Consider the following 272,195-nt stretch of genomic DNA (forward strand, 5'->3'; position numbering starts at 1 on the left):
GAAACACTGTGAGTTACATCACATTGTGGGTTCTCTGCCTCCTTTTCCTGCCTCTATCAGAGTTAGGATTGAGGGCACCTGAGGCGATCGCTCGCGTTCAGCCTCGGGTGTTTATTGTTTCTTACCAATGTTCTGCACTCTTCCCTTAGCAAGGCACAAAATGGCTATCTCTTGTTACAAGGTCTTTTAAGGCTAAACTATCCAATTAAGAACTGACACCTAAATTCTTTTCCCTTTTAACCCAATAACTGATCACTCGAAGCCTGCAATGCAGAGTTTTCTGTCCAATTACAAAATACCACCCAGACCCATGAAGAAGAAGGAAGAAGAAGGTAAAGAAGAAGGAAGAAGAAGGTAAAGAAGAAGAACCTGTCTCTGCCCTAAAACCTCCATCATATTTATTACTATATTCTACAACCCCAAACTAAGTTTTCCACCCTGTGATATTACACACATCTAACCAACTCCACAGCCATAATCCCAGTGCTATCAATCCATTTTGGAGCCCTTCTCCTCAGCCTCAGGTCAGCTGCAGTGTTCTCCTGTGGGTCTGTGCCTGTCAGCACAGAAAGTCTGAAATTCTCAGCATCCAGGGTTCCAACATCAGGTGACTTCACAGCAGTTTCACTGCAGATCAGAATAACAGATCTCCATTTCCTGCACTTTTAAAGAATTCCTTGGCCCTCAGCTTGGCAGCAGGGAGCCATCAAGCTTGGCCTTGGATTGTGACACCAGGAAATGGCTCTGAGCTTCTTCTCCAGGGGGATCTCTCACAGCATGGAGAGCAAACAGCCCTGCTGCAGTTCCTCTTTGGCTGTGAGTAACTGTGCTCACTCCAAGAGGCTGCACAGGAGCAAAGAGCTGCCCTGCCCTGCCCTTCAGGAGCTGCTCCCTGTCCTACTCCCATTTCCCAGGGCTGGAGCCGCCCATCCTAAAGTGTGCAGTGACACTGAGAGAGGCACCAACACACACTGGAGCTTTTTGCAGGAAGCCAGCACCACTGGACATTCCTTTATGTGCCTCTAGCTTGGGAAAGAAGGAAAGGAAAGGGAAAGGAATGGAAAGGAAAGGAAAGGAAAGGAAAGGAAAGGAAAGGAAAGGAAAGGAAAGGAAAGGAAAGGAAAGGAAAGGAAAGGAAAGGAAAGGAAAGGAAAGGAAAGGATTAGAGGTCTGCAGGCAGTTTCAGGGCTCAGCTGACTCCAGGGGCAGTTGCTCATCGCACATAGCAATGAATCTCATACACCTCATAGCGCACCTGGCAGTTGGGAATATGTGCTTTACTTCTAAATAATTCCAGAGATAATTGGGAAAAATTCTGCAGCCAGTGCTATAAATGATGGCTCTGCACCAGTTTATTCTGAGCTGTGTCTTAAATGGTGGATGTTGAAGGACTGAGCCCCGTTTAACACAGCAAACATAACCAGCCCAGGGGAGATCTCTCCTTGGGCTGGGCTCTCAGGCTGCTGAACACTGTGACATGAAAGTTTTCCATTATTTTGGAGTATTTTGCATTATTTTGCAGGAAGCACTGACCAGTTTCTATAGCTGCTGTATTACTGAAGAGCTACAGTCCAGCCAGCTGACTCTGCAATAAAATAGTTCCTGCATCATATATTCATCTTGATTACTGCTTGTAACAAACACAATCTCACCATTTCTTTTGTGAATTCATAAATCCACTGAATTAAAAGAAATTTATGGTGTCACTTCCAAACCCATGTGAAGTTTCCCAGCATCCCATGGTTGTTAACATGTATTATTTTTGTTCTTTTTCCAGAACACAGCATTTTGGAAATGATGATGGTAAATCCAGAGAGGACAGAAACATGGTTCCAAAGTACTCTGCTGAAAGAAAAGCAGCTTTAATAATAACAGCAAATACTGGTTTCCATATGACCAGAGCTCAAACTCAATTTAGCAGATATGATAACCTTCGTGAGGGATGGAATCTCTGCTTTGCTGAACTCAGGGTGAGCTTTGCCAAATAGTTTGGCCCTAATGGCCAAGCAGGCCATAATTTCAGCCCCTGAAAAAGACTTCAGGAATAGCAGTAAAGAAACAAAGGAACTAAGAATAGCCCTTTTTCTGGTCCCACATGTTCAGCTGCACGTTTTCCTGAATTTTGCTACCTATGACAGCAGAGAAATGGGCCTGTCAAACAACGTGCCAAGACAATGGAGAGCTCCAAGTATTTTTATCATTGACAGTGCTATTCAGGAAGTTGGTTATAAGTCAAACTAAGTGCTGCAGTGTGCAATATATGCTGTTTATGTTCATGTAATCACAGAGAAATGCTCTAGCTGGCCATGGTATCACTCAAGAGCAGAGCAATTGATCCCTTCTGAGAGTCAGCTAAATCCAGAAGTGCTGCAGCAGAGCAAGGAAAGATCCAGCTCATGCAAGGTGCTTGGCCTGTCTGAAGTGGCTGCTACAGCCATTAGGCCACAGTAGCTGAGGGATCTTTAAAAAGTGCTGTAGGATGGTGTATCCATCCTATTGCACAGAGAAAGAGCTGACTGCAAGCTCCATCCTGTTCCACACTTCCCAGAATTCCATCTAAATGCAATCCACCTGCAGCTTACAGGTAAATTCTCCAGTTTGCCACACACTTATCATGGTTTCTAGCAGGAACTGTTTAACACCATGTAAAAAAAGATTCTGCCTCTATTGGCATGTCACACACATGTCACTGACTCGTGTAATGCACAAAATGCAAAGTGTGCAAATATACCCTCCCTGGGTCAGAATAGAGCAATCTTCTGAGCACAGCAGATTTCTTGTTGCTCATAATTGTAACAGAATTTAAAGAAATAAAATATTTTATGACATAGCAGAAGTATGATTTTCTTCAGCTAAAATATAGAACATAGTTAACAAGAGGAAAACCTATCAATGCTTTCTAACACACTGCACTGCAAAATGAGTCAAGACTCTTGGTTGGGAGATGGAAGTGTTTGCATCTGTGAAGAGTCAATCTGACTTCAGTGCCTCATGCAGCAATTACTTACACATGCTCTTAGAGCAAATTACAACATCAAAATATTCTCCATCACATTAACAGAATGTCCAAACCGTCTTTTATTCCACACAACTTCAACACGTTCAGCATATGTGCAGATCTGGTGTTTTATTTTAATGTGGAAGAATTCCACTGCCATGATTAGGCTCAGAGGTATTCCTGATCTACCCCAAATCCTTTGGGAGGCTGGGATTGGATACAGAAAGGCTCTGGTGTAATGTACAAATGAGATGCTGAAGGTGGGTTAGCTTCACTTATCTCCTCCAGTTTGTTTAATTTTTATTTGCTGATTCTGAAGCACTTCTTTTCCACAGAGGCACATATGGAACTAGACTGTGCAATCATGTAGTAAACAACAGCTGCAGCCACCTTTTGGCTTGTTTCTATTTCTATAGCATATTAACAGCTTTTGCTAGGACTTGGTAAAGCTCCAGGTGTTACCACTCAGAGGGAAGGGAAAGCACCTCTGAATTTACCTCAGAGCTGACAGAAATCAGCTCCAGCAGGATGCACTGTCCACAAACTCTGCATAAAATGTGCTGTGAGACACCAGGGCAACCATCCCAAACACTCCACTGGGTCCTGCAGCTGCTCTTGGGACAGTTATTTGAATAATTCACAGAAGCTTCTCCTCTCAGGGCAGAATTCAGCACCTGGACCATGGCATTTCAGTCTTGCCCCACACACTTCAGAGCTCCCTGTGAAGCTGGCTGAAGGTGACCTGTTAGTGGCACACAAAAACCCCACCAGGGACTCTCTCATTCCACACCCAGGAATCCTTTAGCAGGAGAGACATCTGTGAGCACCTTCCCAAGGCAGGCTGCCACAAACCATCCAGAGCAGAGCACAGCCTCAGGCACAGCAATCTCATATTCCCAAAATATCACGCTAAAACACTGCTGCAAACTGAGCTGTTCCTGTTCAAAAGCCTTCCATATTTTAGCAGTTTCTAGAGGACAACAACTCCTGGAATTGCACCATCAATCCAAACTTCCAGCACTTGCCCCCAGACTCCACAGTTACCAGGAGCACCAGAATCCCATTTATATCCCTGGTGGCTCTTGGTGGCTCCAGCCATTTCCTTCCTGCCATTTCATCCATCCAGAAGGTGCCTCTGGCAAGGGCATGAATCACCTGTGGGTCTCATGGCCACCCTCTTCTCCCCTTCAGAATAACAAAATATCAATTTAAATAACAAACACTAAAATTATAACATTAATGGAAATTGTGTATTTTTTTTACCCCAATTTCATTCTCAGTCTTTCTCTTCAGAAGAAAATGCTGCCATGCTCCTGAAACATAATTCAAAGGCACTGACAACAGATAAAACACAGTTTGTCATTTCTATCCTTCCTGGGTTTGAGGTTTTAGTCTTCTGTTCTCCCAGGGTCTCTGCCAACCTGTGCAATTCCAAGCAGAGTGGGAACCTTTTTCAAGCTCTGTAATAAAGAACAATTTTCCCATTTTCTCCATTTGCCTGGCTGCTGCCCTGCCCACTCTCCTCATTCAAAGCCACCTCGTGTAACAGGGCAAGGGCAAAGAGTTTTAGGATTTGCTTTAGACTTTTCTTATTTTGCACGTGTTGTGTCTGCAAATGCCTTCTCATAAAGGCCTGGACTTTGCATTTTATAGAGAAATGTAGGGTAACACCCATAATTTGAAAGTATTTTGTACCATGTTGGTGTTAATCCAGCAGTGAAGAATTCAGATGCTGGCTGCTATGAGGGTTTCTCACCTCTCTTTGTAACTGCTATTGGTGTTTGTTCTCAAAAATGACCACAGGTTTCTCTCTCCTCTCCCATTCTCTTCTAGCTTTGCAGAGTTTGATAACAGTAATTTCTGATTTGGCAAGAAATCCTGTATATTAACTGTCCTCTTTTTCAAGGGCTCTATGACTATTTCTTGTTGAAGTGCACAGTGTCACTGTTTTATCTTTAAAAGGAGCAGCTTTAGATTTGTTTTAACCACATATTAGCAGTCCAAAAACTCAGTGCTTGTGTTACCTACCAAGTTCCTTTAAGAGCAGCAAAGGTAGGAGTTCTAAGTAGCATTTCTTTCCTCAAGTATTTATTAGCATATTATATATATATAATATACTGATATTTGAGCCCACCTTACTGCCATATCACGTATTTTTCTTTTTCCCTATGCAGATGAAATGGAACAGGCATGTTTGCTATATGGGTTCTGGTTGAAAAAACATTCACTGGATGTACCAAGGGAGACTTTGTTTTAGGTGTGGTGTTGGTGTTTCAAACTGCTAGGAATGCTGTCCTACAGAAAATAACAATATTAATTACATAATATCTCAAAATAACATTAGCATTAATTAGTAATAGGATACAGCAATGACGTAGCAATTTTTGGGCAGCTCAGCTACACTGGAGAAAGGCAAGAAAATTTATAATCAAATTGTTTTGGTTCAAGCAATAAACAGAAGGCAAAGGCACCCATATTTTACTGTATGACAAAATCCTGTATTATAAGTTATCCCACATTTGAGCATACCCACACAGCAGATAAGTATGTTACATCATGGAAAGAATTTGGAAATTCAAGAAGAGACTTGAGAGTGCATCCTTTGTACCCATCTCCAGCAGCTGATAATAATTTGGCCCAGTGGGCTCTTGATAAACAAAGCTGTGATGTTCTCCTGGAGAGACACTGATAGCAACATGAGCCATGGTATTTGCAAGGAGCAGAGTTCAGCACACTTGGTGCTGGCTTCACATTGACCTCTTTCCTCAGTGCTGTTAAATCCAATTCCAAAGAGTGATAATCACTTGTCAAATGCTGAGGGTGTTTGAAGTCCAGGCTCAGATCCAGTGTTATTCCTCATGGCAGCCCAGCAGACCACACTCAGCTCCCCAAAATTCCAAAATATACATGCACAGCTTGAACTAGCCACTGGTTCAGAGCACTTAGAGAAACAAAGAGCTTTTTCCTTTTGGCTTGCAGCATTCAGAGCACCTGCAAGTATTCAAGGCACCCCTAGGCCATGAGCTAACAGGGGTCACCTTTGCTTCTCAAAAATCTCTCAGCTAAATTTAGACCTGGTCAGGCAAGTAAAGGTCAAAACCAAAACAGAGAGTGAGACAAGTTTGGAGAGGGGCTTTGGGGAACAGATAAAGCATCTGCCCTGGGGGAAGCACAGGAGATGGGAAACCTTCCTGTGCTGCAGAAGGTGTGGCTGAATGGGATCCCCTTCCAGGGCTGCTCTTCCCACGTGCACTGAGAGCTGTGCCCACCCCACTGTGTCCTGGCCGTGCCTTTCCCTGGCCCTGCTCTGGCCCTGTCTGCCAGCTGCACCTGCACTGAGCTGCTCCCATGGCTGGTGTCCTCTCTGCTCTACCCTGGCATCAGCTCCTTCCCTTGGCAGACAGCAGCCAGCCAGGGATTGCTTCTCCTGTGCCCCTCTCCACTCCTGACATGCAGAGTGTTCATAATCTCAGCTCATCATGGCTAGGTGGGAAGAGCTTTATCTAAAATCCCAGCTTCTAATATACTCCAGTGAGAGCAGTGATCCAGTAATTTATAATTTGGAGTGTCACTGGAGGCCTCATCACACTCTCGTGTAACTCAAACTGATAATGAAAATGAACAGAAATTGCTGGGCTGCAATCCCAATATAAACTGGAGGAACTCTGTCTGTCTGGGTTGCCCATACATATTTTTCAAATAAAGTTATCAGTTTTCTTGAGATGCTATCATGAAATAAAGAAAGCTCTCCTTATCTCAAGTATTGTATGAATTTAATTTAAAAGAATTAAATATGCATAATGTTTCACTGTGAAATGGGGACCAGGTCTGAGAAAAGATAAAGTGGGAAATTGCACAGAACCCTTTTTCCAGGAAACACCTGAACACCAAAAGGCTACAGGCATGCAGTGACCTAGGCCAGGGGAGAAATATTTTTCAATTGAGGCCTTTCAGACAACAGCTAAAAGAATTTAGTGGCAGTCCATAGCAGCTTGCTGGGGTATTTATGACTTTATTGACAGCAACATTTAGTTCTGGTAGCAAAAACAGAAAATCTGCTTGCATGACAAAAACCTGTGTGCAGCAGCCTTTGAAGTAAAGTACATTCAGCATCACAGGAAATATCTGCATGTTTGGGTTCTGTTGCTAGGCTGAGAAACTTGTCACACCTGCCACTGTGTGGTCAGCTGTGTGGTTTTAATGACTGAAATAATAACTGATAAAACCAGCTTATCTGAAAAATTATTTTTCTCTCCAGAAATTTGTGTCACTGAAGAAGCAAAGCCTCAAAGCCCATGTGTGAAGAAGGGCATGCAAAATGTAGATTTCTGGTTGAAACCAGAGGTCTGATTGCTGTAGCAACAGACTGACACTTTCTGAGGCTGTCAGGAGCCTGCCCTGCCCCTGCTAACATACATCACACACTCACTGGTCACTGACACCATCCCACACACCAAAAGCAGCTCCCCAGTTAATGCCTGCCTCTGGTTCATTAGCACTTGATGGGATATTTTCCAGCTTTTTGTACTCATACCAGATTAAGACTTTCTGCAAGCTTTCCTTTCAGTCAGGGGCCTGAAGCAGAAGAAATCAAGTTAATTTTGACTTAAGTTTTGACTGTTCTTTGGTCAGAAAACAGTTTTAAAGATGAAGAAAACTATTTTAATTTTTAAAAAAATTTTAAACTTAATTTTGCTTTGAAGCAAATACATGATTTATCCTAATTGAGGAAGCACTGAAAATGAGAGCTCTTTGAAAATTAAAAAAGATTATAAAAAGAATCTTACCAGCATCCTGGAGAAACAGGCTGCCCAACTTCATCAAAAATCAATGGCAATTCCAGTACCAACTCTTCAACAGTATTTTGTTTAAAGTAGGGAATGAGAATTTCAATTCCAAATCATTTGACTGCATGAAATCCTACAAAGATTTGAGTGCTTTATACTAAATAGTCAAAGTATTTTTGACTGAAAACTTAGTGCAAGTACTTGCTTCACCTACTGCATCAAAATATTTAATGTGAGGGATAATGTGAGCACAGCAGAAGCAAAATGAAGTTTTAACTACTGGGATGGCACAAAAGCAATGCAACACAAACAAAGCCTGGGCATGCAGTTAATTAAATTTGAGAGTGTTCAACCTGCACTATTGTTCACTATGTTGAGCTTCTCTGATAATTACACACAATTTTATGATATTATCAATTTGAACTTACTGGAGGTCTTGACATGAACAGGGATGTTGCACCTGGCATAACTCTTGGACAGATAATAGAATTCAGATGGACACTACCAAGCTTTGGAGTTCCTGTTTGGTGACAGGCTTGAATTCCAAGAATTCTTGAGTTGAACAGTGAGAGAAATTCATTAAACAACAAAGTGTTCATTGATATTTGCTGAATATACACTGATTAACAACACATCCATAAATAAAATAAATTAAGACTATGCCTCAGGTTTTTCTAGGTGAGTAAAGGGGCAAGAAGGAGCACTATTCAATACCTGAAAGAAGCACTATTTAATACCTGAAGGAACTGCCACCTTTGTATCTCCTTCCAGGACAGTACTGTGGTGCTTTTAGTTTAACTATTAACATCTCCTACTACTGCCTGTTTCAGATAAAATCTGAATCTGTGAAATCTGAACCTGTGAATCTCCCAAAAGACACTTAAACACATCTTCACCAAAGAGTAGGCAATGGAAAAACTGAGAATATGCCAAAATTAAGCAACATTTCCTATTCTAAGTGGGCAAATTCTGACTTCTAAGCAAAATTTGAAGAGGAAGGAGGAATCCTGAACGATACAATGCAAGCTGAAACTGGACAAAATGTAATTTCCCACTGGATATTGACTGGTAAGTGAAGAGAGGAAACAATACTGAACCTGCAGCATCCTTACTGACAGTCAGTTAATGAAAAACTGGATGTGGAAAAACTCAAAGATGAAAATTCCCTAAACGAGAATGGGGATGCTACCACTGCCCTTGGCTTGCACAGTAGCCAAAAGTGGGGAAGAAACTGATCAAATACAGACAAACCCCAAAGAGTAGGTGCAACAGTGATACTCAGCATGAACTTCAGCAAAACTGGGGAATGGGTAGATTAATCCCAGTTTTCTGACTCTCCAAAGCAACCACAGGATAATCATGAACAGACAAAATATTTGGATGATCACAAATATGAAAAATGAGAAATGTGGTGCAGCCACTTCAATATTCTCCAAGAATATTACAGGATGAAAAGGCAAAATGACAGTATTTGGACAAGATCACTGCATTTTTGTTATGTCTGAAATTCACAAAATATCAGATACAAATAATGTGTGTGGGATGTGACACAAAATTTTGAACATTTGTTCTTGGGTCTGTTAGCTGTTTGTGTACCATTACATAACCAGTGACCCACACGTGTGGCATGCTAAGTATTTTATTTTTCAGTGTAGTAATTCTAAGGCTCCATGAAAAGAAAGGGGTTTTATAGAAAACACTTGTTAGATAGGGAAGAGAAATCACTGATAAAATACCTCAGTAACAATTCTTCAAAGCCTAAACTCGTTCCTCCACCTACACCAGGGGTGTTTTGTTACTGAACACAGAGAAGGACAAACACTGCTCTCCCCTCCTGTAAGCCCTGGGATGTTGTAATTCTCTTTTCTACAGCAGGAATGTTCTGATGCACAGAGTGGAATAGGGATGTGACACAGCAGGGGGAGCACGTCCGCTCCTCCCCAACTCCTGGGTGGATTTTTCTAGAAAATGTTCCAGTAGGAAGTTGAATCCCTTTGTACACAGCATTTTTCCCAGACAAATTCTTGGTCCCTAATTCTCTGCTGCTGCTGCTGATACAACTCAAGCACAGTGGCAAACCCTGTAACCTAAGCTATGCTGACTTATCCACATTTTCTCCAAGTCTCTGTTGGAATCTTCATTTTGCAGAGGAGAGACCTCCAGGGTGACACTGCAAACTCTGTGTCCTCACAGCAAGAGCCTTTTTCTACCATTCCCTACACAGACACCACAAACACCACGTCTCTCAGTTCAGCTTTTATTTGGGTATTTTTAAGTTAACTTGCTCAAGTCCATTTTCCATCAATACAGACACTAAAAACTGAGATCAACATTTAAGGCAACATTAGCATCCATGCCAAGCTCAATATGCAAACCAGGTCCTCTAAGCACCACAGCACCCAGAACTGCCACGGGTCCCCACCTCTGTCACACGTTCCCTTTCCCTTTGGACTCTGCTGTCCCACACCACGCCCAGGAATTCCATTCACATGCACAGTCTCCAGTCAGACCTTGCCATTGTTTATTTTATAGTTTCCTTTTTAGGAACTAGATCATCTTTGCATAAGGTGATATGAGTGTGATACGTCTCAGGGTGAAATTATGCAGTTGACTCATGTTGGTGATACCATACAGAATCTTTTTTTTTTAAAAAATATATTTAACATTAGTATTCAATGACTTCAGTATGAACATTATGTGTATTTAGCCTTTTGGTAAAGGCTATACATTGAGACTTGTTAGAATGATAATTTTGCTTTAAATTCTGATTTCTTTAGTGCTACTGTTGACAAGTGTTTGAGTTAGGGATGCCCAAGTGCAACTTTTAGGTCAGAATATTTACAAGTATACAAAAGACCACGTAGCTTTGAATACACCCACTATTCTTAATACAGAGTAAATAAGGATTTGTCTTGTGCCCTGGTGGAATATTTCAACAGGTGGGTCTTGCTTTTTTTTCTCTCTTACAGTAAAAGGAAAGTTTTTACTTTTCCTTAAGGAGTGTATTTATTACAAGATGGTTAGCATACATATATCACATAACATACAAGCGTTAAAATTGACCAGTTACAAAATAAGCAGTGGTATGTATATCCTCATATAACCTAAGAACAGGATCAGTATTTTACAAAGTACATATAAAAGTACTTCATATACAAAGAAAAATACAAATGTGCAAACACCATTGTCACAGGTGGAAATTTGTCAATTGAAAAATGCTAGAAAAATCCTTCATATTTTTGTTTTGAAATTGCAATTGCATTAAAAACAGCTGCATTTCCTATTGTGTGTGGTGAGAAATCTATGTTCCTTTCTGACAAAATACATTAGTTATAAAAAAACCCACAAAGTTTAATAACTGAAAAATCTTGTAAGTATAGTCAGTTTGGTTAGGCTGACATTAAATTACAAGCAGAACGTCTGGAAAAATGAGAAAATAGTGAATCATATTTACAGACCTTTTGTAATATTAGTGTGCTATTTAACATATTAACATTTCAAAGTAAAAACAATGGCTTAATTACCTACATATTCTACTCAAAGTCCTCATTGTTTGTAGACTGTAAAATTTCAACTAATTTGGGGCTATTAAAAATGTTTCACCAGGATTTTAAGCAGAACAAACACAAGTTCATCAAAAGTAAAAATCTATAAACAGTCTTCCAATTAATGTGCAAAAAAATGTTTAAAAAGTATCAAATCACGACACCTCAAACTTTTTTTTTTCATTATGTACATATCTAATATCTGTAAATGCTGTTAACTAGCTAGTTTTGTTTTGTTCTGCTACAAATAACTTACCTCTGTCCTGCAAAATGTCTGCATTGTAAAGATTTCAGTGCAAGTGCTTGCTTCATTGTTTAGTGCATTATCATGTTCGTTATTTTTTATTTTACAGTGAGCAGAACAGCATATAAATTAACACATACAACTCACACACAAGAGATCCTTCATCTACTGAATTCCTAGTTTGTTGTTTTCCATTGCTCCAGGGTAGTGTCAGCCAGTTTTCTTTCGTTTATCCCATGGGAATTGCAAACAGAATCGAAAATAAAAGTGCTATCTGTGGTCTTCAGGTAATCCCTAGATTCTGAAATTCCATAACAACATTGCAGAAGCACTCAGCAGAGCACAAGATAGAGAATGACCTGCACACTGAGAAGACACCTGAAAGTCTGGCATCAGGCAATTTCACTTTTTTGGTCTTTAAAAATATCTACTGTCTATAAACATTGGCAACCTGGTGTGTATGTCACTGGACTCACAAGCTTCATTTATTTATCTGTTTTTAGGAATTGTAGACATGTTCCCTCTTATTCATGACTAGCTTGGAAATAAGAACAATCTGCTTAAAAATCTAAATAAAGTGGAAATACACTTCTGGTTGAAGGGAAAATTTCTACACTTTCCTTTGGACATATTTCCTAACAGAGTAGCTCTGAAATGAGAAAACTGGGATCAGATGCTAGTGCAAATACAACCCACTTTTCTAGCTAGGAATTGTACTGAAGAAGGATGAAAATCAGGATAAATGGATTATTATTTTTTCAAGTCCTCCCTGCAGAAAAAAAAAAATAGCAGTTACAGTGGTTATAATTATTAAACAGAAAAGAACTTATTATGAACTTTAATGGCTGAAATGTAAGGAAGGCTGGTTGTGTGTCAGTAACATTCCAGAACTCAGTTTCTTCCAGGATGAGGTGCTTTAAATGGGACTTTATCATGGAACATTTTTCTCCTTTCTATGCATCTGAAATGCAGCTCTGGATCCTGTCCATCCATTGCTGAGCACTCTGTGCATCTTGGGCACAGAAGTTATACACACGTTTATTTGTCTTCAGCTGCAAGGGAAGAACAAGGACACAAAGATGTCAGCACATGGAAAAGAAAACCTGCAGACTTCAAACTGCAACACTCAGTTGGGTCTGAATGGAACTCCTTTTTTGAACTATTGCTGTTGAGAGTGATGCCAGCTACATAATTTTTTTTTTGGTCTTGAGATGGCACAACAGCTCTTTCCAAGCTCACACCTTCCAGCAGGACTGGAACCAGGAGCTTCAACACATCACAGGAAGGAAGTTTCACAAAAAGATCAAGTAAAGACCAGATATACTTACATCAAAAAAGGCCTTTTCACTGGCATGTTTTGGAGCTCCAATGGTTGGAGAAGCAGGAATCACAGATTCCACTTCTGCAAGGTCTATGTGTCCCTTGCAGCTTGTATCCTCACCGGAGTCGTAGTATCGCAGCTGGAACACGAGAGAAAAGAAAACCCAGATGTGCTTTTAGATGGACCTTTCAGGTGAATTCCCTTTTCCTGGATACAGCCTGGGGCACTGACTGCTAAGGGTGGGAAGCACAAAGATTACTAGGAGCTGAGGAGGTGGGGGAAGAGTATTTTGTCCCCAGAGCTGCAGAGCAGAGAAGCAAATAGTCATGGATTGCTCTGGGCAGAGGGCACGGGAGGCAGGAAAGCAGAACCATTTCTTCACTGGTCAATTCATAAAACCAACACAAAAGCTTTACTTCACTGAGGCATTGAGAGAACAATTATCCTCTCTATTTCAAGAATTTAAAGTGATCAGCAGAAATTTAAGTATAATTTTAGGTAATTATAAACCACACAGAAAGCTCACATTTTCCTATACTGCACATAGAGGTTGAACAAAGTCTGTGCTTTTTTTTTGTCCTTGCAAAGATACTTTGATATGGATATTAATCACTCTGTAAAGTGAGTTCCAACATGCAAACAAGTTCCAAAAAAGCCCCCACAACAAAACCCCAACAAATTCCCATAAGCCAATGCAAAATAGCAACAGAAACTTTCACAGCAGAAGTCAAACAACAGAATTCCAGCTAGGATTGACCTGTATCATTCCTACATCTATCATACTCAGAAGGTTATTTGGTTATACAAAAAATGTAGAAGTTTTTTTTTTTCTCCTGCAAAATGAACCTTTTCTCCTATATATAAGATATATAGGATATATTAGGGAGAATAATTATAAACAGCATATTTGTTGGTATTTACCACACTGATCTCAAAGTAGTCAGTTAGCATTTCAAGAGATGCCTGTCTTTATCTATATTACATATTTTAAAGTGTATGGACTACAATAAATTAATTTGTTTTTAAACAAAAGCATACATGAGTCTGAGAAGTTATAACCCCCACTTTGTGGAATATTTGGCTCAAAATATTTTACTGCCTGATGACCCAACATTATTTGAAGTAACAAGACCATAAATTTCTACTGCAGAATTCTGGCATATATTGTAAATTGGATAAAAAGTTTAGACCAACAGATGTCTATTTTTGGTGCTCCTTTTTGTACAATGATTAGGTAGACACTTATGAATAATTTTGCTACTAACTTCATGACTCTGACTAATTTAAAATACTCCTATATATTTTTAAAATACAATCATATATTTTTATAAAATACTCCTATATGTTTCTTTCTATAAAATAAAAGGCAAAATACTAAAACTCCTCTGTCCACTCAGAATTCTGTATGAGCTACAAAACACACAAGACAAACATTGATAGGTCACAAATGATGTAGCACACATCACATCTGAAAATCATCATTACTAATATTCTTTGTAAGACCAATCTATACAAACTCAGGCAATAAAAAAGGAGCAACATAATAATAAAAGAAGTCTATTATCTAAAAAGTTTTACCTGGTGTTTTGTCACATCCAGCACAAACCAGCGAGGTTTCCAACCCTTTAGCAAAGCTCCTCTTTTGTACAGCGTACCTTCAAAAGATCTGAGAGGGACAGAAAACACAGTGGCATTGACCCCATTTTATGGATACTGCTGAGAAATAAAAGTCCCAAAATGATACATATTAAACCCTTACAACATACATGTGAAACACATATTTTCCTGCAGGAAAACCAGCAAGATTCAAACCAATGGTTTAGCTATTGGTAACTGTGATACACAGATAAAACACCCTTTTAGTACCTTGGATGCATTAAATGTACAACTACAATTTGCTTGTGCATCTAATGAAAGGGAGGGGTGAAGGATGCTGGTAGGAGAGAGAGGCACACCCACTGAGATAACTAAAAGTAATCAAATCCAAAAAGAAGGAATAAGGTAGCCACAAAACATTCCTTGCACGTGAAAGTTTCATTGCTTCCTAAGGCAGAGATTTTAACCAATCTAATAAAATATGACTAACTGCTGTCTGATTATTCAATGATATTCAGATATACTATCTGATTGCTATTGCTAACTACTGTCTGATTATTCAGTTTACCTATTTTCATCAGTCTTTGATGTGAAATGATTGTACAGTGTGGTTGTTCTTCTGTCTATTCCATTGGAGGGAGAGATGCTTGAACTCTGCTCCTCACCCAGCCCACTGTCAGGTATTTCCAACAAAGACCTCTTCTGATAGGAATGCAGATTAGGTGACATCATCCCTGAGGAGCCAGAAGGATGTCTCCGGAGCTGAAAAAGAGGGAAATAGAAGAGAAAAGGTAATGCAATGTGTCTTGCATTGTGAGATGGTCTCAGTGCTGTACTCATAAGAAATACATGGTACAACATGTAAGGGGGGAACTACTGTCAGGCCAAAAAATCTTCCTAATACAACTCAGTGCAGCCTCAGAGAAGAAGGCAGAGGGATGGCAATTCCCTGCATTTTTTAGGCAGAAGGGTTCACAAGGTATGAGAAATCAGTATTTCAGAAAAGCTTCACATATTCCAGTGACATAGTCCTGAACAGTGTTTGCCTTGCTTTCTCAGAAGAAACTGGGAAACCAAACAGACATTTTGTTACAATAAATTTCCCTGATTTCAAAAGGAAGGAAGGGGAGAAAGGAAAACCTATGGCTTCCAAGAGCTACTTTATAGATCCATGTTATTTTAGTAGAATCTCAATAGCCTGGAACAAGAGGGATTCTGTATTTGGTCTTAATCTAAATGACAACACAACTGATACAGTCTTGAACTGGTAACTCAGTGTGCAGAGTTCAGAGGCCAAGCTCCCAAAAAGCAGCATTTAGGTGCTCTAGAGAGCACACAGAGAGCAAAGAGGTAGCCTTTGACTTAAAAAGTATCTATACTGTCAGCTCCTCTTGTTACCACACTGAGGAATTGGCAACACAAGCATGAATACTTCTTATCTCTACTTAAAAATTATAAATCCCTTTAGCCGTGGAAATGTCTTTATGTATCTCTGAGAATCCTTTTGGCTACTTTCAGAAACTGAGCTTGAAGTACTTTTTTAGTACTTCAAGAATCTTTCAAATGTATAAAATCACACATTTCTACATTAGTAAAATGCTCATTTTATCTGTATGCCTTCAACTACTTTGGAAAATCAACTAGATAAACAGCACAAGTAAAAATACATTTTTCAAAATGAAGAAATAAAAAGCCAATATCATGGGTTAGAACAACATATTCAGTTTTTCAAAAGCAGGATTTTACTCCAAGAAATACAGTGATTTTGTCAGTGCCTCAGGTAGCCTATATAGCAGGAATGGAATTATTCCATTGGACAAGCTCTTTTCTACTTACATTGTCTTGTCTGCTGTCATCCTTGAGATTCATTTTGACCCTTTCCCACAAAAGCTGCCACCTCTCTGGGCTCTGATTTAATTTACTTTCCAACCTCTCGATTTCCTGAAACGAGTAACAAGGGTTTCCTTAGGAATAAACATTTCTAACTGATCACTCCCTGGCAAGCATTTTTAAACAACAATTCTCTAGCTAGTGTTTTCACCCAGTGAAGTTCAAACCCCTCTGTCACACGAGCTATGAACTGAGAGCCATCAGCATCAGGACTCAGAGGCACCCCAGGACAGCATCAGCCACATTTTGTTTGTCCTGCACGTCCCAGGTTGGAGGAGCCACCAGGCTTCCAATTCCCCCCCAGTACACACAAAATTCAACACCCATAACAGAAAATTCTGCCATAACAAAAACACAACACTGATAAGGACAGGCTGTATTTTATGAAAATATTTACAAAGAACAAATTCTGTGCTGCGACACCAACATTGGACACTGCCAATATTAACATTTACCCTGGTTTATAAAATGTGATACAAAGCTGTAATAAAAGAAGGAAATGAAACAGAAAGATTTATTCAATCTGGATGCCAAACTGTAACAACATGTTCTTGTTGTGGAACTTGGGAATATGACCTATGTTGATAACCTCCAGTTAGGGTTATTTCCTGTTAATAAGACAGTGCAAAGTTAAGTAAGAAGAGGCAATTTTATGAGTTTATGTTTACTTGTGGACACTCATTGATACATTTGTCAAGACTTTGAAGTGTGGTCCATATTCCTTGCCATGCTTCCTTTCTCCATTTTTACTTTCAACAGCTACACTGAATCTTCTTGTTAATTAAATAAAATTAAAACCTCAATTTTGCAAATTCAATTAAGAATTAATGATGGAACAAAAAATTGCCACAGGACATAGGTTTCTCATGCTATATAGAAGCTAACTAAGCATCTAAGACATTTATTTTTGAAGTAGAGAAAGTCTCTACTTACTTCTGCCATACTTAATAATTAAAGTAGATTTCATAATATTGTCCAATTCCTATTGATCTTTGGATTTTATTTTTTTTTCAGGAAATTGTTATTAATTGAAAGACAGAAAATTATTATACTTTTAAAGTAAGAAAACATTCTGATAAGGAAATTAACTTCTGAACTAAATTTTGAACTCGGGTGAAAATAAAAAGCCAACATTTGACAACGTAACAGGAACAAAATATTTCTACAAACTTTTCCTTGCTGAAGATAAATTAGAAAACTCCAAAGAGAAACTAAATATAAGAAATGTGGCTTAACAGTAAGAATCAAACAAGAAGCTTGAAATACTGAAGGTAGCTGAAAGTCACATATGCTCTCCTTCTGCTGAGAAATGAAACCAGAATACTTTTGTTTGGAGTATCTTCAGGTAGATAAAAAATTAAGGAATGATGAACACAAGCCAGACTAAAGCCTTCTCTAGATGACTTGTTTGTCTTTGAAATGCTGAATGGAAAACACTTCTGGGGGCATAAAACTGAATCAGTTTACCAGATGCTTTTTAAAGTAACATCCTTTCCAAATTGCTGCAAAAGGATATAAGCTCTTTATTGCCCTAAGTTAGGCAGTTTAATCTGATCATTCTCTTTCTGCCCTAGTCTTGACTTCTGAGTACAAGTCCTTCTCTGCAGAATCTGGAAGTAACTGAAACTTGTTACTTAGCAACTGGGTCACATTCCTTCTTTTTTGGCTCCATAGTGAGTAGTGCTTCCAGAACTTAAAATGAAAAACTTTCACGAAAAACTTTCAACAATCTCCTGTATATAACTTGAAAAGTCAGGACTAAATTCTCCTTTAATAGACCCCATGTAAAAAACCATACATGGCAATAAATCACTAAGATTTACTCTTGCCTCTTCAGTTTTAAATTTTACGGAAAGCAGCAGATTTTTTTTTTTTTCCCTTTCCATGTGTGGAATGGATTCTGAGTATATGCATTTCCTTGAAAGAAAAAAAATCTTTAAATTGAGCACTCTGGTTGATCTGCTGTTGTCCAGGCTTACAGGAGCAGAAATATATATATAAGAAAGAAATATATATAAAAGAATGTTTATGACAAATTCAATTATGAGATGATTCATTTCCTGCAATTAATAACCATCAATTAGTATTACTGTGCCTTCCAGAAGATCTGCTAAATAACCTGCTTTGTAAAATTGGAATGGTAGAGACAGGAGTTCCATCTGCAGCAGCTCCAGAACTCTGGATATCTCCTCTTTTGCACCCACAATATGTCTGTGAATGCACACAGGTTCATTTCTCACAATTCTTACAAATACCAGGATATGATCCACTCTTAAAAGAAGAGCATCACATTCTACTCTGAAAATTCTGAATTAAGGCACTCAATAACTTCTCTGTTTCAGCTTTACATCCTGAAGTGCACTATCTAGTTTTCAGTTGAAAAATATCTTTAGAACAAACAAATTTGGGCTTATCATTATAAACTAAGCAAGACTCAATCTTCCCCAGTAATTTATGATGCTAAATATGGTCTCAATTGAAACATTTTTTGGATACCAACACATTCTCAGTGGATTTATGATTAAAGGAGGTCTTTCTCCTATATCAGCAATAGCCCTAAATTAACAACTTGTTTTAAAAGAACACTTGTGTTCACTTTGCTTTTTAAACTTAGAAGAATATTTTTGTAACCTTCATACAACCTCTCCAAAGTTTTCCAACTGTTCTTTCCATTGCTATCTTTTATTACTATAATCTAATTCACAAATAACATTTAAACTCCATAAAAGCTGACCCACATTTCTTCAGCCTGTAACATGGCTGATTTCCCTGTTACATGGCAGTTTCTCACAGTTGTGGACATGGATAGTCTGGCACCTACCCTGGGAAGAAATGCAGGAGAACATTGCTGTGTTCCTGATGTGCCCCTGGCCTCTGGTTACCTGATACAAACCTCTCTGTGCTTTGCTGAACAATCCCCAAAATGTTCCCTGCTGAGAGACTGCTCTCCCTTTGCCTCTGGGAAGTTTTGACTCTCTTACAGGGGGGGGTTTTACATGAGATTCTCTTGATTTATTATTTTTTTTACCGAGCATTGTCCTGCGTTTGATCAATCAGGATTGGAAGGAGCAGACCAAAAGGAATTTGAGGAATGTGCCAGAATAAGCCAGAATAAAGCTAACTCCCTATCAAAATCTTCAAGGACTCACATCCATTCAGAAGCTTCCTGCTTTAAGGCTTGCTAAAAATCACCTTTGAATCAGGAGAACTAGGGGCCTAGAGCATATCCTGATTTTCCAAGCATTGCAGTAGTGGGCTCCATAATCCCAGCTTTAATTTAAGGTAAAGTTTGCAAAGAGTGTTCAAAATAAAACACTGCACACAGGGATGTGTATCTGGACATGCAAGTGGCTGAAAGCAATGGAATTGAAGAGTGCCCTTGTCATTTTCCTGCACCATCAATTATGATGATAACCAAATGTTAGGCTGTTAATTAATTGTAATCAACAAACACCTTCATCTTTAGGAGAAGACAGATGTTAAATCACTCTAAATAACAGATGTTAAATCGCTCTAAATCACTACTAACAATGATGATAATGGGATCATTTTTCATCTTCTAATGAGGACAGAAACTAAGCAGCCTAAGTGAGCCCAAACAAGAAAAAGCCAAAATCAAGCATCTATTTCAAGTACCAAAATATTTTGAAGATATCTAAATTTATCAGTTTGCTTTTAGTAAACATGAATAAACTAAAAGCAATCATGGCAAGCTTTTTTGTGAAATGTGGGCCAAGATGTTCAGTTTATGTTTGTGTATCTGCTTCTCAATTGTTACAATCAACAAGTGTCAGATTCTATTTTCTGATCTGTCCAAGAATCTGGGTTGTTATTTTACCACACACCTACTTCAAAACGAGGAGAAAGAAGTGAAGAAAGCAAGATTCACCATTTGCCCAAATGAAAATAGCTGCTCCTGCATTTCCTACAAAACACAACCTAAAATTTTATTTATTCTTTAAAACAGACAGTGAAGAAATGAATCCATGAGTAGTTGTTGAGTACAATTAAAGCCTGCTCCCAGGGAAGCGTGCATCCAGAACAACACCAGCTTTGCAGGAAATCTGACTGATTCCCAGAACCTCCACCACATCTCCAGATCAGTCTTATTAAAACCTGTTTTGACATCTATCATGATCCTTTAAGAACAGTACATCTGCAAGGCAATAATTTCAGTAAAAAGCAAATATGAATTTCAGGAGCATAAGAGAACTCACTGTTCTGTGCAACACAAGTACTCACATTTAAAAGGCTGGTGATGGCATCAGGCTGTATTTTTTTTACATCATCATAACATGGCCACACTATTTTCCTCTTAGTCTGAGAGACTGAACCATCTGCTTGGTCATTTTCTTCTGAAACACTGCATTTTGCAGGTACCATGGTCCAATCATAGGAAGGACCTGTAGCCAGAATCTCTTCTACATAATAATCCCACTTTTTGAGGCTGGACATATTTACATTTGGCTTCAGTGCCTATTTGAAACAAAGTGTTAGTAAAATGACATGAAGGAAGCCTTTGAATTTCAGATTTACAACACAATACTTGTATTTTCCAGATTATTCTAAATTGAATTCTACAATGGTGAGTGCACTGTGAATTTTCTAGAATTATTCAAGACACAGCCCAGTCTAGGGGACAGACATTGTCATATAAGACAGAGATGTAGATAATGTGAAATGTATCCCATTATGACTCTCAACTCAGTTCCCCTTTAAAGACAATTTTAATAATAATTAATAAAATTTAATGAAATCAAACAGGGAACCTCATTTAGTTTACCAGGATGCATGAATACCTGTTCCAGAACTTGGCCCTTTAAATTACATTTCCATGCCTTTCAGATACTGCTCCAGTCAATCAGGGAGGGTCATTTTTGTCCACCAAATACTTAACTCAGTTCAGAACAATTAAGATACCAAAAAGTAGTCAAGAAATCACTCATAATAAGAAACCACCTGTATTTTAAGAAAAATCATACCTCAATTTCAGCAGGGGCATAGAGGTAATTGAAGAAAATAGGGCTCCTTTTGTGCATCTTTTCAATACATTCCCAAATGCAAATTCCTTTCTTGGCATGTTTATCTCCTTTATCTTCAAACAATGTCCCTGGGGAAAAGAAGAGCAGCAAAAAGATGGCTTTGGGATAATGCTCAACAAATGCTAAAGCACAGCCCAATGGAATTTCACACATTGAAGGTATAGCAAACTTTACTATCAAATGCCACTGCAAAAGGAAATAAAGAAAGAAGATAAATAATAGATATTAACATTTTTTTGGAATTAAATGGTTGCTCAAGTCTAATCTGCCCCACAGCTGCAACACTTTTTAAGCATTACAATTGATCATATGGCATGAGAAGCAGCCCTCAAAGCAGAGAAATTTGGAGCATGTTTGAGTGGACAAGCCCCAAGAACAGCCTCAGCTGGGTGAGGTAGCCTCAGTAAAATGGCTCTGAGGGCAGCTAAGGCCTTGGAACCAGTCAGGTTGCACATGACAGATGGAGTAAAACAGAAAATACAAAAGGAGAAACACTGAAGATAATGCGGGAGGAAGAAGTGGGAGGAAGTCGATGGATGGAAAGGCTTTTCCTTCTTGAAACTTTGTGCACTCTCTGATGGACTCACAGAGACTTTGTTTCTGTTAAAAGAAGGTATTTAGTAGGGAAAATGGAACTACCTGGAAAAATTGCTAAAAATGTAGCAATTTATGCCAATTAGGCATGGCACTAACTGCTTCTACTTTCTCCTAGGGCCATCAGAGGCACAGCTCAGGCATCACTGATGCAGGAAATGCTACATGTTCTTCACCTCCATTTTCCTTTCTACACCTGAAATGTAATTTCATGACATGGAAATTCCTTTTGGGGTCACCACTCAGCTACTGGACCATCTTAACCCAGGCAAAGATTTTGTAGACCAAATACTGAGGAGAAAAATATCAACAACTACACAAGCAGTATGCAAGACACAAAGATCACACATACCATGTTCTAGTCTCTCATAATCTGAATCCAGAAGAAATGTTTTAAATCGATTTGATATGTGATGAAAAGCCAGAAACTTCAGATAATATTGATTGAACTCAAACTCTGTCGGGTATTGGTTATGAATCTAAAAAATAAAATTAAGAAAAAAAAAAAAAGGAAAAAAGTGGATATTGAGGATAATACAAATAGATATGTAAGAAATAATAAAGTGAAATGACAGCAAAACAATTCCCCCATGAATGCTGAAAACAAATTGCAAGTGTCACAAAAATCCTTCTAACATTTTGTCCTAGAATATTTTTTGGCTAAATAAATTCATGTATTGTCTATGCTGCAAGAACATTTCAGAGCAGATAGAGTGAACTGTGTAACAAGCAGTATCATACTCTGTACAATCCCCATGATTCTTCCAGGAAATCCACCTGGATATAAACCTTCTATGATAATTCTTGAGTCACCACACAACTTCACAGGTAAAGATGCTACTCCTGGATGTGGCTGGAATTGAACCTTTAACTGAAAGGTTTCACTCTGGATTTCTGTCTATTGCTGAGAACCCCACGAAGCAGACGAGTACAGAGACAATGCTGCAAATGAGATTCCACCTACCACTCCTAAACAGCCAATTTCTCAGGTACTTACTAGTCTACACATATTTCTTCCTTTTCAAAATATGACCAAAAATATTAGAGTATGAAAAAAACCCCACAGTGAGGAGGTGTCTTGCCATTATTCTTTTGAAACAGTAAAAACCATGTCATTCCTTAAATTGTTACCCTCATTAGGCTGTGGGTCTGTCTGATTCAGTGAATGTCTCCAACGTGAGTCAGGAGACTTTATTTAAGAAAACTATACAAGATTATCAGAGTACAGCACTGTGAAATTGCTGGTTCTTCACAGCAGCTTCTCTTTAACATAATCATAAAGAGCCTCATATAAGATTTTAAGCACAAAGTTTAATATTCATGGCAAAAAATTTAGCATTAGTTACTGATATTTATACTTGATATCCATAGAAAATGAAAGATTCTAAAAATCTTGATGAGAGAGTGCTTGGAGAAATTTCATGTGTTAATTTAAAATTTACTCTTCAAATAAGGTTATGACTCAGGTTCTTTATTTTCAGAATAAACACAGCAATTACCTGAAAATTCCTAATTGCAGTGGAAATAAGTACAGCTTGCAATTGAAAAAGAAACTGCTGACTGAATTTCACATTTGAAGTAAGTCCACTGTTCTTTGTCTAGCTCCCCATCAAACCTGTAATATACCTTTAGTTCTGCATTCTACCCCTGCCTTGTCTTCTGCATTCCCACCACACATTTCTCTGTTCCATATTTTCTCTCTAATCTCTTATCAGTTTTCTCTCAACCTCTCAGTTACTCCATGGGGTTTTTTCAGTAATGATGGGAATTGTTACTAAGATTACTTGAAGCTCCTTACATTTATATTTCCACACAGACCAGCTAAATAAAGGGGGAAATAAGTGTTTAGCAAGGAGAAGTTTTCTACTGAACATACAACACTGACAGGAAAATCCCTAGAAATGACCTACAAACACCCACACAGCGTTTAAGTCAGAGAATTTGCTGTTTTGTATCTCAATATTATCTTGGGGCTGGGCATTTTAAATGCTCAGATACTTTAAGACATGTCAGTTCAATATACCCACTCTTATTTAATCCCCATTTTTCCCCTGATACAAATACTACATTCCTGCACTGATTTGTAAGAATAAAAGATGTAAGAATAAGCAATTTTTTTTCTATGATACATTCAGGACTTCAATTTTATAGACAAATTAAGTATTTAGCTCTATTTATAAAAAAAGAGGGTTTTTTTCCATATCTTCTTTAGAACATATTTTCTCCTTGTGTTAGGAGAAGGTTTTTTTAATATACTGTAAGAAGGAGAGGCAACATTCTGCTATTTGACATGAAATATATACAGGGTCTTAACTTCTACTTATGGTCCAACAATTATTTTAATACATGTAAGAGTTACAAGAACAAGCTGCTGATAAAATTCTGTCATGGCTCTTAATGTTGTGGGTGATTCCACTTCTGAGATTTCTGGATGCAGAAATATTGTAATAACAGTAAGTTATTATAATTATAATTTACTTTTAAAGAGAAAACAGCTATAAACCATTTCTCTGATAGAGGTAAACAATGTAGTAATTATTGTTGTCTTAATCTCCATAATACACGAACATTTGAAACCTGATTAAAGCTGTACATGTTTCTAATGTTATGATTAGAGAAACTCAGCATTCTGGAGTTGTTTTTAAAATTACCATGGTCCCACTGAAGTAACTCCTAAATGTATTTAATAATCTTACAGATCTATCAGCTTTCCTTAGTTTCCTAATACATTTTTGGTTTTTTAAATCAATTTTTACTTATCCTGAATGAGGAATACAACACTCCAAAGGTCCTGTGCTGGTGATGGCTACGAGGTTTTCCTGCAAACCCTGGAATGCCTGAGCACACCTCCCATGGGAGCAGCACTCACCTCCTCTTACACAGGGTGCTGGGACACAGCTCCTCACTGGGCTTAAAAGATGTCAACTCTAGAAAATCATCCTATTTTAATTATAGTTAATAAATTACCAAACAGCTTCAGAAGAAAAATAAGAGAAGCTTCCTCACTGACATCACTTGCATAAACTCTGTCTCCCTAGAAGCAGGGAAAGCATCTGCCAGATGCTGCTATTGTGAAAGACTGATTTTGCATTAATAATTCAGCTGACACCTGGAGAAATTGGCATAAACAATGACTTTTTATAAGATGATGCAGTTCTAATTTAGGAATCACTGCTTCATTTGTTTTCTCTGGATCTTTAGTTTAACCCCTGATATTTAATGCATGTACTGGCTCTTGGTAATTTTCTTACTGCACCTAGAATATGGATTCTAAAGGTTAAAAGTACTTGGAAAGGACCAAATGTTTGCTTCCAGTTAATGGGTAATTTTTTGAAAACTGATCATACATAATATATTACACTTCAGGGTTAAGTTGCAATTGGATTCTGTAGTTGTGTAACAATTTGCACAGAAACCAATGAAAATTAACAAAAACTTTCAATTACAGATGTTGAGAAAACTTATTTTTTATGATAAATTCATATGAAATTTCAACCAATAATTTGACTTCAAAATCAATTTTCCTAGAAATTACAGCCACACTGTTAGAATTTGGTAACTCAATACTATGAGTTAGAAGAGTTATCATTAGAAGGATAATCTAACTCTAGTTCTAGAAAAGTTACTCAGAATTTCCTTCTCCATGGGACTGTAGGTCATTCAGCTTACAGTCAAGTCTATATTATCAATATTAGACTGATTGTGCTTCCCGTGCCCTGTCTTGGATGAAGATAACACTGGGCAAAATAATTATAACCTTTCACAGCCTTATCTTTCCTCAGAAGAAGTTACTGTCTCCTTCAGATGGACAAGCTGAAGTGCTTCTAATGGTCTTTCCCACCAAATTTTCCCCAGCATTTTGGCTGGGAGCTGCCAGGAAGCCCTGAGCTCTCCACGAGAGCAGCAGTGAACAGCTCCTGATGGGCAGCAGGAGGCACCGGTCCTGCCGGCACAGCTGCACCCAGGGCACACAGCTCAAACCCACAAACACAAAATGCTCTTCTCTCCAGAAAATGAACCTGCTCATAACCTGTGTATTTCCTAAAACAGAGGCAGATACCTGCTGAGTGACTGTGCTAATTCACTTGGGGGGAATTTTGGAAGGAATTAGAGACGAGACCTCTGAGTCATTTTTGATGATGCAGTTTATTTTTTTTTATCTTCTACATAGGCAGGAAGAGTGAATTTGGCTCAAATCATTACAGCATCGTTCAGAAGGTCACAGGACCCTTAGTTACAAGACCTTTTAAGGAGTTATTGACCAATAAAACACTGCCAACAAGGATATTTATGTTTTTGACCCAATCCTTAAATATTCTGTCTTATGGACCCATGCTGCAGTGTAAGCTTTCTTAGCCAATCATGTTATGACACACAAATCTACAATACTGCATTCTAAACTCCTTCTTTACCTCTGTAACTACTTTTATTCTTTCTATCTCTTAAACTCTAAAACTCTAAACTTCCCTTTACTCAGCTGAATGTGTCTCTGCTTTACACTATAAATCCACATTCTTGCTTCTAGCACCTAAGTTTGGAAGCCCCTTCCAAGGTCTCAGATCAAATCCTGTGTTTAATTCTAAGCTTTGGCTTCCAGGCTCAAAGTTCTGAGAGTTCCTTGCATTTTGGATTCCAACAAGTGACAGGCACTGAAGCTGCTCCCTAAGGTGAATTACAAAGGTGAAGTTCCTGAATTTTCCTGACACATTCACATGTGTGCAGCCTGAGGCAAAACTGCACCTGACAGTTCTCAACAGCAGGGATTTGTCCCACTTTGCATTTCATTCCAACTTTTAAAGGTGGAATGACTATAATCCACTATTCCATGTCCTTAGAACTGCAGATTTTGTTAAACATAACTTAAAGAAAAACTATGAAGAGAACATGGTCCATTCTATTTCATGGCAATAAACCCAAATCCTTGCATTTAATTTTTAACTTTCTTCTGGATAACCCATTTGTTTCCAAAACCTGTGTCATCTCTGAATCACTTGAGAAGGAAATACTGCATGGGCATGTGAGGATAACTTTCTTGTAATGACAACTTTCTAAGATTTATTACAGTAAAACTGAAGCAAAGTGTTTCCAGGGGCAGAAACAGGATGTAGGCTATGTCTACATTAGCAAGAAATCAGAAGGAGCCCAGAGTAGACAGACTGAAGTAGCTGCTGCTGAGGTCCCTGCAGCCATTCCACACAGCTGTGGCTTTACCTGGACTGGATTTAGTCCAGTTGGGTGGATGACTCCACTTTACATTGATGACCCCAATGGTTTTAAGCTAAGTGACAAATCATTGGTGCAATTTCAAATTCTTCCCAAAAAATGTAGTGCACATGCACCAGAACAGCATCAAAACATGGTAAGGGGAGATGCTGGAAGGATTCCAACTCCAAATTTACACTACTGCTTAAAATCAGAGGTAGGTTTCCTCCATTCTACCAATGGATGGTGTTATCCAATCAGCCAATTTAAGCTTAGAGAAGACACCTGAGAGCAGAGAGAACACAGCACCATGACCAAGACAAATTATTGATTTACAGAATTGAGTGAACTACCAGGCAGATGGCTTTCAGAATTAGAGCACATGGCAATTTTGTCCTGCTGTAGCCATTGCAACCAAGAATATGGGTTTTTTCCTGCTGCAGAAATGGAGCAATAGCCCTAAGCCTATTGTAAGAAAAAGTGTGACATTCGGGCAACTTAACTTATTTGAACAAAAAAATGCATTACTGATTCTCTTTAGAGAAATCTCCCAATTTCAAATAAAAAACAATCTTATGACTACAACCACTGGGAAATGGATGAAACAGAAGATGTGACAAATATTTCTAAGGTTTTCATAAGGGCAGTGCTGTAGCAATCAATGCTAATTCCAAGAATATGGTTTATTAACTTCTGAGACAGCAATAATGATGGCTGTTTGTGTTTACCACTGGGACACAAGCAAAGCTGGGGATATTTTCCATAACATGTTTTTCACTCCTCTTCCTCTAAGCTCATTCATTATCAATCTCACATAGATATATCTGAAGATTGCTTTCCATTGGTTTAGCAAATTATTTAATCTGTGGAGTTTTCTTTGGGTAGCAGAGTAGGACCAACTCACAGACTGCTCTTTCATGCAAGTATTCACTATGAATGTGTGTTCCCAGTAAAAAGGCTGGTGCCGTAACAGTTAATTTTCTGTGATACACAGTCATCCATACATTTTAACACAGGTTAATAATGTCAAGGAAACTTTCAGCTTTTTCAGTGAGAAAAATCAGAGAAGTAGGAAAAGAAGGACACATGTACAAGAGGAACTATGCAAGAAGCCCTTATTTTTGCATACACAGAATCTCTGCAAACAATTTACATTTAGTGGTTTGAGATGGAGAAAGGGACAGACTTCAGAATTAATCCAAAATGAATATAATCTTCTTAACCTAATTTCTTCCTACACAACACAACTGTTGGTGTCCATCTTCTTCTGAACATGTACTAGACATAAAAATCAGAACACCTCAGAATCCCTGGTTTATAGCTGTCATTGTTCCCAGAACTGGTGCAGTACAAGGCCTCTTCAAGGCTCATCATCAGGCACAAGGAATTAAAAACTGTCTAGTCCAGGTCCTAGAAACCAGGAATAAAGGGCTCTAAAAGCCACTCATAGCTTAAAAACCTTTTAACTGAAACCTCTACATAAATAACCTTAATGGAGAAGTACCACCGACCATCCCTCTGAGTCTGCTTTGGGTCAGTCTCCTCTGTGCATGCCAAAAGAGAGTAACTCCAGTGTTACCTGCCCTCTGGACTACCATTCCAGCTCTTCTTGGGGTGAAATCCATCCACTTTATTAACACCTAGGGAATGATGTTACTAACCTTCTCCCAAACCTGTACCCGTAACACCTGAAATACTGGAATAGACACATTTCTTCATGAAACCTTGTAAATGGAAGTTAGAGATTGGCTCACCTGATGCACACAGTCTAAGAACTGCAAGAAAACAGGAGCAAATCCACTCCCCTGGCAGTTGAGGGTGAGATTGCTGCGCTGGCTGAATTTATGGCCAAAGGAGAGCCACTCCTTCTCCACCAGCATTCGGAATCCTTCCAGGGTCCTGTAGAAGGGGTCACTGAGCAACTGCACCAGGGACACCACCTGCATCACAGGACAGCATATTCTGGGTTACCACTGACAGAAGTCAGGGGAAACCTTTAGCAAATGAATGCAAGCATTCAGTAATCTGTTCATTGTTCAAGAAGACAAAGGCTTTCCTATAAATTCAATGACAAGTATTTTATCACACACATTTTTATGAAACAAACCAAATATTCCACATGAAAAAGCTTCAATTGCATTGAGACTTTATGGTATCTGTAGAAGTAAAACCTAAGCACCTACACACTTGGGAGGTGGTTACAATGTTTGCTACATTGAAATTATGTTTGAAATAAAACCCCTTTTACAATAAACATTTAAAAGATAGTATCTACTACCTCAGCAAAATAAGCATAAAAGCACTGGTCCTGAGGTTGACTTTAAAGGTTTTGCCCCAGCCAACTGCAGTCTGTTTTTATACACAGCATCTCAGGAGATTTTAAAATGCAGCACAGCCTTCTTGCACTTCCAGGCATGTATCTCTCCTCTCTACTCTTCATTTCTTGGCAATGATTCCAATAATTATGGTCACACTCTTTTGTGTGCTTGTTTACCTGGTACTATGATGCTGGGTGCACATGAAGGTTTCATTTACTAGAATTATGGATATCTGTGTTTCTCTTCTGAATGATGAAGCAGCAGCATGGACACAATGCATCGATTAAATCAGGCAGCAGATCTTGATTCACCTAATTTACAGTTTGAGGTGATCTGCCCTTGCAGCAGGTGTTACAGGCACTTTGGCACAAATTCAGTTTTCTCCCCGTGTGGTCTCTTAACATTACTTATGGAAATTGAATGGAAGACAATAAATTTCTCCTGTGTTTAAAATATACAGTGTTTAAAATGATAAATGAACAGTTGTGGTAACTTCTGGCATTCATTCTTACACATGGTCAGGTGCAGGAATGCAGATCTTACATCCAAGCCTTAGAACTGTTAAGACCATCAGGACCTTTGGAATGAATTAATTTTAAGGAATCATGTCATGAAATAAATTGCAAATGAATGCAAGGGTTCATGCATCCTGGTTTCTTCTCTGCTGCCACAACACAAATTTATTCATGTCATACCAAATTATGTGTCACTTATGTAAAAAAGTATTGCCTGGTGTTTTTTCTTAATATTGAACTATTTCGAGGTTTGAATTGCAGCTTACTTGAGCAGTAATATCCCAGCCATCTTCCAAACAAACCATAACAGAAGAACCATTTTCCAGGAGCTCAGAGATGATCACACCCAGTTGCATTATCCTGTGAAGCTATAAAATATTATGAATGAGTAACACACTCTAGATAAATCTTCAGATAATATCAATAAATAGAATATTTTCATATTTAAAAATGCATTCCTGGATCCACATACAGAGAAATACATTGATGCAGCTGATTAGGCAACAATAAAATGCAACAGCCTAAGGATTTCCATCTGAAATACAATAAAACTAAGGGAAGTTTTGAAGATAGGAACTTAAAGCATTAAAGCCAATGAGTACTGTAATAAACTAGCTGTCATAAAAAGGAGAATGGGAACAACACAGTTGACAGATTTACTGGAGAGAAATTCCATCCTGGGCTTAACACTAAAGTAATTTCCTGTGAAATATTAAGATTCCATAAAGTCACTAAGTACTTTGATGGGAGAACCCATGCAGGATATTTACAATATAACTAATACCCAGTACCATGGAAGTTGGAAATTATTGAACTGAACAATAATAACAACAACAGAGAAACAGTTTAGATAGTTGGGCAGACAGGCTAAAATATATGAAAGTGGACACTTTAATATTCATGACACAGTGATGCTAAAATAAGCAGGTTAAAGAAGTTCAGGTCAGTCTGGGTAATTTTATATTACTATGAGACTTCACATCATTATTACTAAAAAGAAAAATCTATATGATGATTTTACCATTTTTGCATACTATGACAGCACTCTTGGTAAACAACATAAGAGGTAATACATAAACAATTCAGTTTTTACAGCAGAGTGAAATTGTTCTTTGTGCAGCACTGAATATAATCCAACCAACAGAAGCAATGGGAAAGATGAAAGTCTGAAAGAAGGAAGAAAACAGTACAGGAAAACAAACAAAAGATGGTAAGAAACACCTAAGATCATGTATGAAAGGAAATAAGTAAGTTCAAGAAGTACACAAGGCACAGGAAAGTGAGAAGAAAATGAAATTGAAGAAAACAAGAGCAAGTTGCTTGGTTGTGCAACCAAACAACAGTTAAACCTTAGAAAATTTATCCTTTTTCATGGCAGTCTGGCTTTCTTCCTCTTAAAAATCTGATTAATATTGCTATGGAAATTGTGATAGAAAAACCTTGACTCCTCTGAGCATTCACATAGCCATTATTTAGAAAAAAAACCTAAACCCAAACAGATTAATTTTCCTGCAATTTTTATAAGAAAAGACTGAAAAGAGAACCACTTTTAAAACCAAGCTTGTTTATTCTTCTGTGCTTTCTTAGGCAGTAAAACAGAAGAGAGGCTGTTTCTTCCCATCTTTAACGAGGAAACTGATATGCAATCTGGTTTTACAGACTCATTGTTAACAATGCAAACCACTATTTTTTAAATTTGTGTTCAGGGCAGTGTTCAATTTTCCTCTATGCATTCACATTCTTATAAAGAAATAGTCCATACAGTGTTAAAATCTGTAATTTTAAACTTCTATTGCCCAGAAGAGGAAAGCTTAACACAATGAAAACATTTCTGAGATGACAGATCTATGTTCTTCCATGGGAATAGTAGAAAATGTGCCAAATCAGTCATAAATTAACTTTATCAGTCATAAATTAGCTTTATCACGTAAGTCAGATATGACATGATTTAAACCACGGAAATGTGGTTTAAATATAACAAAGCCAGTGTGTGACATGATGTCCTAGCCCTCAGCAGAGTGATGCACCCAAAGCAAGGAATGATCCTCTGAAATATGCCAAAAGAGAGAAGCCCAGTGTTATCTGCCCTCCATCCCTGGGCTGCTGCAGGGAACAAGTTTATTTCATTAATTCAATAGTGAAATTACAGTAGATTAATTTATCTACACTTATGAACTTGCTCAACCACTCTGTGATGGAAAATATTCACATGCTGAGGAAGTCAGGTCTTTTTCATGCTCTCCCAACTTCTCCCCTTCCTGCAAACCTCGGTGGGCAGCCCCAGCCATGAGCAGCTCCTGCTCTCAGCCCAGGGAAGAAGCTGAGCCCCTCCTTGCAGCACATTTCAACCAGGAGTGCATTTCCTGATCTGTGATAAGTGACAAGTTCCTCACAAGTATTTCCTCCTTAAGAAATCAGCATAATTCTATTCTGCTTTCTGTGATTAATTGCATTTGAGAAAAGTATATTCTGCAGGGGTTTCCAGACATAACAAGCAGCTGTTAAAAACCATTCACTGTAATTAAAGTGCTTTTAGATTCACAAAGAGCTGGCTTTCCCACATCCTTCTTAATTTGAATCTTGCAAAGTTTGCTCCAGTCTTGCCTTTGTTTGGTGAATATTTATGTAAAGGAATATGAGATAGGGAAATAAAGGTACAGATTCAGAGAGAAGAGAGTAACATACATAGAATCCTCTCTTCCCCATATCCCACAACAGATATTTGCTTGTTTTTTAACTTGTGCATATCAAAATCCAGGGTGGGAACACATAGGAAGAGTCAAATATTACTTTTAAAATCAAAAAGCTCATTAATTATCCCACACTGTCTTTTTCTGATTTTTATCCCACACTTTCTTTTTCTGATTTTTAAAAAATATAAAATAAGAAAAATAATTTAAAATCAAGACTATGAATGTATACAGATACAGTCACCTCTCCTTGTGTGTTCCATGTTATAAAACATAAATTTTGTTACAAAAAAGCCTCCCCTATTTGTAAATATTATGATGGCATTAAAATAATAGTAATGCCTGTGTAATGCCAGAATAGAGAGCATGCAAAGAGCCTACAGTGAGCAAAGAGCAGCTGGTTAGAACACAATAGTCCTCTGTCACAACAGCTTGGAATTTATTTTGTGTGAGCAGCACTGCATGTAGATTATCAGAAGTACCTGTCAGATGAATTACCTGTGGGAACCACTCTGACTCCCCAAGAGCTTTGAGGAATGTTGCCTCAGAGTCAGTGGGAATAGTGCTGGGAACACAAGCTCTCATCAGCTTTTTAAAGCTCGCCTTTGTCTGCCGGATGTCACTGAATTCAACAGGAACAAATTCACAATTCAAAGCAAAATCTAGTTTGAACCCCTGTATGAAAAGGACAACAGCAGATGTAATTTAAAAGGGAAGCATATTTTTCACTGACAGTCTCCTTAAATCCTAAAGCCTTGCCTGCTTTATTGCTAAGTAATTAATTCCTCATGAAAAATCGGTGTAGTTAAACACCTGCCCAGGATAATAAAAAATATAATAAAAATCCTTGCAAAATGTACCACAATAAAGCACCCAACTATAACCATAACAGCAGAATGTACTGCACAGCAGCCATATTCTCAATAATAGAATTATTCTAGCAGTAATAGTGGTGAAAAACCAAAGTCCAGTTCTGTTCAGTTCCTTATATACAACACAGTGTACTTCCTTTAACATTTTTAAAGCTAATCAACAATAAACAAATAAAAATGAAAATATCTGTGTGGATGACATATGAAGAATGCAGGGCACATTTTGGGAGTTCAATAAAGCAGAAAAAAGTAACCCCCACACCCAAAAAGCAGCCCCATAAGTGCAAAGCAGCTGAGTCATCTAAACCATCACTGGGCATTGAGGGAGTTGTTTGGCTGAAGTACCTTGTTCAGCACAGAGCAGCAGCTGGATGATTTTCCTAGCAGAATTCCTCATGTTTTATTTAACTTACTGCATTCAGCAATAAGAGAGGAGGACTGAATTAAGAGACCAAGTTAGTTGACTGAAAAAAACCCCCACCAAACCCCAATGGATTATGATGAAAAGGATAATATGGAGAACATTACTAGGAAAAACAATTCTCATGTATGAAGCATCACTGAAGATGTGCATGCCAAACTTTTGGAGTTTTCTTCAAAAATTGCTTTCATTGAATTAAACTTGGCCTGCAAATAATCTTCATTAAGCTCCTTCATAGAATGCCAATCGAAAATGCAGGAAAGTGAAAGCCTGGTTTTAATTCTGTTTATACTTTGCATGGTTCAAAAATAAATTCAATAACTCAACAATGGCAAGTGGTAATAATGCATGACAAAAGCAACTGAGGAATGTAGCACCATTTCTTTAAAATGTTGAGTATTTCTGTTTGCCTCATCAGTTTCTTTCATGTGATATTTAGCAGAATAAAGCAGTAGTTTCTGCTACACAGCTGTAGATGCATGACTGAACTCTTCACTTATTCATTAATAAATCAAACAAATAGAAACAGTCATTATTAGTGGAATATAGTAATTTAATTCTATGTAATTGATTCATTATTCTGGTACAGCATGTATCCTCCACCTCTTGACAGAAAATAATTTCAGAAAAAAATGAATAATGATGTGTTTTCCTACTACCAATAATGGGGTTTGGACTTTTTGTATTTCAAAAAATACTTTAATATTTTATGTATGTTCATATCTTGAGTAAGAAAGTAGAAGAAACCAGGTTTTTAAATCTTTGAATGTAGAGATTAAAAAAAATCTGAAAACATTTTCAGAAAACAAGTAAAACTACTAAGAATTAGAGGATACCTGTTTTTCAAACAATTTCGAATTGGTTTAGATTAAAATCTATTTGATAGATTTTCATCTAAACCATTAAAATCTATCAAATAATATGTACAAAACTGTAGACATCATGGTCCTCTCCATGCAATCAAATCAGGAGTTCTGGGTTGGCTTTATTCTCATCAATTTGGCTTTGTGTGAGTTTAGTGCTGCCCACAGTAATGAAGGTTTCCTTCTCTTTTAATTGCTTCCCCAGCTAACAACATTTTGTTTCCTTCATAACAGATTTCCATGTTACTTTGAATACCAGTTACTGTTTGTAACAACATGAGAGTAATTAAACTCAACCAAATAAAAACTACATTAAACGTGAAAAAAAATTAAATTGTCATTACCCGTAACTGAGATTTTTCTCCAAATATGTAGAGGGCTGCTTGTCTTCTCAGCAGCTGGCTTTGCAGAAAGGAGCTGCTGCTGTAGGGAGGGGGATTATCCTTCCCTGCAAGCCTTGCACCAACATCAATGAATGGAGTCTGAGTGTTGATAAATCGGTTGCTTGAACGAAGACTCGCCCATACACCTTCATAAGGATGAAGAATATTTAAAAAAACATTTTGTGTGAGGCACTGGAGATCATATTTACTTACATAGATGCTTAAATGTGTCACATGCACATTTAAGGACATAATTAAGAGCATGTACTGGAAAGAAATCGATTTGTAACAGAAATTGTCAAAACCATCCTACTGCATAGTTTAACCTCAGACTCTCATCTAACTCTGCTTTCTACTGTAGAGAAAAGGGTTGCTATGATATCAGTGACACAGTGAAAAACCACAATTTGCAAATAGCAATGTCCATGTAAGTTCAGGGAAATGAAATTTCTAGAGGGACAGAAATCAGGAAAGTGCAGAAATCCCAAAGCTGGCAACAACGTGAAGTGCAGTGGGATGTGGAAGCAGCAATCCTTGAATGGTGTGGCATTCACATTCTCTGAACAGAGAGACATAATTCTCTCTCTCAGGGTTCTTTCCTGGAAAAGCACAGAGAGAAGAAGAGAAAGCAATTCTTATCTCTACTTGCTGCTCCTGTTGTTTTTGCTCATGCAGAATGTGTTAGGAAGATTGTTTACCTGAAGGGAGTTCTTAATTGGGTTCTGGTGATGGTTGTTCATATTCATTGGCCTATTGGGTCAAAGCTGTGTCCTGGCTGTCTCGAGACAGTCACGGGTTTTTCTTTAGTGTGTAATTTAGTATAGTATAGTATAGTATAGTATAGTATAGTATAGTATATGTATCTCTTTAATATAGTATAATGTAATATAATCTATTTTACCAAAGCAATTGTTCAGCATTCTGGATCAATGGAGTCAGATGCCAATCATTGCATTTTACTACAGAACAGCATCACCCCAACACCCCAGCAGCACTCTGACTCTGCACAGTGTACATCTGGCTGCTGCAGCTCCACTGGCACTGCCAGGAGGGGAAATTCTACAGCACACAGCCATGCTCTCATCTCATCATGCTTGAGCAAGCTTTGGGGACTTTAACATAAGAAAGTAGGGGTTTTTAATCTGATTTTTAAAATCAGATTGACAAGGCCTGTTTAGTGCTAGAAGAAAAAACAAGCAGTAAATATTTTTCTGTTTCTTGTACCTCAATTAATAACCAGGATTTTGTGAGATTGTTTTTGTGTGTGCAATGTGAGGCATGGGAAAGGTATTGGATTCTCAGAGTATGAATAGCACTACTTGAAAATCAAATCCCTCAAAGTACACTAAATTTGGCATCTAAATGGCAGTGTGAAATTCTTTATCCTAATATGCAGTAAATCAGATTATCAGAAGAGACTCTTGTCCATAAATCTGTGAAGCAAGATATCCAAAAGAGGCACCAGAAATACCTCATAGTACTAGAAATTTAGATACTGTAGGACCAACACCCACCCCTCTTCAGGAAAATCCAACAATGTGCATAGTTAACATTTCTTGCACACAAGAAAAAAGATGTAGATAACAGTAAATTCCATTGAGATAGCTCAACCAGCAAAATAATTTTATTCTATTTTTTAGAAGCAAGATTGTGTTTCTATTAAAAAATAATTATGTACAGTAACTCTTAACAGGGACTTGTCTGTACAGCTTAGCTTGTCTGCCTGTCTGGCTGCTAGTCTGAGATGTGAGGAGATGAACTGCAGCAACTGAGAGTGGCTGGCAAGGAGTTCTGGGCACTAACACCTCTCAAAAGCTCCCACTTCACAGCCAGCCACTTTTATAAACACCTCAAGCAGTAAAGGAGGGTGTTTAGTACAAACTTTTATTCCATGTCTCAGCTACTACATGTGAAATAATAGAGACTTTAGCAAGCAGAAATCACAGATTTCTGTGATCTCTTTAATAAGAGAAAGAAGTTCTTATTCATTTGGCATGAAAAATTTCCAACACAAACTGCTGGCCCCAAAGATGAAGAGTACAAAAATACACAGTGACACTTTGGAGCATTTCACAAATGCACTCATCATCAGCACTTGTGGCACACCAAAAGCAACAAAACTGGCTACAAAAACATGCAGATGAAAATGCTTGCCAGCATGGACAGCAGTGATTAAAAGGCACAATTATGTTTCTACTGTACTTTTGCCTAGTACTTTATTTTTGTTAGCAGTAGCTTGTGTATTACTGTATTATAATGACTTTCTGATTTGACAGTAATCCATTTTCCCCTGTTCATTAAATTAATAATAACTATGGAAAGAAATTCATTGACTAGATAAGTGTTTCTTAGCTATTTTCCTAAATCAGTAGGAATACTAAACTCTTTTCCAGAACTGATTTCTAGCTGTTTAAAATTTTCACACAGAAATTTTTCTGTATATGACTCTGTGTTACATCACAGTCACTGTGCATACATTCAGTGGGCAAAAAACCTCCAAAATGTAACAATTCCACAACACTGAGCCAAAACCCTCAAAATTTTGTTAGTGCAGAAACAAAGCTTTCTGTCAGTATCACTTTAGAATGAATTAAGACATAGTAGCAGCAGATGGGAGAAAAGAATGGGCTTTCAGGACACAGAATACAGTACCTTGGTGGACTCTTTCCTTAGTTGCTGATTTGGAATTGGAATGAGTGAAACATTTATCTCTGTGCCCAAGCACTGGCAGATAACAGTAAAGACAGAAGGAGGAGGAATGGAATGCACATTGCAGCGAAACACATTGCAGGAGAGAAGAAAAGGGTTACTTATTAATTTCCAAAGATCTGGGATATATTGCATTTCTTTATAGTACATGATTTATCAGACAGCACAAATCTCAGGCATCACAAGACAAAACATCAATCAAGCCACAAAACCAATATAAAATGGGAAGGAGGTATCCATTTATCAAACAGGAATAATTTCCATTGTCATTGCAATAGCTTCAGACATGTTGCAAAGCCACCATGTGTTTTTCCATAATTATAATACCAAAGGAAATGTAATGATTAAATCATTCTGTTGAATAATTTATTGAAAGTTTCTATCCAGCTGAAAGTTAGTTTAATTCAAAATCCCAACATTAATGCCTGTTATAAAGAGCTGGTTTAGTCCAGGGACATTAAGTGTAGAATTTGATGGACCTCAAAATTAAAGCAGAATGCAAGATATTAGTTCTGTACACCTGCAAACATTTTTAAAAGCTTGTGTACAAGTATAGAATTTAGAAAACATGTAATAACTACCACAGAAAGAGATCTTCTCTCCTCTTGCAAAAATCACCATTTTCTGTGGGAGCCTTATGTGTTTATCAGTGCATTTATCTTTGGCCCAAAACCCACATCAACATAATTGAGTCCTTTTAATACAAATATTCTATTAAACCATACTTAAAATGTTAATGTTTCCTGCTTTGGAAATAATTCTCTAAAATTTGGAAATAATTCTCTAAAAAGTTTTTAATCATAAATATCCTACTATTTCTCCAATAGTGGTAAAATATACTGAGGAAACTTTTTATTCTGCTAAATGACACAGCAATGCCAGGTAAGAAGTGCTGCTCTGAAGAACCAATTTATGCTTACAAAGGAAGGAAGAGGAAAAGCTCTAAGTTTTGAGTGAACTTACAGCTCTCATGAAAGTATCAACCAAGAAAAGTTCAAAGAATGAAAATATATTATGAAAAATAAGTATTTGACCAAATATTCCAGATCAAAACCAACTTGACTGAGCTTTGGGCAGATGCTTTGTGACAATGTTCCAGATAAAGTAAAAAAAATCCTACTTGACACAGACACAAATATTCAGAACAGCTGATGAGTGTTCAGAACAATGATGGTTTAAAAAAATTAGAAGTACTGTTCACGCACTGGAACATATATTCTAACTTATCTTTCAAAATTATATGTATTACAAATACATTGTCTGGCACAAAAAAATAGAAAATGTAATTTTCTACTGGTGTATCATAGCTGAACCTGGCTTTTGAGCCTTGGGATGTGTGATAATAAACACAAGGAAAGAAAGGAGTGGTCCAGAATCCAAACCACAAAACCACTGCTATTGTATTTTGCACGGTGTATAATCCATAGCTGCTTGCTGCTTCACGTGTGAAATATATCTAGCTGAGAACAAGTATGAGGAACTTTGTGATAATGGATTTGAGAACAATTTTAGTGATTTTATATACTCTGTGTATTTTTAAATTTCTTTTAAAAGAATTGTGTCAGCTAATCTAAAACCCCCTAGTGTTTACTTCTCTCCAGGGAGATATTCCCTTTCTCTGTTCCCTCTTCCCCTGTCAACTTCTCACCTTCCCCAGGGCTCCCACTGTTCTTGTCAAACATTCTCATGTTTCAGCAGAGTCCTCCTGTGTCCTGCTGAACTGTGAGCAGACACCTTTCAGACACACAGGGCAGGTGTGGCAGAGATCCAGCAAGACACAAGATAACTTCCCTGCCCTCCTCCTGATTACTGCTGAAATTCAGCCAAGGGACTCCAGTGTCCAATAAAACACCATGGCTGTAACCTCATTCTGCCTTCAGGCTCCTTTTTTCTTCTTTGAGCAGCAACAAACTCATCCCATCACACTTAGCACGAACTCTAATCCTAGAAACCAGCAGCAGTTATTTCAGTAACCCCTTTATCTTCAAAGGACAATTTCCACCCAGCACCAGGAGAGCTTTCCCTGACTTATCTGCAGCCCCTTCCCTGGCCCTCAGCACCCCTGTGCTGCACAAGGGGATGGAGCAGAAGCAAAGCTCTGCTGGCAGCACTGCCAGGGCTGCAGGGCTCAGCCAGGCTGGGCTCAGCCCCATTCATTCACCCCAGGGTTGCAGCCCCCACTGCCTCCTGCCCTGCTCAGCCCCAGCTTCCTCAGCCACATCACCTGCTTTATTCACCTCAGCTACAGCACAGGAACGACACAGAGAGCACAGAACATAAACAAAACTCTCACATAGGAAATATGCATTGACTATGATTAATGAAAATGCACAGAATTCCTGTGATTCATGAAAATTCCCCAGTCTTTGGTGATCCCCATGTCCTCTCCTGCCCCATCTCTCTTCCCTTTTGCTACAATTCTCACATCACTTCCCTACACATCCCTGAGCATTTTCCTTTCTCCCTCCCTCTCTGTTATGCCTTCCTTCGTTTCCATAATCCCATCCCACCTCTTCTAGATTTTTTTTCTCTACAAAATATTTTCATCCTTCCCCATATGAGCTGTAGGTCTTGCATCCCACAAGAAAATTTAGGTTGCAATGAACCTCAGCAGATAAATGTAAACCTAACAAATTACAGATGCTAAAAGTATCAAAAGAGAAGAAAAACAGCATTTAGATTCTTAGAAATAACTGTTGAAGGAGCCTTCATGGCTGAAAGGTAATCAATCAAATATAAAATGCTCTCTTTTATGGAATAGATTCATCCCTATTTTAACAAACCTACATTTAAGAAATTTGGTGAACTAATTTATGTACATGTTGCACATAAAAAAAAAATCCCAACTTCATCAGACTAAAGGTAGATGGAATCCCCATAATAGAAAGAAATGTTCTTGTAGAAATGGCACTGATGAGCCCCTGTATCTAGGAATAAGTATTTCCAAAAAATGCACTGTATTGCCTTACCTACTACACCTGGCCACATAAGTCCTTACTACTTGGAGTAAAATTATTCACAGATTATTTGGAATGTTATAAAGCATCAGCAAAGCTTCAGACACATATTGGAGTGATTTGTAATTGCAGATTCTAAAGTCTATAGAATTCTTATATAAAAATATGCATTTTCAGGCCATACATAGACAAATTAAAAACATGAATGAATCCCAAATTATTTAGAAACATAATCCCTATCTGACTGCTTAATTTTTCACTAATTCCAAATGAAACCAACTTCATTTCAATGGAAAGTAAAGGATTTGAACAGAAATTAGATAATATTGTGGACTGAGGCCAATCTAATTTCTGTTTTGTTGTTTCACAGAGCAACAAACCAATAAAGAGTATAATTATTTTTATTTCACTAACAGTTTTCATCATTTATTACTTCAAAGAATAGACTTTGAGCTAGTCTTACTAACCTCCTCGAGCAAAGCTATTGGATAGATTTACATCCAAATGTCCTGGCACTACCTGCTTAAACACAGTGGACATTCTTGAAGCCCTCGTTTCAGTGCCTAAAGTCAGCCAAAAAAAGAATAGAAGATTAAAAAAAGCTACAGTGTTAACCAGACTAATACTTAATATGACTGATTAAATGCCCTTTTTCACCCAATACAGCGGATTCTTGCCAATTTTGTACTTTGGATTTAGTTTTTAACACAAATGCGTACATTGGCAACAGTATGGAGGTGTTAGATACAGCTAAGCAATCAACATATTTTACAATAAATGAAGCAAAGCACACACACTTTGGGGTGGTGTTACTTTACAAGAAAAGCCACTGTTTGGCAGTATTAGGGCAATTACAACTGAGTAAGACAAAACAGACACAATTTCAAGTCACACAGTCCTTCCTGACATGTTGGGGTTACCCTCACCTAAACCTCACTAGGTTTCATCATAAAATAACTGAAATAAAACATGGGTTATCTTCTTCATAGCTCCACCTAGGCATAAATCAAAGAGTGTCTTTTGAACTAATTTTCACTGCAAAAAAAGCTCTATTTGGGAATTACATTAAGTAGAAACCCATTTTGAGTATGTAAAGCATAAAGAGGCCTCTATGCCTTCCATTGCTGCTGCAGCTAAACAATGTTATCTGTTCTGATCTTGCAACCTCATACTTCCTCACTATACAAAATAGAGCAGATTTTGCCTCATTATATAAAATAGAGCAGATTTTGCATCCTTTTAAATCTGGTAGTCTTTTATTCAATATGCAGTTTATGCTTCATTAGTTATAAAAGAATTTACTGCCAGATTAATATTGAAAAGTATTTCAGGAAAGATTACAAATATCCTTTACACAGAGAAACATAGTCACTGAAACTAAGAGTGAACAGGCTACCTGGAAAGCCTAACAATAAAGAATTCCTATGGAACACTGAGCTATCACTAAATCAGAGAAAAGTCTCAGCTGAGCCAGAGCAAAGCCCTGTACAGAGGAGTTTTACCTGGAGACAGAGCAATGGTTGGGCTGACAGTGAGGGTGTTACTGCCATTCCTTTTGCAGTGGACGGATATCACATTCAGCAAGGCTTGCAGGTATTTCTCCTGTTCTATACTGCTTGAAGATTCTAGAGAAGTGGGGGCTAGAGTCACAAGAAGAATGGAATGCATTAAAAAAGAAAAATACAATTTGTAAATACACAGAATAAAAGGCTTACTGTGTAAAGCAGAGCATTGAAAATGTCCTGGTTTGTCTATCAAAGGTTCAAAAAGCCTCTCCTCTGATGACAAGCTGTTTATCACTTGGCTGCACAGCAGGATCCAGCAGTGTTCTCTTGCATTCCACACAAAGCTGAACTTCTGAAACTTTCACCTCATGGTCACTACTTAAAACATTCATCACTAGCCATAACATCAGCACAAACTGAGCAAAGATCATGCAGCTTTTCCTTCAGACTCCAAACAAAAAGTAACATTTCTAAGGTTGTGCTGCTTGATAGCAAAATGTGCAGAGAACAGACAGAATTATTTCTTTAACAAAAGTAAGTCAAAACCATACTCAATCAGTTCTTCCTCATTCTAGAAAAGGGTTACGTACCTGTACTTGGAGATTCCTTGGGATACAGTGCCCATGACAAAAATTAAGAAACCATTAACAAACACAGAACCCTCAAAAATAAGAAAAACAAATAATGCCAACCATTGTGGGATCCCAAAAACCCTCAAAAAAGAGAAAAACAAATAATGCCAACCATTGTGGGATCCCAACCATAAACTCCACCCATTGCATCCAGGTGCAAAGACCCAAGGAAAGGAGATGAAGCTCAGGTCCTGGGCCATAGCATGATGACAAAATAGTGTTCAGTATCAATGAGTCAGTTTGGGTTTTTTTTCAAATACCAAACAAAATTTTTGGAATTCCAGTTTATTGCAGCCATCTTTGGACTTACTGTAGGGCAAAAGTTTCATAGCTGCTTAAACCAGGACTTGGTATCTTGCTCACAAGAGCCAACATTTGGAATAAGAGACGGAGTCAAAGAACTCGATTGAGCACATTTTGACAAAACACAATGGTAATTTGTAAATAGTTTTCTCCAATGATGATCCAATCAGATTCTATGCTGGAGACTAATAGACAGTCAGCTAATTAGCTGGAGGTGGCAAAAGAAATTTCAAGATAGAAATTAGTATCTAAATTGAAAGTCCAATTAGGAAGTGATGATGTTTCCTGCAGGATACATCATGCTGTTTCTTTCTGAGCAAGTGGAAAAAGCCTGAGCAGGAACATTATTTTCTCTTCTACTCCTAAGCAGGATTTACACACATCCTGAAATCTACTGAAATGATCTCTGGGTCCCCTAGCCCTTGAAATAATACTACAAAAAGTCAATTTAGGTCTTAACAATTTAGTTAAATTAAAAGAAATGAGCTGTCTAAATGAAAGGATAATGTCTATACCACTTGCACTTACAAAGGTTTATTTTGTGAAGAGTATTGTGTCTATTTTAGAAAACAGCTCAACTTACATCAAAGTCTGTCATTGGACCAAGCAGATACCAGAATTAAAGACTGAGGGCAAAAATGTCCTTGTGATGTTTAGAGATGGAAAATCTGTCCCTTCATCCTCAGCACAACTCATCCCATCACAGCAGCATATAGAGGTGACTCAAAGCATTGCCCCTACCAGCAATGAACTGGGATTTCCATGAAATCACCACCTTTCACGTGCTGTATCCCATGGGAAGGTCACCACAGAAACATGGATCTAACAAAAGATGGGGGATGGAGATCCTGGTAGCAATTTTATCCCATTTAATTTTGTTTTTGTCTCAGGAAAGAAATGCATTGCTTAGTCCTGCATTGCTAATATGTACTTTATATGCCTGGTCACAGGTTGCTCCATCTTTATCTTACAAGTCCTGTTACAATCAATAATTCAGCCTGAAGCAAGATAACTGCTCTTGGATAGTGTTACTACATCCAAGATACATAAATGTTCCTTCCATAGGGTAGCTGACCAATAAATGCTAATTTAGGTGTAGAATGTCATATTTAGAACTAAAGTGCCCTGGAACAGAATTCCCAGAGAGGTCAAATTCAGAAACCAACTTGCAGGAACATTTCAAAAGATATATACTCTCCATTTCATATCTGAACATCTGTTAATAATCTTTTTTTTTTGGATAGATGTTAGAAAATACAATTCTGTGGCACATGAAGTTTGGTTCCACACAGAAATTAAGTACTGTGCATAATTTCTCAAAAAATATGTTCTGTGCTTCTTATATAACACACTGACCTCCAACTATGCTTTGAAAACTTGCGTAACACACCACGTAACAGGAAATCACAAAAATGTTCACCAAGTTCCAGCAGGCCCCCCTTGTTTCTCTGTATCAACCCAGAACTGACCAATAAAAACCTACTCCTATTTAGGAAAGACAGAATTTGTCAACTTGAATTTAACTTCAGATTCTCTTTGTCCTCTCAGTTTGCTTCACAACACTTTTTCCATTACAGACTTCCCTTCACTGCACACAACTCCTGCTGAGACAGCTGTGTACAACTACCTTTGCTGATCACTTTTGTTTCAACAGGCTTCAACTCCATTAAAAGTAAGATAAACACCCTAGAAATATTCTCCAAATTCCTTGCTGTGCCTTCCTGAGGGAAGTCTCCATCTTCTTCACACTTTAAAAGGAGCAGTAACTCCAAAAGCAAGTATCTGTCAGACACAGATATTGTCAATCCATTTATCTACTCCATAATATTCTGGTGGAGAATATGGCAATGGCAATATAAAAGTCTATATAAAATATAGACTTATATAAAATTAAGTTAGAATTATATAAACTTTATATAAAGTTAAGGAAAGAAGCCATCAGAAAACTACTTCAGAAAACATCCAAGTGTTTGTCTTTACATAATTTTGAGACAATTCCTGCAATAGTCTCAAAAAAGGTATTTTTTCTATTTATTCTAGTTGTACCAGGTTAAAGATGCCTCATCTGTATTTCAGCCAGGACAACCAATATTAAATCAGCTGAGGACTAACATTTGAATTGCCATGCCTGGGATTCACACCATAAGGATGTGGGAGAACTGCCATTAGCTTTGGCAGCTGCTGTGCCAACTACTGCTGGTACTTCACTGATTCATTCTATTAATCCTTTCAACAAAAACACATTATATAAATTTCAGTTCATTGCCCTCATTGCTCATCACTCCAACTAAAAAATGTTCCCACAAAACACTGAAGAGATACATTCAATCAGTGTTATAGCAATGAATATTCAGCAGATAATCAGTGATTCACAAATTAGCCTTAACAGTCAGTCCAGATACTGTCTAACATTAGTAACATTTTTCTAATATCTTTGAAATAATGAGATTTTAAAGGTGCATTTGACACACACAAAACCTCAATATGTCTGATAAAATTGCTCTTAAAAGTAAGAAAAACATGGGTTTCATAAAGGTATTCTGTGAAGGAAAAATTATGGAGGGCTATGTAAAAATATTTAAATCATAATCTTCAAATGACTTTTATGGCACTTGTAATAAGTGTACAGTATGCTTCTTATAGGTTTTGAAAAATTCTACAGAACACACTTGAATAGAGTGAAAACTTTTACTCACCTTTTAGCCATTACTGGGGAAAAATGCAAACATAAACAGGACATAAGAACCTCTCTGATGCTTTAATGAGTTTTTGGTACTCCAATTCGACCTCACATTTCCTTTTCCTCCAAAAAGAAAAATTATGGCCTAATTCTGGAATAATTTCTAAACAACTATCAGTTTGATTAAAGAAAATACTGACTCATTCTTGGCATGAAATTAACTCTGAAAAAGCCATTAGCATGAGATGGAAATCCAGGCAGTCAGAAGAAGTATCCTAAACACTGCCTGTGAATGATGGAAGTCGATGAATGTTATTTCCAAAATTAATGTTACCCTAATATTATACTCTTCTGAAAAACTAAAACAAACTATTCTGATAAATCTTGTGTTGGTCCAATCTCTAAATTATTCATTCACATTTTTTGAACTGCTTTCATACCATTCAGGATTTTGACACATGGTCACTAATAACATCAGATAACCGCTTACACCCTGCGACTTCTGGTTCAACCAAATCACTGATTTTCCTCTGGCAAAATCACCATTTCCACGTGAAACTCCTCCTACAGAGAGCCTGGCTGCACCAACTCACCCGTGGGATGTGTGTTCTGGGATTTGAAGAGGCCCACCACACTTTTCCCATGGAAGCCCCCAGACCTGAGGAGCAGAGTGCTGTTTTTGGTGTTCTTCCAGCACACCACGGGCAGGCGGTTGTGGCGGTAGCAGCGAGCCACCCTCTGCAGGCTGCTGTCCTGCACAGACTGAGGGACCACCAGCAGCCCAGGATAGCTGCATGGACAGCAAAGGGAAAAAAAATAAAAAAAAAAATTAAACAATTAAAATTGCTTTCAAAATGCTCAGCAATAAAAATAACATTTCTAAAATTACAAGCTGAAAACACGTCTTAATGAAATACACTTGAACTGTCTTAATGAACTTAATGAATAGCACTTTAAGCCTTAATGAAATACACTTTAACTGTTAGAATGACTTTTATTTTTAAAGTAATTTTTAGTCCAAGCCTAGCAAATACATTAAGCAAACTGCATTTTAAATAGAAATTAAATTATGAAAAATTTGTAAGACTCTCATTACTAATCACTTTCCATTTAAGGTTCCATTTTATTTGGTAGTATTTTTCTTCTTAGCACATCTCTTATCTATCACTATAATAAAGCCGTATTTTTAAGCATGACAGAAAACACAATTTTGAGGTACACAGATGATGCAGTAGTTCCATTTTGAGAATTGTATATGAAATATGAGAATTGAAAGGAAAGAATGTTAGATTGCCTGAAGTATCACAATGAAAACAATAGTCTTTCGTTTATGGAAAAATATATTTAAATTTTACAGTTGGAGTCCTTGGAACAGAGTGCTTGACACTGCATTTTTGTGTTCTGTTAAAACATTGCAATGCACTAAGAGATTAGAACATTCACTGATATAATACTTTAAAGATAGCAAAAAAAGCAAGATGGTAGTTTTGTTCATGTTAGTGAAAGAAGGATTCAAACAATATGAAATATAATTTTCTATTGCCTCCAAAAAATAAAAAATCAACTTAAGTGCCAATTTCATGTGTTCAGAAGAAACTAAGATGAGGAACAAGAAACAGCTGTTACTAGATAACTGCTTAGTAGAGAACTTTTATTCCCTCTACAATATACACTATTTCTGCAAATTCAATTCTTGGACATTTATTCAACTGCCCTCAGACAAAATAAATGTACATGCTATTTACAGTCTACACAGCAACCACAGTAATATAGCAGTAGGTAAGCATTTATATACTGAGATCTGTAATTCTTTCAGATACTAATTATAGTTAAAAAAAAGCCTAGAGAGTATTAAAAACTCATGGTTTAGGGGAGGAAAGGGTTGTCCACATAATGTTCAAAGCATAATGAAAATGGACAGATTTCATGCCTTCATCTGCTGTACTCCATGGTGACTAAACAAAACCAGTACTCTAGACAAGTCAGAAAACAAGAAAGGATCTAGTATTTTTCTTCTGTGCCCTTCTTCCTGGCAATTCCATTGTCCATAATGAAAGCAATGACCAGCCTAAACTGGCTCTAGAGAATGCAAATGTCTTCTGATATGACTCATGCAGATAGGCTTTTGTATTAAAAGTAATTTTTGTGGGCAGTGTCAGCAAACTACATCAGCTTTCACAACAAAAAGAAAGGACTTAGTAACGCTGATGTGCTAAAACACAGCATGTGACTTTCAGCACATGACAAACTTTGAAAGTAAATACTTTCATGAAGTGAACTCTAATACACATTTTTTAATTTGAAGAAAATAGTTATTTATAATTGCTTCTGAAGCTTGCTTTTTTATTTCGGAACAGAAGAGATGCTAAATGCAAATACATTAATGCAGCTATACATACAAGTGTCTCTAGTTTCAGCTACTTCAGAGAATTGACAAACTCACCTCCTGCAAAGGGAATACATCCTGTTCAGTGCAGTTATTCTCAAGTATTCTGTTTTGGAGCGAGAGGAATTGGTGCTGATGGTGCCCAGCCCCAAACGCTGATAGTCTCTGAAGCAGGCTCTTTCCACTAACTGCTCCATGGTTGATTTTTCTGATGCTTTCAGGGTACCACTGGTGTGCAGCTCACTGTCATCTGAAACTAAAGGGAATAATCTTATTGGGGAGGCCAGCAGTTACACAGCAAACAAGTTTGTGCTGCCCTCAGTGATGAATGGCAAGGTCCAGGACATGCAAACCACAAACCCCACTAAATTTATAAACACTAAAATAGTATGTTAGTCAGCAAACCTGACTATAGCACCAAGTTACCTACTGGCATGGCTGACATCTCTCTAGCTAAAATCCTAGAGAAAGTTATTCACATATTCATTTGAACTGAAGACAGATAATATTTCTTTACCAATTTACGATTTCTTTACAGAGTCATTACACATTCAATATGAAAGTGAACAACACAATGTTTTTAAACTATCTTCAGAAGAGGTAACAATCTTTTTAAGGCTTTAAATGTTTCAGTGTTGTAATTTCACAAGAGATGACTGTTGGGTTCTGAATGTCTCAGTTTCAGTGTCAGGCAGCAGCTTTCTTCAGCCATGCATATCAGCTGCCCTTTCCAAAGCAGAAAAAACTTCAACCATGAGAGATAAAAAACTATGTCACAAGTTCAAACTACTCTGAAATTCAAGTCAAGCAAGGTCTTTGTACAAAACCTGCCACCTGCCTATTAGTGACACTTTCAAGCATTTCCAAATACTTCTGAGAGCAGATTTACTGCTCACAGCACATATCAGTTACTTGCTACCACCTCAAGCATTGAAATATGTGCATATGAGACTTATTTCTTCATGGATGAGGCACTGAAAAGTATATGAGGATTTAAACTTAAAACAGGACTTCATAAAAGTGGAATTTATTTAGAAAATAAAAATTATGCTATGATTAATATTTCACTGGCAGTAGACAACATTCAGAATTTACAGAAGTAGTACCTCTGATTTTTTTTCCTGTACATCTTAAGCATAAAAGCTAAATGAAAAAATTTCTTTCCCCTTTCAGCTACAGAAAAAAAAATCTTTATTTTATCTAAATAATAAAGTTGAACACTCTGGATCTCCCCTCTTTTTCCTCTTTTTTTCATATTTGTCATGGTAAGAAGAAGTCACAGAACATCTGAAGTAGGAAGTGCACTAATGAGAAACAAATTTAAATGAGCTTTAGAAATAATTCTTTTGGGTCATACAAAATCTTGGTATTTAACATTTTAGAATGAAAAGCTATAACTGACTCAAGATGAGGGTGCATTTTGTGAAGTATTTTTTCCTAAATGGATTTTTCTCTCATGAAAGCAGGTACATTGGTGATCAGACTTGGCAAAATACTCTCCTGTGCATAAAAAGCTAAACATAAGAACTCCTATCCATGTCCTTAAGCTGAAGAGGGAGATGAAGACATTTTGCTGCCTCAAGTTTAACATGATTTATTTGATTTTGAAAAGCTAAGGAATAATCCCTCTATTTTACTGTTCTTGAGATATGACTATTTAGAAAAGAAGGTTTCAGTCTCTTGTTTTATTGAACACACCCATATGACTACTATAAGAAAAAGAATTTACTAATGATTGAGATATTCTAAACTCTGAAAACAAAGAGATGAGGAGGAATTTGAGGGAAATCAGATGTTCATTGGCAACAACTCATAACTACAGTACTGTACCCAGTTTTCAAAATCACATTGCAAGTTAGATGTGGACTACCTAAAGAAGCCTGAGAAGAGAGCAATGAAGAGGATCAGAAGTCCATCAAGACTAATAAACAAAGAACTTAAAGAATAGATTTAACATTGAGAAGATAACAAAAAATACTACAATAGATCATAAATACATCATGCATTGCAATCAGAACAAGGGGAATCATCTCATCTATCTGTATACAGTGGCAGAGTAAGAAAGGGTTTAAATTGCAGCAAGAGGATGTTTAGTCCTGAATCTCAGAAAATTGCTTGTTTTCTCCAGCATTAAGGATGGTTTCAGTGTTGGTATGAACTGCCTAGAATTGTGGAACCTCCACCTTTGAAAGCTTTTAAGAAGAAGTCAGGCAACACCTATGAGGAACAGATGAAGTATGTTGATCTTGCCTTGGGACAGAGAGTTGGACTACTTGATCTCATCAAGTTCCTTCCAGCCCTATCTTTAACAATTCTTTTTCAAGTGCATCACCTGCTGTAGATAGTTCATTGTTGGCAGAGCTGCATAGTTTCCTATACTTCAGTTTTTGAGGCTTGCAAACAAGTCAAAACCAAAGCCAAAGCCACAGCAGTCATTACTAAAGGAATTGCAGTGATTGCTGCCTGTGCTCTCTGCACTCTGTCTGGAGCAGAGGCACTGCTGCTGACAGCTCCCTTCCCTCATGTGCCAGTGCTGCATGGAGAGAGCAGCAAACTCAGCCTCTGGTCACCTTAACACATTCCCAGCCAAGACACCTGGAAACCAGGTCTAGAGACACACAAGTTGTAATTTTAGATTTTTTTAGGGAAAGAAAAAAGTGACTGTCACTAATCTTATACAGCACATGTGTTCATGGAAGAATACTGCTGTTTTTTGTATCAGCAGTGCAAAAACTCTGCAAACTTCTTCATCATCAAGAGACTGTGAGTACACAGGTGTACACTGTGCTTGGTGTCTCTGGGTGAAGGACACAAAATCATCCCAAAATCACCCAGTTCCAGCCTGCAGAATTGCTTCTGACCCAAAGAACACATAACATCAGAGCACATGCTAACTCAGCACTTTAGGATGATGCTGGAAATTCAATTAAGAAGGTAATTTTTTAGCACTCTAAAGACACTCTGTTTTCCAAAGCTTTCTTTTTGCTTACTTCTCATCACTTTATCTGGAATGAAAGAAGAGAAACAGTATTTTGAAGCTTGCCTGGAATGGCTTTCTTCCATTTCAGAGAGAACAGAGGCTTCATTCCTGCTTTAGACAACTCTCATACATCTGCTCCTAAGTCACATGAATTGCCTTGCTCAGTGACCAAGTATTCAACAGCAAAATTCGGCTTGTTTGATGTTTGGAAGAAATTATCAGTGTTTGAAGAACACCTCATTATCTGAGATGGCAATGTTTTTTTTTTTTAAAGAAAGAATGCTTTGACAAAACAACACCTGTTTATGTACAGGAGAATCTGGTTCCCTCTAGTGGTTTATTATAAATTAGCAGTGGTCCAGAGAAGGATATCCAAGCAGCATTTGGGAGAAGGAAAAGAGGCTTTTTGGGAAAAGTCAAATGCCACACCATCACACAAACTGTACAAAGAGCCCAAACCTCTTTCTACCTTCTACCCCAAAATAATTTCAACCAAAAATATGGGAAGTAGTATTTTCAGTAGTAACGAGTTCTGCTGCTTTCAGAAATCATTTCTCAGTTCCACATCCACAAAAGTCTCCAATTTACTCCCTCTTGCACCTCACCAGTGACTGCTTCCTCATCACAGACTAGCTGCAGGTGTCAGATGTCTAGAGATAAATGGAACCTCCAGCATGCTTCTGTGCTGTTTCATCTCCACTAGCATGATGTAAAAATGATCTAGAAGATATCATATCTAAATAGTTTGATAATTAAAAAGCAATCTAGTACTTTGCTGTACCACTGAATTAAGCCAACTTCCTCTTCTCATTGCAAAAGAAAACACTCACTAAACGCTTCTCTTGAAGCCCTTCTCTTTCCTGTCTAGGAAAACGCTTCAATTTCTTCTTGAAGGCATTTTTCATTCAGTATGAGAATGGAAGCATAACAGGACAGGTTTATTAACCAACATGGACAGAGAAATCACACTCTTACCAGAGATATCATCCTCTTCATTCCAGCCAGGCCGATTCCCTCTCTCCTCCACTATGGTTCCTGTTTTCTTCTTCAGTAAGTACTGGCGCCCAATTGTCATCTTCCCAGCACGTTTTGCTCCCTTCACAATGCTTTTGGAGAAGGTACTGTAAATCCAGAACAACAAAAGCATTTGGAAACATTCATCTGATTCTGCTTGATAGCATTCACAGATTTCTAGAGAGAATGCAAATAAAATGGATTGAATCGTTCTGCACTTAATACAACAACCGTAAACTTCAGAAAAATTGCTTCCTATGTTAATTTTTAAACGAAAATTGTATTGCTTTAAGATAAATTTGTGTCTTTTTTTTCTACTGGTAATGAATATCATCATTAAAGAGGTTCATTACCAGTAGAAAAATTCTTTAGGTTTTTTTCATTCTTTAGTTTTTTCTATTTTGCTAGTACTGTGATAAAACTAGAAAGTTGCCAAAGTAAAGGCAGGAAAGATAGAAATTATATTTAAGTTTTAGGATTTCATTACTAGCTTGGGATTCTATTTCCTGTGTCAACAATGCACTAATCAACAGAGAATCACAGGAGCCACCACTCTGGAACAGACTAATAGTGCAGCTGGTCCAATAAAAATTAACATGGAACATAAAATTCAAAAGAGGACCCAAAGCTCAAACTCTAAATTAAAAACCAGTAGGGCAAATGCACAGGGTAAAATTAATCCTAATTCTCATCAGGCTTTAAGTGGCTAGGCTACTAGTTATAAAGTAATACACATTCTTCTTTCCATGTTGAGGTTGCATAGCTCAAGTTGCTACTTCTATTTTGTGTGTTTCAAAATGCAATAATTCAAATCTACTGCAGAAAGAAGTTTAGATCAATAATATAATTCCTATCCCAAATAAATATCTGTACCCTACTAATCTATTTCTTACTCAGGAAATACAAAGAGATGCAAACTAGCAATCACTTAGTTTGACATGATCTCCACTTGTGCAGAGCTTTCAGGTTGTTCAGTGCATTGGGATAACACAAGACAAGAACATCAGTAGGAAGAGATAAGAAAGGAAGAAAGGCTGTACCGGAATGAAGTGTTCTTTTCTTTCTGTTTGGGGAGAATTATCTGTGGTGCTGTTTGCCCAGCTGCAAAGGCAAAAGTGCTGAAGATGGACTGAGGGTAGCGGAACTTCATCAATTGTTTCTTAAATATTTCCACCACTTCGGGACTGACTTCTTCATCAAATGCTACTTTAATTAACTGTGTATTAAAGACATGACATGTTAGAAACTGGAAAACAATCTGAGAATTTCAGAAATTGAAAGATTCTAATATACAGTAGCAAAATTCCCATACTTTCACAGTATTATGCCCTTCAGAAAACACAAATACATGTACATATGTCTCATTTATTTTGACGGCTATTACACATTTTAAGAATTTTTTTTTTTCTTTTTTAAATTCATGTCCTAATACTAAGGTATCTTCACTAGGCAGCATCTGGAATTCTCATAAGATCAAATACAAAATATTTTGGTAAATCCAAGTTGTAGCGCTGGCACTAAGACATCTACAGCAGTTCAAATTCTGGTCACATGGGACAGCTTAGCTGGGAAATGGTCTGCCAGCTCTGCCCCTACACTGGGAGCTGAGGTTGGTAATGCACTTCAAAGACTCAGCAAGCCAGCAATTTCAGCATTCATGTGTCACAACCATTATATTTCTATTACTAAGATGTTCCAATTTTGGCCTCACCTTGCAAAGTATAGAAAATTGCTAGTAAAAAAGGTGATAGTGAAATCTGCTCCTTAAAAAGGAAATAACCTTGTGCTATTCAACACTGATCCATCCACTTAATTAAAAATGCTTTTTAGAAAGGTTCTGTGGGGGGGAAAAAATCCCATCCAATCATCCTCTGCTGAAAGCAAGTCAACAATTCGGGGAAAACAAATAAGAGACAGAAAATACGGAATCCATAAAAAGGCCCAGAAGAACTCTAAGAATGTGGAGAAAACAAACAAAGAAATATCCTAGAGCTCTGTTTCTGAGCACATACCTAGACACCTTTTAAATTCCTTTGCTAGCGATCTAGGAGGTGGATTTCATCCTTGCTTTTCCAATTTCACTTGTTTTGTAAATACTTTCCAAATGACTAATGGCTCTGTTGTTCTAGGACCTCCTTGAAAGGAGCCCTTCAGCCTTTCGGGGTTACACAGATCTGAAGTTTTAAAGATACCAAACAGCATAGCTGCACACAAACCCATCTGAAAATCATAATTAATAAAGAAAGGGGAGGGGCTATTTCATCCCCTGTGTTGAACCCTGGCTGTTACATAGGGGACAGGGAATAAACTGTTTGTGGCTTGTTTTTGTTCTCATAACCTAATACAAAACTATGCTAAACAAAAGCAAAGATGATGTTTGACCCGAATCCAGCTCTGAAAACACTGAGCTCTGTCTGTATTTATCACATCATTGAAGCATGCTAAGTATTCTGGTAAAAAGATTTCTGGAAAATAAAAGTCCCCTCAAAAGTCCACAAGAACAACTTTTTTTTTGCTAGTTTTACTCATTGACATTCCTAATTTTGTGCTTTTGAAGAGGATACTGAAGGATGAACAGCTAAATCATGTTCATTACTGTAAGGAATTAGTAAAATGCTGTTTTGTTATGGTTTCAAATGTTGGAGTTATTGTTCTCAATGAAAATACGCTTCTGCAGTCAGTCAACCCAGCAAAGTATTTCATATCTTAAGCACTGCAGTCTACTTTCAGTCCATGATACAGAATTCTTTGCTTGCAGCTTCTGATCTCTTAGGGTTTGACCACAGTTTAAGATCAAAACCAAGAAGGAAAATTCAGGAAAGGCTGCAGGATTCCTAATTTTTACTAGCACATCAATTGCCCTGCAATACACACTTCTGCTGAACACACTGATGAGACCCTACAGAAAATTCCAGGATCTGTGCCTGTCATATAGAGGCTCATTGGTTCTACCCTGAAGATTCCTGGAGTGCAGCTTCCATGTGCAACATTCCAGGACTTTCTGCCATGGATTTTAACAGAAAGCTGGTGAAGTGACAAACCTTGAGAAGAAAGCAACACTGAGAGCTTTTCCATATTGATTCCATGTAGCTGGAGGAGAGAGGAAGCAGGTTCTCCCTAGGCCTCTACCTACATGCAGGGATTCTGGACCAAAACCAGCCCTTTTCTGGTTCCAAAATAGGTGAGGAAAGCAGTGAAAGAAATCCAATGTGAAAATAGCAACCCTCTGTAAATACCAAGAGGGCCAAGAAATGCCAGGGTTTCTATGAGTTCTGCCTTGTCTATTGACCTTACAGGGCAGAGAACCAGACTCCTCACAAATACCAGGGCAAAGTGCTGCTCGTAAATATTCTGAGCTGCCTGTAGCCACATAAATTTTCACAAAACTTCCTTTTACCTGAAAAGTGGCTGAACTGATCTGCAGCCCTTCCTGCATGCTCTGCTGCAGCTGGTTCTGGATACTGATCTTCTTCTCCTTGGTCATGGAGGCGATGGGAAAGCTCCGGATCACGGTCTGCTCCCCAACTGAGGATACAACACAGACACTTGTCAGACCACACAACCTCTGCTCACACTCTCACTGGAATAAACAACAGTGAATAAGTACCAAGCAACATGAACATGATGGTACAGGATTAATTTCAGGCAAAATACCCGAAAAGTTTGCAAATTCCTAAAGCGTCATTTGTAATCTGAATTTCTACTCCATTTCAGCTGTGATTATTAGAAAAATATTCTCCTTCCTTCTGAGTCTTTCTACATAATGGAAATGCACCCCCAAAACCTAGGCTGCTAGGGGGTAAAGAAACAATTTCAAGTTTATTCAGATTTCATAATGCAATAGATAACTTATAAACAGAAATTATATACTTGATATCTTTACATATGACCATGAACTTTCCACTTTAATACTTCTGACTGACAATCTGATTAGAAATAGCAATTGTTAAACTACGAAAAAATATCATTCAGAAGAGCTGACATATTAAGAAAATACTGTTATTTCCAAGCAATAATTTTAGGTAGAATACCAACTCATTAATATTTTTCCCTTCACTTGCTTCCAGTGTCTGAAAAAAACTGCTTAATGATGTTGATGCTTGAGTAGGCAGACAGGCCAGCTCAAAATCCTGCCTATCTGAAGGACCACAATTACCACTGTTTGGATTTTCTTACCCAGTTGATCGTGAGGAGTGCCTTTAAATATAATTCTGTAAGTGGTAAGGAACAAAGCTCCTTCAGCAGGGAGGATATGAGGCCCTCCAAGCAGTCCTCCTGTGGCTTCCTCTCTGCCATCAGGATCCAGCAGCACACGGAGACCTTCACAAACAAATTCTTCTCCTGGCAGTAAAGTTGGCCGTAGAATTTTGGGCTGATGCAAATAAATGGAAGTGTAAGTGTAAATCAGTGTTATACCTCAGGCTAGCAATAACATTTGGCTTTAAAAGTTTAAAAACAAAATTGTTATGACACTTAGTCCAAAGAAGGGAGATGGAGTTTGGACTCAAGGAAGAGAAATGGGTCACAAAAAGCAGTGGGCATGCAACAGCTTGTTTATGATCAGAGGTCTGGCTCTACTAGTTTCATATTTCATGAGACCAAAGCCAAGCACTTTATTTATCACTAGTGGAAATTTTCTTTTAATGTTTTGATATTTCCTCATAACATTATGTGAGGAAAAAAAAAGATGACAAGGTTTAATGATTCAACTACTTGTAAAGAATACAAATACATTTCATAACACTTGCCTTCTGTATTGGTGGAAGCCTCCTACTCTCACGATGGACAGCCTCCAGAGTCTCTATGTGCATTGCTACAATGCCTGAAAAGTAGGAACACCATAAATGAAGTCTCACACAATGGGAAAGAGAAAGCTGCCCTGAAATCAAAACTCTGAGAATTCTGAAATTCTCAAATTTTGACATCAAGAAAATAATTATCTGACATTCAACAGCAATTACAGTCTGGAAAAGAAATCTAACACTCTAACTTATCTGAAGGTAACTCAAATTAACAAGTGCATTTGTTTAATTAGGAAAAGAAAGAAGACTATAAAGCACCTCTTTGTGACAATTCCTACCTGGTATCATGCAGTGCAGACCCTTGATGTGATCCTGTGTGACGCCACTTTCTGTGCAGACCTTGTCAATAAATCTGGTGATGAAGCGCACGACAGCGTTCGCAACATCATTGTTCTCTGAGTCCTCAAACCCACTCTCAGTGTCATAACTCTCTGCAACACTGCCTGCAATGCTAAGGGCAGAAATAAAAGCAGCAACAAGTGTGAACAATTCAGCTGGTGATGCACATGTGACACTTGAACAGACACTAACAAGCTGTGTGGGTTTTTCCTAGTTACAATTCACAAACCATGCTAAAAGCATATGGTGGTACCACAATTACATTGTACTTTCATTGCCAAAACTTCATGAATGATGATATTGGACAATTTTCTCTCCATGAGTTCAAAACAGATAGGCCCAGAAGAGAAAAAACAGGTTTTTGGAAGTAAGCTCTGTGTCTTCCCTTCATAAAGTCAAGTAAAGTATTTGCAACCCGTGGTAAGCAAATATCCAGTTATATAGAGAAAATCATTAATTGTATATTTTGGTTACAGAGGAAAGCAATCAAAAGCTAAAAAGATTCTAAGAAAAATTTTTTGTGCATTAGATAAGCAAGCAAGTCAGTGGGAGATGTACTTTGAATGGCTAAAAATGCCTCCCATAATAATATTTGGGGCCAAATTAATAGATTGCAACATACACCACAAGCAGTCTACTGAGCACATCCTAATGCCTGAGATTAGAGGTGTGTAGTCAGCAGAAATTAGTAACTCCATGGGGAGCTTCATTCTGATAGTCTTTTACTTGATGCCAATGTACTCACATAGTGTTCTATAATTTTATCAAGTGAGAATTTGTACAGAGAGGTGATAATGAAGACAATAAACAAAGAGGGAGGAAGGCTTGTTATGAAATGTCCTGGATTTGCATGCTAGGGAATGAATGGAACTGGTGTTATACTCCTACTGCTTCCTTAGTAATTTAACCTTTGCCATTGTGGTTTAGTCCTCTTGCTTTTTGTGACCTCAGTGCCTTTCCTCCTTTGCAGCTGTTGCACAGAAATGATGATTTTATAGATGCTATACAAGTGCTGTCTCGATTTTAGGTTCATACAGTGGTTTTTCAAGTTATATAAAAACTAACAGAGTGGGTTTGGGGCTGCTGTTTTCTTTCTCACCAAACCCCATGTTTGTCTTCGACATCTGCATTACTAGATTAAAAATTCTTACTGGGACAATACAATGTTCTTTTAAATGGAATCACTCCAGACAAAATTCTGTTATTTGAGAGGAATCATGTTAGACTTCTACTCAACTACTGAACTTGAAAGGAGGTGAAGATGCTGAAACAATCTGGTATTTAGAGTACAGCCATTGTGCAAGCTGTGGCCTATCCTGTGGCCTTGGGTACCCACCTGTTTGTGACAATGCTGTTGCTTCCACTCTCCCAATCCCCAGTGGCTGATGTCCTCAGCAGCTTGTTCTTACTTGTATCCAGGGGTACCAGCAGGTAGACCATGAGGTTGGCAAAATGAATGGCCTGGCTGAAAACTGTGCTTTCCTCATTCTGGACCAGCTCCTGCTGTGTCTGTTTATTAAGGGTTGGCCATAACCTCAGCTGCTCAGCAGCCAGGTCCATTGCTGTCTTCTCCTGGTCTGCAGGAGGTTTCTCCTAGAAGACACAGAGAAAGAAATATAAAGACATAGAAGAAAAGATAAAGCTACAACAACAACAAAAAAAAATACTTGGCCAAAGCTTTACTTATTACATTGCTAATTAAACTTCTTCAGTTGTTTAAATAATATATTCATTTAAAAAGAAAGAGCAAATAACTACCCTCAACAGGGTTTAAGGAGAGTTCTGATTATGGGAACTGAGGTTTGAGAGCAGTTTACTGAAATGCACCAGTAGCACAACGTGGGCAGATCAAAATAACATCATTGCTTTTAAGGTTTTTTTTATGCCATCCAATCTTCCATGTTTCTTCAGAGTGGTGATTTTAACTGATTTTAACACAGCTGCTCTTCTCAGCTTATCCACTTAGCTCAGATAAGAACAAGCATAAATCAGATTGAGAAATAACATGCAGCTCATGGCTCAATGCTGGCAATATTCTCCAAATTCCTAGGATGTTCAGGTGAGGGAAGCTTTTATATAAATAGCTTCCAGACCAGCTGAAACATTCGTGTTTTTATATGCTGGAGTCCAATTCTAGCATTAGCTTAAAGCAACTAGGTAGATGGCACACAGTCAAAGCAGAATAAAGGAATCTGGCAGCTGATATTAGTGACCTAAAGCCTGATGTTAAATTAATGAATGACTAGATATCTTGCAAATGCTTTTTCCACACTAAGCTGAGCTAACATCAAATTATGATGCTTTGCAGATAAATGTAAATTTCTATTATTTCTCATGTTATTGCATACTGTGTAACGCAGGAGAAAATGAAAGAAAAACATGTAAAATTGGAAAAACCATAACTTAACTCTGTGTAACCTAGGAGACAATTAATATGTGAATAAAAATATTACTCTAATATTTTAATAGAGTCTCCTACCTTTTGTTTCAACTGCACTGCATGGTTGTCATCTTTGGCTGTAAGGTAGAGGGAGCGAACTTGATTCTGCACGTTGCTATAGAAGGTTGTTTCCCAGAACTGCTGGTTAGTCCAGATAGGATGATCTTGTACACAGGTGTAAGCAAATTGACTAACCCCAGGTGCTAATTTCTGAAAGCAAAAAATGTGCAAAGTTGACCAGTCAGTCCTATTATTCAATTTCTTTTAAAGGCTATGACTTCAGAACTGACACACACATAGGTGCATATATATGATTAGTAGTACAGACTGAAATATGAAATATATCAACTTTTGTACTGCAATATGGGCTAGAGAAATTATCTCCAGTTTAGTGCCATTCAAGAAATTAACACACAGGAAGGTTGTATACAAGTCTAATGCCAGTGCCAGGCATGGTCTTCTTGATTCAGAGTATAAAAATGAGAACTGAGGTAAGAATTTTGTGATAACAATACAGAACACATTTGTAATATAAAACATCTTCCTTGCCAACAAACCACAGTATTTTTAATAACCTAGTTGTACAACACAGAAATCAGTATTCAAAGAGATGAAAATGATTTCTCATTTTATTTAGAACAGTAGTAATGAAATTTAACATAAGTGTCAGCTGAGTCCTTCCGATAATCTGCATTTGTTGCAACAGCAGAAGATGAGATAAATCGTTATCTTCAGTGTTATTTACTGAACTGCATGACCCAAATCCAATTCCTGAAAGAGTGCTAATTTGGGTATGTTCTTTGAAGTCACAAGGGTCTGGATCACTGTAAAGTCTCAAACAAACCCAGAATTGTTACAGCATTAGTCATTATGAATGAACCATTTTTTTCAAGTACATCTATTTATTTAGGTTGCACTAGTCTCCCAGGGAGTTGTTTAATATTCTTGATAACCACATACAAAGAAAGGAAATTTATTTCAATGACCCAAATAATGAAATCTTTTATCATATTCTTAGTTTTTAAAAAAATAAGGCTACTACTTATTTTAAAAAATAAGTCTTGTATACTGCATGTGGCAAAGAAGCAGGTAATCTAAATTTGTGCTTACAATTATTTCTGCAGTAGACCTGAAGAATGAAGTAATAAAGTACATTACTGGGTGCCTCATTTAATGGCTTTCACTCACAATACTAGCTATTACCTGAAACACACAATATCTAGAACTTAGATTTTACTGTAGTGATTATGTTCTGAACCACTTTCCTGGAGGGCATGAATACTACTCCAATTAGTATTTGTAATTGCAGAATTGTACAGAACAGTCAGTACTTACAATATTTCCCTGGCTGGCAGTTGGGCATTCAAATGGAAGGGCAGGAAATTACAACCAAAAATTTTGCAGTCTGGTTTACAGATTTCCAGTTTTGCAATTCCTCAAACTGTGTTTTCCTCTCTAGGCTCCTCCAAGTACAGCATGAACTGAAAGTCCTGATCATGTGCCATGTACTTATTCCCTATCAAAGGTTCTTGAAAATTCCATATCTGAGGAAAGGCTATGTGACATGCTAATAAAATTTACCCAACTGAAGCGCCTTCTTGTGCTTAGCCATCTAAAAGTGAGCAGAATCATTTTAATTCGATCATAAAGAATTTAATAAAAATTTCTTGGTAACCTGTTAAGAAATCTATATCTACTCAAATAGTGTTCAATGTGACTTTGTTTATTTAATGCAGACTGAGAGAGCAGATATCTGGTTTGTTTACCAGATGCCTCAGTTTCAGTTATGGTGCAGCTCATGGAAGATCACAGGAATTGATAACTGATCTCCCACGCCTGATCCAGCTGCTAAATCCCAGAACAGGTCAGCACAAACAGGGTCCTACTCATCTTTGTAGGGACTGCTGGACATTCCCTTGAAAAAACCTGATCCTACAAAAGACACACCACAGGGGCCACAAACTGATCTGGCCCAATCATTGGCCTACCTCAAAATACAGATGCACAAAACCTGTGTTACAGAGGAATAGGGATGATGGGTAAATCATGGAATAAAAACATGGACAACACAGCTTGAAAGCAAAGGTTAGTGCTAAAGCCATGTAATGACTTTTACTTTCATTTATTATTTGTTTTTTCACTGGGACTGAATTCCCAGTCACAACAGGTCTACAAAAAGGGCGTATGAATGTCAAGAAGAGGGGGAAGGTAAAAGGGGAAAATAAAGAAAAAGGGGAAAGAAAACCAAAGGAGAAAGAAAATAAAAAGTCTGCTCAAGCCTAGCTAGCTGGTAGAGTTAACTCATGTCAATTTGTGCAGTAAATGCACACAAAGGAGTGAGCTGGCTATCAACACCCTCAGTTGCCTTTGATGACTCAACCCATGTGGAAACTGGGTAGAAAAGGGGTGATCTTTGACACCAACTCAAAAGGAAGTTTAAGCTCCTAAAAGTGGGTCTAGAGAAATAAAAATGAGATAAATTATTTTCACATGGGGACAAACATGACAGGAAAGCTGAGGGACTTTTAGATGCTCTTCCTGTGCTCATAATTTAAAATCATGAACAGCCATTTACAAAACATAATTTTTAAACAACGGAGATTTATGTTCACGTATAACAACATAAATCAACACTGACAATAACTCCTAGACCAAATAAAAAAAAAAGTTTGTTTACAAAAGCATGAAAGAAAACACATCAAAAAAAGCTCAGTGATCATAAATATTGTCCTTCTCATCACCTGCATGTGTTGAAACAAATGGTAAAACCTGATAGTGGCCAGAGCACAGAATCAAATTCAGGACTTGCAGTTCCTGGCTCTGCCAGTTATTTTGGGCAAAATCACTTTGGATTGTCTGCTTGTTTGGGTTAGTTTGTTTGTAAAAAAAGCAGTAACAATACCAACCTCAAGAAGCACACTGCTCTTCCATGCAGCCTAAACCCATGGACTAAAAATACTCTTGGTACAAACACAAGCATTCCATGAAGTTTGCAGTGTCTATATTTTCTATGCTGAGAGTTCTTAGTCAGCCCATTTCCCTAGAATGGAAACTCACCTAAAACATCAAAAGGGCCCCCATGTTTACTGCTGCACTCCAAAGAATTTGCTCAGAATTTCTCCAGTTTAAGTAGAACAGTAGTTTGGTGTTTTCCATCATGAAATACTACATATATAAAACATATCTTCACCTAGCTCTCCACAGGGCAGCTAAACTACACTGATATTTGTGCTTTCCCTCTGTCCCAGTAACTCACTCCTGCCAGACAGAATGAATGCAGGAGGCAGCAAAAGAATTTCCTACTTGTAAGGGAAGATTTAGGGACTGAGAGCTTAAAAGAGACCCCAGAAGAAAATAATAAAAATAGTTCTGAACTGATGAAGTCCTTATTCTAAAACTGTCAGTATGATAGAAAGAGCATGGAGGTGTAAACTGTAACAACCAGCAGAAAATCAGTCAACTTCTGCAAAGGACACTGAGTCCTTTAAACAAATTAATGAAACTTAAAACCCCCAAATGCTCCCTTCCCAAATTCTGTATGAAACAGACATTACCCCTATCAAAATAATGAATTACATACCACAGTTTGTGAGAACACAAGGTAGGTTTGGGACTTGCTATGTAAGATTATACAGGCAACTTCCTGAATTCAGGAATTATCTTGCCATTATTTCCACCTTACTGAGAGGTACTGGGTAACACCTGCCTAGAATTTTTTCCCTGTTTCCCTGTTTCTGGATATTTCTGATTGTGAAAATGATATCTGCAGCTCACTAATATGCACTAGTTCCAGGACTCCCAAACTTACTGTGGGGTCCAGGCCCTCAAAGAATGTCTCTGTAACATTAAATTATCTAGATTGCTTGTTTCAGATAAAGAAAAGCATGTGTTGTGCTGGTCACTCAGCAGTTGCTACCCTTTACAGCATAAAAGTTTAAAGAAGGAAGTTTATTATAGCAAAGCAGAGCATCCAGCTATTGATTGTGAAGTTGAAAAGTGATTTTCAAACCAAAAAGAATAACATATGAATATACCTAATTGCTCTTTCGTCACAGGATTTTGCTGCATGTCTCTCAGTTATGGAAATGAAGGGGCAAACTCAACAGTGCACTGTTTTTTGGAGAAATCCAGTTTACTACAGAAATAAAATGTATTTCTGTCTCCAACTGACAGCTGGAGTTACTGGTTAGGATATATTTGCTGAGAAGATGCAGCAGAACAAGTGAGAAGGAGGATGCTGCTGAAGGCAAAGAGTAGCTCCTGGAGGAATCACTGCCTGTGGTCATCATCTGACCCCTCTGAGGAAGCTACTGCAGCACCTTTGCATGCCCAAGCTCCTTCTCTCCTCTACTGGTTACACATATCCCTGCAATCTGCAGGCTTGGAGATCATCAGGACACAGGGCACTGCTAATTAAAAGAGCTGCTCCCTGTCCCTGTCCTTGCTTAGATAAACATCCAGTCAGCATACCTCCAGCAGGTACCAGTTACTGCAGCCACCCTTGCCCAAGTGATGCAAACCTGCAAATTCTGCATGCTAACATGTTCTACCAGCCAGCCCTGCAGGCACATCCATGCTGTGCCCACACAGATCCTGCTCAGCCCAAAAAACTTCAAAGCTGTCCCCAGGATCAGCCCTGACTGACTGAGCAGCAGGACAGAGCCTTATCTCCATGCCACCTGCAGACCCCACTGCAGCACAGAGTGTGTGGCACAGAACCCCAGGATGGCTGCCTTGGGATCACCCAGCTCCAACACCCCTGCCACGGGCAGGGACACCTCCACTCTCCCAGGTGCCTCAGAGCCCCATCCAGCCTGGCCTGCAACACTCCCAGGGATGGGGCAGCCACAGCTTCTCTGGGCAACCCTCCCTCATGTCTCATTTAACAATTTATTGCATTTAACAATTTATTCTTATCATCTATTCTAAATCTACCCTCTCTCACTTTAAAGCCATTACACACACATACTCCAACAAGTATAATTGTACATGAATATGTTTTCAACTCTGACTTTGTGCTGCATGGATAACATCAGTCAAAAAATTCAATTCAATTGATGACTTTCCTATTTGATCTAAAGTATAAAATTATACCCACATTTATTATGCACACAAATGTGAGGAAATGTCATAAAAACATGAAGAAGAACTGCAATGCCTCTATTAATTTCTATTTTACTGCTTTAGAAAAAAATGGTGAAATACTAAAATGAGCTTCGTCTCCAACCTGAAAATCTCAGCAACAAAAAAAAGAAAACATTTGCCCCCTTTCCTGTCACCAAGTCAGACTCAGGATTGACTTCTATTTTAAAATAAAATAGTAGTAAAGTAGTCCACTAAAATGTTTATCTACTATTATTTCACCATGAAAAATAAAAGGAAGGTCAATTCATTCATAATTCAGCGCTACCAAGTCACAGCCAGGTACACTAAACCAGCAGAGGGCAATAGAATTCTAGAATTTTGCAAAAATGGGATGTAGTTCTGGATGGAGCTTTATTTACTGTATACATTTTCTGGCAAAAGTCACTTAAACATCTAATTACTCATGATCTCTAATCCTAGATTCCTGAAGGTCATGTGTCATTTACTAGACATTACTTAAAGCCACACAGAATACCTCAGATTTCTACATGGATTTCTCAAGATGGATAGATGCTAATACAAAGTTCCCAGTAACATTAAATAATACACATAATAACATACTTCTTTCTCCAAAGAGATAAAAAGAGATTTAAATAGTTCTGTTATAAAAGAAAGAAAGGAAACTAAAACCTAGAATGATGTAAGTCTAGAATGATGTATGTTCAGATCCCACAAAAAAGAGAAGACATTTTCATACTAGAACTTCACAGTTCTAAATAAGGTTAAACTCCACAAAGTGGATGAGAAATAGTTTGATTTTTCTCTCTCTATACATCACAATGAAGTTTTGGTGTGTTAAATCCATTAGTTAAGATACAGATTTCACAAATTCTCAGTTGAAGTGTTGAATCCATCTGAAGAGTTTTTCAAGTTATTTTGACACACTTATTTTGAAAGAGTTTTTGATACAGTTATTTTGAAAATATCTTAAAAAGTCACTAAATCTCTTTGGATCAGGTGGTTTAGCAGTGAGTGTGCACCTGCGAGTGCACTGGAATGGTGGCATTGGCTCTACCCACAAAAACAACCCACAGCAACAAAGTTGTTATCCAGGTCTGTGCTCAGAAATAAATAAACCCTGTAAATCTCACAAGTTTATGGGTTTTACCAATATTCAAATAATGGTTCTTAGAATTATTACCTGATACATAACTTAAAGCCCAGCTAAGTAGAGCATCTAAGTAATCCCCCAAGGGGGTAGTAAAGTAACTAAGTTCTTCTGTTACTTCATTCTAGCAGTTCTTTAATTACTATTTTCCTTCTTCTATGGGAGCTTTCTCTATCTTCACTGATCAAATTATTTCTGAATTTCTCTCAATATGCAGCATTTCCTTATCTGAAGAAACTATTAAAACAGTAGTCCTCAAGTAGCCCTCAAGAACAGGATGAGCAAATTTGAAACATGTAAGGGTACAATACAGAATACAAATTGCAAATACATAAAAATTTGACAGTAGTAGATCTCACCTTGGCAGTACAAATTTTATATATATATATGTATATATATATGTATACACTACATGGTTCAGGTGAAAGAAAGAGGATGGGCAAAAATAGGAACAGCAGCATTGTGAAGAATTCTGAAAGTAAGGATGAGAAAACTGAAATTGCACTCTGAGCTAAGCCATTTGAGAGATCAAACAAAGTCCAGTTTGACCAACAAAGAAAATGGCTGTGGAGGTGCTGAATGGAAGTGCCTTACAGAGCAGGATATTGTCAGGAAGAGTTCTGCCAAATTTTAAGGTGCACTTTGGGCACGTGCAGTGCATGAGGAAGAGGAGAGCCACACACCTGCCCTGTGAATTCTTACTGGCACTGTGTTATGAACTCATGACAATGAGCTGATGGGGTATGCACAAGTTCAGAGGGCTGTGATTAATCAGAGGAAGTCAAGAAGAGCATCCTACCAAGAATTCCAACTGCAGGTACCATCATGAAGGGTACAGAACCAGCAAATGGAAAAAAAAATGCAGGGATATGGATGAAAGCAAGAGTAGGAGATAAAAACTCCAATTATGGGCTTAAATCACTTGACTATGTAAGGAAGAAAAGCATTTATGACACCTCAATTCTTTGGTCACACTCAGTTTAAATTGTTGGTGAGCTATCTAGGATGGCAACTGAGACATTCACAGAGCAGCAGGCAATACATGCAAATATATCAGCAATTTCTCTGCCTTACCATCTGTAAGCATTTGCTCTCTCACAAAATAATGGTGCTCAAGTCATGACAGATAATAATGCCACAATGAAATGGAACTCAATGAAGGAAATTGTGTTTTCATGCAGAAAGTTCCATTCTACTGGGATAAGGATGTGGTGATGAGGAGGCAAAGCTGAACTTACACATATGGAAAACGCATGGGGGACTCTGTTACTTCATTTACATTCCTTCACATTAACCTCAGAAGCTTTACTAGATTTTAATTAAGCCACCAGAAATTCTTTCAGCGTGGAAATTCTAAGTGAATCAGAATTTCTGTAACACTGTAATCCCCCTTAGAAGTAACAACGTAAAGAGATGGGCAACAACGAACTCAAAATTCTTAAACCAGAGTTACGTATCATTTCTAGAAAACAATCTCAAGTGAAATCAGTTACAAATGATGTGATCCAATATAGAGGAAATGCAACAGAAAGATTTCTCCTTATTCCAGGCAATAGTGGGTCAGTCCCTCAGTAACACGAAATTTACAAAATTTAACATTTACGTCTCATTTTAATTTGGGGGAAATTTCCTTTTTTTTTCTTCCTGACTAAGTACTTCCTCCCACAAACCACTAAGGAAAGGAGCTACAGATTGCTAAATGATGTTTTCCATTACGTTATCATTCTGGGAAAGCCAGCTTCTTGAACAGAGCAATGTTACCACAGTAATTGAGTTCCTAAATTCCTTGTAAAGACACATGTTAAAAAACATTCTCCAGTTATTCTCTCCTATTAATATGCTAACCTGTTGTATTATACTTCCCTGTTTCTTTTTTCCCCACCTAAAAATAGTTTTGGAAGTGAGATATTCTCTACTGCAAAGACATAAAATGTATTCTACTGGCATGTATTATGTATCTATCAGAAGCAAAGTGCACAAGTTAAAATCTTAAGGACCAGAGATGACATTTGGGTGCCCTGTTTGCAAGGGATACTGCAAAAGCACTCGATCATAACTAACAAGAATCCTCAGATTCCTGTTTTAACAGGAAAAGTATGTTTGCTTTTACAAAAATAATTTACTGAACTATAATATTTCTATGAAAAGAACTTTTAATGGATGTAATAAAAACTTTTGACTGGAGGAGTGTTTGGAAATATTGACAGAACTTTGACCATTGCCTTAAAATGCTCTTCCATGACCCCACTCGTATTCATAAGCACCCACCAAGAAACCACATTATTCTCTCTCAAAAGTCAATAAAACCCTGCTTTTAGGTCATGTCTATTGAAACTCCAGCCCTAATTAACCTACTGGTGCACAGAATCACCAAGAGTAATGATTATTATTATGAATAATGATAACTGTCATGAATCATGAGCAATAATGATGACTCCACAGCTTCCTTCCAATACTTCAAACTGGCTTCAAGTATCATCACTTATTTCAAATACTTGTTGTAAGCTCTTGAGGGTAAGTATCTTCATTTTTCTGCTCTTTTGTACAAAAGCAACACCACCAGTTCTGGTCCACAATTAAGGCTCCTGGATTTTCCAGGAATGTAAATAATGCTCATATAGACACTTGATAAGGTTGTAAATGTTCCTTTGTGGTTCAGCTTCTTCTCTATTATCCATTACATGATACAGCCATGTTCATTTTAAGCAGGCAACTTAATGTATTTTTATATTAGAGGGATTAGCATTCTGAGAATGGATAAATAAAATAATTTTAGTACTAAAAATAATGTTACTTAATACTATTTCAGTCACAAAAACATTTCCATAGACTAAGATAGTATCAGAACTGGCAGGATAGAGATACAAAAAGAAAATTAATGGAAGCAGACAAAACTCCTTGCCAAGACAATAAAGGAAGTCTTTCACGATGGGAGTTTCCTAAATTAAAGCCAGCAATTCAAGAGTGAAGAATTTTAAAGTAGAAGTGATTTTAATCCAAGCACACCAGAGTAGGACAGAAAGTTTTAGAAGGAAGCACAAAAACTAAGTGCAAGAATGAAAATATTCCAGTGTAGAAAGCTAACACATTACAGAAAATCTTCCTAGCTTTCTAGGAGGCAAAAAGCATGCTGCTGATGATGAGAATTACTTGGAACAATCACAGCTGGGCAGAAATTAAAGTTAAAAATCAAAACTTATGTTAAATGCAAAAAAACTCCACTAATTTTGCTTTTCTAAATTACGTACATCACCCAATAGCTTTATGCAATTCTCTGGTATTTACACAAATTCTAAAATAAACACTAATGTAATACTGTCATTGAGTAACAGAGATAATGTTAGTACCAAATTATGCCACTGTTTTCCACAGTAGGTGGACCAATATTCCCCTGATTCCAGCTGACACTAACTGTAAAATCTGCCTGACAAAGACACAAAAATGCAATCAACTCTTCACCCATCAGCACAGATTTTCCCCATCAGCCTTTCATGGAGTATCTTCCCTGTGACTTCACAGCTCTTGCTACACAACAAGGAGCACAATTCAAATTATGAAGCTTCTGTTACACAATTAACCTTGAATTGGGTCTCTCTTGGAAGGGGGGGTTAATGATAATGATTAAAATATTATAAACTGTTCTGAATTTCACTAGTACTGCCTCCAATCTTCAGAGAAAGCCTTCATCCATGAAACTGGGAATCCCTCCTACACCCAGCTCCAGGCTCTGGAGTTGAGCAGTCATTTACTCAGGCATTTCAAGGAGTAAAGGTTTTCTTCCATTGAGTATCTGCCATAGCTGTTACTGAAACTTGGTAATCCATTTCAGCTAGGAAAGTACACACTCAAATTACTTTCATTTTATTACTGTGCTATGCAAAACACCACATACAATTCACTATGGAAAACATTCAAATGATATCTATTGGTGCATTAACACAAAACACTTTCAGTTTCACATTTTTTTATTAATTCAGTTTCTTACTTAACTCACAATTTTGCATTCTCCTTGAAGATTATGAAAAAAGCCCTTGGACTAAAATCCTTTTCTTTACAAAAATGCTGCCAGAATAATTCTTAAGATGACCTGAATAAATGTTCTGTACTATATCGAAAGATTTTAAGTTAAATTATTTACACCAAGTGTTGTTCTTTTAAAAACTCTGAAAAAAAAGTCTCTGATTTTATGTAATTCTCTTTCCTTTTCAACAAAAGTACAGGAACATGGAGTACAAATGAAAAATGGGCAGCCATGGAGAGGAACAGCCCAATGATGCCATTCCTAAGGAGTTCAGACAGCCCCAGTCGGCAAAGCTGCAGACTCATTTCTCTCATTCCATTTCAAGCTCTACAAAAAAATTCACATCAGTATCCAACTGAAATTTTATTTGAAATTTTGTGGCTTAGAAGCATTAAAAAAAAATCAATTAAAAAAATCAGTTTTTCCCTCTCTCCCTCCCAAGAATTACATAATTTAGACACATAAAAATTCAAAAGCAGTCTCCAGTGCATCTCGCTAAAAGACAAATGTCAATTTCAATGTAATACATCCAAACTAAGAGAAATTTTGTTGCATTTGGGTTATCTTTTGCCTAAACTAGATCAGCACTCTCCAAGCATACAGCAAACCATTAAAAACAACTGACTCAGAAACTTAAATTAATTTCTCATTTTCTAATTAACCTGTGATTCTGAAAAATATTACTGCTCTGAATACTGCCATTTAAAGAAATACTTGTCTATAAATGTGCAACCCCATTCATAACATCTACACAGAGAAAACTTTGCTCTCAGAATAGTGTATTTTTATTACGATATTTCCTTTATTCAAACACTTCTGAATGCCGAGCAACAGGAAATTTGCAAGTGCTACTGTGGACTGTGCAATGTGGTAGAAAGGCATGGGAACACAGATGATCATACACAGTTTAACCATGACATTTTAGTCATAAAATTTTGGAAAAGATCCCTGAGGGGTGGAAAATTTTACTATAATCTGCACAATCAGGTTGAGAGGGGAACACAACTGTGTCTCACATTTGTTTGTCTACAATTCAGCGGGTGAGGGATGCGAGAGGGACTGAGCAGAGTGCCAGGGGTCAGCTGAGCTGCAGGGAGGGCAGATGGAGAGGTGGCCCTGCCTGGGGCAGCACTGGGGTGGCAGCTCTGCTGCTGTGTCACTGTCACTGTCATTGTCAGGGCAGGCTGGAGCTGGAGCCTGCCCCGCTCCTGCCTGGCTGCCCCGGGGCTGGCAGCAAGGCAGCGTGGGGCTCACCACATCCTGCCGGCCTGGCAGGGAGCCAGGCACCAACAGCGAGCCCAAAGCCGTCCCTGCGGATGGGCCAGTGCTGGTTGTGCAAGCACCAAACTGCTCCTGCAGGAGTTAATGCAAGGAAAACAGCATCAAAACAGGTCCTTTTCCTCTCCTCCTCTCTTCCCACACACAGAACAGGACCTCTCTTCCACAGCACCAAGGAATACTACATTTCCACTTTAGACACAGAAGAAGTGAGCACATACCAATTAGACATGGGTCACTGGTACCATGAAAACATGGAAAAATTCTTTTATCTTCACGTATAAATACATTTTATTTATATTGTTTCAATTTTAAACAAAATTCCAACAGTATTACTAATGGTAAACTAAAACCTTTTTCTAACCCAGAAGCAAAAATTTGTTTGTTTTTGTGACATTAACAGTACACACCAAAGTCCACTGTCACTGATGAGTCACATTTTGCTAACAGCTTGTGTCCAATATTTAAAAATTTTAAAAAGCATTGGGACTATTTTTTCTAGAAAAATTCAATTATTACTCCAGGCCACAAATATGCAACCAGTGCTGACTTCCTGTCTATGACTTTAATCCCATCAGCTCTGACTTAGAGTGTGATCAAATCCTGCCTGATCAAGTTTCACAATAGATCACTCACCAGACTTCAGGGAGAATTCTGAAATTTCACCAGACATCCCAAGAGCTCCTAGCACGCTGTACACAGTGTGATGTTTCTTGAAATTTTAATTGGATCTGTGTAGAAATACCCTAGACTAGTTTTTAAATAAGCAAAGGCATTAAGACAAGATGGGTTACATCATGCCAGCTTGCTCCCTCTAAATTTTCTGTTGTTTTACCAAAAATATTTTAAAATCCCTCAAGGCTAATGCATGACACAACCATTCCAAAATCTTACCAACATCACCTCCAAGTCTTAAGTTGAGTTACTGCTAAGTTCCTTGGTTTATCTGTTGGACTCAGCCATGTCCTTCTCATTATTTATACACCTCAAACAATTGTTGACTTGCTCTGTGTTCAGATAAAACCCAGAGTGAAGTTATTTAGGAAGAACAGGTAATTGTTTCATTTGTGCTCTGCTTTGTCTTGGATAAATAAAATGAAACCTAGCATTTCATGAACACAACAGTAGTTCCATAAAGGAACTGTGAAGTCATGTAACTTTATACTACTTCATTGGAAGCAAGAGGAATTACACTAACAATGAAATGCTGTGACATGAAATCCCATCACAATTCCCCATCAAAATGCTACAGCAAACATAAATGGTAAAATATCAGAGTGGACTGAACTCCATAGACTCTTACAACTCTACTATACTTTTAGATTTACTACAGATTTTGTCACTGATAACTTGATTTGGAGCACTGCCTGTGCAATGACACCGATGTGCACACAAATGGAACCCTGTGCCACTGTCAGATGCACAATTCCTGTCTATTCCTGGTGCTAAGAACATTGCCCAGTCTCAAAAGGGGTGGGTGAAATGAGATTTAACAGGCTGCTGGCATTAAACATGGCATTCTGAGAACAGAAACACCAACAAAACATCTGCACCCTGCCAAGCACTGCTTCATCCCTGGAAGCATCAACACAATCATACGGCAGAGGTAAGAGAATTCTTCATGTTGAAGCACAGCCTCATGCCAGGTAGAATAGATTCACTCTAGTCTATGACACAATTTTGAAAACCTCTACAGAAGCTGAAAGGTCCTCCAAAAAGTATAATTTTTTACTCAAAAACATTCAGTTTACTCAAAAGTCTAAGTTCTACTCAAACTGAACGTTAAACTGTTAATCTGACTTTTAACTAATCACTGCAAAGTCAGTGCAATAATCTTATGTTCCGAACAGCATGTCAGTTTGTGTTTAGTATGAACAGTTGTATGCCAAAATAAGTACTTTTGCCAAAGAATTGTATCTAATGGGACATACCAAAGGGGACCATCACTGAACCTGAGGATTAGATCTGGGAAAAACAAAATTCTTTTTCTATTATGCATTAACAGCTGGCTTTTGCAAGTTAATAGTCAGGTTATTTTAATTTTTAATTCAGGTCAGGCACATTAAAAAACTCATCATGCTTCTTCCATCAAGGGACTCACAGTTTCCTGAGTATATTTTTAGAGTTAAATAGTCCAGGCTATTAAAAAAAGATTTCAGAGAACTTTCTGTGAGAGAAATGGTGTGAGATCTTGGTACCTCTACCAAAAAATACAAGTGTGTAGATGAAATTACTTAAATATATTTTATATTCAATCCAGATTTTTGCTCTGCTTGATGGTGAAATCAAAACTTCTTTAAGCTTATTTCAAAACTCCTGATACTACATTAAAAAGTCTGGTTTTATTGTCCTTTTGTCCTTCTTTTTTTTTTTTTTTTTTTGCTTACTTGGATCAAACTTTATCGAGGTAGGAATCTAACCAACCTGCACCAACAGCCCAAAATATTCCCTGTAGCTCTCAAGGTAAAGAGCTATGTGGACTCTCTTGGCTATTCTTATAAGCAAAACTAAAAACCAGAAAATAAAAGAAAGCAGAAGCCTCTTAAAAATGTAGAATTTATGCAGTAAATAAGTAAGAGTAAAATAGGGAAGAGGGAAATTTCTATAGCTCATTAGCTCTTCCTTCAAATTAAGTATTTGTGGCAGCAGCAAATGTGAAACTACAATTCTGCTACTAAAGAACTCAAAACAGGGAACAGAGAAAGATAAACTTGGATCTAAAGATGGGAGAAAGTCAATTTGCTGGGACTGAAAAATTTAACATCTCACCATGCTACTTTACATAAGAGAATGAAAATACTCTGTACACTCTTCCCTGAAAGCAGTTGTGGGGTATTATGTACAGCTATAAACTAAAACACACTTAAATAAAACTTTTTTACAGTTTGAATAATTAGAAGAGGCAAAAACCCTGCCACTTCATGCTCCATACAAGTTGCTAAGTACTATTCTAAATAAGAAATGTCAAGAAATCTACACATTTAAGTTTGTCAATATGCTCTTGCCTTCAACAGATGATTCTGGTTTCTATGATTGGTAAAGTTTGACCTTTTTTATTCTAAAAACAACATGACAGAATCTTTTTCTAGTTCAAAAAAACCCAGAAATTGATTAGAATATATAATTGAAACCAAAAATGACTGACTGAAGGTGGAAGGTTGCATTTTTCAATTGCTATATTATTAATGTGTAGATAAGCTGTCAAAGCAATTACTGTTTTGCACTATCCCAGTGTACCAGGTACCAATGACCAAGCACTTATTTCCCAAACTGGGCTGTACAACAACATTCACATTAAACAAAGTTTATTTAATACTGCAAGCCAGTCCACATTCTGAACTTATCTCCTCAGGTATGTACATCCTAAAAAGCAGGACTGGAGCTACCCAGAACTGGTGAAAATGCTATTGTATTGGGACATTGAAATAAGTACAGTCATACTACAAGAGTTCTGCTTCTAAAATAATTGCTTACAAAATTTGCATTGTTTACATTTTTGTATTTACAATCATATTGTAGTTTGCCACTATCAAACATTATGTACTTTCCCCCAAAAAAGAACCCAAAACAAGACATTGAAAACAAATACACAGTTAAAACAACCCAGTCACAATATCCTCCAAAATTAACAACTACACAGCCTGAAAACTTCACTTGTACTTTTGCCAAGTACTTTATTGGCCAACTGTACTACAGTGACCATTGTATTATATTGGCCAGTGCATGTTTAACATGCCAAATTAAACACAGTAGTACTGCAATAAATAGTTTTTACATAGTAACATCAGAAATTATTCTTTTCTATTATTTTAGTGACTAAATATAATTCAATGACAATTCTCTAACCCATCATATAGCCTGCATTTAGTTCTGGGGGTATGTCTCATAATCATAATGACCCAACATCAATAAGTGTCCTTCTGGAGTAATGTCCATATCAGTCCATTTGATGATTTCCATTGACATTAATAAATTTTAGAATTAATCTTCCTGCCTGTCATGTATCTCCTGTCATCTCTTTCTCCCTTTTAACAATGTATGTGATGTAAAAAAAATACAAGATTGCAGTGGTTGCAATAGACACTTACCCTATAGAAGGCAGTTGTCAGGGGCAGTAATGCTGCAGCAATGCTGTATTCTTCTGAAGATGAGCAATCCTGCAGGAAAAAACAAAGAAGAAAATAAGCAAAACCATTTTATGCACTGCAAATTCATTTCTGCCTTATGGAGTCCCTCTGGCATCCTCCTGACACAAAATGGAATCTTTAATCATTCGATAGCATGTAAAAATAACACATATTTATGAATGTGTGTATATATATATAATATATATACATATACACACACACACATCCACCCACCCACCCACCCATCCATCCATCCATCCATCCATCCATCTATCTATCTATCTATCTATCTATCTATCTATCTATCTATCTATCTATCTCATGATTTCTCATAGACAGGTATTACTGTGATTCTTCCCACTTTAGAAATTCATTAGCCCATTTCTCATTCATACGTCTGAACTACAAACCCACTGACACAGTTTATACATAATAAGGAACGTTTTCCTCATTTAGGAAACAATAGAAAGGCAGTTTGCTTGCATTTGGGTCAAGAGCAAACCTGACTAAAATGGAAGTGATGTGATGACCAAGGAATGCCCTTTCAAAATGTCTATGTGAAGGAAGTGACATTTATGCAACATGAAATAATCACCTCCACAGCCTCTACAAAAGTTTGGCACAAGGTTAACTTTAAAAGAAGATGAAAACCCATTCTCTTCAAGTCTCTGAATGCCTCATTCAACAGTCAAGTGTGTCATTCATGTCTCTCTAGGCAGAGAAGGGTATGCCAAAGTAAATCAACTAGTAATTGTGCTGATGAAAGTCGTGATTTTATTACGGAAGTCTTTTAAAAGAAAGCAGAATTGGAATGTAACTTGATATTTAAAAAACAAACTACTTGAATTTTTATGACCATTAAAAAAAAAAAGAACAAAAAAGACCCAACAAGAGTTAAAAATGATACTTTTTAAGAAAGTGATCAGGTGTTTTTTCAGTAGCTCTTTTTGCCACCACTAAAGAACACAATAATGCACATACTCGTACAGTTGACAAATGTATCACCACTGTGCCCCTGGATGATCAATGGACAACCAACATTTCCAGTTGAACAACTAATTATAAAGTTTTTAACATCATTGTTACAGAGGGCACCCTGCAACTCAAACCACTCCTATTAACTCTAACAACTGACCAAATGCCAAAATTGAAATATCTCAAATGTTCCTCTGCCAGACTTTACATTTATGACTTCAAAATATCAGACTTATCTAAAACAGAGCAACTAGCAAAAACCTGGCACCAGCCACTTGTGATAGCAGAAATATGAAAACTGCTTTACAAAACCAACAATGTTATGGATTATTAGGATGTTATTTGTATCCATCTCATTCTTTATTCTTAAATGGCTGCAGAGTGACTGTGGATTGCGGGTTTAAAACAATAGACCAAAAATTCTCTTCACAAGACTATTTTGCTTCTCATCATTTTGAAGTCTATTTCAACCTTTGTGATTTCTCAATAACAAATCCTTGATCTTCTATTGCTTTAATCAAGCTCACCTAAATGGAATAGCAATGTCCATTATAGTTAAATACAGCAGCATTTAGAAAACTGCTTACACATAAATTCTGGAAAGGGACACAACAAGTTCACAGTTGTGAAGGTTTATTTCTGCACAGAGTTACTGAGGGTTCCAATGTGTCTAACTCTGCACAAATGCATGAATGCTCACTGTGCATGGACAACATGAGTTTGGCAAGTGTTCACACTTCATAACACACTTCCAACCTGGTAGAGGAAAACTAACAAAAAAGGACACTGAAAAACTCAATAAATGTTTCAATGATGCCTCTTGGTATTGCAATACGTATGTAGTAAACCCAAATTAGTTTGTAAGATCTCAGAGCATAAGGCTAAAGGACACAGCCTCAGCTGCTTTCAATTTTCCATTTCTACATTATTCCCTATTGTTATCCACAGCCTTAATCCCCATTTGGAAGTTAGCATACATATTTTTAGTTCAATATATGATAAATATTCTTAGTACTTTTTTGCTTAACAAGAACACTTCCCACTTAAAATTTGACTTTCCAATCTTTGGAAATGTCCAACAGCTTTCAAAGAAATACATATCTTATTTCTGTACATGATTATTTATAACCAGGTATAAAATAATCCATCCTCAATTTCAGGTTACCTACTTAATCCCTTAGCTCAAATTATTTGAAAGAGTTCGGGCTTTTATCCAAAATATACATAAAAATATCTTTATAAAAACTGAGCAATGTATCTTCACCTAGAGAGCATTCAATACTCCAAGAGCTAACATATGTCTCAAAGATATATATCATCACCATATAAACAACACATTAGATTATTTTTCCATTCCTTCCTTCAAGTATGAAATTCTCCACATATTCCATGTCAGCAGTACATGGACTTGTAGTGTGGAAGTATTATCTCTCTATATTTTTTTTTCTTCTCCTGTATATGACAAGGAATACAAAATTATCTCGGTTAGGAATGAATTGCAACATTGTTGTTTTAAGATGAGTGGAACTAATTAATTGTTTACTTGCATTGTAGCTGCAAGACAGAATGCCATAGTTAAAAGAGATCTTGCACTGAAATCTCAGCTTCTCAATTTTACAGACAAACCAAAGTACTGGAAATGTCATATATGTGTTGTAGGCAATTAATTTAGACCCCCGAAACAATGCAATCCAGCTGCTTTATATATAATGTCTTTACCAATTGTGAAAAATACTCTTACTGCTGCTACAGAAGTAGACAAAAATCAAATACCATAAAATAATCAAAGCTTTTCCACCTAATTTGCACAAAATGAAGCTGAAACACATCTGGGGAACAAAAATTATTTTCAGCAAATTAATCACCAAAAAACCAACGTACTTTGACAGTGAAATACAGACTTCCACCATGACATACGCAGAGCACTGCTTTGAATCCATGCCTAATTGAGTGAAAACCTGGCACATTGTTCTGGCCGTACTGATCCTATATCCAGACAGTTGCTGAACTCTGTAGCAGATTGGAAGGATTACAGAAATTCATGTACACTCAAAATAGCTTTGCTACACCGAATTGACAAGTGAATAATAAAAGCAGAACGTTTTTCCTTACATCACTTATTTTGACAACGCACGTGAATTACTTTTATACTCCAGACAGTTTAAATATGCAGCAAACTTTGGTGGCTCCATATTGCCATCAGATTGCAGAGCTGAGAGCTTGGAAGTTACAGATTTTGGCTGCTTGGCTGGACACATGGGACTGATATGGGGGAGCTTTTGGAATCTGGTAGGTGGCTTAGGCTTCTGGGGCTGGAGGAGAGAGTCAACTCTGCTCCTCACTCTTGACTTCAGAACAGGTACTGCCTGGAATGCTTGCTTGGAAAACAAGGTATTGTACATCATCATGAATTGTACACCATCAGGAACTGTTACACCATCAGGAACTGTTACACCATCAGGAACTATACACCACGGTGAACTGTACACCATCAGGAACTGTACATCCTCATGAACTGTACCTCATCAGGAACTGCACACCATCAGGAACTGTACATCCTCATGAACTGTACCTCATCAGGAACTGCACACCATCAGGAACTGTACATCCTCATGAACTGTACCTCATCAGGAACTGTACACCATCAGGAACTGTACATCCTCATGAACTGTACACCATCAGGAACTGTACATCCTCATGAACTGTACCTCATCAGGAACTGCACACCATCAGGAACTGTACATCCTCATGAACTGTACCTCATCAGGAACTGTACACCATCAGGAACTGTACATCCTCATGAACTGTACACCATCAGGAACTGTACATCCTCATGAACTGTACCTCATCAGGAACTGCACACCATCAGGAACTGTACATCCTCATGAACTGTACCTCATCAGGAACTGCACACCATCAGGATCTGCACACCATCATGAACTGTACATCCTCATGAACTGTACACCATCACAAAGCTGAGATGCCCTCTGCAGTGTGGTCCTAGTGATGAACAGCTGGGAAAAGTCACCCCAGGAGAAGATCTTCCCTGATGTGCTCCTGGACATGCAGGTTCAAGAAGGCTGCTAAGCCCCCTCTGATATCCCACAAGAGCAAGCCCAAGCCAGTGAAACACCATGACAGTGCAGAAAAATGATGTCTCTTCCTGCATTAAACAACAACTTATACTCAGGGATTTCTGCTTTCTCTTAGTCACATGATAAAAATCTAGAAGACATGTATGGAACATTGAAATAACATTTGAGGGGGAATTTTCTTCTTAAATTCATCTTGATAGTCTCTCTCATTAACTGCTACCTGATACAGTATTCCAGCATTTAAACCCATTCTGCTTTAGGCACTAAGCTTTTTAAACAGACCCCACATTTTTAATAATCTGCAGAAATCCGAGTATGCCAAAAACTTGGGATCCAATTTTGCCTTACATTCAGGAACACCACAAATGCATGGAATTCCCCACAGGCCTGACTATCACATGAAATCACTGTAGCATGCAGTGAATGCATCCAAACTAAAAAGCTGAACATGGCAGCACTTGATCCATACCTTTTTGGCAGTACAGGAGGATGCGTGCATGCTCTGTTAAAAATGCTGCTCAACACTGCACTGTCCCTCCTGAGAATAACTGAAGTCAATTTTCAGGCTTACAAAGAGCATTCATCACCCTGCAGGACTAAGTTCAAAATGAATCCAGAAAAAAAAAAAAAGCCAGAAACTTTAAGGTCAGATGTGTTTTTAAAGCACTAACCCAAGAACTGTTATATCAGCATGTGTAACTATGTGCAGAACATCAGCTACAAATTACAGGTGAAACATTAGTTACAAATTCAACAGATTACTTCACTAGTGCCAGGTTTTAATCCCAATTCTTACAGCTGTATTAAGTGGGCAGAGTTTTACTAAATCACAGAATTTTTATTATTGATGAAGTTTATATTTTGGAAATATGAACTGTCAATCCTAATGCACAAGGTACTACTTTTGTCTACAGCAGTAAGAGAATTCAACAGCACAGCTTAGAAAAATGTTTTGTTTGCTAAAAGGAATAGAGATTCATCAGGTAGAACTGCAGTGTTATTAATAATCATACCTTAATATTAATGAGGTTATTTTTCATTTTTATTAGATAAGCTGCATAGATCTTACTCATTCACCTACAGATTCATCTTCTCATTCATCTTCGTCATTCAACTAATGCAATTGAACTATTACAAATGAGTTCTGATCAAAGAAAACTTCTTCTATGCAAACTGATGTTACCATCAATGTCTTTTATATTCAGTCTTTGCAGAATCAAAAATGCAAGTAAATAAACTGCCAATTTAACAATATCTGATTATAGCTAATATAATTATATGCTGTTTTGAAAAACCAAAAAGTTATTTTGGAATTTCCAAAATAACTTTAAAAAGTACTTACAAATTTTAACTTCACAGATAAACCCATAGTTAAAATTACAGAGTTTGTTGAAATAAATGCCAATATGACAATAATCACTTATATTACCTTTACTAGCATCCCATAATTAACTTCACAAGAAAGTTTAAATCTTACTATTAGAATGATAAGCAAAATTGCTTTTTTCAGTGAAAATTCATGCACATTTGCTTTCTTGCTGATATTCATACAGAGCTTTGTCTAGTGAAGTCACCATGAATGCCAGCTGCTGCTTTGCTTTACAGTGGGACCAAACTTTTCCTTTTTTTTTGTTGACAAAGGTGAAATCAAACATTACTGAAGCAGCTACAATTTTATTAAGTGGAACTCTTCTGGGACCCGAGAAATAGGATGAAAAGTAGACACACTGAGAAAGTCCATAGAGCTGACTACCTTATCTTTTGACAGAACTGTAAGAACAAACTCAAAACTTGGGAGATACTGCCCTAGAAAATTCTCATTATGTTAAAAACTTCTTGTCTTGATAAGAATGTAAAGAGCTTTTCAAAAGTATTAATCTGCAAAAGACCAACTCTTCCTTCATACATGACCCTAATATGTTTTATGTGTCACTCATTAACACAAGCTTTTAATTTTATTTTTTGTTCTGCCTAAACACTGGTGCAGGGATTCACAGTTAATAAAACCAAGACAAGGACACTCTTATTGTCTGTGGTTTCCAGCTTTAACACTGATCAGATCTCTGGGCTTTTGATGAGCAGCTTCTCATACTGCTGCCTGGGCTGACAGCAATAATTGAACACGAAGTCCAGATCACAGACTTGACCCATGCTCTGAATTCTGCCACATGTAACAATTTCTTCACCATCTATGGCCATCACAGAGTAATGCCAGTGCAGAAGACAATGGAACAGCGCCAACCCAGGAGAATCCTCACTGATTTGACTTCTTGGTCTTTCTGCCTGATCAGAAGCCTTTGCAATGGCCATTTAATTAAGGAACCCATCCTGCCAGCAACAGGATGCAAGATATTGTAGAGCTGTCATTCCAGGCAGGAGATCCAGTTTTATTTTAGAGCTATTTTACTTCCTGAGGAACTTCATGTTTGTCTTCACCTGGCCCTGAATCGTCTTAAGTTTGCCTGCCCTTGAAGCACAGTGGTATAAGGAACAGGATTCAATCAAGGCAGACCAGATGCAATTACACAAGCACAGAGTGTTCAATGATTTTTAAGTTTCCTTTTGCTTTACTCCACACATTCATGAGCTAGCAACAGATTTTCTCTGTGCAGCCCCATCCTACTCCTGATCCCACAGCAAGTGAAAACAAGAAACAACATTTCACTCAAAGAAGAGCTGTCAAGCCCCCCCAACCCCCACGCTTTCTCAATAAACACATTTCCGTCTAGGCTTGAGGTTAGTCATTTCCTCCTCCTCATTACAAATTACATCTAGGAGATCAGGAACCTCAATTTTTATGTGCATAAATTACACATTTTTCACTGTATTTTTCTGTACCCTAGAAGCCTAAATACATGTAACTTTTTTTGCAAGATACTGATAAAAACAAGAATGCCATCCCTCGCGTCTCAGCACATCTGAGTTGCTTTAACAGAAATGCCATGCATGTTTCTGAATACTGTCATGAGGCCCATGGCAATAAAGTTCAACATACTCAGGCTGTAATCTTCTCCCAAGGAAATGGTTGGGATGCCAAGATGCCTTTTGACTTTTATTTCACAGCAGGGCTTCATTCACAGTGACTCTGTCCAAACCTTAAACTACACCAGCTGTGATACAAGGTCCTGCACAGCAATTTGTAAAAAGTTTTGACAAACAACACTCAAATGATAGAATACATTGCAATTCATGATAAAAAAGTGATCAATATCCATTAACTGCTCAGTTGGAGGGGTTGATTAATTGATAATATCTCTAGGAACTGCAGTGTGCTCCTGGAGCCCTGGTAGACCAAAACACTTCTGCAGCCACTGCAAAACATTAACACAGGATACTCTGTAAACTGCTGTACAAACAGCCTGTTTAATTGAGTTAGGGAACAGAGAAATGCTTAAGACATTAAAAGAACGATTAAAATAGATGCCATATTACAGTATAGTCCAGTTACATATTTCCAAATCAGTTCACAAGTATACAGGACACATCCTTACTCCCAGCAGCACCTCCTCTCCTAAATTTTAAAGCAAAACTTTCAAATAGATATACTTTCATAAAATTTCAAATATGCACAAATACATTCACCTTGCTTAATTTAATTTCTCTGTTCTTTTCTAAGTTTCATGTGATTTTCCAATTTCACATACTTTTAATAAAAATGCATCACATCATCAGAGCACATTCTATTCAATTTTTACAGCTTAATAGGAATGAACTCCTAAAGAAAAAATTAATCAGATTTACATGGGTATATATGGTAAAGTGATTCACTGAAAAATCAGTTTTTCACTTTAGAAGAAAAACATTTGGATAGAAATGGAATTTTACATCCATCTTCTGTCATGCAATGAGCCGATGCTCAGTTCAGAGCAGCTACCAAAAGATTTTGGGTCTAGTTCACCATGGAGAAACTGAACAGTGTCTGATGAAATGTAACTTGGAAGTAGAGCTCACTGAAAATTTTCCACTGAATAGCACGTGATAGCAAAATAATTTTTTATTTATTCTAAGAACCCTCAATGACATCATAGGAAAGAGAACTTCTAATCCTCAAGGTTCTTCCCTTGGGAGACTCAGTCTCTTGCCAATTGATTTTCTGGGGAACCAGAAACAAAACCTTTGACAAAAATTCGAAGAAGGCGAGGAACAGGCTTAGGGGAGCTACAGGCTGGACAGTAGGGAGCAAGTCCTCATAGAGAGCATTTCCAGACACAGGAAGAACACAAAAGTGATTTAGAAAACAAAAAAACAACTGACCAAGGAAAACAGGATCATTTTCCTCAATGAAATACCGAGCTCTGTATGTAAGGAAAGAGCAGCCTTTTGTGTTTTGCAGGCTCCTTTGGTACCCTTGGGGACAAGCTGGGAGAGAAAGTCTGGAGGAAAGAGTGGAAAGCTGACTGCACTGTCAGGCTCGAGGTTTAGCAGGCAGGTGGTTCTGAATCCTCTTTTCAGGGCCTGATACTGTGGTGAATGTTTTCATTAACAACACGGAAAATGGCATGAAATGCACCCTCATCACATTTCTGACTGACATCAAATTTGGGAGAGTGGTAAATCTGCTGGAGGGCAGGACTGCTGCTGACTGGCATCACAGCGTGGCAGACAGACTGAAAGAGCCTCCTGAGCCTCCCAAAGAGAAAGTTCTGTACAAGGGACAGGGTAACTGCATCTGGAAACACGAACTACATAGGGACAGCACCAGGAGCCATGTGCTGTGCTGTACATGTCAAACCAAGTCAGAAATCCTGTAACATTAGTCTCACAAAGAGTTATAGCAGGGGCAAAAGAACAAAATAATTAGGAAGTTTATGGATCTGAACCAAGAGACTATCAGGAGAGTGCACAACTGAAAGAATCTCAAAAAACCCAAATAAATATATAAAGAGAAAAGAGTGTGCTCAACCAGCACAGACAGAAATTATTGGCAAGGAAGCTGATGCAAATTTTATGTATCTTTATCTATGTCCAATGCATCCACAGGGTTCTGGGAGGTGAACCCAAGCCCATGTTTGCCTGGCTGTAGCACTGCCCCTGGCAGAGGCATTTCCCACCAACTGCCCACAATGGGGTCTCTTCAGTACGTACTTGACATCATGCTGCAGGACAGCTTTGGGCCTTTTACACCAACCTTGATATTACTGAAAAGCTTTCCTCCACGTTTGGCAGGGGCACCAGATGTTCTGTGCACAGCTGCCCCAAAGGACAACAGGACCGACACTGACCAGCTGCTCCTGGAAGAAGTTTTCTTGGATCAGCTCTGTTGGTGCAGCCCCATTTCTGGATCCATTAAACAAGTGTCAGCTGCTGGAAGAGGATATTTCTGGGATGACCTGCAATGGCTGCAGAATTTCAAGGATGACAAGTGGCGTTTTGTGGGTTTTTCTGAGGAAATTGTGATTAAAAGGTTCTGAATCTCGAATGCAGCCAGCGAGGGCTTTTCCACGCTCGGGCACAGATGACGCACTGCGTAAGCTGTGCTGGTGAACTTGACAGAACCTAAAATCCCTCCTGCCAACTCCACTGCCAGACCTCTCTGCTCCTTAATAGGCTGGAATGTAAATCTCCAGTTATGTTTCAAAGAGTAGTGCAGTTTTAACAATGTTAATGGAAGCTGTTGTAGAAATTGCTTAATCCAAAAACCAACCTTGAAACAACAACCAGAATTAGGCACACTGCACATCATGAAAAAATCACGTTACTAGAGCAGTCATCAGAAATATCCCATTTTTCTGGAGAAAAGAAATTCCAGTGATAAAGTAATTTCAAGGATAAACAGTTCATAGAAAAGAATACTTGAAGCAAATTTGGGAACTGAAAGACATATGTTGTGCATGATTAAGTAGCATGTTGTAGAGCAGTGTCCACCTTGATTAACACATCAAATCTGTGTGATCAAGGAAGAATGTTGCTACAAAGCCTGAAAAGCCCAAGAGATTCTGAGATTTCAAGCCTGCCTGATTTAGTAAAGTGCTCCCTCCAAGACAGCATCCATCAATGGAAAATATATTCTAATACAAATATTTAAACAATGAAAAAGGAAAACATAGAAAGTACAACATATTCATTTAACTTAATGTTAAGTATTTTAAACTTTCTGATTGTACTTTTCAGTGCATTGACAGCAGCCACCTATTTCACACAGACACAGATTTTATTTAATATCTTACACTTTTTGGTGGTTCAATGCACAGAAGATGTGGGAACTGTTTCTTATGAAACATTTATTAAAAATTAATTTCTTGATAATTAACAAAATGTTTGCTTTTCTAAGAATCCAAGTAAAAACAAGCATGAAGCATTTTTTGTAAGAGATAAAGACAATGGAGAAACAGTTAACCAATTTTGAACTGGCAATTGTAGAACGACCCTCAGAATTCTTCAGTCTTAAAGCTTGCTGAATTGATATTTTTCTCTGGGATTTTTAAATGGCTTCAGGAAGTAAGAAGGTTATATAATTCCAGGAGGTAATTCCTCTAACTTTTGTTACAGAAGTGAAAAAGTAAACTCCCAAAACATACTAGTTGGTCATCTAGCTGAAGAGGCATGTTTGGAAGTCCTTAAAAAAATTCCTGTTCTCTGAAAAAACTGTCTGGCAGGGCAGACACAACCTGAGGAAAGACGACATCCTTGAGCTTGCTGTGGGACCAAAGATGCACAAGTGTACTAGATTGCCTTCCAGCAAAATTATTTCTTTGGTACAAATTCTAGGAAATCTTGGTACAATTCCTTTCTGTTCCACAGCCTTCTAAACCACTGCTAGCAGCAACATCCAGCTAACGAGCCACAGAGAAAGCCTTCTTTGCCAGATTTTGGATTGCCAGCTAATCCATTTTAAAACCCTGACAAATCTTCTCCTAGGCTATCTGATCTTCCTTCCAGAAGGTTTTGTTCCAAACACCTGTTTTGTTCTTATTTCATTGACATTTCAAGAAAAAATGCAGAAAGGGTAGTTCTGCTATGTAATCACAGTACATGGCAAGGAGAAGTTTAATAAAAACTTCTGTACCTTGGGGTACAGTGAAATACAGTGAAGTTCTAAGTCCAAACTATAATCATACTGTTTGAAATTCTTTCCTCACAATTCATATTTAGAGCTTTCAGAAGGGTGAGCCAGATTGCAATGGCTGGATAAAAAAGAACGGGTAGTGAAAACAAAAACTGAGAAGTTCAAGCATTAGCAATGGCCTTGGCATCCCAAAACCAGCATGACTCCAACTCCAGAGAACACACAAGCAAATCACCAATGAGTGCAGAGTACAATTCTGAAGATCAACAGATAATTTCTGGACAGTGTGGCATTATTTAGTGCACATCCTGAATGAAACACACTGTATCAGCAAGAATAGCAGCCATGTACAATAAATGTGATGACTCAAATGATAAGTATTTGTTATCTTTGTCTCCTCCTAACAAGAAATATGAGTAGATATCCTGATGCATGTGACCATCTTCACATTCCTTTTATCTTACCTGCAGTTCTAAGTAGCAAAGAAACCCTCAAGCTTTCAGGAAGACCTTCACTATCACAGCTCACATTAATCCCACAGTTCCTTATGCTGCTAAAATCTTAGATCTTGTTCTTTCCTGTTTTTCAAGGACATTTAGGAGTGTAGCTTTTGGTTCAGTCCTGTGAGACATTCTACCATGTCCTGCTAGTGAACAACTTATTAAAAATTTCAAATACTCTTACTTACCACCCTTCTTCCTTCTTCAAATCTTCTCTTATGCACAGAAACTAAAATAATGCATTTTCTAAATGAACACACAGGGTGAGAGCTGGGTGCATCAGCAGGATGCTGCTGTGTCATCTGCTGGAGCCCATTTGTGCAACGAGATGTGACTGTGATGATGCAGCCAAAATTCACCACTGCTTTAACAACAACAGAGGTGCTACATCCCTGATTTGGATGAAAATCTCTACAAAAAAACCTTATCATTAAACTGGTTGGAATAATTAATTGATAAATTTAATGTGATTTGCTGGACTGATTTTAAATTAATCCAGTCCATTGCCTACTGTTATCATGTGCAGGTTGTATCTTGAATTTGGAAATTAGAATATTACAAACAGTGTATTATAATGCAGACAAGGAAAAATATGAAGTTTCTAAAGAAGAAGTGCTGAAAATCGTGGCAGCCTCATAATCCAAGTTGATTTTACGTGTATTGTTATTATTACTACAGTTATTATTATTACTAATAATACAGTTATTATTATTATTACTACAGTTAGAGTAAGATCTAGAAGATATTTCATTTCATATACCTGAAAGAGACTATTACATGTCAATTGTATGGAATTTACTTACGTATAACAAAGGATTTGTATTCTCTAAAGTGATGTTTAACCAATTAACATTCCAAGTAAAGATTTTACAAGGTGTTCAACTGACTAAAGGACTTAATTTAATCAAAAGAAGCTGATTTTGTCCTCAAAAGTCAAATAATCTGCATAGAAAATCAAATCAATTTGTTTATTTACAAACATTGTGGGACTTTAGACTGTTAAACATCCAATTCCAATTCTTAGCTCCCAAGTGGGGTTTTGGACTTCAGAGTTCAAGAACTAGGGGAGAGGTGGGGAAAGGGGGTTGTGGGATTTGTTTGTTTGTTTTATGTATAGACATTAGGTAAAGTAATTTTTAAATACTTTGTTGGATCACTAGGTACCAAAGCCTGCCCCCGTGACTGAGTACAGGGAGGGAATTACTAAAAATAATCCTCATTAAAGCATGTTTACATGGCATTTTCCATGAATCCTAAAAGCCAATTAATTTAAGTCATAATTCTGGGCTGTAATATTGAAAAAGAATGTGAACAGCTGCAAGAATTTTTTACAACATATGCAGATTGTCAAATGCTCTTTTGTTTACACCTTTATTTGTGCTCTTGTTCTAGAATGGTATACACTTTTAATGTAACAGCAGAGGTAGGTCTTTTACTGTAAAGAAATTGATCCTTATGCTTTTTTCCTTAGGACTCATTCTAAAATGTCACACAGTTCACTACTGTTTGTTTGTCATATTAATGCATTTGTCAAAGCTTACACAAGATACTGACAAACCCCAGAACTGGCCTGTGTTTTATGATATTTATCTCAGCACCACACTTCAGCTTTTGAATGCAAGCTGCTGAGATCTCAATTGTTTAAACCAAAGGTTATGCAAACATGACAGCAGCCAAATGATTAGAAGGCTTTGGGTATTCCATCTTCTGTCTGCTTCAGAAATGACTGCATGTGAAAAATAACGAGGCTCTTGCAGCCACCCATTAGGAATTTTTATGCAAATTCCTGTAAAATCAAACACTTAGAAACAGAAGCTTCATAAAATTCCTTATAGAAACAACAAAGCAGTTGTCCACCTGGCATGTTTCTGCAAGGTGGTGGCCAGGGCAGCACACCTTGCAGAAATGTCTCACTGCAGCTTCTCTACCTGGGCTTACCAGGTACTTGGAGGGTGAAGTGCAAGTGAAGGAAGAGCAGACACCACAATCCACAGGAATTCCTTTCCTAAAAATAGACTGTGCACATGTGGTACAGTCACTGCATGGGTACAGCAAATCAAGACCATGCAATATTCTGCCACTTGTACACACTGAATGGCACCAGAGCAGATGAAGTGCATGTCACATAATTAACAGTATTTTATACACATTTCTATAGGGAATGATGGACCTGTACTGAAATATACTTTATAAACATACCTAACATCTTAGATAAAACCAAAATTCCATGTGTTACTTCCTCATTTTTAGCAATGTGAAACCTGTAAAAACAGAAGTCACTGATTTCACATAGCTGTTATATCAGCAAAGTGCCTATTCTTTCCAACATGAAAGACTTCTTGGTTTGGTTTGTTTTTTACCACCTTTCATGAGTTCACCTCTTTCCCAGCCAGGCTGGAGAGCAACTGCACAGCAGCACAACACAATGCCTAAGCCAGACTTGTTTTATTTACAGCAGTGAGCAGAGCACAAACACATGTCTGCTTTTCATCACGACGACCAAAAATATTCAGAACATGGAGTTATTAGGAACACTTGGCAACCACAAGGCCACAATTAGCAGCAATGATTGCTCCAGAGCAGTCAGAGCTTACCATGCCAGCACTCCAAGGAGCTCCATGCTTCAGTGAGGTACCTGTGTGTGAGCAAATGCAGGGGAGCACGTCCTGCACCAGCAGCAAATGTCAGAGGGTTGAACACAAGACCAGCAACAAGGAGACATCTATGAAGAGTAAAGCCTGAGTAAAGCCTGAGTAAAGGCTGAGTAAAGGCTGCTCCAGCTGCCCAGTAGCACAGAGGCCCATCTGGGATGGATGGGCTTGTACCACCCTCCTCACCCTGCTCAGGGAAATTCCCCTGTAAGCCCCAAAGCTGCAACCAGCCAGAGCAGCTGCTGGGGTCACTGCTCATGTGCAGTTCTGCTTGTTCTTGTATTAAAACCAACCCTCCCCTATCATTTGATATTTTTATACAATATTAAGCAAAGACCCTTAAACCAAGGCTGGCCCTGCTCTGGCATGCCTGTGCACATGTGTGTACACATGATGTGCACACACTGAGGGCAGGAGGAATTGTGTGAACACCACATGTTGTGGGCAGAAGCCAGGAGGGAAGCTGAAGGCAGATGCAGGAATGGACAGCATGCCATGGGACTCTCATTTCTGCTAATCCCTCTCTTTTCCTTTCCTCAAGTAACAGTCTTGGGCAATAGTCATGCAGGGCAGGTCCATGCAGGAGTCAAGATTAACAGGAGCAGGGGCTCGGAAGTCTGCAGGAAAAGAGCAATTCAGGAATTTCCCTGCCACACACCAGCTCATTCCTGAACAGCACTGCTGGCTGTGAAAAGCAGCCATGCTTTTCTGTGCCTGGTCATCAAAAACCCATCCTTGCTAAAACCACAGAGGCAGTTTGACAGAGCTGGAGACAGCCCCTGGGGCATGAGCACACATGCAGCATCAGGCAGACACCTCGCTGGGGACACCACTGCACACACTGCGGTCCCCAAGGATGTCACAAGGAATTACCTGGACACTGGCACTGACACAGGGAGAGTCCTGGCCCAAGAAATGGTTGCTGCCATGCCAAAGGGGTCACCTCCCTTGGCAGCTGTAGGGTAGGGAATGCTGACTGGCCTTCCAGCAGGGGTAGGGAAGACACACACACACACTCTCCACGATACAGACACAGGCAGCCCTGCAAAGAAATCAGCTCTCTTCTCTGGGTTTGACAAAGAGACACCCTTGACTGCAATCTCCCAGGACTCTGCAGCCATCCTATGATGAGTATAACAAACAGAATGTTCCTCAGAGCAAAGGAAGGAAAAATGAAAACTGATCAACAATACAATCTTTTACAGTGTGCTTCCATTTTCTGACTAGAGAAATGATGTGAGCACTATCAGTTCAATGTCAGTGCAATGATATTCTGCTACCGTGCAATCTCTTGGGAAAAAGACATTATCAGAAAGATTAAGGAATAGAAACTTCTTTTACTAAGTCCAGAATTTTACAGGTGGACCCCCTAAAAAGTCACCAGGATGATAATGCTGTTATTTCAACTTTTTGGAATCATATGATGTGACCAAAGAGCTCTACCAAAATCATGTTCAGCACAACACAGAATTAAATCTGGAAGTTTGAAACCCAAGCCTTAAACACGGAAATCTCCTTTTTTCCCCCATTTGAATAATACCATTACTACATCTAACATGATGAGAAAGTTCAAACTGGTAATAACTGATGAATTAGTAGAATTAAGTGTGGACCTGTTGAACTCTCATGATTTCTCTTCATGTCTGACCTTCTATGCTTTAAAATACCTTTAAATATTTTTAAATAGTGCTGTTTTTCAAACATGAATTCTGAGACTCTGCTTCCAGGAATGCAAGTCAAACTGAGTAACAAAAGACAGGTCACAAAATAAAAATCCAAAAGGAGAGAAATCTACTGTAACCCTCCAAAATAAAGATGTTTAGCAACATAGTTTTCAACATAAAATATGAGAAATGCTATCTCATGTAACCTTCATACTGCCAAGAATTTGAATCATATGACACACACATCGAGCTGATTTTCTCTCAGGAATAATAAAATCTTTCTTGTTATTGGCTAGTATTTGCAAACCTCTGAATTCTGAGAACTGACTGATAGTTTTTTAAACTTTATCTGGTGGCAAAATACAATACAAAAGTCACTTGCCTTAGAAAAATAAATTTAATATTAGTTATAGAATACCATTGTTTTTAATTTTGCTTATCAAAGTTTCCTTCCCTTCAGACTGCATAGTAAGTGTGACAAGAGAGGCCCTTATTACACTGAAGTGACACAGAAGAATCACAAGCAAAGTTCTAGAGGCAAAATAAATCAGTATTATCTTCCATCTGCTTCTGGCCAATGTTGGAGAACAGATGATGGCCCAGATGTGCCTTTGCTGTAGCCTTATACAGGTTACATTTTTAATTTTGTCCTGGTTGCTACTAAGTTGTGTTTCACACTGTACACTCCAAGTATACTTCTAGAACATTCAGTATAATCCATTTGAAAGATAAACACCTGCTTGTTGCCACTATGGAAAGCCACAGTGATCCATCAGAAACTACCTAAAGCACTAAAGCAGTGACTAATTAGTTGACTATTCAAGATATTCTCTCAGTTACACTGGCACAAGACGTGTTTACTGACACAGATGTGACACTGGAGCAGGGCCCAAACCAGTGCTGGTGACTGTGTAAGTGTCAGATTAAATCACATCACAAGGAGACCTCACTCCCTCCCTGCAGCTTAAGACAAGAATTTTGAGTATTTACGTATTTATCAGCTTTATGCACAATTTTTCCACTTGAACCACATTTAGATTGAAAATCCAGATGTCTGGGGCAGATGTGTTTTCCAATTTGACTCACATTTGCCAAACAAAAGCATTAATATGCAGCAAGGCAATATTACTGACCAACATCTTAGAGAGGCAGTGCTGCAGCATCCTGGAGCTCTTCCTTGGAAACAAGAAATTTTATCTGTTCCAACTACCCAGCAAAGGTGTCCTGCATTATCTGAAGAGAATCTTTCCCCAGAAATGAATTTTCTTAGGAAGACTTACTGTTAAATATTTTATGCAAATTGCTTTGAATGTCTTTTTAATATCAAAATCATTTCAGGTTATCAAATACCATCCCCACAGTGTATTCAGGCCTCTTCTTGCTGTTACTACCATTTAATTTATCAAATTAAGTGCAACTACATTTCAAAATACAGTGTTCCCTTGTTGCTGCCAGAGGAAAGTTAGAGAGACAACTGAAATTCTGGACAAGTTATGACTGCAATAAATGAATAGAGAAATACGCAAACAGAGCCTTGAGATGGTTTCTGCCACAAATTCTGAACAAGTATTAAAAATAAAATGTGTTGTTGTATAGAAGTGCTTCCCTGCTAAAAAAAAGGCTTTTTAGTTGCAAAAAAAAAGTTAAGTATTTATTTCGGAGATGTCAGCAAATGTTATCATAGAAAATTAAAACATAAAGAAAAATGTTTGAAATAGCAATTTATGTGGAACTGCAAATTTTTCTGAGGTAACCACAGCAGAGGAAAACAAATTTGACTGAGTGTTTAGAGCTATAATTCCACATTTTTATCTGCAGTAGTATCTGTTTGAATAAACTGAATTGTCAATCAATATTAAGCTTTCACAACACTTCAGGTTTTTTAACAGTAGCTTAGACATACAACATATGGAACAGAACATAATGCTCCTGCTCCTCTATCAAAGGTAATAATCACTCTGGTGAGACAGGCTGATTTAAATGTTTGCCACAGTACATGATTTTTCAGGGGAAAAAGTCTTACTCAGGGCATGACAACAAAGTTTTCAGCAAGTGGTCAGGGACAACTCCTAGCAGAGATAAAATAAAGTGACTGGGGATTTAACTGCCCTTATCAGAAGGTCTTTGCTTTAATTCATGACCATTACAATCTCCATGTAATTTTGGTCTTCCTACTACTAAATTCTATCAGAAATACTTCTCTCATTTCTATTTCAGCAGCAGTAATTGCCAATACTTCTCAGACACAGAAGAGCATGTTTAACACTTGAATACTGACTTGCTGCATCATACTTCACTTTAATTTTATTTATAAGGCCTCCTATAGTCTACCACAGGTGCTAAAGAAGGCAGATTAACATGAAACTCTAAAGCACTATTCCACAAATCATAAGCCTATTAAAATCTGCAGGTTCTACCTGTTATCAGTTGAAAGAACAACAGTTTAAAACAAAACAATGCCCCTCTTGGACTGAGAGAACTCAAGCTGACAACCACCAGAGAAGCGGCAAATCCACGTTTTGCCATCCCTAGAGAAACTGGTAAAATACCACCCTCCCTTCTTCCCAGCTGCAAAAAGGCTAGATCAGATCCTTGGGGAAATACAGCCTATGGAATTGCTCACTCAAATCAAACAGCTATTCACTTGAAGCAATAGTAGGAGCAATCTATTCCATTTCCTTAATCTTTTCTCAAGCCAGACATACATGAGACCAGCAAAAATATACCTGGTGGGATTACCACAAGCATTTTGTTAACATACTGCTCTTCATGCACAAAATGAGTATACAGGAGCTCTGAAAAAGCATCTGACCTTTATTTTTGTGGACTCCACTAAAAAAGAGAATAGATTCTATTAAATGAAAAAACCTGCCACTAGACAATCAGAAAAATCTTGACTAGCAATGGAGGGCTCTGCATTAGACTTGCAGAGTGCAATCTTCCTCATTTTGTAACACCTGGAACTTCACAGTAAGACAAAGAATTCAATCTAAAAGACTTGCCAGAAATGGCCAACCTGCATCTCTTGAAATTGTTTATTTTTTGTGTCTTTTAACAGACACTGCTTAAATTACTTGGTTCTGCGACCTGCAGCTCACAGAATTCACGAGTCTACAGCAAAATGTTGACTTGCTGAGCTTGCAACAATTCATCTTATCATGAGCAGAGGTTTGGTGGCTGGAGAGCATCAGCTTTCCCAGCTGGATGAGCAGGTGAGACTGGAGTGTCCCAGGGCCAGCCATGGGGCTGGAGCTGGCTGCACACAGGTCCCCACTCACCCAGTGTGTCCAGCAGGGAGCCCGGGCTCTGCCACCCTGCCAGGGCATTCCCTTCCCCTCCTCTCCGTGCTCCAGCCTCAGCAGGATTTCAGCTTCCATCTTCCAGAAGCCAAGGGGAATGTGCAATATCATGAACAGAAAACTCTGGTGGTAGAACTGAGGCAGTTTCTACAATGCCAGTAGTTCAGTGAGGTCTGAAAGCCCTACTGCAACCTAACTCTGCCCAAAAACCCCATCCATAATTAATGTGGTATTTCCCTAAAGCTTCACTACATCTCTAGTTAAGACCACATTTCTTAAATTAGATTTTTGTGTCTTTTAACAGACACTGCTTACATTGCTTGGTCCTATGACCTGCAGCTAACAGAATTCATGTGTCTACAGCAAAATGCTGACTTGGTGCATCCCACTGCAGCAAGGGCAAACTTATTTAAGTTCTCAATAAAGTGCTTTTTTCTTGAATTGATACAAGGAAGCTCCAAAATGTCACAATTTACACATTGTTTCAAATACCACACTTGAGCAAAGTGCACAGACAAATTATAAATCATGTTTTTATCTTAATAAATAACTTCATATGTCATAAAAGTAGATGTTAAAAATACTTGCTTCCAGCTCACTGCCCAGTGTCAGGAGTTCAGATGTTTTCATGTTGGCCATGCTTACTTCTGAGAAATGAAAACTTTCATTTCATATTTTCAAAGATATGAAAATACTGTTGGTGGGGGGAGGGAGGCATAAAAACTGTGCCTCATTATTTGATCTCTTTCTCCTGCATGATTTGAGTTATATTTGCTAGTTTTATTGAAGAAAAACAAGCCTAATTTTTATTGAAGAAAAATTTATTTTAATTTCAGTAACTCTTCAGACACATTCATTTCCTTGAACTTGAGCTCTTTCTTGGGCCTTCAGATCACCAAGATGGGAAAAAAAAGCTTTTCTTCCAGAGCAAAATTGGCTTTAATTATTTTATTAAAAGGTGATGTCCTTTTAATACTACTTTACTATTTCTCTCCTCAGAAAAGCAAATTTCATTTTCTTCTGCTATAATTTTTCTAAGATACAGAAATGAAGGGGATTTGTATTTTGTTCCTATTTTCTAAAAAGAGCTGGATGTTTTTTTAACCAAGGAATGATCGAAAAAGTAGGAGCAAAATTTGTGACATGTCTAGACAATCCTGCTTTCTGGTTTGAAAGAAAATTTCTAACTCTGGAATACACAGCAGGTGCAATATTCCATTAGTCATGATTTTGGACAGAGAAATAGAGTTTCACAGATAAATTCAATTTTTCTTCCAACTCTAAGGCTAAATTTAGGACTTGGAAAAGGTGAAGAACTGTGTCAAAAAGCAGATTCTAGGTGCTGTGTAATTTTAGCCAGTCAACTTCAGTTTTCATCTGCTGACTGCAGTAGTTTTGCTTTTAAGAACACTGCTCAGACAAAGATGGACTTCTTTCACAACAGTAGAAAAATACCTTACTGTGAACAAACAAGAAGTGCAACACACAGCAAAACTTGCATTTGATGGTGACCTGAGGTAGCATTTGCTCAGTCAATGTTAATTTATTTCTACACTTCAGTGAAAGTGGCATTTAGCACTCACCTTTTAAAAAATGTGGGTCAACCTCTTATAAATTGTTGCAGAATAATTTCAGTGGGTTTTAGGTTTGAGGAGAGTGGGATTAAAATACTAAGGCCTCCATCAAGTCCCTAATTTGATACAGTATCTTAGGGTCAACAAAAGAAAAATTATAACCAAATGTGATCACATTACAAATTAATAAAAATACCTCTACATTCTCAGACAAGAGACATGTAAGAAAACATTTAAGACTATAAAATATTTCAGATAATGAATTGAGAACAAGTGAAGGTAAAAAAGACCAAATATTGAAATGAAAGCCAAAAGAAGTCACCCACATATTTTGCTTTCATAGGCAGCTGCCCCATGTGTTGATGCTTATTCAGCACATAATAATTTGTCAGTAGAATTAACTTTGGAGATGAACTGCAAGCACTTGCAGTGAGTTTCTGACAAACTGTGACATCAGAACTGCCACCATGAGCCACAGAAGCAGAAACTATGCTTTCTTAAACTCTGTTTAAACAAGGAAGGCAAACTTCTGGGATTTTTAAGGGACCAGTGGTTGATACACATTTTAGGAACTCTGGGTTGAAACTGACCTGGAAAAGCCAAGACCCACTCATTTAAAAAAAAGCACTTCAAGCCATTAAGTTAAATCATTTGACTACCTATCAAAACTAAATTGTATCTAAATTATTAATAATGGGAACAGTTTTCTTTCTGCTTGTCATATCAGACAGATCTGTACAGACCTGAGTGTTTTATTCTTTCAACCACAAAATATCTTCAATCCACCATCAAGCAGTATCTCCTACATCACTGTAGGATGCGCTCGAGTAATTTAATTATTTTGCTTCTCCACAAGAAGCAACTTTGCTCCTCTAAGCAATTTTGCTTATCCTAATCCTAAAGAAGAGGAAGACAATCAAGGCCAAAGCCCTGCCATGCTGTACCTGCAAAGCACAGTTCATCATTCTGACAATGTAGTCGAACTGCTGGTGGTCCAGGATGGCTCGGTTCTCCTTGACGTGCTGGCCCAGCTCCTGTGTCAGGCAGTGCCGAGCTGCTTTGCCCTTCAGGGCTCTCAGAGCTGCAGGCAGGGTCTGCAGAGAGCAACATCTCACTGATGGAAATGGAATTCAGTGGCACTACTCATACTGAATAGCATTCATGTTTTACTAAGAAACTGCAAGTGACAGCAAAGAACAACTCTGGAAATTATCCTTTAGCTTGACTATCAAACTTTCACATAATGGCTGATTTAGCCTGAGCTACCAAGTACTAAATTTCTCCCTTTTTTTTTCCAAATACATTAAACAGCATTTCTCACCTACATCTGTAAATAGAAATCCTTTAATGTGGACAGGCATTAATGGATGTGAAATCAGAAATGGATTATTGTGGATGAAAGCAAGTGCTCTGTTCTGTACAGCCAGGCCAAGACTGGAGTTTGCCTGTCAAGGCTGAGCAGCAGATTTTGGGATAAGCAATGAATGACACATGGGTTTAGCAGTGGCATAGCTCTCATAGCAGTGAGGCCACTAGATTGTCATGCAGTTTATCCTAAACCAGGGCCACCAGAGTATTAATATCAAGGCTTGAAAGATGCAGCAAATGCTACAACAGTGATTACCAGCTGTGGCCCCTTAGGCTGAAGGTAACAGGTAAGTAAGAAAAGGCAGCCTATTTGCTAAGGAAAAATTTACCATATAGGAGGACAAAAAACCCACTGAACTTGCCCATGTGTCTGGAAGTTGAATGAGGTTAAAAACTACTGTGCTCTGCTTGGATGAAAACTCTAAAAGTGTTACACACTTGATTAGGACTTTTCCCATGTGCATTTTGACACCATAACTTGTAAATCAAGCAAAGCTCATTTTCTATCTTGATCTGCACAGCATCACAGATATACAGGTGATACTGTAGAAGTCAAAAAATTTCTTAAGATAATTTTACAGTCATTTTCAAATGTAGAATTAGATTTGATTGTAAGTTTGAGTGATTGTTCTACAATCAATAACAGAAAACTCTATGGACAGAATCTACAAAACCTGGCAACTTCTCAGTGAAGAGAAAATAAGAATGTCAGGGATAAGAATTCACTAGCACATTTCAGTGAAGGCAGACATGCCAAATATTTATATTCATCTCTGAGTTCTATCAAATTACTGGCTTTTAAAACCAGCAAAATTGACTGTACTGAAAATTTCTAAGGAACATTGGCTGTTAAACACCAAAGCACATATGTATGCCTTTTGTTTGCATTCCTTCTAATTAATGCTGCTAGACCAATATACATCCACCTCTTAAAAAAGAGTTATGCGGACAATGCTACTTCTAACAGTAATGAATTTTGCAAAAAGGGTTTTCAACTCACCCATGTAGGATTAGAAACAGGTTTTCAAATCCATTAGCCTCATATTACACACAATACTGTATTTAGATGATGATTTTTATTGCTTACTTCATTCATTTAAATGGCCAAAATAATCCTTAGCATTTGTAACAAGACTTCAAAATGTACTTTGCGATTAGGCCAGTCTCCATTTGCTCATTAACAGAACAGAGAGTAATTTGGGAGAATTAAAATTTCATTTTATTACCTTTTCAGTCTCCAGAAATTTGTTTTCAAAAATGAACGCGATGCAGTTTCTAACAACTTCCAGCCTTTGAGCACTGTTGAAAACTGTGCTTCCTTTTTCCATTATGGAAACTAACAAAGAAAAAGAAGAATATACATCTGTGAAATGCCTGCAAGAACCACAAAGAATACCACAAATTTCTTCAAGAAAATAATTACTGTGTCCTCCCTTTTATTCTGTTAGGCAAATGCCATTTGCAGGCAGATGGGAACACAAGATCCCAAATCTCTGGTTTTCCTATTCCATCTGAAAAGGAGAGTGCTCTGAATTGTAACTGCATTAGTTGATTCTCTTAACTGTTTGTTCTTGTTGTCTCATACAGGCACAAAGAGATTATAACCTCTAACATGCTGATGAAATACATAAATAAACACAAATTAATAATAAATGTGTGTGATCTGCAGCGAGTTACATAGCCTTGCACATTTTGTAGCAGTAGATAACTATTTTTAGATGGCCATGACAAGAATTCTGCAACAAGGAATTTAACCTAACAAACCTGTTCTCTTATCTTGATTCCAAACTGTTGAGATCTCATTTTCTTAATCCACTGTTCTGCCCTGATTTTTCAACAAAATTCAGAAAGCAAGAACTAACATTCTCTTTTTCTTTATAATATCAAATAAATAGTATCTAAATTCAGGACATGCCTCTCTAGTAGGTAATAATGAGCTACTTATATCCAAGGATTCTGAGACACAGCTCAGCAGGGAGTGTAAGAGTGAAAGCTGTTCCTCAGGAAAAGACCAGCAAACTCCCTGCTTTGACACAGAAATTAATTTATTTTAAAAAAATCCCTTCTCCTGCAACTAGCCTTTTGAAGAAAGACAACAGAACATAACCACACATCCTTTAAATTTTCTGTAAGTATCAGATTCAATGATACAGTCAACAGCAAAGGCAGGTGAAGAGAGTTCATCCTCTTCTTGCATAAACCCAAAGAGAAACAGGCCTGGGCAGGGCCTCAAGAGGCCATCTAGTTCACCCTGCTGTCCCTAGACAGGATCAACTCTATTTATGTTATTTCTCATGTTTGTCTAATATGTTCCCAATGTTCTGTGATAAGAGAGACTCCATGGCTGCACAAGAAATCCACTCAACTGCCTCACCATCCTCATTTTACCATGCCTTGCTGACAAATAACTCTATTTTTGTGCTGCAATTAAACCCATTATTTCTTATCATTACAGATTATTCCCCTTCTTTTTCTCACTGTCTCTTGTATAATTGAAGCCTGCTATTCTGTGTCCCCTCAGTCTCCTAGTCTTCAGTCTAAACAACTCCCCATCATTCCTTGTAGGTCACATTCTCTGGACCACTGGTCATTCCTGTTGCTTTCTTATGGACTCCCTCCAACAGAACCAAAAATGGAGACAGTCTTCCAGTGTCCAAACATGGACACAAACATCCAGCTGAGGTCTTACTGAGCACAATGAAAAGATTTCTCCATGGGGTTCACTGACTGCACTCCTGTTTATACATCCTACTAAGATGTTTGGCTTTTTTGCAGTAGCTTGATATAGCTGGGTCATGTTTGCCCTACAGTCATTAAAGTTCCCAAATTAATTTCTGAAGAGCTGCTGCCTAGTCAGGCGAGTCTGCCTATGCAAGTGCCATACCCTATTTGAAGAAAAGCAGTAGAGAAGGAAAGAATTCATTGGAGTCTCGTGGTTAGACATGTAATTTTTAAAGATGGATTTGAATTCTTAGCCCATCCTTCAAAAGTTTTGCAAGCTCTTCACGTGCAAGTTGACTAATCATACTGGTTTATGCCGCCATCCACATTGATGAGTGTGACTATGAGTAATAGAACTTTCTGGCATTAAAATGAAAATGACAGGCTTACAATGTCCACATCTGCTCTTTATGCTTAAATATAGGCATATTTCTTTTGACACAGATGTTATCTTTGCTCTTTGCCTTTTTCCAGTAATTTACATGCCTTTTACTGGGTATCAGAGGAGGAACTCAAACGGTTCAAAGCTTGGTTCAGCCAGTGCTACAAGTGACCTATGCTGATATTTAACAGGCCTAAATATCTAGTTTAATTGTTCAGCTCAACATCTAGTTAATTGTTTAACTCAGTATCTAGTTTAATTGTTCAACTCAAACTCTAATTCAGATCAAATCCACTGTTGTTGTTAGCAGTTACACCCATCACTCTCTGGATGCTTGACTTCTTAGTAAAGAAGGCAGCAGATAATATCTGTCTTAGTAAAGGCAGATAAAAAAGGGCTTTCAGAATGGCAAAGGCAAACACTGAAGTCTAGGCACCAGAGTTTGCCACGATCACTAAAACCACAACATGAACACGAAACTGGGAGCAACACGCTGCAGAAATGCCAATCACCCGTGAGAACCAGGTAGCACAGGGCACAAATGAACATACCCACGGGGGGACCTGCTGGAACCACGCACTTCTTGTCCCCCCGGGTGGCAGGGGGTGCCCCCTGGCTCCTGGCCAGCCCCTCCTGCAGCAGCTCCTGCACGCGGCCCTCGTTGATGCGCGGGAAGGGCAGGACGTGCACGCGCAGGTGCGAGCCCTCCGTGGGCCGCGGAACCTTCTGGAAGGCCATGTGGGGGTTGGGGTTCTCCTGCAGGGCGAGAGCAAAGGGTCACACACCAAAGCAATCCTGCAGTGATACCACCATCTGCCCCATCGAGTTTTGCTGCTGCTTGGACAATCTCCCATACTTTAAAGATTAAGAAGTCAAATATCTAATGCAGATGATTGATAAAATGTTTCATATTCATATTGCCCTTGACTCATTAACTTTAATATTTCCAACTTTCTTAAAGGCTTTTATAAACTTCTTTTGTCATCGTGAAAAATTCAAAACAAGAGCAAAAGAAAATCCCTGCTTAACTTATGCTGATTTTATGCAAATTTATGAATATTAAGGACTTGAATATAAGCTGGTGTGACAGTCAAGCTCTTCATTAGAGAGATTATCTACCACCATGCATAGGATGACAGCTCACATTTTCAGGGGTGCAGTAATCAAAACAAATGGGGTATTTTCATCTCCTCATTCAGTTATTCTGGGGTTACCATTAATCACATCTGAAATTGCTGCTGTCCAATTTGACTCTATGCTGTTACCCATTACTGGCTACATACCACTGCCAAAGAGTGCTATCCATCAATGAGGGCTCTCTGTAAATGCACAGTAAGTTTGGAAGAAAACTTGTAAACAGGAGCTTAATACTGTTGTTTACAGGAGCAAAAGGCAACAAGGAGATCAAGTGCATCAACTTGAGAAACAGCAGACAAAACAGAGCAGCTCCTTAGCCACATGCATTCTCTGCAAAGGAAAATTTTTTGGAACAAGCCAAAAATCTGGGGGCATGAGAGCAGCAGATGCAAGAGGAGGCAAGAAAGAGAAAGAGAACACAGATTCAGGAGGGAGTAACAGAAGACAGAGGGCAGAAAACTCCAGAAAAGGAGAGTAACTGCTCCAAAATCCATTTCAGTGAGAGGAGAGATTCAGAGGAAATACACAGGGAAAGTTACTTTTATCTTGAACATCACAAATGTCATGTCAGATGTCCATGCTATTGGGCTAATGGAAGGTCTAATGCCTTGGATTGTCCACCTATAGCAGCAAGACTCATGCAGACATTATCTCTCACCAACAGACCTTGTCTCTCCCTTGTATCTAAACTGTCACAGCTACAATACTGTGATTATTAAAACTGTGAAACAAGATGTCAAAACACAACAAGCCGTCTGTTTAAAATCAGGCAGCTCTAGGCACAGCTTGAGCAGTGTTACCATTCACCTATGTTCAGTCAAAACAGGTGCATGCACAAACTACCAGAACTCTGACTTCTCAATGCACAAAGTCATAGATTTAGTGAATACCAGTGTGTGCTCCTGTGAAGTCACTGACTTAGTGGTAGTGAAGGAGCAGGTCAATCACAATGGTATAAATAAATCTCATCATCAGAAAAGACATACAGAACACAAAAGAAACCCCAGAACTTAGCAGCATTTGGTAGCTCTTGTGGGCTGTTTTTCAGAATTGTAGATGTAAACCACAGTTTTGGGAAAGTGGGATGTAGAAAAGAAAGGGTGACAAAGGTGTCAGCTGATGGTGTACCAGATAATGCTCTGTGGAGTCTGAATAACCACAGAAGCGTGAGGGGGAGGGAGATCAAGATGCTATGCCAAAAAAGCCCACAAACCTCAAAGCAAACAAAAAATCTAAAACCTACAAACAAAAAAACCCCATCCCAGAACCAGCTAAAGGAATGGTAAGAGATTTTATAAAAGCATTTTGTAAAATAAACATGATATGAAGGGAAAAATTAAACTGGAAATGGAGTTGTTCAAGAAACAGGCTGTGAAAAATGAAATAATGCCTGCTGAGCATGCAAACCAGGGTGACTGGGTCAGGAGAGAACTGCTGAAAGTACACATTAGGCCACATTGTATAATATATATGTATTATATATATTATATAATACACATTATAAATGTATAATTTTCACATGGAAAACTGTTGACAAGCAAGAAAAGAGATCTATTTGGCATAGACAGGTTGCAGCCATGAAAAATAGCAGTTTACAGACCTTATGTGAATACCCACTAAAAATAGGTAAGTAGTTGTAGCTATATCTAAATCAATATTAGCATTAATAAACCACTGGTATTACAATGAATTTCCTTTGCATGTACAAATGTAATAATCTTTAAATTTTGCCATAATGTAGATGATGACTACCACAAGCAGTCACTTCCATTTTCTGGCTCAATCTGAGAAATCAGACTTTTCAATGTTACCATCTCAACTCTCCAGATGCAGCAGGTACAGACAACTTACATTTTTGAAGAGCTGTTCTGCAAGTTCTCTGACATGCTTTATCATTTTTGGTGGATTGCCCTCTTCAGCTTTAATTCTTTCGACTTCAAAGGCCACCAACTTTTTTTAAAAGAAGAAAGAATAAAAAATGTTGATGATTCAACTAAAAAAATTTATTTCCTATTTAAGTTAGGAAATGTTAATCTTAAATTGAAACCAAGGAAAGAAAGCTGAGCACTGAAAAATGTGTGAGGCCATGTTGCTCTGGAACATGAGACATTTTCAGTTCCATGTGCAGCATTTGTCACCAGACAGAAAGAAAGTCCTACATACCTAAACCAGTCCTGTCACATACCTCAATCCAAATTTCTCATAGGTACTACTACTACAACACAGAATTAATATCACACTCTATTTTTACTCTACCTTGAACTCAAAACCAACACAGTAAAAGAACAGCAGCATTACTTATATAATGAAATTTTTTGTCTCAGTTTACATTCTTGGATAAGTATTTAATGTAATATTTTTCTGTGAGGTTGTTAACATTTCAGAGAATATAATTAAATTACTGAAAATAATTCTGTACTAGCACATGCAATGTATTATGAAGCTGCAGATCTGACAACAGGAACAGCATTACCAAAATTTCTACAACTATTTAACTTCATACATATAATGGTGTAATTTTATGGAAGTAAGCTAGAAATATCTCCTTAGCAGAAAATAAGAGTTGAGGTGATTAGTATAAACTTGATCCAATAAACACTGGGGACTCAGAAGCATTCCAGTAGTTTTTCCCATGCTGAAATATCACAGTAAATTGCAATTTACTTGGGAATACAGAAACAGTTTTCACCTCATCAAAAAGATCACAGGTTCTGAAGGGAGGACCCCTCTCTGACACAAAGCCAGCAAATGCCATTCCATTGAGGACTTTGGTTAGAAAGTCATTCTCAATTAAGCCTCGCTGGCCCAAGAAGGCTGCCTGCAACAAAAACAGAAAAAAATTCACCTTTTTTAATCAGCATCAAACTTGCAATTACAAACAACTGTTATATATTAGTTAAACATTTTCACCGGCCTATCAGCTTATACTAGTAAGTGGTACTTTCTAATTCAATTTTCTACTGTACATAGTACCTTTTTATACCTAAAAATTTGAAATTTGAGGCACACATTTTTTAAATCTCACAGGTAATAAAAGAGAAAAGTAGTACCTTCAAGTAATGTGTTATTACATACAGAGGTTTTCAAAATTCCACAGTGATTCCTCAAATATTTATTTGTATTAAATTTCAGTGTTAACTTTGTTGTACGTTTCTGTCCTGTCCCTGCAATTAGTCCCACTAAAACAGACTGATGTTGTGCTATGCCAAAATGATGTGCTTATCATATGGAGATAACTTTATTTACATTTTTAAACTTCACCACTTGTTCAAAAGGCAGGCTTGTGGGAATAACATGGCACAAAGGAACACCATAAATACACAGAACTGCTCCTCCTTTACCTTGTGGAAGTGAATGACAGGTTCAGCATGAATTCTGATCAGCTGCAGACACGACCTGTATCCTTGGAAGAGCTGTGCAAACAGCCTGAGGAAGATTGCTCGCACTTCTTTGTCCTGCAAGCAGCAATTGAATTGTCAAAGCATCCTCACACCCTAAATTTCTCCAGACTTTGTAGGAATCTGTATGAGAAATGCCTACAGCTCCATGAGTGTAGCAGTGCAGCACATGAAGCAGAGATATTTGCACAGGGGTGAGGTTGTGTCACAGAATGGTTGGGACTGGAAGGGACCTTAATGGCCACCAGGATGCCCTGCCCTGTCCCCAGATGGCCATGGCAGACCCTGTACACAGCCACCCTCCACCCCTGCTGGTCTTGGCTGTGCCTGCAGCACAGGCTCTGGGCAAAGCCAGGGGGCTGAGGGGTGCTCAGGTCCTGAACCACTCAAATGTGCTGCCATGAGAGAAACCTGATGTGAAATAAAGGAAAAAAGGCTATTTTAGCCTGGATTCATTCCCTAAAATAACTGTGGCTTGAAGCACTACACAGGCAGGGGCAGCAGGGAATAGCAGGAGCCTGAGGTGGCACTGCTGCTGCTGCCACCAGTTACTGTAAAAAGTTTAAAATAGCAGGGCCTTAAAGTCTTGGATTATTTACTTAAGAGAGTGTTTAAATACACACCACCAGATTAATGGAAATGATGTGAACAGCTGGGGCAGTGACATCTCCACCTGGCCCAGGTGCCACTAAAGACTGACATCAAATCCTGGGCCACCCTGTTGTTTTATCTCAGCAGCCATCTCAAAAAACCTGAGATCCCAAAAATTCCTTTATTACCTCAGGTTTTATGGTGTTATGTTACAAACTGTAATTTTAAATATTACACACAGTATTTACTATCAGATAACCAGCTCATCAGTTAAGTAACAACCAAATTAAGTAAATTACAGCCTGGAATTTATTTTTAAAGATAAAAGGAATACATAAAATGATATAAAGCTGGAATATATTATTGGAGTATTTTACTAGATGGTTGTTTATTCTGCACTGGTACATGATCCATGTTGTTCTATTTTTAACTTAAATTTTGTATGGCTCCCTTTACTGACAGACATGTTCATTTTCTCCTGCTCTCTAGGATTTTAACAGGTACATTTGTACCCTGACTTCTTTGACTATTTGAAAACATGGTAATTTCTTCAAATTTCACAAAATTCTTGTTTTGATACAAAATCATATTAATTTGAAACCTTCCTATTCAAACTGAGATCTTAGCTGAATTCTTCCATTAGTTTAGATTAAGTCTGGATGACATTCCCTGTCTTCAGCAATGAAAAATCCCAATCTTAAAGGCAGAAATAAGTACAACAAATATATTGTACCACCTAAGAGTTTCACCTATTCACATAATCCACATCTCTACCCAAAAAGCTCATATGTGTGTTCCTAAATTGAACTGGCTTTTGGATTTTATAAAACTTCTAACCCATCAGAATGATATTAGAGGGAAAAATGCATTTCTCTAGCTCCACCAGTAAAACTATAAATACATAGTATAGTATGTATAGATATAGTATAGATGAAAGCAAACATAAATTCTTAAAAGGAAGCTACTAGTCTAAAATTTCAACAGTTTTCCACTTATGAAAGTCAGACACAGAAAATAAGACAGAAATCTTACCAGCATTTTTGAGTGTGATAAAGCTGTTCGTGGGGGAGGGAATGCATAATCTGCTGTTTCCAAATCAGGATGCAAAACCTAGAGAATTTTGAAAATATAATCTTTTTTCCTTCATTTTGCTGAGAAAAAGACTTTTTTTTTTTCCTTTCTCAAATTCACTGACATTGAGTACCTCAAATAATAAATTGAGTTAAACTGTGAAGACTGTATGGAAATAAAAATGGAATTAACTTCTCAGCTTCAGGATTCTATATGTGAGTTAGTTATCAAAAACTCCTGTCACAGTCCATGAAACTGATCAATACCATTAGGGATTTTAGAGTCAATGCAGCTGAAACAGATTAAGAGAATAAAAATTCTTCTATTTAAGATAAGATTTGCTCAGAAGCCTCCAAATAAGGTGATTTCTATTTTATTACAATGATAGCAAAAAGACAAACTGATGTACTTTTTATGGCAATTCACTAATGTAGAATCCATTATTCCTAAATTCTGAAACAGAGGCATAACAAAGATAAAATTTAAAGGGTTATTAATTTTTTAATTTTCAAGAAAATGTACAGTTGAAATGAATTTATAAACATAGAAAGGGAGCAGAACTGAGTAGTAATAATGTTGCTCAAATACTCTTATTAAAAACCATTACAAAGGAAAAATCTCTACCTCTTGAACAGTGAAAAGACATTTTAGATTTCCATTACTGATGATACCAACTTGAACTACACAGAATTAACTCTTCTAAAAACAGGGATGATGCATGAATCAATCTATTAAATCTCATTTCCAGTGTGCTTGAAAGCTTAATATTGAAATTTTTCATTCTTTACAAATAGGTGAGAGGGTGAAATGTGGGGATTTTATCTAAACATACCAGAGAAAGTGCCATTTGAGTCTGGTGTAGCAGTGGCTCTGGCAGCTGGGACAGATGAATACATTCAGGAATTTTAATTGTTCCTCCATCCAGGTCTGCTATGATTACATCTAACTGTAAGGGACAAATAGTAAAAGTGCATACAGTGAGCATAGCTTAAAAAAACCACAACAGTTCAAATTTCTGAACAATGATCTGCACACAAGTTTACTAAAACAAATTAAAACAGTACCAACTTTAATGTACAGAATGTTTTTGATACAGGAAATACTCCAAATACTTTCTATTACTGAATCTAGCCCTGAAAAAAGAAATTAAACCAAAGAAAATGAAATTAGGCTAAACTTTCAAAAGTGACTTTTGTTTCTGGATATTCCAGGTCTGTGTTCAGAGACATGAGATATCTTATAAGCTGTTTGCAAAGGAACACAGTGAGGGCAACTAGAAGTAAAATTTCATGTTTCTAAGCACCTTTTGCAACCCTGGATCAGTTTCTCCAAACACATACTTAAAAAGGGTAAAATAAAACAATTGAGAATGCACTTGAAAATCCTAAGTGAATTGTTCAAACTCAGGACAAATAGATGACAAAGCCAGAAATGGATCCATTCCTTCCCCTCTGGCACCAGAATCAAAATCATTTCCCTCTACTTTACAGTCTCAATGTACAAAAAAAAAAAAATTATGCTTTTTCTCTATTTTCTTCCCCTGACTGTCTCGCTTTCTTAGAGTAATATTTTGAAGAGATGTGAATTATTCCCAGAAGCACCTCCAAAGCCCCCAGGAGGGCTCAGAGCTGAGCACAGGGCAGGCTCTGGGCTGGGAGGGCAGCAGTACCCACCAGCTCATGGATGTCATTGCGAAACACAGAGTGCACCCCGATGATGAAAGGCGTGGGGGAGCTGAGAACCTCCAGCAGCTGGGCAGGGAGAATTGGGATGTAGGGATAACTGTGAAAAGATGAAATTAAACAGAATAAAAGCTTAGGAGTATCCTTTCACATAAGGCAACTTTTTTTCTTAAAAAAATCTTCCTGTTAGTAGTCAGGCACACGAAGTTGTAAACAATACCTTAATTTTAAAAACATGATTCATTTGTGGCCATATACCTACACTTCAGCCTATTGTAAAATATTGTTTTCTAAGAAGTCTATAAAGGAAATATTTTGCTTTCATCTTGAAATGACAACTAAACAACACTATTTCAGGCACTGTTTACCTGGTTTGACAATTTAAAAAACTCTGTGTGTTCATCAAAACAACGTCAAGAGCCGGATCTAAATTCATCAGTGAATTTCTACACCTAATTTACAGTTATTAGAAGTTTACATTATTAGTTAAACATTAAGAAACATTAAGAAACATATTCCAAAACTCAATTTCCAGTTCTTCCTTCTTATTCTGTATTATAATGAAGCTAATCTCTGAAGTATTTTAAATAAAACAAGCTATTAAAAATACAAAAATACAAGCATAGTTTGAAACAGGTGAGTTGGAATTAGATGTTTTCTTCCTAAAAAAAACCAAATTGATTGACATGAAGTTTTCCATTTCAAAATTTCGGATCCACCTGTGGCTTTTTAGAGAGGATCAGTTGACTTCAGAGAGGATTTGTTGACTTAAATTCATTCTCTGGTGGACATTTGTCAGTGACTTAAAACTGACACACACTAATGTAGCTGCTATCTTTGAGCTACAGAATGTTCTGGATTGTGAGGAGTGTTTCTACCCTACATTTGCAGGTGGAATTTCTCCCTTCATTGTTTCCACTGCCACGATGCAACCAGATTTTTATTAATGATGTGCACACACCAGGATTAGCATCATTAAGAGCTTTGCTTATTTTACCAACTATAGCACAACTCTTTTTGTCTGGGACAAACAAAAAATCCAAGTAACTTGTTTTTGTAATAAATTGTATTCGTGTTTGTAATAGAAGTTATAAAATGAGTTATAAAATTATTTAACAAGTTCAAAGAAAGCCAACTTAACTCACCTGTATTTGAGAGGAAACATCAAAGACTCCAGAGCCCTACAGGCATCACTGAGCCTTTGAAAACTTGCTGAGTGAAAGAGAACCTTATTTTCAGTAAGCACGGCACAGAATAAGCTGAGTACATTTTGGATTCCTTGAAAAAATAAAATAATAAGAAAGACCTGTAACAACATGCCAAAAAAATTCAAAATTACATTAAAATGTACCATTTCCTAGAGGGATTTTCAAAAAGCATATGATAAACACATAAACTGCCAAGTTTCAAGTTTTTCTACCTTTTATTTGACTCGTGCAGCTTCTGTTTTTCAGCTTGCTATAATACCATCTGAATGTATTTCTACATTTTAGATATACTGTATTACATCTCCCTTTCAATACCACTTGCAAGGATTTCCACTTCTCAACACAAATCCCAGCAATGCTTAATAATGGCTTCAAACAGCATTATGTGCATCTTCTGCACAGCCTTCTGTGTATCCAGCACTCAATTCTGGTCACTGATCCAGGCTTAGCTTCTAAACCTCTTAGCAACTCCAAGCAGGGGGAAAAAAAATAAAATCATACTGCCAAGTTCCAAAGAAAATTAAAAGATTCCTAGTGAATACATTCATACCTTATCCATTCTAGGAGTCAAGAGGTTAAAAGAGGGCAGTAAGAGAGTATTCATCATTAGAAAGATACTTAAAGGGAGATCTGAATGTTTTAAAAAGTCCCACTAGATTTGGGGTAAGACTCATGAATCAGATGATGGGATGCTTTTGGGGATTTTTTAAGGCAGTGTAATTTACCTAAAAGACAAAGCCATGTGCTTTCAGGGAAAACCAAAAATATATTTCCTTTAGAAAAAAAGTCCCATCCTGAGAAGCAGACATGCCTGACACATGTGAGATATGCTGAAATTTATGAAATTTCCTGAAATATGCTGGAATGTATGATGTTTCCCTGAGGACATGGCTTGTGTTATCAGTGAGACAGCCTGCATTACCTTCCCAAAGCTACTGCTTATCCAGCAATAATGGCCCCTAAAAGAAGTGTGACTGTGGAGAGCCACTATATTCACATGACAATTAACACTTGGGTTTTTGAAGTAATTTTAAATCTTTTTTTTCTTCCATAATGTATGCAGATTTTCTTGGCTGGAGTAAAGCTCAGTCCATAAACACAGTGGGACAAAGATTTGGAGAGGGTTGTTTAGGAAAAGAAGAATTCATTCTAAGGACAAAGAAGTCAAACCACAAAATAACAGCTTGTGCTTCCAATTCCATTCTCCAAGAGTCCCACAGAACTCACACAACCAAAGGCTGGAGAGGACTGAGGACAGAGGGCTTTGCTACAAGGCTCAGTGAATTACTGCTCCAAATGGTTGATATTACTGTCAGTGGCATAATTAATATTGTGCTAGTAGAAAACAAACTGCTGTGGAACACACAAGGTAAGGATGATGATAAAAAGTCCAATTTGTTTCCTCAGGTGAATGAAACAGCACCCAGCAGTGAATGGTTAGAAGGGAACTGGAAATAGTGTCCTTTGAACACAAGATTAGAAACTGCTGCCTGCTTGAAAAAAATCTCAGTAAAAAATTTAAGTCAAACTGCTCCTTTTATGCAGAACCACCCGTTTCTTTCCCAGAAAAAAATTAAAAAATATTTTGGAGTATACTTTCTGTTTTAAACTAAGTTTTTGTTTTCAATTGGGCTTCTCACTCCCTTTCATTCCACACCAAATGTCTTAAGACATCTAGGAATGGCTACTTCTTAAACATCTGACAATTTTTTCCTACAATCAGATAGAAAGATTTTCAAACAGTGCTCTAAAAACCTACAACATTTTGGCAGGTATTACTGAGGAAAATAACACCAAGAACCCTCACAAATATTCAAAATATTCAGTACAATGAAATGCTCTAAAAAAGCCCTTCCTGTCATCAAAATATTTCCAATAAAATTGAAAATTCTTGAAAGAGATGGTTTTCAGTCCTGAGTTCTGAAGGGTAAGAGTTCTAAAATACTTTCTGGATGTCACTGACTTAAAACTTTGTTTTGGAAAGAATTAGAACATTCATTTACTGATGTAGAAGACTCAGTTGAAACCAAGCTGTGAAAAAACCCCAGCCCTTTTAGCTATATGATATTATTTTGCTGCGAATTATGATGATTCAAGAGTCTAGAAAGAGTATTTTAATTCTAACACCTTTGAAAGTCATAAAACTTATCCAGTATCAGCATTTTTAATTTCAAATCTCTTCTGAATACAGGCTTCCTCATCAGACACAAAACAATACTCAGTTCTCCAGAGTACATAATAACTGAACACTTCTGCAAAAATTTTACTAACAAAAAGCATAAATGAAGAGGAAATCAGAATTTTTCTTATGTATAAAGAGGACACCTGCAAGTACTTCACAGTATTTGAACACAGTGGTTGTAGATGACAGTGTCTCTCCTAGGGTCTAGTAAAATGATACACTTTTGTATAAATAATAAAGGTAATCTTCATGTTCCTGTATAGTGTTAAAGTGTGTATCTGTCTGATTATTATCTGCTTTTACCACTGTAAGAAATGGATTTTGTCAGCATCTTTTACAGAAAGTTTCTGGATGTCAGTCAATGGAACACAAATTTATTTAAATTACTCAGCAGTGATGGTATGGCTTGTGAGGCTTTCAACATTTCACTGGGGAAATTAAATCTGGTTTTGCTGCATTTTAGTGGCCACAGATAAAGCTTCAGCTTGTACTCCACAAAGGCATTTGTCAGTGCATCTTAACCAGCACCACTCTAAGTTGATATTTAAATGACTGCTTTCAGCAGCTGTTTCCCACAGCTTAACTTGAGGTCCCACAGCAGAACACAAAGTGCAAACATGTTTGTTTTCACTGCATTCTGGGAGCTGGTCTCCCAGCTGTTCACTACACTCCAACTGGCCATGGAAGGTGAATTTGAAATGTTTCCTGGGATATGTACCTGATGCAGCCCCAGCTGTGCTGAGCTAGAGAAAAACACTTCTTTACTTGCAGAACCTATGCAAGAGACCAAACTTGAGAGCATCCAACACACTGGGGCAATAAAACCCAGGCTAACCACTTCCACTGACTGAAAAGCTTGTAGAGCCCACACAGCTTCTTTGTACCAGTGTTTTCCTTCTCTTTCCCTCTTGCTTTCCTCCTTTTTTCTCTAAATGCTCTGTATGCAATACAGAGGAATATAAAATATATAATATAAATAAAATTAGGTGTGCAATACAGACAGCTAATCTGGAACTTTCTTATTTTCAAGATGACAGCCACTAATTCAATACAAAATTATTGCCCCACGAGTACTTTGAAATGCATCTTTTCAGGAATACCAGGGAAATTTCTGTTTGATAGAATCAAACAAATTATAAACAGTAGGACTTTTGATTACTTTCCTTTTCTAAACCATTGATGAATCTGTTTGAGGAAGCCACCAAGGTGTTGTTCCAAGCCTTCCAAGTTGTTTACTGAAAACAAACCATTCCAAATGACAGCCTGAGCCCAGTTTCCTCGTGCTGCAGGACACAATCGTGGCTGGCTGTAACCTTGAACCCTCTGCTGCTCTGCAGACTCCACACTACATCCGATGCTCATTTGTCAGGGCATAAATAGACAATATGAAAAACAACAAACAAGTTGATTTTTACAGATTACTCCTTTGCAGTCCACAGGCAGACATCCTGTAAAATATTATACATACGCTGGAAAATTTTGAATGGAGGCTTCCTGACCTTCACTGTTTTCAAGTATTTAAAGAATCTGTAATTTGTACTAAATTATCTGACATCCTACATCAACAAATGTATCATTCTGCCTGCTTCCTGTTGTTCTAGAATTTAAGTACTTATTTAAGCATGATTAAAAAAAACCCACCAAACACAAAGTCTACTTGACAAGCTACTGTCTTCTATATTGCATGAAATCAAATTATTACCACTTACTTCTTGAGACTTTTGTAAAGAGTTATAAACATGGATTCAGAAACTCAACTAATTGAATACATTATTATGCCAATATGCCATTCTTGAATTACTGGACACAAGAAAAAGCTTAATAGACAAAATAATCCATAACTTAGCCAGACTAATCCAGGAAATGGGTCAACAAAGTCTGAAAAGCTTTTCTGAAAGGCCACTGGAGACTGCATAGTACAAGTTCTGTGCCAGGCAGTGTCAAGCTCTAAAGATAACTAGGAAAAGAGTAGAGAAAAACAAAACGCTTTTCATATTTATTTTTAGATGTGGCTGCATAACTCTGCTAATGACCAAAATACAAGCTTAACTAGTAAATAAGAGGCAACAACTGTACTCAATACTCACATAGGTAATCTGTGCCAAATTGCATTGATTTGTCCACCCAAAAATCACACAATATCTCCAATCAACTACACAGAGTGAAACCCAAATGACTGCTCTGTCACTCAGCTGAGGATCAATCTGCCTTTAGGAAAGCATGCAGCTCTGTTATTAGAGCAGGACTGCACACTCCATGGCTGAATCCCAGCCAAGCTTGCTCACAAGTGGGGAGCAATCTGCCTGTGCCAGCAGAGAGCTTTGGGAGGGGTAATTTATCCTGCTTCTGGCTGGGAAACAGAGGACATGAGTCAGATGAGAACCCCACGAGATTAACTTACTTGGGCTTTGTCAGACTCAGGAGGAAGAGAAGCAATCCCTACAGCATGGAGCCTTCAGCTGAGACTCGCTCAAAGAATCCAGCATTCCATGAATACATCCCCAATTCTGAGCCCACAGAAGGAAACATGGGTGTCACATGCACTACTGAAGCCAACCTCCATTTTCAGGGATGCATTTCTGATTTGGGAACTGAACTGAAGGCAATTCAGAATCTGAACCATGAATTCTGCATGGTCTTTGCAAGAAGGGTGGAATGAAGGCTTCCCTACAAACCAGCAGCTGGGGAGGGTGGGAAGAGGAAACAGAGGGACCATATAAAGAGATTCTGGTATAAACACCACAAAAGCCAACTGATCATTAAAAGCTATCAAAAAGACTGTGAAAATGAGGAGATATATATAAAAAAGATGTCTTCAGCTGATGGATAAATATTCCTCCAGCTATCACTCCCCCAAAGTTCAACAGTATCCACTCTGTGCTGTCTACACTGAGCCAAGCAGATGGTTGTTCTCCAAACCCTAAATCACACAGGCACAAAGAAACAGGGATTAAGCCCAGCATATGATCTGCTCAGAGAACAGTCAGTCTGTCTGTCATTTGCATGTTGATATCACTCCATTATTGCCAATTTCATTAAATCCCTCTGCAGACCTACTTAAAGAAGCAGCAAAAGCCCTTTGGCTTTCTTGAGCCTCCAAATACAACTCTGCCAATACATTGAACACAAATCACTAATTTTTTTATTTTCCAGAGACAATGATAAAGCTAAATACAATTTTTAATAGAAGATTTAGATAATAAGGTTTTCATCCCTGAAAAAGATAAGTGCAATACCATTTCTTATACGTATTTTAAAGCTTTACATACCCAAAGGGAGATTGATAAACTCAAGATGAATGTGACTATGTTAAGTGAATTTTCTTGACAAAGCAGAAAAGACATAGGAAGGTAAAGCAGACAAATAACCCTTTCACATACAGAAAGTATTCACGTGGCAAGGAGGTAAATGCCAATTTCATGTGAAGGCAGCAAGCTAAATTACACAAATTTACAAACATAACCTGCATTACCAGTTAAAAGTTTGCTAATGATTTTATGTCTGGCCCATATAAACAGGCTATGTTTGAGAGATGCTACAAAAACCAGATTCATTTAAGGGGAAGAATCTTCACAGAAATCAGATATAAGACTAACATTTTTCCTAGAGGGAGGGTAGCAAGCACTATTACTATTTCTAAATATTGAACTGTTAAACATCAAATTAAACCAGAAGGTTTTGTTCTCCTACTGTGTGTCCCTATATGCACACAGGTGTTAAGATTTAAGTAATAGTCTATTCTGCTGAAATATGGTTTCATTTCTTGTCTGATTTCACATCTCATCTGCTTAGTTATTTAGTTATCTGGAAAGGTAATTAAAATAGGATGCTATTTGTTTTGGATATTAATTCCATAAATATCTATTATTCCAAAATCATAAATAAAGGTAAACAGTAATCCTGTATAATTACCTGTGTACTAATTGTTAATTACCTGGATAATTTCTAATATCAGGATACAGAATTTCTGTGTAACCCTCACAGGTCCACACTAACAGAAACTCAATGAAATTCTGTAAAAGAATTTCGAGGGGACTGGGATAATGGATACACACTAATGAATATAAATGCTGCCCAATTTCCATGAGTAGAGGTGGGAGAGTGCTACTGAAAGACTCCCATATTTCTAGAAATTTTTACAGGAGAATTTCTTTCACTCATTCTTTAGAATTGCTCTTTCAAGAATGATGATTTTATTGTTTGCACCAAATGTTTTGTGAAACCTTTTTTCCCATTTGCATCAAAAGATATGTCATAAAAATAAGCACATGCTATAAAAATTATTGATAGCAGTTTGATTAGCCAAAATTATCTCTTTGCATCCTGACAGCAAATGTAAAATTGAGATTTGAGATTATTTGCAACTGCTGATGTATTTAAGTAATCAAAACCAGAGCAGTTTACCATCCCTCCAAATTGATTCATAGATGGTAGAAAGTAAAGGAGGATTCTGTTCAGCCACCAACAGACATTTTTAAATTCAGAAGGAGCATTAAAACTTTTTGAGCAACCTGATGTGTCTAAGATTTTATAATTTGTCTGGATTCACTTAAAGCAGAAAAAGTGTTCTTCAACAAAGCAACTCAGAGTGAGGGCAATACCAGTAGGATCCTTAGAAAGTAAATATCTAAGAATGAGAAGAGTATTGTCTTTCTTGAACTGTACACAGGAAGAATGGTCAAGGATACACCAGGAACTGCACACATACCTGTTTCCTGTCTAAGGACTACAAAGTCTTTCCCCACGGAACTTTACTACAGAAGTATTCAGTGAACATAACCAAATAAATGCAAAGCCAACAAGAACAGATGTGGCTGATCAGGACATTCTATAGGACCCATCTTCAGCCACTGTTGGTTGATATTCAGGGAGTATAAAGGACAGATACTCAACTGAAGAAACTGTGAAACAGTGTAACCATGAAAAATTTTTAAAATCTCTTAATTTTCTCTAAAGATCATGCTTGGATTCTCTTCAAAACATTTATGAAATTTTAAAAATTCTTTATCAAATTCTCTGAGATTTTCCTGACCTCCTGAGACAGTGATACTTCAGCTCAAAATGCAACTAAAGAGCAAAACTTTAAATTGAATTTACAAAACCAAATATATGGAAGTAAAAGTCTATAGAAATGTTTTTCTTTTCCTCTCACCGTAAGTATTAACACCAAAGTTTGGAAATTGCAGTTTTGCAAGTTCTTATGATGTGACAGCTACCAAGCCTGCTTTGGAATAGTGAGAAAAGTTCTGCCTGCACTCATACCAGCAAAAATAGAAAGAAAAGCCATCTGTTTCCACAAGGATCCCCCTTTCAGTATTTTCTATAAGCAGAGACAAGCTTCTTTTGTGTCTTTTTGAATTTTGTCTATTTATTAGACATTTGCTTTTTGGAGCTTACATTTTGCTCATCTCTGACAAACAATAATTTGTTTACACTCTTCGGAAATGTGTTTTCTGAAGTCCTGCTGTGAATAGAAAATAACTCTCCTCTCAAATATCTCAAATTTTCACCTAATAGTTTAAATAAATTTCATTAAATTGTTATAGAGCAAACTGCTCTGTAAATTTTTTTCCTCTTATTTGAAATATTTTCTTTTAAAAAAAAGCTCATTAACTACAGCACTTTATCAAATACACAGCTTTAAGCTGATTAACTTATGCCAGATAACTTTTCTTTCTTAGATTTATAATTTGCTTAAAATAAACTACTGCATGATTTGTCTCAGTAAAAGAGTAATACAAGTTTAGAGTGGATATAAGTGAGCATCTTATGTCATGTGCTTTGCTGGGCTGAAAAACATGGAACACTGCAAGAAATATTGGATATAAGAACTACAGTGCCTCCAACTTGTTTCAGACTCCTGCCACCACCACAGCAGCAGCATCTCAGGGGGCGCTGACCAAGCTCCCAGGGTACCCCCACGTGTCAGACAAACAGGACCAGAGCAGGATGCACTGGAGGAATGGTCTGGCATTGCCTGACTGCAATCTCTGGCTCTGCCTGCCAGGGATGCTGCTGCTGCTGCTGCTGCTTCCCTTGCACCTGCAGCAAAGCTCAGAGCAGTGAGCCAGCTCTGCAGCCCTTGGCCATCGGGGTTTGACCACAGCATCAAACCAAACCTGAGACTGCTGACACAAAACAGATGTGACCCTCCCTCCTTCCACCCTCCAAATATTTTCTGTTAACTTGGTGAGCTGAAACTGCTCAGCATGGCAGAGTCAAGCACCACTTCAGCAAAGGAGATGGGCAGCACTGTGCAACTGGAAATGGACATTCCAGACAGGATCATCTGCTTGGCTGCTGGGGAAATGAAGCCTCAGTGACTGTCCACAAAGTGCCTTTACTGAGAAGTGCAGAAGAGTCCCTGTATAAAACTCACTATGACAATGTCCCTTTGTTTCCAACAGCATCTAAAAGAACACTTTCCTTTTGTTCTGCTCTTGCAGCAGTAAGGCCCCATTAGCAGTAAATGCCACATCAAATCCCTTCATAATCTATTTGTTCTTTGATGGAATACACAAATCTACTTGGAAAGCTTGAATGGTAAATTCCCTCTGGTTGGGTTATGGAGCTAATTGCAGTGGGATTTAAACTGAAACTAGAACATAAGCCAACAGCATCCACTCATGTGATGCCAGGTCCCATAGGCTGGAGAGTATACAATTTATTAAGATCAAACACTGATTAGAAGTGTATACACTTAAATAAAACAGGCCTCATTTAACATGCTTTAGCATGTTAAACATTTAACATGTTCTTAGCATTTTACACATGCTGCTAAAAACCAACAAAAGTTGTATTTGTTCCCATCACGGGATACATGATGTTTCATGGAGAGGAAAAAAATGGAGTGAGTTGGGTGAGAAGTTTGTAAACAACCTGACAGTAAAAAAAGTTCTGGTTCATATCACTGGAATCTCATAAAGATAAGATGTGGAAAGGGCACCATACTGACCCTTAGTGCATTTCCCTGTTATAGGTATTGAGGTACTGAAAATGCCTGCACTTGGACTCTTCACATGCTCTGCAGAATACATCTCTCATTGCTTTGCTGCCCTACATAATGAAATATTAAAATATTCTTGCTGTATGTCAAAGACACCAGGATTTTCTTAGTCAACAAGTATAAGCCAGCTCACGTGCTGACTGTGCAGTGACCCTTTCATAAAGCCTCCCAGCCATACAGATACACATATATATTCATCAGGAATGTCTTTTCCCATTTATACAGTAATTTGGTATTGTCATCTGTTGGCATAAAATACATTACATGAGAGGCTGAACATTTTATCTCTCCTAAACCAGAATTAAAATAATGAGAAGTTATTTTATTACAGAAAACATTACTCAAAGTGTCAACAAACAAGCCAAAAGCAAAAATTCTGGGTATTTTAATATATCCTGGATTTAGAAATATGGGACTGAAGGGCCTATAGACAGTGAAAGATTCCAGCCTTTTCCCATCATGGCTATATCAGACAACCCCAAACTGATCAAGTTTCATCTTAAATGCAGTGATAATGCTTTGCATTACTATTCCCAACAGGAGGTGTTTCAGGATATTTCTTGTCCAACAATCAGAAATTACCTTTTAACTTCCAACCTTAAATAACTCATGATCTTTCTGTATGAGCCTGTTCTTGGTGCTCACCTGTTTCTCTAACTTGTGACTTCTCCCTGAACAATACTGATGTAAAAATCAGCAAATGGTAAATACATATGGTTTATGGTACAGAGTAAACTAAAAAGATAGAGTACAGCAGAAAACCCTAACACTGCTCAAAAAGCAGCCTCTAGAAGCCAGTATGAGCTGTAACATGACCAACAATTTAAATGTTCATTTCAGACTCCACCTTATTTGGGGATTTATGTTTTCTAAAGGAAGCTACAATTTTTAAGCAGTAGGGCTACTTTTACTTTCATTCAAAATAAAAATGTAAAGCATTGCATGTCCTACAAATAGTGTGAGCTTAAAAATTAGCTACCACAAAAATAAACTCATTTGAGGCACACCATGATTCAGTTTTTCTCTTTTTGCTTTGATAGGTTATTTTCTAATTTTCACAGTAAGGTTACACTGTTTATGTTACTCTATAGGCTGGACTGTTTATAGCCTCAGTAGCTCACATCATAATTTCTGAGGCATGGGAAGCAATAAAACATTGCAGTTAACAGACGAAGCCATTTTCAGTGCAGAATGCAGAAATTGATCAGTGCTCATATTTTAAGATGAAGAAAACAATACAATTTTAAAATCTTGTTCTCTTCCCCAGAATCAAACTGTGGTGCCCTCCCAGCCAGGAGGGCCTGGGGCTGCCCGGTGCCACGAGAGCTTCCAGAGGAAACAGGGCTTGTAAGAACCAAGGACAGAGCCTGCTCAGCTCCCAGCCTGTGCACAGATTTCTTCTGAGAGCAGAACATCTGCTGTGTGATACTGGCACAACTACAGAACCATCCTAAAAATGTGGTTTTCATGACTTAGCCAAAGCTGTAAAGTGCAAGCGTGTCAGTTCCAAATCCCTTGGCACATACAAGTATCTACTTCCAAACAGTGTTGGAGCAGCACATCTCAATTAAAAAATAATTAAAATAATGCTGCTGCAATGAAGATCTCATCCAAACAAATTTTTGAACATAAAATAATTACAGTATATTCATTATATTAAAAAAAAAACAATCCACATCTCCACCATTCTTCATTAACTTTTAGCAAATCTGAAAAATTAGAAAACATAGCATTTCTTTCACTTCTGTACACTTGAATACACAACTCCAAAAAATTCTAAACAGGTATGACAACTAATATATGATCCCATCATTTTGTTTTGACTGTTTATCACCATGTAACAGTAACAGGGTTTGGCCCCACGACTGTTCAAATCAACAAAAGTCATCTCTGACAGTGTCACTCCATGGACACATGGAAAACAACTCACTTCTTTCTGCTTGCTTCTTGTTGTTTAATTATTTAATTTTAAGCAGCTCTCTGTGGTGTCAGAGAAGTGTCTGCTCTGATGCAAAAGAAGGGCAAGAACATGCAAGCAGGGCAAAAGGACAGAGAACACTCTGAACTTCTGAGTCCCAAGTCACAGTGTTGAAATTTGGAATTGAACAGTCACTTTAAGAAAATACATCAATGCTGGAGTGGAGCATTTTAAAGTGCTTGTACTGAAGTACTTCCCTGCTTAGCAACTCCCCCATCACCACAAACATCTGCCCTAGTATTTATATTTTGTGCAATTGTAATAATCCTTAGAAGTTTCATCAATCAATCACTTTTGAGATCTGGAATTACAGATATTTAATGGCACTGCAGTCTTCAACTATACTGTATTATTTTTGAGTACTCTTTTTTTAGAGGCTCCATATAGTGTCTAATGGTACACACACCATTTCTAGTTAAAAATACTTTAAGACACATAAAAAGGCTGAAGGATAATGGTGTTTAACACTTCCAGTTACATCATAGTTTGGACAAATCAAAGACAAGTTTGCCAAGCAACCAACCTGGCTCCACCTACCATGACCATTCATGTTTGTGTCATTCCATGTTTTAATCTCTATTCTACACAGCCCTGGGTTCCAAAGCGTCCTTACCTTGTGTCTTCATCCAGAAGATTCAAAGCAGAATTTACTTCAAAGAGCCATTTTCACCACTTAAAAAAAATACTTTCTTTTTAACACAACGTCCATATGATTTTACTGAAAGTACTTGAGTGGTGAATTAAGATAGGAGGAAAACAAGCACAAGCAAACAAAGCAGTACAGGGGAAATAAGGACATAGGAAAACAGACCTGATATGAGACTAAACAAGAAGGAAAGGAAGGAAAACTCTTTGTCTTTGATTAAGTACTTGGAAAGGAGAGAGAAATTCTTCAGGAAAATAAATTTTTGTAATTTCTACTCAGCTTAGCAGTGTGATTCATGCTACCAGGCCTTGAAATGTGCAAAAATGAAATATGCTGGCTAAACCTTAGGCTTTTGTTTTGCTCCTTAGGTCACTATTTTTTTTGTCCTTTTGGCTTCTTTTGGGAAAAAAAGCTGTCTCTTGGAGAGATGGAGGTGTATGTCTCAGACTCAAAGGACTGCATACATCCCTGCTGAATACCCACATGGAGAAGGCAAGTAGAATTGGAGGCAGGAGAAAAGAGCTTAAGGCAGAAACTTAGGAATGTACAGTTAATGCAGTGAGATGGGAGAGAAATATAACCTAAATATAACCTAAATCTCCTTTGAGCCTGAAGAGAGCTACTGCATTTTGAAGCTTCTATAGATACCTACCATCTTACTAACAGACAACAAGAAATAGAAGAGCACTGAAAGTCTTCTTGCTACCACATATTATTTTTAAAAGTAACTTTATGAGTCCTGTTTTTCTACCTAAGCCTTTATTGATTAAATAATTTCTAGCGATCCAGTTACAGGCCTGGTTTTTGTCACACTATTCCTATATATTAGGCTTTAAAAAAAGAAAAAAAAAAAAAAAAAGAAAGTATGATTCAAAATGTCAAAGACTGCTGTTCCTTATTACTAAGCTTAAAACCTTTGGGGATATTTTTCCCAACTGTAGTTTAACGCCTAAGCACAAATAAGGTCTGTTTCCAGATATGCTGTGCACTTGGTAATGCAGGGAGGGTCATCTGCTGACATGGTGTTATCCTGCCAAGCAGAAAAAGCATGATGAGGCTACTATTGCACAATGCTTCTCAAAATAAATGTTGAAATTACTTTTGTATCTATTCATAGTGATACATCTTGTCTTGCTGCCCACCTTTCTCCAAGAAAGAGCTATTTTTAAAAAGGTGATTTATGCAGCTCACAAATATTTTTCTAGCTACTCTTCAATTTCCTATTAATAATTGAGATAGGATGAAGTGCCTGTGCCAGCAGAGGAATAACTGAACATGTCGTTATTGTACAAATGCTCTGCTCAATATTTGTGTCCTGAACACGAGACTGGATGGGACAACAGCTGCCACTGAAGAACTGGAAAAAAAAAGTACTAGAAAGCTTTAGCCCAGGTTGTAGAGACAAATACACATAAAGCTGCTGTTCCAACCAGGCAAGAGAAACAGAGCAAGTGTGAATATTGTTCCAAAAAGCACAAAAACCTCTGACAAGTTCAGCTGTGATCTCCAGCAGAAAGAATTAGGCCTTATCTTAGGAAAATAAACTTTCTCAAAGGGATGAGCCAGTGGGTTCTACCACACTCTTCTGGATCTACTGCCTTTACCTCTTCATAAGAGTACATGAAAGGTGAGAATAAATGAGAATTTATTTAAAACAGTCTGTTCATATTTTCTGGTCCTCCTCTTACAGTTAACAGCCATTGCAAACAGGCACGTGTAGCTGTATTAAAACTTTTTTTTTAGTAAATCCAGACAGAAACTTGGAATTAACAAGCCTTGGCACTAAGAACATGATGACAGCCCACCACCTACATGGGAATGGAATTTTCTGCTGTTCTGGAAAGTGAGGTACACTATGAAAACACAAATATTTTCTAATCTGTGTCCTTTGAGACACAAGACAATTCTACCATTGTGCTGTATCCCCAGATACTTAGATACATCAACTGGCAACTGAGGCACATATGGGAAGAAAACCCAAACAACCCCCCCAAAACACAAAGAAACAAAAAAAATCAGTGGTCAGAACTAGGAGGTGGGAAAATCAGCCTTTGTTACAAAGTGTTCAAGTACTTGCTTTAAAAAAATCTACCTGCCAACTTATTTGCACATTCCTTAACTAATACCAGGCCCATTCCCAGGCAGCTGTACCATTCTTGCCACCCCAAAAAATAGGGAGAATCAACAAGAGGGCCCACACAAGGCCATTATATAAACTATTCCTGCTTGCTCTTACAGTCTTGTAAAAGACAAAGTTCTGCTGCAACAGAAAAGAAGGGAGACAACTCTTCTTTTTGTCCAGGAGCTTGCATGATCCCCTTCAGGGAAACAGGATGTAAGCCTATAAACTTCTCGTGACAAGATCTGCCAAGTTTTATAACCATGCACTTTCTTCAGTCTCTCCCTTCTTCAGGCCAGTTGAAGCATCACTAACCAGAAAACTGAGCACTGAGTTTTCCTTCCTTATCTCCCTTTCTCTTCCCCTCCTTCTGCTGATCTTCATATCCTTATGTGCCCTGGAAAGGACATCTGGTGAACACAGGCTTACTGACTCATACTTCTTACAAGGCACCAAAAAGCCAGAAAGACAAAACCTCCAAACATTTACTGGAAGTCAGGAGGACAAAATAAGGCAGAAGAGCAGCAAAACCACAAAAAGCAGACAGCAAAAACACTAATGGACTATGGGAAAAGAAGGATGAGATGGCAGACAAAGAGTAAATTGGGGGTATAGCTATTGAAAAGTGTACGGGAGCTAATAAGAAACGACACAAATTCAAAATATAGAGGTAAAAGATTTTTGACTGCTAGCACAAGAATCTAGTCCTGGTTAAACTCCAAACTCTTCACTACTCTGCTACAGTGGATTTAGGAATTTACATGACATCCATCTGTATATATTAACCCTCTAATAACATGTGGTTAACAACATTAAATTAAACCGTATGTGTTGGAAAGAAATGCTAAATTCTCATATGTTATTCCTTTATTATTCCTTTCTATACACAACAAGAGGAATTTTAAAAACTTGCCCTGCAAAATATGCTCTCAGTAAGACAAGAGAAAAAGATTGGCCTCAGTTTTCTCTTCCATATATTTACATTTCCACTCCATCTTCATGGCTTCCCTCTATAAATCTGATGCATACAATGACTTTTCAGATTTGTCCTCATTGGTTTCCTCAGCCTGATCCTGTGACAAAACAGGCCAATCCCAATTTGCCACACAAAAGCCAAGTGCCAGAAGACAGGATAATTACCTAAGAACTAACTGAAAGCCTCCATTTCTTTGACATTTTTGGAATTGTGCATTTATAGCAACCTTCACCGGAACTGATTAAAAAGCTGCCTCAAATCAGTTATCACATACACTACACTTACAGAACAACATACCACACCACATGGTGTAACCTGCTGCATTTATGGTACCTCACACCACATTTTATGTCTTCAGAAAAGGAGAAAAATTAGGGGAAAAATTAGTTAGGTCTGTCCACATTCAAAACATTGCCTGCAATCTGATCAGAGCAATCCTAATGAATCTTGACATAATAAGCCAGGTAAAACTTCAGTGAGCAGTTAAGTAGCACCTATATACCATTTTAGCCACAATTTTTCTTTTATTTAAACTACTATTTAAAAAAACTAAAATCTTCCTTTTGGAATAATATTCTTTTTGGAAGGATACAATTAAATCATCCTAGTAGGAGAGGGCATTGAGCTCATCAGATCTGATACTGCTTTCTGTGACATAAGCTTAGTGCTGTTTACTAATGTTTTTCTGGTTTCCATCCATTCTTACTGCCTTGAGTGAAGAATGGATGACAACACATATCCTGAGGCCATTTGATTGCTTGAGAGTAAAACTGAGGTTCACAGGATCAGAAAAGATTATTAATTGTGCCCTTATCCAGTGCTGATACAAGTTTATGATTCAAAGTCCCTTCACAAACCAATGGAATGAAGACTAAAAGTGTCAGGATTTAATGGCAGACAAGACCAGTACTGAGATCCCCAGGTAAGTGATGCAGCATTGTAATTGTAATGAACAAGAAAACATTTGGTGAGGGTTGTGTTAGAGCATCTTCTTGAAAGATTGGGAGTAACAGATAACAACAGCACTATAGGAACTTTTTGGTCTCACCAGCTTTTTTACAAAGCTCCCTGGTGTTCTCTGGAGTTTGTACAGTATCCAAGGGGAGGGGAGCAGGGAATCTTTTTACAGGAATGTTTTAGTGATTGCATAGGGGCCACGCTCACTTCTGCCCCCAGTAACTTACAGATACTACATGGTGGGATTGGACTAGATGACCTTTAAAGGTTCCTTCCAACCCAAACAATTCCATGCTTCTCTGATACTGGAGATAACTTACCACAGGCAGGCTGCACAAAAAGGTTCTCTGAATGTCTGATTAGGGGGTAAGAGCACAGTCAGTCATTCTTTCATTCAAAAGAAATTAATATTTACCATGCAGTTTTCTTGGCACATGATTAGAATTGAATTAGAACAGAAAAGACCTCATTTTATAATTTAGAAAAATAGGTTTTTTTCAAAGCAGGACTAGACATACCCAGTTGCTGAAAGAGAAGAGCCACACTGGTGCCTGTAACAGGAAGGCTATCATGTAGAGGAGTCTGTATCAGCTGTCTGTCTCCAGCTCCTAAAGAAAACAATTTCTGTAGAAAGAATTTTTTAAAAATTAATTTATATAGATTGAACAAGCTGTCATCATACAGACAAGTGAGTCACACTGCAAAAATTATTTCTTTTGTATACAGAAATTTAAAGTCAAATAGAGATCTGAAATATAATTTGGGCACAGTGATATGTCCCCTTGAATGTCCAGCATGATAAAGTCTCCCTTGCATTTACACTGACTTAGTCAAATAGTTGAGGCTTTGAAGGCAGTTAACAGTACATTTCTATTAATACAATAAAACATTTCTAATAATACAATAAAAAAATCTCCCAGGGAATAAAAAGGTTTAAAATCCATTTAAATCAGAAAAAGGTACAGTACTACTAACTGAATTTCTTTGCTCTCTACCATCCTCAGGTGTGTAGTGAGTATGAACATCCTTGTGACATGTGGGTACTGAAGAGGGCACTTGTGCTATTCCTGTGCTCCTGCTCTGCACATTAAAGTACAATTAGAGCTCAGTTACCTTTCCAGCACAAGAACACTCCCTGGAGGGAGGCAGGAAATGGGAGGGAAAGGAGTGCACTTGAGTATCACATCCCAAACAGCTCTGCAATTGCAAAACACCCTCACTTTCCTGTGAGCAAATCCACATGGCACTCAGGCAGTGAGTGATGCCAAGCAGCTCCCTCTAACCAGACTCCCATGGGCTGGGGGGCATTTCTGTGTGTAAATCTTCACTCTGCATGGCAGCAAAGGTGGGGAATGCAGGAAGGCAGCAAGCTCTGCCTGCTGCACAGCAGGTATTTAAAAATATATTTAAAAATCTCCCCAGTAAACCCAAACAAGTCCCTGAGCTGTAGCAGAGATGCTCTGCCCCTGCACTGCAGCAGCAGGCCTGGATGCAGGTCAGTAACCCATTTCACAGATGATTGCTTCTGGAAATAAATGCTACAAGAGTGTTCCCACCCTATAAGATATGATTCACTATAATTCACCTTCAGTCCTGCAAGCATAAAGCTTAAAAAAGGAGAAACACTTAATTTCTGATTTAAATGACAGTTTGACAGTAGCAAATTTAAGCTGGAAATGAGTGAGCATTTTATTTGAAGAGAGAAAGCAGAAGGAAGAACAACCACAGCAGCAAGACTTTTCCTTCCTCTTCTAACAGAGCAAAGCCACAGAGAAAAGCTGCATTCATGGACAGGGAGAAAAAAGAGAGGATAGAAGCACAGCCAGAAGTTTTAGTGGATCACCAAAACCAAAAATAAGAGACTCAAATATCACTGGAAAAGAGGATTTCTGATGAGGAGATAAAATCTGATTACTCCCCTTCAAACCTAAAAATAAGGATAGAAAAGCAGAGATGTGGCAGCCTGGAGAGCAGCAGGGCAGAGCCTGACCAAGCTGACAGAACACTCTGACACTTTCTGCACTAAGAGAGTCCCACAGCAGCCAGGGCTAGGGCAAAACTAGAACAGAATTAGGAAGTTGTAGGATTTCAAGAGGGTTGAAAAACCCATAGGTTGAGTAGGAAGCTGTGTATGTAGTTGACTTTAAAATGCTGCCATCTGCACATGTAGTTTTCTGGCATGTTTCATAGTAAGGACCATAATTTCCCATCAGGGTCACAGCATAAAGCAAAAACCAAACACAGAAAGACTCGACTGGCTTACCAAAGCCTCACAAATATATAGGAATATTTTATAAAAAGTAAATTAAGAAATAAACCTGGCTTTCTGCTCACAGAAAGCACAACTGAAAAGCAGAAAGAAGTCTGCTCGCTAGAAAACTTTAATTTTTGAAAGCATGGGCAATTTGCAATATTTAATTCCTCTGAGGAAACCCCATTTGAGTTACTTTTTACCATTTAAAAAACAAATAATGAAAATAGAAATTTAAATGAGTTATCAAAGAAATGACAGTGGAATCCTAAATTCCATCAAGGAACAAACATGCATAAATGAACAGATATGAAGCTTATGTTAGAAAATGGTAAAAAAAAAAAGCCTTTAAAAAAATTTCTGTAGCAAGCAAAAGTATTCTTGAACACTTTATTATTTAAAAACTAAACTTATACAAACTGCTTAATTTGTTAATGTGCCCTGTAAAAGCCAACTCAGTGACAAAATTAACCCTTTGACCTTATCCTGGAATGGAATTTTTGCTGTCTTTAGAAGACAGGCCACAGGGAAAGCACTCACAGGCCACAGGGAAAGCACTCAGCTGAACTATGATCTTTTTTTCTTCAAAAATATCTCAAGAATTTATTTTTTGTTTTCTTCATAAATTAAATTAGCTGGAAAAATACCCTTTCCTCCCCTAGCCCCCCTCCCCATTTACCTGAGACCCTCCAGAAGCAGGGACAAGGCATGAACAGAGATTTGCAATGAGAGTCTCCAGTGACACATTCAGGCTGTCCACATACACGGTGTAGATCAAACCAAGGCAAGCCTAGAAAGGTTGACAAAGTATATCAGACTGCAATATAGGTCAAACTGTTCAAAGATCTATGTATATGATCTTGAAAAAAATAAGTTCTTAATAGTTACTAGTGCAGTGAAGTACCCTCCAACCAATGTAATTTGCCACAGAGGCAATAATTCATTAAAAAAAAAATAGCTTGGCTACTTGCAAGGGATGCATGGTTTTTTAAAAGAAATTCTATTCTAAGTATAATGTTTTTGCTTTTTTTGTTATAAGTTTATTAGAAGTTACTGTTAAAAAGGATAAAAATCAACACAGTTTCATCTGTGCTTTGAACTCTAATGGACTAAAACCTGACTGGTTTCCAGGGTAGAACACTGATTAATCAAAGAGCTTCTGAGGCTCATTTTAAGACCAGTATTAATCACTAATAATTCCATATGTTATCTAACTTTCATCCTTAATTTTGTTATATCAATGTAAATCTATTTTATATTAATAGTATATTACTATTTCCACATATTTTATTAATGGATCAAATTTTGGTTGAGAAATCACAGATACAGCTTTAGCATTTTTACTAATAATTCAATCCAGATCAACGTGACATTCTAAGAAGCTTTTGGACAAAAGGAAATAACTCCTCCACAGCATCTTTTGCCTTTTAACTGTTTCAACTTTGATAAATCATCAAATATTTTAGTAGTTCTCTTCTCAGAAATAATTCCAACAGTAACTTTTCATATCACACATAGTTAAACAGTGAAATTCTGTGCCATGGGTTGTTGTAAAATATGAATGTTAAGAAAGTGAACTAATTACAGAAAAATCCACAGAAACAACACCTCTGGTTCAGGATGTCATTTAACTATTATTCACATTGAATGAGGAAAGCATTTTGCAGAATTATTTCTACAGCCTGCCCTACTCTTACCCACTTTGCTTTGCACTTGCCAAGGGCCACTATGAGAGACAAAATCCTGGGCTCCAAGGACATTTAATCTCACATGGAGCAGTCATCCTTTATGCCTACAGACAACTGCTGAATGATTTCCTCCCTTCATCTGTAAACTGAACTTTATTTGGTTCTGTTCATATGTATTAGCTTAGGAGAAATTTAAGCTTTTCATTTATCTCAGATAAGTCATATTTCACCAGCTGAAAGTAATCCAAGGTCCTAAATCTTGGTCATGCATCTTAATTTGGTCTGGAAGAGGCTCAGACATTTTGCTTTATATAAGGAGGAGAACTAGATTTTCACTGTTAATTTACCACTATATAGTTAGTCAAATATTGTCTGCTTTTGTGCTAATAACTCCTTTCATTACAGAGTACACTGAGCCCAGAAAAATCTCTCCCACTCCTTCTGTATAGCTTTAAAACAGCTTGGAGGGTAAAGAGGCACTACTTGAACCTACAGGGACTGTTTACTGTTCCAGATGTTGAATTTGATCTAGTTCAATCTAAAGCTACTTTTGCTTTTAAATTCCCAAATCAATCCTGGGTGAGATATTTTAAATCAAAAGTACAGTCATTGTTACTCATTTAAAACCAGATTTTTCTGCTGATATATTGTAAATAGCAATTGCAAGTTCTTTACCCTGAAAATTTCTGGATAATCTAATCTGGACACCAGCACCAGACTTTTAGGAGCAAATACTTCTGCAGGCTGAATTAAACCAGACTCCTCTTCACCTTCAATTTCTTTCGTTCCCTTGAAAATAGAAACACTTCAATTAATAAGGAGGAAGAAAACTCAAACCAAAATGTTAGCATTTTTACCAAAAGTTAACATTTCTCAGAGCTTCAGCAAAGTACTGCATCATTTGAAACTGGTAACAAAATCAGGTAACAGGAGCACACTCCAATGGTTGCCTCAACTCCCTAAAGGTTCTAGATGTAATTCAGTTTATTAAAACTCACCCTGTACCAATGTACCTAAAATAAAGTTCTCTTAAAACAGTCTAACAGGACACAGTTCCACATTAAATACTCCCTGTGGCACATTTTAGATAGTAAAGTGGATGAAAGAACAAGATCCTTCCACATCAAAGTGTGGCTGATCTACAATCTCTCCAAATACAGAGATCATGGATTTGACAAAAGAATGGCTGTCCTCCTCATATTAATATAATTCAATTTCTTACAGAATTCCCACTAACATTACAGCTGAAATTATCTGTAATGTCATCTCCAGCCTGACCTAGTGAATCTGGAATTTAAAGATATTTCTTCACCAGAAAACTGGCTCAGATTTCTCAAAAAAAATCGCTCACACTTAGGAACCACTAAGGTTACAAAAAAAAAAAAAAAAAGAGAGAACAGCGCAGTGCAGATAAACTTGCAGTTGCTCATGATATTTTGCAAGTGGCTATAATCTTCTTGCCAGAACTTATTCAATCACAAACAGTTTATTATTATTCATAGCCAAAACTGAAGATGTCACTAAATATTTTCATTTCTAAAATTCCATACATTCTTTGACAATTTAAGTTTTCAGATGACAGAATGTCCTTGCTTTCCAATTTCTGGATGTAATTCTCTCCAACCCCGCACCACCCACCAAATTTCTTTTATTTGTTCCTCTGACCAAGCATTCTTCCAAGCAAAAATCACTCCATTATCTTAATTAGGAACACGAGAAAAATTTTGTCCATTTTCATATGCCAACATGAAATATTTGCCTTCTATTTCTGTCACATTACTACTCATCATTTCAGTTCCTTAAAAAAAAATCCAACATTTCTCCTAAATGGACGAAATCTGATAAAAATGCTCTTAAATGCCAGGAATGCTACAAGCTCATGAGCTTTATTTCACAACCTCAATTCAGAATGTACAGTTTCTTTAGGCAAATGCTAACCCACAATTCAGAATTCACGTTAAAATGATATAAAAAGAGAGTACTTGGGTTTTAATCACAATACCTTGGTTAATACAGTATAACACTTCCACACCAAAATAGAACCAGTTGGTTCAACAAGACATATACACATATGGGCAAACACTTGGCTTTGTACATTAAATTTTACCTAAATATCAAGCAATGCATTTGCATTGTATGTGCTCGGTTGAGTCTGCACCTCATTTCTAAGATAAAATTGTGATTCACAAATTTCACAAATAGAGAAACACAATAACTCAACAATCACACATCCCACTCAGGTTCATTCATTTTCATCCATTCTAATGCTGACAGGGAGAGCTTTTACAGGAATTACAGTTGCCTCCCTCTGCCCCCCAAAATCCCCAGATTTTTTAATTATCAGCAGAAGTTTGCTGTATCAACCATTCTAAAGAGCAAGTATGAGTTCTAGGCATAACGACAACAGCTCCTGGATATCTGACAAATTGTGGGCTCTTACATTAGGAAAAATGAAATTAAAACACATTCCACATTCCTCAAGGCCAGGGAACATGGAAGCTCCTCCATATTCCATGGTACTGAGATAATGAAACCTCAGAGTGCTCAGGCAGGGAGGAGCTTTCCCTATGCAAGACCTTTCTAATAAAATCCACACAACTTCAGACCAAGTCTTGAATTAAATCAAAATTAAGATTTAGAGCTTTCGGGGCAGAAAGCAGCACAATATTGATTGATAAAGCATTTATACTCCTCAACCACTCTCCTACTTCACAGAAGATTTACAGCAAAATGCAATGTGACTGCTGTGTTTCTTCCCCAGCTCAACATTCTGACAGGCACACAGGCACATTATTAGGAGTCACTAGACTAAGTAGATAATCATTTCAAACACATGACTTTTAACCTACTTTTCAAGCAAAGTATTAACAGCATAAGCATTCTGTACCAAAAGTAATTACAGAGCACTAAAGCCACAAATGTGATTGTATTTACACTTCTGGTCAGACAAACACACACCTTTCATCTTTCTTTATCCCTTTTTCCATCTAAGGAAAAAATGTTGTCTAATAAAAAATAACAAAATGAAAGAGTTTGTTGTGTTGGGGGCTTTTTACAATAACTTTTTATTTTATATGTGCAGCATGCAGTTTACAACTTACCTAAGAATAAATGGATGGTATGGTAAGCTTGCTAAGGATACATAGATTGAAAGATGAATTTAAATTACAGAATCACAGGGTTGGAAAAGATCTCTGAGATCACTGAGTTCAGCCTCTGAGTGAACAGCACCTTGCCAATTACACAGCACTGAGTGCCACGTCCAGCTCCTTCTGGAGCATCTCCAGGGATGGCGACAGCAGCACCTCCCTGGGCAGCCCATTCCAGAGTCTCATCACCCTTCCTGTGAAGAAATTCCTCCTGATGTCCCAGCTGCACCTCCCCTCGAGGCTGTGTCCCCTCATCCTGCCACTCATTGCCTGAGAGAAGAGGTGATCCCCACCTGGCTGCAACCACCTTCCATGGAGTGGTAAAGTCCCCTCTGAGCCTCCTTTTCCCCAGGCTGAGCACCCCCAGCTCCCCCTGCAGCTCCTCATCAGACCTGTGCTCCAGACCCTTCCCCAGCTCTGTTGCCCTTCCCTGAATTTGCCTTGGTTAATTAATGCTGAAAAAGATTCCCTTTTTTTGTCCTTCCATTTTTCTCTTTATATTTATTTGAAATAAGCAAACTTTGAGAACAGCTGAATTTAGAAAAATGTACCACTAGAGAGCAAACCAATGTTCCAGATCCTTAACAATCCATTTAATTTAACAGGTGATAAACATCTGAAATCTAATCCAGAAATACCTGTGCTTTGAGAAGGCAAATGAATAATTTTTCTTTTTAAACACCCAATTAATAAAGTCCTGAAAAAGACTTTTCCACAGGCTACAGAATAGATAACTAAGACAGATCTAAGTAAATCAAAGAACTGCACAAGCTGTGGTTATACACAATTTCACCATGCTTAAAATATTCAGTCCTTTGTACTTAGACATGACCAAAGCCCATCAGGGTCCTGTTCCCTGCCTGTCACACCCAGAATCCTCTTTTCTTCTGCACCCTGACTTGGTTTCTAAAGTTAGAAGAAGAATATAATGCAGAGATCTGTAAACTATGGCTGACTTATATCCTTAGAGAAGTTTTCCCAAAAAATTTCCTGGATGTTACAAACTATCACAAAAACTTACAGGCAACATGACAGTACTGAATGTTAACATTTATGTCACATGAGATCAAAAAAATGTATAGGAAAAATTAAGATAGCCAATTTTAAAACTAAAACCAATATTAAATCCCTGAAAAAAATAAAATACAATTAAACAAGCAATTATTTCTTATAGGGTAGAATATGGTTGAAGATGTACCATAAGTTTGAACAGAAAAATCTTACCTAGTTTAACAGCAAAATGTTTGATTTATTTACTTGCTGGGTTTTTTCTTCCCATCTCTTTTTCTGCATTAATAATATTTGATAAACAAACTCAGAAAATGGTGAAACCTCTTTTAAAGGTCACAGGATGCAATTTCATTTTGCTTACCTTGGCTGCTATAGCCACAAAGTGGTCTCTTAAAAGAGTGGCCATAATATGTGTGTGTGCGTGTGTTCAGTACACTTAAAGCACACCATCAATTCACATATTTAAACTCCAATGTTTTCATCTGTCTTAACAGATGTTCACACCCACATCTACACTAAAATATATGCATGTATATAAATATATATATAAATATAAATATATATATATTTTTTTAAAATATATATATACATATATATACAACTCCCAGAATGACAAATAATCAGTTTCACAGGTTCTTACAAAAATGAGATTACAGAACTAGAGAGTGTATGTATTGCAACTGTTGGCCTTTCTTCTTTTAGAGGAAAAGCAGCCACTGAACATATCTGTGACCTCAAGTGAAGGGGTAAATTAAAATATGCAATAACCAACCAGTTGAACTAACAGCATCACTCCATAGTTCATGAACTTGTTCAATAAAAGCAGCTGAATTAATAAATGCATTAAAGCAGCTTTGATCCCTGACTGATAACTAACAGTTTAGAAAAATTAACTGTGATAACCACTGTTCATCATCACTCTGCTATTTGTTTGTTTCCTTATTTTCTGAAAACAATTTGTTCCTCAGGTTAGCCAAGGGATGTACATGGCATCAAGCCCAAACTAGACAAATTCAGTCTTATTATTCAAACATTTTTTTAATGAGGAAGTAAACTGACAAGTGCAGTCACCAGCAGATCAGGCATGATGTCCCAGATCCCAGAAAAAGGTTTAATACCTTCTCAATCATTGTAGTTAAAATTGAAAACTTGTGGGGTTTATACACCTTATATTAAGTAAGGTATTGCTTTGTTTAATCAGTGTCCTATTGCCCTAAAAATCCCTCAACATCTATAAAAATTGTAAAGCTGAGCAGTGTAACGTGTAAAGTGAAAAATTGTAAAGTTTGCAGCATTTTATCAAGTAACGAGAGAAGAGTTTGAAAGCTTGGTATTAGAAAAAAAAAGTATTAAACAGAAGTTAATTATGATAATAAAATATTGCATATTTCCCTCAAATAAATGGGAGTCAATCAAGAGCAAAATACTTGCTTAACAGTGAAATGTATATGAAATAAATTAAATATTATAAATATTAATTAATAACTGCATCCTGTATTATAATAAGAAATTAGGTACTCACAGCCATGAATTATTTTTATTTCATGTACATTTATGTGTAAGTTAAAACATTTGTGGGTTACCTGATCAAGGCTGACCTTAAAATCCAAGTTTTCCATCCAGTGGCAATGGACTATGAAACATCTCTCTGCTTCCCACTCACTTCCATGAAATGACACTTCCTGTCAGCCACATCTGGCTGACACTGGATGGGTTTCAATGTTGCATGGGGTAAATCAGGACAAAACCAGACATTCTCATGCAAGTCTCAATTTCTGCTTAAAAAACTATGTTAAAAATTCTAGAAGAAAAAGGTGACTGATTTTGTGCTACTTCACTGAAAACCTCATTTAAAGGCACAGATATGGCAGCCAAAAAACAAATGGAGCTTTAAAAAACAACTTTACTCATATTAACCTTATCTTCTTTTATTAAACAGAGATCTTAATTGCCATGATGTAGCCTTCAAACTTTAGGGTTTCCTCTTGAACTTTTATAAACCTGATTTTGCCACAACAATCACATTATTTTAAGATGTCAGTTCTGCTTCTAGATACTGACATTTAACTTAAAGATAACCATCTAGCCAAAATCAACATTAGGAACCAAAGTTAGTCAGGAAAGATCCAAAGGACCTACCAATATGGTCAGAAACAATTCTCCCTACAACTGAGTGCAGCATTATCATTTGCTCCATCAACATGCAACTGAGTTACAGCACACATGAAGCACAGCCACCCTTCTCCTGTCTTTTCACCCTAGTCTTCAGAATCTGGAATGCTGGTTCTGATTCCTGTTGAGCAGAGAAAAAATAGGCTTATCCTCATGTGAGAGGGAGGAAAAGCAATTTGAACTGAGGTACTAATAGAAAAGTTAGAAGAAACACGAGGACTTAGAGGTAGCTGTGCTGTTCTGAGGGTGGAAGCTGGCAGGCATTATTTGAAACTCAAAGGAAATCAAATGTGAGCAGAAACTGAAGTTAGAGTTGTGCCTTAATAATTTGTTCACTCTTTGAAAGAGAACAAACTTCTCTCATTCCAAAACTTGCTCTCTAGTACTTCACTATGTCAAAACCAGTTTGCCCTATGCAAAATTTTGCATTGAAATTATGCCAAGTTCACCAAGCCTGTTGTTTTTCTACTAACTGCCCAGCAAAGATTTAGAGACCATGCTCAATTTCTTATTTTAGGAAAAATTATTTGGAGTTTACTTTAGTAATCTTATGCCAATTACTCATTTGGGACAGATCCCTTTCTCCTTATGTGACTTAGTCTCTGTTTGTCTTATTTGCAGCCAAACACAGGCTTAGCTGCTTTATTAACAATCAAAGGCCAAAAAACATTCAGCATCAATTAATTTTATTTACTTGTCAGAGTATATAAATGCATGTATCCAATAAATTCTAACACATGTAGGAAAGTTAAAATAAACTAAGCTGCCTGCTGCCAGAAGTCAAATCTGCAGCCTGCCTGCAATTTGCTGTACTGAGCTAAAACCACAGGTGAACAGATCTGCTTTGTGGTTTGCCTGTGTGCACAGAACCATGCCACTGCAGCTAAACCTATACTGGAAAAAATTAAACCAGCATAAAAGCTATTATCTTGATTTAATTATCTCAAAATGGGGATAATACAATGTAGTAATGCACAGTAAGGAGCCTATCAACTAAAAAAAGATAAGGATCAAAGACAGAAAATGACCTGAAGATCATAAACTTATCAAATAGAGCAATCTTGAGGTTTTATGACAGGTCAGCTGGTTCACTCTCTATGTACTACTGACACTTCAGAGCACAAATGTGATAGGAAAGAGTTTGCAAAGCACCTTCCAGCAGTACACAAAATTTACACCATCACCATCTATTAGATGTTTACCATTTAACACTCTCACTTTGAAAACCTCCAGAAGGTGTTGATATGGATTAGCACATAAAACCATTGAAAGTACTTTGGAACCAAAGGAACCTCACACCCACACTTTGCACGTTTCAGTGCAGCTCTCCAGACAAAGTGTCTCTCTGAAATAGGAGGTGCAAGCTCCAGAGCATCTGGGAAGTCCAAGATGATGCCACTGAGTTGCCCTTCTGGAATATCAACAATCAACAGCATTAATAACTGCTTTTACTGTGTTAACCTTATCCCTGAGGAATGGGAAAGAAATGCAGCACCAGGTCCTTAGCAAGAGCTATGCAGAAGCAAACATCATTCCAGAGCTTCAAGTTTACTAAACCTTTCTGAATTTTCCCAAAGGCAGCTAACCTGATCCATGAATTCACACACCCCTAAATTGAGAAAACTGCAGACACCTATGATGCACATGCAGAACAAAAGGCAAAACTCAAATTTAAGAATGCTGTAATTCATGCCCTATTTTAACTCACTATAATGTTTTTTATAAATAATATAGAACAGCATATATAGACATACACCAAGGCAACATTTTACACACACAGATTGTTTTGGTTAATTAAAACAGTTAATCCCTTTGAATTGCATATGGGGGAATGCATTGAAAAGACTTGCAGTGAATTGCTGAATTAGTATTACACTACTGTTTGAAAGTCAGCTGAATCTGATCTCTACTGACAAAGAAATGCCTCTGCTGAAAAGATAGCATCTCCTTGTCCTGTGAGCTGAACTTGGGGCCTCTGTTCAACAACACAGGAGTTAAGAGGACAAGGTGACCTTTACCCAGCACAAGTTTTTGTACCCTGCAAAAGCATGAGTTCAGCTTGGGGATGTGTGTGCAAATGCACGAGCCAGGGGATGAACAGGGCAGGAGAAATTATTGCCAGAGTTATTAAGATGGAAATATGATTTCCTCTGTACAACTATTCTCATCTTAACTTTAAATTCTGATGGTTATCTTAAATGTATAAAAGGACATTAAAATACAAGTCTGTTTCTTATATAGAAAATTATCTGCAATCTGGCTTTTACACTAGACTAGAAAGGAAACAAGGCATTACTTAAATCTCTATACAATGTCACAACAGCCATTTTTCAGTAGATTCAGAAAGATGATGATGCAACGTACTAAACATTGCTCTTAAAATTGGGGGGCCTTTTGCACCAAATGTGCTTAGGGGCATTGACTATATGAAGGAACCTTCAGAATAAATTCAGCATTTGGGATACTGACATAAAATTGTTAAACTTCATTTTAGGAAGAACATGCTCATTTAATATCCAAAGGGGAGGTCAGGTTTCCTACACAAAACAGGTACAGCTGAACTGAGTGTTCTCAGCCTCTGGTAAAACATCAGTGACTCATTGAGCAGCTCCTGCCTGAGCACAGCAGCAACACCAAAGCTCCAGTCCAAGCTGAGAAATCATAACTTTTTGAAGCACAATCATTTTGTTGGCAGTTTTTCCCTTGACTCAGGAAATATCTATGAATGTTGTGAATCTGCCATTTTATGGTTTGGGATTTTTACAAGTCCTTTTTCCTCCTTTTGCAGGGGAGGGCAGAGAGAGGAAGAGAACGTGAATGGCAGGAAACAGGAGAGCTGTGAATTATTACTTATGTCCATTTTCCAGAGCAATAGATTTAATCCTATATTTGTCATTGCAATGTTTTAACACACACACTTGAGACAACACACAAGCACGAGACAATCTTGTAATAAGATTGTCATAAACAAATGTTTGGGGTGTTGTGCTGATCTCACTGAGCAGATTTTCTGTAATGCAAGAAATGCAGTTGCACAGCCTCAATTGCTGGCATAAATCATCCTCCAATTTGTTGATGGTGGGGTTGGGAAGAGAGGGCAAATTTCTTTCCAAGTGCAAAGCAATGTACAAATTGACCATTATGTTTCTAAATTATCTGAGTCAACATTTTTTAAGAAAGATTCTATCTGTGGTGCTCTTCCAAACATTGTTAATATAAATTCTGTGTAACTGGTAAGAAGCACAACTGAGGTCACTACAAGTATCTGCTGAGTCAAAAGTACTAAATCAAGTCCTTGTCTGCTAAGTGGTAACATGCAGAAATTGCTGCTAGAAATGAGAACCTCGTTTTAGCAAACTGTGCACACCACTCAGAACTAAACATGTTAATGTATGCACATATATGTATACAAATATATACTTTTTATGATTAATAAAGCTACAAACATAGAGAAACGGAGTTTTATGGGTGAATTCTGTAGGTGTAAGCTATGATTCTTCTGAACATCCTTTGGCTGCTCAACAGCTTCTGGCTTCAGCTGCCAGAAAAATAAACTAAGAAGACTTTTTTTTGGTTGATAGAACAAGGTTTTTCCAAATCACTGACATTTCAAGTGGATTTCAAACCACAAAAGCAATCAAAATACAGCAATGGGACATCACACACCTCCACATCCTCCCAGCCCCTCTAAAAAAACCAACCAACTTTGAAGGCACTGTGAGAGGAAGGGAAACAGAGATGTTTTGACTTACCCTCCTCCTCCTAATTGCTGCAGGCACATGGCAGTGAATGAGGCCCCCAGCTCTGTTTGCTGGAGTATCTAAATAGCACCTTAAGCCAGACAGAAATGTGGATACAGCCAAGCACGTGCTGGAAATACAAGAAGCTGGAAGGACCAAGAGGCAGAGCAGTAGCTCAGATTTGTTTACACTCATGTAGGAACTTGAGGTGGGAGAGAAGCCTTGCACATAGAACTGCCCTGCAACATGCTCAGGATGCCTCTGAATGACAGCAGCTTTATCACTGTTAATTGAACTGCCTCTAGGAGTGTCTACACACAACCCAACCTTTTCTGCTCTTAAGGTCAAACTAATGTTTGTCTAATGCTTCATTTTAAACCCAGATGAAGAACATATCCTTATTTAGCTTTAGCAAATGTTACTGGGACAAATAAGTGAGACTAGCACCCCAAACCAGAACAATTCCTGAAGGACTCCATGGCAAAGCTGTGTCATCTGAAATCACACAGCACCAAGTGAGCTCCATTCCCCTGTTTAGTGGAGTGTGTTCATCTCACCTGTGCCTACAGATATGGAATATTAATCAGACTGAAGTTAACAACAATGTTTTTTTATATTATCACAGGTTTCTGAGAGCTGATTGCTAATCAAACTGACCAGCACCCATGCAGGTAATAAATTCTGGGTCAGTCAGAACTGCAACAATGCAAAGGATGATTCATGGATGCCACCAAAGAAAACAGCATTCTATTTTCTGGCCAGAGGGAAGAAGTTGAAAATAGGCCATCAGCTGATTGATCACTAGAGCCTGTGCTTTCCTCTGGAAAACTTGTTGTGGCATGCAACTGCCAAGAGATTACACTGAATCCAGGACTTCCAGAGACAGCAGGGAGGATACTTTTTCCTGCAGACTGTGTAGTTTTTACAGCTGCTATATTAATCTTGCATCCTAGATTATCATGGTATCACTTATGTATTCCATCTGAGTACAAACTCCTTACACTTCTGGTAGCATTTATTTACAAATTATCCTGTAACAAACAACTGAAGCAGGGATGAAGGGAGCCAAAACAACAGAAGTCTTTTTGACTTGAGTCCTCCCTTGAGTCTTCTCAGACTCAACTGTGTCTAAAGGGTTCGTATTATGATGCAGAAGGTTCCAAATAGGTTTGATGGTTCTCTTGGAGCATTCACAGGCTGAGAAATGAGTTTGTTTTCAATTCCCAGTTTAATTAACCACAGAAACTTCCAAGTGGTTGATTCCTTTTTTTTTTTCTTTTTTGTGAAGATGATTCTGCCAAGCCAAACATCTCATCTGCTGCTCTGGCTGAATTCTGACCAGCCTCATGTATCAGCAAGGTCTACCTGGTGAAGGCTACTGGGAAAGAAGTGGTTTTGTGGGATTTTATTGAAATTTAATCTTCCTTTGGCCTCAGTAAGTTATATCAGTCAGTTAAGGAAAAACTGACCTGTATTTATCTGTGCAAAGCACTGTCTAGACTTCATTGCAAGTCCTGAGCACGATGTTTCATAGATTATTTAATTAAGCATGCATCTGAATGGTTAAATCACTATTACTGCCCTAGCCCAATGCTGTGTGAGCTCAGGTTTCATGACAGATTGTACACGTGCTGGATTCTTGTCTAATGACCATGGAACAGGGCACGTTCAATTATTCTCTTTGGGTTTCAGAAAGAAACAGGAAGTTTTGCTATAAACAATGCAGTCATAGAATAAATTTCACCACAGCAAGTTCATCTGAAAAATATGCATTCTTTACAACACAGCCAGGAATGGCATTATGAGAACCAACATCCTGCTGCACTCAGTTTTTTATTGTTTTTTTTACTTTGGGTTATTTTGCATTAATACTTAGGCAATATAAGGAAAGAAAAAGTTTTAGTTAATACTGGATGTTTTGTGATGAGCATTACTTCAAAGATGTGGATAGGGAATCAAAAGCAGCTGCTAGAAACTACAGGATAAATAACAAGTTTGCTAAATTTAGTTTATGTTATGAAATACATAGAGTGAAGGAAGAGTCAGCCATTGTAAATTTTTATCAGCTGGGAAAGAATTACTATAGAATATTTCACTCTCTACTTATAAAATAAAGGAAATATGACAGACATGAAATTTTAAGAGGAATGTGTCAGCTAATCTACACTAAAGCTTAAGACTAAAGTACATCTAATATTGGGGTACATTTCTGCTTTCAAATCCTTCTAAAAGTCCACAAAAACATCCAACTAAACTGTAGCACTAATGAAATGAGAATAACTATTATTCTCTGGCTTCCAACTATGCCCAGAAAAACCACACCATTATTATTATTACTACAACACATCTTTCAATTATTCTACAAACAGGGTAATCTTTCAACTCTGGTATTAAATGAACATAGTGCTCTTGGATTATTAAAAACATTTTCTTAAAATAATCAATAATGATGCAGTTCTTCACTAAGAGAACAAGAAATTACTTTACTCAGCTATTTATTTAATCTCAGCTAATTCCATTATACTTAGTGCCAAGGTTTTACTTATTTTTTTAATTTTCACGTAGGAAAGAAGATATTTCAAAACATAACAATGGCAGTCTGCAATTACATATTGGATTAGGTTTTCCCTAGGTTCTAGATATTAAAGATTTCAAGTATTAAGTCACAGCAGATATTCTGGGAAGCACTTTACATCAAATGGGAAACAAAATGTCTATTTTTGAAAGACTGAGGTTGCCAAGTAAAAATGAAATACATGTTTAAAATCAAACAGTGCCAAGTAGCTGACACCTCCAATCTGACCCAACTAAAAACTGAATAATTATTCCATCAGTTTTTAAAATCTTGCCAATAAATGCACTTACAGAAATATGGATGCACACTCCAGCATCCTTTTGGAGTGCACATCTGTTCTGACAGAGCAGGCCAGCAGAGGGAGCAGAAGTTAATAAACCTTCTCCTAGAACAAGGCTCAGACTCATCCATGCTATGTCAAACAGGAAAGGAAATGAACACCATATTGCTTATCCCATTTGAAAAGGAAAATGTGGTGGAGAAAAAGAAATTCTATGACGTGGTTTTGGCTGGGTTTTTTTTTGTTTGTTTGTTTGTTTGTTTGTTTCCAAACAGATAAAAACTCCAAACACACAAAACAGTGCCTCAAGCTCACCTTTTGCAAAAACACATGAATTTCTGTAGGACAGAAAAATGAACCCTCAGCAGGAACAGCAAAATATTTCCTCAAGTTGCTCTCTATGACATGGATGCACAGTTTATAGGCACTTCTTCCTGCATTTCTGCTCCTTGCTGTCAATCTCTTACCTGCAGGTTGATCTCTGCTTCATAGAAAGTCAGGCAGGAGCAGTAGTGCCTCTCTGAGTCGATGTCAGTCAAAACCACCACGAAGAACGTTGGCTGCTTCCTCTCCTTGGAGAGCTGCCATCCTCCAGGCTGGCAAAACTAAGGGAGCAAACAGACAGACACAGGTAACACCAGCTGTTTTCAGAAATATGAAGAATATTTCAGCATGATCAAGGATCATTTTGTTTAAAGTGAACATATGCAGGGTTCCAAAATTTGAAGAAAATGGGGAAAACCCACTATGTCTTGAACTTGGTAAGACTGAGAAAAATTTAGCTCTATAAACATTAAGGGAGAGAATAAACACTATAAAAAGAAAATGTATTCCTTTAAATACAGTCAGCATTTAAGAGCATCTTTGTGGTGTTGAACAGGAAATAACAGGAATAAATTGACACATGAAGCAGATTTCATTTGGATAAAAGGTTAGAATCTGAAGCTAAAATTCTTGTGTCTTAAAACAACTCTACATTTTTCATTTCTTCACTTATTTCACTAATAATTTATCTAATCAAACATAGATATATATCACTTGCACCTACTTGCAAAGTGGGAAGTGAGTTCAATACTCATTCCTAAAAAGAATACTATAGAAAAATATTTTTCACCTATTTATTGATTACTTCTGTAAACTTCATTGTAAACATTTGAAATTTTACACACACAAGTAGCATGAACAAACAGAACTACAGCTCAACAGCAAAGTGGAAATTGTGAGGTTTTTTTTCCCTTTTTAAAGGAATACTCTCTAATGCAAGAGTGTGCTGAAATTCAGGGATCAGTTTGCTGAAGATATCTGGGATGGCCTTTATTCCTCCTTTCTTTTACTGAAAGCTAAAGTCACATCCACGAAAAAATCACAAATACATTTCTAATAGCAAAATTATAAACCTAGAATTTAGACAAAAAAAGCAATAACCCCTGTATGTATTAGGAGTAATAACAATTAAAAAAACCCACAATAAATGCCTAGAATTGTTAAATGATGCAGATACCAAAGGAATCAAACAAATAGGTCAAAATCTCAAGTTTCCAGAATTGCTTCATTCCTCTAGACTGAAGACTGAAAGAGCATGAAGAGTAAGTTGTAAACAAACATTTTCTACAGATTCATCTTTAGAACCTCTACCATAAAAGCTGGGTAGTCTTAGGTGAGCACCAGTTAAAACTCTGCCTCTGATATGCAGTTTCTTTTATGATCCTGGGAAAATCTTCAAAACCAAAGTTTTCTCATGTTACATTCTTCAAATTCTAGATAGTCAGCTTAACACTTGTGAGTCTGCATCCTTAGAAGTGCTAAGCACTCCCTTCTACATCTGAGAATAACTGCTCTGAACATCAAAAAGTACTTTGTGAAAAGACATCCTAGTCATTCCAAGTTAAGCATCCAGTATTAGTCTATGATTTTGATAATGCTGGCCTAATCTCCTTTTGTTTTTCATCCCATGTCAGTTAAAAATAAGAAGATACTGCTATTAATCTTGCAGGACTGCTATAAAGATAATGCAATATGGCCAATATATACAGACATTATAACAAAAACATAATTAAAAAGTTTGACAATAAAAAAATCATTAAGAGTTCTCTATGAATTGCAGAGTTTGAGGGGTGTCTGTGTAATAAACGAAGCCTGGAATCCACAGTTCAACAAGATAACCCCCAAAACTGTGAACTGCTCTTTGCCCAACAAATATGAGCCAAAATGCAAAGAATGCAGCAAGAGCCTAATAATAAATAAAATCTTTCCATGATATGCCATGAAAACCAAATTATTTTCCTACAAGGTAGGTCAAATGAAGGCTGTTCATGCAGCTCAGGCTTTGTAAGATCCAAACACTCGAGTTTACAATCTTAACACCCCTTCAGATCTGCCCAGTCTCCCAGCTCTGACAGGAGCTCCTTGCTGGTGCCACTGCCTTTCTGCTTTACAGGTGGGAGATGCCCATCTCACACCTGGAAACCACAATCTCAGATTTTTGAGAGTCTGGAATTCCTGGAATAAGCCCCACTCTGCCCATTCCAAACCCTGCCCTACTAAAGGCACAGAAGCACTTTGGTATTGTTTGAAAACAATCCTTTTTATTGGGAAAATGCATTATTAGCAGGTCTGCTGCATAAAATCTATTCCAACATCTGCCCTGTAAACTGGGAAATGCAAAGGGAAACCCTACAGCTAAACTTTGAACTACCAGAGGAGACTTTGGATCTGAGCAGGCTGCTGTCAATAGCAGCCTCTCAATCTATTCATGTCTTAAACCTACTCACGTCACAGGTGAGAGTTCTCCCCAATTTCAAAGTGATCTTGTGCACAAAATGATGCCTCAGGCTTTAGCTTTTATATTTTTCAGGTTCTGCACTACTTTGGTGTGCAGTTCATATTAGGGGATGGTGAACTCTTCACAGAGTAGGGAGACAAAACAATTCCTCCTCTAGCTGGGGACCAAGGACAAATGATCCAAATTTCAGGCCCAAGGGCATAAACAACAGTGGACTGAAGAGAGAAAAACAAGAAGGATGGGACTTCATGGGCTGAAGCTGTAATTGGACAATTAATTCCAATATGCAAATGGACCAGAACTTATAAAAGTGAGCGATCCCGTGACCGGCCGTGCATTTTGTGACCATTTTGGTTCATCTTGGGTGCAGCCCTGGCTGGGCTCTTGTGCTGCCCAAGGTGGATCCATCGAGGCCTTCTAATAAATCCCTACTTTATTCTTTAACTCCATCTAGCCTCTGTCCTAGGTCAGCCTTCATCAGGCATCAAAACTTCCTAGATTTAACTATTTTACTAGAAAACAACAATTGGTGATCACTGAGGAAAACAGCTGAAGTAGAGTACATCCACTGGCTACACAGAGAGTCTGTGTTTTCAAATAAACTAGAAGGAATTTATAAATAAAGAGATTGAGGATAAAGACAACAGGCTCCCCCACAAGATTAAACAATGACTGTTTCTCAGTTTCCTTAAAATAAGGTAATAAATATTAGCGCAATATTTGAAATGCAAGCAACATTGAGAAGAACTTTCCAAACCAGCATAAATACAAGTTACCCTCCAGGATGATTACCAGCACTCTCTGGCTACTAAGAACAAGGAAATGTTTCCATACCAAACCAGATGCTTCACCAAAACAGACAAAAGCATCATTGTGAATATAAGCCAAAGGTCATGTGGCTTCTCCAGTAAACAAGAAAAACCCCAACAGTTTAAGAACCAACACCCTTCCATATTGTTTCACTTATTTGCCAGAATTCTTGGAAACAGACTACAACTCCTATCAAAGGCAGTGAAAATAAGAATGAAGCAGAATGTCCAACTCACAATTCATAAGAACGAGGCCCTAATGCTGGGCGAGTGCTTCCAACAGACTCCATGTGTTAGAACTGACTGCCTTCTAAAATTTGCTGCAGATATGCAGAAATTGCCCTGAACAATATGCAACACATCTTACACTGCAGGTACTGAAATTACACTTTATGCATTGTCTGAAACTGCAGGTGCCCACTGAAGCAAAGAACTTTCTCTCAATTATTCCCACAAATGCCTTCAGACTAAACAAGAAACCAGACAGATTTAAAAATGATGCATGGCGTTCTAAACCAGTGTAACTGGGTTTGTTACCTTCAAAAAATTTCTATGTCATCACCACAAGCCTTCTTGCTAAAGTCTAGACATGATTAATCAGTTAAAAGTGACATTTCTTTCTTCTGATTTTTATAAGCTAAACACATCATCCTTGCTTGATTCACAGATTTGTTCCCTCTCTCTAACCTAGAGCTACAGCTGTACTGCTACTGGTTGCCTTGTCCCTCTCAATTGAAATAAATCATTTGCATAAATCAGCATATCCCCTAGATATACTGGACACAGCTTTGGTGTCCAGAAACCTAGGACATCCTGATTGGGAAGGGACAGGTTGTGAAGTAGATCCTCACTTGAAAAAAGTCATTGAGATGCTGGACTTTATCCAAAGATGGGCTTGGACACCCAGTGTTTGAGGCCATGACAATTTCCCCAAGCAGCACTTTAAAGTCTGTTGAAAAATTGAAGAAAATGTTGAAATTGTCACAATTTCTATTAAAGCACTAGAGGAAGAAGGCTTTTTGGTTACTGTGAATATGAAGATTAAATATCATGATAATGAACAGTAATTCTAAAGTGTTCAAGTTTCATTAAAGAAAAATTTCAGTCCTTTGTATCCTTACCATGACAAAACTATAATATCCATATCTCAGAAATTTGATCAGAAATGACCCAGCTGCAAGAACCTGTACCTTAGAAATCCATCATTTTCTTCTGGCCTTGCAGCCCGAGCACAACCAAGTCCACAACACAAACTCAAACCAATATTCTAGCTGGGTCTGTGCAGCCACAGACTGCTCCCTCTGCACTTTACATTGTTTGCTGCATCAATGAGCTGCTCAGCTTCCCATCACAAATCCACCACCTCTGATGGCATGACCAAGGGAGAAAGGGAAAAAAGCTTGTTCAGAAAGTTTACAACATGAAACATTCTTTGCAAGTCATCCTTTGAAAGTATTTTAGGAAGGGTTTACACAGAGTAGTAGACAAGCTCTGTGACAGAATCCTGCACTTGAATTATTATATTTAAGACATTTTCTCACACCATACTTATTTCTTCAAAATATATTTGTGCACTTGCTCCTTGTCAAATAAAATCCAAAGCTATCTAGGATACACATAAAATAGAAAACTCTTGAACTCCATTGACAAACTTGAATTAAAAGATCCCAAAATGATTTTAAAATTTAAAACATCTGACAGAGATATCCACTTTCCTTTCTAATTCAAGTCTTTCACCAAACATTGAATTCTCCCTTGAATCACTCTCTGCACAAAGATTCATTTCATTAAGCCTGCTTCTGCAGGCTCTTACTATTCAAGTAACTGTGCTTTGTTTTTAACATGTATCATCATCATCCTTCCTGCAAACCTCCCTAAAAATAAAGAACCATGTTCTGGACATTATGTGAAGGAAGTTTGTTCCATCTGGACTTGCATGACCCAGCACCAGCTGCTGAGTATTTCACCATTTCTCCATTCACTTATGTATGGAATTTTGGCAAAGGGAATTTTCTCTCTCAGATGCATACCTCTATTTAAAACAAAACAATTACAATGCTCATTGGCATGATAAAAAAAGCAAAGTTATGAAGCTGTTAATATGAAGAAACGCCTGGATCTTTTGGATATCTCTGGATGTAAACAGAACACAAAATATAGACTGAATTTTGTAACAGCTTCCTGCCTTTCAGTATCTCATATCCAAGAAATCATGTATTTATCCTTATCCTGGTCTAAAATAAAACCAGAGCACTTAACATACAATCCAAATTATTTCCAGGTAAAAGCCCATTTGTAGTGTTGCAGAATATTCTGGTGATCAACTGTAAACAATTAAACTCACAAACAAAACAACAGCTTTTAATCCTAAAACCCTAAAGAAATAAAAATAAAGGCCTTTTTTAAATTTATACCTTGGAATGAACTGAAATGCAGCATTCTCTAAGAGGAACCTTTACATAATCACCTTGAGGCACCTGTGAACTGTGCTGCCTGTGAATTATTCATATTACAGGTGAATAATCCTTCCCTCTCTGCCCAGATGCTGAGGACATTTCCACCTCAGCTCCTCACTCAAACCCTTAAAGCCACGTAAAAACAGACACTAAGAAACATTTCTCTTCAGAGGGAAGATCCACAACCACATCCTTGATCTTCCTAAGGCTGAAAGTTGCTGGAAGATCTCTTGGTGGCACTAATCCTGCCCAAAGGACAGACCAGGAATTCTCCCCTTGGAGCTGCACATTGAAGTGATGCTCAATAACCAGATGCTCGAGCTTGTCACAGACCCTGCAGCAAAGTTCCACAAAGCAAGAAAACCTAAAATATGCAGGAACATCTCAATTAAAACCAGTCAACTCATCTTCCAAAGTCAAAGACAGAGAAGTCTTTTTCTGAAATTCATCAAGGTTAACCTACCCCACACACCAGTAAATAGATAATCCTGGGTGCACATCTACACATGCACTTGGAAAAAACCCATCAGTTTCAAGTTCATTGCTTTGCCTTTTTAAAACCTCATAAAATTGTGTAATTTTAAACACCTTTCCTTAATGAGCTGCTATAATGAAAACTCAGATTGGTGAAAAGCATTTGTGCAGCAACTGTACTCCTAGTTTATCTTCTGAAAAAATAAAACAAACTGAACTGGCTTTTAGCAAGAAAACTACACCCACTGGGAAAACAGTTCCTTCTTGTGTTTTCAGAACACTTAGTATTGCCATTCCAGTGGCTTATTTAAAACAACAACAACAAAAAAGCTGTCAAATACTCTTCTGACCATTTCTGAACAAAACCAGGCTAGTCTACAGAAATGGTGATTTATGAGTAAGTACTGCAAGCTAATGCCTTTATTTCAGAAATAGTACAGGATTAATAATGGCATTGAATGGGGTTTTCTTCACAAAACAAACTTCCAACATCTCCATTCTAATGAAGTTTAGTAAGAATGTGGAATTGGCAGGCTTGTGCAAATAATTTTTTATTTTTTTAACCTATTTAGACAGTGGTCCATCCTGTTGATTTCAGCCAAGTGTTACAACGATAATCTTATAGAAATTTAAAAATTCTGAGATCATTGAACCCAGAATCTTTTCTTACCACACCCACCCATAGTAAAACCCAACACTGCTCTGGGCTGCCTCAGATAGCTGTGGACAACCACCAGGAATTCTGAGATGTACATCAGTATGGAAACCCAAATATCCATACATTTGGTGTCTGAAGCACATACTGTACACCAGAAAATTTTAGGTATGTTAAAAAAAAAAAAAAAACAACATACATTTTAAACATCATCAAACACTTAAGAAGTCATAAATTTAAACTTGGGTCTTGCACCTGAAATTCAGGAACACAGGGCCTGCCTTCAGAATTCCTTTTACAAAGCAATCCTTGCAGGTCACCAATAACTGCTGCCCATGGTAACACAGGTCAAAGGAATAAGAGAAGTCTGGAAATTAATTGTTCAACATGAAAGCAGAAAAGACAATTACAACACAGCAATAAATCCAAGTAAGACATGACTTTAGCAATTTATACTTCAGTCACAGGTTAGTGAATACAGAATAATCAATTCTAGTGATGTACTGTGTTTGTTATAGACAAAAAGTGTGGAAGGAGAATTTTGGATATTTAAAACACTTAAAGAAGGACTATAAAAGGATAACACTATCAAAGAAACTAATTCCTTGTATTCAATACCTGTGTTTTAATTTTCATCACAAAGCAGATAAAGAAGTGTCTGTGTCCCTCTTAACCTTTTCAACAACCATTTTTCAGGAATTGTTTTGAAAATGCATTGTGAGATTATACTAATAGTTAATGCATTTGGGAAGGGGTTTTTGGTTGCTTTTTTGTTTGGGGGCTTGGTTTTATTCCTACTTGTAATGACCCCTGACCTTTTAAAAGATCAGTAGTCATCTGAAGTAGACAAGCCTAGAAATACAGTTTCTATTTAAAAACATAATTGAGCATTTTATGCACAATTATCAGTGAAGCACGAAATATTAACCTTGCCTATTGCACTCATTGCACTCCTTTTGCTCCTCTTCTCTCTCTCCTTCCTTCTTTCTTTTTCTCTTTTGGCAGCAGAAGTCCTGCTACAGCAGCAGCCATAAACATTTCCCAGTCTTCAGCAACTTCCCAACTCATTTACTAGATAAACTATAAACTAGCTTTAAAATACATACAGCATGTGCAATTATTGCATTGGTTGAATGTCCAAAAAAAGAAAAAATAGCAATAAAGCAGGGTAATTAGCATACAGCACTCAACAATTACAACTGGCACCCAGTAAGCAATTTAAAGGAACATAAATTTTTATTTATGTTAATGATTAATACTACTCCAGGTCAATGTTCTATAAAATACTACCATAATACACAAAGTCCTCATTATCTCATTTTTACCACTCACACCTGCCCAATTAGACATTAAACCACACTGATAATACCATGCTACAGTTTGGAGATTGTTGCTCTCTAGCAATCGTAAAAAAGCAGCTTTGTGCTAATAGATGTTAGGATTTTTGTATCCATCATCTTAAAACTCCTTAGAATAATATGCCAGAGATGGGTTCAAGTCTCCACACTCAGAAAAAAGCACGTGGGAGTTGGGGGCAGTGTGTGTGAGCACATGGCACTGCAGGGTACACTGGAAAGAACATTGATGTGACCTGACAGAGACCCATCACCGAAAGGCCTGGGACTGCTGCAGCAAAATGGACTTAAGAGATTCAAAAGAGATGCCAACAGCCTCAAGATGACAGAATACAGAACAGGAAGTCTTGAAACAGGCAAATTAATTTGATGTCAGAATTTGCTCTTAAAATAGCAGAAATTCAACTGGAACATACACTTGTGGAACAAACCACAAAAAGGGTAACACATACCTAAAACTCCCTAAAAAAAGTGCTCAGTGCAAAGTGATAACCCATTTCTTTTAGAAATATATCCCTTCATGATGCAACTGGGGAAGTTGAAAAGGTTTGGCACTGGCCTTGCCCAGCAGGAGCCCTGTCAGGCACTCCTAAAACCTCCCCCTTGTCACACGCAGCCATTCCCAGCAGCACCACACCTGACACTGCTCCATCAGCCTCACATCCACAGAGGTGCAAAGGCAGGACACAACTACAGCAGCTCCCTGCACCAAAAGCTTGACTCAGCCAGGAAAAGTTAAATTAAAAATAAACAAAGGAAACTATAGAAAGGGCAGTACATTGCTGGTCTGGTAATTTTGGGAATTCAACAATACTTCTTACATGAGTCATATTATTGTTTCCCACTTAAGGTCACAATTGATTTCCCCTTTTGCAGGTGTGAGTTTCTACAAGGAAACAGAAAACACATAAACATAGAAAAATTAAATGTGACTAAAAATCTCACCAAGAAACATCTTAAATAAGTGAAAGACTAGGCTGGGAGCTAAAATAAAAAATACCAAACAACTGGATTGCAATACGAACATATTCCACCAATGAAGTTCTGTACACTGGTTGCTACTACTGAATTCTTCATTTCCACAGTGCTAATTAAGAAAAATATGGAATGCATTTTCTATCAGCATTCTCACCAGGAACACAGTCAAATACGTAGCATGAAAAGACAGCTGAAAAGTTTGGTGCTTTCCACTGAGTTTCAGTTTCCTGTGCAGAGAACTGGGATCAGCAGCATGAGACATACTTGTCCTCTCTTCCCACAACACTGGGGCCTGAATTATTATTGTCACATAAGAGTGGGCATTAGTGCTGGCCTGAGTACAGGATATCTCTCAGGACTGTGGTAGGAGAGCGTGTCTGCCAAGAGCCCCAGTGTAAACAAGAAGCCTTTGTGCCACTGCAGATGCTTCCATGTGCACAGCTGGCATGGCAGGAAACAGCTACTTGGAGCAAGAGACTATTTCCTCCAGGTAGGCTTGCTGAATTTAGCAGTTTCTGCAGTACAAGATTCCAAAACTCATCAGAATGAAGCTTGAGAGAGGTTTGGCACTGAGGAAGTTTGTGCTTCTAAGTCCCTATCTATTCATGGCAGCCACTTTTCCTCCCTCCTGGCAGCTCTCTAGTGCACTCCACGTCTGGACAACATGGTTAACTGGAACTTTGCACAAATACTGCAAAATATTGCAGGAAAATACTGCAGCTTGCATGTGTGGAAACCCAGGGCACTGGGAATATTTCTGTGTCTGCTCTGGGGTGTCCTGACCCCCAGGGGAGCACTGACTTTGACCCTCATTCATGGAGAAAGACTAGAATCCACTAAAGTGTGCAATAGATTATAGAGAGCAGTGTAGGTGTATCACTTGCTGAGAAATTTAGCTTTTGGGATTTTTAGTATGTTGTGGATGGATGCAAGATGGAGGGCACAGGGTGTCATCCTGGGTTTCTTCTTCATGCTTCTTCCTTCTTCTTCATGGGTTTGGGTGGCATTTTGTAATTGGACAGAAAAGTCCCCATGGTGGGTTCTTTGGGATCAGTTATTGGGTTAAAAGGGAAAATAATCCAGGTGTCAGTTCTTAATTGGATAGTTTAGTCTTACAAGACCTTGTAACAAGAGATTGTTGGCCATTTTGTGCTGTGCTAATGAAAAGCTGCTGAACTCATGATTGTGAGACTGTTTTACTGATAAGAAATAACAAACACCTGAGTCCAAACATGAACCACTGTCTCAACTGCCTTCAATGCAGACCCAGAGAAACCAACAACTGGTACCCAAACATGCATGTGCTCTGATCTCCACTATAGGGCAATTAAAACAGAGCATCACAAGTTCTTATGAGGAGCAGACTTCTGTTGCAAGATGTTACTGGAACAAAAAAAATAAAAAAAAAAGAGCAGAGAGAATGTGAGCATCTCTGATAAAAGTCAGTATTGTCAAGCAAACTGGCTCAAGCAACTTGCATGCAGCAGAAAAGAACTGAAGAGCTCTTCACCACTAAACTCTATTCTAAAAGCAGGAATTCCCAGAGGCCAGACACCAAAGGCATAATTTTTATGCTTTAAGAGGGTAAAAAAGAATGTCCATAGGAAATTACTGACTAGTTCAGCACAACAGTCAACTCAGGTAAATGAGCAGAAAATCAGCATCAGAGGCAAAATCAAGATACAAACAGAATGATGACTGATATGTTTCTGTAAAAACAAGGCATTAAAATGGTTTTTCAGGGTAGGGTAATACCAATACAATGCAGCTAACAAATACAATCATAATCACATAAGTATACCTGGACTTTTTTCTTTCTTAAAAGTGATTTGATGCTTTGTGGCAATTATGTTTTAAAAACACATTCCATAGATTAAAGACAAGCCTGCTGAGAGACTGGAAAAGAAAATCCATCTTTGTTACCAGTGATAGACATCAGTGAAGGCACCTCTACTGAAGAAGCATTATCTAATACCCAGCCCTGCTCCCAGCTAAAAAGTCTCATCCTGTCCCATGTGTCCTAATTGGGCAGGCACAGACCTGCCAAAAAAATCACTTTGGAACATGGTGTAGAGAATACAAAGAGATTTTTCCAAGTAAGACAAAAAAAAAGCCCCAACACTTGTGCTGGAAAACAAGTGTCATAGCATGAGTTTAAAGGAGCTCAGCTTTTGGAGTTCAGTGCAGAGTGTTGAGAAACACGTTATAGAGTGGTTATTGGTAGATAAGGGGTTTGCTAGTAAGAGGATTTCAGATAAGTGTTCAGAATTCATTATCATAAAAATTCAAATCTCAAAGTAAGATCTCATACTCTAGTCAGTCAAAGAAATGGAAACTAGAGTCAGGTTATCAGGGTAAGCATTATGCTCTCCTCAGCTGGAGCTGGAGTCCTTCAAGTAAAACTGAACAGCTTTTGGAAGGAATGATGTTGTCCATGTGTGTCAGCACAAGTCAGCTCAGACCCGTGAGGGACCTGGGAATCTGTACATGAAACCTCTGAAAGTTCCAGGGGCTGGACGTGCTCGGAACACTTGAAGCTTTCCATGATTACACAGCTATAATCAGATCTCATACTTCAGAGCTTCAGCCACTCAAGCAGAGAGATTTAGACAGCACTTCCACCTGGATACCTAATTGGACATTGGAGTTTTTGCAGGAGAGCCAGTGGCAGCCATCCAGCACTTCATGGGGCTGGCAGGTACTTCCAGAGAGCTCTGGCTGCCCTGTCTCGCTTATGTGACTATAAACTGCATGCCAAATCAAGGGCTGAGATGGAATTTTCTACCAAATCAAGTTGAGAGGGATTCAGGGATTTGTTTTGCTTGTTTGTTTTCCTTTGTAGCATATGGCATGTTAGCATCATCAGTGTAATCAATTCCCTTAAGCTCAGGAGATGCTCTGGTTTCATCCTAATCTCAAGAACACTATCAAATTGGACAGGACTGAAACTAGCTGGAATAACTAGAATTGTTGGACATTGTATCACAAATCAGTGGTGCTAATTAATAGACTCTGGTCAGACTAAATAAGCTGATGTATCACATATGGTCTCTTCTGTGAAGCCAAAAAGAGGAGGGGTAAAGTTTTTAAAAATAAACTGAAATGTTTTAAAAAGAAAGCAAACTTCATTGCTTGTGTACAACATATCCAAAACATTATATCATTTCATACCATAAAATTTAGTTCTTGGAAAGATTTGAGTAGGATTGTATATGAAGGAGTAAATATTTTTCAAGTGGATTGGTAGGGATTAGATAATTCTATCTTGTCTTCATAATTTAATGCAAAATAATTGGTCAAATTATACTTGCAAAAGGGTTTACTGCTTATAAATGCCACTTATTGGTAATTAATTAAAACAATGCCATGTGAAGAGAATTGAAAAATGTAAGCTGGTAACTTCACTGCTCAGAAAAACCAGGCATTTTTTCCTCTGTCCCAAGTGGGTTAACAAGTGCAGACAAAATATAAGCACTGCACTTCAGCTGCATCCAAGTGCCCTCTGCAGGGACAGGATGCCCAGAAAGGGCCTTCTCTTTACTTCTTTACTGGTGGGAGAATTCCAGTCCCTTATATCCAAAGGGACCTGGGCTGCCCTTATTGTTCTTTGAAACTAAACATTACTGAACATCAACAATTACAGATCCTCTCCTAAAATACAGGGAGCAGAAATAGAAACCACATCTTTATCATCTAAATTGCACAAGAGGTGGGGAAAATACATTATTATTATGCATGTCAAATTATTACCAAATAATTACTACACAATAGAAGAGGCTATTGAAGAATAAGAATTAATACATGGAAAATTACATTGTAAATATCACAATCCCATTGAAAAAAATTAAATAACTAACATGTTTCCTTCCCCAAATTAATCAAATGTTAGTGGTACTCTTATATATAAAAATAGAAACACCAGTCAACCATGGGGGGTTCCCTTCTATTGTCCCACAAGCATACAGAGGAAATAGAAATATTTCAAGGCATCTGTAATGTCTTACATACTTTGAATAAAATAAAGAGCCAAAACACTTAACAGTACTGAATTTTATTCCAAATTATACCCAAGAGGAAGCCATCTGCAGGAAAAATAAAAAGTAAAACAAGAAAAAAACCCCACTCTTTTGCCTTGGCCATCACTTGTGCAATACAGCTATCCAAAAGGACAGCATGTTCTTTTAAAAGAATGACTACTTATTCCTTCATGATACAGGCAACACAAAAATCACCTGAAAATGTTTGGGATTTTTCTTAACTACTAAAAATAAATTCTACACTGGTTCAGTGAAACACTGAACTACTTTTGGCTCTTCTATTGTTCTCCTCATCTAAAATAAAGTATTACTATATTGGCAAAAGCCATCTTTAGAAGACTCTGAAACTGTCTGAAGTTACCCAGAGCCAAGCAAACCACTGCTGCTATGGTCTGGCTTGAAAGGAGACTGAAACCTGAGGTCTAAAATGCATCAGGAGTTCAACATGGACACCTACAACGCCACAAAAAGTCTGAAGCCTTTGCTTTAAACAACAGAAAATGGCTGCTAACACTTCAATAGAGAAATCATAACATACAGCTTAGCAATACACTCACAGTAACACTAAGATTCAAGCTAGTAAAAGTAAAATTTGGTTTATGAGCAAGGCTGGAAGTGCGAGACACAGGACAGCGAGCACGGCGTAAGCGCCGACGATGACAACATCTCAGACATGATGGTCCTGTCTGAGCAGCAAGGATGCAGAGCTGCCTACAAATATTAGCACAGTCATTCATTTGTCTCAGGAGAAATGATACAAGATGAGCAGAAATACCCCAGTGCAGGCAGCACTTCCTGGTGCATCAATGTTTCCTACATTCCTGAGTCTCCCAAATATGAAACAGACCGTACAAAAGAAAAATAATACGAAAAGTATTCGCTGCAAACTCCAAACAAATTAAGTGAAAATTTGAAAATAACTGTGTAGTACTGGACAAACATTAAAAGAATAATAGATGAGTTTTGACAATGTGTGTATGGGTTACATTAGAAAAAAAAAAACAACCAAAAAACAAGCAAACACCCCCCCCTTTTCAACAGTTGCATACCAGGAAACATGTGTTGACCTACGACACTTGAACAGCAAACAACAGTGTCCTACGCGCAACCTCCAGCAGCACAGAAAAGAAGGAATCTTTCAGAGTAATTAGGGATTCAAGGACCCTGTAAAACATTACAAAAATTTCAAAAATTTCCTGCTATTTCTATTTTTCCTAGTCAACACCATGCGACTTAAGAAACTCCTTTATTTTCTTACAAGAAGGTGCAGCAGGCAGTAGATACTTTTATCAAATGGTTTTGGCCCACACAGATGAACTCAGAGTAGATTGCCAGAATGGTTTTTTGATTATGCACAGATTTGCATCAAAATAGAAACCAACAGACTGTACTTCACAAAAGAGTATTTCCTACCCCCCAGGTATTTAGGATACTATGTCCTTAAAAATCTCAGCTGCTACAGCTTGAAAACACTGGTGTAGAGCTCAAGTCATAAACACAGGCCTAGACATTTCTGCAATGGTCAGAAAGTCACTGCACTTTATTTCACAAACTACATTTCGCCCAGAACGAAAAGAATTCTTCATGTAAAGCCAGAACTATGTGTTAATTTATTTTTCATTGAGCTCAATTCTTGAATACATCACAGAATCACAGAATATTCTGAGCTGGAAGGGACCCACAAGGATGATGGAGTCCCGCTCCTGGCCCTGCACAGGACATCCCCACACGTGCCTGAGGGCATTGTCCAAACACTCCTGAGCTCTGCCAGGCTGGTGCTGTGAGCACTGCCCTGGGGAACTGTTCCAGTGCCCAACCACCCTCTGGGTGAGAACCTTTTCCTGATACCCACCCTAAACCTCCCCTGAATCAACTTCAGGCCATTCCCTCAGGTCCTGTCACTGGTCACCAAAGAGCAGAGATCAGTGCCTGCCCCTCCTCTCCCCCTAAGGAGGAATTTTGAGGTCTCCCCTCAGTCTCCTCCAGGCTGAACAGCTCAGGTAACCTCAGCCACTCCTCATGCAGCTTTCCCTTCAGAGCCTTCACCATCCTCCCCTGGTCCATCATCCTGGCTACAAAGGCAAAGAATGCAATAAACACTTTTGCCTTGTCCCTGGCCCTGTCTGCAGTGATCATCCTCACCCTGTAATGGGACAGTTATTTTGCCTATAACTGTTAATGTATTTTAAAAAACTCTTCTTATTGTCCCCCACTAGTTCTGGCTAGCTTCAACTCCAGCTGAGCTTTGGCCACAAGAATTTTCCCCCTACAGTGGCAAGCAGCACCACTGTATTCTTCCCAGGTCACCTGGCCTTGCTTCCACTCTGCACTCATCTCCCTTTTTCTGCCTTATTTCCAAGAGAAGATCCTGTTCAGCCAAGCCAGTTTTCTGCCTCATCTGCTCCACTTGTGACATTTGGGAATTGCTGCTCAATTGCCCTTTAGGAGGTGATGTTTGAAAAGTGACCAGAATCAATTCACATATAAAGAAGTTCTCATCAACTTCAACAAAGGAAATGCAAAGTCCTTCACTTGGGGAGGGATTTTTCAAAAGAAAACCACACAAGTACATTGACTTACTTGTTACTGTGCAGTGATTTTTAAAGACCTAGTTTTGCCTTCTGTTCCCTGCAGATATGGAAAGGAATCCATTACAGCAAAAAAGATTGGCTGACACAAGAGCCTACTTAAAATGTTTGTAGCCTTCCCCAAGAAATTACTGCAACTGACTACATTATCAAAATTCTGAACTCTCATCACTTCACAATGAAACCAGAAAATATTTCATTGGTATTACCATGGAACAACTGACGCATTTTAAAAACATTCCTCCATATATCCGTTTTTCTAAAAAAAATTAAAATTAAACAGTGAAGCACAAGAAAAGTGACTTAAGCGGATGAGCACCGGATACAGGAAAGAAAAACATACCACAATACCAGAACAAAATGAGGCAGAGGGAACAGTGAGATCAGTTCTCCCAGGATCCAGACAACATTTTCTGGAACTGCAGGTTCTGGGAGAGCCCAGAGACTGGTGCTCTTCATTTGTAAACCACACCTAAGCAGCAGCTCCGAGTCACAGAGGTTGCCATCAAGTGTCACATGGAATAGCAAGGCTGTGAAACAGCCCCCTCCAGGCTGCCAGGCACAGAACTGACATCCCCTGCTCTGCATGCACCAATTGATTCAGATAACCTACCCTTCAAAACCAGGGAGGTAAAAAGCAACGCTAGGGGAAAAAGGGAAAGGTCAAAGGCATGTCATCTACTCCATTACCTTTAACCCAAAAAACCCAAAAGCAATGTACAAAGATCTATCAACACTTCAGAGTAAGACTGGATATACAAACATGTGTATAGACTGAGTGGCAGACCAGAACCTGAGTCACTATGCACAGTCTGTCAGTTGGTATTCCCACCCGCATCAAGAAAATGTAATTTTCTGCCATAGCTGACCACCTACTCTTCCTGTCACCACTGACTCACATCTTTTTGACCCATTCTTCACTTACCTCTGACACCAAAATTTCTTTACCTTGTACCATTTCCTTTATAACCTCTAATAAATATCTTTCTTTTATATTCTATTTATAATTACGTAAGTTCTTCACTATACTGAGGAACTAAAGCACTTTACTTTGAATTGATTCTCTTAAAAATCCTGCTCAGCAACTTTCTTTGCTTCAATTACATCAGCTCCTCTGCAGAATCCTTTCTTGTGTTATCTTTTGGACAGCCATGCTAAGATTTTAAAACCTAGACCAAGAATTTACTTACCCCTTCCACAAACCCTTACACTTGTTCACACTTAAGAATAACCCTTTTTTAATGCAGGTATTCATTTTCTTAAATTTCTTCTTTTGTAGTCATCTGGAAAGCTCAAGAACTCTCTTCAAAACCTTTTCCAATTCAATTCAGCTTGAGTTTCAACAGTGTTCACTTTGGTCAGAGACTTTGGAGGCATCCCATTTATGAAGAGCAACTAATATGCCCTGGTTGAAACCTTTTCCTCAATTCAGGAATTTCAAAACTGTTTTAAAGCTGGACACAACACACTTCACAGAAAAGCTGCTGGAAAAATGTAGGGAGAACATCATTACTCAAGAAAGAAATATAAGGAAAACAAATTGGATAACACTCCTACTTTTGCATGGACAGGTCTTGAGTGCCTAAAATGGGCATATCTCAATTTTTTGTCTCCCTGAAAGCTGTCATTCCAAAAACCATTCCTCCAAAAGCACAAAGAGACAGCAATGCTGTAGCCATAACTCAGTCCTGAGGGAATTGTCATCTCTTCCTTCTACTATTGTAAATTTTATTTTATGTTTCTTTGCATATATTGAGTACCCTATCCCAAAGAGTCTCAGAGATGAGCAATTCCTTATAGAATTCTCATCTTGTAAAAGTGAAATTGGTATGCTGCAGAAAGAAAACCAGAAAACTCCTAAACACAAAATCTTAACAGCAAGCAACAAACGCCATCGCATTTTGTACTTCTTTAGTTGTGGATTACAAGACACAGCTCTTCCAACAGGCATTAATAACAAAATTATGCACAATTTAAACTGACTGATGCTGGCCACATCTGCAAACCCATCTCCATCAAGCTGGCAGAGCACAGTGTGACTCGTGACTTTGTGCCTGAAGCACTGACCGCACCCTGGAGCCGGAACAGCAGTGATTCCAACCTCTGGAATGACAGGAGGGGATTCACAATCCGGGCGTTCTTCCCCTGCCCTGGTGACTCTGCTTTCAGTGAGGTGCGTTTGTGCTCAGCTAAATGCTTCAAGGCTTTTCTAGTTTAGGAACACTTGCTTAATGTTCCTGGGTGAAGTAAGTCAGATCTTCACTAACATCTTTAATTTCTATTGTTAAAGGTTTTTCCTTAATTATTTGATTTTCTGGGTGGTAAAAAATGTAGCAAAACACTCCAGCACTGAGAATGTGGCATATTCTATAGTGTATTCACAGCTACCAGTGCAATGGCAGCACCTCAGAAAAAAACCCCAGGTCTTCTTTCTCTAAACTCAAATGAATCCATTTCTACATGATTTAAATGAAATCCCCAGACACAGTGATGTTTAAAGTATGACAGCCAATAAATGTGGTTACAATTAAAACTAGAGTTTCTCTTCTGATCTCAATATTCTTTAAGTCCACTTTTCCCTCAAAACTACCATTCTACTGCCCTTTTTCTCCTTTTGCTTCCAACTTCTCAGCACCAGCCACCAAGACAGCTTATACAGCAGATAAAGCTGTGCTTGAAGGGTAAAGTAAAAAGTACATCTGAAAACAAAGATCAAGAACAATGCCTTGTTTATAACAGAGCAGAAAAGGAGAAAACTGCAAAAGTAGCTACTCTGGTTTACAAAGGATTTAAATTAGGAATGAAACAAAAAAAAATGGGAATATTACACTGAGTGGTACTCTTCCAAGTTCTAACAGTTAACTGTCCACAGTGAAGTAGAAACTTTATAGCTGAGGGAGAAAATGATGTATAAAATGATAGATCTTTTGATACTGTGAGTTAGGTACGTGCCTTAAAAAAGTGTTCAGTATTAATGACAGCTTGCAACTCAACATTTTGCAAAACAAGTTACTAGAAGGAATAAAAATGCTAAACAGAAAGCCTGGATCATATCCTTGTTTCTATAAACCCCATGACTTGCTAACAGCTGTATAATTACCAGACACATTTCACGAGTGAAATGCAGATTTAATGATGCACTTTGTGATTTGATGCCAATATTCTCAGGATTAAAAAGCTATGAATCTTCAAGTAACATTAAATGTATCTTCAGTATATATTTAAAAGTTGCACGATAATACTTCCCCTTTACTTAACATTTTCAATAATCAGTTTGCATGCAAAGTGTCATCAACCTACTGCACTACTTAAATGCAGCAAGAACTGTTTTCAATTGCTCTAACGACTTGCACCACTCTAAAACCATTACAGAATTATAAAATGTCTTCTCCCCTTTGCTTTTTTTTTTTTTAATATTTCATAACTATAGTTCAAAACAAGTTTACGGAGACAAGATGATGTTCAGCTACATACTTTGCATCTTTCAGCATATCAGAAAGCCATACAAAACCAGGGAACTATTTCAAATCCAGTATTTCCACACTGATTTGGAAACGTTTCCAAACTCCAGAAAGCAGGGTATGAACTGATACTGCTACTACTTCCCGGTAATAGAAAGCTGGGAGTGGAAAATTACTCAACTCCCTGAACAAATGACTACATCCACTTGCTAATGATTTTACTAGAAACATTTTATAGAAAAGAGGGAATTCAGATGGAATATGAAGATGACTTCACAATTCCTTGTTGCCCAACACACCAATTTTACTTGCAAATTCATCACCTGTAAATTTGCTACTTGTAAGTGAGCAAAAGAAGCTTCAGAGAAGTGAAAAGCTGTGCACGTCATCTGATAAAAGAAGAGGTGAAGTGATTGGGATAGAAAACACTGACATTTAATAGACACTGAGCTTCCTCTGCATCACTGAAGTTCCTGCTGAGAGGTGACAGTGCTGAAACTTAAAGGTGGTTTCTAAATTCCAGTGCTAAGCATGCAAGCACTCCAAAGATGATTCATTGCTGCCAAGAAAGGAGGAAAACAGGTATGGGTGGGCAATCATAAGCCGGAAAGAAATCAAGGGAAGTGTTTGTATGGTAAAACAGTGCATGGTGTTTGATCAGCCACACAGGTGACCAGCTCCTACTTTGGGAACCAGCACACAGCCCTGTGCCCCTGCCACCAATTTTCTGTGTGATGCTGTGAAGACACTTCTTACAAGCATTCCCTAATTGCTACAGCTGGGCACTACACTCAGATTCTCAGAAATGCTGAGCAGACATTCTTTCTAGAACGCTTTCATTTGCAACATTAGTAGCATTGAAAAATTGGGTCATAGATATTTGAGATTTGGCAAAGTTGTTGCAGACTTAAAATTGTCAAATCTCAGTAAAAACATGTTGTGATATGAGCCTTGAGTACAACAACCCCAGGGAACTGCTCCTGCATCAGGAACAACAATTTATAGGAAAGAAAGTAACTTTAGACCCTTCCACAATGGCCTTCAACACATCAGAGGCTGCAATCAATAGGAAATGATGATCTAGATTTACCCAGGACCTTTAGTGATCTTACCCATTCCTAATCATCTCTAAGGGATTCACTACTTTAGCATGAGTATTGAAATAAAATTTATTCCAATCAATAGAAAGTTAAGACTTTCTAGTACTTATCTTCAGGGGGAAAATCCACACACAATAAAAAAGACAGAACTGTACAACAAAGTGGTGAAAACCATTTCTAGAACAAAGTTGCAGCCCTAGTCACACCTCAATACCCTCTTTGTATAGTAATATAAACCAAATAGAGTCTCTACCTCTATTGGAACAAAAACTTTACATCCCCACAGAACTGAGAGGGAAATATATGGAAGCATCACCAAAATGAATTGATTGTGTTGATGTCTGCATGAGTTTTTAAGCAGAATGAAAATAAAAATTTTAGAAGATGATATTTTAAGTTCATTTCATCAACTATGATAGCTTGATGGTGACAACATTTTAGGGACACCAGATCAACACCAGAGAATTTGTACAATGTGGACTTGGTCATCGATCCAGCACAGCATCATTCTGTAGGTACCCTCCTATTTGAACCACTTCAAGCTCTAAACAAGTCTGGAAATGTTCTTTCCCATCTTAGGGTGGCAATAAAAATGAAATTAGAAAGCACACTGAGTGACTGTTTGGGGTAGCTCTGTCTCTAGATTACCATATTGTAACAAAAGTCTCATGAGGGTTCTTCTCTTTTGACGAGACTAACCAAAGAGTTTTAGAGAAATTAATACAATGGCTTTATGATGTGCATGGAGGACTTGGGAGAAAAGCCCCAGAGATATTACAGTAATTAAACCTCTTCATGTCTTCCTCACAAAAACAGTTGGCACTGGCAAAAAAAAAAAGTTTTTCTTGCAGTTAAGTCTTTACATCTCAGGTCTACAGATGTTTTGCAACAAGCTGTTGACAATATTAAGGTTCCTGCTGAAACCAAAGACAATATAGTTTGAAAAAAAGCCAGAAAGTTGTCAGGGCTCTGTAGGAAATTAACTCCCAATCAAAGGGGTACCCTCTATAACAGGACAAGAGGCAATGGGCAGAAACTTATCCACGAGGAAGTTCCACCTGGACATGAGGAAGAACTTCTTTACTGTGCAGTGACCAGGCATTTAAGGGGTTGCTGTTAAGGGAGGTGTCCCTCATGGAGATATTCCAGAACCATCTGGATGCAATCCTGTGCCATGTACTCTGGAATGACCCTGCTTGAGCAGGGAGGTTGCACCAGATGACCCCTGTGGTCCTTTCCAACCTGCCCCATACTGTGATTCTGTGATTCTTTAGCCAGAATAAACAACATCTCTTCAACCAACCAATTAAAATCTCAAATAAGACCACATAATCATTTTATGTGGCTGCCATTTGCACCACAATTATTAAAATGAGTAATTAAGTACATTAGTAACACCTGCATTCCATTCTTGTATATCCTTAACACACAGCTGTTTTGTTTTATAAAGATACTTATGATTTTTTCATCTGTCTGATGGCTCAAATGGTTGGTTTTTGAAATGAAATAATGTAGCCTAACTGGTCTGCCTGCATAAAACAGCAGCAAGGTTCAAACACAAATTTTGGCTACAGTATAAGCAGAGAGATGCATGGACCAGACAACAACTTCTACACAGTCTTACACTTTAAAACAACAAATATCTAAAACACAAAGCACAAGAATCTAAGTGAGGTGATATTTTGAAATAATTGTCATCAAGGAAAAATTTCAGTTTTCAGACAGAGAAGATCAAGAAGAGTTTATCAGGAGATTCCAGAATCTGAACTTCTTGGAAAACAGTACACTTATAGGAAATAAATATGAATAAAGATGTAGAGATATGCCAGAAACTAGTCAATAACATCCACCCAAAACTACAAAAAAACTCTGAAGTTTTGCAATGCTGGACATTTAAAATTCCAGAGGAATTTGCACAAAAAAACCCCAAAACCAATATAATTTACACTTTATGAATTTAAACACAGAAGAGGGGATTGATAAAGCTTGAGAGAAAAGACATTTTTAGCTGCCAAGCACTTTTCACAGGCTAACCAATTTTTCTTTATCTTGCTCACGAGACCTCTTTGAGATACATTTGTTAACCATTATTATAAAGAAAATAAGGCAACAGTACGAGAGCGTGTTTGTACTCTTTCAAAGCAAATCTTCCATATTAACACACTCATCAATTTTTATGATTTGCAAATTCCACTCTCATTAACAAGCAGCTTATTTTTGATAAATATGTTGATTCCAACTAACTTGGCAACAATTTTTAGATGAGGAACTTTTTGTCATGAGGAACTTCAATGAATTTGTGTGCATTTTTGCAAAAAGAGCAAGCACATTATGAAATCCCAAGACACAGCACAAAGCATAAAGCAATTTTTAGAATTAGAAAATAGACAAAGAAATGCCAAAATTAGAACATGAACAAATACCTATGAGAAAACTGATTTGTCCACTGCTTGAAAACACAATACTTCAAATTCCATTCAAAATCCTGAAAACCCATAAACGCTTACTCTAATCTTCACAATGAATTTGGAGTTTTTCCACTAGGAAAATCAGCCAACCAGATGTGAATTCAATCGACTACGTTCCTTCCTAAGCCCAGAAACAAAAGAGAAAAAAACAAACCAACAGAACAACAACCCTCCTTCAGCTGCACTCAGAGACTCAAGTTTTCTGGTTTTCACCCCATTAGGTTACAAACTGATGACAAAATTTCTTACAGATCAATAAGCCTCATAACACCATTGCCATTTGGGGAGAACTTTCACATTGTCCCCAGGGTGGAACTTACTAATTTCACTCAAGAGCCACCCCAATTCTAAACAGCTTGCCTGAGTCTGAGCATTGGAAAGTGAATTTGGTGGGAATATTCTCCCAGGGATTGAGCTCATATCTGAACCTAACAACCCCAGAGAGGCTGCAGCTGACAATGCAGAAACCGCTGCAATCATTTCCATGCCGCACGTGCTGCTGCTCCAGATTTAGAAACACAACACGCAGACTTCCCAATAGACTGGGGGCAGAACCAGCCCCAGGCCAGCATCACTTCCCCTTCACACAGGCAGAAAGGGCTGGGACTGCTTCCTAAAGCAGGCTAACATGGAAGCTGGACAGTGACCACTTCATGGGAACAGCAAGGGCACAGGTAACGAGTAACTCAAACGCTCAAGGCCTGGACAGCTCTGTGCAAGGATATGAGTGTCCAGTGTCAAAGCACCTTGTGCAGCTCTGGAAAGCATTTTTACTTTGCTTTCCCAGGAAGCATATCCAAGGTCCTGCCATAGTAAGAAACTGGTATGCAAATAGAGAGATATGTATCTTTTTGATAATCTGAGGTAGCATTATCAAATTCCCTTAAACATAAATATGCTTTTAACAGCTGTATTTTTAATTACTGATTTCCCTTTTGCAAAAAGCTTATTGTATGGAACCTTCCACATTATTTGCATTGAATCCTTTTGCACTTGTCCTAAATTGCATTTCTCTGGCAGATGGAACAATTCTCTTCCTACAGAAAATGGATCACCAATCACCAAAGCTCTACAAAGCAGTAAAGCTGTGGCATAAAACACTAAGAAATAAAACGTGGATATAAGAACACAAAGAAAAAGAATCTCAGCTTCTCAGCAAGGTGGTTTAACTTCACTCACTGTACAGGAATTAGAATCTCTTCTATTGTAAATAAAGTTTAAAACAGGACAACATCTCTGGAGATGCAAATCAGGCCACTTTACCAGATTTTTTTTCCATTTTTATGGAATGCAGAATAAAACTGTCATGCCTTATTTTTCAGTTCCCCAGCACAGTTGAAATCTACCATTTCACTGCCTGCCTCCTGTTGATTATTCAAATTGCAATTTTGGAAAGCCATGTATCTTTGGCAATGCAAACAGCCCTGTGCAGTACCAAAGCTGCCAACAGGGTTCCTGGTGGCCCAGCAGGCACACAGGTAACACTCCAAGCCCCCACACCAGCAGGAAGAGCAGGAATACTCTAATATCTGGAGTCCTGAACAGAAGTGACCTCAGGAACAAACACTCTCCCTGTCACAACCCCAATCTCTGTTGGACAACAGAGGACAGCAAGCCAGTCTGAAGAACCATTCCAACACGGTCCAATTTCCCAAAATCATCCAGCTCTGCCACCTCCCGTCCTCCCAAGTGATTCTAGACAGCAAAGTCCTCTGGGCACAAGTCCTGAAAACAATAGCCTTTCAAAAGAATATGCTTCTCTTTTAAAACTGAGAAAATGCCTATAGAAAAATAATCTCCTGAACCACAAATTAAAGTTTAGAGTCTGCCAGAGAGGCTAAAGCCATGCTCCCCAGTAAAAATCCTTCGGTGCTCTACAAGGGGTAGCCCACAGATGAATCCTGGAAAACTGGCAGCAATGGGAAAGTTTCCTGTGAAAATTTAGAAAACACCAAACAGCCAGAAGAGCTGAAGAGCTCTTGGAACACAAGCCCTGTGAGGAACCACTGAGGGAGCTGGAAAAGGAGTCTCAGGGGTGACCTTATCACTCTCTACAACTTCCTGAAGGGTGGCTGCTGTCAGGTGGGGTTGGTCTCTTTCTCCAAGCAGCAACTGGCAGAACCAGAGGACACAGTCTTAAGCTACACTAAGGGAAATGTAGGTTGGATATTAGGAAAAAGTTTTTTGCAGAAAGGGTAATAAAGTACTGGAATGGCCTGCCCAGGGAGGTGGTGGAGTCACCACCCCTGGATGTGTTTTAAAAAAGACTGGATGTGGCACTCAGTGCCATGGTTTAGCTGAGGTGTTGGGGCATGGGTTGGACTCTATGATCTCTTCCAACCTAGTCATTCTGTGAAGAGACAACAAAGAGACTATGCAGTTTGCTCTGGACATTTCCCCTGAGCTGGAAAAATATGCATTCTTACAACTGGCTCCACACTCAGTGGAGTGCTGGGCTTGCAGGTCTCTGAAACATACACCTACCCTGTGAGGTGTGGGGAAGAAGGTTATTTTTATTGAGCCCAGTACCAGCAAACCCAGAGACATGCACTGAAAAGGACAACAATCTTTCCACATAAAGAGCTATTTTTTTCCCAAGCACTTATCTTGATCAGCAAAATCTGAAACATTATTCATCTAAATAAACCTCGAGATGGAGTATGCTTGCTAAGATTATAAAAATTGTTTGGATAAGTGTAATGAAAATTCACTCTGGATGATTGTCAATGCACTGCTGAAGGTTTAGCAGACTTTACAAAAGCATAAAACCATCATGGTGCATATTTATCCTGACTAAGAATGTCATAATCTTGCTGTAATCTTTACTACATTCCGCAACCTTCGAGGTCAGTATATCTAGATGAAAAATTAACTTCCTTTTTTTAGTACCAACAGAAATGCATTATAAATTCAAAAATTGCACCATGACTATAAATTCTGCTTATTAGACAGTTATATTTAGTCAGTCAAACTCAGCAGATAGAAAAGTCCTTCTGTTTAATGGGAACCATTCACAGCTACAGAAATCTCTACTTACAAGCATTACCAATGCCTTCTGTCAGTGATGAAGCATGCAACACCAGGCATGCTGGTCACTGGCTCTCCAGCTGCTGAAGTGAAAGAATAAACTCAGACCCAAGAGAGGAAAAGGTGAAACTGGTTCTCTATGAAGAATTACACAGGGACATAGCACACCTATCAGCCAACAGTTTATAAAATTTTATAGGAAAATAGAATAGCTTTGGGTGGAAGGGACCCTAAAGATCATCTAGGTCAAAACCCCTGCCATGGGCAGGGACACCTTCCTCTAGACCAGGTGGCTCAGAGCCCCATCCAGCCTGGCCTTAAACACTCCCAGAAAAGCCAAAGGGTTTGGCACCTTCAGCTGTTTGCCCACACTCTGGGAGCTGCTGATCAGTGAAGTGGGGAGTTCTGAAAAAGGACAGCAACTCAGCAGGACACCTTTACAGGTTTCTATACCCCAAAATAAAGAAACCAAGATGAGCTGCCCCAAAAACTTTATCACGGAATTGGTAACTGAACCAGGTGTCAGACTCTAACATTGAGAGGGTTTGGACCTGAATGGTGGCTTCATTTAACTCTATAAACTTACAGAGATGACCCAAACAAAAATGTTTGCTGAATTTCCTGGGGCTCCTGTCAGTACATTCCTTCAGCCTCTCCAGGTTGATCTAAATGACATCTCTGCATTCAACTGCACCCCTCAGTTTTGCATCATCTAAAAATCTGATTGCGCTACAGTCTGCCTTCTCCAGACACTGCTTTTCACAGTTTTTGATGATGGACACAACATGTATCTTTTTCTAGGCAATAGGGACAAGTTTCAGCATGAAAAACAGAGACATATGGGATAATTCAGTAAATTATAATTTTTAGTAGGTTCTGCCATGTACATTAATGTACAGGACATTAAAAGCATAGTTCTAATTTTTGTATATGTATCTTTAGTTTCTCCTCTTTCAAAAGGAGAAATAATTGGGTTAGACTTATAAAATTAATTGAAAACAAATAAATTGAAAACAAAAGTTGAAATTAACCACCATACATTCCTCTGACTAAAAAAGCACAATGCATAAGCAGTTGCATAAGCACTACAGAGACAAATAGGCAATGTGATACTAGAGACTACATTCCAAACCTTGAAGTTTATTTGTTTGTTTTATGAAGAGCTTCATGATATAAGGAACACTTAATCCTCCAAGCAATATAGGTGTTTAAAAGTATGCTACTGGCATGAAAATGTTGGTATGACCACTTCAGTGCAAATCACCAGTCTGTACAAGATAAAGCACTGTAAGCATTTAAACAGAGAAGTTATTTTTAATTAGCAGAGCACTTTTAGTAGCAGTCACTCTTGCCTGAAACTGATACAAGACAGAAAGGAGGATTGGATTTTTAAATTATTATGTTTTAAAATATTGGCATTGATAAAGGTGGGTAACAGTGTGCATTAGAGAGACAGAGATATGTGAAATTACACATACAGATGTATTCTCATATCCTGAATTTGTCAGCTGAGTCAAGGCTAGAATGTGATACCCTCATTTGAACATGATTCACAAATAAACGTTCTAGGTGACAGAACTGAAATTCAGACATTCACAAAAGCATAAAGACATTGTCCAGCTCTGCAGAGAAAAGTATTTAGTCTTCTAGAAAGACTGAAAAGTTTTGCTATGTAGTTAAATACAGCGTATACAAGAATTTAAGAAAATGCCTAAATGCAACCAGCCAGTATTCTTACAACAGAAGAACATGCATGTCCTGCCTGCATTTTTGCCAAAGAAAATGAGGCCTGAAATATGTGCCTTCAGACAACCTTAGATTTTCTCTAACTCAAAACAGGTGGCAAGTCACAAAAGCCGATCATTTCTGCATGACTTAAACACACACAAGCATATACAGACTAAATTCAGCTTTATAAGCCAAAGAATTTCTTTATCATACAAACAAACACTGCTCTCTGTGCATTCTTAGCCAAATGCATTTAACCAACACCAAAATCCTGAGCTAACCTGACACCCATTGCTTACCAATGCTTTTGTGCTGCCCAGCTGAGATATTAAATATTCCACACATTTCTGTGCATATGAGTTCCTGTTCTGGCACGTGCACTGCATACACACCCTTAAGTTCTCCTACTGAAGCCATGTCTAATGAGGCTTGGAAAAGCCTTGAGGACTTTCAAGGGTTTTCTGGCTGCTGGTGGCAGGCTTTTCTGGTTTGCTGCATTTTTAATTTGTAGCCTCTGAGACAGTAACCTGCTGACATAACCTCCTCCCTCCCTGCAGAAAAACTCCCCTTCCTACAGTTATTACCAACATTAAAAGGGATTGATGTTTTAGGGCCATCCAGCTTTAGGCACAGAGGCAGAGCCAGTACCTTCTTCAGGAAACTGCTGACAACCTAAGCAGGGGCAGCTCTCTAATGAGGAGCACAGGAGGCTGCTCAGAGGAGTTGCTTTGAAGAGACACAAGTGTCAGAGCTCAGTACAGAGTGAAGAGCTGAGCTGAGTGATGGGGCATTCACAGAGCTCCCAGTCCCCAGCCCTTGGAGAGGGAACAACACCCTGCACCTGCTGAGTGCTGGGAAAACCACTGGGAGCATTATTACTAACTGCAAATCTCTGCACTTGCTACTGCATTTGTGGTTTTTATCCAGGATAAGCAGGATTTGCTTTTCACCAAAACACGTTCCAGACATGTCAGTATTCCACACATTAAACCCATGTTCTGCTGTAAAGTGCAGAAAAGACACTGAATAGTAGCCTGAGACTTTGGGGATATCAAAAGCAGTTTTACAGCACCAAGTAGAGGGATTCCTTAAGCTTGAGAACTCAAACAGTTTTATTCATTAGCCAGGGTATCAGACCCAGCTAGTAGGGGTTTATAGGAGGGAGAGGCTGTGTTTGACCAGCCTGGTCTCCTTTTATGACCAGGTGACGCTCCTGGTGGATGCAGGAAAGGCTGTGGATGTTGTGTACCTGGACTCCAGCAAGGCCTTTGACACTGTCTCCCACAGCACATTCCTGGGAAAGCTGGCAGCCCACGGCTTGGACAGGAGCACTCTGTGCTGGGCTAGGAACTGGCAGATGGCTGGGCCCAGAGGGTGATGGTGAGTGGTGCTGCATCCAGCTGGGGGCCAGTCACCAGGGGTGTCCCTCAGGGCTGTGTGCTGGAGCCAGTTCTGTTTAACATCTTTATTGATGACATGGATGAGGGTATTCAGTCTCTCATTAGTAAATTTGCAGATGACACTAAGCTGGCATTGTGTGTCAATCTGGTGGAGGGTAGGAGGACTCTGCAGAGAGACTTGGAATGGTTGCAGTGATGGGCAGAGTCCAATGGGATGAAGTTTACTAAGTCCAAGTGCCAAGTCCTGCCTTTTGGCCACAATAACCCCCTACAGTGTGACAGGCTGGGGCCAGTGTGGCTGGACAGTGCCCAGGAGGAAAGGGACCTGGGGGTACTGGTGACAGCAGGCTGAACATACGCCAGCAGAGTGTCCTGGTGGCCAAGAAGTGCAATGGACCTGGCCTGGATGAGGAATGGTGTGGGCAGGAGGAGCAAGGAGGTCATTCTGCCCCCATACTTGGCCTTGAGTACCACACCTCGAGTGCTGTGTCCAGCTCTGGCCCCTCAGTTTGGGAAGGACATTGAGACGCTGGAGCGCGTCCAGAGGAGGCAACGAGGCTGGAGAGGGGCTGGGAACACAAACCCTGTGAGGAATGACTGAGGGGAGCTGGGGGTGCTCAGCCTGGAGAAAAGGAGACTCAGGGCTGACCTTATCACTCTCTAGAAATGCCTGAGAGGTGGCTGTGGTCAGGTGGGGTTGGTCTCTTTCTCCAGGCAGCACTGACAGAACTGATGCCAAGTGAGAGCCTTGAATCAGAAGGACAAGCAATAGCCCTGGCACTCTGTTTATTTTTGAATAACAACCATTCTCAACACTGAGAAGGCAACCAGAAAAGACCTGTTGGCAGAAATTCACTTGAGCCAGACAGAAAGCCTTTTAAAACTGGTTCTTCTGCTGCTCGGAAATGAATTTAACGTATGTACTGCATCTTGCCATTTCCTAAAATTCACTGTGAACCCCAAATTTAATTGCATCCATCTACCAAGACTGATTAGTAATTAAAAAGGATTCACTTATAGGCATTATTTAAGTCAAAAGCACCCCACTCATTGATTAGCAGTGTAATTTTTTAAAAGGATTTCTGCTTTACTTGTTCCAAGCAGGAAAAACATTTATTAATGTTTGCATGAGATGCTCAGATACAGATGCTCTAATAAACTACAACTTATACATTAAGAATCCATCACCAGTCTAAAGCACAAGGATGAGCTTGTCCACACTGTCCCCAAATGAGACATTGAGGAGGCAGTGTATGAACACAAAGTTCATTTCCAGCCTGAGTGACAATTCCTACATGTGGAATTTCTCTCCAAAAATAAATTTATCAGAGTTGAAGGATTCGGAAAAATTTACAACTGCTGAAATAAAAAGATTTTGTTCATTAACCTGCAAATCCCTAAACTACTGTGAATACTTTGTATATGAAAATGAAAATGCAAGAATCTATTGGTGAAAAGAAGGAACTTGTTTTCCTACAAACATCTTGTCCAAAAAAAGTTTTTTTGAGCATTTAACATTGCTTCCAATTTTTGTGTTCTACAAGAGAGAAAAATATACCAGGTTCTAGAAGATGTATAACAAATATGTTGGATATGTCTTTATTCATCTCCACAAGCTTTTCATCTACCTTGTCATTCAAGTAATCATTCCCAAATTTCTTGTTTGTGCAGTTCCAGACAACACAGGAACTATTTATTTATGCATTTTATTTCCACAATTCTACCCTTAACAAATCTTAGCTTTCACTTTTTTTTCCACAAACTGTTGCTTTCTGAGCCAGAGATCTCCAACTCTGCTGTCCAAAACATTGCTCAGATGTATTCTAAATTTGTCAAATTAATTTCTAACACAGCAAAGCTTATGCACAGTTCATATTACTTCCTTCACTATGCATGGGTTTGCATTCATCAGCACTGAATTTCATCTGCCATCTTGCCACTCATCCAACTGATTTGCACTCACAAAATTCTCCCAAGGGTTTCCTCTGATCCCAGCTAGATAAATAGTTCTAATATCTTCAATTTTTCTAATCCTGTAACTGATATTTATTGCATATAAACATTAACATTTCTAGCAAGGAACACTTCTGCTGTGATGAACACTTTTGGTTTGCACCTTTCAATTTCTTTCAGCTCTCCTGGTCACCACCTGATTCCTGTCTGTCCCTTGCCTTGTAATTTCCTTGACCTATTTTGAAGGGGTTTTGGCAAGAGACTTGGAATCTTCAAATAAACGATGTCAGTGATTCAGCTGTATCCACTGTTTGCTTTATGCACTCAGAGAATATTAATAGATTAGCAAGGCATAGTTTTGCTTTGTGAAACCAAGAGAATTTTGTTCAGCTACAGTTTTCTGAAACTGCCTATTTTAATTAGCACCCTGATTGCAAAATTGAACAAGTTCTGAGACTGGAACTGAAGTTCCTCTCCAAATTCCCAAATATTGCAATCCCCCCTCCTCCTTTTGATTTTACTTCACACAATTATTAAAAACTCAATATCCCTTGTGTGTGTGTCACTCAACGTGAGGAGAACGTCAGTTCCTGGAAAAGGAAGAAGATGTCAGCAGGATGCATCCTCCTTTATCCTACGTTGTTTCTGGGCTTTCCCTAAATAACTTCAAACCAACAAAAAAGAAAAAAAAAAAGAAGAGAAAAAAAAAAGTGCTTTGGATGAGGTGCTGGGTATGGAAGGATTTACTGCAAAGGAATGCAGGACAGAGGAATGAATCCCTTATCCGCTATGTCACACTCCAGGTCACAAGATAAAGGGATCAGCTGCAGGGACTGAGCAGCCTCTCCATCCACAGGGCAGCTGGATCCAGTTCTGAATGTGCACTCAAACAGGAACAGACTCACAGGGAGTTTTCCTTTCTGAAACAATTAACTTCTTCTTTGATATCTTCTTTATCTTTATTAAAAAAAAAATAATCTGCTGTTTGATCAGTTTCATTAGTTGTTCTGGTTAAGTTCTACCATCTTTTCGGTGCACACACTTCAAAGATTTGAAGTTTTTTATTAAGACAAAAGGAATGCACTAAATGGTCTCTAAGGAAAAGTGCCCATTTCAGTCTCCATCTAGAGCTCTAATCACCTGTGCAATTAAGGCCTGACATGTACAGTACTTATTAAATCATTCAGTGTATTTTATGTAGTAATGATGTCCTTCCTGCATGATTTTGTGTTCTTAATTACTAGAAATATGCAAGCAGTAAGTGTATTACTAGGAGAAAGCAAGCAGCTAGTACACATAACCATAAATTCTTTTGTGTCATGAAAGCACTACTCACATAAATAAAAGACTTAATTCACCATCTGCAAGATACATCTATCAACTAAAATGAATTCCAATGCCAATGAATCATCAATAGAAACAGCACCAAAATAACCCCTTTCAAGGTGCAAAGAAAAGGTACCATTTTCACGTGAAGGATCCTAAAGTAGTGGAAAAATCAAAATGAACTTTTACAAGTTTATTACAATGTGACCAAATATTACAACTATAAGTAGTACATAGTGCAGTAACTAAAACAACATGTAAAATACTGAATTTTATGACAGTACATAAACAAACCAGCTCTTCTGACTATAACCATCAAACCAACCTCTTACACTAAGATGTAAAACCACAGTTTCAGAAATGCTGGGCTGTCATGTTCTGAGATGAGCTTTCTAAGCAGAAACACGATGCTTCTGGTCTGAAGTTTTTTCTGGAATATGTTATAAATGAAAGGAATCTTGGCAGGTCAGTGTCTCCCTAGAACGTGCGATTCTGCATGTCATTGCCCCGCGCTTATTCACTGCAACAACAGATTTCATTACCAAACAAGAAAGAGAAACAAACACAGCCTCACACAGTTCCTGCTCCAGGAGCTGCTTCACCTTTCCTTTCCTTTATCACCACAGCCATTGCCAAGACCACAGGAAACCAGAAGAACTGAGGAATTGCTAAGCTGAGCTCAGCTGCCCTTAGTCACCAGTGCTGCTGCTGCCTCCCATTGAGGCTGGGCCGGAGCAGAGTTCCAGCACTTCCCGGAAGCTCCTGCTGCATTCCACATTACAGCTGGGACTGAGCTGGAACAATGAGCAGAGTTTAAAAAGTCAAGCAGTCTCTGTCAGATAAATACCTCCACACAGAACTATCTGCTGAACCCCCAGCCAGGTTTGCCCTGCAAACCTCACATGGAATACAACAACACAGAAACACGGCGGGTTTAAAACAAAAATATTGACATGAACTGCAGATTACCCGTAAAGTTGCCTTGATCTAAATCAGAGTCTTGTTTGAGGCAATGGGGTGCAAGTCTGAGTTTCATTTTCATTTCCCTCATGGAACTTCCAATTCCCTGAAATTCTTGAAACACAAATTAAGCCTGAAATAGAGTCTTGCCTGAAGCTGAGCACTTCCCTTTCCAGAGTAGAAGAAATCTTTTAGTACTAACAAATGGAATATTGAGATATTTTCATTGAAATCCTTTCACTTATAATAACACTTTGTCAAGATAGCATATTAAAAACCTACTTATTTTCAACTAGAAAAAACCATCAGTTTAATTAGATTTCCACTCTAGGATGTAAGAACACATTTTCACAATTTACATCTGTAAGGTATTTAGATATCTTTCAAAGCAATTCCCACAGAACTTTACATAGGCATTTCGTGAAAGCCAAACATACTGCTGTGAAGGATGAAGAGAGCAATCATTAATATTTTTATAGAGAAAAATACTGTCAAAAAAGGGGTAAAGAAAATGAGCAAGTTGACACGCTGACAATGAAACAAATTTCTGCTTAGGATTTATTTTCCTGAAAAATAAAACAATTGTGTGATAAAGCAGCAAATTTATTTCTCCATTTTTTGCAGCTGCTGTTTCTCACATTCCAAATGCCATAACTAAAAAGAATACACGTGTGATGCACAGAAAGGCCACACTGTACACTACCATCTCTCTCACCTCTTCCATGGAAAACATGCAACTCCTTCTAGAGCAAAATGTGAAAACATATTCAGACCAATTGTTCATTAACTTTTCCCACCTTTTTTCACCTGTTCATTTTCACCTTTGCCTTCTCAGTAGACAGCCATGCTCACCCAACAAACACCACCTACCAACTATTAAGAATCATTTATCATAAGAACAGCTACCTTGAGCTCATGAAGCATATTTACTGTTTCTAGATAGAGCTGATAGCCAGTCTACTGCGAAGAACTTCCAGGCCTTGAATAACTTTTGATCAAGAGATTTGGCAAGTCAGAAGGGGCTTTTCTGCTTCTACAGGTTTCTAGGAACATGTACATTGCTATAAAACAGATGCTGTTGACGAATACCACAGAATCAAGGCACTAAATTACAACAAAAACATCTTGCATATCTGGCTCTACACATGAGAAAGTGACAGAAACCAAGTGACTGGATGGAGTAATGAAAACCACACCACAGCCCATCAATAATTTAAATATTAAGATGAAAAAAATGTATTTTAAAATTAGTCACTTTCTTCCCCATCTTTTTTCAAATGCAGAGCTGTCAGTTAAGCAACCAGTTAGATCAAAACATTGGAGATCTTGCAATAAACAGGTCTACCTCCTACATTTTTAAAAAGTAATTATTTCCAACAAGGTCTTTGAAAAGGTGGAACGTGCACTTTGGTTTTGTTAGCAGCAAATGCAGCAGCTGAAGAACATCTCCTGGTACCAAGGGCCAGACTGATGAACAAGAGCCAGAAGCAGTTCCCAGATGAAGCAGCCTTAGGATGTTGGGCAGAGAGGTGGAAACCCGCTCTTCAGAGCTACCTGTGAGAAATCAACTGCAAAGTCAACCACAGCATGTGTGTGACCTGGCTCACTGAATGGAGCTGTGTGCTGGGATGCAGCTCTGCCCTGCTTGCTCAGCAGCAGGAGCTGCCTGAACTGAGATGTTCATTCTGAGACCTTCCTTCTCCTCATCAGCCACTGCACGCTGTGATCCATAAAGCTGCTGACAACTGGAGGTCCTGGGGAAGGCACTTCAGGAGCTGGACAGCCCAACCTCCTGCTCTAAGTATGATAAAGACCAAATTCAGAACCACATTGCTCACGGATTTATAAAGTCCTGATCGCAAAATGGAACAACTTGAAAACCTCAGTCTTGAAAACCTCCAATGATGGAGACCATAAAGTCTCTTGGACAACTTATCCCAATGCTTGACTGTCCTTACAATGTGAGCTTTTCCCTTGCTTGGCTAATAATCCCTCTTTATAATTTTAATTCATACCCATTGCCTCTTGTTCTGCCATCACATGGCACTGAGCAGAGTCTGGCTCCATCTCAACAGCCTCCATGCAGGCATTGGAAAGCTGCTGTTCAGTCATCCCAAAGATGCCCCTTCTCCAGTTTGCAGACTCTCCCAGCTCCTGCAGCCTCTCCTCATGGGACAAGTCTTCTGGGCCCTGACCAGACCCTCTTAGCTGCCCTCCTGCAGAACAGCTCCATTTCAAGGACATCCTTCTTGTATTGGGGAGCCCAAAACCAGATGCAGCTTTTCAGATAGTAAATAAAACGCTGAGTAAAGGACTGCAGCCCCCTCAGGCTCCTGGCTGTGATCCTGTGAATGCCATTTGGGATGCTGCTGGAGATCTTTGCTGCCAGGGCACACTCTGGCTCACATTTAGCTTGCTGTCCAGCAGGACCTCGAGGTCATTTTCAGCAGAGAGCCTTCCCAGCCAGCCAGTCTCCAGCCTGAAACACGACACATGGTTCTTCCCTCCCAAACACGGGCTTTGCATTTTTTCCTGATTCATTTCAGAATGCTTTCCCTGGCTCACTCCTGCAGCCTGCACAAGCTCTCTGTATGGGATCCCTGCCCCTGAAACATCCTCTAGCACCAGATTCCAGTATCAGCCAGAGCCTTGTGGCTTCTTCCTGTAACCAGTGCTAACCAACCTCTACTGGCTCCTGCAGCAGGGACCTTCTTAAATGTCAATTCACTTCAAGCAAGACATGGCTTGGAGCACCAACTGTTCAGATATTTGAAATGAGACAGTGAAAACAGTGAAACTTAGATGGTAAATACCTGACTAAATGCGTGCCTTTAATGCCAACACCAGAAACAGAAAAAGCACAAGAGAAAATTTTACAGTCACGAATGCGCTACATGCTAGGAAAAAATGTGCCCCCAGGACTCATGACTGACTCCCATAATACCTGTTAACCTATTTGCAAAACTGATGCTAATAATGATGTTTTAAAGAGCAAATTATAATATCAAGAGTAATGAGTAAACTTACATTTCAAAACACATAAGGAGTAAATTATCAAGTGTTCATATTTATCTATAATTCTAAATCCTCATCTGAAATAATTGCTTCCAGAGCCAGCAGGTTTGTGGGTTTGTAACAGAAATAGTATCCTCAGTAAAAGAAAATCTTAAGAAAATGTTAGAAGGAAATACTGCCAACTGAAAGAAAAAAAAAAATCTAAGAAAATACTCTGCCTGGTCATTTCCAAAGAATCCACATGAAAGCATTCACAAAGCCCTGTGGACATGTACATCAACATAGAACAACCTTTAACAAGCTTCTCCCCCCCTGCTTCATAGTATTACACAAAATTTTGTCTTAAACTCTGTTTAAGACCAAGATTGATTTGCTACAAAATAAAATCAAATTAAACATAAAATATTGGCTACTGTTCTGAAGAGTGAATAAATTACGGTGTTCATTGAATACAACATATTGAGAAAGGATATGTAAGACAAAAATAGCAAAGAGCACTCTATGCATTGATGTTGCTTCCATGTAAAGCATGCAATTATTTATTTATATGCATTTTAAAAGCCACAGTAAAAACACAATAAAACTTTCAAAGTCACTGCCTCTTTCACAACCCAAAAATTCTAAAAAGTAAGGGATAAAAACTGTCAGATTTTTATTTTACATCTATTCATACACATTCATTCAGTCACACTGACTAAAGTCAACTCTAACTGCGACCCTTGGCGTTCCAAGGATTAGGTTCATGACCTCAGAGCATTTTAATTCTTTCCTAGATGAGGTTATTAATAATGTTTACTGTAGTTGAAAACATTGCACATAAATTGCAGTCTTGTGCAAAATTTATGGCATGTGGCAGTGAAACTAGAGCCTGCAATCTTAAAAGAAGAAAAAAACCCCCCTAAAGCCCCAAAGCCCCCCAAACCAGTACTTTTGTGCCCCAATACTGCCACAGCTTTTAAGTAAGACCTCTGTGTTTTCCCCCAAGTGTGGCACAGCTGCATCCCAAAGAGGCTGTATAAACAAGTTCAGACAAGCACTCAAGTTTAACAGCACCATGTACAGTCTTCCCACTCTGCTATGAAAATATGTGTGATATTCCTTTACTAAAATACCTGAAATACCTACCAGAACAAAAAAAAATTAACATCCTTTACATCACCTCAGGTATTTTCAGGAAAGGTACATTATCTTCAAGTAAAACCTGAAGAAAATGTAAATACAGTACAAATATACAATATGCAGTGAAGACATCCACAAACTAATTTCAAAGAGGAAGGATAACCACAGGAGGTTCAGTATGGGAATTTCAATACTGCTCCTACTAAGGAACATTCAGGCAGTGACAAGCAGCCCAAGCTCCAGAGTTCTGTTCCAAATGAACACAAGTGAGCTGGCCACAGGCTTTTAAAGCACACTCTTGCCAGCTTGATTGAAAAGTTTAAAGACAAAGCCCCTGCTTGGAAAACTTCATTAAAATACTTTTGTTCTTTTCAACATTTCGACACTTTTTAATTACATGTTCCTGTATCAGACAGAAATTGAAAAGTCAAAAAAAAATTGACAGCAAAAAAATTTTCATAAAAACTGAAAGATCGGTATCCACAATAAGCATTCCCTCCTCCTCCTCCTGCCACATCCCAGTGGGGGCCCACAGAGCTCCCTTGGGGAGCTGTGCCCAGGCCGTGCTCCTTGGAATGTGCTGCTGCCAGGAAAGCAGAGCTCAGACCGTGCTGGGCCAGCCAGGCCACACTGCACAGGCCCAGCTGCAAGCCCTGGCTCTCCCCCTCAGTACAGCAAAGTCTCACATTAAGAGAGCATTATTCCAAGATAGAGCCCTACCAGTAGCCTTGACCCTCTTTGCACAGAGGACACTCTCACAGTAGCAATGAACCCAGCTTGGAAGGAAAAGCAAGTTCTAAAGGCAGGGGAGTAGGATTGTAACTCATAGCAGCAAGAACCTGTAGCAATTTGTGTGTTGGAAAATGTGATAAACCTCACGTAGACTTGACTGGTTTCAGTCTAGGAAGTGGTGATGAGTCTGAAGCCTGTTGCTGTCAGAGTGCATCACTCAGCAGACATAAGTATCTTTTGAAAACAATAAATTAACTGTCAGAGGGAGAAAAGTCCTGTCCAAGATAAGGAAAATGGAAGTACACAAAAACTCCAGCAAGTTACATATAAACCTACATTTGAAAATGACTGAGAAATGTGGCAGAGAAATCTGCTAAGGAATGAGGATTAGAATTATCAAATCACAGAATATTCTGAGTGGGAAGAGATCCATGAGGATAATCCAAACCCAGCTCCTGGCCCTGCAGAGGACCATCCCCAGGAGTCCCATCATGTGCCTAAGGACATTGTCCAAACACTCCTGAGCTCTGCCAGGCTCAAGTGAGCACTGCCCTGGGGAACTGTTCCAGTGCCCAACCACCCTCTGGCTGAGAAACCTTTTCCTGATATCCAACCCAAACCTCCCTGACACAACTTCAGGCCAGGACCTTGACTTCTGTCACTGTCACCACAGAGAAGAGACCAGTGCCTGCCCCCTCCTCACACCCTGCTGAGGGAGGTGTAACTGCACTGAGGTCTCTCCTCAGAGCCTTTTCTCCAGGCTGAACAGACCAAGTGACCTCAGCCACTCCTCAAAGAGCCTCCCCTCCCAGCCCCTCATCTTCACACCCTCCTTTGGTCACTCTCTAATAACTTGATATTTTTTCTATATTGTGGATCCCAAAGCTGCACACAGGACTCGAGGTGAGGTCACCCCAGTGCAGAGCAGAATGGGACAATCCCCTCAATTACTACCAAGATATGTTTCCTCATGCATCAGAAGGAGAAAGCTTCTAAAAACTGATTATGACAATGGCTAAAATGAGAGCAAAGGTAAAATCCCTCAAGGAGAAATGAAAAAAACTCCTCTAAGAAGTCCTTCTCTGTTATAGTTTTTCAGAGGGGTTCCTGGGGAAGTTCCCAGAACAAAACTCTATTTTGGAGGGGAAGATAGAAAAGGTTTCAGAAAATTAAAATGAAAGTATCAGACAGCATGATTCCAAGTGTTCTGTGTAATCAAAATACAAAAATAGATAACTCTAAATTGTGGGTATCTGAAGACAAGACATGATAGGATTATTGGAAGTAGGCAAATGTTTAATCTGTTTATAAAAGCATTATCCAGAAACTTTGCTTTCAAGCAGCAAATGTGCAGAAGACATCAAATTACAGAACTAGTAACCCTACAGAAAAGCAAATTACACTGGAAAAGAATCAGAAAAGCTTCTCTACAGCTAGATCATAAATTATCCATCTATTAACAGCTCTTCAACAAAAGTAAATGGATGCACTCAACACAATAGAGTCACTTAGTAAAAAGTCTTTTAGGAGGAAGATTCAAAAAAACTCTCAATCCCATTAAATTGTCATGGTATAGGAGAACAGTTCTCTTTTGAAGTAATAAGCTATTTTTAAAAGTAAGAATAAATGGGTGGTTTTCCCCAAGAGATGCAAATTAGATCTCTGCTGGGCTCTGTGCATGTGTCATAGGGGCTGATGGACCTAGGGGGTTGATTGTTTGTTTTCTACAGATAATTTCTGAACATATCACAAACATTCAAAAGTAAATTCATTTACTCTGGGGACAGTCAAAGAATCTGGAACAGTCAATACTAAAATCTTCTGTGATTGTACATGAGGGGGTCTTACAATACCAAGCAATTCGGTAAGCACTCAGTTCCCTAAGTGAGAAAAGGAAACTAAAGCACATGAAAAAAGAATCCTGAAGATGCATATGCAATTCCAGACTTCTTGTTACCACTCAGGAAAGGGAACCTGAAAGATGGCTCACTTGAACCACATTAGCTCAACTATCAACAGTGTAACAACATCTCTTAAAGATCTTCTAAACCCAACTGCCTGCACAGGAACACCTTTCACTATCCCTTGTGGCTCAGAGCCCGATCCAACCTTGCCTTAAACACTTCAGGGATGGAGCATCCACAGCTGCTCTGGGCAACCTGTTCCAGTGCCTCACCACTCCCACAGTGAATCTTCCTATCACCCATCTAAACCCATTTTCCTTCAGTTTGAAGCCATTCCCCCTTGACCTATCTCCACCTGCCCTTGCAAAGAGTCCCTCTCCAGCTCTCTTGGAGCACCGCTTCAGGCTCTGGAAGGCTGCCAGAAGGTTTCTCTTGGCCTTCTCTGGGCTGCACAACCCCTGTTCTCTCAGCCCTTCCTTACAAGAGAGGTGCTCCAACCCTGTGATGGCCCTGGTGGTCTCCTCTGGACTCCTTCCAACAGCTCCATGTCCTTGCTGTGCTAGGGAACCAGAGGTGGATGCAGTGTTCCAGTGGGATCTCACCAGAGCAGAGGGGCAGAATCCCCTCCCTCCCTCCCTCTCCTGCTGCCCACGGGGCTTTTTGCAGTGTCAGCAGGAAGCACAGCCCCTGCCCCGTGTGCATCTACAGGGCTCTGAAACGTGTAGGTGCACTGGGCAAATCTCATTTACACATTTCTAGATTGCATCTCAAATTGGGGAATCGGCTTTCTCCTCTCCCTCTGGATCAGTGCAGCCTCTCCAACAGGAAAAGCCAAAGAATGGGTACCTATAACTAAAAAGAAATGATAGACAACTCCTGAGCAGCCCATTCTTGCCTCATTCAGTGCAACACATCACATACTGTGAAACTGAAACAGCACATTCTTTTCTGCCACACTTAAAGCCAGTCATCTGAAGAGACAGGAGTCATTACATTTCCTTCTTTGAACTTCAGAAACCACCACTAAATTCAATCCCTCATTTAAATACTGCTTCCACTCTAGTGAGGCTCTTGCAACAGAGACGTAAGGTATTACCCATAATAGGTGAAAGAGTGCACATAAAAATGCTGTTACCTAACTCACTGTAGTAAATTCATACTTTAAAAGGAAAGCTTATAAGCACTATCATATTTAAGCAATAAGACATAAAAGGGTGTGCATATGCTGTAATAATGACACACCTTAATAATATAAGAAGTATGTCAACTATTATCCCATACTACACACCCTGAAATGCTTCAGCATAGATTCCATCTACACGTTTAACAAATGAAATTAGAATACTTACAAAAGATGTTTATTTAGTGGCTGATAAGCTCAAAATGTTTCATTAAAAAAACTCAGCCAATACATAAAACATGCCACCAAATACTCCTTTTCAGGTAATGCTTTCCAACCATTTCTTTTCATAGACAAACTACAAATACAGACTGTTAAAAAAATACTTGCATCATTAAATGTATTCAGATCCTGCAAGAAGAAAAGAAGAAGTTAAAAAAGGAAGGAGAGCAATGAAAATCTCATTTTCTGTAATTTTGAAGTGTTCTTGAAAGCTTAATGAGGAATTTTGAAAGAAAGCTTTTCCTTTTTTTTTTTTTTTTTGTTAAATTGCTTCTGTCTTTCCATTTCAACAACCAAAAAATAGTTCGATAAAAACATCCCACTTAGGTTCTCTGTTAATTCTCAGTCTGAACTCAGGGGCTGGAGTTAGGTGGCTTTAGCTGAACTCTTACACACAATACTTCTTGCAGTCTAAAGCCAAAGTCAGCACAAAAATCTGACATTTGATTACATTTTCCTTAATTATATCATTGTTCACCTTGGATCAAACTGAAACCTTTTGGATAATGCATTATTGAACATTTCACTATCTACTTAGCCTTTGCCACACAAAATACAAATATAATTATATTTGTGGCAGCCAAAATAAACCAAATTTAACACTGGTGTGCCTTCATTTTAAACCAAGCTAAAATATATTTAAGTATTTATTAATTGCATATGATCCCACAGAAGTTATTACTTCAAAATGCTTTTCTCAGGCATAGCAACTCAAATAGTTACTTTCTCCAGCTAAAGCACACTGGTACAAAAAATTGATCTCAATCTTTCAGGCCTGATCAAACTTCACGAAGTTATTGTTATTTAATGTATTTCCATTCACTTCATAACTCTTTGGTTATATAAGTTTCCCAAATCATGTGAATTTTTCATAATTGTATTACCCAAACCCAGAGAAAACTGTAGATATACATTTATTACAATAGCCACAGTTTTCTAACTACACAGCTGGAAATGCTGCTAATCTTTTGGATGAAAGACATAAAATGACCAGAACTCATCAACATTGTTACTTAAAAGGATGTAAGTGTAACAAGAATCAAATCTTGAATTGCAAACTAGGAGACTTCAGCCACGCTTTTATAAATGATGCAGCCATAACCCAATGCAGCAAGTGACTTTTCAGAGTAATTTTTACTCCTCAGTGCCAATCCATTAACTTGCTGTGGATGCTGAAAATCTGCTCATGCAGAAGTGGCTGCTGTGAACACACATTGGTCATAGGAGCAAAATATTTAAATTGGGGGGAGGGGGAGAATTCACTCTCCACCCACTTTTTGAGAGGTCTTGCCAGTTCCTCTGCTTTTTGGGAGAAGCAGCTCAAATCCAATATACGAGACATGAACCAGATATGAAAATAGTCCAACAACAAATCTTCAAAATTGCAAATGCCAACAAGTCTCTATGAGTATATTACCAGGCCAGAATGCAGGAAAATCCTTGTGAAATAAGGTTTTCTGGTATGCAGTTATAGCAAATAATCATGAGGTGATGCCGAGAAGTGGACAAATCTGGTATTCCAGGAATGTTAAAAACATCGAGGTCACGAATGCACACTGTAACTTTAGTACTCACTTCTTACCCCACTATTTTGACATTAAATCTAATTCATTCTTCATCCTAAGCTTATAAGCTGTGATTTTAATGAACATCTCTCTTGTCCACTGCTATAACACATGTCAAAAAGGAAACAATATAGTTAACAAATGAAGTGAGGTTGATTCTGCATATGCCATGTACATAACAGGAGTATTGCTTGTTTTTAAAACACTGCATCACACCATAGATCTGTCAGTACACTAAACAACAGATCATCTCTCTTGGATTAAAACTTTGAATTTATTTACGTTTTTTCAGAGTAATGCTCCCTGCATTCCTAGCTCACAGGTAAGCCTAACAAGAAACACCAAAATCATAACTGCACTGGGCATTTTATTATTAAAAGAATATTTGGGTTGATCATAACCCAGTGTAATATACTGCATGAATCCACACAAAGCAGTTACATAACCCAGCCTTGTCCTACCAGTCTTTCACACACACTAGAATGGATTTTTGTTGAACTGCCTTTACTTAGATAAACAGCTAAATTAAGCTCTGAAGACACAAAAACCAGGGGAGAAGGGGGAGAGGGATATGAGCAGAAAGTTAAAGCTATTTCTTATATTAAATTCCTCATAATTTATGGTAGACTGACAACAGAAATACTAGCAGCTCAGTAAAACAGCAGATCATTTTATTGAGAGGTGTGACTACATATTATGTATTATATTAAAATTGCTTTTGTCCTAATTTTATATAGGTACTAGTTGCTTTTGTCCAAGTAACTTGGCAGTGATTCAAATCAGAAATATACTTTCAAAAATAAAAAAGAAAAAAGACATTTTGGACTTGAGTATAACCAATACTGGTGAGTAAGAGGGCATGATCTGCTTTTCTGATCTCCTTTTGTTGACATAAATAAAAGATGGTTTCACATCTAAGGGAAGGAACCAGCCAGTGTAAAGGAAAGATGTGCAAGCAGTTTGGGGACACCTTGATGACAAAATCCGGACAGAAAAGTTTATTCAACAGCATCAGTAGTATCTTAGAGCAGCAGTAACCTTTACGGTAAAAATATAAATCCAAGATGGGCAGGGCAGGGAGCAGGGGGAATTTGCTCTTTTCTAGGGAAACATGCTGAGAGCAGGTGATATTTTAAAGGACACAAACCTGCAAGAGTTGAGATATCCAGTCAGGGAAGCTCAAGCTCCAAACACCATCCAAGAAAAGACTTGCGTGTTAGAGTTCTCCCTCTTTGCCCAGGTTCACTCCACAGCTCAGATTTAATTAATTGCAGGCTGAGCAATAGCTACAAACTCTGCAAGGATCACCACACAAGCAGCCTTAGCCACAAGTAAAGCCTCAAGTGCCTCATGTCCAAATCTGCAAGCTGGAGCTTCATTGATTCACATTAGCAGCCAGTTGAAATGCCTCATTTATGACTCCAGTTTTGATTTTTTTTCCCTTTTCAGTTTGTGCTGGTATCCATGACAGCTAAATAAAAGCACCTGCTCAAGAGATGCTTTGACAGTGTGTCCCTGAAAAACACAGACACTGCAACCCCAGAGAGGTCTCTCTTAGCAACATTTAATGAAGTTCTAACACTCCATGGATCAGCTGCACCATGAGCACTCATCTGAAAAATCTGCCACTTCTGAGGGTTTTGGCCTGCACTGGTTTAATTCTGACATCCACAGAGCAATGAGGACTGAGAAAAAAGGAAAGGCTTTGCTAGCAGCAGTCCAGGTAAACTGCTGGCAAAACCACTGGTTCCACACTTGGAATTCATTACAAGAAGCCATGCTTGTGGCAGATCCACACTCAGGAGAAGCTCAAAGACAAAAACTCTTCTTGGTGACTAGCCCTACAATCAGCACTTACAAATCACATCTGAATATAGTTCTGTTTCTCTTCTTCCTCTTAAAAGAAGCTGCATTTTTCATATAAAAGTACATTATTTCTTTACTCTTTTACCTTATTATGACCATGCCCAAACTCCTCTTATAACAAGTATATAGCAAATTATCATTTATTGACTTCTACTTAAAATAAGATTTCTTCAGTAAAATTCTCATAGTTATTTACCAAATCCTTACTGAAATTAGGATCAGAACCATACCAGGTAGTATAAAATACCACTTTATTACTAAAGAAGAATACAGGAGGAAAAAGGCCATCTAAACAGCCTAGCTGCCTTTTGTATCTTCTAACCCTGAAATTCATTCATAAACTAATTTTTTTTTCCACCTCCAAGTGCCAGGTTTGGTATAAAAGAAAACAATTTGTTACATGTTACTGGGATATAGACAAGAGTCCAGAAAGGTTGGACAACAAAACCTGCAAATTTCAAAGTGGTTCTGCCAGTTCCATGCAAATCACCCAAAAGCCAGCACCACCATGCTGTACTGAAACAATATTTAGTGTTTGCTTTGTAAACAAAACCAAAACAACATCCCTACCTCAGAGTTCATAAACTGAGCTCTGTTTGAGACTTCAGTTAGTGGTGGTGCTGGAGGCTAATGGACTATATTTTGGGGGAAAAATTTTAAAAATTGGTAATAAGCCTCCAAGTCTTTTCCCAGGAATTCTGCATGGCACAGCCCCAGTCAGGCACTGAAGCACTGGCATCAGCTGCTGCTTTCTGCATGGGTGCTGTGTCAGGTGCATGCCTGGAGCCACTCTGACCTTCATGCAATCTGGAAATCAGAAATTACACCAACTGGGAAGTGCAGAAGGCCTCTGCACTGATCTTTCTGCTTGGCTTCAAACTGGATAATGCAATGACTAAATGAGCTGTGGCCCATGGAAGGCACAAAACTGTGAAGTATCATCAGTTAAGATTTGTTAATGTTCTTTTCTGTTCTTTGGTGAGCACAACTAGGACACCTCTTTTATAATTTATTATTAAAAAGCATTTACACTGTATAAAGGCTTCAGAAAAGTTCTTTCATGGTTTAAGAAGCCAAGCTTTAAAACCACTAAGATGACTTAAGCTAGCAGAAGAAACCTGCATCCAAACACAACAAAATTTATGTAGATTACAAACTAAAAGGTCAGTCAAACTGGGGAGTTGGGGGAACATAATGATTTACAAGTACTACTGATTAGAAATTCTTAGCATGAAAAGTATCAGCTTTAACAAACCACTAACAAATTTGTTCAGAAAAAAAAATAAAATATCCTTATTTTGCATTAATCTGTTTTCTTGAACTATTAGAAAACATTCCAAAGTGATTTACAGTCATAGGAATCAACTTCATAGATAAATTATTTCTGGATTCCCAGAACACATTCAACAACCCAGTTCAAGTTTCACAATCTTGTCTCCAGCCCAATAGGCTGTGTTTGATTAGCTGCACATCATCTGCCTTTCTGCACAACCCCAGAGAGGATCCCTTTGTGACAACTGGATATATGGTTATAAATTCAACACACAACACTTTTGGCTGGCTTTCTCCAAAACCACACCAATTCTCAGCTCCCTGCACAAACACACAGAAAAACCAAACCAACCAAACAAAAAACCCCAGAAACGTCAGTCCAATAATTGTCTCAATTACAGAACTCCAAGAGTAAAAGAAGTTCCAACTTCTTACAGAAAGCTGACAGATAATCCATAATAAGGAGCTGAAACAAAACACAGGATTTCAAACAACAAACTGCAAAGTGGTTCTGAGGTAATTCAGTGGTTTTCAGGATTGTTACATTTCTCCAATTCTCTCTCTTCCTCTCTGGCAGTTACAGAAAGGATCCAGTGGTGACAGAGTTTGCTGTACTTAACAGTGAGAGAAACACCTGACAATCCCCCCAGGGACCAGGTCTCATCTCCCATGGTATTGCTCATTTTCCACAGTATTTCTTCATTCATCTCCATTCTGATGTCCCAGCCTGGTCCCTGGCAGGGCTCTTTGTGCAGAGAAGGCACACAAGAGACCCAGGGCCTTTGCTTTTTTAGAGTAACAGATCTAAGAAGAACCTCAGGAGATTATCCAAGCAATTCCCCTTTCCATGTCACACTGTTAGCCTCACACATGTCATTCTCCATCAGAAACAAATAAGACTGCTCAAAATTTTCATTCTAAATAGCAGGTGCTCCATCTATTTAAATATTTATTGCTGGTTACCCCAAATCTCCTTTGCTAGAGAATCCATTTACTCACCATATTCTCACAGGACAAAGAGAACAGTTTATCCTCTTCATTTTATTTATCTGAAGTCTTCTCAAGTCCAACCTCTGGCCATTTCAGAACAGTGCTTACCTTTATTCAAAAGCTAAACTTCTTTGATTCATGCTGAGCTCCACTTTTTAATTTGTGGAGACAACAGTTGGGGAAATGTAGACACTGTACACAAATAACTTAGAGAGGTACAGTCACCTGCACATGGCACAAGGAAAAACTGGAAACAGGAGTTTTGTATGGCAACAGAACTGGGTGTTACAGTGCACACAAATTCATTTCAATTCATTTCTGTGTGCTTGGGTCAACATAAAAACAGTGCTGTAAACCCAGAGGGTGCAGCACTCACAGGAGTTTTAACTGCTTTAGAAATGGACACTGGTTTGGGGCTCTCCAGATAAATTGCTCGTTTGTTGCTTGCATCCCAAATTTCCATGGATTTGTGGTCATATAGAATTATTCTGAAATAATCAGTGATGATTCGTCCAAAGTGGAATAGGTCACTCAGGCTAAAGAATCTCCTCTGATGTTAAGGACATGCTCAGCTTTTAAAGAACATGTGTCACTCCACAGTCACGTGCTGCATTCATCCAAGTTAAACTAATGTTTTTTAAAAACACAAAGCACATCTGTAACCAGGCTAATCATAAAGTTGAAAATAATTAAAACCATAATTTTCCCCCCATAATTTCTGCTCTCAAATACAAAACAATAGGATTTCTGCTCTTCAGTTTTGGCTTCTGGAGATAGAGCCCATTTTCACATCGTGTGTTTGAGATGTACACTGCTCTCCCTTTTTAGTCAAGAGTTTTTCAAGAGCTTAAAAAAAACCAACCAAGGAACAACAAAACTTAATTATTATATTTCTACAATAACATAATTATATAAATATAGTCATATTTCTATAACAATAAAGTTTAATATTGAACATTACATATAAATATTTAATATTTAAAATTCAGAACCTTCAGGAAAAGCAGGGTCTCTCAAGAGACTTACGACAGACAAGTCCACAAGTTATAAGGTGGAAATACCAAGACACTCCCAGAGTTTTGTGAATGTTACAACACCTCATGGCTTAACTGAGGGTCTCAGAATCTCTTCTGCAGACTGTTACACAAAAACCCCAAAGCAGAGACTCAGAGTGAAGTCCATGTTGCAGTCTTTCCTCTAATTTTTAAACAAGATGAGAAAAACTTAGAGAGGTAGGAAAAGATGCTGAATCACACACAAAGCCTGGGTGGACAAGACCATCTTATGCAGTCAAGGATTACCTGTGGAGATGACAGAAATGAACAACAAAGAAAACCAACCCAAAGCATTCTATGAGTCTAAAAATATCTGCACATCTTAAGCAAGCTTGTAGAAATGGCTTTCTCCTCCATAAATCTGAAAAGAATTTAATTTAAAATGCAAGTGTGTGGATCTTGAAACACTGTGATAGATGCAAAAAAGGTTACACTCCAATATACTCCATTGAAAGATTAGAGTTGAAAAAGAGTTGAAATTCCAAACAGATGGCACTTCAATATTTTACCATTTCTACCAAAACTGTTGACTGTAGTGCTCTGATGTGGTTATTTTCCCAACTCAAAACAAAACTAAGAGTGGATAAAGCAAATTAATGGAACCCTTTGACAGCACTTAGTCAAGTGAGACAAAGTCATACTACACAAGGACTACTTGAAAGTCCTTGGATACCAATATCAAATTATTTTATCACATTAGTCTACAAAATCCAGAAGCTGACATCCATTCAGTAAGACCAGATTCTAAAACCAGAATGCAGCTGTTTTACAGCACAGCAGAAATGCAACTGTAAAAGACACCAAATTAAGGGCATTCTAAGTTGTCTAGTGGAGGCTAATATGAATATAAGAATATAACCTGAGTCCAAAAACACTTTGACCAAAAAAAAAAAAACAACCTCTGTAGTTTTACTATCATCTGTTTCCTACTAAGTGTTGCAAGCACCTGTTCTGTAATATGGGAATAAAAACAACACAAAGCATTTCCAAGTGCTACACTGAGTTCTGCTGTGCAGTTGTTCAGTGAAGAATTACATATGTAATGATTCAGGAGAGGTAAAAAACATTTGAGGGGAAAGAGGGGCAAAAAATCCCCCACCAAACAAAACCCTCTGCAGCTGAGCAGGTGCACTGAAGGTTAAATGGATGTTGCAGACAACTCTTTATTCAGGTCCTCAAAAGCATTAATGTTTGAGAAAAATTGGCTTACAGCTCAGCTAGCTAAGACTGAAGCATTGAAAGATTAACTCCTTTAAAACTTTAATCACTTCAGGCCTTAACTGTCTAATCTGCAGCCCCAGTTGTCTCTGTCTTATTTAAAATAAGTAGTGAAATGGTCAAGCAGCAGATTTTTTTCTAGAAAAGATGCCTTATACCAAGGTGGCAAAACAAAACTAAGATCAGCACTTGAATTTTAAAAGTATTGCTTTTGACTGAATGTGTAATGATTTCCAGAGACTCTGCAGTGGAAATTTTCAGAAGTTTAGGAGTTCTGAAAAACTTTTCCACTTTAAAATTTGGCCTTCTTTTAAATGTCTTCAGTAGAGTGCAACTTTGAAGACAAATGAGCTGGGTTTTGGTGGGGTTTTTGTGATAGCTTTTTTCCCCCCCATTCCAAGTGTAAAGCTCCAAGAGAAGTAAATATCAGTTAAGATCTCAGAGGTAGAGCTGTAACTCATAAATCATGTATGTAAAAATGAAGTGGAAATTTGTACAAGACCAACCAGATCAGTCAGAACACAAATACACTTTGAAAATACCATTCCTTCCTCTCATTTTACAAAACTCACGGAGTTTTTTTGTATCTCAGGTTAGTTGGAATTTGAAAGTTGAATCCAGGTTTTCATAAAAGACATATTCCACACCCACTTAAGAGTTTATGTCTGAAGCAAAACCAGGGTGCAGAAATGCTGAGCTCCACAGCAAGGGCTGTGCACTAAGGAGGAATAAACTGATTCCAGCAACTCCAACTCCTCCTTTAGAAGGAAGCAGGCAAACTTACACATCCCAAAGGGATACCTGCAGCCTTTCTCTCTTAGTGTCATAACTTGTGTAAGTGGTCTTCAAATGGTTGTAATAAACAGCACTTTTTACCAATTAAAAATACATTTTATAATTGAAGTCATTATTTGGATAGGTGATGATCTTGTCTAGAAAAACATGTTAATTTCTATACTTGACCACATTTAAAATTGAAATTACTGAATCATGACACTACTGCTAACACCAGCACCAGTTACAGTGGAAAATTTCCTTCCCTGCTAGTCAGAAACTGCAGAAACACATCATATCCAGTTCCAACTCCAGACAAGGTAACTGTTTCTAGGTATGACTTCCCTTGGCCTCATTAAGAGCAGCCTCCCAACACTGAGTAATGCAGGTGAATTAGTTTAGCTAATTTAGCCCTGGGACAAAAATGACTTTACAATTTAACATTACATACCAAAGCTTCCTCTGATGTGTAACTAATTATGATGTCTAGAAAGTTACACAGTGGAATTAAAACTGCATTAGAAATAAGAAAAATATGCAGAAATGTAAAGCTAACTCATTCAACCAACACACTCTCCAGCATTCTTTCTACAAGCAAGATCAAGAAGTTTGATTGTCCTAACACTGCTCTGTATGCCTCAGCTGACTTTACAGGGTTATTTGTACACTTAAACTGCATCTGAAAAAACTTCTCAGAAACAAACAGACTATGGAGAAGGATACCCAAACATGTGCATTTAAAATATCATGGGGGGCAGCTCTCAGATTGGGGTGTTCTAACTGCATTCTTTCAAAAACCAGTGACTGAAATGCTTTTCTGAGCCAAATATTTTATTAAGAATGAGCATAAATCTCCCTTTACCCCTCAAAGTCATCTTACTTCCATGGAACTGGAAGAAACTCACTCTGACTTGCATTTGTCTATAAATTGCAGATGGACTGCTCTTGGTCAGTAAAATGAAGAGGCTCAGATTCTACACTAAATTGTTCCTTACATTTCTCTTGAATAGCCCACAAAATGTTCTAACAAATGGAAGAAGTGCATTTTATTGCTTCTGAAGTAACACTCAATATATTTGATATATCAACATTAAGAAATATTGTATCTTATTCACAGTTACATCGCACAATTTAACAAATGGTAAAAAAGTCTTTGTAATTATCAATAATCCATTGCAAAAAGCTTCAGGTATGTTTCACAGCAATTTGCAGGTGGCTTATCAAAGTTTCTGCATTCAGTTATAAACAGAACAAAGTTTAAAGCTGTGAAGTCTTTAGTGAAGTAGCAAATGCAAAAAGATTTTTCTTAATCTCTTTAGCTAATTTCAGGGGATGCAGACAAGTAAGAGGAGTAAGAAAACACTGACCAAACTCCTCCTGACAGCATCATTCCCTCAGCAGAGACTCGTGGCTTTCCCCACCACTGGCAACCAGCAGACACACAATTTATTGAACAAGACAAATTAAAGTACTTGACTTGAATAAAATGGAATAGAGTACATTTCTGTTGAATTCTGGACAATGTGTTTACTCCCAGCCCATGTGTTTGTGACCAGAACACAGCTATCATGCTGCTCACATAAAAACAGACACAGTTTGAATAACTCTTAATCCTTTAATCCAGAACACACATACACCAAACAACACCCTTCAGTGAAATTCAGACTGCAATCACATTTTATAATGACCCAATTCTCTGTATTTGTGTCAAACTACTGAAACTACAGAATACAGTCAAAGTGAAAGGTGAAATTGAGTCATCATTCCTAGAGAAGATGTTCTCAAAATGATCCCTTTCACTCAGTCAAGGGCAGGTCCAGTAGACCCAGTTTATACCATGGGTGCCTGTTTAGCAAAACTGGGCTCAAAAAATCTCCCTTCAATCCTATCATTAAGCATGAAAAGCTTTGGCTTTTTTCCTTCATGAGAACACAGTGAAGAGAGCTTGACGTGTTTTTCAGATACAAACCATGGCTTTTTTTCCATTTAATAGAAACCATACAGATCTTTCAAAGAAGAGCAAGTATTTAAGAGGATATTAACTCCAACTTGTCATAGAACTAAGTACTATTAATAAATAGGTCTTTCTTCAGTCTCATATGCATTTGTCAACTCATCTATTCTTACCTTTTTCCCCATTTCTTTTTCCTTAAGGATTGCCTATTACCCCCTTATTGATATTAAATCTTAAGGTGACAGAACATGGTAACACTGCTTTTCTTCTTTCCTTTCCATGAATTAATGTTGATTCTTGTTAGATTCATCCAAAACCTTGAAAAAAATTCCTGCCAACATCTGACTTTCATAAGTGATTTACTTCAATACTTGATCTTTGCACTATCTGTAACTCCTCAATCTTCATTAACTAAAATTTTATTTACCACACTTGGAAAGCAGATCAAAACTTGACTGATTTTGCCAACTGGCTGAATTGATGTTGTTAAATTGTCAAGATTTTGTTTTATTTGGAAAGTTTAAAGTTTTAATGGCTTGGCCTAATGAGTCATTTGAGAATCAATACAGAAATAATGTTTTGTCCCATAAAAAAAAAATTTCTTTAGAAAGGTGTTTCTTGTAGTGCTAAAATCCTACAATTAAGCTAAAATTGGAGATAACACCTGGGCACAGATTAAGATTCACTGCTTCAAGAGAAGGTGTGCCTATATATTTTATTTGTTTATTTCTCACATCTTCCCAGCTAGTCAGACCCATTGCTCTCTCTGAACAAGGTCAGGAAGATCTGAGATTTACATCTGTGGCACAGAGTAAACCTCACCATGACTCAGCCTCTGGGGTTGTTTGAGGCAGGATGAACCCTCCTGGCTGAACCTCGGAGCTTCCCCATTTCAGCAGAGCTCAGCATTGCCAAACCTGGGGTTATGCAAGCGCACCAAGAGGCTGCAATTCCCCATCACAGGGGGGAGAAATCCTGCTCACCCCAAAGAGCAGCAGGGCATGGCAAGCCCTGAAATGAGACCCCAGAGGGAGGAGGAGAAAAGGAGCCCGCGGCCGCCAGCCCAGGGAGCGAACGCGCCTCTCGGGGAGGGAGCAGCCAAGCCCAGTCCCCTTCCTGTCCTTCATGAGAGCACAGAGCAGGGAGCTGAGCACTGCCTGAAAGATGCCAGACTGGGAAAAGCCTGCTCTGTTGGCTGTGCAATAAATGCAGTGAACAGTTGGTGTCTTTGTCCTCTGCAGCTGATTTTGCCCCACAGTAAAGATTCCTATTGCAACATTTCGTAGAGCCCATGTCCTCCCATAGCTCATCCTGTCCCAGAAGTTTCTCAGTTCACACCAGTAAAAGTTTCACTCTGACTTCTCAGAAACCTCATTTCAGAATATGACCACAGTCCTTCCTTTCTCTTCGGGATTTTTAGAGACAAGATGTTGAGTGAATCCCTGATCCACCTTTTCATTGCATCCCACAAGAAAAGACCAAGGAAGGGGAAAAAAAGCAGCACCTTTGGAATTCCCTGTTTAAAATAGATCCCTTGCACACCAGCCTTGCTGATCATTTTAATAAGTCCAGTTTATTGGGATATTATATTAATTTATTTTTAAATCTACATTATGCAAATATGCATAATTTTGTAATTATTTGAACATGACAATGAGAAGTCATCTGCCATCTGAAGGCTGCTCACAAAACATAGGAGCACAAATAACCATTTATTTTAAACACAGTTTATAAATTTGCAGCAGACATTTTCTATATTTGAGGAATATTTACTTAGCTGTGCATACCAGAATAAATTATCCTCTGTTAGCCAAAATTGTTATTCTTAAACCTATAATCTATCCCCTGTGCTCACTAATTTCTACCCATGCCCTGTTGGGTTAAACAATACAGATCATTACATGAAGGCAGATTTATCTTTCAAATGCACGTGAAAGAAATTCTAAGACTTGCAAAATGTAATGCAAACTTACCAACTCTATTCCCTGTGGAAAAGGAGTGTCTTCCCAGTCCTTCTGGGGAAATCTTTGTATTATTTTCCCCAAACCTTCTGTTGGTCCTGCTGAAAGATAAAATTCAATTATTTAAAGGCAAACTAGTGGAATTGAAATCACCATACATTTGAGAATATTTTCAAAATATACCATATATTAGTAAGTTTTTCACCACAAGAGGCAGAACACACTCCTCAAATGTGTCCTGCAACTCATAATAAATACAATCTTCACATTTTCCAGCAGTAACACCAGGAATCACTACATGAAATGAAGACCCAAGTGGCATCCAGCCTCTACCTCTCGTGTTTTCAAAATGACAGGTGATTATTGATAATTCTGGTCTCTCTCTATAAACAGCAGTGAGTTTAATATAATGGATATGTGATATTTAAAAAAGAAAGCAATAGTTTCTCAAGAAGCAGTCTTCCACAAGAAGCCTATAGATTGATATAAATCTGCAGATTAGAACTCCACATGATTAATCCAGGACACACTAGCTCTTTCCAGTATTTCTCACTGATTTCCTTGGACAAGTCAGCTGTGGTTTTCCACACAGAAAGATGTGAAGTAAAGCTGGCAATTTCTGGTAACTTTTCTGATGCAACTGCCTTCTTTTTTTACATGTTCCTTTTTTTGGAAGCAACGGTGCTATAGATCAATTTTGGAAACACCACAAATACCCCACAACTGTAGCGCTGCGTCATCCTGAACGGTCCAGGAATGCATGGACAAACAGCAATTTTGTTCTTCACCTTCTGAAATCCTGCAGTAAATCCTGAAAAAACCTTTCCCTGATATCCAACCTAACCTCCCCTGACTCAGCTTGAGGCCATTGCATCAAGATCCTGCTGCTGGTCACCAGAGAGGAGATCATGAAGAAGCTGTAACTTCAATGGCCCCAGGTCCCTTTTTCCACAGGGCTCCTCTCCAGGGTGTCTCATTCTTCAGTCTGTCCATACATCAATGGCAAAGTTGAAATTTGCAACCATTTAAAACACCTTTTAATAGCTGACCTGTGCAATCTAATTGAATCATCTTTTCTGTAAAGTTGCAACACAAAATGTTGAGGTTAAGCATTAAAATTGTTAAACATTTTCTTGTTAAAGACAATCTTCTGAAAGATCTTCTCAAGGCTGTACTCTGATAGTATGAAGCAGTCCAATTGATGCATTAGTAGTAGCAGTCCATATGTGCTGCCTCCTCTGCAAACACCCAGGCAGCAGCAGTGAATACATTACTCTCCTGGCTTTACCATAAAAAACCATTTTCTGTCTGACAAAACTCAAGTCTGCTAGCATAAATCAGTGTTGCAGTGAGAAAAAATAGGCTTCCTCTAAGCTTCCTGCAAATTTACAGTTTGAGTTTGCTGCTATCTTAAAACCCACAAAACACCTTACAAGACATTTGGGCAGCACAATCTGATGGGTCAGTAGGAAGAATTTCCTCCAGTTTGTGCATATGTACACCTAACATTCTGTGACTGTCCCTTGGGAATAATCCCAGAGCAGATGTTCTTGGTACAATGGCCATACAAACTACAAGGAGTACAAGTCCCAAAGCAATCTCAGCCCCAAGGTAGCACACAGTGTAGCTGCCAAGGGCAGCCTGCTCACAGACTGCACTCACACAGGGTTAGCTGGGAGCTCTGTGCAGCAGGTCAGCAAGTCAAAGCCAAAGCAAGTGTCACATTCTAGAGGAGCTGCAGAGATGCTCAGAAGGCAGAGCCAGGATGTGCCAGAGCCTGAGGAACAAATTCAGACATGGCTCCAGCTGCAGTTTGTGTAAGGGAAAGGAGCTCCCTGTTAGACTGAACAACTGAACAGGGTCACCAGTCACTGATCACTGTTAAGTGTTCCCCTCATGTACTCTACCAAAGCATTTCCATTCCTTTATGCAGACAGGAGCAGGGACTGTGGAGTAGGTGACTGCACAAAGGGGCTGCTCCTTCATTGACTCCATGTCAGAACTCCTCCCCTTGCTGAGTTCAAGTTCACATTATCTGCTTATCCTAAGCCATATCTCTGTCAAATCTCTTCTTCCTGCAGTTGTTCTAGAGCTGGCAGGTGGCACAAGGAGACAGCAAACAAATGCACCCAAGGCAGGGGTGAGCACAAACACCCTCCAGGCAGAGCTCAGCCTGAAGAAAGGGCAGGACTGAGCAGAACAGAGGTATCCAGACTTCTGGAAAAGGAAGAATCAGAGTTACAGCAGCAAACAGTCCCTGCTATGCATTTGCTCCCAAAGTTTCTCTGTGCAAGCACAGGTGACTTGTTTAAATTCTGAATTCAGTTCACAAGAGACTGAGACCTCTGACAATACCAACTACAATTATAAATAATGACATCCAAGAAAGTAGCTCAAAATTTCTTCTACTTCATGTTCTGAAGCTATCAATCCTTCTAGTTCTCCTTTTACTTGACTGCTACAAAGACTCTCCCTACACCACAGTATAGGAAGCTCTTAATTCAGAATTGAGAGATGTAAATTTTTTAAAGTTTTTAATATTCTCTCCTTTATGTCAAAAGCTTATCAGGTTTTTTAGGTTGCTTTCCTTAGAAGGCCACTAATGCTGGCCACCAGTGTAAGAGTTTCCTGCATGTAATTCCATTTTGCTTTCAAGAAGGATTCTAAACCTCCATAGGGATTCCCTGAAGAAAATGATGTGCTGCTGAGCATTTTCTGAAAGCCACACAAACTTCTCATGCTGCCTGAACTTGCACTTCAGGTCACCTCTGGGACCAAGGAGAAACCACTCCACACCTCCCAGGGAGCAGCTCCCTCCAAGAGGTGCAGGCACCAGGTCCCTCCTTGTGTCCCCAGACCCAGCCTGTCCCCACTGGTGGCCCACTGGTGGGAAAATACCTGGAAACCAAAAATACTTTGTGTCTACCTCTAGCTCAGGCCCAACTGATTTGGTATCTGAGTTCTCAAAAAATTAAGAAAAGGATTCTGTTCTGAACAGCTCACAGAAGCCTTGCAAACACTCCAGGTGTTAAACAGTCAAACTTGAGGCCCACAGCAGTAAAGCTGAATCTTCAGAAAACCATTGACTTAAATACAGAGAAAGACTAAAATTTTTAAAAAGTTCATGGAACAGTATGTGAAGGATCTATCACAGAAATGCAACATCTTAAAGGGGAAAAAAAAGGGAAGTGAATAGTTCTGTGCTCAAGATATAAGTATTAGAAAAGTATTCACATCCATCAGATATGAGTAAAAAAAACCAAAACACCAACAGAAGGAGCACTGTTAATCCTCCAACAAAAAGGTCCTGTGATACAGATTACAAATCTACTTATAATGCATAAAATCTAAATATTTCACATGATTGCTTAAGTTGAATACAATACAGATAGGTAAGAAACACTCTTTCAATCTACTAAAATTTGGTTTGGCTTGGGGGGGATTGTTGGGTTTGCTTTTTTAAATGAATCTGCACTCCTTCAAAATTAGAGCAATTCTTCATGATCTGAGTTTTCTATGCTTGCAATCACAAGGTAGAATTCATTGTAATTTGATAAATTTGAAAAATAAATAAAATTATTCTTTTCAATTACAAAAGTTCCCAAACTGCAAGTTGCCTTCTTTGGGAAAAGTTTAGACCCAGAGCACTTGAAAGAATCTCCTGTGCAAGAGAAGATGCAGCAGCTGCACTTCCTTTAATAACAAATCCAGTCCAGTACCATATGCTCACCACATTTTCCCAATACTTCATACTGCAATTACTGCTGATTCTCTGTTGACATTTTTCAATCCAATCAGCAAAATAACAGCAGAATTACAGTAAGTCCCTAAATCCCATGGTTTGGGGTGAGGGGGTGTGGACACTAGCTGCCTTCAGCTGACTTTTATTAAATCATTCAACTTTCAGCACAGCAGTTGTGTCTGAAGATAACAGATTATTCAAGAGGTGGCTGCAACTCAACACCCAAGTGAATTTGCATTCTTGACTGCTTTAGCACAACAGGAAGAAACAAAAAAATATCAGGTCATGGGATTTCAACAACTATCATTTGTTTCAATATATGCTACTGATAACTACTGACATCTTTGCAAAAATATTGAAACCACATGAGGAAAAAAATTATAAAGGTGATTCAGATTTTTCCATTAATAACTTCACATTTTGACCACATTTCCTTCACTGTGTAGCTAGTCTTCTTTCAAGCCCCTTCTATTAATTCTTAACGCTCAAAGGACATTCCCTCAGTATTCTGGTGAAATTCCTGTTAACTAAAGCCAATTAAACAAATGTGACACCACATTAAAAACATGCACACAGTGAACATCAGTAGCAGCCTCCTCAGCTTGTGCCTGATAGTATATGCTCTACAGACCTACCAAGATTTCAGAGGTTTTAAGAACATTAGGAACAATTTCTTCATAGAAGGGGTCCTTAGACACCAGAATGGGCTGCCCAGGGAGGTGGTGTGGTCACCATCCCTGGATGTGGCACTCAGTGCCATGGTCTGCTTGGCACCGTGGCGTTGGGTCACAGCTGGACTTGATGATCTCAAAGGTTTTGTCCAACCTAAATGATTCTGTGAACTGATTAACTCATTAACACTGACACCTTGTTTCTGAACTGGAAAAATAGTTCATTGCAGTGTCAATGGCTTCAGAGAACCACAGCCACCAGCAAGAACCTCTCTATCAGCAATGAAAGAACGTTTGTCTTTTGGTGTCCTTCCAAATAACGCGCAAGCTGCCCAAAACCATGGGTGGAAAAACCATCATCACCAAAACCATCACCACCACATGGTGGAAAGCCCATGGCCAGCACAGCTCACTGAATTCAGAGCAGTCAGACAGAAGCTTCTGGAGGTTTTTGAAACCACTTCAACTCAGATGCACTCCAGACATCACTCAGCTAACAATCTACTAAATGCAGTATTTGTGTGTGTGAGCAGAGCACAACTGCACATTAACAGCATGGTCCATGTAAAACAGGAATTGCTCTCATTATTAATTATATATACAAAACATACCTGGCAGTAACAAGAGACCTATTTCCAACAAAACTATTGCCATTATTATTATTAAACACTCATATTGTTATCTTAATGGTCATTCATCACCATCATATTCTCTGGAAAAATCCCCTTGCCCAGGATTTTTCTCAGCTTCCCAGGAGAAGCCTCAGAGAAAAAGGAAAACAATATGGTCTCATTTGCTTCTCCTGTGTTGTGCTGCTTTGGAATGTGTTTGGAGATTGTTTCATTGGTTCCTGGTGTGAATGTTTTCACTGGCCAATCAGGGCCAAGCTGTGTTGGGACTCTGGAAGGAGTCCTGAGTTCTCATTAGTATCTTTTAGCCTTCTGTAAGTATCCTTCCTGTATTCTTTAGTATAGCTTTTGTATAGTATTCTTTAATATAATACAGTATCATAAAATAATAAATTAGCCTTTAAGAACATGGAGTCAGATGCATCATTCCTTCCTGCCACGGGGAACCCCACAAATACAAGAGTGATTCCTACAAAAGCAAAACTATTCTTGCATTTCAACTGAATTGCAATTCTTTCATTTTGTTGTAAAGTTTTGTTGCATAAAGTGAAGTACAAAAGTTGTAAAAACATTGCAGCCATTGTTCAAAACTGTAATTTGGCACCTACAGCAATGAATTGCGTTTTCATTTTCACTAAAGGTGCCAGGCTAAAATAATCATTATCATTCTCATCCAATAGTCATGCTGCCTTTAAGAGGGCTTAACTCCTTAATCCATTAAGAATCACAGTTGACCACAAAATAAATTAGGCTTCAAATTTTCAGCCATTACATTCTTGCCCATGTATAGTACATACACCAAGTGAATTGCCAAGACCAAACCCCAAATTTCAGCCTGTAAGAATTCTGAACAGCAGTCTATACCTTAAGCTACTAAGGGACAAGCAACTTTTCTTCCCAGCTAACTTCCTCTCATCTGCCCTCTTTCTCCTTCTCCTTTTCCCATCTTTTTCTTTAAACAGTACAAACATGCAACACATTAAAATTCTGGCATAATTTGCTGGTTCCTGAACCCTAAACTCCCTTCTTATATAAATCTTTCCCCATGAAAGGTCACATGCCATCTCTTGCTCGCCCTTGAAATTCCAGAAGCAAGCTGTTCATGTAACTTACATTCCAAATTAATGAGGACTGTGATACACTGTCTTTTCACTCACAAACCCCTGGTAAAAATGCATCATCTGAGCACCAAGTATTGTTAACATGCAAAGCTCTGAATGGAAGCACTTTGGTGATCTGTTACAAAAGGTATCATTTCCAGGCCTGAAGAAGAAAAACAGATCACAAAGAACATCAGTAGTTATGCCATGGAAAATTGCTTAAAATGACCACTGTAAATCTAGAAGTGATATAAAGAGGATGTAAAGCTAAGACATAATTTCAAGTGTTCAGAAATACAACTTTACATGTTCAGAGTTAGGAACACACTGTCAGTGTGAAAGATGCACAGGCAGGTGGCAGAGCACAGAACCTCTGAACCTTTTCAAAACAGGACCCAGTGCTAAAGACATCACAAAAATCTGCTCTGAAGTAAAATTCTTTTTATAGCAAGGTTCTTAACTTGAACCTTGCAGGAGTTTTAAACTATTCAGGATTCTTGTCACATTTAGGTGTTTTGGAAATGCTTTTCATGGGAGCACGAAGAAAACTCATGTTCCATATTGGGAACAGAAATGTACCTGAGGCCTCCCATTACTACAGAAATCTTGATGCCAGAAGACAGAAAATACTACAGAAGATATCTCCATATTAACATAGTCCCTATACAGAAGTCAGTGCTGAAACAAAAGAGAACAAGAAGCCAAAGGAGAGCTAATATTCAACACCTAGAAAGAAAAATGTTTCTTTGATAGGCCTAAAATACACAAAATTCTGAAAAAAAAAATCTGTCCAACCCCCACCAGCAGATCACAGTCCATGTGCATCTTAAAGTCTGCACATGGAAGTTCACATAAAGAGCATTTAATTCTGATTTATTCAAGAGAGTAAAGACTTTATTGCAGCCTATGGCCACTAAAGGTTAGACAAAATGCTGGCATGTTTGGGAATGAAAACAGGATTCCCACCATGACCAAGGACACTCTTTGTGCAATTGGCACAGCTCAGAGTCAGTTCACCTGAACCAGGTCAAAGAGATGCACACAACAATCCAACAATCCTGGCAATCTGAACAGCAGCCACTCTGGAGGCTGGCAGTATCATCAAGGATGCAGCAAATAATGGGATAAGGCAACCCTCGGGCTCTTTTCTTTGTAAACAGGAAAAAATTGTTGAACTTAGCAAAAAAAAAAAAAAAAAAAAAGTAGCATTTCAATCTTCCCCCAAATGTGATGGCACTGCAGTCAGGACTACCTCAAATACTTGGGATGGTCCAAAATCCTGAATGTCTTGGTATTTGATTTTTGTACTTTTGTAATTTGCAGAGCAAAAGAAAGGTATGTACAAGAAACAGGCTCAATCATTACCACCCAAATCATAGACTGGCATCTTACTTGCAAGGGTATCCTTCCCACCATTGCAACAGATATTCTTCTAGGCAGGCCAACACCTTCCTTGCTCCTGGCTACCAGAAATCACTTCTGTGCTTTGTAAATAAAGGAGGGGAAATATTCTAGCTTGTATTTTAATTAAGGTAAAGAGGGAATATGGCAAAACATGCTATATCTCATTCCACTAAATCCACTCAAGTTGGTGTTTTTTCTGAAGGGAGGTTAGCCACTGGTACTCTAAAACAGATCTTGTGGGGAAAATTCACATTTAGGGACATTTAGGGATGAACTTCATCCACTGAAGTTGTATCAGTGCCAAGTGAAATGAACACAGATAAATACATTAAAAGCAGAAGAGGAAGGAAATGGAGAAAAGGGAAGCAGAATGAGGAATGAATAGGGATGTTACAATCAGCACCACAGCTTAGAGGCCATTGAGCTGCAGCAGCAGTGTCCCCCTAATCCTCTAACCAGGGATTTGGTCAGCCAAGCCTCCCCCAGCATCCAGCCCTTCTGAAGAAACATGCCAAATGCCACAAACTCAGTGTTATCCTTGGAAAACTGTCCTGCAATGTGCTGCCTCATGCTGAAGGGCACTTCTGAGAACAAAACCTCAGTGCCCAGTGGCAATGAACTCACTGGCACTTTGCAGAGCTCTGTACAAAGCTACAACGTGACTCTGCTGCCCTTGCATCTCTCATCTCTGAGAGCCTGAGTGGGAACTTCTGCCCAGGCAGGAACTGTCCTTTGAAAAGCTTTTCTGCCCTTCCCCTGTGAAGTGCCAGCTGCTCCTGAAGAACCATTTTCATGCCATCATCCCCCACCTTTCAGCAGGATTCCAACTCCCACAGTACTTTATCTAGGTAAGTTACTGATACAATGAATGCAGCTTGGCTGGAACAGCTGCACCTCAGGACTCTTCCTTCCAGACAGAAGTTTGGGACATAACACACTCCTGGACAAACACTGTATTTTTGCTGGGTGGACAGTGCTTTTGCAAAAGCCTTTAAAAAGAAATAACAGACAAGAAAACAACAATGAATGTTAAAAAATGTTCAAGTAACTCCCTACTCAACAGTTGGCATAATAGTCAAGAAATTTGAAAAAAGCTTGGGCAGCTGGCAGGGAGAAAGTTTCCTGCTCATCAGCAACTCCCCTTCTTGTTTGCAAACAATTGACTTTTGCCAGCTTCTGCATAGGAAGAGAAGATCAGACTTCAAATAAACACTCTATGTTAAACAAACAGTCTTTTGAACACACCAAACTGAAAAAGACTTCCCAACTGTCTTGGAGAAAATACTTGTTATTTATTTTTCAAGGAAGGTATAAAAATCAGGATGCCAAAACCATACTCAGCTTTGTACCCTGAATCAATGTCTTAAATGTTAAAAAAAATTAGGCAGCTTCTCAGTTCTAACAAATTATGTTTACTTGCCCAGCTTTAAAAATAACCCTGTCCTATTTACTAAATATGATTACTCTTTTCAATAAGTTATCTTCCTTCTGCAACCATCCTTTGGAATTATTTTAACTGATATCCCAAATGAATTTAAAAAAACTCCACTTTGAAATTTCCTGAACATAACTGTAAGATTCTAATTTTACCAAAACAATTTTACATTTTCAATATTGTTATTTCAACCTTTTAATAAGCACCCATTTCAGCATACAAGAATTTGAATACATTTAAAAAAAACAGCCTGTGTAAATACTTCTTATACCTTTTTTTTACTTTTTGTATAGTTTTTTTTTTTTTTAACCAAACACAGATGGCAAGGTTAGAATCAGATTTCAGATATTTACACTCCAGAGATGTAAGTAGCTGTTACTGTAATCTGATTTTGTGGAGTATAAAGGAAAGTAATTCATACTCTAAAATTTAGCAAAGAAACAACTTCACAAAAAGGCTTTCTACATTTTCTCTTAAAGAAGTCTGTTCATGTGCTAAAACTTACTTTTCTAAATCACTTTATAGGACTATAATAGGTAAAGGAGTCTATGTATAACAGTTCTTCTGTGTCAGTATTTATTTACAGGATTCCTGAATATGAAGATTCAGGTCTAAATGCAACAATTTAAACATAAGTCTGCAATGTTTGCAATGCAACTTATGTAAAACATAAGTTTGCAATGCAATACTTTAAACATAAAGATGTTGAAACACTTGGTTTACTATTTAAGTACATTCATGTTTTATCTTCTACTAGGGTTTGGGTTTTTTTCCTATTATGTAATTTTTTTCCAAGGAGCAGAGCATACAGAGATAATCTGGGGCCATGGGGTAGGAATCCCACATTTATCATTTTACTGACTCTACACTATTTATTCAGACACACAAAATAACTTCTGGAAGTGTCTAATCACAGTTGGTGCTAGCCAGAAAAAGTCATAATTAGATCTATGTGAGGCACAATACAGATAAAAACACCAAACAAAATTCTGGCACATTCAACTGAATATGGAAATATGCTACTGTGCTCTACTAAAACGTTAATAATATGGTTTAGGGGTTTTTGGAAATCCTCCTCACTCACACTTGTGTGAACACTGATAAACAAGAGATTGCTTCTTATGACATCCTGGGGGAAAATGAGAGTGACATGACAAAGTAAAAAATGAAATGATGCTCAAAGTAATTTCATTTGAAGTGCCATCTACAGTGCCATAATAAATTATTCATTTGGAAAACCCATATATCTGATCAGGAAATTAATATGTTAATAAGCCTTTTCAGGGCCTACAGAACATAGGAAAGCTGCAGACTAAATCCTTTACAAAAAGCCTCAAGAAGCTTCCTAATACTGTGGGGTTCTATCTGCATTTTAAAAAGCACTCAATAAGAATTTAAAGTAAGGGGGGAAAGGGGAAAAAGTCAAAAACCAAAGTAATAAAAATTACCAAAAATAAATAATCAAAAACAACTGGATGAGGAGAGGAAGGAAAAGTCACACTGTGAGCACCAAGCTACTGATCCCTGAATTCCTAAAGGTCTTGATCCCTCCTCCCAGAATCTCAGTCCATGCTCTGATCAATTTTTCCTGTCCCTGCAGCACCTGCTCCACAGCAGCACCAGTGTTACTGCATTGTAGGCTTTGAATGCTGCACAGTTCTGCTGCTGGCTTCCCCATCTTCCCAAAATCCCATCAGAGCTCAGTGCTCTCAGCACCCCCTGCCCCTGAGCTCTCTGCTCCAACAGGATCTCGTCACCCTCCCCAGCTGCTTTCCTAAGGAAAGGAGGTTCGTGTAGTGCACACTGGGTCAGCCCACAGCTTCCCCCCACTCCCTTCAGCTCTCAGCCATTAACACACTCACTATAAAGCAGGAAGACAAACCATGAAATACATCACTCAGTTGCTATTCAGTTCAAGCCATCATCACACTTATTCTAAGATTAGAGCAGGGAAAAATTATATTACAGAGACAGGGCCTCGAGTTCAACAAGTTCTTCCAAAATTGATGGATATGCTAACAGAAAAAATACTGGATCTGGTCTGTCTGGGAGAGTAAATTAGGAGTAGCTGGGTATATAGGGTGGAATAAGCATACACCAAGTTTGGGGTTGGATCTTGTGTTGTAAAAGATGTGTAAACTCTTGGATAAAGACAGTTTTCTAAGGCAAACAATGAGACTTCCCCTGCAGCTCACATTTGTATCCAATGGTCTGAACAAGTGGTTGTATTTGAGGGAGAATGTAACAGAGTTCAAATTCAGGCAAAAAGCAAAGAGCTCTGAAATGAAATATCTCATAAAAATGATTGGAAAGATCATTCCAAAAGGAAAGACAAAGTCTTCATGCCAATTGTATCTCAAAATAAAAAGTAGTGGGAATGACAAGCAAATGGGTTCTCAAAAGCTACATGAAATTACACTTTCCCTGTTAACAAGCACTAAATAAGACACAAATATTTTTTGCTTGAAAAATTTCAGCAGTTTGTGTAACATCATTCAGACCCTGTCAGAAGGACTTCAAGTAAACACTCAGATTGCAAGAACAATCCTATCCCTACCACATTCCACATCTGAAAAAAGATACAATAAGCCTACCAGTGTGAACTATCACCTGAAAACTCTGCTGATGAGAAAAACTGTCACTGTACAAGACCAAATGTGCCTTCTCAAGCGTTGACTTGTTTCAAAGGCACCAGAGAGTCGGATCTATCTAATTAACAGGGAATGCAATGTTGCAAAAGAGTAAGCAAAGCACTTCCCAGAGCTGGCTGATAACTGCACTTCAACTTGGGGCTCACCAACACACAGACCCATGAGAAGTGAGCAGAGAGGACAGTTTTGAGAGACAAAAGGACGATTCTGGAAAGATTTTTTCATCCCATGAGGAAAAGCAAGCACAGCAGCAGAAGACAGCTCTAGCTATGCCAAGTTCACATATTTGCAACAGAAGATCTGGACTCTATTTTTGAAGACTAATCTTTGCTACAAAGCAGACGTCTTTCACCCTGTTTTAAACTGAACATACACAATTCCAAGCACAAACACAGACTGTTTTAAATCTAGAAAGTATCAGAAGCAAAAATTTAAGGCTCAGATTTAATATCCAGTGCTTAGGTACTCATAAGTAGGAAGGAACTATAAGATAACATCCCTCAGCTCTCATTTTCCCCAGATGAGCTTGACCTTACAAACTTTAATAGGTGGGATCCTTTTAGTTAAACTGCACCAGCACATGCACACACAGATCTAACAGTGCTTACTGAATTTGGTTTTTGTTACAGGAACAGAATCATATCAGCTTCAGGTCTGAAACATTTTACTTCTGGTAACTTTTTATATAAAGGAGCAGCATCTGCATGATCTACTACAGTTCCTACAAAACAAAGCTTTATTTCCAAATCTCACAATGACTGCCATGTTGACTGGGGTGCTTCATTAGTGTGATGTAAAATACCTACCCCACACTAACTGCAGATGCAGCCCTGAACCTCAGGGCAGAAAACTGGGTGTGATCCAGCAGTGGCCACAGCATGAGGTGTAAGAGAAAGTGTCCATGAGGCTCTTCTGTCACAGGTGACTCACACACACAGAAGCTAATAGCTCATCACTCCCACTTTTTTTTTTGGCCTGCTAAATACATCATTATCTTGGACCATCATTTTAAAGAGAAACTTTAATTTTCAAGTTATTGACTACTAATTTTTCTTCAGCCTAACAGCTGCTCTCAAATGACATTTTTCTTGTGCCAGATGTCAGAACACAAAATTAATGTTTCAACTTATAAAATACTTTCCATCATAGTATCACAACACTTCTAGCCAAAGACAAATGACCTGTCAGAACAGGGACATCCCCATTTTATACTCAGTGAAAGATTAATTACTGAACACCAAAAATGACAGCACTACAGCTACTTACATCCAACTGCAATATTTCCACTAAGGGTTTAAGTCTCCGTGTGCCCACACAGATAAACTCTTACAAAAACCATTTTTATTAATTAGTACTATACAGAAAACCATTCTTGCCATAAGCTGCTTATAATAACAGAGCTTCTTTAACATATAATTCTCTTTAGCTTTGTGGTTTTCTTATGTAGGCCCCATATAGAAGATGCAGAAGACTTCAGTGTTACAACAGGCACTACATGGTGATTCTCCAATAACACTCCTGGTTATGCAGTAGTTGTGAAGTGAACATCAGCCAGGAACACTCTTAAATGTCTCTGAATTCCTACCAGGATATAAATTAAATGACCTAATATGAATCCTAACTCATAGAAAGCCTCATAATTCAGTTACTTGACACAGAATAAGGCAAACTACTTCAGTCTTCTACACTGCACACATTACATCAGGGAACAAGAGAGATGGAATAACTCTACAGGAAGTTTACAGATCAAGAACCAGAACCTAAGCAGTGTTCATGCAGTGCTGAATACCTTGTCACCTGAGTCTGAAGAACATTCTAACATACAATAAGAAATGCATTCAACCAGTCTCAAAAAATAACACACATAAATACACATGAAAGACCACAAGGGTAAGCAAGGCCTTGAGTTTTCTCTACTCTTTCACACAAAAAAAAAATAGCAGAGGGTCTAAACATCAAACTTTTCTCACCTATATAAAAAGAAATGGATAACCAGTGCCATACACAGTCTTTCCTTGGGCTAGAAAGATTTGCAACAGTGGAACCAGAACATAAATATGGCCAGACACCCTGATGTAATTGGGAGCATATCCAAGAACATTTGGCTGGGAACTCATCAAGGAGCAGAAGAGCCTCCAGCTGCTGCAGGAAGAAAAACAGATTGATACCTCACTTTCTACATTTTAATTAGACCATTACTACTGCAAGACCATTCCTCCATGGCTGAGGAACCAGACATCTCAAATTTACATATATGAGAGTTTGAAGCTTCGCTTGGGTGCATTGCTGGCAAGCCAATTTCCAGGTACCTATCTCAAACCCCAATTTTCTTATTAAAAGAGAAATGACTGCATTATGTTACCTGTCAATCTGGTATCAGGCAGTGAGGCTGCCCACCCATTTCCAAGAGTGCACAGCCCCACAGCATTGATGCAAAATGTCCCTTCCAACCACAACCACAGACCTTGCACAACATCACTGAAAATGAGCTTCCCAACCGTCACGAAACAATCTGATGTCACTTTTTTAGAGGATTCAGGAAAGTTCAAGTGCTGAACAGTATTACTACAACAAATCTCAACAATGTTGACCCGTTCACCAAAGGAATACTTGCCAGAAAAACTCAGAACAATTCCAGATACTTCAAGTCATCTGAGGTAACATTTGGTGCAATGAGTCACGAAGGATAAATGGGTCATCTATTTTAGAAGGAGGACATTCTGATTTACCATAGTGGTTAGCTGAGTATGCAATCACACAACCAAACTTAGAGACTGCTATCAGTTTTATAGGAAATGGACCTCTCTTCACTCAGGAATCAAGAATACATCCAGTTACTCCACAACTTGCCCTGGTACAGTGTTTAAGATTTTGCACAACAGCTAACTCCACAGAGCAGCATCATCTAGGTCTCTTAACAACTCCTGAAGAAATGCCCTGGAGACAACTTGGAAGAAGTAGTAATTCTGTTTGGTTTCAGTGGGCAGGAAGTCAAAGAGGAACAGCTTGGTCACTTCAGGAAAGCAGTGTGAAATAATCTGACAGCCCAACTGCACTGAGACAAAGGAACAAATGCCTTTGCTGAAATCATCTTCGTGCTGCAATGCTTCTGAACCTGGGGGGTTTAGCTAAGAAGGATTAAAGCAAGTGCTCACTTGCTTCAAAAACAGGTATTCCCCACTTACTCTGTGAGCAGTGAAGTAACAGAATTTGGAGACTTTCAGGGACAGAATGTACAGGGTATAGTTGCAGTGAAGTGAATTCCCTTCAAAGCAGCCTGAATGGTGCTGTCTTTCAGACATGTGACTGCAGCAGTGCTGATAACAAAACTAACTCTGAGCTTCACTCAGCAGTGCCTGCACAGCATCAAGGCCTTCTTTGTTTCTCACAAAGCTTCTCCTCACTTCTGCCCTTTTGATTCTCTCTCCAGTATTGCTGTAGAGGAGTGAGCCAACACCTGGATGGGGGCTTAGCCACTGGCCAGGGTCAGCCCACCACAGAAGGTTCAGGAGGTTTGTCAGATTTCCTTTGCAGACAATGACATCCAGGCTGCAGGCAGACAACAAAACTTGATCACAAAGCATGGTTCTACTTCCACACCAAGTGGCTCTGCCTCAGTAGGATCCTCTGTTTTTTAAGCAAGTTTCATCACTGCAGTACACCTTTCCCAAGAATAAAATAATGGTTCTGACAGACACTGACCACTGGAAAGGTTCTGAGATACTAATTCCATGAAGGTGGGGAATTCTCATTGCAAAGGTAAAGATAAACCTGCTTAAAGTAAATTTTTTACTAATTTTCTTTGTGAAAGTGTATTTTACAAACATGCCCTAGCTGAATGGCTGGTCTGTACCCACAGAAAAGGAACACCAGTCTTGTGGAGGCATATCTAGAACTCACAGGGAATGAGGACAACTGCTACTGCCACAACTCTGGCTTCTTAGTTCCATGTCCCTGCCACAAGCATAGATACCCTCCAAGACATGAGAACAGAGCACTTTGAACATACATTAACTTTGTCTTTTGGATGTTACTGAATACCCCAATACTGAACAGTTGTCAAATTTATCATGTAGACAGAGAGGGACTATCCTCAAAAATGGAGTTGTTAGGATGGCAGCACCCTGGGAGCTGGCTGACAAGAACTTGCCTGCCTCTAAAGACATTGCTAAAGGCTCTGGCTTTAGGCAATGTCAACTTGACACATCCATAGGCCCTTCAATGCCCTTTCAAGGAGAAAATCTTCCAAGGTAAAGATCTTACCCACTTTTGTTTTGATGAAAGATGAATGGTGGAGTACCTTGACATTCCCATCTCTGTGGAAATAGGGATACAACACATGTGGAGTACAAGATGGAGTCAGTTCTCAAGTCGCAAAAGAAGAATTTGGGAAGCCAGAACATCTTGGAAAAAGAACAAATATGGAACAATTTTCTGCCACTCTGAAAAGAAAACAACTCACAGCTATGGAATACTCCATCTCCCCAAGGAAGAGCATGCCAGATGCATTCCAGCTAACGTGTCCATGTGTTTTCTCATTCTCCACACACGGAGCACCAATGTTCCGTCTCCAGAGCCTGCACAGGGAAAACATTGCCCTGTCTCAAGTCTGCAAGTGTCAGTGGCATGCTCAAATTCATGTGAGCCACATTCAGATACAGAACTACAAATTCTGTGGAACTTAAAATGAAAAATGTATTATTAAAAAAATGTATTATTATTGAAAGTCTGAGGAAGCCCTCCTTCTACACTAACTCTATAAAAAACTTGATCAAGTCTGCCCAAAAGGATTTTTACCCCTCTGGAAGAAAGGACAAAGAGTTACAACCAGGGACAACTGTTCTTGTACTGGTGTTCTCTGTTACCTTTTGTTCTTATTTTTGAACCCTACAAGAATTTCAATACTGAAACAGAACCAGATGTATCAGAGCAAGTCCTTTCCTTCTGGCACACTCCAGCAGTATCTGCTTTACATGACTAAACATGACTAAAGTTTAAATATTTAATTTGGGAGAGCTGCCTATCTATCAGTGACAAGCCACAGCCACTAGAGAGAACGCTTTAAAAAAAATTTTAAAAAAAAGAAAACTGAGGGGAAAAAAAAGCTAGTCTAGGAAAGAAACCAAAGCCAAGACTCCACTCTTATGTCCCTAAATAAAAATTGCAACTGTTTCAAGGGAAAAACACTGGACAGGAGTTCAACTGTGGAAAAACTTATCATAAAACTCTTCCAGAAACAGGAATCACCTTTATATAAAGAGCATTGACTTAGGCTACAATCATCTTAAACTCTAAGCTGTTAATCCAAACACACTGAAAAAAAAAAACCACAAAAGTGCTATAAATGATTAATGACTAGGAAAAGCGAGGATTGCTTCACTTTTGTATCTAACCCATATGCACATATTGCAAAATGGTGAAGAGCTGTGGCACACCAGATTTGTTACTATTAAAATTATGCTATCTACAAACAAAAAAAAAAAAAAAAAAAAAAAAGAAAAAAAATAGCATTCATGTCTGCAGACAAACTACCATATCCAATCCCACTACTGACTGTGGCTCTAGCACACCTTCTGGCTCATCTTTAGGCTATTCACGAGTGTCTACATGTACAAGTCAACAATAATTGCAATTAACTGGATTCACCACATACAACAACCATAACACTCCATAGAAATGTTAAATCATTACCCAGAACCACATACATTTGAGGGCATTCAACTGCTTTTATTCAGAGTTCTATCACTAAACTGAAACTCCACTAGAAATCCTCAATCAGAAGTTGCTCTTCTGTTTTTACAAGGCTAAAATCAAACTCAGCAAACTAGTATGGCATTGTTTCACAGATTCCTGCTCTAGAAGGTTATCACTGAAGACCTCCAGGGGCTACAGGCACCACTGGTTTTAATATGCAACCTGTGCTATTGTCCAGCCCTGCCATCACATGCAAAAGGATATTCAAGTGCAAAAGCCCTACAAACTTTGAAGTCCTGTGGGATTTGCACATGTAGTACAGTCTGAGCATCAGGTTGGCAAATTATTTCCAACTGCTCTAAAATGAATCCTTCCAGATCAACACAACTATAAAGAGGCAAGAATTCCTGTGCATGCTGCAAGTGCCACATTGAACTGTTCCAAGGTATCCTTCCTCACACATTATAACCTGAATTCAGTGGGGATTTTTTCAGTTTCAGGGTCATCCTAAACCTACCAAACACTGTCACAGAATCACAGGATGGGGAACAGCTGATCACCTGGTCCAACCTCCCTGCTTGAGCAGGGGAATCCCAGAGCACATGGCGCAGGATTGAGTCCAGACAGTTCTGGAAGGTCTCCAGTGAGGGAAACTCCAAAACCTCTTTGGGCAATCTGTCCCAGTGCTCGTCCAATCCACAGTGAAGTTCTTGCTCATGTTCACATGGAACTTCCTGTGCAGCAGTTTCTGCCCTTGCCTCTGGTCCCATTGCCCAGAAGCACGGAGCAGAGCCTGGTCCATGCTCTGGCCCTCCCTGCAGGCACTGACAGACATTGATGGGTGCCCTCTCAGTCTCTCTCCTCCAGGCTGAACAGGCCCAGCCGCCCCAACCTTTCCCCACTGCAGAGATGCTCCAGCCCCTTAATAAGCTCTGTCACCCTTCCCTTTTCCTGCTCAGGGAGCTCTGTGCCTCTTGTCCTGAGGAGCCCAGAACTGGGCACAGCACACCGAGCAACAGGCACAGCCAAACTGCTCAGCAAAGCACCTTGAGTTAAACATGACTTTGCCCAGCTTTACTTTTAAAACATTGAAACTCTTTTCTTCTAGAATGAGTTTTGACCCAAATTAGACTCAGAAAATTAGTGTCAATCAGCATGCACTGGACACCCAGCTAATGACTCAGCCTCTACTGCAGAATGTACAGATTTCCCAAATCCTTTGGAAAGTCCTCATCGCCTGTGGCACAGAGGAAAACAAACTTGTCTGGCTGTGAGAAGAACATGATCCTGTGATCTCAGGCAAGCACCTGCCAACAGCCACTGATAACATCATAAATGCACCTCCAATGTTCCCCAGAGGAGAGATAACAACTTACAAGGTATTTTTATTTTCAGGATTGTCAGACCAATTTCCACATAGGACACATGCCTTCTGAATTAGCACAGTGTGAGGCAGCCTCTCGTACCAGAACTTGAAAGCCAAAAGTATGCTGGAAAAATAAAACATTTTGTAATCTAGCTGGCTAGGATAAATGCATAAAAAGGACCAAACAGATACTCACCATCTCAGATTCAGATACTCAGAAAGGTTTCACTACACAGATTCCAGTAATACCCTCACATAAGGAGACTTCTATACCAGCAATTTACACCAGTTAAACTTTATTTATCAAACTGGCAGCCCATCCTTTTTGAAGTAAACACTACTTCCACCACAGAGCTCTGCACTTTAAGTGCTCTTTGTCCTGTGCAATGTCATCCAAGTCCCAGTTGTTTTCAGTCCATATATTATTATATACAATGCTCAGTTAAATGAGTTTTCAAGCACTCTCTCCAAACTGCGTTTCTATGTTATCCAAAACAGGAGCCCTTAAAATGCTGTCAAACCATTTAATGGCATACATACAAAATCCCACATGGCTCTTATTCCACTACACTTGTAATCCCTTCCTTAGTGCTCCCACCAACTATCCCCAGAGAAATTAATTCCTAGACAGGAATTACCAGCATATCTTATATACTTTTAGATAGAATGATCATTTTCAAACCTTTCAATAAATAAATTTTTATTCCCTTATTAGTGCATACCCAGCTATGCAAACATTTTATGAAATGACAGATTATGGCTTTTTTTAAAAGAAAGTAAAGTGTTAATCTAGCCTGCATCTGGTCAAACATTGCCTAGCTCACCCAAATTACAAACTTATATACTCGATATGTTTTTCTCCTGTACCACTAATATATTAAAGGTGGTTTTTTACTACCTGTGACCCATGGGTACAAAAAAATACATTACAAGTGCCTGAACATGCAAGATTAGTCTACTTGAAGTGTCAGAAACTACATCACCATGACAACTACCCTGAGAATTTCACATGGATTTTATTCACCTCCATGACAATTTCAGTAATGTGTTTGGGGACTTTCTCCCCAGCCCATAATTAACACTGAGGAGGAGACTGGGTAACCTTTATTAAGTTATAAATATTTCTGTTTCATAGCAGATCATCAGGGTGCATGGAACTCTCTACCCTATCAGTTTCCAGAGCTGAAAGCCCATTTTGTCCTGGCTCCACCCTGAGAGCCACTGCCTGTTCCAAGCACACAAGCCAGAAAGCACAGCAGGAGAGGGCAGCAGAGGCTGCTGCTGTGCTCAGTCTCAAACCTCACACCTGCTAAGAAACAGCTCCACATCTCCAGGGCTGCATCCTCTACATCCTGACAAGTGCATGGAGAAACAAAAGGGAGCCTATGAACATGGGGAAAAGGTACACAGCCTGATTGCACATTGTTTAGCTCACAGGTTTTCAGGGCAAATAACTCCTATTCAGACACAAACTCAAATATTGCCACACAGTAAATCAAAACTGAATGCCTATCAATATAATACACATACACTTGGGTTTTTGTTCACCCATAAATTCTATATTGTTTTGAATCTTTTCTTTATTTTGACTTTTAAAGCTTTTCCTCTTGGAAAGAAAAAAAGCCACCAAACAACCACACAAAATCTAGAACAAACTCAACCAAATACCAAACCAAATAAAGATTGTGCAGTTCTTCTTAATGTGTCCTTAGCACTAAATCCCCATTACTCCACCAAGAACATCCCCCAGCCAACTACCCAGGGCATTATGAACCATACAAAATGAAGCAGGACAAATGAGGAACTCAACACATTATTAACTTCCAGGTCACCCCCCCATCACTACTCCCCTTAGCCAATTTTCTTCATTCAATAATCAAGTGCATTCAGAAACAGCCAGAGATGCTGAACTGACTGGACAGATATATTTTGGGGGTTTCCTGACTGGCCAAACATGTTCAGAATGTTATTTCTCACAGATGTGATGTGCTGTTAATGCCACCCAAGACATTGTTTAACAGGGACACCACTGCACGTCTGAAGAACAGAATAAAACTCCTGAAGATAACACAGAATTTACTGAAAGTCAAAACACATCTGTAACTCAAATCTGACACACATGAAAACTGATTTATGATATAAAAAACCCCAAAAAGGCAGTATTAGAAAATACCCTGAATAATAATTGAACTTGAATAATACACTTGGACAAACTACACTGGAGTGTAGACTGCTTCCAGGCACTAGCACCTCATATTTTCTTTAATGTGACTCAGAAAATAATATCTACATTCTTGGTTAATTTCATGTGGTAAAATTGTGTATTTTATAAATTTCTGAACATCCACTCAGGTAATTTCAGTCTAATCATTCCTACCTCTAACCTGACTTGTAAGAAATACTGTTAGCAAATGACGCATTTTATAGCCAAGAGAGATTCTTATCTACAGAAACGATGAGCTGGAAAATTATCACATAAAAGCAATAGAAAAGAAAAAGAAACTGCTATCAAAGGCAGTAAGTTTGAATTTCAGCTGTCCTTTCCGAGAATGAGATAAAAATGAGGCAGGGTGGGGGGAAAGGAGCAGCAGGGAAAAACACGATCAGGAAGTCAATGAGCAGAAATGAAATACGTGCTGCAGCATTTGTGATGCAAATTTGATAATACACTCCTCAATAAGCTTCATTCAAACCTGCTTTGTGATTCATTTTCAAACAAATAATTCTAGTGATTCATTAATGAAAGAATGAATGACCTAATGCTGCTTTGAAGTAGACAATGCACACTCTAGAGGAAGGTTGCCATAGGTTTAAAAGTAAACATTACCTTAAGAAATGAAACTTTCCATTTCTTTTCAGTTCACAAAAAAAGAGATGGACTTAACTCCTAAAACTTTTAAGCTTTGACTTTTTTTTTTGTTTTAATTCTCACCTATCCCATACTACTCTTTGTTTTAGAGATGATGCAATTACTCATTAGCTTAAATACAGTACTTTTTTTAGCAACTTCATAGATTCTGATGGACTACCTCAAGGATTTCTCTACTGGCTCAATTCCAATTTGCACAGTAACTGCAACAGATTCGACTTCAGCAGCCCTTCTGGAGTTCTTCTGCATGAGTAAAAGCATCAGAATACTTTACATCACACAGCATTTCACAAAAGCAAGAAAACAAACCATAAAAGCTGGGTTATTACATAAAAATGCTATACATTTAAACCAATGCATACCAACACAGAGTTTTATTGTTTTCAGTAACAGTATGAAAAAACTTCAAACCTAAGTCAGGTCTGAAGATAAAAACACAGAAATATCTGTAAATATCTCCATACATACCAACAAGTTTCATGATTAAAGCTTAGGCATTTGACCTAGACATTTTAAGAAGAATACCCTGGGGCTATTTATCCTATTTGGCTTGAATTGTTATAATGTTTTATTTCTGGCTGAACGGTAGATGTTTTCTTTCCCTTAGTAGCAATAACTTCCAATCATTTAATTACATTCTGGAGAACAGCTAATGCTGTAGCTGAGCATGCCAAAGACAGGACACACTTAAAAACTGGCTTCAAAGGACACAAATTAATATAGTGAATAAAGGCAAAATTAGGTCTTGATACACTGAAAATAATACTCCACTCAGTCTTGCACATCAGATGCTACAGAACCACCAAAATGATACAACCCAAGTTAACTAGAAATCATCCTAAAATATTATTTTGTTCCTCAGTCAAACTTAAACATTTCAGCAGAGGAGGTAAACACTTTCTCTGAGCACAAAAGAATTTACTTTGAGAAATACCTTTCACATTCTTTAGAAAGCACAATGCCTTTGGGATTGTACAAGGGAGCTACTACTTTCTAGTAAGGGGGAAAGACAGGCAAGACTTCAGCTCCTGATGAATGAAGAGTCTGTCACATGAGACTAACGTGTCTGGAAGTACTTGGACTATTTTTTTTAAAGGCTACTGAGCTGCAAAGTACCCATTATTACAAAATAGTGACACAGTTAAACAAGTCTGTAACATAACTTTGTTTCTAAGCTACATATTAAATGCAACCTCCTCCACAACCTGTACAAATTGTTGCAAATTGCAGATTGCATATATCCTCTATCTTCAAATGATGTGGTTTACTAGCACGTCTTCCACATTATGTATGCTTGGCCCAGAGCCCCAGAGCAGCAGCACAGGACCAGAGGGCAAGTGGAAGTTGGTTATGAGCCACCTTCCCACTTCCTTTACCCTTTGCCTGGTAGGAATAAGACCAATCCTCAGCGTTGTGCTCAGAGAGCCCAAGGGCAGTTCCTAGACTTTTCCTAGGCTTGCCCTTCAAAAGGCTCTCACAGCGCTGAGAACTGCCAGGACAGCACTGCAGCACAAGAGCTTCTTTCAGCAGTGATCCATCAGCTATAAAATTACCATGCATCAATTCCAGCCCTCTGCCTTCCTTAACCTGACAAATTAAATACAAAATTCTTCTACCACTGAACTACAACCAAACACATCAGCAGGAGCAGCCAGTGTAAAATCTCTCCTTTTTAAGTTCATGAATCCACTGACAACCAGGGTATTCATGTCACATTTATTTCTGATGTAATGTGAAAGCTTCCCGCTTTATAATTCCATAGTAATACTGTCAGCATCATCAACCCTGAATTTCTCTTCACTGGACCTGCAAGATCTTGTTTAACTGCTTTATTCATTAAGGAAATTCTTTTTACAATGTAAGGAAAATGCCTTACATTTTCAGGTTGATCCTTTCCTTCTCTACATAACCAGTGGCTACTGGGAGGATTGGGGGAGGAGAAAAAAAATCCCTTCACAACACAGATAAATTTTTCAAACTACATCTCTTTTACTGTAATACCTGATACAGGCACCATGAAAGGAAAAAAAAAAACTTACTACAGTCTATTAGTTTGTTCAGGATGACAGTGTCTTCAGGTGTTACCCAAAAATACATCCATACACAGCATATAGAAATATAGACTACATATAGAAATATGTATTTTAGTATCTTATTTTTGAAATAAGGAATGACTGTAAACTTACCACTCAGAATTCAGGAAATACAACATATAATACACTGAAAATTGTTTCTGCTGGCCTTTGTATAAAAGACATTTCAGCATGTAAGCCTGGCCACAAGAACAAAGAATTAACAGGTCATGTATGTGATCAATATCGTCAGCAAAACCAAAAACTCCATCTCGCAAACAATCTGTTTGCCCAAGTAAAAAGTTTTATCACTCTGTTACTAGCCAAAGTACCAGCACTTGGAAATTTCCTTATCTGATTTTCTGGTTTAGAATGCCAAATAATTGAGATATGTACGAGAGCTGCCCTCTGAATTTATAAACTGCAAGCTTTTACTGATCCAGCTGGCATTTGGCATCAGTCAGAAGGCTGACACAAAAAAAGAGCATGGCAGGAAAGCAGTGTCCAAGACAAACAGCCTTCTCCTCCCTAGCATGTCTTGTCTTACGTACAGGGCTGCAGTGGAGCCATCACACACTTCAATGCCTGGGATTAGTTTAGAGAACTGAGAAGTTATGGATGACAAGACAACGCTCTGTGTACATAACCTCTCCTAACTTCAACTCCAAAAGTCTCCATGGAGACTTGAGGGGAAAACAGAACCTCTCTGTCAGAGTGAAAGAAGAGTCTGAAGAGCATCATTACTAACAAAACAGAAGGAGCTACCTGAAAGCACAAAATCAACTTAATTTCAGTTGTTATTAAGGTAACAGCACAGCTCCTACCCACCCAGCTCCCCCAGGCACACACTACCTGCACATCTCTATTTTCCACTTCTCTTGGCTTCCCACTTAACCCCAGTGTCAACTTTACCCAAGGAAATCTTCCCCAACCCATCTCATTACTCATCCTCTTACCTTTGTGCAGTCCCCATGACAGAGTAACTATTATTGCCCTGCCACAGCAAAGTCTGAGTTGCCATTTCAAACCTGGTTTTCAGTTCTGAATCTCTAACTGGTATGGCACTGAATAAAATTAATTAGTTTTATTAACTCCCAATTAATAAATTAATCAGGAAAAAAAAACTTGCTAGATTAGTTTCATCATTTGTTACTTTCTCATACACTGTGAAAGAATGTAAAAGAGGAAAAAAACTCCACCAATGACTTAGAATTTTTTCTTTAAATCCTAAAAGTGCTGTGGATAGCAGGTAAGGTGGCCCTTGACAGACTTACTGGGCCACACCAAGTCTATTACTATGACAAAACCACAATTAATATGGCAGCACAAATATTCAAAGGTGCAACTTACAAAGCAATCATTTGTCTTTAAACTGAAGTAAATTTCCATGTACTCCAGCCAGGTTTTGGGCTGTGCCTTACTTACGCACAATACAATCAGAAAACACATTAACTTGAAATTAACACAAGTGAGAAAGATTTCAATTCAGAGGTACAATGAAATAAAACAGGAAAATATCCAAAACACTCCCTAAAAGGCAGCTCATATGCACACACACAAAAAATAATTTTTACTATATTTAGCGTATATATAAATATATATTTATATATTTGTATATAAATATATATATATAAATTTCAATTGAACTATTGAATGAACTTATTTCATAAACTATTTCAATTTACATGCAGAGTACAGATCACCAAGTGAGGCACAAACTTTTCTTATGCAGCTTGCAGAAGGGAAGTTCAACATGAGACAATGCATGTCACTGCCCAAACACTGAACAATATTTAACAAAAAAATCCTTCCTGGCACAGAGGTAAAAACCCTCTTGTGTGGCAGCAGCAGGTGATAGCTTTTCATCCTTGTGCTTTCCACGCATTACCCCCTCCCATGGCTGAACACAAACACTATCAAACCGATTGCTACCCATTACTTCAGCAATGAAATGACAGAACCCACTTGTGGGTCTGACAGCCCCAAACTCCTATAGAAAACATGCAGGAAATGAAAGAACTTATTTTCTGGGGGTTTGGGGGTTTTGGTTTAGGGAGTTTTCTTGGTTTGTTTTGAGCAGTTTTTTCGTGGTGGTGGTGGTTTGTGGGTTGCAGTTTGATAGATTTTCTCAGGTGGTATTTGCGTGCTTGTTTGCCTTCAAGGTCTCTCTTGGTTTCATGCAGCTCAGCAGGGCTGGCTTTGGGGGTTGACTTTCATTCAACTGGCAGTATGGGAAAGTTACTTAAAGCTTTCTAAAGAATAAAAGTATTTTGACAATTATTGAGAACACCTGAAGATAGAGAAGATACAGACCTACTACTGAACATTCATAATTTGTTGCCATTTTCTTGTTTTAGCAACACAGTCATACAGAAATAATTTATTAGCAGCTGGTAAAAAGCTGCTTTTCAGAAATCACAAATGATAATACATTGAAAACTCAGCAATCATGAAACTGTATCCCTGGCTTTACAGTACATTTTGTGCCCTATTATACAGTAAAGTGTGTTAATTTTTAATAGAACTTCCTATATTCTTTGGCATCACCATGACTTTCAAGTGCTAAATACACATTTCACACAGAGGAGGCCTCTGAGGACTTGTATTACTTAATAACTTATTTTAACAGAAATGTGCAAAAAGGAGCTACAAGGTTTGCACATTTCATCCTGTTACCCTTATCCTGGACTTGTACCTGTGGTTATTTATTTAGCCTCAGTCTCATGGACTTTCTTGTTCAGTTGATTGTCAATGGAAAAGCAGAGGAGAAAAGAACTTGCTGGAGACTGAGTACTCAAATTTCAGTACTTTCAAAGTTTAAAGCTGACTTTCAAAACCTGAAAAAAAAAAATCCATAATGTTTGCACTAAGAGAAACTTTAGACTGCTTAGCCATTGCTTTGGAACTAAAATGGCAAAATCCCAATTTTTCTGATGCAGGTACATGAAGTAAGAAAAGTACCCTCAATTTAAAAGAAGAAAAAATAAAACTTGTGCTAAATGTCTGGATCCTGATTTATTTTTAAGAGCATCTTGCACCTCCAGGGGAAAAAAAAGAAACATTTCCCCATTTCTGGATATATCTCCAACAAGAATTTTTCTTGTCTTACTAATCCTACCAGACCCCAACTCTATTGTGTCCATCAGAATAAATAAAAAAAGGCAACTCAGCAACTCCTTCATGACTCAAACCAGAACATAACCAAACAGAACAACTATTGAAAAAGTTTAATTATGACCTTCAGTTTAAACTGAAGGGGCCAAAGCCACTCCTCTAATGTTCCCCACTAAGGACAAAACATCAGTTCAGTGCTTCAAGACTACAAGACCTAACAAGGCAGCCCTACAGCAATAAAATAAAGGACCTAGAATGTATTCTGCATTTCAGCAGCCTGAATGCCCAAGTTCAACCCACATTACTTGCAGGATAAGATGAGATGTAGAGCAAATCTACCAGAGCAATTCTCAACAGCCCCAGCAACCTCCCCTGCAGCAGAATATCCTCACCTACAGCAATACACACCTGGGATTCCTACACCCTCTCTTGGGCACTATCCAGGTATTCCACGTACATTTTTATAGGCAGAGAGGAACAGATCACAGTTTCACACCAGATTTTCCAGGTATTTCTGCAGAGCCTTCCACACACAAACTGCATCCCTCCCATAGCAACACCCACAGTGGAGACCTTCTGCAGGCATATCCTCCAGGACCTATTCCTTCAGCTGTCCCTCTGCAACATCCCACTGAGAGGCAGGATTTGCCCCAGACTGTGCTCACAAGCTCTACAGACCCCTCCATACCAGAATGGTAAGTTCTGTTGTGACAGAATGACACAGCACAGGTCACACTTGAGAGGGCCACTACACACAGAGAATCATCAAACACTTTCAGAAAGCTCCAACCCATACACAGTAACACCTTACCACACCAGAACACTTCAGGTGCCTGCCCATACAGAGTAACATCACCTCAGAAAGCTGCAAGCCTCTGCCCTTCTTGTTCTTTAGCCCAACCTTTCATACCCCTCATGCTGATGCACTGCACCTGTGAGCCCTCTGTTCCCTTTGGGGATTGGTCAGTAACACCTCAGCACTCCATGGCTCATCACCTCCAACACTGCTCACCTGCTTCTCACAGCTGCAGCCCATTGGGGATGGGGCTCGGCCACAGCCCCACTCCCAATTCCCACAAACTGTGTGCCTACACCAGAGCAATATTCTTCCCTCAGCTTGAGGAACTGGGCTTCATGTCTGCTTAATGACTGAAAAAGCAAAGGCTTTTTTCTGGGTTTTAATCAATTTTATCCTTGACATCATTTGGACTATTTTTTGATGTTTCTTTAGAAGCTCTTTATGCCTCCTTACTAAATAATACAAAGTGTAATCATAAACACTGGAGTAAAGCAGAACATGCATCATTATGACAGTGTTTACACCAAATAAAAAGTGCTTTGCATCTTCTCACACATAGTAATCACATATTTCATGTTCAAAAAGACTGTCTTTGCACAGAGCAGCTAAAAATGCAGAACATTTATTCTCAAGCTCAACTCTGACACGTTTGGAACTCAGCTCTTTCATTACAGTAATTTTTTCAGATTTCAAAGTGATGCTTTTGTACACAGTAAAGTATCCAAATGCTTTGCAAAGGAGGATCTGTTACTTCTTTGTGATCAAAGTGTACATGAAGGATTAGAGTAAAATTAAGCAAAACACACATCTGTGTAAAAGATACAGCAGCAAAAAAGCAGCTCCTCCTTGAAGCCAAGAAACCAGAAAGCAAAGTAAGCGTGCATTACAGCACGCATCTTGCTCTCAAATACGTGGAAAAATCCTTTGTAAATAACATTCTTTATACAGAAGGCAATGAACTTTCTGAAATTTTCAAGGTGAAGGTTTCCAAAGCTCTGAGTCTACTGTGAGATTAGACATGGTGTGGGTTGATGTTTTCAATACCAGAAAGACGCTCCACATAAACAGCTGAGTGTAACTCGTTAAAGTTGGTCTGACACACTTTGAAGCAAAACAATCATCACTTCTGAAAGCATCTCAAGGTTGGGTAGTTGATCAATACAAATAATATTTCCACATTATCAAAAAAAACTTCATTCATTTTTAGTAAAAAGCACTTGCTTGGAATCAAAGGAAAGATCTTACGTGAGAGATGCACGTTTCCTGCTAAATTGCAACATAAATGTAACTTAATGCTGTTTTACACTGGACACACAGTCACTCTAGAGCTAGGGAATTATCATGACTTCCAAAAATTTAAAATTACTTTTGGATACTATTTGCCAACTGTGTTAAAAGTTAATATCTCCATAAGGTCAAGATATTCTTGCAATATATGACTAAGCCAGTTCATCTGAAATTTTCAACTCAGGGCCTGTGAACAACACAATTCAGGCAGCAGAGACAGATAAATCCCCTCTGTCTTCACTTCTTTCTTTCAAAAGCTGTATATTCACACACATCTCTCTTTCATCTGCCTCAGATCAAAACAATCCTCCTCAAATCTGCAATGTGTAAAGAAGAATCCTCCTCATAAGAGCCCTTCTGACATCCCACGCAGTGACAGCGCTGCAGAGATAACGTGCAACCCATTTCTCCAACTCCCTCACTTTAGCCTTAAATGATGTCTTTATTTGTAGTCCCATACCTCACATCACTGCAAATTCCTGTTCTGGAGCTTGCACAAACTACCCACATCTCAACCCAACCTGTAAATATTACTTAGCAGATCCCAACATGCAAGATGTTAGCTCTGCAACTCACTTCCTCCTGATCTACTTTCCAATCCTCTGCAGTAAGAATCTGCCTCAGCTTCCAAATCCCTCTTCTCTCTCCACCACCTTCACAGGATTGTTCCTCTGTACATTGCACTCTTGATCTCTAATACACAATGTTTGTCATCTCACAGTTCCTCTTCCACTGCCCTTTTCCATTCCTTAGTTATTTAAAACACTGTTTTTCCATAATGCTTCCTGCCTCTAAGCACTTGCAGAGCCACAGTCCTTTAATGAGAGGAACTGGAACATGGATCCGTACATGCAGGTATCCCAGCAGGTATCATTCACTTATATCACATGTCAGCAAACTTCCTGCATCATACTTGACACAAAATCTGTTCAAACAGAATTCTGTGACTGGAAGGCCATCTCAACTGTCTACTACAATATTATTTTGCCCTCAACTTCACAGCAGCTGCCACAGATCTTTGGGTACTGAGATGCTCGCTGGAAGTCCCCACAGAATTTTAGACAGTACCGTCCTCACATGCAGTAGTTTCTTTCAAAACCTGGCTTAGTTTAATTTAAAACAGGACTAAAAGTACAAAAAAAATCAACACAAGTTGATTTCAACCTGTTCACTCAATTCTTAACAACAGATTTGTACTGTACATATATTTTTGCATTGATTAAGTAAGTTTCAAAGCTTTTCTTCTACTCAGCATATAAATATAAGCAATTATAAAGGATGAGGAAGCAAGTTTTCTCTTTTTTCCCAGAACTAACCAGCTGCTAAGATTTGTTTATTTAAGTCTGCGTGCCACTGCTCACCTACAGATGATGGAGAGTGACAAGTCATTTGGGAGTTTCCCACCCTGTATATTTCCTGTGATTCCAATAGGCTAAAACAATTAAATAATATTTTGATCTCAACAAAGCAAGATTTTTATACAACAGCTGTAAAAACGCACGTTGACAATAAAAATTTCTGAGTGTATTCAATGTTTTCCTCATATAAAACCTTTTCAGAACACAGATGATAAATGATGCTTTACAAAGAAGAATGATTCACATATCCTGGTAGGCCAAATATTTTGTCTGGACTGACTATAGACTAAAAACAGAGCAAAAAAACAAAGAGCTTCCAGTAAGCTGAGCATATCTTATGGCCCATATGTATTTAGCACAAAGCAGCTCCTTACCCACCTGCCTGAATGGCACCAGTGCCAACATTCAGGCTGCTCAGCCCAGGTGCCAGCTCACCCCAGGCTGCCCTGTGCAAGCCAGGACTCCACAGCAGCATTCTCCCTCAAGAGAATGGGGCCCTGAGGGTTTAGGCACATTTTGCTCCACATTCTCCAGCGCTCCATAGGCTGGGGATGTGCAGGGGATGTGAGCAAGGCTCCACAGTTACTGGCCTCCTGTCATGGCTGAATTGCAAAGGGCTGGAGCGTCACCGTGCAAACAGCCTGAGCTGCCCACTGAGAGCCCTGCAGGAGCACTGACCTGGGGAACACCCTGCAACAGAGCCCCAAAACAACAGCAGCCCCCATTAACAAGGGGTCCCATAAATACCCAGAGAATGCAATTTCACCCCTGCCTGCCTGCCTGACCCCAAATGAAAGGAATGCATGGCAGTGGTCACGCTTCCACAGCAGGGGCAAAGAGCAGCACGCTGCCGCAGCAGCCACCATCATCCCCTGATGTCATCCTGCTCAGCCTCTGCATGACAAACTTTGTTCTTCACAGCTGCAGACAAGGTCCAAACAACATGTTCGGCTTCCGAAATGAGAACAAAAAGCACAGGGCTACTTCAAACGGGCAATCAAAATTAACACCATTGTCTGGAACACCCTCAGCTGTCCCCAAGTTAAACACTGTTTGTTTGTGTTCTGGCTCGCAGAGGTTAACAGTATTTCATTCCCTCCTTGCCCACAGAACCAGCTGCCAGAGTGCCTTAAATTAAGTGGGGACCGACACAAAGAATGTGAATTCTTAAAAATAATGCTGTATGCAAATTTCTTTGAAATGCACAGACACAAGCTTTGAAACATCTCAAGTGTTACTGTGTATTTGTATTACTTCTAACTCCAGCAGTCTTCCCTAAAGCTGAACTGTGCATAATGTGAATTGTGTTTGGCTCATGTAGCACATGATATTTCACCTGATCTCTAAACAAGCACTGCAAATGCTGGTAAATACTTGATTGGAAAAAGACCCCAAAAAAATCAAACAGGAAGACACAAAATTAATATAAATGTGTAAATTTGAATAATTATTAGGGTATTTCAGGGGTTTTGAGAGTTCTCTTAAAACCATAATGTAAGAATAAAGTACGGTTCTGTGCTTGTGCTAAATCATCTATTTCCTTACTGCCATCTCCTGCCCCATAAATAAGCTACACTGCCAAGATTTTGCACATCCAAATGCACTTCCAGTGCATGCCCCATTAGCAGTAAAAATAGTATTTTTTTAACTTCTCAATGCATATTTTGCAATTGCAAGAAACCAAAGGAACTGGTTGTCTGAAATGAGAGCACAAAGAAAGAAAAGAGTCACATCCATGTCCTAGCAAACAATTAAATGCCACTTGACTATGGGCCCATAATTAATTAATAGAACATAACCTCTCCCTTCTGAGGCTGTGGCAGGCCCAGAATCTTAACTGGAGCATATTATAATGTGTCTGCCACAAAGGCAGGCAAACATTCTCCTAAGTGACAGTAAATGGTGTTCTCACAAGTAAAACTGCTCCTTGCAGAGAGGTTTCCTACAGAAACGACGTCTGTGTGACCAATGGCCTTTAACCCAAATAAATAAACACACAGTGACTCTGATCTGAAGAAAAGTTAGTATGCAAGACACCCTGTTCCTTGTCTGTAGCAGCACTACCAGGGCCATTCCAGACAAAAGACAAAAAATGTGCAGAAATACGTCACTAGTTCTGCTGTTTAGGAAATAATTGGCCAACTTGTTTCTCAAAGTCCCTGACTTTTAAAATATCACCCTGCTTAAATGCACCCCAAACAACCCAAAATTTAGTATGCCTAGGGGCATCAACTGAATGTGCTTTCTGCAAATTTATTCACTACACACTCAATCATATTTACAGCAGCATTAATTCTATCTCTCAGACATGATATGTGAGTCATTGTGGAGTCCAAGGCTTGGTTTTTGATTTGAAGTGGGTTTTGGTTTAGTTTTGATTGAAGTTGCTGCAGACTGAAACACAGAACATTACTGCACCTGTTCTTTTAATAATTAAACATATATATATATATATATATATATATATATATACAAGAATTTATACATATATATATATATATACACATAAATTATTTATTTTCTGAAAATGAAGATAATAAACAGAGTAGAGGACAAGATAAGAATTCAAAGTGATCCTGAAAGACTGGGAAAAAAGTTATGAAAAAATGTTAAGAGTGTGACTAAGGAAAATTGCAAAGCTGCAGAGTTAGGCCAGAACACCTGACTGCACATATAAGGGATGGCCCAAATGTGGTTTAGGTAAAAGGGATGTAGAAGTTAAAGCAGACCACAAAGTGACCCTCAAGTGACCCTCAGTGTTGTGATGCTGAGAGCTAAAAAAAAAACCAAAAAAACAACCAAACCAAATAAAAAGCTCAGAGTGATGTCACAGAACTGCCCTGCCCACAAAACCAGCAAGTACCAGTCTCACTCTGTATTTTGGTAAGATTTCATGTAAATGACCACATGCCCACATTTCAAGGAGAAGAGCAGCAACAGGCTGACAACTGTACCCAAAGCCACATGACTCAAACACTGAAAAGTCTCCTGAAAGGCAGCCAGAGGAGCACTGGAGGAGGTTTGAAGGGCTGTTGTGGAGGTCTCTGAGGGTGAGTCAGGATCTGCCCAGGCAGATCAGCAAAGGCTGCAGCCATTTGTGCCTTGGGAGAGGAGAAGGGATCAGGCAATGCCCACTGGTCCTGTCCAGTCTTTAGGGGTCTGGACCACAGAGACCAGGGCTGAGCAGAACCTCTGGAGTTCCCCTAACCCATTGCTGGCCCCTAAGCTGCAAGTCCAACACCACAGGGGTTTTGGGTGGGTTTTTTTCACAACTCCACACTGTTTATTTCTGAGTTTACTGATGCCATACCAGACTTTAGGCTGAAGTTTCACAGAGAACTGTCCCAGCAAATTCCAAGAACTTTTCAACTAAGTGACAATAGCTAAATTAGAGACCAATGCTATGAATTCTTTCTCACCACTAAATGTACTTTGGCTTGTATTTATAAAAATGCATTTCATCCAAAATTTGGACATTCTAGTCACTCATATCATGAGCTCTGTCTGGAGCCCTTCACCACAAGCTTTATATAATAAAATAATTTTATTATAAATTGATTTATTTATATATTTATATAATTTATAATATAATATATTTAATATAATTATACTATAATATATTTATCTATGTTTATATAATTTTATTTATAATATATTTATTTATAATAAAATAATTATTTTATTACTTTCTTTTAATCATCTAAAAGTCTCAAGCATTAAGTATTCCACTTCCTTTTTTTACTTGATATTTACAAGTTGAACAAAAAAAAAAGGTCTGCAAAATTAATTTTGTGAGTCCATGCTACCAATTTTGCCCAAGAACAGTGACCACCTGCACCCATCCTTTACCAGCAGGTCAAGAGAGGTGATTCCCTCCTCCTACTCTGCTCTCCTGAGAAATCACCTGGAGTGCTCCACCACCTCTGGGGGCCCCAACAGAGGAAGGACAACCCAATCCATTGGAAGGTTCCCTGCCCATGGAACCAGAGGATTTTTAAGGTCCCTTCCAACCAAAACCATTCTCTGATCCTTTAATCTGTACATAACTCTTGGGACTCTTACCATTAAATCAGGAACAGCTTAGATTGAGACATGAAAATTTGCTGCTAATTAAGTTTGGCAAGACCATGTTGACAAAACCTTGGTCCATCTGCTGTGAAAACTGTAGAAAGCATATGGTGCTTTATACAACTACATGAAGATCACTGAAGTCCAAAGCTCCTCTCAGCTCACCATCAAATGCAAAAGAATTAAAAAAATCCAGAGTTTTCATAAGACCATAAATCAAATCTAATAAAACATACAATTTATGTTTTGGTCTCTGCAAATCTATTTTCAAAGCTTTAAGAGAACAGTTAAGATTAGGTAGGGAGTACATACCAGACAGACAGTAAGTGATGAGGGTTTTCTACTGCTCATTTCTAGACTTTTTATGGGGATTTTTAAACAGAATTATATTCTGAGTCTTCTGCTTCAGAATTTTATTAGTAGCCATGACTCTTCTTGTTTTCATATAAAACCTAAAACAATTACTGATTTTTGGGGAGTCAGGGAGGAGAAGGAGAAAAGAAGTTAGGGATAGGAAACAACTCAACCCACAGACTTTATAATAACTTTAAGAACACTGGCTGAGAATAAGCAGAACACACATCTCACTTACAAAGGAAGATAGGAGATCCATAGGTTTTACTTTTCAGCATCCTATCCTTAACCATCACAACTTTGGGAACTGAAACATCTCCAAGGTCTTTTCCACAAGACAAAAACAATGAGTTGCAGACCAGTTAAGGACTTTCTTAAAAAATTATTATTGTTATTATTACTTTTATCTGACCCTTACCTCCAGGTTTTCTAACTTCAAATAATGGTAAGCATAATCTCAAGAAAATAACAGATTATGAAAACAACAGTCTTCTGAGTTAGGCCTCTCAAATCCTACCTCTCTGGAAAGAGCAACAATCCTCATTTTTAATCAGAATTAAGTATGCATGTAAACTGCTACCTTCTGTCTTCTACTAGGCTATCAGCAAGAAGAGCAGCTCTGGTTACCAATAACTATGTCTAGAGACTTGACCAGGGAACCCCCATGTTCTTGTACTGCAGTTTTCCAAAGAAGGCTATTTACTAAAACTGGCCACATCTTGTAAATTAAAAACAAAAATCATAAAGAAACCCATAAACAAGCACGTAAACAATTTTGTAAGAATGCAAAAACATCCTACAAGGTCAGAAAGGCACAAAGCATGTTTTCTGAGGTCTTTTCTCTCTCACAAAAATGAGTGACAGTCTTGCCTCTTCCAAAACGATGCCATGTGGCAAAAGAGAACAAAATTATAAAAAATAGCCTCCAGGAGATTATTTTGTTAAACATGTATGATCTCATCTCTTTTAATAATAAACACCATAAACAAAATATTTGGAAAACAGGGTGCTGAAACAACAACCTTACAGGAGTGTCACAACTTGAGCGGACGCCGTTTACTCAGGGGCAAACCCGGTATCACTATTTATGCACGTTACTCAAACAGGAAAGAGAATCTTTTGAAAGAAGAGTTTTGAATTCCAAATCACAAACATGTGGCTCTCTATGGCTTTGTTTTCTTTTCAGTTGCCCGTAGCTGAAACAACAGGGCCACTTGCCTTGGCTGCGCTGCTGAAGCGCGGGGCAGTCCCAGCTGCAGGCTGGGGACACCCGGCTGAGTGAGGGGCTCGGGGATGCTCCAGCTCTCTCTGCAAAGAACCAACCCTGCTGCAAAGAACCAGCCCTCAGAGCTGGAAAAGGGAAAAACACACAGTGCCACTACTCCAAAGCCAGGTGCCTCAGCTTCAAGCATGCTTACAGGTAGCTTGAGTCAAAACTTCAGCTGGTGAGTGGGAGTAGCACAGAACTGGCACCAGGGTCTAAAATCGCTGCCTCCAGCTAAAGGGCAAACCTGAGACCTTCACAGGTGTTCTCTGAACTCACTTCAGCAAAGTGGACCAGAATTTATCACTGAAAATTAGCATTTCAGTTTTAGTCACTATAAATTACCATGGGCAGAAACATTCCTCTGCAACACTTTGAACACTTGCATGGATTTCTGAACACAAACTGAATATTTATTATGACAGAAAACATCCTTTTATTCTGTGTGTATGCCTCGTTATCTTATTTGTTTTGGAAATGCCACTAAAAGCATCCATTCCAAACCTTGGGCTTTCTACCACAGCTAAACTTACTGATCATGAGAGACACATGCTAATTAGCTTCCTATTTTGCAAAAGCAAGCAGCTCCTGAAAGGCATAAAGTAAGAATAATTCAATAATTGCACTTCTAAGAAATGTAGGGTGAATCCCAAAGGCAGCAGCTCTTTCCTCCCTTTACAGGAAATTCCAACTTGTTCCTCAGCTGCAGCTGGGCACAACCTATGGATCAGGCAGAGGCCCCAGGCTAAGACACTTCACAAAAAGCAAATTCTGCCTGGCAGCCCACTGAACAAAATACACTGAAGGCAAAAACTCTCACAGGCTGAAGATTCTAAGGACTTGCAGCCCAAAAGAGGAAGACTCTAAATAGATTAAATTACCCCCAAAAAATATGGGGGGAAATGTGGGTTTAAATCCGTGTTTTAGGAAGGCTTTTACAATTGGTTTTATCACCAATTTTTCTTTGAAACCTTCTTAAAAAAATTATATGTTCTTAAAAATTATCAAACCTACTAATTCTCTCTTCACAAACTATAAAACAAGAAGAAAGAAAATGGAAATCCTCTTGTACGTTCTACTGGAATGTTTTGTATTAAACCTAGTTTAAAAATAGCACACCAACAATATAGACCAGTAACAGCCCAGTCATCACACGAGCTTCATAAAATTACTATGTGTTTTTCTGGGAAAATAGATTAATTATGAAGAAACAGCTCCACAGGAACAAAGCATGTGGCTTTCTTCTATTTTTATGCAATTGCAATTTGCATGTTTATGAAAAGCAGTCTGTGTAATAGAATTCAAAAACACAGCTTCTCTAATTTTTTAAGAAGTACAGCATGCCAATTCAACAATATTTCAAGAATTAAAATTCCATTACAGTTGAATTTATGACAAGGTCACAACTTTGTCTTTTGAGTCTTGAGTATTTTGTTAGTCACACATACAGCTTATTCTTACTGCCATTTAGGAATTAGATTTACAGCCCAGAGAACAATAGTCACAAAAAAGGACAAGCGTCTGCATTTCTTCGTCCAAAACAAAAATACACATGTTAAATGCACAAATCTAAACTGTGGAAAACTTCAACAACACAGTGGTCAAGCTAAAAGCTTTACTGGGCTTTAACTGGTGCAGTTATAACAAACTAAGAAACAAGAGTGTGATGTTTTTTAGATACACAAATAACTAACAGCTACAGGCATCTCTGATGGTGTTCTATCTTGTTCTTTAACTATTTTCAATTATTTTTTACTTAAACTTAATGCACCATATAAACTCTCAATGGTTGGCATCTGTTTCCAGCCCAATTATTTCAGTAAAATTTCACACCAAATACTTTTTCTGCTTCCAAGAAATAAGACTGGGGAGAAAAGGATTTTTTTTGGCCTAAACTAAAATTCTACCAAACACTCTTTTAGGCTCAAAATTTACTGAAGGGACAAAACCTGGCCCCGGTGTTTGTGTGATGAATTGGAATTTGTTTATTTAAAGATGAAAACCATAAGAAATCAGACTGAGTGGCCAAGAAGACTTCATCTCAGAAAACCACAGAGTAGATAAAGAGAGTTAAATGGATACTGAGAGTAAGAGAAGGAAGGAGAAAGTTGGAGAGATGACAAGGCAGAGATTCTTCTGGAATAAACCTAGAAGACAGAAAGCATTCTAAAATACCAGAATGTGTCAAATAGAGTAAGCAGGAGGAGTGGCCAATGTCTTGTGAAGGGTTCCTGAGCCACAAGGAAGTGACATGCAGCCCACCACAGAGTCTGACAACACTCCTGGCATCACTGTCCACAGCAGCTGGCAAAAGGAGCCCAACAAAACCCACAGCCTTCCACAGCTGAAGTCAAGGCTCCAGAAAGAAGAGCTGTCATCCCTTTTCCCCCACAAGCATCTGAGAAATCCTCTGCCAGAATGTCTCATCTTCCTTCCAGCTGCTATTCCAGCAACCCAACCCAACACTCTAACATTTAAAAAAGACATTTTCTATCTCACTGAAGATCAATCCAAGTGTCAGATAATGGATTTTCTGGGGTTTTAAATCCTAGAAAACGACACATGAACCACAGTAAAAGGACATGATAAGGACATTTTTCCTACCTTCTATTCTCCCCCCACTTGAATTTCTTTCTGAGTGATTGATTTTATATGCCCAGTAACATTCCTTTGTCTCTTTGTATCCACTGAGGTCTCCCATGGTCCAATGGGGTTTTGCATGCAACTATCCTGAATTTGTATCCAGAATTATGATGAGTTTGTTTTTTCTGCCTCTCAGCTTTCCTCCACAACAGCTTCACACAACCCCAGACCATCCTGTCACCAAGTGCTGGTCCTGGCTGCAGCAGTGACAGCCCATCACCCACATCCAGCTCAGTGCAAATGTTGTGGTTACTTTGACATCTAGAACACAACACTCCCAGAAAGGAAACAAAGAATTCAAGCTCTGTTCAATGATTGCATTTTTTCATAGTATTCAATCTGCAGAAGATTGAAAACTGAGAACTGTTAGAGACATGAAATCAGGATCTATCTAGTCACTAGCAGATAAGCAATAACCAGCATGTTCTTGGCTCAATGAGCAGGGATTTAGCTGCCAAATCCCAATCAACACTAATTGGATTGTCCTTGACTTCAGAACGTACCACTGACACCACCGGAGTGATTTATTTCAACAAACACATAGAAATGGAACACAATTCCCAAAACGCCGAGCAGAAGAAAATTAATCTCATCAATACTGATAATGCTATTGTTAGAAATCTTTTTTTTCACTATAGAAGCAAGGAGCATGAAAGTCTCATGCTACTGCAAAGAGGAGTAAGAGGAGAGATGAACCAAAGGAAAACCTCCCACTCACCAGTAGATATTTGCAGGCCACAACTTTCACTGACAGTTATCAAGGCTGGACTGTGAATCTGCTTTTACACATTTTACAAATGATTCCACAGTGACTGTGGTTTTCCTTTGTGAGCACGAGTAATTGGGGAGGTAGTTGGTACTTGAAATTGATGTAAGAGAGCTACCACAGCAGTGTAATTCTCTTCCTTGCTGTTACAAGACAGGACTGTTATGTTTGGGACATTGCAGAAGTTAAATGTCAGTCTCATTGTCCCTCCACTGAAAAATATGATTGTGGTTATAGAAGGCCAGGGCTTACACAGTATTCAGGCTTGCATAACAAACTGTTTGCCCTGAACAGGCTGCAGGAAAAGTGTCTTTTTGTCAGATAATCCACAAAGTTAATCCAGGACAGAACAGGGAAGAAAGAGTTCCTTGACTGCAGTTAAGTCACAAAGATAGGAAATGCTACTTCCCTCAACATAATCTGTGTCCTATTTCAGACCAAATGCAGATAGCTTGCAGAGAAAAAAGCCTCCAGGAATATTTTAGATTAAAATTAAAGGCTGAAAAAGAAGTATTTTTAGTGTTGTTGTTATTATAATGGCAAGACTGAGTGAGTAAAGAGTCTGAAATCCAAGTTCTTTAGAAATATTCATTACAGACATGTGAGGGAAAGAAGGTCTATATGATCTCTGTTGATTATAACATTTCTCCAAAATGATAAATCCATAAACCAAAATCAATTTTTTAAGTCCACATTATGCACTAGAAGAAACTGCTTGGATATCTTTTAGGAATACATGCTATCAAAAAATACTGGGGGTCTTCCAAGTAGACTTTCAACAGAGCTTTATCTCACCCCCAAAAAAAACCAAAACAACAAAAACAAAACAAAAAACCACCAAACAAACAAACAAACAAATGAACATGACCACAATCGAAACAAACAAAACCACGTGCAATGGAAATTTTTTTCCTCATTCTGTTTCAGCACGGTATTGTGGAACCTGTTGTATTTGAAAAGTAAAGCACAGGGTTTGGAGGAAGAGATCATTTCATTGACTGGAGCAACTAATTTGTATACAAGTATTTGGGGTGCCATGCCCTAGCAGCCACAGGCACCTAGAACCATCTCCCAGGCACACTCCTGCATTCTCTCCACTTCCAGCACTGCACTTGATGCTTCATTCCACTGCAGCTGCAAGAATTCCCCTGCCACAATAAGAAGGATTTGGTTTTTGTTGCTTTTTTAATCCCTTTGAGATTTCCCTGGATTGCATTTGAATCAAATTAAGCTGCAGCACAGATAAGAAAGCCACTGAAGTAACAGCTTTATTCCCTTATTTTTCTACATTTTGTTTATACAGAGATTGCATGCCACGGTATCAAGCAATCATCCACTCCTTATACACACACTAGTTCAGTGAAATGCCCAACTGTGAATATACAGCAAATACACCAGAAAATCCTAATGATACTATATTCTTCACAGGCAAAATCTGCTCACAGGGAAAAAAAAAAACGAATCAGACAACTCCGTTTAGAAATTTCTCCCACTCCATCAACAATCACTTGTCTTGTTTCAAAATCCTCTGAGATACAAAGCTATGTTACACAATAAAGGCTTCCCTGAAGAGGAGTTGATAAAAATCAGAACAGAAACAACCACAACAGAGCCTACACATGTTATACCAGCATTTATCAGTTGTGACAACAGCCAAATAAAACTGCTATACTGTTGGAAGCCTTCTGTCCTACACATTGCAACTGCACACAGATTCAAGAACAAATCACTCCTCTGTCCTCTTAGAGCAACCAAACCTCCCAGAAAACATCCTGCTCCACCACACAGGTTTTCTCCTTTAACTTCTGGGTAAAAAACAGCATCCTACAGGAAAGCTGCCGTGGGTGTATGGGAAAATTAATCAAATTCAGTCTTTAGACCCTCTCTTCTTTATCCTGTCACCTTTCAGCTGCTGAGCTAAGGAAGACACAGAATGTTCTCTCTTTTACCTTTTCCAAGGAATACCGTATGTAGATTCTAGGGATAGGTTTATGATTAGGGCTTATACCAGCAAAACCAAAAACAAACAAAACAAAAAAGGCATTTTCTCATGCCCTTCTGTGATCTTTGCAAACATCTGTGTTCTTCCTAAATCCCATCCACATTCCATTATTCAGACATAATAAATGAGAATTTTTTGGTGAAGCACATCAAACACACTGCAAAATCCATGAAACAATAAAATGCATGAACAGTAAGGGCTCCTGGGATTTCTCCTAGCTGTTATCCTAGAATGCCTACATTTGGTAGCACCTTTGCTCCTTTCAGAGACTTCTGTAAGTGCCTTTTGTAGCCAGTTATGTAACAGCTTTATATTGTACTGATATGCTGGGGGAAAATGTGGTTATCTACCTCAGCCAAGGTTCAGCTGAAGGCAAAATACACCAAGGTTGATTGCTTTACTCTGAAAAAGTATCACTGTTTGAACAAAAAAAAAAAAAAAGAAAAGGGTTTAGTAAAGCTGGGGGGTTTATAAATCTGGTTTCTATAACTCTGTCAGGACACTTAACACGCACTTCTGACAGCAGCTACTGCTGCTGCAGTTCTGAGCAGTGGCTCAGAATGAGTTCCTAAAATACACAGCAGCCATTAAAACTATGATCCACTGAAGCTTAGTTTTATGGTGAGACACAGACTGAGCAACCTAAGTGGGAATACAGACCAGTGTACCTGAAAGACAGAAAAAGCTGGGTGAATCAGGTCATCTTCAGCAACACAAAGACTTCTCAACTCCTAAGTGCCTGCAACTCTTCTGACACCTGTCAACAGCAAAGCTCATTCTCCACTCGGGCAGAGCCTCTGTGCAACTTGCCAAGCATGAATAAACTGCCTGTTAGGCAAATTATCCAAGGGCTCCCATCAGTTTCCTTGGAGCATGTAGGGCACAAAGGCACCTCACTAACATCTTTCTGCCCAAGGCTCTAGGAACATTTCAGCTGATAGAAACTCAGGGTGCATTGATCTGTCTTTCAGCATGCTCCTGATCCTCCTTTATGCCAGTACTGCCATTCATCTGACAACCTGATGAGCCAGCATTGTTTGAAAAATGAGCAGGCAAGTAGTCCAAGACAATACAGCAACACAGGTTACACACCCAGCAAGAAAGGTCTTTTGGATGGGTCAGCATCCTAAAGTGAGCTGGATCCAAAGGAAGGTTTAACACAATAGGAATGGCAGCACCAGGACTGCTGTAACATCAATTTACACAGGCCTAGACCAGGACAGGAATGGACTTTCACATGTTGATTCCCAAAGGACACACTCTGGTTTATTTGAGGACAATAAAACCCTTCACTTCCCCTGAAGACTATGCTGGATAAAAACTTGTAGCATCAAAGTTGTTCCAAAACAACAAAAATCTACAGATCTGCTCCTAAACTGCATAAACACTGCATTTTAGATATTTACAGCTAATGTTTTTTGAGTAAAGCCAGAAAATCAGCACCTTTATCACATTTTCAGGGGTAAGATATTGGCACATCTAAATAAATCCATATAAGCAGTGAGGGGAGAGCCAGCAGACACAGTGGGGCTTTCCTGGGAGAGCAGTCACTCCTATAAACACCCTTCCCTATAAACCACAAGTGTTTATCATCCAAATGCTTCTGACACAGGTTGGGGGGAAGGGTATAGCATTTTTTTTTGCTTGTTTACACAAAGCTCTTCCACAGATTATGCCTGGGAAAAAAAGAAAAAAAAAAACCAAAAAACTCTACAAAACATAATTACACTTAACATTAAAATCAAGCACATTAAAACCAGGCCAGAAGGTAGCTGCAGATGAAAAACAAATAGGAAAGGAAAAAAAGGAACATACTTAAAAATATAAAAGCTTCAAGGGTAGCTAGTCTATAATCCTACAAATGCTTGTCCCTGCTTTTCACATAGAAGGAAGCATAATAAATGCATCGAAAAACTACAGTTTTATAAGAAAAATAAAGGTCAGTACTCCATGTATTATGGGATTGCATGTGGGGGTAAAGGAATTTGGAAAACAATGCATGCCTAGTCTTCAACAGAATGTTGTTCCTTCAAGCATTTTTCTTATGAAGCATTAAAGTAGCAACAAGCAGTTTAAATAATAAAGTCTAAACAATTACTTTCTGGGCATGACCTTTTTAAATTAAGATTCAGGAGTTATTTCTGAATCTGCTCAATTTCACCAGGCAAGCAATTCTACCAAACTTCATGAAACGATTTATGTATGGGAAGTTAAACACATACTTAAATGCTACAGATGAGGACATTTTACAGACATAAAGCTTTCCAATGCAATCTGTAACTTCACTTCAATGAAGTAAGCAGCCTATTTGATTTGTCTTCTTTAAAAGCACATCTGGGTTTTTCGGTTGCTTCTTTGTTTTGATTTGGGTTCTCTCTACTTTGTCAGGGAAAATGTTCCAAACAGGAGAGAGGTAAAAGGAAAGGTCTTTATTTTTAAAATAAAATACTTCCCATTTCACATGGCTTGATTTTGACAGTACAATTAGGACAAACCTACTATCAAATGGGATGGGAGGGGTAACCAGGACGTAATTAATGGAATAACAATTGCAGAACAGTAAAATCCAAGAGACCCTAGCAGAACTTTGTAAGACACTGCATCTTTAAACATGCAAATGTAACGGTCTCTCTAAAAATTATATTTCTTTTTAAAAAATTCCATAATCCGAGTTTATTAGCTGCACTTTTTGAATGAACAGATACAGACTACACGCAATTGCTACTTCAAAGAATTACTCTGAGTAACAAACTTGAGTGTTGTTTGGTTTATGCATAGTCAAATAAATTAGGGAACATTCGACTGTTTAAAATATTGTTTATTAACAACATACATTCAAAGGACGCTCTGAAATACGCAGAACAAACACATTCCAGTTGACAATCACTTCGTTTTCCAAACACTGATTTGAGATCTCTGCAGCAACAAAGCTGGTACCATAACGGAGAGTTACGTAACACAAACCACTCTCTCTTTGCCCACAAAACGACAGCAGATAACACCACTTCCCTTTCCCCCAGCAGACAGCACTCAGTATCCCGAGGCTTTAGGAAGAGCACCCATTCCATGCCCGTTCGGCGCTACGGCGCTGCCCGGGGGACACGCGGCGCCGCTCAACAGGCGATGGATGAGCGGCGAGACGGGCAAGCCCCGCCGCTGGCCGAACGCAGCCTTTGTTCTCCCGGGAGGCGCGGCTGTCGCGCCCCAGCCGGCGGGACACAGGTGGGGACCGGCGGCTCCGGCCCTGCCCCGCGGCTCCGGCCGCCGGGCCCGGCACGGCCGCGGGCCCCGTTTGAACCTGCCCGCGCTTTGGGGAAGGAGCCGCCGCCGCTCCCGGCGGGCGGGGCGGGCCGGGCTGCCCCGACCGGGCGGTGCGGGAGCCCCTCCGCTTCCCCCCTCGGGGAAGGGGGATTAACCCTTGGCTCGCCCCGCTGCCCTCACCCCCTCCTCCCCCGGCCGGACGCGCGCCCCGTGTGCGCCGCAGTCTCCTCCTCCCGCGGCCCGGCCGGAGGCGGGCGGGGGCCGGGGCCGGGCAGGAGCGCGGGGAGCGGCCAGGCACGGCGGGGCAGCGCTGCGCGCAGCCACACCTACCTGTCTTCTCGTGGTCATAGCCCACCACGATGAAGTAGTCGGCCAGCCTGGCCATGGCTGCGCGGGGCGCGCCTCGGCCTCACCACCCCAGCGGCTGCGGCGGCGGCTCGGGGCAGGCTCAGCATCCTCCGCTCCGCGCCCGCCGCAGGAGGAACGGCACCACCTCAGCCATGTTGGAGGCGCGGGCACGCCGTGCGCCTGCGCGCCGCCCGGACCGCTCGCCGTGACCCCGGGGCTGGGCGGGGGCTGGGGCTGGGGCGGCCCGGCTGTCCCGCAGTGCCGCTGCCCCGGGCCGGCCGCCGTGCCGGGACGCCGCTGCCAGCGCCGCGGCCTCCCTTCGCAGCCCCCCGCGGGCGGGGAGGGTCCGGCGGGGGAGGTCCGCGCCCCGCCCGAGCGGGGCTTTGTCTCTGCAGCCTCCCCCAGTGCGGTGGCCGCCTGGGGGGCAGTGGGTCCGGAGCCCGTTCCCCTTACAAAAGACACTGGCGGCGGCTCGGAACACTCTGCGTGCCCGGGGAGACCCAAGTGTTTGAGCGGGGCTGCACCTCGCCGCTGCTGCCTGAAGCTGCCGGGGCCGGGCATCGCCCTCACCGAGGCTCCGCGGAAATGGAAGCCAGCAGCGAGATAACGGCGGCCCCGCCAGCCCGGCCTGGGCAATCGGGGATTGCCCGTCCCGAATGTGTCCCGGACACGTTTTGTCCGGGGTTTTCGGGACGTGCCGCCGCGGGGGGAGCCGTGCCGCGGCCCCGCTGGGCTCTGTGGCGGTGCGGAGGGTCGGCGCGGGGGTCTCGGCCCCGGCCCCCTCACAGCAGCACCCACGGCCCGGAGCGGGCTGTGCTGCCCGGCCCGGCCCGGCCCGGCCCGGCCCTGCTGCTCCCCGCGGCTGGCGGCGGCGGGGCCGAGCCTGGCAGGGCACTGGCCGGCGGTGCCTCGGTGTGCCCCGCGTGGCCCCGGACGTGCTGGCCCGGGCGCGGGCGGTGGCCGCTGGGGCACTCAGCGAGCCGCGCCGGGAGCTGCCGTGGTGCTGTTTATAACGTGCAGATGAGGTAGGCACCTTCTGGACCGCGGCCCTTGAAAGCTCGGTGGACTTTGCCAGCAGTCGCGGAGATGCTGAGGATAAAGGAGCAGACAGTACAGCGCTTGGGTAGCTGGCGGAGCCTGCAAAAACCACTCTAATAAGCTTCTATGTACGTCCCGTTTGACAGCACAGAGAGAAGAACCAGCGCGGAGGACGTGGGTGGCATTCCAGCGAGGAGCAGTCGTAGGTGCCGGGCTGGGTGTGGAAGTGCAGCAAACTGGATTTGCTCCTGACGATCCACCCTGACGAGGGACCCAGCAGACAGTCAGAAGTGGTCTCAGAGGCATTTCTGTTTCAAACATGCTGTTCTTACACCTCTTAGCTGGAACATAGTGATGCAGTGTCTTGCTGATAAGCCAGATGCAAATTGGTCAGGAAGCTTCAAGCAGTGTTCCCGCTTGTGCCTTCTCAGTGGAGGGCAGAGGTTGACATCTCCTCGAAGTCATCAGCTTCGTGATTTAGCTGTTTTGAAGCAAATGACATGTGTAAGGATCCAATCCTAATACATTTCCTTGTTTAGGAGTAAAGAAAAATGTGTCATATATACATCAAAAAGATTGACCATACTTTTTGAGAAAGAGATGCACTCTATGGGGTCAGTCACTTCTAGGTAGGAGTTAGGTTAAGTCATGCAGGACTTTGGTAAGTTATGCATAGGCATTTTGGTTGCAGGACACAGTAACAGTTCACAGAAGCAAAGGATAATGTTCTGTACAGCTAAACCTGGAGGGAAAGTTTAAAGACACTAAGAAATTACCTAATTTGGAGCTGAAATGGGTCCTTAGAGTTATCATATCTGCACTCATAAAAAGATTCAATATGCAATAACAAATCTCAATAGGAAAATCTCACTGCTCTTTTATCACAGCACCTCTAGTAGGAGAGAATCACTCACACCTTTCCCAGAGCATTAATAAATGCTCAAGAGCAATAAATAAATGTTCAAGAGCAAGATGTTTATTTAGTGTTCACTTTACAGCCTTGCTCCTTTTGCCTTCTAGATCAGTACAGCCAAAGTTTATAAAGTTTATAAGAAGTGACACATCTTAAATAAGAAATAGGAAGTGTAGTTGAGCTTATTTATTTCACAGAAACACAGAAGGTTTTGGGTCAGGAGGGATCTTACAGATCATCCTGTTCCCCCTTGCTACAGGCAGTGACACATGCCACTAGACCAGGTTGCTCAGACCCATCCAACCACACCACAAACACTTCCAGGGATGTGGCATCCACAGCTTCTCTGGGCAACTTCCCTTAAGAATAGAGCAATCTTATGTTCTTATAGGACAAATGAAGAAGTGGAACAGACACAGTGTTTGCTCACCTAAATTCTAATGAAAAGTGAAACTGAATGCTCATCCAGACCACCCAACCTGAATTGCCTCACTTGCAGCAGGGTAACCAAGCTCCTCACAGGAGAAGCAGGGGCTCACAGAGGACACCGAGGCACAGGTCTCCACAAGCCCCTAGTCATGTACTTACCCCAGGGGAAGAATTGCAAGGCTGCAGCCTCTCCAAGAGCCTGAAAGCGCTCAAGGGACCAAGTTGCCACACTCACATTGTGCCCTTGCCAACAACAAGGTGTGAATGTTCACAATACCTTCTACACTTCACGCCTCCTTCAGGAAACAGGGAATTCAGACTCTGCCAACCCATGCCAGAACAGGGCAGTAGCCATGACCCTGACCAGATTTCCCCTACTAATAGACATCCCCCACTCACTTGGGAGGCTCTGTTTGGTGTACACCAAAGCACCTCCAGCAGGACTACCAAAATGTCACTGTGCTCTTGGCACAGAGAGAACTGGCTGGGTGCAGGCACTAACAGTAAGGTTTTTCTGTGTGGAGCTTGATTGAGGTTTTAGATCCTTCAGGGGGTGCCATTCTTCTATTAGTATTATCTTTCTGCTGATTTCACAGAGCCTGAAATACAATTAAGTCTATTCATGCTCATGGCATATGAATTCAGAACAATTTGTTTAAACAAAGTGAAACATGCAAAGGCACTTCCACTGGCTTCAAACAACAGTTTTCTTCCATAATCAGCACAGAATATTTGCCTCACACTGATTCCCCATTGCTACCCACAGATTTTAGACCTTTTATTTTCAAATAAATCTCAGCCTGAATAAAATGCTCTATAAACAGTAATTCATCTTCACCACATCCCTGCCAGAGCAGATACTTGTTGTAAGGTCTTCTGTATGGGAACACCAAGAGGTTGAATGGTACACCCAGATAAGCAGTAAACAGGAGCTGGCTGCTCCTCCAGGCCAGCTTCCCATCATGGATGGAGCAGCATCCAGGAGACCCTGCACTTCACATCACACACTGCTCTTGCTGAACTGCTTGGCACTGCCTGACTCACAGCTTGTGAATGATATTGCTATGGAACATTCTGTGGAACTGGTTGTTTTTTTTTTTTTTTAGGAAATAACTATTTGTGGCATAATTTTTTAAAAATTCGTCACTGTTACAGCACAGTACCAATTCAGTGACTATTGCTCATTTCCAAACTGCATGAGAATGCAAGTTCACAGAAAGAACAAAATGAGCCTCTGAACAAAGAACATGATGTTTTGTGGTAGATTTGAAACAGCTTTACCTGCTGACGCCCTTTCACAAATCACATAATCAACAAACTGATCATTTATGTGTCAGAGTTTGCCTCCTCATGAATTTGCATGAAGTAATTTTGTATCACTGAGAGGATAGTTACAGTCAGTATGGAAGAAACGTGAGAGTTGTGTTACTACTGTTATTACTATCCCTAAATCGAGATAGAATTTTTTTCTGCATTGTTTGGCTCAGGGTATACAAAATACACTTCCCGTTTAAGCCAAAGATTTTAATGAGGGATTTTCCAGCATTTGAGGAAACGTGTGATTTTTTATTTTTTTTTTTTACTGGAATGGGAGACTCAATTTGAGTCAAAGCAATGCTTATCACATAAAATCCTGCCTTCTCATTCGGAAAAAGTTAGGTTCAGTTTCAACTTCTGCTAATCAAGGAAATGCTTGAACTCGCACGAGCTTGAGCTGCCTCATGAGGTCTCTAAAATCCAGCCAGTCGTGCAGCTCCGGGCATGATACGGTCCCGTTCTAGACCATTTTATTTTCCCATCTCTTCCTCCCTGTGTTTCCTCCCCAAGCCTCTCGCTCTGCGCTCCGGAGCACGGTCCGAGGCGCGGGCAGCGGGGCTGCGGCTCCGCGGAGCTGCGGGCGGCAGGGACGGGATGAGCCGGGGCAGCCGCGCCGGCTGCGGGCGCTCGGCCGGGCAGGTGCGGCGGGCAGGGCTCCGGCCCGGGGGAACCGCCTCGCCCCGCGGAGCCGCGCAGGGCGCTCGGGGCAGAGGGGCGGCCGGCTGATGCCATGGGGAGCAGCGACAGGCAGCGCTGGCCCTCCCCGCCGGCCGGGTGGTGGCAGCTCCCCGGCCAGCCTGTCCCGCACAGGTAGGTGCCGGAGACAGGAGGCTCCAGGTATCTGGACTCTGCTGGAGAGCCGGGGGAGGGAGGGAGAGAGCACCTTAGACCGAGTGAGCCGTGCATAGGAAAGTTTCTGTCATCCCCCTGCACATACCTCTCCGGGGTGTTGTTATACGCCGCGGTTATCTAGAAAGGCAGAGTCACGAGCACACACTCACTCACCTGACTTTTGAAACACTTTGCTTGGGGCAAGATGCGAGAGAAACATCTCACTACTCATTCCTTCCTGCCGAGCGTCCCTCGCTGGCCAGGGGACCGTGTTGCCCCAGGGCGCAGATCTCCCGGGGAATTTCCCTCGGTGCCGCCGAATTTGCACTGCGACAAGTCAGCGGAGACACGCTCCATCCGCTGCTGGCTGCCAGCACCCCCTGCGAAGCCGGACCGCTACATTTCTGAAGCGTCACGGAGCAAAGATGTTAAAGACTGTAAAAACCCCAACAACAAGGTGGCCACACTGAGGTTTTGCTGCTGGCCAGCCGAGAGAGTGCTGTTAGAGATCCCGATCCTGCACCGGTTCAGCTTTCTGACCGGGAAGTAACTGCGCTCACATCCGTGAGGTTTGCGCATTGGGAACGGCACAAGGAACGGCGGATCTTCCCAGCCCCGTAACCCCAGGCGTTTCAGTGACCCCGTGTTTGCCCCAAAGCAATGCCACTTGCTCTGTTCCAAGGCACAGAACTGGGCTCTGACCTTCATCTGCCAAAACCATTTGAATCGTGATCTACTTGAATCGATCCAGTAAATCAAATTCATTTTGTTAGATAAAAAATGCACCCAAGTTTAGTCATAAATATTAATGATGCCCGATTTGCCACCTCATTACTTATGTAAAGAAGGCTGTCATTCCAGTTACTCATTATAAATCCACGTTGTCCAAATATGGGTTTAGTTTTGGAACTTTGATATTTGATGGATTTTCATGGATTTTGGAATGGATTGAATCTGGTTTCCACTCCCCTGCTTTCACCCACCTGAGGCTAAGATATCTAGAATGAGAAATTATTCTACAGACAGCATAAATATATTTATATTTTGGCGGTTAAAACCTCTGTCCCCAGTAAAACAGGCTGAGGGGCTCATCGGATTTTGCTAGTTGTGCCATGACTCAGAATCCTAAAAGCTGCCGTTATAATTAACAAAATACCAAGGGGGTTGTTTAAGATAATTTTCAATAATCCTCTTATTCCCCCCCCCCTCCCCACAATGTTGCCCCCAATCCAGGTCAGAATGCTCAAGGAGTGCTTGAAATGTGGGGGTGGGGGGGTGCCAAAAGAGAGCTCGCCCAGCCACGCCAAGGTCCACCCACTTCTCAGCGCGCTCTATAAAAGCGAGCAGAGGAGCGCAGTGCTCGGCAGTGATTACTTCACACACACACACACACACAAAGGAGGAGTTCTCGCTCCTCAGGAAACCCTGCAAGCTCGGATCGCTACTACAAAAACATTTGTCTCAGTGGATTATCCTCATTGTCAGGTAAGAACTATTTTTTTTTTCCGTCCTTGGCAACAACAAAAGATTCAGGGGAGGTGGAACGCAAGTAAAACTCTACTAAATTTGGACTGTTTGGAAGAGTTTGGAGTTATGCTGTGGAGTCTTGCACTGGCTCTTGGCATCAGCTGCAGTTTACAACATAAGATCCAGACCTAGCTGGTTCTGCGTGTGAAGTGGGAAGAGGAGCTATCAGGGAATAAACTTCCCGGCAGCAAAACACTTGCTGGAGTTTGAAAACGATGCGTCCGATAGCCAGCTGTCTCTGATCTTATGGGTTTGCTAAATCCTAGTGCAAGCCGCTGGGGGTATTCTGGAAATCCTGCTGGTTTTCAGCCGCCTCTGCAACTAAACTCTCGACAAACGTAAACTTTGGAGGCTCTGTTATTTACTCTGTGATAAGTTGTTGAGCAAATATTAGCTTCTGGTTCATATCAGACACAAAGTCCCCGGTAGCCTGGGGGCTCTGCGAGGGAAGGAGCTCTCTGGAATCACTAGGAATAAAGGACAGTCCTTACTTGACTTTTATTAGCAAGCGTGCTTATAGTTCTTCTCTTTTCCTTCCAGCAGGAGCCCAGCCAGAATGAAACTAGTTCACGTAGCCCTGCTCTATCTCGGCTCTGTGACCTTCTTCGGGGTGGATGCTGCAAGGGTGGACGTAGCGACAGAGTTCAAAAGAAAGTGAGTATCGGAGCGCGCCCTCCTGCCAGCGCCCCGCGCCGCGCGTGGAGCTGCCGAGCCCCCGCGCCTGGCTCCGGCAGCGGTCAGAGGCACTGCTGGATTCCCTGCAGGAATTGCTCAGCTCCTTAAAGGCCTCGTGCCCTTTCAGAAAACACTGGGGGGAGGAGAAGAAAAAAAAAAAAAAAAGAAAAAAAAAAGAAAAAATCTCGGCGCTGGCAAAGATTTTCGCCCCTCGAATCTATTTGGTTTGGCTCCCGCCCTGCAGACTTGCGATAACAGGCTCTCCTCTTCCCTTGTGCTCTTTCAGATGGACGAAATGGGCATTAAGCCGAGCCAAGCGGGACGTGAAGCCTGCGGGCTTGCTCCGAGGGCTGGGGGCAGCCGCCGACGTGCTGCCTCTCATACGCACCCAGGACGTGAAGGAGGATTCCCGAGTCTCGCCTCCCAGGTAAATTCCAGCTCTTCCTGGGCTCGGGCACTTGCTCGAGGCAGTGGAAAGTTTCGGGGTCCCCTGGTTTCCGGGTGTTCAGGGTTATTCTTGCTGTCGATCCTCCCCGCCCCAGAGGCAGGTCCTGCCCGGGCTGCCCATCGCGCTGAAAGCAGCCTCCCGCCTTCCTTTCCCCGCGCTCTTTAGCTGGCGGGAGATAGTAGCGCCTTTGCCGCGAAAGTCAGATATAAATAGTAACTTGAGCCCTGGATGCTTAGGAAAAAGTAACAGCCGTAAAACGGCGGGGCCTCTCCTCGTATGGGCAGCCGGCTCTGCTCGGCGCTCCCGCGGAGGGCACAGCCGGGACTGCTGGGGGGCAGCCGGGCACCGTCGGGACGAGCCCGTCTCCAGCTGGGGCTCCCTGCCCTGCAGACCCTCCCCTTCCCTCGCCCACCGGGTCCCCTCCTCCGGGCCCCCACGGCGCTCTTCTCATGCCCGCTCTCTCTCTTCCTGCAGCAACCGGGAGGATGCTCACATCCGCGTCAAGCGCTACCGCCAGAGCATTAACAGATTCCCCCACTTCCAAACAAAGGCGTGCCGCTTCGGGACGTGCACGGTGCATTGGCTGGTCGACGAGCTCCACAGGGCGGCCGTCAACGATAGGAACGATGCCGCCCCCCCAAACAAGATCAGCCCCCAGGGCTACGGCCGCCGGCGGCGTTCCCTGCCCGAGCCCCGCAGCCCAGCGCGCTCCCCCAGCTCCGGGCGGCGCCCAAGGACGCGCCGGGCGCAGCCCCTCGCCGCCTTCCTCGGAGTCTGAAGCGCCGCAGGACCCGGCCGAGGCCGCCTCGACGGATGGACTGAGACTGAGGCACGGGCTGAGATCCGCCAGGATTCGCGGAGAGCGCCTGCCCGGGCGGGACCCCGGCGCGCCCTCCGGGGGGAGCTGAGAAGGGCAGCGGACGCTGCGCCCCCCGCCCGCCACGGACTCCGGCCCTGCCCGGGCCGGGCACCGCCGGCTCCCGCAGCCGCCGCCGCCCGCGACGCGAAGGCGCCGCCGCTGCTCCCGGGGGGCCGGGCGGCCCTGGCCGCCCTCCCGCGCCCCGCCGCCCCAAGGAGGGGATGCTCAGGGGGGGACCCGCCGGTGGGCGACGGGCCCCGGCCTCGCCCTCCGCCCCCGAGGGTTGGAGGGTGCGCGTCAGCCGTGGGCAAGGACAGCCGCCCACATCTGCTCTACCCTCTGCGTTATGTGCACCCGGCAGGGAATCGGACACTCATTAGTCCCTGCGGGGACTGCGATATACTTGAACGTCACAGAGAGGAAAAGTGCAATTGTACGTGGTTTTTGTTAATTATAAGTGCGGTGTGTGTGGATCACGAGATATGCATTGGTATTTAAGATTGTTCTGTGCCATGTCTTTTTTTTTTTTGAAAAAATATATTTTATTTTTATACGGTTTATATATATATATATATATTGCATAAGGGCATTTTAAAACATTGTATCCCTTCTATTTTTCATATCGTGAATGTCAAACGTTAAACTCTTTTTCCATACCTTTTTTTATCTTGCATTCCAGACTGGTGAAAGATATAGAGAATGTATCAGCTGTTCTCCATGGGTAATATGTGAAATAAAATAAACACAATTACATAAAACACTTCAGTTATGTTGTCTTTAGTGGGGGCAGTGGTCAAGATGAATCATTTCTCACTGTGTTCAGTCCTACTCATGCTAAGCTAGAATGGCAGTCCTGGGACAGACCAAAAGTCTTCCCTTGCAAACTTTGTTAGCAGCCACCTTATCTCGTCAAATGGAGTAAACTCCGAGCCAGCAATGCATCCTAAAATTCCAGGGCAGGTCTGTGGAGAAGGCTCTAAGGCTCTTTTTCTGCCCACACGTTCAAGCCAGGGCTGAAACGTGTCACAGCTTGGATTGATCGTGCAAGTTTATTTTTTGCCCTAATTAATCAGAGAAACAACTGCACACTTCAACATTGCACAACAAAGTAACAGATTTATTGAGGCAGCACGTTCCAAAAATGGTCATGGCAGCTTCCAAGGTTATTTATGTTGAAGGATTTCCTGGGCCACAGTTCAGGTTAAAGTTAAACGGTGACCGGTTCAGTGCAGGGAGAACATTTTGGATAAAAGCTTAGCATGAGGGATTTTGTTGTCTTGTTCTTTTTTGTTGTTTTGTTTTGTTCTCTCTTTTTTTTTTTTAACAAATTCCAAGCACAGACCAGAAAACAAATGTGAAACTGAACCGTATTAATGCACCACCAGCACCATCTATTGGTGCCTATTCCTTGCACTCCAAGAAAACAAACCTAAAACCTAAACAAGTGTATTTGAAAAATTTCTTGAGTGAAATGAAGCATTTCCTCCATTTTACCATGTCTCTGAACATAGTTAACATATACAGGAGTGGACTAGGGAACAGCAGAACTCAATGCCTTTAGAATAAATGAAGTGGGGATTTATTTTTTTTTTAACCTAATATTGAATTCCTCAAGAACATATGTTTATGAGAAAAATTGAAAAGAACTGGCAATGACACCTTTCTAGGAAACTGCTGCAAAAACCTTGGGTAGAGATCTATTGATGAGATAGCTGGCCAGTATTCATGATTTTTCGTTCCAAACTTTGAAGTTTTGCTCAGAATTGCCATTTTTTAGTTACTTTCTAAGCACTTTCAACTAAGATTTTTGAAATCCTGAGAGGTGGGTTTTCCACTTGAAACATTATTTAAAAAAGAAAGAAAATCAAAGATAATGACACTTTGCCAGTTTTAATTACCTGTTTGTTAAAACTGGAAGAGAACTTACCTGTCTCCTGCCCTTGGCCTTTCTGATCCAGATTTTGCAAGATGTAAGGGATGACACAAATCCATGGACAAGGTATAGCTGCCAGCTGAGAAACAAACAAGTGGAACCTGGAAATTAGAATTGTTGCTGTTACAAGTTCTGTGGTGCTTGCAGTGAGAAGTTACAATGTGTAAGTGAAAGCGTGATCCTACTCAATGTACACAGCACAAGAAAACAATGGCAGCAGAACCATCTCATTTAATAGCTACAATGTTTTCCTTATAAGTTCCACAGTTAATATTTTTACCATCTAAATCTGGGACAGAAGGCTGGATTGGGCTACAGTGTGGTTAAGTATGTACTTGCCAACTAGTTCCTTTTGTTTGTACTGATCTTTTCTTCATTTCCTGCCAAAACCCCACACAGAGTACCTTTTCTTCCCTCCTTTCCTCTTCACTGGTGGAAAACACTTCACTCAAAGCTGAAAGACCCTGCCCAGAACCAGACAGGGCTCAAACCAGCCAGCTGGTGCAGGATGGCACAATTCTGACCTGACTGGGGTTTAGGAAGTGCAGCTTGTGTTTGGAAGGACCAAGAGCACCACCTGCTGCGCCTGTAAGGAGAAGCAAAACTCTCTGCAATAAACAGCAACCAAAGAAAAGAAAGACTGGTTTTGGTTGTTTTTTTTTTTTTTTTTGGTTCCTTCCATTTCCCCACCAATCTTTGAAACCATGTGTTTTAAAGCACTGCTGAAGGAGAGATGCCAGAAGGATGTGCAGCCCAAAGATGGCACACTCTTTGAGTGGAAAGAGCAGACAAGGAAACCCTGGAAACACAATGTCAGTGGATTTTGGCTAACCTAGGCTAGATAAGCTGGAGGAGAAGGGCAGAGCAGGAGAATGACAGGCAGGGACTCTTTCCCATACCCCAGCCTCAGTTCTAGGCTTCAGGGAATGGGTTTATAAAGGGTAGAATACATCAAGACAACATCCTTTCTTCTCATCCATTCCTGCACCAGTCCCAGGTGTAACCTGCCCAGGTGAAAGCTCTTCCTCCTGCCCAAGCAGGGGATGATACTGAAAAACCCTGGTGCAGCAGCTTCTCACTTCATCCCATAAAGCAAAATGTTGGGCATGAATGCTTAAATAGTGGCTGAAGTTCATCCATGATCTAGATTAAAATCTCTGACAAGTGTAAGGATTTGGGGTTTCAGGGAGAGCAAGACTGTGAAACAGCACATGAAAGGGAGCATCCTCCTATAATAGTAGAGGTTGAAGAAGAATTCTGTACTTAGGTCAAAGCCAGCTTATGCTGTAATGTGTCAGATGAGAAGTGGAAGATGTCATCAAATGCCTCCCAAATCAGGAGTATCTGTTTACACACCACCTTAGTTAAAATATTCGTTTCTAAGAACAGTCTGCTGTCCCACAGGACAGGATTTCAAAGGCTGCTAAAAACATGACTCGAAGTTCAAACAAGGTTCTAAATTAAAATTAAGTTTTGCAATGGTAAATATGTATTGGAGCAGGAATTCATCCTTGTCCACCAGTCTGTTCAAGAGCAGACGCCAAAGGAGTGGTCACTATTCTCAGCACAGAAGAGTTCATGGAGTATTCTTTAGGAGTGATTACCATGCTTTGTACCTATCCTAGGGACACCCTATGGCAGACAAAAGATCTATTCTATTTAATTCTATTCTATTTAATTCTATTCTATTTAATTAATCCATTCTATTCTATCCAAAATTCTTCACTATAGACAATTTTTCATTACCAAAATGGATTCCAAAGGCTATTTTTATTTCAGGATTTTTTTTTGGGCTTCATTATTAGTTCTACATGGAATGATGGCAAAGCGCCTAAAATGCTGATATATACAAGGACTTCCCCATGAAGCCCTAGTGCAGGTCCCCTAACCTGGACGAGGAAAACAAGGAATTATTTTTCTTTCTCCAGCTGGTACCACAAAATTTTCTTTAAGCAGCCACATCACATGACCAACCGCAAAAATTGTTTGTTCTCCAGTTACATCAGAAAGTGGTCAGAGTTCTTCCACTGTTACCTAGGAACAATTTCTACTGCATCCAAAAAGTAGAGACACTGGTGTACTTTCAGATGATTATCAAAATCTGCAAAGCATCTTGGTCCGTGCTAGGAAGAACTGCAGTCAGGTGCCAGATAGAAACTCTTTCTGCAAGCACAATGACAGAAGGGGGAATACTAATGAATACTTTGGCACATATGAAGCCTTTTCTGGCTCATTGAGTACCCAAAGGACAGCAAGTCATAATTAAAGCCAATAATGGCAACTCCAGACAGCCATCCAAATAGTTTCCTTGTGCCGTCAATTCACCGTTTCATATTATCTCACATCATACTTAAGTAGTGTGGAGCGCACAGGCATCAGGAGAAAGAATTCCAGCATGACTGACTACAACCAATAAGTAAATCCAATTATGCCTAATTAAAATCTATTTATTGCATTCACAAGGGTTTGCTTTTATCATCCAAATATTTTTTAAAGAACAGGGCTTTTATTCACTAAATAATTTGTGTCAGCTTTGAAATTGTTTTAATCTTTAAATACTTAATTCTTTGGAGTGAGGCCATGTATCCTTCATGAGAAGAAGGAGCATAATTTCTTCATGAGGTAAAAAACTTTGCTATGTAAAAGCCTTTTTACTACAAGCTATGTACACTAGTCAAAATGCTTGGTAATGTCTCCAAATGAAAAACAAATGGTCCCATTAAGACTGGAATCAATGTTAATGATTTGATAAGACTGGAGTGTTTTGCATGCAACATTCCCAGCAAACACAACAGCAATGAGGATGCCAAATGAATTTTTAAACTTTTTTTGATTCTGTGATAACTTTTACAAAACATTCAACTAGACCTCCTCGAGTCTCTCATCCACTTACAAAATCCTGGGGTTTTCCAAAGTCAAGAAAGATCTGTTCTACCCACTGAAGGCACATATTTTGTAATAAATTATGACTCTGAGAATAGGTTTGCAAAATAAGTATTCTTCCAATACTTTCTGTAAGTTTACACGTCTTTGAAAATTACATGCAACTTTTCCATCAGTTATAAAAAGGTTTTATTTTCTTCATACTTTTCTAACAGGGTGTAAAAACCAAACAAACAGATGTCTGGGTCTTAATCTCTGATGTCCAGCAGTATGGCCAGAAATGGGAGAACAAACAAACCGGATCTTATCTGTTAGTTCAGGAGCACACTGAGCAGCTCATCAAACAAACATGCTTATTGTCCTTTTAAGAGGTGCTTACTGTGACAGGAGTTCCATGACGGCTGAATCACTCCAAGACTGAAAGGCACCGTGTAATTCATCCCCCTGCTGTTCCAGCCCAGCACAGGAGGGTGTGTGTGCTCCTCCTTTCCCCTGATGTGACCCAGCTCTGGTGTCTCTCTGCTGGAAAGCACCAAACTCTCAGAGGCCACCACACTTCCCTGCCTGGTCATGAGGGCTCAGGAGCAGGTCTGAGCTGCACACTGGAAGAGGACAGCTGCACCTTGTACATATGTCTGTTCTCTTTAGAGACAAGGAAAAATTGAGGGATTTTAAGTCCCTTTTCCTAAGTATTTTTTTTCCTGAGGCTGTGCAGCCCTGCATCTCATTCTGCATAAGGAACACATTCAAAGTCTGGCCTTTATTGATAAACAACATGAAAAATATGCAACTGGCATACATCATTAGTCCCCTTACTGCCTACAGACATGAGACATGCTGGTGTGATGAACTGGTGAGCCAGATAGGAATCTCAGCAACAAATCCCAGGCCTGAGACTGATCCCATCTAATTGAAACAAAACTTCTACTGACTTCAGCAGGAAGAAAATCTAAGCCCCAGCTTTCTTTCAAAAACATGTCTATTTTTATACCAAAAAACTGTATTGTAAATTTTGCTTTATACTTCATTTATTCCCAATTTCTGGTTTTGAACACTGAAGAAACTACTAAAAGATACAAGTAAGGAATGGGATCCCTGTCAAAAAGAAGGAACAAATCCAGACTCTCCATTTAATCTGAAATGAGTTCAGCAATGAATGCTTATTGCTGCTGCTCTGAGTGGATGTGGTGCTGCTGGCAGTGACAACTTCAGCAAACATACATGTGTCAAGTGCGTCACTAAATGTGTTCGTGAGCAGAGATGGAATCCCAGAAACTGCCAGTGCTCTTGTCCAAAACCCAGACTTCATTATTTATTTAATGCAGTAGGACTTTGGAGTGTTTTAAACAGTAAGACTTTATACAGTAGCATTTCCTTCCTCCTCTTTCTTCTCTTTATGTTTGAAAAAAAAAAAAATCTTGCTACCTATTTTGAAGTGTTAGAAAAGGATGTATCTGGACAGCTCAAGTGAGAGAGGAATTCCATTGCTCACTGCAGAGACTGGCAGTCAATCAAAGTGCACACACCAGCACTTTGTTATAATATTTGCACAAGACCATCAGTATCAGTTTAATGAAGGATATAAAGAGATTTGCACAAAGAAGTGAGTCCTACAGAGATGAAGATGATTTACTGAGAAATAGTTCATGTCCTCTCACCCCAACCTGATCTAATTAACTCCTGGTAATGGGGGAAAAACAACCCCTTATGTTACAAGTGCATGAGGGCCAATAAACCTGATTTATTGTCTTAACCACACTGCAAGACAGACAGAAACAAATGATACGTTTTTTCCATGGAATGTTGATAGAGTGTGTGCATGAAGATATTTTCCTTCTCCTGGTGCATCTGTACAACTTTGCTGCCATCTGCTGCCTCCTGAAGACAAACAAATCACTCTGAAATGAGAGCTGGATGCCAGTGGCATGGAGCTGCTGCCAGTGGGGAGGGAGGCCTGGCTTTAAAAGTGTTTTATAGCTGCCCTGGGCTGGTTACTCAATATGCTGAGTAAGGCAGAGACTCAGATTTTTCATTCCTCCTGAGCTTTACTCAGAAAAAGCAGGAACAGCACAATACCTTTACATATTCCAAGGAGACGGAGAAAGGAACTGTCCTGATACCACTTTTGCCACCCTGGGCTACCAAGAGAACAGTAGCAGCATTTTTTGAGAAAATACAAGGTGTGACATGAAGAGATAAAAGGAGAACACTGGCTCCTGTGCTGCAAGAAAGACCTATTTATTGAAGAGTAAAGAAGGCTGAAGTTAGAAAACACCAGAAGTGCCTTTTCAGGAGAACTCATGGTCAGAGAGATGTGCACATGCTCTTCATTTCTACACACGGAGCTCTTTCAAAGGCAGGAGTCAGGACAGTGTGCTGAGTCAGACTGACCTGTTTCTCTGCCTCAGGCATAAACAACACCATCTCAGCAGTAGTCAGGTATGAGCTGTCAGCTTCCACAAAGAACTCAAGTTGTACATCTAACTGTTATAAACAGAAGGGATTAATTTCAGAAAAAAATTATGCTGGATTGAAATCACAGTTGTATTTACTCTACTTAATTATGTAACTTATACACACTTTATACAATACAAGTACTCTTATTTTAATGAATGGCATGTTGCAAAATGTTTTCATTATAACATTATAATCCAAAAACATACAAGAAGGAAGTATTATATCTGGTAAGAAAGGCTGCTTTGAATTCTACCTGAGGGAGCTAGAGACAGCAGAAATGGCTTTTAAAAGATTGTAAAGATCTCTTGGCTGATATGAGGGATTTTTAGATTTTATTTTCAATCCTGCCAAGTAACTCAACCAGGCATTGAAAAATGGACCTTCCATCAACATAATTCCTTTAATCTCTACGACTGTAGAGTTTCTTCAAAAATTATATTCTGTATGGTGCTGATATAGAAGATTCAACCCTTTATTCATAATGAGTTTACAATAAGTAGCTGAAATGGTTTGGAATCAATGCTGGTTACCTTTGCTCTCTCCTGGACACACAGGGAGTCACTTGTTAGGGCACACCATGGACCTTCAGCCAGGACATTACTTCATGGACTTCATATAGATCATGGAAACACAGACACAGACAAGTAAACACACCTGGCCAGGCTTGAGAAACAGGCCTGCTGTCACCTCCAGGGCATGGCATCAGTAATAGCCATGCAACCCACACATATGTCAGCCCTCTTCCATCAAAGCCTGGAGGTCACTGGAGGAGGCCCCCAAGTGAGAATCCAAGGCCCACTGAGAACCTAAAGAGCAGCACTCAGCAGCCAGGGCACCCTTCCTTCAGTCTTGAAACAAAGGCCTGTGCAAAGCCCAGTCTAAGCAGTCCTTCTAATGCAAAAATAGTTGCTAGGGGACTCCAAATTTCAGTCAAAATAGTATTTTGAAATAGTAGTTTTATATATAAGTATGGCCAGAAAGGGTTTCAAAATGCTATTTCAAATTCTGTTCTAGGTCTTGTTTTGTTTTCCAGTTAAGATTCCATTTTATTTTCTGACTAAAACCACAGCACTTTGAAGCCACCAGTTGCTAAACTAGACTGGATTTTAACTCTGACAGCTCTCATGTATTCAATGTAAATGGGAGTGGAGAGAAAAAAAAAATCTATAATGGAGAAAGGGACCAGAGTTGTGTGATAGGCCACATCAGAGATGCTGAGGGAGAAAAGTGACCTTCCAGCTCAGTGTCCAGCAGCAGCAAGAAGTCAGTATGTTGGACATCATCAGGACAGGCACTGAGAATCATTAAGGTGGTAGATGAGGTGAATGAATGTGAAGTGTCACTCATCAAATCCTGCAATATTACAAAGGAGCTGGGCAGGTGGGGAAGGCAGGCACTGAAACTAGCAGGGGAATGGTATCACAGATAACAGTACCAAAGCAAATGCTACAGCCAATAGGCAGAGGAGTGCCTCCTAATCCAGTGATGCTGGGAGAGTATGAGAGCAGACCACAGGAAGTGGCCAGGTTCACACAATGTCCCTGAACAGTACCTCCTTCCACTGCAGGAGACTGGCCCAGCACATTGGACCAGCCAGGCTGGGGTTCTAACCCAGTCAGAAGTGTATAATAACACTTCTGTGCTGTTGTGAATAAAGCCTCTGTGTTGAGCATCCCCTCCATGCAGGAAAAGCCACTCTGCTGTGCTGTACTGAGAATGTGAATGCTAGCTGGCTTGCAGCAGATGACTGGAAACTGGCTAATGAGGGTGTGTGGGGTTAGAAACACACACACCATAACAGATACCAACAGGGCTGCTCAATCTGTGTGCCCACACACCCTTCAGCAGCAGCCTGAAACTCTCTAGGACTGAAAGGTTAGAAGAAAGTTACCTGCTCTCAGTGAGGCCTTGCAGTACAGATAAAAAGGGAGACTGAAAATCTCTGAAGGCAGAACAACTGGCATTGAAGAGTCAGTAATTGTTACTACTGTCACAAGTACTTGGGAGGATTATAGAAACAACTGTTTAGCTACTTCAAAAGTGCTGCAGAGTGGAATAAAACATATGAATAGGAGCTATTCTAGCCATGTTCTGCTATCTCTTAATTGCTGCTTGTTTATGAACAGTGTGTCAGTGCTTCTTGTCAACCACTGTAGCAAGAGAGAAACCACTTCTTTTGGCTTCAGTTGAGAACAGAAGAGACCCGTGTCATGCTCTGTAGCTTAAATGAATGATTCAATAAAAGAAAAAAATGCACAGGTGAGAAGAGAAGCGTCTTTTTTGCTTTCATGTGCCTTGCATATTTTTGAAGGCACAAATTTTTGTTGATTAAAGGTTTTACTTTTACCCTGCTTTCTTACCAGCCTCTCTGCTGATGAAGGATGAATAGGGAAAGTGTTGACCTTTCTCTCCACGTTCCAGTTAATAAACACAAATAACACTTTCTTGTATCTGTGCCCAGTTTGGATAAAACACAGTCTGATAGATACTGTATCCCAGATGTTACATCTGATAATTAGGCAGCTTTAAAATGTAACATAGCTGAATGTTATTAAAACCACTAAAATAAAATTAAACCTTCATCCCGGTCATATTTTTTTCTGCAGGAAAACACAGGTTTTGCCTTGAAAAGGTCAGAGCAAGAAGCAGCATGGTGATGTAGAGGAAGGTAACTTTCAATTCTAGCTTGTCTGTATTAAATACTTTGCAATAAACTGCTCTTTAGTTGCCTATCCTAGGCAAAACAGCCAGTTGGTGAGCTCTGTTGCTTTTGTGCATTCTAGCACACTTCTAGCATGATCCAGAAAATCCAGGCAAGGGGTAATATATGTGATTACATGACTTGTTATCTTAAATGGTTTCATATGTGGTATTTGCTCCAGTTATTTGACATGACTCAAGTTGACCTCATTGTTTGTATGCTTGAAAGGGAACAATTATGCAACTGCTAAATGGTATGGAAGACAGCAGTGCCACATGAGACAGGAAAGAAAATAGGAATGCAATGTCTACTAAGCTGTCAAAATGTCTGACACTAACATAATAAGTTTATTTTCTTTGTATGGTCCTCTACAACAAAGTAATGAAAAGCTAACATTCATGCTGTAAATCTGGATTAATCATGACAACTTGTAGCTTTTATTGTCATTTGGAACCTACAATTTTTGTGGTTCTTTGTATATTTTCTGACAAGTTTTGCATTTGCCAGAATAACAAAAAATAAAATTACTAAAGGAGACAACAGTGTTACTAAAAATAGCATTTTATGACAATGCTGTCAAATGATAACATACATAAAATGATGCACATGTATCTTTAGTTACAAAATCTTTGTATATACTTAGTGTGAGTTTGGCAACATCTTATGGAGGATGTTAAAGCAAGTACATCTTTAGTTTTATCAGTGATTTACAAAAAAACACTGATGAAATAACATAGCATTAGCTAAAACTGGACAAAATGCAAACACTATAATTTTCTTGTTAGTGCTGACTTACTTGCAATGCATTTGTATTAACAAGTTAGAAAAAGGATAGAAGAGTCCTGGAAAATTCACTGGTATCTATTTAATCTGGTTTTCAAGTTCTTTATTTCAGTTTTCCTGGCAGCTATTTCACATTTTTGTAAGGGAAAGCACATAACATCTTATGAAACTGCAAGGCATCCTCTGAAAACTATGCTGCTTGATTTCAAACCACCTTGAAGCCTTTACAGAGGCTAGAGAACAAGACATGCTATTGCTGGGCACCTCTGAGTGCAGTCTCCTCTGAAGCAGCGTGAGTGGCCAGTGAGTGGCCGGCTGGCCAGCACCAGCTGAACCAGCACACCCGGCCACGGGCTGGGCTCCAAGGTGAGCGCTTCCTGCTGACTCCATAACAAACCAGCTCAGCTAGGATTGCCACACACTGCTGAAGGTACCTCAAGGCAGTGCTAAACCATGCCATAATTAAAGAGTTTATTGGGCATTTGGTACTGATCCCAGTGTCCTGACTAAGGACACCTGAGGAATCGCACACTGTATTCCCTAGCTCTTCCTCCTCTATCCATGTTTTCTATTCCCTGTTCTACAGGTCTCTGGGGATGGTCAAGAAATGCTCCAGTGAAGAACTGGAGAAAGGAAACTTCAGAAAAAAAGTGAACATCTTTGGCTTTCACATGGCCATCAATATGTGCTGGTTTGCTACACAGCATAATCAGCTTTCCTGGTCCTAGTGGAAGAATCACTGATGCACATGGAGAAGACAAGAGCCTAGAGAAGATGTTGCTGCTTTGGGGCTGAGGGAATTATCTTCACAGTGGCTGGAAGGGAGCTGTGCTTTGGATTTGTGCTGATTATCAACACAAAGTTGATAATATAGAGATGTTTTTGTTATTGTTGAGCAGGGTTGCACAGAGCTGAGGCCTTCTCTGCTTTCTGTACACCTCTCTGGTGGGGGAGCTGCAGGTGCTCAAGAAGCTGGCAGGGGACAGAGCCCAGGACTGTGTGACATCAAGTGACCAAAGGATGTTCCATGTTGGTAAGGCATCCTGCTCAGTATATAGAGAGGGGAATAAGAAGAAGCAGGAGGACATTTGGAGTGATGGCCTTTGCCTCCCCAAGTCACTGGCACCATGAAGGGACCCTGCTCCCCTGGAGATGGCTGAACACCTGCTTGCCCACAGGAAGAAGGGGATTCACTCCTTTTTTTGCTTTGCTTGTGTTTTGCATGGCTTTTTCTTTTCCATTAAACTGTCTTTATTTCAACCCCACGAGTTTTGCAGCCTTCCCCCTTCTGATTCTCTCCCTGAGCCCATGGGACAGTGAGCGAGCAGCTGCCTGGAGCTTGGTGGCTGGTCAGGGTGAAACCACAGCACCGTGACAAAGCATCCTTTGGGAACAGGAACATCACTGCTGCCAGCTCTGAGGGAGGCACACATTGGTGCCTGAGGATTTATTAACATTTTCCCCAGATGATCTTGCCTCCAGATACTGGTTTCTTTCAATATGTGAGTAGGATGATCAGTTTTAATTAGCATGACTTTAAAGATGACCGAAGCAAATACCAATTACTGTCAGTCAACAGGGTGATTACAGCTACCTCAGCCACATTGCAAAAGAAGAGTGGTTGCTTTATTTATGTGTTAGAAGCGGATGGCAAAGGAAAGCAAATATCCTGATTTAGCTCACAGCCTTGGAATCAAGAGGAGGAGAAAAATATTTTTGCTTACCATGATACATTTAGTGTTTTGTTCTGGATTTCCTGGGACTTCTCTCAAATATTTAGTGCCACAGAAACAAGAGAAAAAAAGTAAATATATCAGAAACTCTCAGAGCAGAGGGCTTTTGTCTCTTTTGTAGCATTCATTAGCCCAGATGTTCCTTCCTAAGCTCACTGCTATGGCATTCCTTGCTGGAGGTTTCAGAATGATTATCCCAAGCAGAATGCCTTGGGAAGGTAATGGCTTCTCTGCATGTGTCTAGGTCATTCTGACCTAACCCCTTCCTAACATTAGCAGACAATTGGCTCACTGCCAGAGTGCTCAACAAATCTAACATGCCATTAGAAGGATTATGGTCTGTGTTCAGTACAGATTTTCTGCAACTCCAACTGTTGTGAAAATGCCTGGAATATTCAAATATTGCTTGTCCTGGACAGAGATAGAGCCGGATTTTTTGTTTTGTTGACTCCTGTCTGAAAAGCTCCTCCAATCTTTGATTTATTTTTATCCATGTCTAACTTGGAAGAGTTTTGAAACAGCATTTAGCTAAAAAGGAAAGCTGACATAAAAGTGTGTGCCAAATTCCCAAATGCTAAATCACAATAACTTTCCTGCCTCACTGCTACCTATGAAGAATGTGCCTACACAGATGACCTAAGGATTGAGGTACCAATCTTCAACACAGCTACATTTGATGAAAGTTTCACAAACTACAGAATCAGAAAGATGAGCTGGTATGGGGGCCCTCTTGTCTGTGAGCTTGTGGGGACATCTCTGCCCCTGAATTAAGTTACTTCTTTTACCAAAACCTTATTGGGCTTGGTGACATTCTTTCCTGTTTCTTGTACTCCTGTGTTGTGTACACTTCACAGAACAACAATTCAGGTTTCTTGTGCCATAAAAGTTGTCAAAAAAAAAAAAAAAGTGCAAGTAACAGGGCACACTATGGACAACAATGCCTAACCCAGAAGATCTGAGTAGTTGGGAAATGACATATCTGACTAAGGACACCTTTTATTGATAACAAGAATTAAATAAATGTATCTAAGAAGTGATAAAATATATAGAATCCCAGAATACCACAATATTTAGTATCAGATATATTTAGGTATGGACTTCTTTGTAAGTTTGTGGAATGTTCAGCTAGAGGCATAGAAGTCCATCTTCATTTGTTTACTGTCTAAGAACAGAATCTGTTCCCCCAAATGGATTTCCAAAGTACACTGTTGCTCTGCATTGACCTTTGAAAATTCCAAATGAAATCTACACACACATGGCAGTGTCAAGATGTTTCTCTTTTACTTTGGAAAAAGCTGGTTGGAAATGTAAGAAAATGGGAAATGCATAAATTTTGAATCTACTGTGTAAAGTTTTCAGGACTATCTGTTTTTATTATTTTGGTTAGTTCCCCTCTATATACAATTCTTTAAAAAGTTGCATATATGCATGGTTAAATAGGTTAGATAGTGCATGTGGACATGCTCTTGCTTGGGCTGAAGACTAAAATTCAAAATGCCTTGAAACACAAAGTGTAAGAGAGTTCATAAAGATTATTTTATATTACAATAGAGAGAACTATATTTAAAAGTTATGGGCTTGTGGTTTATGTTGCTGAACTCAACACAATAACAAAATCAAGTTCAGTTTATCTCCCCCAGTCCCCAGTTTTTCTCCAGAAAAGCGTCTTCTTCCGCCCCACATTCCTCTTTCTCTCTATCATATGCTACTGGATGGATCTCTTGCCTGTCTTTTTGGTTACTACAAGGCACTGAAAAGAACACAGACAATAAAGAGAAAGGATGCAATATGAAGGCACACTTCAGCCTGGATCAGCTGTCAAGCAAGATGCAGACACTTTACCTTGAGAGCTGTAATTTCTGCTCCCCTTGTCACTGACCACAGAACAAAGCCATGGCAGGCGCTCCTTCTTCAGCAGCACCACAGCTTGTTTCAGTGCACTTTGCCAGGATGGACATTTTTACTGAAGCAGTAAAGAGAAATGTCCATTGCCTGCAAGCACCTTTCAGTGACATGTTTTGAACCACTTAGGCCAAAAAGCATCAGGGAAGATGTGGGTTTGCAGGGGCTGCCAGGCAGGACAAACCACACGCTTCCTGCGGCTCCAGTGACACGCTTATGTTCTGCTTCTGAAAGCTCTGCAGGAAACCAGGAGACAGAAACCAGCTTCTCCTGTCACAGAGCAGTTAACCTTTGGAATCCTGACTTGGACAGCACAGCAGAGGCTGTGGCTAATATGGCACTTTGAGGGAATCTCTGTGCACAGAGACACAGGGCAGTTGGCTACCTGTCTTTAACACCAACACTGACTGGTTTTGGCTTTGTCCTGGATGTACCCTCTGGGCTCCTGAAGCAGCAGCTGAGATCTCTCTGACCTTACTCTAGGGTTCCAGATACATAGCCTTCCCCATGTTGGTGTTTCTGGCATGGAAATTGTTACTCTTGCAACAGTGGAAATGGGAAAACCTGCATTTCTCCAAAATCTGTATACCCAGGAGTCAGGAGGATTCTTCTAAGACACTGCCAGCTGGATGAAGAATAATGAAGTTCCAAGGCTTAAACAGTGGTCTGGCTATTCTTCATGTAAAAAGATACTTTTACTCTCCTCCCCTCCAGTTCAGTCCTCCCACTCTGTAATTTTTTGGTTCCCTTTCTTGGACTTCTGCAGATTAAAGTCAGAAAACAAACAGCATCCCTTCCCCCATTTCAGAAGAACACTTTTTCCTGCTTTTCTTGGCTGATTGCTCCTTTCATACTCTGTGGGTATCCTTGGGATATCTCCCAGGGCAGGCTCTGCAGAATGGTCCAGCACCAAGCAGCCTGGCTGTCTAGTGCCTACCAACAGTAACCTGGCTTAATTTTGTAATGGCTGTCTCTCAGATAGTATGGGAACTCAAACCAATCTCCAGGTCTCATCACCACATCACAACCTCCTGAAAGGAGGAGACACCACCACTGGCCTCACTCCCCTCTCTGAAGGTTCCAATGTACACAGACCCTGTTCTTTGTCTTCCATTCATGCAATTACAAGAAATCCCAGAGACCAGAACAAGAGGTTTCATTGTCTCACAAAACTGGCAACACCTTGATAGCTAATTTGGCTTAGGGCAAAAATAACTTAAGAAACCCCCAAAGAAACACCCCCTTCACCCATTTCACCACTGTGCTAGAGATCTGTGACTCCTGTTCTCAAATCCTTTCTAGGAGTCTCAAATCAGAGACCACTTGCCACAAACATCTTTCTGAGTAACATCAATGAGGGGCCTCAGTGTTCTAAGGCAGTTGATCTCCTTCTGGAACTGATTACATTCACAATTAGTTAATTTCTGGATTATACCAGAGATTTAGAGACCTTAGCACTATTTCAAATCCTGGCAACAAGATGCTTGAAATGATATTGTTCATAACTATTAGAGGAGCATGTTCTGGTAGCTCCTCCAACTTTTGACCAACAACTGAATAGCTGGGCAAATCTCATTCAGTCCTTCCAACACAGAATTTGGACAAGAATGCATTTCAATTTCTTGGTCTTATCACAATCTCCACAGGTATAAAAATGCATCCAACCAAAATAAAATCCATCATAACATTTGCAAAAAATCTATCAGATAGTGCAGGAGTTTGACCTTGTCTGGCAGCCAGGTGCCCACCAAGTTGCCCTATTACTCCTCTCCTCATCAGGACAGAGGAGGAGAAAGTAAAGACAGGACAGAATTTGTGGATCAAGGTAAAGGCAAGTTAATAAAGCAAAACTAAAGGCTGTGTGCAAAGGAAAATCCAAAGATTAATTCTCTACTTCCCAACAGTAGGCCATGCCCAGCCACCTTCTGGAAAGCAGGGATTCAGTATATGTAGCAGTTGGCAGATTTAACTGATGGTGGCCTTCAGCTGCCTCTCTCTGTGATTGTCCTTTGCTCTTTCACACAACAGGGAAATGGAAATTGAATAATCCATCCATCCCTGCAAGTGTTCAAGGCCAAGCTGGGTGGAGTTCTGAGTGACCTGGTCTAGTGAACAGTGTCCCTGCCCATGGTGAGGTGTTAGAACCAGATGATCTTTAAGGTACCTTCTCAACTGAAGTCATTCTATGATTCTATGGTTTCTGAGCTGTTCAACTCTAAAAACACGTACTCTGTGCTATAGAATGTGGTGATTTGGGACCAGTTTTTCATGCAGTTCAACTGTACTTACAGCAGAGGTGTAGAATCTTTGGAAGAAGCAAGCCATAAGCATTGGGAAGGCCTTTCCTTGCTGCTGAATCCCACTGTGTCAATTAGGTGTTCACAACTGTCTTAATTTCCATGCAAGAAGTTAACAACTTATTGTTCATGAATCTGAACAGAGAATTTAATTCCTCCAAGGACTCAGGACATGAATAATACCTCCCTGTGACAGACCAATGATGACAGCCATTCTTAAGCTATTTACACCAGGCACTGGCATTTAAAAAGCAGTGGAAAAATGAACTTGTGCTGTTCAATTGCTAATTAAAAGTGAAATACATTACCAGATCATTCTTATCCAAAACATAAGAAATATACAACTGGATTATTGCCATTCAGCTTGCATCAGAAGGGCCATGATAGTAGATCATGAAGGACAGCTAATTAACTGACAGACAAACCATCAAGACATCAAATAAATGTTGGTTCTTAACATCTTTTTCATAATTAACAGATTGTAAACTAGAATCCACGTCTCCCACTGCCCACCCTCAAGTCCTAAGCAAAAGAGTTATGTTACTGTTCATTTACATAATAAACAAGGTTCTGGGTCAAATCTTACTCTAAATTTTGAATCACATAAGTTATTTGGAAATATGAAGAGAACTGGGGGTCTGATTAGTGCCACATGCATACTGGGAAGAAGCTAACACATTGCAAAGTAAGAGAATTTTGAATAATTTAAATTTTAAATTTTAGTTTAAATTGCAAAGCTCATAGAATATTGAGATGAGGGTAAAGGAATGTTGGAAGGAAGACCTTCCCTTTCTCCAGGAGGATTGGGTTAGAGAACATCTAGACAAACTTGACATCCACAAATCCATGGGCCCTGATGGGATGCATCCACAAGTGCTGAGAGCTGGCAGATCTCATAGTGAGGCTGCCCATGATCATCTTTGAAAAGTGCCAGTGATCAGGACAGGTGTCTGAGGGCTGGAAGAAATGTCACCCCTGTCTTCAAGAAGGAGAACCCAGGGAACTACCAGCCAGTCATCCTCACCTCAATCCCTGGGAAGAAGACAGAGCCTCATTCTGGAGGCCATCTCTGTCCACAGGGAACACAACAAGGTGGAATCAGATGGATTCACTATGGGTTAATCATGCTTGGCCAACCTGATTGCCTTTTATGATAAAATAACTGCCTGGAGAGGTGAGGGGAGAGCAGTGGATTTTGTCTGCCCCCATTTCAGCAAGGCTTTGGACACTGTCTCTCACAACATCCTCATAGGCAAACTCAGGAAGTGGGGATGGATGAGTGAACAGGGAGGAGGGTTGAGAACTGGTGTGCTCTCCACAAGTTATGGAAGAACGGTTTTAAAGTATTTGATGAAATAAATTATTTACCCGTAAAGAAACTGGGACAATTCTAAATACTTTCATAAGATAAACAGCTAAAATATTTTATCATAGGGACCACATAACTTATATCTAATATTAGAAATTCATAATTATTTCCTCAGTAATACATGTCATTCCTAATGATTCTGTATTAAATAAATGTATTATTAATTTTCATAAAAATAAAGTACATACTTGGAAGTAAATTGTAATTACATTGTGTTCTCTAGCATTTTGTTGAAGGTGGACTATTTCACAAGCTTTCATTTTTCATAGATTATTTTAACTCATTTTTCCTGACAACTATAAATGATAGGCACACCTATAAATTACTGTCAATGTTTGTGGCAGCAGATAAACACCAGTAAACTCAATTTAGAGCCCTATCTCAAGCCTGTTCATTTTTTTGATTCACCCACATCTCTGAATTCCTGTCAGCAGGAACTTAGGAATGCCTCCCTTTAAGTGATACATTCTGGGTGATCCTTGCTGCTCTCCTGGCAGCCTTGTCATTTCCCTCTGTTCCAGAATCTCTATCCAGGTCAACCCTTTTCTTGCTGAATGGAGCTTGCAAGCTCCCTGCACCACACTGTGACAACTAAATCCAGTTAGGATTTAGTCATGAGCCAGATCCATCCCACAGCACGCAGCTCCATTATTGCTTCATGCATCAGACATGTCCCTCTTGAACTGCAAGAGCAGGAGAATTAATTGAATCAATTTTAACTTGGAATTTTCTATCTAATCTAATTTCAAAAGGTTGTATTAAAAAAAGATATGACTGGTGTTTTGTAATGCTGTAAATTTGTTTCCCCCCCATAATAGCCTTTTAATTTCATTGGAATTAGTTGCATAAAGCAAACTGGATTTAGCTCATGCTCCTCATGTTGTTTCTGTGGATGTTTAGCTTTAGATATCTTGTGATTTTTTTTCAGTGAGTATGAATATGAAAGATGTCAAGCACATGTTATTGAAGGTACTTGAGCAATATCAGTGAGATGGCAGGGAAGTGTTAAGTTGAACAGGAAGAACTTCTTGTGAGGTGGTAGGCTGAGGAATTGCTTCCCGGAAGATGGAGCAGAGCTCTGCTCCTGGGATTTCTAAAAGTAATTTCAGTGCAGGAGCATGAGAGTGAGTGGCTCTCAGTAGTCAGGGAAACACATTACACACTGGAGCAAAGTTCTAACATATTCTATTCTTTATATCAAATGCTATTTGCTGCCTTAGTGTCACACTAATAAATTTCATTTAATGGCAAATAAAACGATCTGTGTTGCTTTATTTGTTTTGCCATAGTTCTGTAATTGATCTGTTTGCTAAAATGGTGCTGTGTTCAGGTATCAGGGAGATGTGAACTTGCTCTCTCATGATGACCCTGCTTATTCTATTTTTACAGGCCAACTCTATTTTTTGTTACTTGTTGGGGTTTTTTCTGTTTGTTTTGGTCTGTTTTTTTGGTAATTTGTTCTTTTCTACAAATGGATACATAACTGGATTTGTATCTACATTCAGTACTCATGGACCTTATTCCCTTTATATTTTCTGTTGAGATCAATATTCTGATGTGACTTGTGGAGCTACAGGGCTATGAAAGCAGTTTAAGAGAGGTGTCTCACAGGAGCTGAAGGAAGGAAAAAGCCCAGATCTCATCAAAACCCCATCAGAGCTAGCCCCAGCCTTAGGTCCTGCTGTTCTTCATTTTTTGGATTTTATTCCTTCCGAAAGGAATTTGTGGCCCCTTGGGGAATGGGAAGCAGATGGATTCAGAGATGACCTCTGCCTTAGAAAGTGGTGATTACTGGAATTTGGGAAAATATGCAGAGAAAAGGGGACTCAACACCTGCCTTTTCCTTGTTCACTTTATGTAAACACTCATTAGTTTTGCTTTAATCACTGTGACTTTATAATAACATTGTTCAATGCTTATGAGATCTGTTCACCTGTTTTTATGCTAAAACACTTTTATATTAATCTAAATCCAGAGCATAAATCCATAAACAAAGTAAAATTCAATCACTTTCATTTGCAGAGATATTCATCAGAGAACAGAAACCAAGGCAGCACCTTGGCAAATGAAATCCTTAGGCAGCACCTTCCCAAAGAGATTTTGCAGAACAAAGGCAGAAAAAACCCCAAACCCAAGCACATAGAACAGTTAAAACCTTGCAAACACAACACACAGATCCACACAGACCTTGGGAAAATATTTTTTGTGCAGAATCTCCGTACCTTTGCACAGCACAGGCCCCGTGACCTGATTTTTGGAAGCCTGTATCTGAGGCATGTGATTTGCTCAGCAAATAATAATTGAGCTGCTATTTTAAAGGAAGATTTTCCCTATCCTGAGGATGCCTCAGGAGAATCTCAGCACTGGGCTCATCAGCATTTTTGCAGGGCTGGTGGAGGCTGCACTGCTCTCCTGCACAACTGGGGTGATTAGTGAAAGGAATCACTGCTTCTGTTGGGCAAAAGAGACACCAGATATCTAAGTCTTGTGTTCTACCCCCTCTGAGACCATCTTTTTCCTTCACCATTCCTTCCAAATCATTATTTTTCTCTTCAAGGACTGAATCATGGCGCCCTGCCTGTGTCCTTGTTAAGATCTCAGCTAGAAAAATGCTTTTGCTTAAGAAAATAACATCATGGGAAAGGCCATGGCAACACAAACACTTGTTTTGCCAGAACACATTTATACTGGATGGGTGGATAGTTCAGATGGCCATGAACACTTAATAAAGATCATTTTTCTAGTAATTCCCCAAGGCACTTCCTTCAAAAAAACTATTATAGAGAGAGAGACAGGCATTTCAGTGGAAACTGCCAGACTTAAAACAAATATGATTATCTTCTTTTAATAATTTTTCCTGTCACCTTAGCAATCTAGGGAGGGCAATTCCTAGTCTACATAAATTGGATTGTATTATGCCTTTTCAAATCTTCGGTCTTTTCTAAGTTTTATTTTGCATCCAAAATCCTAATAACAGCCTGTAACACATTTACATTCCTGCATTCTTGCATTCTTGCCTCTATTTTGTTGGGTACACAGTATTCCTTTTCTTTTTTTTCCCCTCCTCTCTCTCCCTTTGGTAATATGACCATTTTGCATTTTTCAAGATTTGGAAAAACAGGAATGTTTTCAGCCTTCAAGTTAGTGTTTAAGGAACAAGAACAAAAAAGGCACCTCTGGCCTTCAGGCACAAATTTAGAACATTAAACTACACGCAGAAAGAAGCAATATGAAATCTTGGGTGAGGAAGTCAAAACTGTCTAAGAAATTTCACAGACTGAGAGAATTTAAGGGCAGGATGAAATGACAGCTCTCTGAGTTTGACTCTTGTTTGTGAAGGCAATTCCATTTTACCCATTCATTACCATGCTGAGATCCACAGCACTGTTCAGCTGAAGCCCTGCTTCCAGAAAGGCACACTGCTGCTTTGGAGTGACAACATCAAGAGGTGAAAAATCAGCACCTTCCTTGACACCTGTCAATCACACACACTGATAAATAGCACACCAGCTTCTCATACTTTGAATTTGCTGCTTTCCCCCTACTGCCCTTGGCTCTCATTTTTACCTCTTTCCACATCATTAAAGAGTCCTTGTGTTGTGATAACTTCACACAAAGGAATTCTTTGTGGAGCAATCTCCTCACCCTTGGTGCACAGATCTGTCCAAACTGCACCAAGGTGTGCCCCCCAAACTGCTGTGCTGGATTTCATGTCACTTGGAGCACTTTACTGCTCTTCATGTGGATAACCCAAGAAATTCACTGTGCAATTTCCTGACACCTCCTAAGTCACTTATTACAAGTAGATATATTTAACATTTCCCATTGCCTGGAGTTATCTAGAACCTGGCTCTAAAAGCTCCAGGCAGAGTCTCTCCTGTCCACTCCACTTGCTCTGGTCTCACTTCCTGCAGCTAATTCAGACTTCCTGTCCCATGTTTCCAGTTTTTTTGAAGTTTTGTTCCCCTGATGAAACATTTGGAGTAAAAGACTCATCTAACTTCCTTGTATAACTTGGTCAAACTAAGATTTAAAACAAAATACTCCCTTTCATTTCTAA

General features: G+C 39.2%; 2 protein-coding genes across 8 annotated transcripts; one reads left to right on the top strand and one right to left on the bottom strand.

Annotated features, from left to right (window-relative positions):
* Positions 1-10,028: 10,028 nt before the first annotated feature.
* SBF2 (SET binding factor 2) lies at positions 10,029-242,212 on the bottom strand. Of its 6 annotated transcripts, none has more exons than XM_071427961.1 (42): positions 242,023-242,212; positions 197,156-197,241; positions 143,227-143,364; positions 130,508-130,621; positions 128,824-128,934; positions 126,412-126,517; positions 109,967-110,099; positions 108,813-108,921; positions 107,972-108,085; positions 107,101-107,178; positions 105,421-105,534; positions 104,769-104,897; positions 103,931-104,029; positions 101,494-101,698; positions 99,066-99,175; positions 97,416-97,565; positions 75,669-75,737; positions 60,068-60,238; positions 58,925-59,181; positions 57,528-57,700; positions 57,196-57,269; positions 56,624-56,819; positions 55,845-55,972; positions 53,488-53,663; positions 52,409-52,554; positions 48,511-48,709; positions 46,661-46,857; positions 42,450-42,587; positions 41,415-41,510; positions 37,934-38,005; positions 35,243-35,427; positions 33,241-33,417; positions 30,319-30,420; positions 28,974-29,159; positions 22,370-22,496; positions 21,364-21,491; positions 20,624-20,857; positions 16,328-16,432; positions 15,060-15,253; positions 14,474-14,561; positions 12,903-13,034; positions 10,029-12,626 (listed from the first exon to the last, which is right to left on the bottom strand). In XM_071427961.1, the coding sequence occupies exons 1-42, from the start codon at positions 242,075-242,077 to the stop codon at positions 12,528-12,530; spliced, it is 5,700 nt and encodes a 1,899-aa protein (XP_071284062.1). In that variant the 5' UTR covers positions 242,078-242,212; the 3' UTR covers positions 10,029-12,527. The 6 variants fall into 6 exon arrangements, with proteins under 6 accessions (XP_071284062.1, XP_071284061.1, XP_071284064.1 ...); XM_071427960.1 differs by having other exon boundaries at positions 197,156-197,244; XM_071427963.1 differs by lacking the exon at positions 37,934-38,005.
* A 5,614-nt stretch (positions 242,213-247,826) lies between these two features.
* ADM (adrenomedullin) lies at positions 247,827-250,773 on the top strand. Of its 2 annotated transcripts, none has more exons than XM_071427973.1 (4): positions 247,827-248,053; positions 248,636-248,749; positions 249,057-249,197; positions 249,693-250,773. In XM_071427973.1, exons 2-4 carry the CDS (start codon positions 248,652-248,654, stop codon positions 249,994-249,996), a joined length of 543 nt encoding a protein of 180 aa, XP_071284074.1. In that variant the 5' UTR covers positions 247,827-248,053; positions 248,636-248,651; the 3' UTR covers positions 249,997-250,773. The 2 variants fall into 2 exon arrangements, with proteins under 2 accessions (XP_071284074.1, XP_071284075.1); XM_071427974.1 differs by having other exon boundaries at positions 248,639-248,749.
* Positions 250,774-272,195: the final 21,422 nt, after the last annotated feature.

This window comes from Agelaius tricolor, unplaced genomic scaffold, assembly GCF_023055355.1.
Source record: "Agelaius tricolor isolate 1412-34295 unplaced genomic scaffold, bAgeTri1.0.p SCAF_5, whole genome shotgun sequence".
Classification (NCBI taxonomy): Eukaryota; Metazoa; Chordata; class Aves; order Passeriformes; family Icteridae; genus Agelaius; species Agelaius tricolor.

What these genes read in the sequence shown, in the direction of transcription:
- SBF2 (XM_071427960.1), bottom strand. Translation starts at nt 242,077, where the DNA reads ATGGCCAGGCTGGCCGACTACTTCATCGTGGTGGGCTATGACCACGAG. An exon ending in CTGTCATTCACTTCCACAAG is followed by an intron (nt 104,898 to 105,420) that starts GTAAAGGAGGAG and finishes TTTTTGTTGCAG; the next exon opens with GCAGCCTTCTTGGGCCAGCG. An exon ending in TGGATGTGACAAAACACCAG is followed by an intron (nt 13,035 to 14,473) that starts GTAAAACTTTTT and finishes CTCGTGTTCCAG; the next exon opens with CTGCGATACTACGACTCCGG.
- ADM (XM_071427973.1), top strand. Translation starts at nt 248,652, where the DNA reads ATGAAACTAGTTCACGTAGCCCTGCTCTATCTCGGCTCTGTGACCTTC. An exon ending in GCGACAGAGTTCAAAAGAAA is followed by an intron (nt 248,750 to 249,056) that starts GTGAGTATCGGA and finishes GTGCTCTTTCAG; the next exon opens with ATGGACGAAATGGGCATTAA. An exon ending in TCCCGAGTCTCGCCTCCCAG is followed by an intron (nt 249,198 to 249,692) that starts GTAAATTCCAGC and finishes CTCTTCCTGCAG; the next exon opens with CAACCGGGAGGATGCTCACA.